The sequence below is a fragment of the Rutilus rutilus genome (genome assembly GCF_951802725.1).
Source record: "Rutilus rutilus genome assembly, chromosome: 15".
In the NCBI taxonomy this organism is placed as follows: Eukaryota; Metazoa; Chordata; class Actinopteri; order Cypriniformes; family Leuciscidae; genus Rutilus; species Rutilus rutilus.
The window spans coordinates 23,806,845-24,095,202 of NC_140220.1; the positions used below are offsets into that span (position 1 = coordinate 23,806,845).

Below are 288,358 nucleotides of genomic sequence, written 5' to 3' on the forward strand. Positions count from 1 at the left end.
GTGATGTTTAATATTTTTGTGTAAACCTTTACTTTTTTTTTTTTTTTTTATCTTTGATGAAATCTCAAAATAGCATTTATTTTTATTTTATTTTATTTTTTATAGCAATTTAAAAGCTCCACTATCACTTCTGATCAATTTAGTGCATCATTGCTGAACAAATTACTGACTCCAAACTTTTGAGTAGTAGTGTATATTATATATAATCTAATCATTTTACTGGAGAAGACAAAGATATACTCCTTAAGAATGTTTTTTTGTATTAATACAGTTATCCAAAATACTCACAAAAAATGCTCCTCACAGAGAACAGACAGACCAAGATGTGCATCACCTGTGACACATGACCTAAGATCACATCTCTCTGCAGGTGTGATCTACTTTTGACATTTACTTCAGAAAACCAGCAAATCATGGCAAATGTTAAAACCGATTTAATAAAAGATTATAAAATAGTGCAGTCAACAAAGTGGTCCAACTTCCCGAATAGAGGGAGAAAGAGGATGACGATAAAGGAGTGAGAGCCTACTTTTAATGATAACACTACATTTTTATTGAACTTTCAGCTTTGCTGTTGACAGCCAATAAGAAAAAAAGCACATGTACATGGTCGGACTACAGTGTAAAAGAGTAGAGTAATTCAACTTAAACAAATGCAAGTCTTTATTTCCCCATTCCCATTTCAAACTTTATATTACAGAGACCCATAATCTGTTGCAATGAGCTGCCAAATGGTGATTGGTCAAAGAGGTTGCATTGCTCCACTGCAGCAAAAGCTTCTTCCTAAACAGAGCTGTGAATATTTCTAGAGTCTCTTATGCCTTGGAATGATCATGGTGCCATGTTTGAGTCCACATACGAATGTTTTGAATCAGTGTGGAGCCAGATGTTGCCTGGTCCCGTTTACAATGATTGAGAGTGAAAAGGGCGTAGTGCACTTGGCAGCCCCTAACTGAGAAGAGGATGGAATTAAAATCAATACTCTGCATGATGAGGTGACTCAGAAGGTTAAAATAGAACTCGCAACTCTCCAATGGCCACTACGTAGCCGCTTTAAGATTATTAGCTGTCATCAACAGATGATCTAAGTATAGGGATGGTGTTACCAACTTTCAGAAAATCAGAAATGTCCAGGCCAACATTTGGGCAGTTGTCCACAGTAGAGATCGGAGGGAGAGTTTGATAGATAGGAATACAAGCGAATCAAGAGAGAATACAGCACATTACATTTCCCAAAGTTAAACGCACCGCTAAATTTTCATTAGTCAGTAGGTGCAAATGTCAGAGTTGATTCTAAAAGTTCAGTTTTAGAGGTCAGTAATTTGAGTCTTGATTGGCTGAACGCTGTTTAAAATAAATAGAAAATGTATCTGGTAGGGTAACGTCCGCCCGCGAGTCAATTTTGGCGGAAGAGTGACCTCTGACCCGATGTAAGACTTATTGACGAACACGGAAGCGCAGAGGATAGAGTAAAACAAAACAAAAAACGGTCGCGAATTAAAAGTCTAAAACGAGAATTTTTAAAGAGAAATGTCTGAGGAGCTTGAGTTTGTTGCCCAGCCCGATTTGTTTGACCATTCACTCCCATTATAAAGCTTGGAAGAGACAGGATTTTAAAAAATATAACTCTGATTGTGTTTGGCTGAAATAAGAAAGTCATATAGCTACACATAGGATGGCGAGAGGGTGTGTAAATTATGGTATAATTTTCATTTTTGAGTGAACTAACCCTTTAAGTTTGAGGTGGGTGTTTTTTTTTTCGTGCCCCCTGTGCACCTGTTCTATACTCTCTTGCTGATGCCAGTTGAAGAGATTTCTGTTTCAGCAAATAAGTTGATGTTAATTTATCTGCCATCATCAATCCCCCAACACATCTCTTTCTGTCTTTATATTCTTTTGCACATGTTAGCTTTTTGGCATTGAAAACTCTCACTCGCCCCTCCCACTCCTTGCGTTTTCTCCTGAAACCAAGAAACCAGGACAGCTCGGCGCTCGACGGGTTAACGCGCACTCGCGCTCGTGATTGGCTGCGGGAGCGGCGCTTTTAGAGAGAGGTAACCAGGCAACTTCAGCTGGAACAGCGGAGAGAAAGAACAGGGTAAAGGGGAAAAGAAGCGCAAAAATCCCATCAGTTTTGGTGTGCGATAGAAAGGATGTAGTCCAGGTCTGTGGCTGTATGTCCCCGGCATGGGAAAGTGGATTACTGCTCTTCTACAGACGGTAGAGACTGGATACGGAGTGATTGCGCGTGGATTTTTATAATAAGAAGTATGGGATCTGAACGCACCAGTTTAAAGGTAAGAGGGTTTGTCTTAAGGATGTGATTCGTGATGACATATGAGAAAAAAGAAAAGAAAAGAAAACGGCGTCGGTGCTGTTGCAATGAAACTTGTCCATGTGGAACAAGAGGACATCTTCCTGCGCTTCGGTGATGGAGTTATGTCGGTTGATTGTATTCACGCATCTAAAGCAATTGGAGAGATATGACTAAACAGTTATCCCACATTTGATTTGCGAGGAAATGAGCCGAACCAACTGCCACCAGTTGACGGTGATCATGCGTCCACGCGCGTATGGAGAGGAGCGGCGTTTGCTGCATTGACATCCATGTTCTGCCCTGCTCGAGAGCGATTGATCAACTGAGATTTACTACAACGCTCCGTATTTAACACCTTTTCCATTCATTGCGAAGCAGGGAGGTCTTGTAGCTATACACTCAAGAAGTGCTATATACGCGCACTCATTTGCAACTGCAGTGAAAGATATGTTCACTATTCCGGACGGGTTAAAACGCACGAGTAGCCTACTAGTTCAAGACACGGTAACGTGAACTTTCCATGTATTTAAACGTGTTACGAGTAAAGAAAAGTGTAGATTTTGTTTGTTTGGTTCAGGCAGAATGATCGGTCCGCAGGGGCTCCGCGGCAGCAGATTCCCGCATTAATCGTACTGCCCGTATGTGTGTGTGTGTGCGCGCGCGCGCTCCTGCGCGTGTGACAGGGAACCACCGTCCGTCCGGGCGGCGAGAATTCGTTACTCGCACTCTAAGAATCTGTCAACTGACTTGGGGCACCGGCGACCGCGTTAAACGCGTCTCTACGTGACGTTTTATGAACGGTTGCGCTGCAGGAATATGTTCCTTCAGTGTTTGAAGCGGTAGAAACGGGAGCGCGTGAGGATAATGTGCTTTGACAGAGAACATCCTTTTCTGACTGCCTGCGGACCGCTGCTTGTGGTGGCACTGAGAGCTGTAGTTTCAAAACGAAAGACGGTCCCTTCGACGTTTACTAAACAACGCTTGAAAAGACACCGAACCTCGTCGTGTTGCCTTCACGTGCGGCTCCACTAAGCGGAGCTCGGTCTGAAAGACAAAAGCGCCAGTGACTGGAATGTCCGGTGAGGAAGACTTTACGATATAGTAAAACCTAAAATAACCTATACTGTGGTGACAAGCCAACGGTCTCCGCAAGGGAAGCAAAAAAAAAAAATCAGTTTAATCTAGGCTACTAAGTAATGTCTTGATGAACATAAACATGTGGAATGGTTTGTGTGAGGGTTAGCTTTGGGATTAAATTATAGAAAACACCATTACCTCGATAAAAACAACACAAGTCAATGAAAAGTCCTCATCATCTTGGAAAACAAATGTGTATGACAGTTTCATCATTTATCAAAGACTTGTGAAAATTGTGTAAAAAAAATAAAATATATATATATATTTAGGTACCCTCACAAGTGTACAAAGCAGAGCATCCATCGAACTGTTGTCGTCCTTAACCCATTTAGCAATTCAAAGGCAGCACCCTTTAATCTGTTTTTCTGATGATAGTTCTGACCCTTATACATGCCTCCATAGTATTGATGGTTGAAAATTCACAGTCACAAAGGTGTATTTTGTTTCTTTTATATTTGTGTCTGAACTCATCCAGGTGTCAGGTGTTCATTGGCAGCGCTTTGTTTTTAGGTCATTGGTTAATATGTCACCCATATTTTTGTGTGGTTCAGCCATCAATTTGTGTTTATTTCCAGCTGAATGCTATTTCATTGTTGTGTTTTCAGGCAGAACTACCATTGTGAATTGTTTATAGTTAAGAATTGTTTATAGTTAAGATTTGATAGATAAATAGATAGATAGATAGATAGATAGATAGATGGATGGATAAACATAGATAGATAGACGAATGGATAGATAGATAGATAGATAGATAGACAGACAGACAGACAGACAGACAGATAGATGGACAGATGATGGATGGAGGGATAAAAAGATAGATAGACAGACAGATAGATAGATAGTCAGAAAGAATGATAGATATATAGTCAGACAGACAGACAGACAGATAGATAGATAGATAGATAGATAGTCAGAAAGAATGATAGATATATAGTCAGACAGACATAGATAGATAGACAGAATGATAGATAGATAGATAGACAGATAGATAGATAGACAGACAGATAGATATACAGACAGATGATGGATGGATGGATAAAAAGATAGATAGATAGATAGATAGATAGATAGATAGATAGATAGATAGATAGATAGATAGATAGTCTGACAGAATGATAGATAGATAGATAGATAGTCTGACAGAATGATAGATAGATAGATAGATAGATAGATAGTCTGACAGAATGATAGATAGATAGATAGATAGATAGATAGATAGATAGATAGATAGATAGATAGATAGATAGTCAGACAGACAGAATGATAGATAGATAGTCAGACAGACAGAATGATAGATAGATAGTCAGACAGATAGATAGTCAGACAGACAGACAGACAGACAGACAGACAGATAGATAGATAGTCTGACAGAATGATAGATAGATAGATAGATAGTCAGACAGAATGATAGATAGATAGATAGATAGATATATAGATAGATAGATAGATAGATAGATAGATAGATAGATAGATCAAATGAGGATACATACAAAAGGGGGAAAAAACATGTTTTTTTTTCTGCCATAATCAGGTCACTATGCCAACCTGTGCCAGATGGCTCACTCTCCCAACCGCTCATATTACATCAATGAACTTCTTATAGGTTGCCATTACCGTGGCAAAGGTGGTCTGTTCAGTGCTCTGGACTTTTCTGTGTGTATGGCAAGTAGGCCTTTCCTTCTCTGCCTGAATGGGCCCAGCAGGAAACAGTGCATCTCCATGGAGACGCAACACAGAGTGTGGGAACCCTCAAAGCCAACATTGTTTTGCTCTCTCCTCTGTGTTCATTTATTCATTCTACAAGCTGGGTTTGTTTTGAGGTAATGTAGAACTCAGAGGTAGTAGGGTTCACATCAAGACTTGGGCAACCGCATGTTTAAGCAAAATTAACAATAATGCATGTTAGTTTGGCCTGAATAAATTTAATGGCATACCAAACCAGCTTGCTGTTCTATGTAAATGTCTGTTTAAATGATTTCCAGGATTGGTTTGGTACTTATTTATGTAAAGATGTGAGGAATAATGGCCAGAATAGACCTTATTCAGAACAGCGCCATGACCGGTATGAAAGCGAGGCTGTGAGGGATAGACTTACATTGTTTTCAGTGGCACCCGTTGTATAAAGCTGTATAAATCTCATAGATCACTTAAAAATTATTTTTTTTTGTCTGCTGGAATTTCTCTGAAAGATAACCATACAACCCACTGAAGAGATGTACGTCAATCCCTCGCAGCCTCGCTTTCATTCCCGTTAAAAATCAAAGATGGCGCCTATGTGAATAAGGTCTATCCTGTAGGACTTTTCCAAAGAAAAAAATGTGGGTCACTTTAGCACTTTAGTTTTCTGAGGTGTTTGTTGTAAAAGGAATCTAAGGATGTTTTGGGTTGATGGCATTGCACAAAATGGAGCAGCTTGTGTCTTCATCAGATCAGTAGGTGTTGGGGATTCCTGAAGTAGAGCCGTTCCGTGGGGGATGTCCCTTCTCGGAAATCTGTCCGGCATAGAGAGGAGGCATCGACTGCCGGTCCTCGTCCTCAGTATTGATCCCTCTGTTCTGTGTGACATTATCTGCTCCTGCTAATTAGAGCTCGGGAATGGGCTCACCCATTGGATGGCATCCGACACTGAGGACATGACACTGAGCCTGAGGGCACAGCTGCCACGGTTTTGGCTCCGACTTTTGCACATCAGAAGCTTTCCACTCAAAATTTAGGAGTAAAAGTGACAATTTAAATGCGAAGATGCCATTGCTTGAATGCATTGCATATATTCATTAGGGCTCTGTGTATCTCTGTAGGAGATGTAGGTATCTCTAGGTGTTGTGTGTGAGACACTAGTGAGCTTCCTAAGGTAACATCCTTATAGGATTGCAAATTCCTTTCTTTTCTCAAGAAGACTTCAATTACACTGTTGTACAGGTTATTTGTGCGTTTCAGTTCCAACAATAATTTCCTTTCTATCGCCATGGAGGCTAATGCTGAAAGTCGAGTCTGTCCAGTCTTATTTTTGGCATAAGTTTTAATTCTCTTTAGGGCTGAGAATATCCGCTCGACAGAAGCAGTGGACACAGGGACAGTCAGCGCCAAACAAGCCAATGTCTGCCCCATGCTCTCACTCAGATTATTCTGCTGAAGGAAATGAAGGAGAGCTGGACTTTTACCTTCAAAGTGAGTCATGGCATACATTACAGTCCTGTTTCTAGCTGGGACAGATCGAACAGTGTTCCGTGACTCTGTGTCAAGCTGAATTTTTTCCGGTATGTCGGAAACTGCTGGGGGTCGAGGAGGGAGAGAAACATTAATTTTTCGTGGTCTTGAAATCTATTCTGCATCTGGCAAAGAATGTCGTCCAGAACAGTGCTGTGGAGTTGGTGGTAGTATGCACAAAGGTCTCCTTGTGCTGGGCCTCTCTGTCCGTTCCTTGACACCCGTGTCCATCACATAACGCAGGACCAGTGCGAGCTGCGCTGCATTACTCACGTCAGACGTCTCGTCCACCATAACGGCGACAAAGGGTGCTTTTTTAATCTCCCTTTTTATCTCTTCTCCCATCACTTCAGCAATGGCATTAATCGGGTCGTTTTGCATTTTGCCTGACGTCCCACAAAACACTCTGTTCGTGGACAGGTGGTAATGTAAGTCTGTGTTGTTTTCAGCGAGAAAAGAAAGAAGCTCCATATAGTTGCCTCTATTTGTGGATCCAGCGCTTTCATCGTGTCCCCGAAACGAAAGTTCTTGTTTCCCCAAACAATATGACACAATCAGTCTTTTCAATATTGCCCTGTTTTTCTTCACCTTTTTGTTGTGGAGCTCCGTATCCCTGTTCATTGAGCTGTAGATCCACTCGGGTTTCCCCAAAAGTTTTCAAAAGCACCGTTGCATGTAAGTGTCCGGCCGTGATTTGGTGTCTCGCTTCTGCTTTGGTTAGACAACTCAAGTTTGCAAACCCAGTGTGGCTCCAAACACCAAGTCGATCGTCTGCAAATAACAGGCATTCCCAATAATGCAATTTGCAGTGTTCCTCGGAGGCTGTGAGCCAAGGGTACCGCTCGTAGTTACTGCATTGAAAGTCGTAAACCCTTTCTCCGGCTGGGACAGGCTTGCTAGCTTTGGGGTTGGCCAACCTTTCCTTACGATGTCCCGCCTTTCTTGAAAAGTACATCGTGAAAATGGCTTTGCAAGTAAATCTGCGACCAAATTAATTTATTCTCCTCTGTCAGCCATTGTAGTTTGCACAGTGGTATTTAATCGCTACATGAATATATTTTTATATTGTACAGATGCCGTTTGCGTTCTGCTCTGACTAGTAGTAATAGTACGCGTTCTGACCATCCAATCAAAGGACGTGAAAAGGCCGACGTTATTCTAAGCCTGCTAGATGGCCCCGGTGTCGCCATCTCGAAATCTGATTGGTTGATTAAATCTGATTGAGTATCTGATTGGTTAAAGCGCACTGTTACATTGCCATTCATTTTCAAGCTACAGGCACCCGCACTATTGATTCTGAAGGCCTCAAGGCAGATTTATTTGATCATGGCAACACATGATGGCTGAAATACACTGAAATAGTGTTTATGCCAGCAGAGAAGGCCTTGCTGGCCCTGACGGCCCACCACTGCAGGTTGTACAAGGTGGAAGCAGTGGTTCTCTTTGTGCCACATGCTGCAATGTCCTGCTGGCATCTGCCCCATAATCTCCTTAAAATGGCCACAATCTGTCTGCACAGCTATTTGGGGCCAAAAACGACACTGAAACATCAGCCCGCACACAAGCAAGCTCAGCATACTTTCACATGTAGTCTCATCTTTGTTCCACAGTCTTTTGCTGATGTATAATTCAAACACTTGTTAACACGGGCCTTCTGTTCTTGTCTATCGAACCTGCCTTCAAGTACATAACTAACAAATACCATAACAGTTGCACATTGATTGCAAAGGACTGCAGTTTCAGGGTCTATAGTGTTGAACATATATCTGCTTTTCATTTACCGCATAACCATTCTCCAGTTCCTCCTCAGACTGTTTAAATCAAATTCCCTCCTTGAGCTATGAATAAAGAACCATGCTCATATGTTTTTTTTTCATTTTTTTTTTTCAGTCCGAATAGAAAAAATTAACTCACCCTCAACGAGCACACAGTCCCATTTCTCACTGCGGTATAGAGGAACGCAACGCTCCACTGACTTAGCCTACCCGTAGAAACAAAAGGGAGTAAAAAGGCAGACAAAAAGTCAATGGTTGATAATTTAGTCCCGCGAGAGCTTTGCTCCAAAGCGAGTTTGATGTGCTGCATTGCAAACAAAGACTGGGAGAAACTCAGAAATGCAGCCCATGCAACAGTCTCAGTACATTAACACTTCAATTAAATCCATTCTTTCTACATTCTCATTTACTTGCGCTCACACTACGCCGACAACTCTCTCGGCGACAGATTCTTTATTTGAGGTGCTACTTGGCACTCATTTACAATGTTTTATGCTTTGCATCACCAGAGACCGGTGGTTTTGCATCTCTTCTGTCCTCTGACATTTAAAGACATTGAAAAGCATGGAGATGAGAAGAAAAGAAAGGAAATGTATGACATTTTAAGCCTGGCTTTTCTTCTTCACTGCCTTTTGTGTACATAGGCTACACTACTGTTGAAAAGTTTGGGATCTGTAAATTAAAAAAAAAAAGTTTTTTAAATGAAGTATCTTATGCTCACCAAAGCTGCATTTGTTTGATCAAAAATACAGTAAAAACAGTCAAATTATGAAATAATTTTACAGTTCAAAATAACTGTTTTCTATTTTAATATATTTTATGCAATTTATTCTTGTGACGGTAAAGCTGAATTTTCAGCATCATTACTACAGTCTTCAGTCACATGATCCTTCAGAAATCATTCTAATATGCTGATTTGGTGCTTGAGAAACTTGTCTTATTATTATCAGTGTTGTGCTGCTTAATATGTTAGAGGAAACTGTGAACTGTTTCTTCTGGGATTCTTTGATGAATAGAAAGTTCTAAAGTACAGTATGTACAAAACTGATTTTCATTTTCAACCTGTTTTTATCCGTTTTTTTCTGTCGACACAGACGAAGACTTGTTGAGCAAATGGCTGTTGTCCACGTTGCTTGAGTAGGACTGAAGTGCCACTTCTGCTTCTATAGGAAAGACTACTGTCTCTCTTCTGTTGTTTTAAGGGATAGTTCAGACAAAAATAGCATTTCTGTCCTCATTTATTCACCCTACATGTGGTTCCAAACCTGTATGTCTTTCTTTCTTCTGTGGAACACAAAAGATAATACTGAAAATGTTGAAAAATGAATCCACACAAAAATCCACATCCAAAATATCTTATTTTGTGTTCCGCAGCATTTGGAACCACATGAGAGTGAGTAAATTATGACAGAATTTTCATTTTTGGTGAACTATCCCTTTAAGGGTTTGCTGGAAAATCAAAAGGAACAAAATGGCTCCCTTAGGTACCTTGACCTAAGGACCCGAATTGCTTTTTTCTGACAACAAATGGCATTAGATTAATTCTGCTCATACTGTCTTTTCATCTGGTCTAATCTATTGTCTCTCTTCCACTCGAGAGGGAGAGAAAGAAAAGATTCGGCGTGACCTGCTCAGTGGGGCCCCGGTCTGCTTGTATATTAGAGTGGGCTTCGGCTCTTTAGTATGCGCAGGCCTCTCTGTGCACCATTATCAAGCTGAAATGAAAAGCCTGTATTTTCCATGGTGGACAGAGTGGTGAGCTGCATAGAACTGGAGCGCTGCAGCTGTTATGCGCTCTAGAGAGAGAGAGAGGGTGCAGTTGAATGTAAGGACGGAGACATACACACACACGGAATCAAAGACGTGAGGTTTGCTCTACTAATGTCAGCGTAGATTTGTCAGTAATATGACGGTGTGCATATGCTGCCAGCTGGTGGTATTCTCTGTCAGATGTTAGCCTGAGGACAAGACAAGCCAGGTCTGTAGTCAAACACTAGGGAATAACGACACTTTAGCTGTCTAATGAGACACACAAAATGGCTAACTCGGGTTTGTCTATATGAACAATTACATTTCTGAAATCCGCCATTTAATTTAATCCACGTCATATTTTATCTGTGGAATAATCAGAGATGTCAATAAATAGCGTGTCAAGGCTAGGCGTGTACGGAATCTGAACACGGAAATCTCTGAACATTTGTATTTTTGTATCAGAACATTAATCGTTCACAGAGTTCTTTACATTCCCATACTCTGAGTGCACTTTTATTAAACAAGCCATGAAATGATTTGACAAGTGCTATTTTCTGTTGATGTATTTCCTGTCTTAACTATTAGTTGGGGTCACTGTGTTCTGCTGAACTAACTTACTCAACTGCTCTGAATTAATATTTCTTCACTGCGTCGCTCATTAGTTCTCCGCAGCTGAATCTTCAGCGCTGCAAGCACAATAAATATATATATATAAAACATTTTTTGTGAGAATGTGATTTTGCTGTCTGTTTTGAATATGATTCAATAAGAAATGCAATCAAAAGACTAGCCTGGCTAACGTCAGACCTCGTCTCATTGAGACATGGTCTGGGAACCACATGTTCATTTTCTCCTATTTGAGGCGTGGTTTACGAATGCCCAGAGCCGTTTATTGGGCGCTACGAATGTCTATCAAATGCGCCTGTACGTAGCTCATAGCCAATCGTTTCAATTATACCAGATGACGTATGTAGAGCGACAGAAATTCGACGAGGAAGAAGACGATGGGTCAGAGATTTATGTGTACACAATGGCATTCAGCGACTAAACTACTTAGAACACTATCTAAGGCTGCATCGAAAGGTAACTTCGCGTCTGCTGCCATGTTGGATCCATAGATATAAACAAACTGCTTCGGTGTGTCGCATAGACGTTGTCATTGTCTTGCTGCTCCCTCCCTGTTCTGTGATTGGTTCCCTTTTTGAGGGGAAAATCTGGTCAATGGTGTCCAGGCTGCCTAGCAGCGTGAATAAAATCGCGCTGCACGAAAGGCAGCATGGGGAAACCCAGGCTATCAAAAGACTGTGTACCGCTAAATAAACCTACAGTGGAACCAGTGGTGTCCGATTCACAAACGACTCTTATGAACCGGCTCTTTTTTGTGAATCAAAAACATACTGTGTGACCAGTGTAGCCCAATTCCTGAAACAAATGACTCTTAGTCAGTTCTTTTAATGAATAAGTAAAAAGGAGATTTGCAGTTGGAATCAGTCATGTATAATTTAAAGCATTAGCAGAGAGAGAATTTAAAAATGGATGTTGTGACTGAAATACTGTATAACCGACTGTTTCAAAAATCAATTGTAATGGAAATCAAATCGATTCTTATCGGTTCTGAATTGGAAGTGTGAGAACCTTAAACAGGCCTTTGTTTACGTTACAGTGATTTTGATAAATAACGGCATTAGAGGGATTCTAGAGAACACTTATTTTGACAAAAATGTACATGCACCTGCAAGCAAGATGATTCATCAATATTTTTGGTCTGTTTTATATTGTCAATATTTCTATTCTAGTGCACATTAAATGGCCTCAAAACTAACATACTTGAGGTGTGTCCGAAGTCATATTCTGTCATTTGATGAGGAATGGACTTTGCAACCATTAAAAAAAAGTATGTTCTATTTAATACGAATGTGTAGAGCATAAATAAAATCTGTATGTATTACATCTGCCATGTTGCATCTGCTTTGCTGCCATTCACAAGTTCTCATAGCCTCATGGAATAGTAAATCGTCTATCAGATACACACTTCGAAATCTTGGCGAAAGTAGCAGATCCTTTCCACCTAGTGTTTTATAAAGACTATGAACTTGTACACAGTCACAATACTATTTCACATATTGTTTTTCGTGTATGTAATAGGGAAGTAAACATTTTAGTAGGGAAGTAAGCAGGGTTGTACATGTTGTGGCAGCATGATTTTCAGAGATGTGTGGCATTCATTTCTTTGATGGACATGGACACATCTGTGGTGTGATAGTTTGTCCAAGGTGTGTCAGCTGGATCACAGCTCATTTGGACCAGAAAAAACACACCGGTGCCAGATCCAGATGTGCCAACCATAAGCATCCAACACCTACTAGTCCAACCTGTCTCCTCCTCTCTCTCCCTCCCACTCTCTCACTCTCTCTCTCTCTGTCAGTCCTTCTCACTCTATTTTTGAACTAGGAATGTAGATGTGTTTATTCATGAGAATCAACATAGTGAATGCATCTGGACAGACAGAAGACCAGCCTTGAACTCTGGAGACGGGGTGTTTCCATAATGATTAGGCTACATGTAAAAGAGCTACAGCGTAGCGTCTCAGGCGGTCTCCTGGCGTTATTGCCCTGGCTGGGAGAGATTTCGCTCTCATGTTGCCAGCAAAGCCTTCTGCCCTTGTACTGCAGGAAACTGATTCTGTTTTTTGAATAGTTGCCTGGGAAATCTACTCTCCGGCTTTGCTCGAAACGAACGTACATCTCTCCAGAGCGATTGCTTTTCTCTTCTCCTCTGCTGCATGCTCTGCTAGAAGTAACTGCACTTCACCGTCTCTCTCTTTCTCTCTTTCTCTCTTGCTTGTATGGGGAATTCCATCTACGAATCCCTCTTCTCTTTCCCTTCTCTTATCTCTGTGTGCAGGGAAGGATTCAGAGTTGTGCGTACATATCTGTGCCGAAAAAAAGATGAAAGTAGTATTTTTTTTCTCCCTTTTTTGTGTTTGATATAAAAGCAAGGGCTCTTTTGCTTGTGATAACACTCAGCCTCTCCGTCTCTGGAGCACAGTCAGGGTCTAATGCACAGACACTCTATTGCACCCGCGCGTGTCTTCGTGGAACGCATGTGTGTGCGCATGTGTTTGAGCAGGGCCATATTAAACTGACATTCTGGCGACGCGGCGTGTCATGTTGAAACCACTGGATAAATGGTTGAGACTCAGCATGCACCAGAGAAATATGGAGAAATATGTGGAGTAAGAGAGAGGGAGGGATGAGATGGATGGATGGAGAGATCGCAGAATGGCATAAGATGGTGAGTCTCATCTGTAATGGTTAGGCAACTGTGCATGGATGCGCAAACAAGTAAATTATTCATATGACAATTGGTGTTTTATGGGGTTCAAAATGGTTTTTGACTCCAAGAGGAAAATTTGCTTATTCAGAGGTCGAGAGATTTGAGATTTGTTCATGTAGAGAGATATTTCATCATAAAATGAAATGATGTCTTGGTCTAATATTGCTTGTTTGAACTATTCACATTGACATCCCTGTGGTTTGATTGTAGATTTAGTATCTTTGGCGGTATCATTTGTGATTTTTCTTTCCTTTGATCTAGATATCTCACTCTTCCCATCGATCTCTTTATTTTGTCCATTGGTGTGTTTAGTTTCTAAAGTGTTTCTTTTGTGACCTGCAAAATCATTTCTTTCTTTTTTTTTCTCTTCAGATCTTTTCTCTAAAATGCTAATCCTCTAGATCATTTGTCTGATTTTAGAGTTTCACACTTCAATGATCTTTCACTAGTGCCGTTTGAGTCCTTCACCCTAGATCCAGGTAGCCGTCCAGCTCTCAACACCACAAGATCTCACACTTTTCCTCCCACAGACCTCCCAAGATTGAAAAACAAAGCACAGACACTCCCTATCCACATTATGTGTGTGTGAAACCATTAAGATATTAAGTCTTCAATTAGCTCGATGTGTTAATGACATTAGACTGTGGCAGATAAGAGCCGGGTTAGATGGCCCTCTCGGAATTGATGGGGTCTGATTAGAAGGTGGTGGTTTAATAATCCAGTGCCTTTAAATGAGATGCCCTCACACGAAGACGACTAAGATTTAACTTGCGCACACACACACACGTGCACACAGAGGCACTTGACAGTGAGATACTTGGATGAACCCCAGCAGATTTAGCTAAGCCCCTCCCCAGTTTAATGACAGCCGCTGAATCGGCACGCTGCTGATAGCAAAGTGGCACAAAGTGGGTTTAATGGAACAGGGCAATTCCAAAGACCATCAGGATTAAATTGGAGTGAAATGATTTGGGGGAATAGAGAGAGAGAGATTGAAGAATAAAACCCCCTCCCCTTTATTGCATGATGAACAGAAATGGCAGCCCAGGGTGGTGTGATCAGTTAAAGACTCTCTGTGTGTGTGTGTGTGTGTGTGTGTGTGTGTGTGTGTGGCTTGATGAGAAATGGAGTGGAATGGCTTGTGGGGGAGGGAGAGATGCAGAATCATGTAAGGTTAACCGTGGAGATAACCCACATTTTTAATGTGTTGATGTCTGTCTGCGCCAGTGTGTTTGAGTGGAAGAGAAGCACATTAGAACGCAACTGTAATTACAGCGAGTGTGGGCAGAGTGATTCGCCCTGGCATGGATGCCCGGTGTGGGTAGGGGTGGGTTATTTGGAGGACAGCTGTGTCCTCCGCGGAGGGAATGTACAGCAGGGGGTCTTTACCCTTCGCATGGACTCTGCCCTTCCTGTCTCTTTCCAGCCTGTTTCGACACCTCAGCAAACCATCACGGCTTGTAGGAATATTTATGTGAAGTCGGCACTGCATTATTTAAAACTGGTCCAGCCTCAAGGCCCAACAGTTATTTTATTCATCACAATGGAACTGTATGTTGGGGTGAATTCTATAATAATAGTCACAAACTGCGGAACTAGACACATACTGTGATATAGATAGGTCTGACTGACTCTTCCAGTGATTGTCTCATCACAATAATTGTTTCTTTCTAGTCTAATTGTGAGTGTTGAAGTCAAGTCACATTTATTTGTATAGTGCTTTATAAAATAAAGATTTAAATACTTCAGTTTCAGCTGTAATGCAGCTCTACAGAAAACATAGTGTCATTTTTCATGATTCAATGTTTGATTCAATTCAGTCCAATGACTGTCAATGTGGCAAAGTTAATCAAAATACATTAAATTTAAGTTGACTAACTTACATTATAGACACCATTTTTGTTAGTTGCTTTTTTTCAGAGAAACTCATAGTAGTGGTATTTTGTTCCTGAATGAATTCGTGTTTTGAATGAATCAGTTTAGTGAATGATTCAGTGACTCACTCATGAAGACAGTCACTTGTTTCATTCCTAAATTAATCAGTCTCACTAATAAAAACTCTCTCAACAAATTGGTTAAGTGAATGATTTATTCATAAAGACAGGTGCATGTTTGGTATGTAAATTAATCTGCATTTTTGAGCAAATTGTTTGAGTGAATTATTCAGTGATTCATTCATATAGGCAGTTACTTTTTTTTATTCCTGAATGAATCAGTGTGTTTGGATGAATCGCTTGAGTAAATGATTCAATAATTAATAATTCAATAAGATTCAATGAATCTCCGTTTTTGGAGATAAAAGGTTTCTTACTGACCAGTGACGCTATGTAATCTGCAGGAGTGACCACTGAAAAATCCTGACAACTATCCCCATTCCACTATCTGGAACATGCAAAAAACAAACAAACAGTAAAAGTTTTATACGTCTATCACCTAATTTATGATTTGCTAACATCTGCATACTTGTGTAGTTCATACAAGTTGCTGAATAATGAATAAGCTTTATACAAATAAAATAATTGCATCTTAGTTTTCATAAGGGGTTTGGATGGACCAGCTCTGCATTGTGAACATTATACTATATCTACACAATGCATCGGTTTTGACATAATACATTCGTTTTTGATATCAAAAGAGCAATAAATATCATGATGTGTCATCTTTAAGGGCTTCCGCCGCACCAATCACAGCACGTTTCTATTTCACAGATATAGTTCATCTGTGTGCTACTGAGACAATCCAAAGAGAGAAAGAGAGAGAGAGAGAAATGAAGTGAAAAAATGCATTGACTGCCACATTAGATTCAGCTGAATTGCTAGTCAAGCCCACTGTGAATGAGGCATTGAATTATTTGACCCTATTGCCCCAGATCCTCATGTAAGCTTTATAATTTGCCCATGATGAAAACAGTTCAGGGTCCATTGCTCCAATATTGCTGAGAGTTTAAGTGCTTACTGGTTAAGTCTGGTGGGCTGTTTACCCACTGCTATTTTCAATGCTGGTTTCTCTTTTTACACTCTGTTTTCATGTTTACTGCATGTCCATACAGTGATTGTACTGACATTGCATATACTATTAGCCAAAAACCGTTGCAAAGACTGCTTTTTTTTATGTTTTCTGAATAAATATTTGATCATGAATTCGAATTTAAATATTTCCATTATCAAATTAGTCAAAAATGTTTTATTTTACCATGTATTTTAAAAGAATTGGTCACTGAAAAAATTATTTTGCTGTTCCAGTCTGCTGTTATTTTCCATTTGTTTCAAGTATAAACGGTAAAAACAAGACACGCACAAAACTGCCTGATACAGACACAAAATTGTCAACTTTTGCAGCGTTGCTTCTGATGTAAATTGAAATATTTCAGTGTTTTTACTGGGAAATAAATCAAATGCGTTTCTTTCCAACCACTCTTGCATTGTACTGAGAGAGAGCAGAACCGGTGGCACGTAGGCCACCAGGAGCAATAATAGAAGCCACAAAGTGATTTGAGCCTGAAGCAGGTGGCTGGTCTGGGGGTCACCGCTGAGTTTCACAGAAATCAATAAACTCTCCAGGCCGAGTGCGGATGGGGAAGGAGGGGGAGGAGGTGATTTTTAAAGGGATCGGGTTTGAGGCCTGCAGGTAGGAATGCTCTTTAAATGAATCTGATTTGCCTGACACCATGGAGATGGTGATATATGCCACACCTGAGAAAGAAAGAGGTCTGCCCTGCCATTATACAATCCCCTTTTCTCTCGCTTTCTCTCTGGCTTTAAGGGAAATGTCATTTAATGTGGCGATATATTAAAATAACAGTGTGTGGAATACTAATAGTGTTGCCCCTGCTGCAGCCGCAGAAAGAATATCACCGTTGTATGTTGGTTTTGAAGTGTGTGCTAATCTGTTACAGAAACATTTCTACACCTGTATTTTTGTAGAAGCTGTACAGTTAAGGGCCTTACACACCGGGACGAATATCGGCGCGCGTTATTCGCCAGCGTTTTTCAACGCGTTTTTTGTGTTCACACCCAAGCGATTTTCGCTGACGATGAGCCGAGTGAACATGCAAATTCATTCCCTGACATTAGATGGCGCGATTGTCAAACGTTCGTGGGAAAAAGTTACAAGCCTATGTACATGAAAGACAAAATGAAACTCACCATCAAGGCCCATTTGCTCTGCAACACCACTCCAAAACAGTTCTCTTTTATCAAGATTTTTGTAGTCGCGTTTGTCATATAGTTCTTTATGTTCCGACACCAACGAGGCCAGCAGCTCTACATTCATCTTGCCTTGCATCTTCCTCGTCTTATTTCTTCCCAGCAGTGTAGACGCTATCTTCTTCGCCTGTATGTGTGCTCGGCAAGACCGTTTTGTGTTTGAGCGCCCCCAAGTTGTGTTTTACTGTAACTTCAGAAGCTCCAGACATGTGAGCAAAAGCGCCAATCTCATTGGTCGGATAGTTTTTGACGCGGCGCGTCAAACCAAAAAAACGAACCCGAGGCGTTTTTTAAAAAATGACGCTTTTACGCGTGGCGTTTTTCGCGTCGGTGTGCACACTCACATTGGCGCCCTTTGTTTAGTCACGAGGCGTTAAACGTCGGCGAATATCGCGCGCGAAATTCGTCCCGGTGTGAACAGGCCTTTAGGTTGTCCTCTCAGCATTATTTAAGGAAAAACGGTTGTTACTCATCATTTTACTTCTTTTTCATTTTTGGCCTCACTGTTGCTGTTATTAATATGGAAAATAAAGAGAGGACATGAACAGGGTTGGGGAAATCAAAAAAGCCACATAAGCGCCACCACTAAGCCACAACTCTGACCTACTGCTTTCTTTTCCCACTCTATCCATCTCATTCAACTAACTATAAGTAAGTTTGCAACTACATGTCATGTTTGGTTCGATTAAAACGAACTCTGGTGCAGTTGCTCTGTTAGTGTGATTAATTTAAATAAATGTGAATGCTGCCATCTGAACACTGGTGCACACCAAACAAGCAAAAAAAAAAACACAAAAAAAACAGGATTTGACCTAAAACGAGACATGATGTCACAAGATGCGATCCTAAAAAGGACAGAATGCTCAAGCATACCTGTTTTTTCTCGTCATAATCGCGATATTGCCCATCACAGTTTAGCACAGGCATCAAAACCGCATTTCCTTGCAGCAGATCATCGTTTGTGTGTGTGACGGAGGGATTCCTGCTGCTGTTTTGACTCCTTTACACATTTTATAAGCTCTTCATGAGTTCTCAGCTGGTCAAAATATCATCATATGGAGGCTACGCATATACAACGAGCGCACTGAGCCCAGCAAACAGCATTGATTTGGATGTTCGGTAAGTTCCGTGGTGAAATGCGTTAAAAACGCCGACCAGGTTGTGAACATATCCCTATGCCTTTAGGTTCGGTATCTTTAGGTTCAATTTTAAAATCCCAATGTGAACGCTAAGCAGACCAGGACTAAATGTTTTGTTTTTTTGTTGGTCCTGACCAAACGAACCAAGCGAACCAAACTACAAGTGTGAACACACCCTAACTCTAATTAGAATATTAGTAGAGTTTTAGGTTAGAATTAGGGTTAGTAGAATAAGTACTTGAATAAGGACATGCACTTGCAAAGTTACTTATAGTCAGTAGAATGTCTGTTGGTGGAACATCAAAATAAAGTGTTAGCAGATATTAAGCAGATAGTCTACTAATGACTGGTAGTTGACAGTGAACGTGATTTCACCAAGTAGAACATGTTCCTGGATCAACATCCTTATTCACCCTGAAACAACATTCCAATCAACCAAATCAGATTTGAGGGATAGGTTTACAGGTTAAAAACAAGAGTTAGGTGCTTCTATATCAGTGTTATTCATCCTTCATTTCACTCTGACTTTAGGGATGACTTATGGGTAGGATTAGGTTTAGGGGAAGGGATAGGGTTTTTGGACAAGAATGTTCCTTGACCAACAGAAGTTGATCCAGTTGCATGTCTTACTTAGCAAAATCACGGCTACTGGTAGTTGACATGTAGTTGCAAAGTTACTTATAGTTAGTAGAATAAGTGGAGTATCGAAATGAAGTGTTACCATATTTGTTGTCTTTTGTGATGTATAGACTCAGTTCAGTATTTCACTATTCTCACTGTGCTTTGTCATTCTTTCTTTCCCCATTTGGGCAGTTTAATTTGTTCACATTGTGACCGTCTGTAGACCTGCACTCTGGACCACCACACATTTTCATCTTATAAATGGCAGTCGCTGTGAGAGAATTCAGTACACATGTAGTACATTCACTTTATGTTCCATATGAAGGTATTGTTTTTCTGGAGGTGTTTTGAAAGCATCTGTTAGGGATGAGAAGAGGCCCAGGAGTTGTGGTTTAGATTGCCTCGAGCTCCCTGGTGCGACTTTGCTAAACTGTCCCGAATAAAACGGCAGTCAAAGCTTTTAAAAGGAATGAGGATTAACGACTCACAGCTCTGCCAGAATCAAGATTCAGATGTGTCTCAGACTGAACTGAAATGAAGCAACAATCTTCATGTACATTTTCATGTAGCCTGTTTACAGTTGTACTGTGTGGGGCTGTCATTTTTTTTTTTTTTTTTTTTTTTTTTTTTTTTTAAAGGTCTAAATACTGAATTTAAAAATAAAGAATTTAACTCATTATTAACTGAAAATCTTGGAGGCATATTTACCAATTTAATCACCGAGTCTGTGAGTTGAACTCAAAGATTTAATCACATTTGCACTAGTAATGTCTGATTTGTGAACACATATTTCAGACCAGTTTTGTGAATTGGATCAAATGATTCATTAAAAAGATTTGACTTAAAATAATAATTCATTCACAAATCAGGCATTGATATTATTGCAAATATTAAGACTTTCAGTGCTTAAAGGCTTGAAATATAGTGGAAAAGTCGGTAACACTTTATTTAACAGTGTCTTTGTTACATGTAGTTATTGTAGTAATAACTATAAATTATGCATAATTGCATGCAACTAACCCTAAACCAAACCTAAATCCTAACCCTAACCCAACAGTAAGTACATGCAGTTAATTATTATTACTCAGTACTTAAATGCATAACATGGACACCTTAAAATAAAAGTGTAACTCAAAAGTCATATGGACCGCCTTATTGTAATTTTGCAGCTTGATAGTCTCAGCCCTCATTAATTTTCTTTATATAAAAAAGAATTGCCTGGGATATTCTCCAAAAATTCACCTTTTGTGTTTCACAAAGGAAAGTTAGTCATATGAGTTTCACTATCAGCAGGCACAATTATATCTTAGTTAACTCCAACCTATGGTTATGGCTACATAGAGTGATATCAGTCTAAAGATAGGGCTCAGAAAGAAATGACTTGTGGAGAGAGAACCGCTGTTCACACTGAGAGAACAGAGCGATGTATGGAAGGTAGAGGAGAAACGGTGGAGAAACTGTGAGGCTCCTGTGGAGAGAGAGATGAAAAGAAGAGCAGAGCTTGCCAATTTCATAAAGAGGGAAAGCTGAAGAGAGAGATTGGATTCATTCTGACTGCTAAATGAGCTCTTGAAGGGCTGGAGTGACAGGACACATCCTCAGAGAATCAGAGAGAGAGGACCTCATCTTCACTTTTCATTTGCTTGCCATCCATTAGTATGATAAATACAGGGGAAAAGAGGAGACCATACCATGTCTTGCCTTTGCAGGGGTCTCGTTTGAATGTTAAAAGGCTATTTGATTCTCTAGTGAAGTGTCTTCCAAGATCGGCTGAGTACTAACAAGCTAGTTTCAAACCCTAGCGTGTGTCTCTTCTGTGCGCTCTTGTGATGGTAGTTCGTCGAGGGGAGGGTCTCTGATTTTGAGACTACATACATACATTGCCAAATGAGTTTGTAGCACTGCATGTTAAAGCTGGGGATAGTCGATTGGAAAGCCTGATTATAGGTGTGTAGTATGGGCTAAGCTAGCAGGCTAATTGGCTTCATGTACAGTATGCTAAGCTGGGTAGCTTGCAACACATAACCTAATATAAAAAAACCCACAATATATTAAAATGGTTAATGTTAAAATTCAATCTATAGTATTGGTTATATACTATTATATGTAACGGACCTTCATATTAGCGTTGGAAAACATAGCAGTTTGATTGACTTCTGAGTTGATGCATGTTTGAAATATTAAGCAGCATTTTCTACATTGATAATTATAAGAAATGTGTCTTGAGCAGCAAATCATCATGTTAGAATAATTTCTGAAGGATCATGTGACACTGAAGACTGGAGTAATGATGCTGAAAATTCAGCTTTGCCATCACATGAATAAATTACATGTTAAGATATATTAAAATAGAAAAATTCTTTTTTAAATTGTAATAATATTTTACAATATTTTCTCAGCCTTGCTGAGCCTTCTTTTTAAAGGTCTTTTAAAAAAAAAACAAAAAAACATTAAAAATAGATAAATCTTGCCGCCCCCAAACTTTTGAATATTTTGGTAGTGTATCTGAAGATTTGTTTACTTAAGAAGCAAACCCTGAGCAAGATATTACTCCTTTTCAATAAAAATATCGTTAATCAGGCCTATTTTTCTTATCCCACTAGTCTATGAAAGTTTGTTCTTGTTTTAAGCATAAACCTCAGTAAATGTACTGAGAAAAACAACCTGAATTCAAAATGTAGTCTCAGATAACCAGTCCAAACTATTTTCTCAAAAAAATTGGTTTCTAAAGTAAATGTGTCTTGTTTTTAAGGATGTTTAGATTTTCTTTTTACATCCAAACAAAACAAAAATACAAATTAATAAAATTATGTTTTGCAGAGCTCAGATAGCTGTCAGTGTAAATGGCCCTATAGATACACACACACACACACATTTCCAATGCACATTTTACAGCATTCTGCATGTGCAGAGACAGACATGCCATCAGACAGGGAGGGGCATTATTTATCGTGTGTGTGTGTGTGTAATAGAGATGACAGGCCAGACGATTGGAGGTGTATTTGCCTGGCTCCAGGTGTTACAGTGCGTTTAATTACTCTCATGGCAGATTAACGAGACAAAGATTGTGCAGATTTCCCGCACTCACACACACACACACACACACACACACAAACTCACACTCATACTGGACTAATTACCTTTCAGCTCTGAGAATCTACTGCAAAGCTAGCGTAACACACACACACACACACACACATACACACTAATATAGCGTGTGTGTTGCGTTGCATTCAAATACGCTCATTCTCTCTCTACCAAGGCAACCCAACTTATCGCCTCATAAGGACAGACAAACAGTCGTAATGAATTAACAGAGGAGTACATTATATTAACCAGCTCCTGCACTAGCTCTCACATTCATCAAAACAATAGAGTGACTTCATTAGCGACTAAAGCAGAACACCCGGTCTGCACTTTCTTCCAGCCTAGACGGTTCTCCACGTTTCCTTTTTTTTTCCCCAAATGTGGGCTCTCACACGCATGCTGATAGAGATACTGTAGAGATAGTCCTCGTCACCAGAGCGCCTGTCTGCGGGCGCTGCTACAGGTAGCAGTGGCGACGACAGCAGCTTGACTTAAAACACAAATGATTTCTGCCATATGGCAGAGCAGGGACTTGGGAATGAGGAGGAAATCTCAGATCCTGTGTGTGTGTGTTTGAAAAGACTGCTGTTAAGTAAAGTGTTTTAGAGAAAGGCCTCATTAAGTCAAGTATTCTGGCACCTTGTGGCTTTCTCACACTGGTCTGAAGCTGGTCTTCTTCTCAACATCCTCTGGGGCCGATGGCTGCTCACCGCTTGGCACAATGGACTGTAGGAACAGAGAGAAATAAACATTTCCAAGACTTCAGACCTGCCCACTGCTCTCCTGAATATTCCTTATTCAGTCTTTTTTTTTCTAGTAAAAATGATAAAATCCTAAAAGCAAGATACAATTATTTGAGAAGCAAAATTACACAAGGTAATGGGACTTCAGAGACAATGTTGTGAATTATTTATGTTATATTCTTTAAAGAAAATAAGACAAAACATGTTAAAATCCTCAAAACAAGATACAATTATTTTGGAGGCAAAATTGCATAAGACAATAGGACTTGGTTTCTGAGATAATACTGTTATTTTTTTCCCTTTATTGTCTTGTATTTTTATGGGAAAACAAGACAAAAAGGTTGCTTGAGAAGTAAAGGCGGCAGCATTAGCCGCTTTCCGACCAAGTAGTTACAGGAACTTAGTTCTAGGAACTGTCCACTTCTAAACAGTTCTAAGAACTACTCTCCCCCAAACTCAGTTTTGCTGTTTGCGTTCGCACTGGCCAAGTGGCCATAGGAACTGGTAGGAGGGGTAAGGGAGTGACGCAAGCACGGTGACTTTTATTTTGACGGCGCGACGGACCTTTATTTTGGCGGCGCTGAGAACGCCAGAGCAAACAATGCTCGCATTCTCTGTGTTTATTAGTTAGCGATCTGTCTAACAGTACTGTTTAATATGTTATTAGATAGAACTGTTATAGAAAGTAGACAGTATATTAAAAAAAGGTTATTAGCCTATGCCGTGTGGTTGATGTCCAGTGTTGCTAGCTGGGCAGATAAACATTTAATCATGTTTGGCTTGGTCCCCTCAAAGTTGCGTTGGATTTTTCTCTTCAGCATAAAGGTTTAGAGACCCATCTATCACTGTTTTCCATGTTTGTATAGTTAGTTTCTGGAGTAAATATAAAGGCTATAATCTGTGTGTTTACATTCTAGCTGTTTTAAAAATGGCGGGTGCTGGTGCTCCGCGTGCGTTCGGTCAATCAGCGTACACTAACGTCACGGGTAGTTCCTATAGTGCTGGTTTAGACCCTACTCTGAAGTAGGACCTAAATTAGTTCCTCCAAATGGAGTTCCTAGAACTAAAATCGTTCCTAGTTCCTGCGGTGCGAACACGCGACATCCGGGTACTTTAGTCAATAGTTCTAGGAACTGTGAAAAGGTTCCTCCGGTCGGAAAGCGGCTATTGTTTCTCTAAAAAAAAGTCTCATAGTTTCCTCAAAAATATTAAGCAGCACAACTGTTTTTAACATTGATAATAATAATAAATGTTTCTTGTTCAGCAAATCATCATATTAGAATGATTTCTGAAGGTTCATGTGACAGTAAAGAGTGGAGTAATGATGCTGAAAATTCATGTTTGATCACAGGAATAAATAACATTTAAAAATATTTAAAAATAGAAGAAAAAAAAAGGAATTTAAAATTGTCATATTTCGTCACAATATTTAAGTTTTTATTGTATTTTTGGTAACACTTTAGAATACTGTATCTTACTTACTGCATAACTAATAAGTAATTATTGAAGAACTAATAGGTAATTATTCATTAACTACTTCTTCACTACTGTGTTAACTAATCAGTATGTAATATATTTTTATGATTGTGTTAAGTAACAGTTAGTTAATCAATAAATAATGAATTCTGTCATAACTCTTGAAGAACTACTACTAATTATCTACTAATTAAGGTTCAAGAAAAATAACTAAGAAGTAACTACTAATGAACAGTCATACAAAACTAACCTCAGATTAGTTTTTATATTTTATATACAGTACTGTGTGTGTCTGTTTTCCTCAGCATAGAATGCCATTGAGTAAATTCATGTTTGAGGTAATGACTGAGGGAAACTGAAAATATAGGGAACTTATTTGTAATTCATAAATAATTATCTAATAATTCTGCAGGAATTACTTAGAACCTGGAACAGTATTCTAAAGTGAGAATATAGGGAACTCATTAGTAATTAATAAATAATTATCAAATAATTATCCAGGAATTAGGCTACTTATAACCTGAAACAGTATTCTAAAGTGAACATAAGGAAATTAATTGGTAATTAACAAATAATTATTAGATAATTCTTCAGGAATTACTTGGAACCTGGAACAGTATTCTAAAGTGAGAATATAGGGAACTCATTAGTAATTAATAAATAATTATCAAATAATTATCCAGGAATTAGGCTACTTATAACCTGAAACAGTATTCTAAAGTGAACATAAGGAAATTAATTGGTAATTAACAAATAATTATTAGATAATTCTTCAGGAATTACTTGGAACCTGGAACAGTATTCTAAAGTGAGAATATAGGGAACTCATTAGTAATTATCAAATAATTATCCAGGAATTAGGCTACTTATAACCTGAAACAGTATTCTAAAGTGAACATATAAGGAAATTGATTGGTAATTAACAAATAATTATTAGATAATTCTTCAGGAATTACTTGGAACCTGGAACAGTATTCTAAAGTGAGAATATAGGAAACTCATTAGTAATTAATACAGAATTACCACATACTTCTGACTCAAATCAAACTTACTGTAAAAAACACATTATTAACGGTATTATCTAAACCTTTGTAAAATAGATAAGTTATCATACATTATGATACATTTTGCTAATTAAATAAAAAGTTTGCTTATTTGCAGATCAATATATAGCCTAGTAAATGTCTGCACTTATCTTTCTTATTAGTGCTGAAGAATGACTAAAACCTAGTACTAGTACATTTACTAAGGTAATTTTGAAAATGAATAGGCCAATAGTTTATCATTTTACTGGAGTAATATTTTATTGGGTTATCTGTACTTTTACTCAAGTACTTGATTTGTGTACTTCATCCACCACTCCACTGCTAAAATAAAACGGTTTATTGTAGTAACCACTGTGTATGACTATTCATTAGTAGTTACTTCTTAGTTATTTTTCTTGCACATTAATTAATAGATAATTAATAATAGTTCTTCAAGAGTTATGACATAATTCATTAGTTATTGATTAACTAACTGAAACTTAACACAATCATACAATTCTATTACATACTAATTAGTTAACACATCTTCCTTAGTAGTTAACAGTAGTGACTTAAGTGTTAATAAATAATTATCTATTAGTTCCTCAATAATTCCTTATTAGTTATGCAGTAAGTAAGATACAGTATTCTAAAGTGTTACCGTATTTTTTATCAAATAAATGCATGCTACTCATACTGGCCTCAAACGTTTTGAACGGTGGGGACACACAGACACACATCTCGCTTTCTCTTTCCCTGGCAGGTTGGACGTGTGGGTTTGTTAGTGTGAGGAATGAATGGGCTTTTTCATGGACAGAACTCACACAAAGCTCTCTGCCCGTCTCAAGAACAGGAAGTGCGAACAAAGAGACAGGAGGGTCTGAACAATCGCTGTCTGTTAAAATGTTTTCTGAACAAATAAACCACAGAAGTGGAGATCTCACTATTACTTTCTAGCTTTTGCACCTAAACCCAGAATTATAAATCTAATTCAGCTGATTTTTATTTAAGATGGTTAGATAGAGGAATCAAGTGAATAATAAGTCTATACGAAATTGTGAGTATTGACCATAGATTAGAATAGCGATAAAGCTTGGAAACGAAACACTTGTTTATGAGACTTGTGTGACCAAACTACATTTCCCATCATTATCTGTGACAGTGTGAATGTTAATTATTTTCTTTTTTAATTACACACTTAATATGCATCCTTTGCCCTTTATTTAGTTGTATTAGCACTAAAATGCTTCCTGTGTAAAATACTTCTATTAGGTCCATTTTATTTTGTGTGAAATCCTTTGAACACACATCGTCACACTATAATTATGATTTTCAACTTCTCAGGAGGACTTGAACGCACCGTTGAGTTCATTAAATCTGCATGTAAAATGCAATTATTGCCGCAAAATATAATGTGTTATATACATTTTTTATTTAGTCCTATACCGATGTACCAGAGCTAGTATGGTAATTGTGATGTACTATACAGTTAGGATTTACAATTACAGAAGTTACAATTACAGAAGTCCATGTTTGTTCGGGATTTGAACCTGTGTCATCTAAATTATTGAAACCTAAGTTATACCACTCGACCACGAATTTACTAGAAAGCCCAGAAATGCGGTTGTTCAGCACTATGTACGCGCACACGAGAGAGAAGCGCTTTTCATTCGTCTCATTCCTCAATAGAATAGTAAAAATAATCAGCCTCATTGCACCTAATTTATTTTCACTGACTGCGAGATATGCCTATAATGGTCTTTTGGTGTATTTTTTGTTTGTTTGTTATCGCGCTGCTCCCCCGAGGAATAGGCTTCTGTTGCCCACCGACGTCTGCAATATGAAATATAGGCTATATTGTTGTCGTCTCTATTTTTAACTTTTGATTCTATTTTTCTGTTCTAAAAGTTTGTTATATTCTGTTTAAAATGTACTTTTACATATTTAATTTTTGCTTTCGTTAAATTTAACCAATTTTGTTGTAGCCTAATAGGCAAAAAAAAACAAAACTTGTATCATTTTTTTTTTCTAAAAGTTTGTTCTATTCTGTTTTATTTAAATTTTTACATATGTAATCAGTCTCATTTCTTGTTGAAATAATGAAAAAAGTTTTTTTCACAAGACCTTGTGCTGTTTTTTTTTTTTTTAACTACAAACAGAGATATATTATAGTTCACTGTTCGTTCAAATAATAGTCTATATGTATGTATTGTTTGTACAGCATTAACCACATTTTCTTTCTTTATTTAATAATAGAATTATTACTTTATAACATGCAGTTTCAACTCCACCAAATCTTAGGCTGTTTCATTATTGTACAGCAAATGTCAATAGCTCTTTTTTATTTTTCATGTTTGTTGTAGGCTTATTTGGAAATTACCATAGTTGTAGTATTTCATCCTTACTGTTAATTGACAAAAGCCCCACTTACGTATCAAAATGCGGAAATTGCTGCTGTTTTGGTTTATTTGTGCCGCGGTGACTTTGCCGCGGCAGCTAGCGCGGTGGTAATAGGCATTCTGGTTGACTACCTACTGTATAAGCAGTGTTCAGAATCCAAACATTTCAAATGTGAGCCTCACTGCCCTCATCCCTTCATCTCTTCCCTAAAGTCTTTGACACACTTGGCAGTTTGTCTGTGTACATCTGATGCTTAACCCAGCATCAACAGAATCTTCAGTGAGATGTCAGTGTCTGTGAACAGTATGTAAGGTGAAGCTTCATATGTGATTTGTTGTAGCCCGTTAGGTGAGGATCTTTGCAGCCAATGGAAGGCTTACAATTTTAGTCTTGATATATAGAAATGGTCAGATCATCTTTCCAGGTCAGAACTCTGATATTACATGTTGTGTGAAAAGCATCAACTGAATGGCAAGTAATTAATTTGATATTTTAAAGCCAAATAGGTCAAAATTCCCCTAACTATGGTGTTCCATGTATGTGTGTGTGTATATATATATATATTAAAAATGCATAATATTCCAATATTCCATTAAAAGATGGGCCCCAGATGCTTCAATGGCTTGGATATTCTCTCTAGAAAATTACTTCACCTATAAGAATAAGAGCTTATGTCTGAATGAAAGCCAAAACGACAGTCAAGCTTTAACCTGAGGGCAACATAAATGTATCTCTACAATCTCTCTCACTAGAAAGAAAACCCTCTGGAGGGAGGAGGAGGAGGAGGCCGAGACTGGAATACATTTAACTCTTTAATTAGTCTTAATGCACATGAAGCACCTTATCAGCACATGCCTCCGAGGGCTTCATCTCACTCTCTCTAAAGTTTTACAATCATATCAGAACAAAACTTAATACGGCTGAAAACTTTGATCTGCTATTGGAGCGTTTCATTAGGCCCTGAGGTCTTTCCTTTTTAGGGTTTACTCTCTAGAAACGCTCACACACACACACACACACACACACACACACACACACACACACACACACATTTGAGGGTAACGGGTGTCATGAGACACCTGATGTGATTTTTGTTTTGTTTTATACAATTCCTGTTTCTTGTAGATCTACTGTAGGGTTATATATTAGGGTAATGATGGAACTAATAATTATATCTTTCATTTTTCCCCCCTGGCCATAATGAGAGGTATTTTACTGCATGATGACTGGAATAGGATATTCACTCAGCCTCTTTCATTAGTTTATTCATTCATAAAAATATGTTTTGCCTATTTGCTTTTTGCTTTCACCGTTTTATCTCTGGGAGTACAGATAGAAATGCAATTGGCTTTATCCCACAACACTACAGTTTACCTGCCAGCGCCTCCGGAGCTTGCTCTGTATCTCCATATGAAGGTTTTCTTGAGTTTATGGGTTATATAATATATTTACAGTGGCCCCAAAAAGTGTTTGTGGGCACTTAAGTCACACATGAAAATGTATAAATGTCATTGTTTTAGTTTTATGGTTTGTTGGGCATTGTATATGCAATTTTTTTAAGTTGTTAAAAAAAATTGTCCCCTCTGAAAAAGTGATACAACAGTGCCATACATGTTATTTGTAAAGAAAAAAAGAAAACAAAGGTAAATATCACATTTTAATTTGGCCGTTTCTGTTCAACCTATGAAATTAGCTATGAAAGCTATTAAATTAGTCTTAGAAAGACTAAGACTTGGCTGTTTTATTCTGGAGCAAAAAAAAATCCACCACCATAATTCCAATCACTGAATGATAGCTATAATGAACGCTGTATGGAAATGCCAAAATGGTCTTAAAAATGTACGCGCTCAATTGAGTCGGATAAACTTTTTATCCGATAAGAAACATGCTCAAAAGCTACGATGGAAACACATTTACCAAATAAATTCCTCTGTGTGCATAAAAAAAAGACGTGACTTTGCGATGGGACAGCATAACTGGACCAATCAGCGGACCGATCTCATTGCACAGCATCTGAAATGCTGTTGAAATTGTTCTGAACTGCCTGAGCAAAGTCTGTCATCAAAGTGGTTCAGAATAATTACCTCCCAAAACTGTCTTACACGACTGTGTTCCCAAACAGCAGGAATCCGCCTCAGAAAGCAAGATAACCTTATTGCGTTTCGTCTGCGTGCTCTGAGGCGCAAGGAATTTATTATATGCGAAATTGTTATACAGTGGCTTCTCCTACTACGGCGACTTCCTTTTTTTCTTGGTGATATTTAGCACCGGTTTATCAGGAAGTGATGATTTTGTTATCTTCGGCTCACTGGATGGAAACGATGCTTTATTCACAAATGTTGAGATATTCCAATTTTGCGCATAAGTTAAATTCTCAGCTTTGGATGGAAAAGAGTGTAAAAGGTGTTTTTAGGGCATTTTTATTTTTAAGTCACCTGGGCTGAAATTGGCCATAGTTAAAGAAACCCTTATTTGATAAGGTTATTATCAGTGATGAAGTATATATATATATATTTATATATATATATTTAGCTGTTTCTCTGCATATTACTTGGCGGTCTCCACTGAGATCCTGCATATAATTGCAATATTTAAACAAGCTTGCCTAGTTCATTGAGCCCTTACCTTATGGGAAATTATAAAACAACTCAATATGTGGTTGAATGTGAAAGCAATCAAGACTCAGAGAGAGGGCAGAAACCCAAAATCACTGTAACAGTGCTAAATTTCACCTGGAGAGGCTGTTCCATCAAACCTTACAGAGGAACCCACTGGGCTTTCAAAATAGCAGTCTCCTAATCAAACACGCTCTCGCTCTCACATCCCTGTTTGGCCCTCTGACAACACTGTGTGCGACCTGTTATGTCTTACCCGATATTAACAGGATCCGTGGGTGTGAGCGCCGCATTCCTCTCTGCAGGAAACCACAGCTTTGGTTTCTCCTCGGGCCTTGTTTGCTGGGTTGCATGAGGGAGGAAATCATGCTGGTCTTTTTGTACCACAGCAGTGAACGACTTATGACCCACGCATTAAATAAGATATTGTTGGGTTTAATTAAACCGGCACGGAGAGAGATATTAGGCGAATGAACATTCCCTGCTGCTGGCTGGCGATCGGCCACGCGTTCATTTGTGGATTGTCACAAGCGCCTGGGTGGCGCGGGAACCCACGGGGAACGTGGGCGCTGTGCACATCGGTGACAAGAAAAACATCTAGATTGAGTCGGAGCTGTGGCACAAAGGTTAGTGCTCTAGTTTACAACGTGGAGATCGAGGTTTGAATACAACTTCGGTCATGTCCAGTGTTATTTTAGAATTATTTAAATACTATTATTGTATTTCTTAATGTTTTGAATCAGCTTTTATTGTTATATTTTTCAGTTTTCATTTTCATTTTAGTTTGTTTTGTGATTTTATCATTTTTATTAGTTTCAATTTAGCTTTAATTTACATGTATTTCAGGTTTAATTTGTCAAATTTTCAATTTACTTATTTTATTTCAGGCCGCGTTTCTAATTTTAATTAAATGTGACCCTGGACCACAAAACCTGTCACAAGGTTTTTTTTTTTGTTTTTTTTTTGAGATGTATACATCAAATAAGCTTGTGTAAATAAGCTTTCCATTGATGTATGGTTTGTTAGGATTGGACAATATTTGGCCGAGATACAACAATCTGAACATCTGGAATCTGAGGGTGCAAAAAAATCGAAACATTGAGAAAATTGCCTTTTTTGGCCATTTATGTTCGCGATGTTGCTGCATCCACTCACAAAAATAAACGTTTTATATATTTACGGTAGGAAATTTACAATATATCTTCATGGAACATGATCTTTATTTAATATCCTAGTGATTTTTGGCTTAAAAGAAAAATCTATAATTTTGACCCATACAATGTACTGCCACAAATAAACCCATGTGACTTGTGACTGGTTTTGTGGTCCAGGGTCACAAATAAGCAAAATAATTAAATAAGTTTTTTTAAGGTTAAGTTTTTCATCTTAAATGTATATTTGTATTTAATTTAACGAAAACTGGTGTTGTAACACAAATTGGGGGCTCGTCCGGGAGTTTTTCAATAGTTTATAACACTGGCCTTGTCCATTATGTCATAGTTTTTTTATTTTTAAATGTTTACAAAATTATTAAATTATGTCAATATGTCGTCATATCATATTTATTTATTATATGATAGATATTTGTTTTAGTCAGTTTTACTTGAAGGTAATATTTTAGTGGATGAGAAAGTCCAAAATTAAACTTATTTAAATGATAATGTATTTTAAATCATTATTTTAAAATAATTTAAATTTGTAATAATAGAATGTAATTTAGTTCAAGTTCACTTTTGCATTCGTGTCATTTTGTAAATCGCTTCAGGTTACCCGTGTTCAGTCCGCTTCAGCTCAAGTGGGTCAATCTTCTTCAAAAACATTGTTATTGCATTGATTTGTGTATTTTTAAAGCGGTTATCCTTGGTTTTTATTTTGAAAGCTAATTCCTCGGGTCTAAAGGTTTGGATCCACTACACCAAATGTTACATCTTTTCAGAGAATCATGGTGTTGGATTCATGTGATGCAAATCTCAAATCTCCGGAGTGCGGTGAACAAACCTGGGCCTGAGGGCGCAGCGTGTGTGTGTGTGTGTGTGTGTGTGTCACCTGCAGTGAAACACCGTCTGTGTGCATTTACTTGCAGCGAAACTACAGCAGCAGTGGCGTGTGTTTGTGCCGACAAAACGAGGCTGCTGTTTATTCCAGTCACATCTCATCCCTGCACCGTGCTGCTGCCAGCATTAGATTCTCCTCTTTTCATGCCTGTGCACTGGCTGCTGTGTGCGCCACCATCATTAGCACACAAAGAAGGATTGATAACCTAGACTGCAGTGCCATGGGCAAGAGAAAGAGAGAGAGTGCTAGCAATGTTCACTCCTTAACACTCTCATTACAGACCACAGAGGAATATTTTACCACATCTAATACAAGTTTGTGTAGACTGTGTTTACACTCATGCTTAAAGGGACAGTACACAAAAAAAATCTTACCTTCATGTTTTTTACCGTCATCTAATGTTCGTTTAAAGTGAATCTTTAAAAACACTAATATTTTAATAACACAGCAATAACAATACATCTTCAACAAATCTTTACGTGGATATCCATTTTTTTCCATACTGTACATTATAATGTTGTGATGCCTAACTGTAGCATTTAAAACAATTCATTTTATATTATTTATTTAGACATAATAGTATGTATAGAATTTGAATATGTCTCCATTGTCTGTTGTTGTCTGTCGTAATGTGAAAACAAGTAATGACAGCATTGTCTTGAATTTTAATATTGGTTCATCCCTAACAAATGTAAATAACATTTATGTAAATAGTAGATGCAAATAAAAGAAATTCTTCAGAATCCATGTGTGTAAGGAAAAGAGCAAATTTTAAATGTTAATATATAGATAATCATACATTCGGACCCTTCAAAATGATACAAGCACAACATGGTTTTGATACATCCCACAATCCTGGCCGTGTGCTCAGCTGTTGCTGGGAATAGTAAAAATGCCACCTGATGGAGCATTTGAAAGAAGTAAAATCCAACTTATGCCTCCATATCTACTGTAAAATAGGCATATGGACAGATTAACTAACAGCTTGCCTTTTCAGGATTTACTAAAGACACGCAGTGAAAAATTAGCTCTGAAAAGGCATGGACAGGGTTATTTTTGTGGCTAACCTCATTGCATATGAATTTGTAAGAGTTTCCCTTTTTATGGGAGGAGAGTATTTAAATGAATCACGCAAGATGACTTTTGATTTGTGTTCGTCAATGTACTGGTATTTGTGACGGACCTTTATTTTGACGGCGCTGAGAACGCCAGAGCAAACAATGCTCGCATTCTCTGTGTTCATTAGTTAGCGATCTGTCTAACAGTACTGTTTAATATGTTATTAGATAGAACTGTTATAGAAAGTACACAGTATATGAAAAAAAGTTATTAGCCTATGCCGTGTGGTTGATGTTCAGTGTTGCTAGCTGAGCAGAAATACGTAATCATGTTTGGCTTGGTCCCCTCAAAGTTGCGTTGGATTTTCTCTTCAGCATAAAGGTTTAGAGGCCCATCTGTTTTCCATGTTTGTATCTAGTTTCTGGAGTAAATATATAGGCTATAATCTGTGTGTTTACATATAGCTGTTTTAAAAATGGCAGGTGCTGGTGTTTTGCGTGCGTTCGGTCATCAGCGTACACTAACGGTTTAGACCCTACTCTGAAGTAGGAGCTAAATTAGTTCCTCCAAATGGAGTTCCTAGAACTAAAGTCGTTCCTAGTCGGCGTGTTCGCACCGCAGGAACATACGGGTACTTTAGCCAATAGTTCTAGGAACTGTGAAGAGGTTCCTCCGGTCGGAAAGCGGCTTATGGAATAACAACAAGGTCTAAATGTGACATCTGGTCAGATATTAAAAAAGACTTTTACGCTCAGGTGATCTTTTAAAACGTTCCTCACAGTGATATTCACTGAGACACAGCAAAGACAATAAAAGTGCCTTCTAAATTGTAATCTTCCTCTGAGCTGACAAGGACCTTCACATGGTGTGACACTCAGTTGGTTTATTTTATAAATTCTTTCTATGGTTTGTTTTCGGCGTGATTCCCCGCAGACAGTGATAATCTGTTTTGGACTGACTGTGAAAAAGAGATGAAGAAAGAGGATCTGACAGGAATCATGTCAGATGCTGTTATTAGGCTTTGCATTCTCTTTTAGTACAAAGCCTAAATGTGTCTTCATGCAGGAACGCATTATTTCTACCTCATGCCAATGTGCATTTTCTTTTTCCTTGATCTATTTAAAATATTTATGCCTGAAAGGAAGGCTTTGTGCATCATGATCATGTGAATGAAACACCCCCATTATTCCTGTAATGGTAAAGCTGCATTTTCAGTATCATTACTTCAGTCTTCAGTGTTACATAATCCTTCAGAAATCATTCTAATTATGCTGATTTGGTGCTCAAGAAACATCATTTTTTTTATTATCAGTGTTGCAAACAGTTGTGTATTTTTCTTTTCTTTTCAGGATTCTTTGACAAATAGAAAGTTAAAAAGAACTGTATTTATCTGAAATAGAAAGCTTTTGTAACATTATAAATGTCTTTACTGTCACTTTTGATCAATTTAAATGCACCCTTGCTGAATAAAAGTAATTCATTTATTCAATTACTTTCCAAAAAAAATATTACTGACACCAAACTTTTGAACGATAGTGTGTAATGTGGTTTAATAATTATGCAAATTATGCCACCAGAATGTTGCAGTTAACCAAACATTTTTCACACACACCTGTAGAGTCAAAGAGAGAAAAAAGAAATGTACAGTCACAAAATACCATAATAAGCGGATAGCAAACACAAGATTTGAAGAGAGAGGCAAGAATGCTATAATGTGGGAGAGGCAGGAAAGAGTGATGAAAGTTGGAAAAAATATGAAATCCATTGCATCTTTTGCTGTTTATCACTCTAATAAATGACAGCATTGCTCGCCAATACAAGAGGGACGAGGACAATCTCAGAGCAGTGCTTTTATGCTGTGAATGCTTCAGATTCTGCTGTCCTGATCAGCTTTGCCATCCTCTGGTCTGATCCCACAATTTCCCATTCTCCGTGTGATTTGAAAGAGAACAATTCCCAAATGCAGTATAATCTATAACAGGTTAATGGAAATAGTGCAAGGTGGTGCAAAACCCTGTCAAACACTTTTGACACTTCACTGACTGCCTCCATATGTCAGGTCTCCGATAACAAAATTGTTTTATATCAAAACACTATAAGTCTTTATTAGTGACTAGCGTCAGAATACATGTGAACACTGTAAAAAAAAAAAAAAAAAAAAAACCTTAAAAGATTGTGGTGAAAAACTGTTAATTGGTTAATTGGTTTCCGGACTATACACGGTGAATAACTGTGATAGATCTAACCATACATTTTACAGTAAAATACCATTAAATGAACAGTTTTTGGACGTGAAAAAGAAGTCATTGTATAATTTACAGTGAAAAACCGTAAATTGACATTCCCACAATTCCCTGCCTGACACCTAACATTTGATGTATTTTTTGTTGAAATAACTGTTTCTTCATAGTTTTTCTTAGTTTTTTTTTTTTTTTTCTAATCAGTTGTGTACATTAGGGTTTTATGTTACGTTTAATGTTAAATTAATGTTTTTTCAATTTCATTTCAGTTACCATGATGGTGGTAATTGTGTTTGTATAAATGATACCTTGTAGCTTATATTATTATTACACTGTAAAAAATTTGTAACACTCCCAAATCAAAAATTTCAATTGACCGATAACATCAAAATTTTTCATTTGGCCCAAGTGAAATTCTGTAAATTCTAAAATTAAATGTACAGATTTTCACTTGGGCCAATTGAAAAATTTAGATGTTATCGGTCAATTGAAATTTTTGATTTGGGAGTGTTACAAATTTTTTACAGTGTATTAACTTTCTCAGCTTGTGGAAAAGCAGCTTGTGATGAGCATAGATTCATCATGTGACTCTATTCATCACTGTGATTGGTGGTTGCTAGTGTATAACAATGGTACAAAACAGATATTAGTACTTCAATATGTCGGTAAATTAACATTATTTCAGATAATGAAATGTATTTTTTTACTGTAAATTTAAGTTAAGGTCTGTAAAACCTAAAATGTTGCTACCGTATTTTTTACGGTAAATTTCTGCCAACCACAGCTGCCGTTTTTTTACCGTAAAATATATATATATATTTTTTTTAACGTTAAACGCGTTATACACATTACTGTAGTTCCATAACTGTCTAATACAGTAAATAATACAAATACAGAAGCTCTTCCCAGTGTACGAGCACTAACATTTTGTATCATACTAAACCATAAACTCTTTCTATTGCATAATCTCGAGATATACCGGTTCACCGGAGATACCTGTACCTCCAGCTGTCTCACATTCTCTGGTTAACATTTCAAGGTTGAAAATCTGATGCTCAGATCAGCTTTTCATTTAGATGCTGTTCCAGTGGTAGCTACTCAGCGTTTAGTTACTAAGCGCTAACAAGAGTAACGTTAAGTGGTCTGAATGGCTCTTGTGCTCCGAGTGTATTCATTTCCTACACACAAACACACATGATCAGATTCACTGCTGTAGGAGTGATTTGGAGGGCGAAGAGAGGATGAGCAGCTCGGTGGGAAATGCTCTTCAGTATAGCTGCACTCGGAGTTAATGGAGCTCACTGTCACACACACACATTCTTAATGGGCTGTCTGTTTACAAGTGGGATAAGGTTCCACCGCAATGCCTGGCAGTCATAATGTTTGGCCTTGGTTTCTCAGAACTCCTGATAATTCTTTAGTAGAGATGGAAAGGTTATTATTATAAGGGTTTTGGAGAGCGTAGGATTGTTGGGAGAGGTTCCTGAAGGTTGCAGGTGTGTATTTCTGCTGTGGACTGTGGGATTATGGGATACATGTCATTACTCCACCCACAGCTGCTGTGTCCTTGAGCAAGATGATTTCTGAATGTGTTGCTCCAGGGGTCCTGCAAATTCAGCCTTCTCTCCTCAATCACTCAGTCTTGCTTGGCAGGTCTGCAAAGGTATGTCCTTAAATTTAAACCATAGCTTCTTTTCTGAAAAACACAGGCAGTTTTTGGATTTCATTTAATGGCTCAAAGTAAGAGTTCGCAGATTGGTTTGTTGAATGTCCATATAGTATTTGTCGTTTATTTTATTTTATTAGTACACACAAGATGGGGCTGTATGTGACCTGCTTGCTGCCATCTTTGCTTAAATTAACTCAATTATTATTTTTCAATTATTTAAAAAATATATATATATATTTTTATAAATTTTTATTTAATTTCTTTATTTAAAATTCAGCGAAGAACACACACGTCTCAGTGATTTAAACCATTAATGTAGAATTTTTTGATTCTTTTTATAATATATCTTTTCATTTATTTGATTATGAATTTTTACATTTTATTTGAAATTATTTGAAATACAATGTGTATTTATTTGAATTTTATACTTACAATTTCACATGGTTATATTTTTTTTACAAATACATATTTAAATGTATTACAATATTATTAAATAATAATAAAATAAAATGAATTTGTTTTATCAAATACATTTTTACATATTTTTTTATGTATATTTGAATTTTTCTGTTACATTTTAAAATTGTTTGAATTTCAGAAATTTGGTTTATGCAACCTCTTATTTTTAACCATGTTTGGTTTGTAAGGACTAGATCAGAAACAGGAATTTGTCTTGCGTGTATAGAAAAACAAGTACTGCATGGATGAATGTTAAGTGATTAATATATTCTGGAGCACCACCTCATTTGGTTAAAATAGATTGGTTTAAATTTAACATTTTAAAACATGCACGTATTTGCGCACAGCTCATCTCAATCTCACTGAGAGATGTTATATTTTTAAGTAATTGTGGCTTGTTCTCTCTCCAGCGTTACGGTTCTTTCATCAGGCAAGCATAATGGAGCTGACCTTTTTTCACAATATTTCTCTAATTCATTTTGTCATACATGATTCATTTTGTCACACAGCCTTCACATGCTGCTCAGTTTTATATATTCAGCCTAGTTTGCTTCAAATGAACAGTCTCCCCATGAGAGTATCGCCTCAAGGTGTAGTAGGGAAACATCGGAAGTGTTTGGGAACCTAAATTCAACTCCCTCTGCTTGATGCTCTGTTTGAAGTGGACTGTCAGAAATGGATGCGTTTTGCATGGAATACTGCATCCAAGAAATGCATGTAGAAAATATGAATTTTTAATCATGTGATAAACTTATGAGTGTTTTTTGTGTAACCTCCCTCTGTCTTGCTTTTTCATATAGTTGTCCTTTTATCCCTCTAATGCAAGTCAAATATCTTTGAGAGGGCGAGCGTGAAATTTGGAAATGAATGTGAAAGTGGCAGTCAGAGCCGGGTGATTGATCCCAGTCAAAAGCAGGGTCTTTAATGATTAGCAGCTTGCTCTGAGGCAAAGGTTAAACGCTCCACAACTAGGAGTGATAAAGTGTTCTTTAAGCTAACCAATTATCTGCTCTTGGCGCCCCATAAAATATTTAACCATCTGTTATCGACTTTAGATTATAGGGCAGTGGCAGCTTCCTTAGAAGGCCACATTTGTCACAGATGTACTTATTATATTTTTTTAATCAGAGACTGTTGTTCTTCTGATGTTGTGCTTTTTTATTTTTTTATTTCCAATTTTATTTGTTTTTCTCCTTTTTTAATGGTTTGCTCTATGACATCAGGACTGCAAACTAATGTGTTGGTGTGTTATCTAAAGAGGCTGAACACTCAAGAAATAAAACATTCAATGAACTTAGTTAAATTGAGGAAAAACGTTCCATGCAATTAAATTAAACCCTTTTCAAAAAATAAAAAACCTTTTTGAATGCATTTGCTCTAGCCTTACAACAGTCGTACAAAGTTAAATGTATTTTGACATTCCTTCTCGATATCATTTGAAATGACTGAGTGAGTTTCAGTAAAACTGTCATTTCGTTATATAGAAGTGCCCCTACCTGCATAACAATGCAACACATTTGCATAATGTCAGCCTATGGTCTTAATTGGCTGCCCATGAACAACGTCTAGTTGTTTTTGCCTTTTGTTTCATATAAATTTGATTTATATAACCCTTTTGCTGATTTTTAAAGTGTTACATAAACAGCACAGGCAACAGGTACAATCTACACAAAACACATAGGTGTGAAATGTAAAAACTTGAAAGGGTTAATTCACCCAAAAATGACAATTATCCCATAATTTACTCACCCTCAAGCCATCCTAGGTGTGTATGACTTACTTCATTCAGCCAAACACAATCAGAGTTATATTAAAACATATCCTGGCTCTTCCAAGCTTTATAATGGGAGTGAATGGTACCTTAGATTGTGAAGCCCAAAAAAGCGCTTTATCCATCATAAAAGTAATCCACATGACATTTGTTTAAAAAAAATCTAATTTTAGACTTCTAATTCGTGACCGGTTTTGTTTTTCTCTATCCACTGCACTTCCGCGTTCGTCAATACGTCTAGCGTCAGGTCAGAGGTCACTCTTCCGCCAGAACTAGACTTGCTTACGGCCATTACTGGAAGCCAGTGATTATAGTTATAAAATATGGATATTATTCTTTCAAATACACATCGCTTCGCTTCAGAAGGCCTTTATTAACCCCCTGGAGCCGTATGGATTACTTTATTGATGGATGGATGTGCTTTTTGGGCTTCAAAATCTAAATTACCGTTCACTCCCATTAAGCTTGGAAGAGCCAGGAAAGAAGAAAGTCCTAGGATGGCTTGAGGGTTGAGTAAATTATGGGATCATTTTCATCATTTTTGGGTTAACTAACCATTTAAATATCCTGAAACAGAAGCCAATAAGTTGTTTTGAAGGTCATATTTGAATTCAGCACATCAAAATACATAATAAATAGCAGATTTTATCTCCGAAGTAGATGACTTCTAAAATGTTTTAGACCAGAGTTATTTATGTAGTTCCAATGCCAATGGGTCAACTCAACTCCCATTTTACTCCCAAGTTTTAAATGATTGCATGCAAAGTCATTTTAACTAATACAATGTAGAAAGCTGTTGCTTTAGCTCATTTTAATTAACTAAATTGAACAGCCAGCATAAAAGTAAAAAAAAAAATACCCCAAAAATCTGTGTTTAGTAGATATTTGTTGGCCTTTGTGGGAGGTCAGATCTTAAGCGTTATATTGTGCTAGATATTGCATTAGATGTCTTCTAAAACTCCACAGGGAGTAAGTGTTTTGGAATAGGATAATTTGTTGGGCTAACTTCCAAACAGCGCTCTGTGCTAATGCCATATCTCAAAGTGACTGTTTGTTGCATTAGACGATTAGCACGTCCTTAACACCTCAAACGATCAGTCAAGCTCCCTAGTGTGGTTTCTTGAGATGTCTTATTTTCCAGAGACTGGCAGACAGGCTGTTGCAGATGTCTCCATTATTTAAAGGATTCGCTGATGCAGAGGAGATGCAGGCTGACAGAGACGGGCAGCTGTTTTGTTAGTGTTTTCACTGCTTCGGTTAGAGCCCAATGTTTAGGAAATGGTGTAGAAACCTGTGGGTGAAGGACATTTCCTGCGAAGCCCCCTGGGACTCAAGTCCTCGAGAACGTACTCTGTGAGAGCATTTGTTTATTGGATTGCAGTATGCGACAACAAGATTAAGTGTTGTGAATGACTGATGATGCTATCCCCCATTAAACATACAACTTTTCAGCTCTGGAGGGTACGGAAGATTGACTCAGAGTTCAGTCGTCCATCACATCGCATTACAAAACATATGTTGGATGTTTCATTTTTCTTTCCTTCTCCCATTGGTTAGCTTTCTCTTGACGCTTACGGTTAGTTTTGACAGACTGCCAACTCTCTGGCCCTTTTGATTTTTATGACCCCGTATAACAAGAACCTCTTTATCTCAAGCTCAAGTGTCTTCAGAAGACGACAACTCCAATAACCCTGCTGAAAATGGACAAAGAGGATGGTCATTTATTTTGTCTTCATGCTGTTGCTGAGGTCTGTGGTGTCCTGGTAAACTTTTGAAGTTGTGGGATTCTCAATGGCTTGGGCTGGGTTTCCCGAAACCTTCTTAACGCTACGTCATTCTTAAGTTACACCTTAAGCTGTACTTTATCGATAATACGTGTTTCCCGAAACGTTCTTAGTTAAGTATACCTTCTGTAAGTCATACGTTCGGAAGGTTGGTCTGGACCGCTCTCAGCTTTACCTTATCACTGTTGCAGGTCTATACGAATAAGTTTTAATACACCCAGACAGTGTTCAATTAGGCTAATTCAAGTGTTTTCATGCAAAGAATAAAATTGTCATTGTTGTTAGATTTTTAATTATATTATCCAATGGTACATCAGCTGCCGAACCATTAAAGGCTTAATAGTGTATTTAAAGGAAATGATTGTGGTGGGGAGTTTGCTCAAACTATGGCAGCGATACAGCGAATAGTTGTTCTAAAAGACGGTGCCGTCCGCGGACCGCTTTTAAAGGCCAGTGAAAGCATAGGCTACTGTCAGTTAAGTCCTATTCGGACGCTAATTGTTTATCATTGGCCCGTACGGTATTTTAAACATTTACAGGGGTAAGTTATTTTATTGCCGTCCGAATCCATAATGTCAGTGTTTTTTCTCACCCAACCCGCTTAAAAATCCTTGGCCAAATTGTTTTTTGACAAACAGGTCGTGTGGGAATATTACAAGAAGAGATTCAAAATTCACTGTTTAAATCATTTAAGATTTAATGTAAGATGTACACTTTTATTACTGAAATGCTGGAAAGTATTTACAAGAACACTATTTCATCGCAGCTCCACCTCAGCGAACAAAAATGGGAAAGAGATTAAAGCATGTACATTTTTTTTAAATGGTTATTGTGGCAGCAGTGATACAATTTTAAAATATGTAGGCTAGGCTATTATAGGCTATTATAGTTTGGATAATTTTTTATAATATCCAATAGTCCTAATAAATGCAGTTTCAACTATTTCTGAAGTACTTCTTCATAAAGAACACCGCTTTCTCACATAATGCAGTGAAGCAGCCCCTGCACGAGAGAATAATTAATTCTCGAGCCGTCGATATCAGCAGATTCAGAACCATCGCCACGGACAGCGCCGGGTAACGTCGCACGTAAGAAGGTATATCTTAAGCAGCTTTCTAAGGTATGGTTTGGGGAACACGCCTAGAAATGGTATACATTCAGTTAAGTTATACCTTAAGAGTCTTCGTAGCGCGCTAAGAGACAACGTTATCGGGAAACCCAGCCCAACTCTGACTAGACGCGTAGTGGAGTAAAGCTGCATAAAAATAAAAATAAAGCAAAATAATAGGTCAGAGCTTTTGTAATTTTCCCACAATCTGGTGACTAAATTATGTTTATAGTTACAGCAGATTTTGAAAAAATGTAACACTGTAGAAAGACAAAAGCATCTTTTGTTTCTAGTTGACATCTGAAATATTTTTATAGAGGTTTTTTTTTTTTTTTTTTTTTTTTTTTTACCAACCCCAAACTTTTGAACGGTATCGCATTCATACGTAATATATATATATATATATATATATATATATATATATATATATATATATATATATATATATATATAAAACGTATGAATGCGATACCGTTGGTTATGCTCACCAAGGCTGGAATTATTTAATCAAAAATACTGTAAAAAACTGTAATATTGTGAAACATTACAAATTTAAAATGTAAATTGTTTTCTATTTTAATATATTTACTTTTTTTTATTTTATTCCTGTGATGGAAAAGCAACCATTACTCCAGTGTCACATGATCCCTTTGAAATCATTCTAATATGCTAAATTGATGCTCAAGAAACTATTCTTATTATCAATGTTGAGAACAGTTGTGCTGCTTAATATTTTTGAGGGATTATTAATGAATAGAGAGTTCAAATGAACACCATTTATTTAAAATATAAATATTTTTTGTAGTATAATAAAGGTCTTTACTGTACGTTTGATCAATTTAATGCATCTTTTCTGAACAAAATTATTAATTTCTTTCAATAAAGTAAAAAATGTACTGACCCCAACCTTTTGAATGGTAACATTCATCATTATAATACATTTTAAATTATAATTAAAATACAGGCTTTTTAAATAAATTTATTTATATATATTTGTTTTTGTTTTTTATTGGGGTTAGTTAAAGAGGCTATATGCAACTTTTTCCCCAAAATAAACGTAACAATAGCCTTTTTATTTGACCATTTATGACTCAAACATCTCCTGATGAGCATACTGACACCTTGTCAGCTCACAGTGGGTGCACCTATAAGCCTGTATCCTATTTTTCCTATTTTCTGTCGGGTTGGATTTTTCGCGCACTGTCTGCGGATGTGACGTCAAGCTAAATGTTAAACGTTTCAGATCACTCTGCCACCACCGCTAGTCAGCAAACAAACTTAGTTTCTCAAACAATATATGTATTTGACTGTTCTTACCTCTGTAAACATAATGTTGACTTCTTTGCAGCAGATGACTTGTGAAGTGTGCATGTACGAGAGCGAGCAGAAAGGAAGAGCAGTTCCGTTTTTTGGCCACAGGTGTCAGTCGCGAGTTTAAATTTCAGAAAATCGCATGTAGCCTCTTTAAAAGGATTTATTTTAATCAAAATCAGATATGTATTTAGTAATACAAGTTACAAAGTATCAAGTTTATGCACCAATGTGTATTAAAAGCAGCATGAAATGTCTATTTAGTCATAAAATTACATAAATATATAAATATATATACGAACACTGATAAGGCAGGTTTAATGATCCACCTACACTTTTTCATAACACGCATTTAAATTATTGTGGTGTGCATGACATGACTTGAGCCAGTCATTACAATGAAATGAAATGTCAAAGTACATTTAGTTACCAACAGTTTATATATCGATAAAATGCATTTTAGGACTCACAGATGTCTATTGATTTCACAATGCTTATTGTGACTGTAAAATGAAACCAAACATGAAAGGAAAATCTATAAAAACTAAAAGTAACAATAAAATGTGTGCTGTGGGAAAATACAAAATTTGTGGCCAAATGACGGATAGAGATGTTTCAAGTAGACATCGATATACTGTGATGATACAGATATATATATATATATATATATATATATATATATGGTATGATAAAGTCAAAGTACCATCAGTAATGTTCAATTTGTAAACGTAGGTTATAATTTCACTGAAACATGCAAAAGCTCAGCTGAGAGATGTAAATGAATTTGAATAGCCTATGAGAACATTAATCTCAATTAGTGTGGGAGCAAGAAACTGAACCGGGACACATGAAATTTCAATAAACATGCTAATTAATGTACTTTAATTGGGAAAAAAACACCAATTTGTGCATATGTATGACTTTATTAGAACATGTCTGAGCATGTAATATGGCGCATGTTGGGATAACAAGCAAGCTGATGATGTAAAAGGACCAGTTAAAAGAACCAATCAATAGAAACAAGTCAGACTTCCAGTTAATATATATATATATATAAAAAAAACACACACACTTAAAAACACAGAGAATGAGCTTAATTTGGCATCAAGTGGTTATATTTTCTTACATGAAGTGTTTGGTTCTGGCACACAAGACCTGTGAGCAAATGAATGTAGCGGAAAAACTGAATAAAAGAGAGTAGATAACGCTAATTAAAGCTGGTTGGCTTCCAAAAATGGCCTGTTCACTGTTTTCCCAATACATGCAGGGGACACGTTTGTGTGAGGAGTGAGAAACTCCTATTTAAATCTAAGGAAGCAGCCAAGGCCATCTCACCAGAGAGAGAGAGACAGAGAGAGAGAAAGAAATCCCTCTCTTTCCCTCTTCCTTCATTCCCGTCTAAAAGATGAAACGTGTGGAATTCCCGTGAGCCGGATTGGGTAACGTTTGATATCTGCCGCGTCTGTGTTTCTGTAAATAAACGAGAAGAGGGATGATAGAGGAGGAGCGAGCGCAACGTTACAGAGATATGTGAAGCTCTATTTCAGGATCGTTTCTCGGCAGATTTGGAATAATGATTTGAGTTTGTTTATTCTCATTTAATGAACACGCCGCGTATGAGCCGATTTCATCTCTCGTTCACACACAGCATCTGTATGTATTCAGCTATTCTGACAGTTCATTGTCAGGTCTTCAATTAATTGTGATGCCTTATTTCTTTTGAAATGGTGTCGTGGGAAGGAAAGAGTCCCAAAATAATTACAGGAGAATAAAAGTAAAGTACAAAACAAGCCCTTTGATGTCCGCTCTAAATCTCCAGCACGGAATATGTAATCCCACCCAGGTCCGGTCTGAGAGGATTGGTGCATTTTCTGGAGGTCACTGGAGACTCATCTAGAGTTTAAACTTTGATCTTTCACTGGCTTTATCAATATTCATAATTCAGCTCTGTGGGATTTTTACAGCACATTTCTTCAGGTTAGGTGAATCTTTCATGCAAACACAGACACACACACACACACACCGCCACGCATGGTGCAGGCTGCAAGCCGGCAGATGATTAAGAGTTGTTTTTTCATAAGCGGTGTTATGACATATGTTGGTTGTTCTGAATAAGCAGAAGCTTTGCTCTAATCCATGTTACTAGCAACAGTCTGAAAACCAGACAACAGCGGCAGACAGGAAGAACATTACACACCTCCACTTATTACCTTCCACCTCCACATTTTTTTCAATCAATCAACCAATCAATCAATCAGACAGACATTTGTTTTTGTTTTCCGTTCGTTGTATTGATTGATTGGTTTGTTGGCTGATCAATTAATTATTCAATAAACCAACCGATTGATTGATTGATTGATTGAATTATTGATTGATTGATTGAACAAATGGTTAGTTGATTAGTTAGTTGGTCGATTGTAGTGTTGGCACAATACTGGAATTTCCAACTGCAATATGATACCTTAAAACATATTGATATTCAATACCATTTTCGATAATAGGGGGAAAACTGCATGTATACAGGCATACAGATAATTTGTTATCTCATATTTTTTTTAATATAATTTTGGTAATTTTGTTCTATAATAGCTTACAAACAGCATAGGAAGTCTTTGAATCGTTGAACTACATTTACAAAAAAAAGTCAAGTAAACAGTCAGTAATAAAATAATAAACAAATAAATAAATTGCAAACGGTAGTACAAATAAATACTAGCCTATAGAATAAAGAGACAAATAAAATAAACATTGCTTTAAGTTTTTTGAGGTGGGGGTCTAACGGTATTCAGGTAAGAAATACTACAGAAATGAAAGTAATCAAATGTAAAATAACACTGGATAGTTTAGTTTTTGTAAAAATTAAATACGGATTAATGCTTAGAATTAAAGTTATGAAACAAGATCAACGATTGGATTTCTCTTTGTCTTTTGTTCTTAGATTAACATGCAGATTAGGCTTTATTAGGCTGCTGTCACTTTAAGATCTTAAGCATGGATCCAATATACTGTTACACAACGTGCGTTTTCTCTCAGCCATTTACATTCCAAAACTGACTGTACTTACCCTGAATACTCGGTAAAATGGGCATTTTGACATAATTTTGTATGTATTTGACTGTTTAACCACAATGAAAAAGAATGTTTGAGTGCCACTTATATAGATCAGTGGTGCGCACTCTTTCGGTGTGATCGCAAAACCTGCGGGAATGACAAAAATGATGCGCAATACAAGTACTATTCAACCGGAGCGAATGAGACGAGTGAGTGAGAGGAGTGGGTGTCACTTCAGAGTGAGAAAGCGCAGCTGGTATCGGTGTATCGAAACTGCAGCAAAGGAGTACTGGAACCGTTTCAGATATTCCAGTATCGATACATATCGAAATATTGATATTTTTGACAACACTAGCTGACTTATCATAATAAATAAATCAATTTCCCAATTACTCAATCCTTCATTTTTTTGTTTGCTCTTTTGGTTGTTTTTTGCTTTGTCCGTTAATTATTTTAATTGTGTGTTTGGTCAGTTAGACAGTCATTATCTGTTGTTTGTTTGTTCGTTCGTTCCTTCGGTCGGTCAGTCAACCGACCAATCAACAGTTTGTTCGTTCATTAACACTATTTACTCAAGCCCACTTAGAACTTAATCTGTATTTAATTTAAAATGACACATTTTTAATGTAATGGACACTGCCATACTAACAGATCACCAATAAAAATTTCAATGAACAAACAACAAACATAGTTTCAACAAACACATTGTATAATGAGAGAGATCTGGTTCTGTTGTCAAATTCAGATTTATTTTTGACTTTTCAAACTGACTCAAATAACTATTTTACATGAACATTCAAAATTGGGTCACGTTGAGCCGTCTTGGTTTTAGATCCATATTTTGAAGAGTTTGCATACAAGAGTTGAAGAGTTTGTTTATTTGAAGAGTTTGTGTATATAATTCTCTCCAAATAACTTGGACTGGATTTAGATCGGCGCTAACACAACCACTTAAACGAGATGCTCCTCAACTTGTCCACTTGAGCTGTCTGTTCATATTTTTCCGTCCACCCGACAGCCGTTTAATTTCCCTTGGTTTTGGGTTCACAGTTCAGTATGATAGTTTGGCACTGGCTCTCTCACATTTTGTTGAGGAGCATCAACACTGATCCACGAGCATTTTAGGTAGCGCTGACATCAAAGTAACTTAAGCAGCCTCTTTCCTGTGGCTGATGAAAAAGGACCAGCAAAACACGCCGACTGGCTTTACTCATCTGGAATATGTTCAGCCAAACACAGATCAATAAGAGCTCCAATGAGGATGGCTCAGGGCACGCCAACCGCTCTGAAACACGTCAATCGGGCCTGGAACAATTAAAGCCAAATAGAAAGCAATAGAGGAAACGAAAGGGCGAGAAAGAGGCAGGGGAAAACAAAATAGCAGAGGAGGAGTAGGGGAAAGGTTAAGTGGTCTTATCAGTTACTACCCATGATGCCACAGTGATGGGCGGCTCGTGATGAGACAGCTGGGATGTGTTTCTGATATCTAAAAGGGCAACCAGAGAGATGATTGGCAGGCTGCAGCATAAGAAAGGAGTGCGCACGTTTAAGTGGATTGTCACTCCGGTTGGGAATAATGAGCCTGGAATGACACTTTAGCGGGATGCCTCGGATCAGACAGCGGGAGAACCCGCACATTCCTCAAAAATGAAACCAAAAGAAATCCTCATGCATTATTCAGAACCAGGATACCTCTCTTTTTTTCTCTCGCTACTTCCTTTTTGACTAAAAAAGAATGAGTGCTTGTGCCATGCTGATAAATGTACTGTGCTAAGTACTACCTCCTCTGTGCATCCCAAACTTCCCAAATGTTTTAGAAGATACGCAGCACTTATTCAATTTGAGTGTTGCAAGGAAATACGGGCAGTCGCCTGCAGTCAGACGCATAATTAACTGAGCTCACTGTAGAGCCCAATGAATAGCTATATCTCCTAATCATATTTTTAATGTTGAGACTGGGTGGGTGGAAGAATATGGAGGATAGGGATGGAAATCCTGAGGAGCTCTGGTTCAAATTCCTATTTCCTCTTGATGATTCTAGTTCATTAATGGTTCCTTTACAGTTCCATTAAAATTTATTTGAATTTGAGGAAGACATATGCAATTCTGTTACCAAATATTGGAATAATTTCAACAGTAAATGCAAAATAAATAAGAACAAACAAGTGGTAATGTTTTATAATGTGCATCTTTCAGTTCACTCAAAACTGTCATGTCATTAGCTTGGGAATCAGACTCCATTGTTGGTATTTTAAAATTGTCTTCCTTCCAAACCCTTTGCACATGTGAGAATTGTAAATGGATCCGGATGTCATTAAAATGTAACCAGTTCACATTTATTTAAATAAAGCATTTTAAACATCGGTTTATTTGACAATACATCTGATATGTGCTGTGTCGTTATGTGTGTGGAAACGTCGATGTTCTTGGCTCGTACTGGTACCTGTGCTGAGGTGTGTTTCAATGGCAGCTGCTCTCATTGGGCTGAAAGATGCCATGTGCACTGACAGTGCCATCTGTGCAACGAGTACCAGATGCCAACCTGTCCCAATCATGTCATGCCAAGGCCTGTACATACCCTCTACAATCACCACAAGTAATGAATCGAGCGCCCCGTCACTCATTAAACACACACGCTCAGGGAATCAAAGGATTGTGTTTCTTCTGTGTATTTCACACAGTGGGACGCTGTGATCCTGTGGATGTGGGTCACTTTAGGGTGGATCAACTGTCATTCAAAGGCCAAAAGGACCTCAGAACAGTCAAACAGAGGCAGATAGATCACACAAAGCAACATACTGACTGACAGTGTTGGGGGTAACGCATTAAGTAACACGTTATGTAATCAGATTACTTTTTTCAAGTAACTAGTAAAGAAATGCATTACTTTTAAATGTACAACAAAAAAACGAGTTACTTTAAAAAAAAAGTAACACAAGTTACTTTGTTTTCCCATTTATTGACTGACATCTCTCCTGTCCCCATGTTGAGAGAAATGCAACAAACAAGCAAGCCTAGACCAGATGAGAAAAAGTAACGTGACACATACTTTCCATAAAAAGTAACTAAGTAACACAATTAGTTACTTTTTTAAAGAGTAACACGATTTGTAACGCATTACTTTTAAAAGTAACTTTCCATAATACTGCTGACTGACTTCAGGCCAGACCAAACCTTCAATTCATCTGACAGACAGTAAAATACCCCACAGTGAGTGATGTTCTTTGGGTATTGAGTCATAGTATTTAGTGAACATGAGCATTTGTCATCTTTTCTGTTGACCTGGATATCCCAAACCTTGCTAATGCTCATGATTTTGTAAAGGCCACTGCAAAAACAGCCCAATGAGTCAAACAGTGGAGTCACCATGCGTGTATAGAGGATATGGGCGCTTTAGGGACGCGTTGTTCAGAGTCTTCTGAGTCATAGTGGCAAATCAGATGTGCAGGAGCTAATCTCCTGTCTGAGAGAAAGACCGACACTGAGCATAAAAGAGGTTGGACTGAAAGAAAAGGGAGAATACATTGACATGAAGGGGAAGGAAAAGTACAGCTGTCTCTTATAGCAGTGGTTCGCAAACTTATTGACTTTTAAAAGAGATCCCATATGGGATGTACTGTACACTACCGTTCAAAAGTTTGAGGTCTGGAAGATTTCTTTTGGAACAATTAATATTTTTATGCAGCAAGGTAACAGTAAAGCCTCTTTTAAAATAACGTTAGAAACAATAATGCTCTTCTTTTGAACTTTACATTCAAAGACTCAAGACTCAAGATCATTTTTCCACAAGAAATATTAAGCAGCATAACTTTTATCAATGCAGATAACAAGATAATAATGTTTATTGAGTAGCACATCAGCATTGAAAGCTGTGACACTGAAGACGGGAGTAATGATGCTGAAAATTCAGCTTTGCCATCACAGGAATAAATTACACTTCAAAATAGCAAAAAAGTTGTTTTAAACTGTAATAATGGTTCACAATATTACTTTTACAGTATTTTTAATCAAATAAATGCAGCCTTGGTGAGCATACGAGATTTCTTTAAAAACATTTTAAAATCATACTGACCCCAAACTTTTGAACTGTAGCGTACAGTAAGTTCATCTCAGGTGCTAATATGTGCTATTATAATATTTGGCCCAGTGTTTGACCATGTGTTAGTTTAGTTTCCTATTCAGACTGTCAGTCATGTTAAGAATGCTGCATATTGTTGCATTTTTGTAGTTCATTACAAACTTAAGTGCATTTCAATGATTGATTTTAAGGGTATTTTGGTGTACTTTTGTACAGTGAGTAACTCATATAAGTCAGCACTTGATGTCCAATATAAAATCTGAAGCGAAACCAGTTTAGCTCTGTGATACACAGTAATATGTGGTTTCACTATTAGCTTTCTGCTCTCTCTCTCTCTCTCTCTCTCTCTCTCTCTCTCTCTCTCTCTCTCTCTCTCTCTCTCTCTCTCTCTCTCTCTCTCTCTCTCTCTCTCTCTCTCTCTCTCTCTCTCTCTCTCTCTCTCGGTAATAGGCTGAACGGTGCTGGTTGGAGTTCAGAGAGAGGCTTTATTAGCTGTGGTCCAAATAAGATGAGACACGAAACGACAGGAACAGACTGAGAGCTACCGTGACCCAGATTTTGGTCAGTTTTGTGTGCAAGACTCTCACTTTCTCTCTTTCATTTCTCTCTCCCACACACACACACAGCGCATATAAACGTCGCTAGACTTTCATCTCAGCCCCTCTAAAAATCTGCGATTAACTCAGCTGTCAGATAAATGTGATTATCTCTTTTTACATTTGCTGAAAACAGCGGCTGCAGTAAGATATCTGAGGTTAGCAGTTTACACAATAAATTTCTATATTATATTATATTTTATTATATAACAAAACAAAACAAAAAAAAACTTTGAGCCTCAACAGCTCATATTCAGGAATGGGCCGGGCCCCCCTGAGGTTAAAATTTATTGGAGATGACTACTAGATTAGAGAACACAATCTGGCAGAATGTAGAGGATTGTGGGTACAAGCATTTGTTCGGTGTGTGGATATGTATTTTTGATTGGCAGGTCTGATTCACTGTGATGTGTCTGCTGCTTTGTCAGGTGTGCTGTTGAGTGACAGCACGTGTATTAGTGTTATCTGCTATATTCAAATATTCAGAATAGAACCCTTGACACATAATTGTTCAGCATTTTATCCAATGCGTTTGACATACTGAAGAACATTTCTTGTAGCTTCTCAAGAATTGCTGTCTTTATCTAAATATCTGAGTGGTAAATGTTATGGGCTGATATGAGGGTTTTTTTCTAGATAGCGGAGAGGGACTGAATATGTAAGAGGAACTTACATATTCAGGGCACGTCCCAAACTTAGGAAGGTGAACTGGGACTCAGTGCAGATGGCAAGGGAAAAAGAGAGCAGAGCCTGACATGTCCTGTCATTTACCCAGACGGTACGCACGCCTGTGAAAGTGAGTGTGGTTATCTGCATTTTACGTCTGAGAATAGCTGTCACGCGCTGTCAGTCGTGGAGAGGCTAGTAATGACACGTATTTATCTACCCATATGTGCGTGAATGTGGGTAACATTGCATTTAAATACTTAGAATTCCATCAAAGGAGGGAGTGGTTGGAGCTGTGGCATACTGGTTAGCGCACATACTGCAGATACCTGTACATTGAGCCATGGCTGAGCTCATGTAGGTGGGACGGGTTCATTCACGGCATGTCCTGAATGTGTTTCCCCATCCCTCCTAGTTCAACACAATCTCAACACAATCTAGTGTTATTGCTATCCTGTGACATTTTTTATGTTTATTTCAGGTGGGTTGTAAAGGTTTTAAGTTTTATAATATAAAAACCTAAAACGGCAATTATTTTGTTGTAAATTTAGAATGTATTGTATTGTAGTTTCATTTTTTTAATTTATTTATTTATTGATTCAAGTAATGAAAACCTAAAACCAATTCATTAAAATGTATTTTTGTCAGTTTTGGAGTCTATCCATCCATCCATCCATCCATCCATCCATCCATCCATCCATCACAATTGTCCATCCATTCATCATCCATCACAGTTATCCATCCATCCATCCATCCATCCATCCAACCATCCATCCATCCATCCATCACAATTGTCCATCCATCCATCCACCCATCCACCCATCCATCCATCCATCCATCCATCCATCACAATTGTCCATCCATTCATCATCCATCACAGTTGTCCATCGCAATTGTCCATCCTTCCATCCTTCCATCCATCCATCCATCCATCCATCACAATTGTCCATCCATTCATCATCCATCACAGTTGTCCATCGCAATTGTCCATCCTTCCATCCTTCCATCCATCCATCCATCCATCACAATTGTCCATCCATTCATCATCCATCACAGTTGTCCATCGCAATTGTCCATCCTTCCATCCTTCCATCCATCACAGTTATCCATCGCAATTGTCCATCGCAATTGTCCATTCATCCATCCTTCCATCCATCCATCCATCACAATTGTCCATCCATCCATCCATCCATCCATCCATCCATCCATCACAATTATCCATCCATCCATCCATCCATCCATCCATCCATCCATCCATCCATCCATCCATCCATCCATCCATCCATCCATCACAATTGTCCATCCATTCATCATCCATCACAGTTGTCCATCACAATTGTCCATCCTTCCATCCTTCCATCCATCACAGTTATCCATCACAATTGTCCATCGCAATTGTCCATCCATCCATCCTTCCATCCATCCATCCATCCATCCATCCATCCATCCATCCATCCATCCATCCATCCATCCATCCATCCATCCATCAATCACAATTGTCCATCGCAATTGTCCATCCATCCATCCATGGTATTCTAGGTGGTTGCTAGTGTGTTTTGGCTAGTTCAAAACAGCCCTTTCCCACGTCTTCACGAGGTCCAATGCCTTAGCAAACATCACTACTGTAATAAAGCCTCAGTGTTTGTCTGTATAGCATGTCCTGACTATTTGACCCCAGCTGGTCTGTAAACGGCAGTGTCAGCAGGGTTCCTATAAGACTGGCCGAGATGTGGTCAGAGAAGTGTGCACTAGCCCCGGCACCCACAGCCGGCCGCAGCGCCTGGCACTGTGTGCCTGTTAGTGGTGGGTGATTTATGGGGATTAAGCAGGCTTGTTGGCAGCGTGCTACTTATGGGCATCCAATTTACTGCCTGTTTCCTCCTCCTCCTCTTGCCCTCCTTACTCTTCCATAGCTCCGTGGGTGCTGTAGTCCCTGGCATGGTGGATGATCCTTTAGACGTAGCGGGATGCACAATTCTTTCAGGAGCTTTTTATAGAGCGTCAATTAGTCTTGGAAAGCGTGAAGGAATATTCCGGATGGATTTGTAGTAGCGGCAGTTGTCCCAGTAGAAGTGGGAGGCACGGAATAGTCCTCTGCCGTGATGATTTCTGTGCTCTACAAGGTGTATCAAGCACCTTATGTACTAGTTTTGTCTGCTGATGTCTGTTGAAGTCCATCCCAGCTATGCAGTTTTGCTACTGATCTACTCAAAGATGGAAGCTGAAGTAATGTCAAGAGGACGTAGTAGTTTTGAATAGTATGACCTTGGTAAAGAAAATCATTCTTTCCATTGTGTTATCTGCTGCTGGCTGAGCATACTGACCTGACATAGTTTCAGCAAAACGTTCCTCATTCCTCTATCTACTTGAACTTCACTCTTTAAGCAGTTTTCACACTTGGTTTGATTGACTTGTCCAAATCTGAGTTTGATTCCACCCTCTTCCCCCTGCAGGACTCCTTCCCCTTGTAGTCCTGAACCAAGATATGGTTGCAACCATCATAGTGTTTAACAGGTTTGCTAGGTAACAATTAGCGATTGTCAAGTCAAAATGTCCACCAACCGACTAGTCAATTAGTTTAAGTCTAGGTTTTCTTTTTCTAACTTAAGAAATTGTTTCTTGCAGCTGTGTTGTTAAGGGCATGACTTGATATAGGCCTACAATTTCTTCAAGATGATGTTACTATGCTAATCGTGTAATACACTGTCAGTAAGGTAAAACAGTGTAAAACACTGTAGTTCTCGTTTTTTTTTAGAAAGGACTTTTTATGGTTTGTGCAATAAACAAAAGTAGACGATTGTTTTGCAGATTCACAAGGTATTAGCTTTGTGGTGTTAAAAATTGTGCATTATTTATTGTGCTCCGTCCAGATATTTTTTACACATAAGAACCCTTAAGAAACCTGTCCGATGTGATGAAAATGATGCAAAATCAGCCTAAATATAAATATACCAGCTAATTATTCTGACAACCTCCTGACTATGCAGTTATGATAATTTTGAGAGATTGGTTTTACTACCAAACATTAACATGAAATAAACACATCACAGTCTGCAAATATTATGCATTAATAATATGCACTTTCAAAAGTATCTGGTCAGTATTTTTGAAAGAAGTCTCATATATATATATATATTACTGTATAATGTAATATAGACCTGTGATGACTTGCATCATTACTCTAGTTTTCAGTGTCACATGATCCCTCAGAAATCGTTCTAATGCAATGTATGCTGCTCTGATTTATTATTATTCTCAATGTTAAAAATATTTGTGCTGCTTAGTATTTTTGTGGAAACAGTGATACATTTATTTTTTTGTCAGGATTGATGAATAGAAATTCAAAAGAACAAGATTTATTTAAAATAAATATCTGTTGTAGCCGTTATTAATGTCTTTACTGGCACTTTTAATTTAGTTTTTGCTGATAAAAATACTAATTTCATTCAGAAAAAAAAAAAAAACTCTTACTGATCAAACTTTTGAATGGTATATTGTCAAGAATTTAAGCCACACAGTAATGAAAAATCCAATATTCTATAGTAAGCAAATGAAACGTCATCATTAGTGATTCACTGTATCAAATCAGGTTGAGTTGGATTCATACCAGTTGGAATCCATACTGGAGTGCACATACTGGACTCCATTAGGTGGTTTGCCGGTGCACATCCAAGTTCACGAGCAGAGTTGATATGAGAGATATGAGGATATGAGCTTAATTCCTTCATCCATGGTGTGAGTTTTTCACGGATTTGGCTTTGTAAGCACATCTTCTCAGAGTCCTGCAGAGCCGTGTTTTATCTCACCAAACATTTCACTCCATCTGCAGTCAGTTCTGAAATAAACCGATAAAGAAAAAACACGAAAGGCAACCACAAATGATTTACTTCTATGTCTGGTGGATTGGTCACCACTTTTCATGCGCGGTAAAAGTTCTCCGGCTCACCCACTTTCCTCGCATGCTCTGAATGTGTGGCGTGTCCCAGAGGAGACCTTAGCCTAGATATTCGAAATATCTCCAGCGCCTCAGGAGAATGATGCACTAAACCTCGCCTTATGTCTCGTGGAGGAAGAGAGGAGGGCAAATAACATAAAAATATTTAGCATGTGCCTCCATTGAGATACTGTCATGTTTCTGATAGGAAATGTGACGTGATTTTTTATAAAAATTTTTGCTTCGTGAGAACCATTCATAGTGTTAAGAAATTACCAGGAAGAGAGGAAAAGAATAGGACGAAAGATGAAGTTGCATGTTGAACCTGCTTAGCCCATATGAGCATCAAGGATCAACGTGTCCTTGCTTTGCCACAATTTTTTATTCTATATTCGTTTTTTTTTTTTTTTACATGTTTAATACACAAAAGGTGAAGCAAACAATGGTATTTTTCCTCCTGAAAGTGACAATATTCACAGATTTCCAATGCAGGACAGTGAGCCAGCTGGTCTGAATAGTATCAAGGATTATGCGATTCCAGATGTGCGGAGGTAAAGAGAGAGGCTAATGAAAATGGAAAGAAAAAAAGGCTAGAATGGGAAAATGTTTAGTGGAGAACTCGCTCTCCCTCTCTCGGAGAGATAATGGCAGTAATTGGACTGACTCACAGCTCCTCTCTGTGTGTTTCTCTCAGATAAAGAGCGCCGTGTGAATCTCTGCTGCTCTGCGACATGCTCTCTCCATTCGGAATTAAATGTTCTGCACACAATGTGCGGCGCGTGGCCAGGCGGTGGCTGGAGCTGGAAATGAAATGGCTGTTTAAATCCCCTCAGCGGCGGCTTATAGTGGCCACTACCCCGGCCTGCGGAGCGGAGTCCGGGACTTTAGAGGCTTTTTGCAGACTAGCCTCTTAAAGCTACTGCGCTCAGAACTGATGTGTTTGGGCTTTAACGTCGCAATACATTTAGGTTTTTTTGTGGGGCAGACTAATTCCACTGATTTACTGGTATTAAAGCTTTACATTTCAGATGTGGGATTGGAAATGAGCTTCTAAATCACATCCAAAATACTCCATATCTACACTGCAAGTAAATCTGATACTACCACATCTTTAAAGGGATAGTTCCCCCAAAACATTTACTCACTGTCATGGCGTTCCAAATATGTATGACTTTTTATATTATATATTTGTATTTTTTTTTATTTTATACATATATTTATATATATATTTTGTTTTTATTACATTTATTAACATTTTTTAAGAGTTTCAACTGTTTTTGTCCATACAATGACAGTCAATGGGGTCCAAAATTTAGGACCTATTTTATTTTATTTTTTTCATATACTATAATAGTATTTTATTCATGTTTTGAATTATTATAAAAAAAATGTTACCTTTTATGTTTATTTATGTTATTTGTATATAAAATATGTATATATAGTTTTTATTTTAGTACTTAAACTTTGTTTAAAAAATGAGAAATAAAATAAATAAAAAGTATTTATACTGTCTATATAGTTTTAGTTAGCCTAATTTTATATTTTTATTTTATACATATATTTATATTATTACATTTTTATTGCATTTGTTAAAAATTTTAAGAATGTTTCAACTGTTTTTGTCCATGCAGTGAAAGTCAATGATATACGATTATATATTTTTTTATTAATGTTTGAATATTTTAATTTTTTATTTCTTACATTTTAACATGTTTTGTGTTTTTTGTTATTTTTATATCTAAAATATGTATACATGGTTTTTATTTTAGTACTTAAAATGAAACTTTGTTTAAAAATAATTGAAATTACATAAAATAAGTGTGTATATATACATTTCAAGTACATTTTTTTATGGTTTTAGTGTTATATATGTTGTTATATATATATATATATATATATATATATATATATATATATATATATATATATATATATATATACATAAATGCATAAAAAAAACTAAAACCATAAAAAAAGGTTTTTGAAATAAAATGAAAGTTATTATATAATGTTACCATTTATTTGATTTCAAAAATATTTTTTATGGTTTAAGTTTAAGTTATCAATAATAACCCTACCCCATATAAAAAAAAGAAAAAAAAAGCGTCATACAGGTTTGTAACGACATGATCGCGGGTAAATAATGAGGGAAATTTCATTTTTGAGTGTACTATCTCTTAAAATGTTTTTTTTTTTTTTTACTTTATATCAAAGAAGGCCATATACTCATGTCCTACACTCAGGTCGCTCTGCTGTATTACGTCTTAGAGGCATCCACTCATCCCAGTCGATACATCTCGAGGTGTATCGATTTCTAAGTGATGCCATGTTGCTCGGTCGGCCTGCCTGAGCAGTTAGTGACGGTCCCTGTGGCCTCTTCTTCATCTGATAGCTGTTGTGGGGCAGAGCGCAGTGAGGTGGAGCTGGGTTTGATCTGCTGATGGCTCTGGCACCTGCAGTGATGCTACAGTGCCTCTGCGGCCAATTAACACATGAAAGGTGCTTCCCACCACCCGAGAGGAAGTGAAGGGGGCGACGGTGGAGGTGCACGGGAAAAAGAGATGGCTTTGTTTGCTCGTGCAATGACAAGGTGAGAGGCGAAAGAGAAGGCAGAGAGAGCTGATGAAACAATTTAGTGCTTCCTCCTGCCTGCGGAGAGAGGAAACACTGCGAGAAAACCAGCCAAAACCTCCTTCAGAAAGAGCGATGTCACACTGTGGAACATTATTAACATCAACAGTATTAACATTTAACATTTTCTGCAAGTTGTCATCTGAAGGGCTTTCAGAAGACATTTGGCCTTCTAAATATTTGCATTCTAGTTTATTTCAGACTTGGATATGTTAGTTTGTGAGAAAAAAAGTGTGGATTTGTAACATCTTTGTTTATCGCTGGTTTTAGTGCTTAAAGATGACGTGTGTGATATTTCCATGTTATTATTTTTTTTAATCCCAGTGTACTATATAGAGTTAGAGTATACTTTATTGTCCGTTTCAGTAAATTTGTCTTGGACTCAAAGCTGCATTAGTACACAACATACACACACAACATGCAACAACTATATATATATATATATATATATATATATATATATATATATATATATATATATATATACAGGGTGTAACAATATGTCTCAATATATCGCAATACAAAAATGCTAAAATATGTATCGTGGATAGTGACTATGTATTGTGTATAGTTCACCCAAAATAAAAATAACTGTGTGAGAAATAAATCCAAGTTTTCAGAGTTTTAGTGTCAGTACTACTATATATAATGTTGAATATAATGTATAATAATGCATTGGGGGAATATTTGTGGGTCCTGATAATGCCAAATGTCTTATGTTATTTTAAATATACTGTATCCTGTATGACAGAGTGCAAGCAAATTCGTCTAAATTCTGTATTTTCAGCTCCAGAATCCAGTGTCACCATTGTCCTGTGCATTGGGTTCCAGCACCAAGTCCAAGCCTATTCATTTACACCCACAATCCAATACCAAATTTAGCATTTTAATTAACATTAATTTTTTTGTTAACCTTTTATCATACCGTATGTATCATAGGTATCGCAATAATATTGTACCATGAGTCAGTATCTAGATACTGTATGTATTGAATCGTGACATAAGGGTATTGTTACACCCCTAATATATATAAGGGTTAAGGACAAATACTGTAAGTGAGCCCAAGATAAAGAAAACAAAATACTTTAAAAACTATATGTAGCCTATATAAAATATATATGCTCATCATAGATTTCAAGTCATTGTATGCATTAATTGCATTTTTATGGTATTTTTGTGTGTTAAATTCGAACGGACTTCCCAATGCTATGGATCCATCAAATTATGCCACAACACTTAGGTCAAATGAATTAAACATGTCTTTTATCTCTTCCCTTGCAGCCCTCGCTGGGAGTGAATGAGATGCCGTGTCGAGGCTAGAGGCAGCGGTGGACTGTTCCCGAGTCAGTGGAAAGCCCCTCTAGATGAGCCAGTCACAGCCACCCAGCTGCACGGTAAAGGAATAAGGATTTAATATGTCAACAGAGGCCGAGCTCCAGCCTGCTGCCAGACCCAGCGTCAGAAAGGATTCCAAGAGGAGAGGTACGAGGCCCTCATACGGGCGCATGTGTAAACAGACAAACACACACTCACGCCCGGGGGTTTGTTCAGTCTGTGGGGGTCGGCTTTAAAATCACAGGCATACTGTGCAGGTTCTACACACACAAACAATCACAAAACCATAGTGCCTCAAATACAGAATGGATTGGAAGGTTAGCTGAAGTCTTTTTTGGAACGTTTTCCATGCGTTTTGGATGGATGGATGGACGGATGGATGGATGGATAGAGCCTCATCTTTACTGTGGTTCACACTGTAACGGGTACTCAGACAGATGTTTGGGGATGGGACCAGTGCCAAGGGGCCTGTCTGTCATTGTATGGCCAGTGTATAGAGGGGACAGGCTGTTGCCTCTCTTGTTAAGAGTCTTGTTGCACTGTCCTCTTGTGATGTACCACCTGTTCCTTAGCGGCCACACAATGGCGTTTTGTGCCAGGCCATGAGCCCATGAGACCGTAGCGGCACAGCTGAGGGGCGAAGTGACACCAGATGTCCCATAGAGCTAGGAAATGGAGAGCAAACAGCGAGATCTGACTTCTACATAGCCTCGTGTGTCTAAGAACAAGTCTACGAACTTCTCATCTCTTTTAAAGATCTAGATATGCACATAGCGTCATATTTGGGGGTGTTAATGTGTCCTTGCGTTCAGAAATAACTCTAAGCAAAACAGAATGCATTTATATTTATTGTTAAATAAATTGTTTATTCAGTTCAAAATAATTGAAAGCATATAATGATGTATATATAAGTTCGTTCGTTCGTTCCTTCGTTCGTTCCTTCGTTCGTTCCTTCGTTCGTTCCTTCATTCATTCATTCATTCATTCATTCATTCAATCAATCAATCAATCAATCAATCATTCATTCATTTATTCATTATCATGTGAATCTCACAATAAATTGAAACATTCACAAAGAATGTTATATTTAGTTAGTTAGTTAGTTAGTTAATGTGAAAATAAATTGAAACATTCATAAAGTATATTATATTTAGTTAGTTAGTTAGTGAATGTGAAAATAAATTGAAACTCACAAAGCATATGAAATTTAGTTAGTGAATGTCACAATAAATTGAAACATTCACAAAGCATATGAAATTTAGTTAGTGAATGTCATAATAAATTGAAACATTCATAAAGTATACTATATTTAGTAAGTGAATGTCACAAATTAAACATTCACAAAGCATAGTATAGTTAGTTAGTTAGTTAGTTGTTAGTTAGTGAATATGAAAATAAATTGAAACTTTTACAAAACATATGGAGACATTTGTGGTTTGTATCGAAGACCTCTGCGCCAAACTTGAAACGCTTCACACTGGATCTCACACTGTTTAGTGGTCAGCGTAAATGCATTTGTTCTGAGCTCGCGCCTTGCTGTCTATTGGGCAGAGCTAATAAATGCTCCACGTGGGACAGTTCAAACGAGCGCTGTTCTGCGTTTGGTGCGTTTAAGGTTTCTCATACGCAACAGAAATGGCAGCGCTTATCAGTTTGGCACTCGCGGTTTACTGCTTCACCTGGCCTAGAATCTATTGCTGTCACCTTGTGTTGACATTGTGAAACTTCATGATTTACATGGCGGGCTGCATATAATATATTTTAATAGTCAAGCTGTGGGCCGCTTGAAATTCATCCCTGGGCCGGGACTTTGGACACCCCTGCTTGAAGTGTTCATCATTTTAGTTATGAGTTTCACAGAGACAGAAATGATACACTTAAGTAAAGGATCCATCTGATTCCTTCCATTCTTTTACTGCTTCAAATAGTCTTGTAGACCATGCTTTATGGTCAGAGTAGAAACAGTGAAAGACTAGATCGTTAATCTTTCTGTTTTTATCCTGTATCAAACAAAAACAGATATAATTACACCTCTGAGGAAGCACATGCACACAAATATGCTTTTCATTTGCATTGCCTTGAATATTTAAGCACTAAATAGTGCTTCTTCTCAACCAGTCAACAGTAACAAACAACATCCACCTGTCTCTTCACCATCTTCATAACAAGCCTGACCTGCATCTCTGTTCCCTATGGAATGGATGTAATTGCTCCTGCTGTCTTTTCCACTAGAAACCATTTGAGCGGGACAATCTATTGAGAATCCGTCTTTTTATGACCTCAAAACACCGGTAATCTGTTGCTAATGACACTGACCTTCCCTCCCCTATGGGAACCGGTTTAATATGACCTACAGCAAGCGGTTAATGACAGCCTTCTCCTCGTTCGAAGAAATGATCTGATCCTCCTATTAGCTGCTCTCTTCATACTGTACGTGCCTTACCCATAATGCAACAGTGGCCATTAGTGGAGAATGTGGCCTATAAATGCCTTGAATCATTGAAAGGGCCATATAAGCACACACCACTATCTATCCATCCATCCATCCATCCATCCATCCATCCATCCATCCATCCATCTATCCATCTATCTATCTATCTTTACAGTATTATTTGAAGTATTTTAACATTGTGAACAGTTGTACAATTTATTTTGTGTGATTATTTATATTTGTGTAAATATTTTTGTTTATTTTTAAGTATTTTAAAGAAATAGTCCACACAAAAGTAAAAAAAATTCTGTCATCATTTACTCACCCTCATGTTGTTCCAAACCTGTATGCATTTTTTTTTTTATGCAAAAAAAAAAAATATATATATATATATATATATATTTTTTTTTTCATATATATATATATATTTAACAATGTTGGTAAACAAACAGTTTTGTCCATTGTATGGATTAAAAATAAATAAATACAATGCAAGTGACAGGGAACCGAAATTGTTTGGTTACCAACATTCTTCAAAATATATTTTATGTTCTGCAAAAAAAAGAAAGAAAAGAAATTCACACAGGTTTGGAACGACATGAGGGTGAGTGAATTATGCCTTTAAATATGATAATCAAGGGAAGAAAAAACACTTCCTATATGTTTATTGTTGACGTTATAGAGAAATTAAAACCCATTCAAAGAAACACTTCAGTGTTTACCACAAATTAATTTTAAACAGACAAATCAGACAAATGCAGACAAGCTTGTTTGACATGCCCTCACTCTCAAACACTAAAAATGTTGAACAAAATTATTCAAGGTGAAAGAAAATCTACCCTAAACAACATGAAATACATTTTTACTTTTAACATGGATATATGACTTGATCCAAAATTCAATTCAGTTCAATGTTGGGTCGCCACTTGATGTTCATTGTAAAAAGTGGTTTATGAAGAAAAATCAGTTGAAAAGCAATGCCTCTGACAATAAAGGATTTGACAATCCACAGTCATCAGGATGATAATGACATTGGTGCAAACACACGCTGAGGTTTTAAACATGCCGCTAAATTAATTGAGAAATAATGAAGCAGGGTTTTACGTGTAGTCGGGTCCCGGAGGTCCGTAGAGGGAGAGCATAATAATAAGGAGAGAGAATACACACACACAAACACACACACACACACACACACACACACACACACACACACACACGTGTGAGAGTAAGTGCTCTTGGGGCAAGGTGTAATGAATATCAATGTCATTAGGGCACATTAGAACACCGCAACTAATAAATAAAGCATTCACTGCAGTGTTGATGAGCTCATCCCAGCTGCATTATCCCCCTTTCACTCCCAGTCCTTATATTTTCTAATTAATAACATAAATAGAAGTGAATTAAGCCCTTTATTTAACCTCAGCTATTGAGGAAGTGACAAGCGGCTAATGTGAAGTGTTATGTGTGTGTGTTTTCGTGTTCCTGAAAATGGTACTGTAAAAATCACAAGATAAAATAGTTCATTCAGAATCATACTGTGAAATGGAAGCAGGCTAGGACATTTTCTTTGGTAACACTTTGTTTCACAGTGTCCTTGTTACATATATTACATGTACTTACTGCATAATTACAAGCAACTTACCCTAAACCAAAACATAACCCTATAGTAATGTTGTTAATTAATATTACTCAATACTGTAATGTATGATTAGACTGTATAAGGGCACCTTAAAATAGAGTGTAACCTTCTATAGCACAATATGGTAGACAACAAAAATATTTCAAAACAAGAAACTTTTAGTAAAAAAAACAATGGTAATTCTTAAGGCATTCTATGCTTATGCATTATTTTGTCTGACAAATCAATATCTTTTTTGGGTGGGGGGTTAAATGAAGCAAAACATACTAAGACTAATGAGTACCTTAAATGCTTGAATTTAATATTTAAATGTAATTTAACATCAAGGTACAGTTGGGCAAGTGAACAGAACATTAAAATATTTTTTGGTGCCAATGTGTGCACATAAAAAACTGTAAACTGCTATAAACTTCTATAAAACAGAAAAGTGGTCATATATTTAGCAAAATCTATGAATCGTCATAAATTATTCACACTATTACAGTTAATCTGTAAATATACAAAAGATGACCGTAACAAAAATAGTAGTCAAAAATGAAGTCACAGTATATCACTCACATTATTATAATAAATTGTAGAACGATTACAGTAAAAAATTAAACCTGAAGTACAGCAGGAACACACTGTATGTCGATTTTGTAATGCAGGTGTATAAAACCTGTTAACCTGTTAAAACCTGTGTGAATATGAACACTGAAAAAAAAAAAAAAAACGGGAGGAAAAAGAGTTTGCTTTCATAACATGATGATTGCTGTTATTGTGTTCACGATCTTGCCGAGATCTTCATTTGAAGGTATTTGAGTGTATGAAAGCAAACTGCAATTTCACATATATGCCTCCATAGTAAGACGCAACTATTGTTATCAGAAGCGGGAGGCGGAATGTTTTCTCTATTGTATTTTTGAAGAAGTTGTCAGATTCACAATACACTTCCTGTCAAACACGAGCTTTAATGGTAGGCATACATGTAAGAGAACACATTTAAAACATATAGTGTATAGAGTGTGTCAGTGAGTGTTGGTATTGTCGGATAGAGATACCGTAATCACCAGAACCAAGGGTTTAATTGATTTGGTTCTGAATTGTGCTCTGTTTTCCTTTTCCTGGACTGGTCTTTTGTTGAAGATGTGGATCATTGTCAGAGTTGACATGCTGGGGTTTATTACGCTCTGAGACTGATCATTAAGCTGTCCAGATCTCTGTCTCTCTTCCATATTAACATCTCTCATTCCATCTTTTTTATCCAGAATTCCTTTTTTGTGTGCCTCAAATCAGTGACTGGCAGCTTTAGATGGAGGTTGATTGCCAGCGGGAGGGCTATGGCAGCTTAACAGCATTTCATCAAACGTATGGAATAAGAATAAAACTGGAAAGGATTTTCAGATGAACGGAAATAGAACTGGAATAAAACCAAAGCAGATCTCTTTTCTGTGCTTCTGGTTAGCCGTCATTGGCTCAGTGCATGAGACTGGTGGGATATTATCTCCAGTGTTGTGCGTTATTCAGAACTGAATGGAAAGTACATTTTAAATTCCCATTCAAAACCTAAATTTGAGTTGAGATAGGAAAGATGGTGAATTTGGATATAAAAAATGGAAAGTGAAATGGAATGATAATCGGTGAAATTAAAGAATTATTATTATTTATTATACAATACAATGCAATACAAACATATGGGTTTAAAACAGTTTAAAGTTGTTTTTAGAAGTATCTTATGCTCACCAAGGCTACATTTAATTGATCAAAATAGTAATATTGTAAATTATTATTATTATAATATATGATATTTTAAAATGTCATTTATGTGATTTTCAGTATCATTACTTCAGTCTTCAGTCTCACATGATCCTTCAGAAATCATCAATATGCTAATTTGCTGCTCAAGATACTTATGTCAAGACCTCTACTGTCACTTTTGATCATGTAATTAAAAAGAAAAATCTTACTGACCACAGTTGTTTAATGGTATAGTGGAAAATATGGCAGTTTGAAATGTTGGCAGTTTAAAATTCCATTTAAATTGTACTTCTTTATATTAAAATTACATATAAAAAAAAAAGGTTTTCATTTAAGATATTAACTGTAAAGTCTTTTAGATTTTTTGGGCCTAAAAACAATTAAAACAATTAAATTTCGGATTTTTGCGTTAGTTGCTGATATTTTAAATGCCACCTACTGGATTTACACACACACACACACACACACACACACACACACACACACACACACACACACACACACACACACACACACACACACACACATATATTCCGGTATATATAATATATATATATATATATATATATATATATATGTGTGTGATATTTTCCAGAATGTTTTCATTTATTGCAGTACTATAGTATTGCTGTGTTGTTCTGGGTATTTGTTAGATGGGTATTTGTTAGCATCACTTTACTGGTTGATTAGGGTTTGCTGGGTCATTGCTTTCTGGCCCACTTCAAAAGATCCCACCAAGTCCTTGTTACTTTCTGTCCTGATCTGATTGATTCCAGTCCCTTTTCCGGTTTTGTCACATATTTATCATCCACCATTTTATCATCTACCAGGCAAAAATGTAAGTCTGATCACTCTGATTACTGATTTGAGACAATTCATGTCTGTACCCACAAAACATTGGATGTTGGATAGACGTGCAGATCATGTCTATATTGGGTCCGTCGGTCCACGACCAATTCTGGACATCTATTCGACGTCCAAACTAGGTCCACTATTTGGACGTCCAACCATGACCGTCATATTGACGTTCAACATTGGACCTTTGAACTGGGTAATTTTTTTGGACGTCATTTGGACGTCTATGACAGGTGCAGGAAATGTACATGATTATTATGTAATATTCTTTTTATTTACAAATATCAACATTGTTATTATCAACATGATTAATACATATGAATACAGATTATTTATAATTATTTAAGATCATTTTCCAAAAACTCCATTTGATCGTCTCAGCATCAGGTGATAACTGGAGACGCGTACAAAGGTGTGATGCTGTAGCTCAAACAGTAGAGCGTTGGCACTTGTAACGCTAAGATCATGGGTTCGATTCCCAGGGTACGTGTGTGTGTGTGTGTGTGTGTGTGTGTGTGTGTGTGTGTGTGTGTGTGTGTGTGTGTGTGTGTGTGTGTGTGTGTGTGCGTGTGTGCCTGTCGTCTCATGAGGAGAAGCCTAAAGAAGCCACTGTTTTGTTTGAGCGCGATTATTGTTTGGAAAAGACTTATCTAATAAAACACACAATCCACAGCAAGCCGACCCCGTCTCCTTCCTTCTTCCCACAAACAAACTTTTGTGGATGGACGTCAACATTAGACGTGCGGAAGACGTCGAAAAAAGACGTCACAAAACAACCCCTTCAATGGGCCGCATTTGGACGTCCAAAAATTACATGAAAATGACGTCACTCCGACGTCACATTGCGCAGTGGGTAGCAACTTGTCCTGCACTGTCCTGAAAGTTTAATACTTAGGGTTGGGATGTGTTCCATTTTAGAAAGTCTACAGTGATGTTTTCCCCTTTAAAAGCTCATTAGTTGTGCCATTTTGCAATCTCCTCTTAACAGCTATAATATTTCAGCTATCATTATGGTTAAAATGATGGAATTTATAAAACAAAAAGGCTGAGTTGAAACTTGAAGTTCTGACAGGTCTCAGGAGGGAGCATATGGTGTGCGGTGATTAAGACGATGAGGAGAGATTTGGGGCCTTTTGTCACAGTGACACAGATGAAGATCTAGACCCAAATAAAGATCTTATATTAGTAATTCATACAGATACTCTGTGATACGCTTTAGAGACAGACATTCCTGAGCCTAAGGGCAAAGAGGAAGACACCAGGCTGATGAAACACTAATGAAATATTATGTCAAGCTGTCTGTGACCCAGGTGAAGTTTGCAGTCCTTCATGAATATAGGACATTTTCAGTTTTAATTTGTGAATTACCATAGCAGTCCTTTTTAGGCTTCATACAGAGTGGCAGGGGCGCAAAAATTGGACATAATTAACTAGGATACCAAAATCATGCTGGGTTTATGCGAATATTTAATTTGAACAAACATTATTTGAAAGGTTGATAGGCATATAAAATGATGATTTGTTTTGACTATTTGGTCAGTAGTTTACACTGCTGGGTATGGACTATGGACGAACAAGGTGATGGGCTTTTTTTACAGTGAATATTAATGTTGTATTAGATGGAAAACAACAACGCAATGCAATAGCCTGCCAGCATTTCCAGAGAGCAAATGGCTCTCAGCCCTCATTATGTGAGTTATTGCAGTTATTCTGCTGCATCTCCTGGCAGTATTTAGTTATGTATAATTGCTGCAGTATATAGCATATACAACTCTACCCAAAGCAAGGAGGTCATTCAACTCAAGATAACATGCATATAACATAGCAGATGGAAAGGAAACATGCAATACTTCACATTCTTTTTAGTAACATTTTCCGAAATGGCTTAACAAATGCAAAAAACATTTGTATGAAACCCAGCTTTAGATTATAATTTTTTTGTTGTATTTTTTTGTATTTTATTTTATTTTATTTTATTTTATTTTATGTTATTTTATTTTATTTTATTTTATTTTATTTTATTTTATTTTATTTTATTTTATTTTATTTTATTTTATTTTATTTTATTATAATAGCTCTGGAATGTACTTTGGAGAGTCTTGTTTACCTCAATTGAAGTAAATGTTATACCTCGGCCACTGTCGAGGTCACTTTTTGCGCTCTTTAATCAAAATGCCATTTAATTTATGTGCCATCAACATTCTGATTACTCTCAGCCCCGAGGAAGCACGGGAAACAATTTCATTTCGTAATGTTTTCTATCTTATTTCATAACCTTGACGTTTGTTTTGATTGCCCAAGATTGTCTGGAACGACCCTTCTTGAATCAATATACGTGGAATGATGCGATTAGAATTTAAAGGCACAGCAGAATTATCTAGAACGCCTAACAATGACAAGAGCGCTACTCTCGTTAAGTGACACTTCCTCATTCTCTCTTCTAACCTTTGTACAACCTCTGTGCAATAAAGTGTAACCATTCGGCACATTTCAATGAGACCTTTGGCCACTGTGGTTGTATAACTGATATGATGACACAGAAACAGGTTCATATTTTCAAGTGAAAATATTTCCCTCAGAGGCAGAGGAATCAGACAGTGTGCAGTTTCTTGTGGGGATCCTCACGCCCCATTCGCTTTCGCCCTCGGGTTTCTCTCTCTCTCTTGTCATCGCTGCTTCACTGCTGTAATTAAGTGACAATTTATGTGCGATTTTTCCGTCTGACGATCAGGGATAATCACGGCATATTACAGCACAGCCCGCTGAGATGGGTAAGCAAACAGTGCGCTACAGAAAAACTGTGTTTGTGTGTCTTTTAATCTGAGCAATTGTTGCATTAGATTGCAGTGTGTTTAGGAATTACAATTATTATTGGGTTTATTTATTTAGGCATGTATAACATTGATCGCACAAAGCAAAAAAGCATTTTAGACTCGTTGTTGACTCATAAGTTGGATTGCTCTTAGGTTTTTAAAAAAATAGTTCAAATAGGTTATTTAATTTGTCTAGGGTACTGGACATCGTGACCATATTTTCTGCTCTATTATGATGTACATAAGGATTTTCAGCAAAGTGCCTTGACTTTTACTTAGTTGTTACTGTGGGTGTCTGAGGCCTCTGTGACCCATGTTTCACTCATCAGAAGGAAAGCCACGAAAGCCCTGTCTCTGAGCCATCGGCATATCACAGTGACACTGTGTCTTAGATGAACTTGATTCTGGGCTGAGAAAAATCTTATTCTTTATGCTTTATGTCTGGCTAATTTATCAGTGCATGACTGAATCTCCAGTTTGAAGAGAACGACTGAATGTCTTGGCGATTTACTATACTTCATGGTTCATCCTCACAGAGAAGCCGCTATGGATGGGTTTTACTGATAAGATCTTTATCGATTGACCAGTGAGCTGCTTTTAGTGTGTGGGGTTTGTAAGATACGGTATGAATGTTGAAGGGGGCGGCGTGGTTGTTTGGAGAGGAGCGAATACTGTATGAAAACACGACTTGTGTTATGTTTGTGTGGATAAGTGTTGTAACATGAATCAGGCTGAAGATAACCTGGTACAGTCTAGAATACCTCCAAAATCTAGGTCACTTACCCTCTCACACACAAACATACGTATATACGCACACACATACACACACACACACGATAAACCCTAGAGCTGTTGTCCATGACCAGAGGCGAGATTCCCTCTGGGTATTTGTTCAAAACACACTATCACACAGAGAAAGAGAGCCAGAAAATGTAATGTTTAGCATGTTTAGGTATCACGTATGCCCCAAACATGAAGACTATTCCAATGAGAAGGTGCCTTCTAAAAAACCCTTTGTTAACATTCTAAGGCAGCATTGCATATTTATATGCAGTATTGTTCTTTCAGGAGAAAGCAGTCTCAGAGTGCACTGCAACAAGCTGTGTGAAAATAGAAAACATCCAAGATGGCAGATTATAAATCAACCCAGGCTCATTGGAAAACAGGCTCATTCTGCACAACACTGGGTTGTTTCTTGCGAGTTTCGCGACCCTTTCAAAATTAAAGGTCCAGTGAGTTGTGCTAAAAGTGCTTTCATTTTAACTCAGAACAGATGAAGGTGAATCGAGCAACATTTCATTACATTGGTTGTTGAACGTACAGTATCACGGCTGTTCGGAAATGAAATGTCCGGTGAGTGTCACTAAAAGGTTAATGCTCTATCGTGTTCGAAAATAACATACCACTTACACTAAACCCTACCCTAAAGCTAACCGATAGTGTTAACAAAAGCCAAACTTGAGGTAAAATCACATTTACTGAAGGCGTTCATGTCATATCAGCTCGATTCTACAAGTCTTTGAGTTTGTACCCGCAAGTACAAGTCCTGTGTTGTACCCGGTGAGCTACCAAACAAGTTTACTGCGAAATGTACAAGTCATGCACTATGTTAAAAGTGTTTTAGGGTTGTGCAGGGAACTGTAAAAAAAAAAAAAAAAAAGTCTTATTCATTGATAATTTGACCTGTATTCATATTTGTGTGAAAAAGAATAAAAGTTTGTTGGTGTTTTTCAAGTCAAGATGTACATCAGTTCTACAAATGCACATACAAAACATATGCGCTCAATTCAGGCGAATCATGTTTTTGTCTGATAAGATGTTCAACAAAAAAAAGTCATGAGACTTTGCCTCAACAGATCATGTGATCAGAAAAATGTCAGACAGCTAGAGGTATGTTTGGATGGACTATAAGGTGCAAATATACTTAAACATAATTTTTAAATACTCTTATTTAGTGCGTGTGGCCAACTCACAGTGCAATGGGAATGTGTTTTCCTGATGGAACTGGGCTGCGGTGGGATGGCATAACTGGACCAGTGGACAAATTTCATTGCACACAGCTTCTCAAATGTTGGTTTAGTCGATCTGAAATGCCTGAGCCAAAGTCTGTCATCAAAATGGTTGGGTTTAATTACCTTCCATAACTGTCTCACATGATTGTGTTCCCAAACACCCGGCGTCTGCCTCAGAACGCAAGATAACATGACAGGGTTTATTGCGTTTCGTCTATGAAGTAATTTATAATGTATGAAAAAAGTGCCAAAGTTGCTTCCCCGATTGCAGCAACTTCAATTTTTATTACAGATATGTCGCGCCAGTTTCTCAGGAAGAGGTAATTTTGTTCTCTTTAGCACATGGGATGGAAACAGTGCTTTATTAGCAAATGCTTTATGCGATATTCCAATATTGCGCGTAAGTTAAATTTGCAACTTTGGATGGAAAAATAGGGTGTGTCTCAATCAGCTCCCTATGTTGTGAATCAGTAGCCTATTTTATGTACATGAATTCAGACACTGGTAAGGACACATTGGGACAATGCTGGCTCTATTTCCAGCGACATGGCAATGTCATATACAACGTCACAACTATCTTTCTGACATTAATTATGTTATTAAAAAGTACATTATGATAAATACTTTGATTGTTACATCCTGTAACTTTTCAGCTGTAAATTGATTATAACTGTTAGCTAAATTATGTCCATTACCTGTCTTGCTGTCCTGAAATATAATTAATGGTTTATTTAAAAAGAAACGTCTTTCGTGTCATTGTGTAGTGAGTTGGCTCACACGATTTATGTTTCACGCTTCAAAACATCCAGTAAGACAACATACTGTAGTGAGCATCGATGCTCCCTGGTTTTCATGGTGTTTTTAGGGAGCGAACATTTCAGTGCACTGGAAGGATATTGTGATTGAGAAAGCCCTTAAAATGACCGACTCCCTGATCAGTGCCAGACTAGTGAACTAGGGTGCTAATTGAGACGCACCTAGGCTACTGCATTAGTAGGCATATCCTTTCTGATTTGTGGTACAGACTGAAGCCTGACCCCAGAAATGCTGTTATTCCAACCCTGTTAAAATTCAACTTATATTGCTTTTATACACTTGTGTGTTCATTTGATTTTCTAAAGCGAGATTGAGGACACACAGTCGAAGAATGAGTGTGTGTGTGTGCAACTTAGGTCAAAAGTGCATATCCAAGCATGTGTATACTGTATATCATCAGAAAGAGCTTGACATACTGCTGCATACCTCTGAATACTGAACATAAAGAATATTTAATAGCAATTTCCATCCATATCCACCCACTGCCTCTCAGAGTAGGTGAATGTGTCATATAAACAGAGAAAAAACCTTTGGCTTTCTTCGTGAATGTATCCTTCAACCTGCAGCTTCAGCAACTTTTTTGAATGTTTATGTAATTTATTTATTCTGACTTGGTAACTTCGTGTTGCCCTGAATATGTTGGCTTGCTGATAAGTACACACTTTCAGTAAAGAGTTCACTTTAGTATCCACACTTTGTCTTTTTTAATCTCAAATGAAACTTGTCAGTATTGGCGATGAATATCTTCAGTGAACAAGCCAGTGTTATTTTAGTAGTATCCATATACAAGTACTGTCCTCATTAACATTTTTTATTTGCTTTTATTTTTATATTTTCATTTGTCATTTTAGTTTAAGTTTTAGTAATTTGATGTTATTTTGACATTTTATTATTTTAGTAGCCTACTTCAACTTTCAGTTTTTATTTCATTTAAGTTTTTTATTTAATTTTATTTAATTTTATTTAATTTTATTTAATTTTATTTAATTTTATTTATTTTATTTAATTTAATTTAATTTTTTTTTTATTTATTTTTTTTTTTTTTTATTATTTATTTATTTATTTATTTATTTATTTATTTTTTTTTTTTTTTTTTTTTTTTTTTTTTTTTTTTTTTTATTTTATTTTATTTTATTTTATTTTATTTTTTTTTATTTGTTTAGTTTAGTAAATACAATAACAACATCATCAAGTTCTGACCTGTTTGTGGTTTTGGAATATTAACATTTATTGTTTTTCTTCAGTTCTGTCATGGAAACATGAACAAACTCGTTTGTGTTGTTGTGGAATCTAAATGACATTAGTGAATCTGTTGATTCAGATGATTATGATTTTAAAAATATTTTTTTTAAATGAAATAAACATATTGTTTGTTTTGTATAGTAGCATTTTTGTACTATGCATTTAGTGCCCCATGTGCTATATACATTATTATAAATAAAGTGAATTTTTTTTTTTTTATTGTTATTATTAGTTGTAATTATACAGTAGGTCAATTACATGACATAAGTCATGTGATCTCAAAATGGTGGCACGTTTGAGGATGAGACCACTACATGTAGATTAAAAGACATTTTTTATCAATCATATTATTCCCATCTTTATCTTATGTTAGTGTTAATAATTACTTTTTTTCCCAGAAGAATAACTGTTTGTTTTTATTTTAATTAGCAAATAAATTACCGAGTGCAACTTTTAAATGTGAGTTTAAGTGATCACTTTAATTTTGAACAGATTTTGACAAATTACCTTTTTTTGCAGTCATTCTCTGACGGATATTGAAAGACATTTAGAAATCAACATTGAAAGACATGTTGAGCTGCCAGTTGCCGTCTCTTATTATGCAGCTTTCAGTTCAGGCGTCAGTCAGTGCCTCTGACTGCTGACATTCTCGAACCTATTCAGCTCTCTGACAGATTAAACAAAACCGCTGCGTTTCATAATGAAATGATTCTCTGCTCTCCACTCTGCATTCTCTCATTAGCCTCGTTCTCTGATATGTTTTAATAAACTTCACTGTCATTTACAAACCAGTCAGGCTTATATGTTCACGTCAGTGTGTTTGTGTGTGTATACGTGCGCCCCTGTGGACATGCTCGATTCAGCTGTGTGTGTGTGTGTGTGTGTGTGTGATGCATTTATTTGGTGGCAGCCTAATCAGATAGCAGTAATTGTGTTTACCCTGCTAAGGGAACATGTGCGCAGTAATTGGTGCCTTGATTAGATCCGCCGTGGCTGTGAGGCTGCTATGCAATCTCCTATTAAAAACGCATTGCATTCAAATCAGGACACGCAGGCTGTGGCGGAACACTATTTGTTGTTCATAAACTCCACCTTTTCATTGACAGTGACGCAACAAGAAGGATGGAGACTGGGAAGGATTGGTCCTAAACGTCACAAGAACTAACAATATGAGTAAAATGACAAAAAAAGTAATTTGAAGGAAGTCTTTGAAGAATGTGAGGATCTTTCCGCCTCACGGTATGGGTTCTGCTCCACTCTATTGGTAAAACTAATTGCCTTGTAATTAAAATGATGCTGAGATGTGGTGAAGAATGCTCATGTTTTTCTCCTGTCTCTGCTTCTGAATCTTTCTCTCTCTCGCTCTCTGGTTTGTCTTTTTCCTTATGGGTTCTGAGGGACAGTTGATGTAGAAGGGTAAAGATATCGGCCCATTGAGAGTGTGTGTGTGCGTGTGATGCAGGCGGCAGCAGTTGGCTGTGAGTGTAATTAAATGTGAAGGTGGAAGAGAGAGGAGTGAATTGCAGATTCATTTATCTTCTGCCAGTCAGACAGATACGGAGAGTGCATGTGAGGATGGCTGGCAGTTAGTCATGCAGCACTGGACTGGAATATGAGTGATGGAGTTTGCTGATTGAACTTCAGAGGGGGGTTAGAGAAGAGGAACTGCATGGGTACAGTGTCATGTAGTAATGTTGAAATAGTTCCTTCTCTCTCTTTCCTGAGTTTCTGCACATGTTGGACACAGTTGGTTATCTTCATAACTACTCCATACAAGTATGGATAACCATGTGTTTGTGCCAAGCCAGCTGAGAAGACCAGCATTAGTTGATGGTTTGGTGATGGTCTACCCCGGTGGCCATTTTTACTTACCTTGCCAACATTACCACACATAATTTTGAGCAATGTAGTCTTATATTTTTTATATAAAAATACTTGAACAAAAATACTGCTGCAGGGATTACTCTTTTTGTATTCAACCTCAAAGTTAGCGTAGCATTAACCCTACTCTCGAGTGGCCCTTCAGACTCACAGCAGAAGGTCTGGACACCATCGCAGTTTTCATTGGCCAAGAACCACCCAAGAGATCATTTGACTGACATGTAAAGCAACCAATCATAGTTCGTTTTGCACAGCGTCATACTTAGGGGCATGAAAATGTAAAGTTGATGTCCCTACGATAACAGATCGGCGTGCAACCAATAAATCATTCTTTCTAGAGATAGATACATGAGTGTTTCAACCAGGTCCGGTACCCGAACTGGATGAGGCAGGGATTTAGTTATTTGTTGTATTCACCTGCTACAGCATGTGTAAAAAATTTCGGTCAACTTTGCATCTATCCTTCGCAATCGATATCGCACGTTTGTCGATGGAGTGGGTTCAGACCATACTAAATGTTCTGACTGCATTTGTGCAGGACAAAGCTCTGAAGACATCAGAAGTTACTGGGACTGATGGCAGCTGTACAAAGTACACAGGCTACACCGTAATTTCAATTTTTATGGACAGTAAAACAAAGGCAGAACACCATACAATCTGGTAGGTAGCATTATTTGATAGAACACCGGCACAGTAACTTGATATTGACAACAAAGGCAGAGTACCGTAACTCAATTTGAGCGTTCCAAAACAAAGCCAAAGAGCGGTAACTGGTGTTACGGTGTTCTGCCTTGGTTTCTCATGGCTTTTGGAAGTTACTGTTAAGACAACCCATTATTTTCTCGAAAAAACAACGGAATTGACTCAAGATACTTATCCACATGATAAAGGAGGTCTTGAATGTGCCAAAAATATCAATAACTCATTTTCGACCAAAAACGCATGGCAGAATTGGCATATGTGCTCTTTACTGGTACATTGTGGAATATCACCATTGTTCCTTCTGTGAATTTCACAGTGAGTCAAGCCCAGCACACTCGCACCTCTGTGTTCCCTGGAGAGATGTGTTTATGAGTGGACCTCAGGACACGCCACACTCCGGTCAGCATGTCAGATCACTGGTGTGATTCAGTGGCTGGCTGCACTGAGAGTGACATTAGAGGACATAAGAAGGCTAAAGTAGAGCGAGCAGGGGATAAATGCCCTGACACACACATATTCACAACCCACAAACTTTGAAAGTTCTGCTCTACTGACTCATAAGTAGTGGCCATTCTTCACCCCATCTGGTGCTATCTGTCCTTCTCAAGACAGGAAAGGTGGGCACTTCTTTCTCCTTTCTTTCCACCCACCTGTTTTCATCCTCTGTTCACCTCCTCTATCACTATTTTGCTCCTTTAAGACTGGAATTGGTTGATGAATGTGATTTTAACGAGTAGGTGAACTCTGGATTAACAGCTTTTTTGGCATTTATGCTTGCAAAGTCTGTTGCAAAGTGTCCTAACCAGGGTGGACACAATGAAGCATAAAGCCATAAATCACATATAAATCTTTCATGTTTTCTCCTAACCAGCCACGACAAATGATGCAAGACATGTTTTTTTCTGTCAATATCATGTTTTTTACTTGCTGCCAACTACTCTGCCAATGTTTTTACTCGCCCCACCACTAAACAATTAGATTTTTTTTTTTTATATTTGTTATGCTTTACCTTTTTTTTATTACAATTTTCAACAGAAAATATTATATTATATTATATTATATTATATTATATTATATTATATTATATTATATTATATTATTGTGATATTGTACAGTTTAGGGTCAGTCATATTTTTTAAATAATACTTTGACTCAACAAGGATTTATTAAAATGATCAAAGGTGATAGTAAAGACTTTTATATTGTTAAAAAAAATCTCTTTTAAATAAATGCTGTTCTTTTGAACTATCTATTCATCAAAGAATTTAGAAAAATGTGTCACGGTTATAATTGATTATACAAAAACAGTGCATAGAGAGCTTCATGGAATGGGTTTCCATGGTAGAGCAGCTGTATCCAAGCCTTACATCACCAAGTGCAATGCAAAGCAGTGTAAAGCACACTGCTACTGGACTCTAAAGCAGTGGAGACGTGTTCTCTGGAGAGACGAATCGCGCTTCTCTGTCTGGCAATCCGATGGACAAGTCTGGGTTTGGCGGTTGCCAGGAGAACGGTAATTGCCTGACTGCATTGTGCCAAGTGTAAAGTTTGGTGGAGGGGGATTATGGTGTGGGGTTGTTTTTCAGGGCTTGGGCTTGGCCCCTTAGTTCCAGTGAAAGGAACTCTTAATGCTTCAGCATACCAAGACATTTTGGACAATTTCATGCTCCCAACTTTGTGGGAACAGTTTGGGGATGGCCCCTTCCTGTTCCAACATGACTGCGCACCAGTGCACAAATCAAAGTCCTGACCTCAACACGATAGAACACCTTTGGGATGAATTAGAGCGGAGACTGCGAGCCAGGCCTTCTCATCCAACATCAGTGCCTGACCTCACAAATGCATTTCTAGAAGAATGGTCAAAAATTCCATAAACACACTCCTAAACCTTGTGGAAAGCCTTCCCAGAAGACTTGAAGCTGTGATAGCTGCAAACTCCATATTAAACCCTACGGATTAAGAATGGGATGTCATTAAAGTTCATGCATGTAAAGGCAGCTGTCCCAAAACTTTTGGACATTTAGTGTATGTCTGACTGGCATGACAATGCTGTCATATCACAGTAACATTACACATTCAGTGAGATCAGAAAATTACTGTACTTGATGCTAGAAACTCTCTTGTATCAAATAAACAATCTAACACTCTTCTCTACAGTCCTGTCAATCATTCCATAACCACTTTCAGCATGGTAGCACTATTCTTTCTAATCGCCATCCCCAGAGACATCTCAACTTGTCTCCCTTTCATGGTTCCAGCCTGAAGCTGTAGCAGTGTCTCCTTGTTAGGCACCTCATATTGATTGCCTACACTTCCCACAAAGCAATTTATTTAGGAGCATCTCTTAGGGCTCTGTCTGTTCAGAGTGTTATCTGAAGGCTGTTATCAGAGGCGGTCTGAGCTTCATTCAGTGTTGTATGGAGATGTCGAATGTTAATTGTGGGGTCAGGAGTTAATTGGCTAGTGTAGGACTGTACATAGTTTTTGTCCATCTGCAGATATATTCAGAATAATGAAGTGAGCGTTCTGCCCAAAGACGTCTACCTGAAAGAAGCTAGCGTTAAGCCTTCCCGTTCATCTCAAAGGATCTAACTGATTTGATCCCTAAAGTTGTCATCATGCCACACAACAACTGGGTAATTACATAGTCAAGAGAATCCAAGATGGCAGTAATCTCTGTGTCCGTTTGTGAATAGGCATGCAGACAGACAGGACAAAGGTCAGGTCATGGCCTGTCTAACATCCCAGAAAAAAACACACACACAAATGCACACAAGGTCAAGATGGGTTATTCATTGGTTTTGACAGATGAAAGTATTTAACTTCAACCACCACTGGTTTGCAAAATCTGTTTACTGTAGTTTCAGAAAATTACCCGTTTCAGAGTTTAAAAGGGTTTATTGGCTGGATTAATTGGAATGAATCCCAAAAATGCTAATTCTGACATAATTTGCACACACTAATGTTGTTTGAGCTGTGAAACGGACAAAATGGAGTGTAAAATGGACACCAAAGAACCTTAACCAACTATATTATTTGTTATACTGTATATCCTTCATAGTTTATTGAATGACATTTTAATTAATTTAATTTATAGGTTGATGTTGGATATTTAATTCTGCATGCTCATTTCCATTATTCTTACATTTATGTTATACGGTATATTAATCCAATTCTTAATCCTTAAAACACTTATTGAACAGCACTGTTAAATGTAATCTTTAGCAAATCTCAAAATTAATATGCATTTTTACACTGTACGTTATAATGTTGTGATGCTTAAATTCCCTTGTAGCATTTTAAACTATTTTATTTATTTAGTTAGTTCTTTAGTCAAGATAGTATAAAATTTTAATAGTAGACATTTTCGATTATCAGTCATAATATGAAAACAATTGTTGCCACAGCCTACTTTGGGCTCGATTTACTAACAGCTTGCACCAGCTCAAACCCTCTTTTGGTGTTAAAAAACTTCTGTCAGGATTTACTTAAGACACGCAGGCGTCGAGACAGTTATTTTTGCTGCTGATCTTATTGCATATGCATTTGTAGGAGTTTCCCTTTCAGACGGAAAATTTATGGGAGGAGAGTATTTAAATGAATCACGCAAGGTGATTTACTAAGGTTTGCGCTAGTCAATTTATTAATTATTTACCGCCCAAAATAGCATGTTTTAAACCAGACGCTGATTTGCCCTGCTCTTGGTAGATTGTGTTGGTCCTTATGAAAATGATCCGGCTGTGTCTGTGTTCTTTAATTTGTGTGTCGTCAATAGATCACGCGCTGAACTTTCCACTCCCATCGGTGCTTTTATGGGATTGTGCTCTCATGCTAATTTGTCCTGTTCAGTAAATCTGTCCTTTACCTATATGGCTATCTCTAATGGGGTGAATGGTGGGACAAATTCTTGGGGCCTGCAGGTCCAGGGGAGCGAAAGAAGTCATATGGGTTTGGAACAACATGGTGCTAAGTAAATTAGTCAATTAAGGAACTATCCTTTTAGCAGATATCTGTTGGTGCTTTAAACTTACAGTAGATTCGTGTGTGTGTGTGCGTGTGTGACTCTTGGCAGAGGTTAATGTGCTAACACACCGGCCATGTGGTTTGAGAGATGAGTTGGCAGCGAGTGGAAGCAGTACGACTGGGAAGACTATGACAATACAGCGAGAGGACAGAAATGAAGCATTCACTTTGACCTGAGCATCTGCTGCTTTCACTGGAAGAGACTGGCAGGTTGACAATTGAGTGCACTATAAAGGCAGTTGTGTAGAAAGGACTTAAAAGTGATCTTCTCACAACCTTAAAACGAGCCATTTGAAGGTGAAAACATGACATATCAACGACTGGCACATCTTAACACATATTTGGAGAATGTGTGCAATGACAAACTGACAGCATTTCACTCAGGAACTTTTCCAAACATTGTCTCGCAAAGTTGGACGCACTTATAGTAGAGTAGTTGTCACTGTAGAATTTAATATGAAAGTATATATATTTTTTTTTTCCTGTGTATTTTAGGCATCTTTACCAAAAAATGTTTGACTAACCTGTATGTTCATACTTCTGAGAAAAAGTAACAAAACTTTCTCTAAACATGAGCTTAATGTGGCATGTGTGCTAACTGCTAAGCTATAGCTCTGACTAGCCTGTGCATTCATATGCGCAACATGAACAAAACAGAGTGATAACTGAAATGAATCCATAAATGTTGATTTAACCAGTTAATTAAAATGAACATTATGATTCAAAAGGCTCGCTAAAATGAATCAGACTTTCCAGCGCTATCTGAAAGTGTATAATGAGGCTTAAAATAAGTGATGTAACATTTTGTCATGCTAGCTACTGGTAATCGTTAGGAAAAAATAGCTTGTTACTGGAAAATCTATACTATTTTCAAAACAGCTTAGCTACTGAAAAATGTAGTTATGTTTGCATGGTTGCTAATGTTGCTAAGTTATTTGCTAAGTAGCATTTTTTTTTTTTTTTTTACTATTCTACTGCCACATTTTTTATGTTAGCAGTGACTAGGAGCTTGTCTTTACGCTATGACCCTTTTTGTCCTTTGGACATGAGTGCGTCCCTCATTAACAACTCGCCCTTAGCCCTCTGTCCTACACAGCCACATCAGAATCGCTAAAGAGTCCTACACGGCATAATGTAAGGTGCTCCACTTGTCATCATTGTTATGCTAACTTTATGCTAAGTGCTGACTGGCCCAGAAAAGGTCATTCACAGTATAATGGGAGTCATTCCCTGTTGTCATGGGAGTTAGCCTCTATAAACCTCTGGAAACCAGTTGTCCTCCTGTAAGTGCTGGGTCACCGTGATTTTGCCAAGTAAGACTTCTCCTGGATCAACATTTATTGATCCTGGAACAACATTCCTGTCCAAAAATGTATCCATAACCAGAGGTGTAGTGGTAAAAAAAGAGGTGGGTAAACTATAAATTCTGGTGGACCACGACGTGGTCACCCGGTAAGGTGGGCCACTCCCTACCGGTGTATATGTGTATCCTGATGACATTGCTATAGGCTATCATTTGATGGCACTACCAAGGGTATCTCTGGTTGTTCCCTCATCATAGGTCACACAATATTCAATTCATACATTAATCTAAGTTCTTGTTAAAGAGACTCAAGAAGGAATAATATGGTTGAAATCTATCAAGTGTGACTAAATGACAAAACAGAGAGAACAAAAATAGAGAGAGAAAAAGAGAAAAAAGAGAGATAGAGAAGGGAGGCTTATATCCAGGGCTTCCAATGCAATGCACTTGTACATAATGATTAGGGATTTGGGATTATTTACATAGTCGATTAATCTGTTGAATATTTTCTTGATTAATCGATTAGTTGTTTGGTATATAATATGTCAGATGTGGATCAGTGTTTCTCTGTAGAGGGAAAAGTGTTTAACCTGGTGCAGGCTTGATTCCCTCTGAATCTCTTGTACAGTTGGGTTTCGACATGCTCCCTAATCCCTACATTAAACCAGCTGCCTGTAATGAATAAAAAATAAAAAATAAAACTTTCCTGTTGCAGCTGCTATTGAAAAGGCCGAAAATATGCCGTCCCGCCCCTCCGTGTTCGGTAATCAGGTTTCATTCTCGCGCTGCTTGTTTAGTAATTTGACGAGCGTGTCTTTTCCGCTCCGTGTGTGCGCCGTTCTCTTTGTTCCGTGTGTGTGTGTGTCGGCGCGCTGCGCTCTCTGCTCAATGTTCCGCTCTGTGTTTGCGCTGCGCGTTCTGCTCTGTCGTTAACGGCCCCAATGCTGGATGCTGCACTGGAAAAGCAAAGTCCGCTCAAATAACGTGAAATTTAGAGGTGGATAAACGCAATTTAGAGGTGGATAAACGCACTTTGGAGGTGGGTAAACGCTATTTTCGAATTTTGGGAGGTGCGTAAACGGCGTTTATGTGCGTTTAGCCTCCACTACATCCCTGTCCATAACCCATCCCTACACCTTAACCTAATGCTACCCATAAGTTATCCATAAAGGAGATGTGATGGGTGAGGGAAATGATAGGAATAACACTGATGTAGAAGCACCTAACCCTGGTTGTACGCCTAAACTTGACATAAACTGTAAATTGTCCCTCAAATCTGATTGGTTGATTGAAATCCTGTTCCTGTTTCAACAAAGACTTTGATCCAGGAACATGTTGTACTTGGTGAAATCATGTTTACCATAAGGACTGATGATAGATATTGTCCCGAAATACCAGTTTAGCCAGGCTGGAAGGCCAGCTAGCTATACGAAGTAAAAGCAGCGAAAGACCATGTTATTTTATTTTAATTTTTTACTTTTTTTTTACTTTGTAGTTTTTATTCCTTCAGCAAGTTAAAGTGAGATTTTGAGTTTAATATGCAAACAGCATAACATTTGAACAAATATGACTCTGGAATGACTTGTCGAGCATTTAAATTATAGCATTTTGCTTCCCTAAGTCTGGAAGTTTTTTTTTTCTGGACCAAAAACGTTTTTGATGACAAATTATACATTTAGTCCTGGTTCACTTGGCATTCACACTGGCATTTTTAACACAGAACCTAAAGATACAAAAATAAATAAATAACGCTTTTTTATGACCTATATTTCAGTCGAACCGCACCAGCATTCATTTGGAAGCAGACCGAGACCCACCTATTCAGGGGTCTTGGTGTGCTCGTTTGGTTCGCACCAGGGTTTGGATGGCAGTGTTCACATTAGTATTAATTTTGTCAGCTATTATTTTATTTAGTCTTAGTTCTGTGTCAAATATACTTTTCTTTTCATTTCATTTTTCATTTTTATTTAGTTAACCTTGTCCTGTTTTTGTTTAGTAAAATTTTAGTTGACTAAATTTCTGAGCATTGTGTTGACTATCACCACTTTATAATCACAACGGTTGTTGTCATTTTTGGTCGTCTTTTTTTCCGACAAAAATAAAGGAGATTTTGGTAAAGTTATTATTTTTTAATTACTTTTTAGTCTTACTTTTTAGGTCAATGCCATTTCATGTTGATATAGTCACAGTTAATAACCTTGGTGTCGTCTTGCCATTGTCTTGTCTTAGTCATGGGAATAAAGCTTGTTGACGAACATTTTTGTCATAGTTTTCATTAATGAAATTAGCACTAGTACACAATTATTCAAATGAATCACACTAACAGAGCAATCGCACCAGAGTTCCTTTTAATCGGACCAAATCTGCCAAGTTTTTTCTGTAACCATTTACAAAGTTGCCTAGTGTTTTAAAGGTTGAGTATTGTATTCCAGTCTTTAATGCATCTGTAAAATTGCTCAGCTTACTTTTGTCAATGCACCTAAATGCTTTTCCAACTCATCAAATCTTGAACAACTATTTTACGCTTTAAACAACTCTGCATCCCGCTTTAACTTTCCACAGCAATGCATTTCAGACCAGCGATCGATTCGGCCCATCAGGTAACATTTAAGTTGCTGTGTTGTCAATAAAAGCTGGGAGCTTTTTTATTTTTGCAGGCTGAATGCACAGTGAACATCTATTTAGGCCCGGGACAAAAGGCCATTGACTTGGAGACAGCCCACGCACTGTGGGAAAAGGTCAGCGAGTAGGTGCTAGTCATACCTGGTAAAACTGAATAACCTGCCATTGATTTTGCCGCACACTGGATGACAAGCAAATCAAAGGCCCCCTAAAGTACATTTCAGTGCTCACAGGTGCAGAGCGGCTGTCAAACACCTGCAGTTGCTGTACAGCAGGGTTGAACCCTGCTAAGAGGGTCACATTTGCGATAGCTTTATCCCTGTTAGTCTTCGTGTTGTCTGGGATGTCATTATGTGGGAGAAGAAACTCTTCCTTAAAGGATTTGTTTGTGCAAACATTCTTTCATCACTTACTTTATTTCTCATGTGGAACACAGAATGCTCTGATTTTTAAGCTTGAATCTCTGTTGCATGGAAAATAATGACTAGTGCAATTCTTTCGGGCAGAAATAAAGTCAGTGTTGATTAATTGATAACAGTGTTTTTATTTTTGGCTGTACTATACTTTTAAAAATGTTCCTTTCCTTTTTCTGTCTTTTGGCAGAGGGGGGATCAGAATAAAGAGTCTCAGAGTGTGTGAGCGAGTGAAAGAGACAGATAGAGAGAGAGATTGATGGCTATGTCTTGTGAATTCTGCACAGACAAACAGGATTGGAGTTTTAAGGACGTGTACAGGGTCAGGAATTGAGCAGACGAGCTGAAGCTACACTGAAACATGGCTGCCGCAGGCTGAGGGAGTTCATGGATGCGAAGAAGCTTCACGCTCATTTCAATATCACTCTATCAAGGGATGTGATGTGAGACGGTGAACTCTCTCAACAAGGTTCATAGCATAGGCTATTGTTTAAATGAGTTTAAAAAATAGGCTACCCTTTCAAAATTGTCCGATTTGCACAATTGGTCATTGAAATTGTATTAGTATACACTTTTTTTATTGCATTAGTAGGCTATATATCACTAGTTACTTTGCCTTGTGAATTGTTTGTTAAAAAGGTTTTATTTATTTATTTTTTGTACTTGTTGAGTCACAGTTGGTACCTGCAGGTGGTGCAGCTTGTGTGTCTGACAAAATGTTTTTCAAACTGACGAACAAGGACAAGATATGCAAATAAAACTGTAGAACAATCCTGAAAGTTTCCCGCAAACCACCCAAGGCTGCATCTTTACGAATCCCCTATTCCCTGTGGAACATAACTCAGAAGACGCACTCCCACAAAAGCATACATTCAGCGGTATGTGTATTCACACAAGCGTACACGTACAACTATACACACACTCTAAAAGTGTCTTCATTCGTCTCCTGCTGATAAAAGAGTCATAAAGGTCTGACTGTTATGTGCTTATATATTTATTTTTTTCTGGTCATACTTCAATTCCCCACCAACATATATTCTCATCTCCCCTTTTTGACTTTTTCCGACGAATCGCAGAACTTTTTACTGGTATCTCTCTCTGGTAAACCTTGACACTTGTAAAGTGTCTCCTCGCAGCTCCTTCACTCATTGAACACTGTAATGAGTCATGTGTATCCTGTCAGGACCGAATTACCTCAGCTCAGCCTCAAGTTAGAGCTGCACTACGCTGATAGTCAGGGGGTCACGATGGCAGGACAGGAGAACACTGCATCAGCACCCGTTTACATTACTGCTGCACTGCCCCCCGGTGACTTGGTTCTCAGACTGTAAGTCAACTTTAAACAGCATTTGTAACTTCCAAAATGATACATAGTATATTCAGAGGGAAATAATCTAGAGCCAGATTCTGTTGTTCTGAAATATAGGATATATAAGGCATCTTACATATCCATGTAAGTCCCCCTGTGGTGAAAATCCAGCTTTTAATGTTGCTTATATGTCTATGTGGTGTTTTCAATATGCTTTAAGACAAACCATGTGCAAACTCACGATTGCTGAGTATTTTCTCCTTAAAACTGCAGTGAACCAAAAACGCGGTTTGAAATCGCTGGTGTTTCTGACGCCACAAACTACCTTGTAAACACGTCAACGTGTGATCGTCAACGAGTGGATCTCTGAGCTGGTGCGAGTGAGTGGAGGCGGGGCTAATTTGCATATTTGTAGAACTGCGTATACTAAATGAGAAAAGGGTGTAGAGTTACATTAAAGCTATTTTAAGCTTTTATTTCCATTCTAAAAAAAAAACGTCAATAAAAATGTCATTTTGGTGATCAAAGTTGAGTTTTAAGGGATAAAATGATTGACTACAGGGAGACTTTAAAGCTTAGCTTAAAGCTTCTGCTAAGAATAATCATTTATTATAGTGTAGAAAACAATTTGCCAACTAAATGTATTGTTTATATATATATGAAGAGTTCAGATGCAAAAGCCTCTAAGTGCCATCTGAAATTTTCTTCTAGAATGATAATTTTTATAAAGCTTGTATATTTAGGTGATTTCACTTAAATGACAATTCATAGGTAATTTGCAATGCCATTTAAGTGAAATTATTGAACTTAAATATACGAGCCTGATAAAAATGATCATTCTAGAAGAAAATTTCAGATGGCACTTAGAGGCTTTTGCATCTGAACTCTTCATATATTTTAGCTTATTTATCTGCAATCCAAGAATATTTTTCTATAAATTAGTCAGCTAACATATGTTTAGCAACAGTTTTACTGTACATTGTCCTGTAGTTTAAGTTCAGCTCTCTGTATCTCTTGCCGGTTCCTTTAGTTTTCTTGCATTAACTCCTGAGATGTTCACTATAAAATTAAATATTACAATTAAAATAGCCATGAAAGTATCCATGGACAATTCTCAAAAACACATTTTTTCAGTCATTATATGCAGAGATTACCAGTCCAAATAAAAATATAGTATATATCAAATATAGAGTTTAGCCTCAGCCTCAGTCGTCATGCCCACGGACCGTTGACTAAATGTCTGATGCATAAGGCACACAAATTTGGCAACACTTCAGATGTTTCGAAATTGTCATCTGATTGGTTGAATTCTCCAGGATTTCCAGGAGATGTGTGTGAAACTATAAATTATCCCTGGCTTATTTTGTCTGATGCATAAAAAAATAAAAACTACCATCCAAGTGGGTCCATTACTACGGTAAAGATTGCTGTCAGTCATGTTCTAGATTTAGTAAATCTACGATCAGAGACATGCAGAGAGATAAGTTTCTCATAGCAGAATCGATCCTCATGTTCTGTTGACAGGCCTGTCTGACAACATGCTATTAAAGAGATTTAGCTTTTGCAAAGACAAAACATGCTATTACCCAAACAACACACTGCAGGTGTTCCTCAACCCACAGCATTCAGCTGTGTTCTGGAGTTTTTTTTTTTTTTTTTTAAAGACTGATTTCGTGAATGTGTTTGTGCAAATCGTTGCCTAGTGATGTAGAACACTGTTCTGCTTTTACCTGCGGTAGCTGAGCACGTTTGCTAGAACAAAAAGGAAAGAAACAGCTGCCACTGACATTTGTAAAGAAGATTGTGAAAGTTTTGCCCTTTCCAATAGTACTCATGAAAGCAGTCAAGCAGGACTAGAATACTTTGACTGTGCAGGGCCAGAATGATGCTAACAATTTAGTTGTATACAGTATATGAATGCTCCAAATGAACGTTAATGTGAACAGAACCCCGTTTAAAGTGAACTGAATCCAGTTTCAATAGTAGCTGAGACTTAGTTACGAATGTTGTGATCAGGCTAGAAGATTTTGCTTGGCTAAATATGTATTGCTGAACAGGAGCATTAGAACTAATCTGCATAATTTGTAATATACCAAGTTTGCCAGGCTCATGTAAATAAATTAGTTTAGAAGCAGTTCAGGCTGTTTAAAATTAAAAGAACACATTTTCTACAAACGACTAGTTTAACAGTGCCCTAATGTTTATACTGTGGAAGCAAGGCTTCATTTATGCTAGCTATAGTAGGCTTTACAAATCAAATGTGAAAGATGAAGATGGAATTGTTACACTCTCTGTTCCTTTCTATGCGTGCGTAAAACATGCACGGCAGCATTTTCCATCTGATAAATTGGCCTTTTTCGCAGATATGGCAGACAATTGAATGAAGGGGCTGGTTGTGTTGAGGCACATCTAATCTTCCAGCTATATGTGCTGCGTCTCCCTCAGGCCTAGTTGGCTGTTATTAAAATGTGCTTTTCCATCAAGACAGGACCCAAACGTACTTACAGTCTCAGTTCGTTCCATTCTCACTCAAATAGCCCTTGCAATGCAGCAGACTATTTCTCCTCACTGCTCATCGGCAGTCATATTTTCGCCAAAGGTGCATTTGAAGCCAGGATAGAGGGGATTAAGTGGGAGGGAATATGCTAGATTTATTGCTTTGCTGTGATGGCATTATTGCCACTCGGCACTCGCTGTTTAGGTGATGTTATTCTTTTGCTGTGATAAAGTAGCTTTTTATTTTTCTGTGGTTCAGTGTTTCATATAGTAAATGATGAGTTCTGGGGGAGAGAGGCGTACCAGTGGGAGGGTGTTTAGTGCTGAGTTATAGGCCCTTTAACTCAACTATGGAGCCATTTTGTTTAGAGAAAGTGATACATGATCTTGGGTGCAGAGTGTCCAGTTTTCATAAAATAACAGACGAGAGCTGCTACCAGTTAAAGCATTCTAAAATGTATTTATTTTTTTGTCAAGAGAGACGAGTGTTTTTTATGTATCAGCCTCAGATGGCATGTCCATGGATTTATATGCATATCTTTGTATGAATATAATGCATGTCTTTTGACTATTGCATGTATTGCATATTGAAAAATGCCAAAATGTATTGTTAATATTTAAAAAAAAATACTCTTGAAGAAGACATATTCTCCAAAATAGCAATATTCAAAATTGTATTACTGGCAGTAAAATTGCACTCTTTATTTATATTAATTTATTTAAAAACAACAACAACAACATTACAAATGCATATGCACATAGTTAAAAACATTTGTATTTTTTTTGTCCAGATCAAATCTAAGTCGTGTGGTGTGACCAGCATGTACAATTTGATGATGTTTCAAAAATTTACAATAGGTTTTAACTTGGGAAATATGTTTAAAAAAACTTTTGTTTATAATTAATAATACAATTATGTAAAATAAAAAATAATTTAATAATTTAATTGTCTAGAATTTACTTAGTGTAATTAAGGTGTAATAACAATATTTATGGAAAATAATTTCCCCTGATCTTTATCTAGGACACTCTTAGATGTCATTGACTCTAATACTAATCTGTTCACAAAGTCCGTTCACAAATCGCTAATGACCAATTTAACTATTCTGACATATTTAACATTAAGCAGGAAAATGCCAAACATTTTCATAAGTTCAATGTCAATTTGCTAATCAAATTTCATCTTAGTTGAAGAAAGTAAGTCAAGAGTTAAAATAGCTATACTCACATTTCAGAGGAGAGTCGGTTATCTGTAGGAGGAACAGCAGGGTCAGGTAGACTGAAAGACTGAGGTATAAGGGACGACGTCTTGTTGAATGACTGCTTCAATTGAAAGTGACAGCAGGAGGGCGGTAAAGGGGATTTGGAGGGAACAGAAGAACAGGACATTGTGGGAGCAAAAGGGTCGTGACTGCCACAGGCGATGCCTCAGGGTTGCCACTGTCATTGACAGTTCACCTGTTGCTTACGTGTCTTAGTCAACTCTATGAACGAAGGAACACTTAGGCCTATGTGTACATTAATGTGTGATTAACTTTAGCTTTAATGATAATTAGTTGCAAACATCTCAACACCACCCACGCTGCTGAGAGCAGCTAATGAAAATATGTGCTGCTCACTTTCCTCTTAATAACAAAATAAACACACAACTAAACTGACAGAGCTAAGAAAAGCAAGAAAGCATCTGATCATAGCGATGTGGATGTTTGCACAAGCTCTGCAATTCATCACTCCATTCATGTCATGTCATGTTTATTTATATAGCCCTTTATAAAATAGATTGCTTTAAAGTAAGCAGCTTTACAGTATTAAACATGAAAAACAGTGTCAGTGTCACTTTCAGTTTTTACTGTAAAGCAACAATTGGTGCCAATGGTTCTACAATCTCCTTTTGCTTACGGTGCTATTTAGAAATGCAGCCCTGAACAGAAGAAATGAACTGGAGAAGATTTCCACAATAAAGAAGGCGGAGCCACACCTACCTATTACGTAATCGCCACGGACCAATGGTAGTTCGAAGGTGTTTAACAGCCGGAGCAAACTCTTCTTTGGCAAACTGTTTCGAACTTCAGAAACAAACTCCAATTGAGCTTCATCTTAGCCTGATTTTGTTTGAAGTGACGTCACACCAGTTCGACCTTTGATTTTGCTATATATGATTTTGAGTATATCCGGACCATTATAGTGATAGACATTCATCCTTCAGGAATTAAAAACCTGCTAAGTCTCTCTCTCTCTCTCTCTCTCTCTCTCTCTCGCTGCTCAGATGAATTTTGGCTGAGACTGAGAAGCCATTTGATGAGGCATATGAACACGAACTTGATTGCAAACATGGAAGTTGCATAAAATACTCTGCTGAACACTGAACTGTGAATGTGTGTGAGGGATGGGGGCTGAAATGATGGATATAAAGCTTAGTTTCCAGCACAGCTTGCAAATTGTTGTTTAATTTCTTCAGGCTCGCAGCAACATTTCATTCAAACCCTCAGCTTCAGGTTTAATGTGCTTTATTGGCATGACAAATGATTTGTATAATTCGTATTGCTAAAAGGTTTGCAGTTTAATTGCATAGAAGGAAAACTTAAATAATGTACGTACTGTAGATAAAGTGAAGTGATTTTTTTTTTTCTTGCCGTTTTCTTAAACTTATAGAACACTTACAATTATTTGTAGGTTGATTCCCCTCACGCACACACAGTTACTAGGGAATAAAAGAAAAAAATCAATAATTTTCTCTTTCTCTTCCATCTTGTACTTCATGTTTCTGAGTATATATGTGTGTTGAGTTAGCTCAGGTCGAGGCCAGATATTTGCTGTTAGTTGTCTGTTAGAAATCTACAATGAAACCGTGCATCGTCCAGGACTGATGATAGTTTTCAGGATGCGATCTGACAGTCTGGGGTTTATGGGACCTCTCTGTCTCTCCTGTCTGTTCTTCTGAATTGATTTGTGTGGATTCTCTCCACAGGGGTCAGGAACACTGCAGAGAAACTTTTGACTATAAAATGATGAATGAATCATAGATCTGCCACATAATCACACGCACGCACGCACGCACGCACACACACACACACACACACATATGTTGGGCCTTTATGTTTTATGGACACATCCTACAGGTTTTTATACTGTACAAACTTTATATTCTATCCCCTTACACTAACCCTACCCATAATAGAAAACCTTCTGCATTTTTACTTTTTCAAACATCATTCTGTATGATTTATAAGCTGTTTTCCTCATGGGGACCAAAAAAAATTCCCCAGAAGGACAAGGATTTTGAATATTGCCATGTCTTTTTCCATAGATTCATGATAATACCATGGTTTTCTTTGAAGTAGCTTTGAGTACCATGTAAATACCATTGTAAATTAATATGTAACCATTTTCTACCAAGGAATTGCAATGATTGCATCATGGTACTGTAACAGTAAATATATATTTAATATAATAAAATAAATATAGGTTACACTTTATTTTAGGTGTCATTGTTACAGTGTAATTATATATTTAAGTACTGAGTAATAATAATTAACTACATGTACTTACTATAGGGTTAGGGTAGGATTGGGGTTTGGTTGAGGGTTAATTGCATGTAATTATGCAAAATGTACTGTTATTACTATGGTAAGTACATGTAACATATGTAACAAAGACACTGTAAAATAAAGTGTTACCTATATATATATATATATATATATATATGGCAATTAAAGGAGAACTCCGGTCAATTTTAACATTGAGCTAATTTTTTTGTAAATTTGGAGTGCTGTCAGTACAGAGAACAATGACAAAAATTGGTGTTGCCTATCCTCTTTTTAAAATTAGCACCCTGTTGACTTAAAGTAGTCGATTGTCGAGTTCACGCGCGTGATCATAGGTAACTAACTAACTGCGTGAACTCGACAATCGACTACTGTGGACTTCGACCGAAAACAGGAAGTAAATACAGGTATGAACGCTGGTTGAATTAACATCACTTTTATTCATATCTCTCACATCTACTGCAGTCAGATTCACCGTGTTCACTCTGAAGGAATCACTCACATTGGCTGTGCACTTGTAATGACACATCAAGGATGTTAAGAGGCTAAAAGCAGGTTTAAAACTTGCCCCATTTAAGTCAACAGGGTGCAAATTTTAAAAAGAGGATAACATGGTGTAGGCAACACCGATTTTTGTCGTTGTTCTCTGTACTGACAGCACTCCAAATTTACAAAAAAATTAGCTCAATGTTAAAATTGACCGGAGTTCTCCTTTATTTATTTTTTTAAAACATTATGTGCCATTTTTTTAACCTCTTAATTTAGTTTTAAAAGACTTTAAAATATGTCTGGTGACTTTTTTTTAGAAATCAGGCCCTCACTTACTGTATATAGTGCAAACAAACACACCCATGCACACTTAACATCTAAACTAGGTCTGAATACAGTGCGCCCCGTGGAGAATTGGCCCATTTTGTCCATTCTACAGAAGGCTGATTAGATGCGCTCACATCCTCACTGATGGATATCTCACACACTTTGATGTTTTCTCACCCATCAATCTAATAAGATCAGCAAAAGCTTTTTTATATCTTCCTGCCTTCTCACTCTTAAGAGGAGAGTGAATGAACATACGGTCATTAAAGGAGATCAATAGGTGAAGCTGCAGTCAGTTTTGTGTTGGGGAAGTCAGGTTCATGGCATGTGTGTTGAGAGAACAGTAAATGAACCATGCGTTACTTAAAGTGTCTGCTTTAGTGCTTTTGTCAGCAGTGACCTACATCAACAAAAAATTTCAGACGCGTGTACATGCACGTGTGTGTATTTGCGCACACAGATTCTTGTGTTGTCTCTCGACTGCATCTCACTTGAGGGGATTTAAGATCTATCAGATTTAAATTCGACCAAGGCTTGAAAAACTGTACGATTCTTTGAAGTCTAACGAACTAGCAACTTCAAACGACAACACGACTATCGCTTCTGGTCTCAGAAGGAACATTAATTAATTTCCATTTTCATCTGGAAGGATAAATAAATAACTAACACAAAAAGAGGTTTACAACACCAAACATATTGAATCCTGTTAGCGCCATAGCATGTAGCCCAATATGATTTGACATAAGTTCTACTTGTTAATTAGAATATAGGGATGGATGGATGGATCCCCAGAATATCAGCAGTGAACTCCGTCTCCAATCGGCACACAGGGACAAAAATAAATAAATAGCCTAAATAAAACACACATCGGCGAAGCAAACCTGACCTTACCTGACTAGGCTACTGTACAATTTTATCATTGTAATAAAAAACTCAATTTGGCACATCATTTCAACATGCTGCGATTTAGCCTACTACTAATTAATGCCTATTGCACTTTGCAAAAAGAAAGAAAGCTCGAATAAAATAACAAGTCATTCACATTATAGGCTAATTACTCTACGCACTGTCATGTCAGGGTGACGACTAGGACGAGCCTGTTCTGAAGACTCCTGTTAATTTTGATCTGGAAATCTGAATTTTATATCTGCATGGGAAGAGAGCGTGTCTTTTTTAGGCAGACAGTGCAATTCAATTTAAACCAGCAGGCCTAAAAATCATTTGATTGGTTCAACCGCCACCCGCAATAAAATATAATTTTTTGTCACGTCATCCGCCCGCATCTCTAATAGATAGTGATTGATTCATTGATACATTCATTGATACATTGATTCGTTGATTGATTGATTGATTGATTCATTCATTGATTCATTCATTCATTCATTCATTCATTCATTCATTCATTCATTTTTAGACTGTGTTAGACTGTGTTGCCCCTCTCAGCATCTGTTGCCATTGGTCGGCACTTGTTTTCGCTGACTGAACTTGTTAAATCGATGTTTGTCGGGTCGTGGAATATCTGAGACAGTTATTTTAGGCTGTCTTTACACTACACTGAGTGATAATCTTTTGTGTGTGTGTGTGTGTGTGTGTGTGTGTGTTTGCATTTTCTTTAGACTAACTGACCCTGCTTATATTACTCAGTACTAATGAGACCATGGAAAGATTGGTATAGTTACAATCTTTTTATACATTTTTTTTAGAGCCAGTACTGTTTGTATAGTTTTATACTGATCTATGTTTGATACAGAGGGAAATAAATAGGGAAGAAAATAGAGAGATAAAAGATAAAAGTCTTGAGAAACAGAAAGCTTGGAGAAAATAAAAGGTAGATGGGGAGAGAGAGAGAGAGAGAGAGAGAGAGAGAGAGATTTAGTTTAAAGTCGACAGCAGCCGCCTTAATTCAATAAAGACGGGAGCTGTGTTGTAAGAAAATGAAAACTCTTGTAGGGAGTCATTAGGCGATATGTGGTTGCTGGCATTGACACAATGCCACAGGGAGATGCCAGCCCAGTAGTAATAAAATGAGTGTGTGTGTGTGAGAGAGAGAGAGAGAGAGAGAGAGAGAGAGAGAAAGTGCATATAAGTGGGCGAGGTAAGCAGCCGTCATGTTCTTTCTATCTTCTTCTAAGATTAAACAATATTTTTCTTTGTGTAATTTCAGATATGTTTTACAGAGCAAGGTTATACAAAAACAGAATGTATTCGCTTTTTTATTGTTTATTAGCTTATTTATTAGTTTTCAAATTATTCTCATAAAACATCCCTCATGAATTAGTAGGTTCTTTAAATAATATTACATTTTGATACTTCGATTTAAAGCATATAACTTTGATTTTGGTTGCAAGGTCTCTCCAATAAAGTTTGCTTTTTATTTTTGTCTATACTACAGTATATATCGGCCTTTCTGTTAATTCACCTATAATTGTGCTTGCGGTTTATTGGCCAGTTTCTGATTTGCTAGTTAATTAGTTTATTCATTTCCTATGGATCATTAGTTTATTCCCAAAGTCTTTTAATTTTACTGTTTAAATGGAAAATGGTGCCGAGAAAATTGTGACACCTTTTAATCAGTGTTTAGCTATAGTCTAAGATTTTAAATTCTAAATATTTAATAATATTTGTAATTATTTTTTCATGAATTTTAAATAATTAAGAAAACTAAATAAACATACATCAGTAAAAAAAAAAAGTATTATTACAAACATATTTTAATAATATGTATTCAATTGAAATCTTAATTATCGTGTTTCATATACTAACATTGAGAATTTGTATTATGTAAATTCAAATTAAATAGGTTTCACGTCTTCATTTAAACTATTTTGTCAGTGTTATCAATGTTATATTATAATTTAGCAGTTAAAGCAGTTGTTACTCTCAATTTTTTAATGTGTGGGGGCTCTGGTTTTTGGGATTACAATTGCAACTGCATAAAGCAGTTCACGTTCCTGTGCCCTCCTTGAATTAGACCTAATGTCAACAGCTCACTGCAGCTTGCTGCCAGAGTTCCCTCATTTTGAAGGGCCATGGGAGTGGGTGAGATCCAGACTTCTCTCCAAGAAACAGCGAGCTGTCCTCATCCTGAATGAGGACTTTGGAGCCCTGCAGGGTAGAGAGCTGGAGCTCATTTCAAGACATCTCTACTTGGACAGTATAGTTTGCTGCCTTCTGACACAGATATATCCACCCACACACTCATACGGTCAGTTCTTTACCGCCAAAGTTCAGTCCCTGAGGTTGGCAGTAATAATAAGCGGCATTGCAGGTGCAGCGTTCTGAACTGGGGGGAAATAAATGAGTGTTTATCCTTCCCATCCTTGCCGCTGAGGGACAGCTGAAAGTTATCATCTTTCCGGAGCTCTCCACAAACTGTCAGAGTTAGAGTCAGAGCGAATGGGTTAAAGCACTAGTTCAGTTAAAAATAAAAATGCTGTCTTCATTTGCTCCCATATGACATTGTTTATTTTGTGGAACACAAGATAGTTTCAACTTTTTTTGTCCATTTAATTAAAGTCAGTGGAGTCTAAAACAACTTTCGTTGAACAAAAAAAAGAACGAGTGTGTTCCTTCCATCATGTGTGCGGTGACCTTCGAAGAGTTGTTCATTTATCAGCTGTCTTGAATGCTCCTCTTCATCAGCTGCCTAATGTATGTGTTATGCATGTGAAGGACATAGACTACTATTCATTATGGCTCATCTCTTACTTCAGCATAATGCCACATTGTGTCAGTGTTATTGATATATGTTGCACTAGAAGCCCAGAGCAATTTCTCTCAGCACTCCTATAGATTAATGATTGTTCAGTTGCTTGGACAGCCCGCAATACACCACAGATTGGCAGTGAAATCCATTGGACGGGTGCGAAGCATTTAATACATATTTGGTACACTATACACACAGTTTAGTAGTATGTAAAAACATACTTTGGAGTTAAACTTCAGTGCTCAAACCTTTCCTTATGATGAGGAATGCAACCATTGACTCTTTTAAAGTTCTACAAATGGGGTTCTCTAAAGCTTTTTAAGTTTATCAGAGAACTCGTTTTGCTCTTTCTAAAGGAGTTTCTCCAGAGGTTTCATCCAGTGTGGCAATCTGAGGAACTCCATATAAGAATTGTTTTATTTTTACTATCATTTTCTGGCCACAAAATTCTTGTTTATTGCTTTCTATTCTGGTATATATGAATACTGAATAATATTTCTGACAAATAAAACATTTGCATCAAATATTGCCTTAAATTGTCTTGTTAAATTTATATTGCTGAGTGCCTCTACATGCGTGTCTTAAGTAAATTACATCATGTTTTGGTCAGAATTGTCATTCAGAATCACAAATGTTTCTAAATTTAGCTACAAGCCTTGTGTAGCTTTGTATTGCATTCACAGCTTTACCACTTAACAAACAGTAGAGCGTTGGCGCTTGCAACGCCAAGGTAATGGGTTCGATTCCCAGGGAAAGCAAGAACTGATAAGAATGTAAATGTGTACCTTGAAATGCAATGTAAGTCGCTTTGGATAAAAGTGTCTGCCAAATGCATAAATGTAAATGTAAACTTGTCCTACACCCCTCTCAATCTGGTTTAAACCAGCGTCATCCAGCATGAGGCTTTGTCTACATGAGCTTGAGGTTTACCTGCACTGGCCCACGTTACACTCGCCCCTCTAAACCTCATTGCTATCACATCACGACACCAATTTATTTAGTTTTACTCTCACTGCTCCAAGCGGGATTGAACTCTGCATCAACCGGCATTGGAGGCAGGTGCGCTAACAAAGATGCTAAATACTGCTGCCTCTAGCATCGGTTTCTAGTGCGCCTCTTGAGGCCACGGAGGTGAGGTTTAGCTGCACAGGTCTTATTAGATGGCCTCCATTACATCTCACCCCCCATAACCTCACTCAATTCAGCATCGACCGGCATTGGAACCTGCTTCCACTAACAAGGACACTGAAGACCTAATGTCAGTCAGTCAGTCAGTCAGTCAGTCAGTGTTGCTTCCCCAAAGCTGGTGCATCCCGTTTGCATAATAGTTTCATTCTTGATGCACCCGTTGAGCTGCAACAATGGAGAACTTGAAGGGCTATGTAGAAACAAGGTCAACATAAGAAACTACTGATACCACAACAATTCAAGAGCTAAAAGAGGCAGAATGAGTGAGTGAGAGAAATGTCAAGTTGGTAAAGGGAGAAAGACATATACAAAAGGGGCGGATATGGGGGTCAGCGGGTTGACTGAACGATGGTGTTGCTGTGAGTAAGGTCTCCCAGTCCTTCTTGATTATTTTTTATTGAACATGTTCTCCTTTCACCCTTCCTTCTTATATATGCTATCAATTAAGCCTAAGCAAGTTTATGTGTGTCCTGGCATGTGTCTATTTGCCTTTGTCTTCTGATCAAACTGCAGGCTCAGACCTAATTGGGTCTGTTTGTCTTTGCTTCACTGAGTGTGAGCCAGTTAATTGGTCTACATCCTTTGAGGCTCATCGATTGGTCAGTCCAGTTATCCAGTTATAGGCTTTGTGATGAAGGTGTGGGAGGAACCACTTGATCTTTCTATGCCGTGATTGGCCGATAGGCGTCCACTTTGATGTGAGAGCTCAAAAAATAAAAAAAGGCTTTCATCCCTCCTATCGCCTCGCACCAGACCTGGACACAGCACTTTTACTTAGAAACCAACCTTTCACCATCATGCCCCGGGTCTGACATACCTGCAATTACGGACACACACATGCAGCAGTCTTGACCTTGAGCAGCAAATATGGCGGCAAATGCAGGGCATCTGGGGGTTAGGGAGGGTTTACAGAGCTCCGGGTTGATTTTAAACCTTGGCTTTGAACAGCCCTCCAGACTCACGCAGACAAACTCCAGCTGGAACTCAGCAACTACACTGAGATTAAAGATCTAACTGCTCGAACAGAACACAGTATTAGACATATGAGGATGTGGGCTGAGTTAAATACAGGCTATTAGAATATCGCTTGGTTATTTTTGTCAGCTGCAAGGTCCAGATTGTGCTGATCGTCGGAAAAGTAATGGCATTTTGAGATGATAGTGGATGGAGGGAGGAGGAGATGTGCTGCAGATATGCAGAATTCATCAAATGACTGTGTGCTTCATCTATCTCCCTCTCTTTTTTTTCTTTCTCCAGGGCAGGACCGCAGTGAAGCAGCTCTGATAAAGCGTTTTAAGGGGGATGGTGTTCGCTACAAGGCCAAACTCATCGGGATAGATGAGGTCACCGCCGCAAGAGGAGACAAACTCTGTCAGGACTCGATGATGAAACTCAAGGTGTGTTTGTGTTGGTTGCTTTCTATACATTTTGTTTATTTATTTATGCTGTTGGTGTTTCTGTATATTGGTCAATGACATGATTTAAAGGGATAGTTCACCCAAAAATGAAAATGCTGTCCTCATTTACTCACCCTCATGTTGTTCCAAACCTGTATGACTTTCTTTCTTCTGCTGAACACAAAAGAAGATATTTTGAAGAAAGTCGGTAACCAAACGACTGATGGACCCCATTGACTTCCATAGTAGGAAACAAAAATACTATGGAAGTCAATGGGGACCAGCAACTGTTTAATTACCAACCTTCTTTAAAATATCTTCTTTTGTGTTCAGCAGAAGAAAGGAAATCATACAGGTTTGGAACAACATGAGGGTGAGTAAATGATGACAGCATTTTCATTTTTGGGTGAACTATCCCTTTAATTTTGTCTACTAATTTATTCAAAAATACATTAAAAATACATTAAAAATTGATTTGAATTCATACATACAATGACTAGAATACAGATCTTCTAATCTCTGTACTGTTATTCTTTAGTTAAAATAGAATATCTGACCAAAACTTAATTTCAGTGCTTATTAATACTTTTGTCTTCCAAATCAAAGTCATGTGGTGTGACCAACATAAAACAGGAAATTATATCATAGAGAGGGCCCTGCAGAGCCTCATAACTGTGTTTCAATAAGTTTCTTAAAATATCAGATAATTTTAGTTGTTTATGACAAGGTAAGGTTAGTTCAGGTTATAAAATGTCATGTGATGCGACTATAAACGTTTTCAAAAATATTGAATAAGATGTCACAAAACATCTCTTTTGTAAATGTCTTTAATTGGAAAAAGTATTCATATAAAAATCTTTCAGGTAGTATTTATAATTACATTTATTTAAAAACTAATAATAAAATACCTTTGGCAGTCCTTGTGTAAATAGCTATATAAAGGTGTAACTTCAATAGCTTAATAAATACATAAACCACATCCATCAGATTGGGTAATAAGCCGTGTGAACAGCAGAGGTCACACTACTGTGTATAAATGTCTCTAGTTTTTGCTACAAGCCTTGTGAAGCATTGTATTGGATGCACAGCGTTACCACTTAGCAAACTGAGCGATCATCACCAACTTGAAATGCGAGCCCGATCTCACGGGAAAACGTACAAATTCTACGAGGTGGCTTATTCGTACGAATTCATACGACCTGACTCGTACGAATTAGTATGATTTTTGCAAAATCGTACATATTTTACGAATTGGCCAATTCGTATGAATTCATACGAATGACCTACCCCTGACCCCGCCCCTAAACCTACCCATCACGTGGGTTTAGACAAATCGTACAAATTCGTACGAGTGAGGTCGTACGAATTAGTACGAATTAGCCAACTTTTTATCATTCGTACGAATTCGTACGAATTGGTCGTGAGATAGCGTTGGAAATGCCCACCCTTCCTCTCAAAAGAAGTGTAACTGGTCCTACTCGCACCCATAGACAGTAAAAGAAATGGACACAGCGACCCCATTGGATTCAACGGAGACAAAGTGAAGCCCATTAGAAACTTTTACTTCCTGGGGGTCCAGCGTACTGCGCAGACTCAAACTGAGCTCGACGACGTAGATGTGACGTGAGCAAACCGTCTGTCTTCTAGTGGCTGTGCCAAGATCAATCTGAATCATTACCTTCCGAAACTCGCAGAGACGGAGAGCGTGAGTAGGAGCTGTCCATGATCTTGGAGCATGAGAAACTTTTTGTAGGTGTTCTGATTAATTACTTTGTCATTTTGCCTCGACGTCCTCCCGATTGCCCGCGAGCTTCTCCTCCTGTCCATACGGTAATTTCCTACTGTGCGACAGAGAGTCGCGTGGCTGTGACGCAATCGTTAGCCTACTTTTACAAAAACTGCTTCTACAGGGCCATAACGTAAGCTACAAGGTAATGGAGCCTTTTATACATTTTCGTGTTTCTTTAGAAATAAATAATGGACAAATGGAGTCTTTAAACGCCTCAGATGTGAAGTTATTCGCTGTCAAAGTGACGCCAAAATGAATGGGAGTCAATGGGATGCTAACTGCAGGTGGGGTTCCGTTAGCCAATGGCGGCGTCCGGGGGTGCTTCAAAATAATACAAATCCCTGCACCCTTGCTCGCACCCCTCTGAATGGGGTTCAAACCAGCGTCATCCAGCATGAGTCTACATGAGCTTGGGGCCACAAGAGTGAGGTTTACCTGCACTGGATCACGTTACACTCGCCCCTCTAAACCTCATTGCTATCACATCACGACACCAATTTATTTAGTTTTACTCTCACTGCTCCAAGCGGGATTGGACTCTGCATCAACCGGCATTGGAGGCGGGTGCGCTAACAAAGATGCTAAATACTTCTGCCTCTAGCGTCAGTTTCTAGAGCGGCTCTAGAGGCCATGAGAGTGAAGTTTAGCTGCACAGGTTTAGCAGCAGAGGTCACACTACTGTGTCTAAATGGGATTCTCTGTTTGTGTATAGATGAACACTTTCCGGAAATCAGTGTATTTTGTAGTTTATTGTACATTCACCATAAATCGCACCCTTTTCACCAGTGTTTAGATTGGTTTCTTTGAGTGTGTGAGAGAGAGGGTAATTTCGCCATCCGATTTGCATGTTGGTCTGATTGGAATGTCCAGACTGTTATCGATCAGAGCTGTTTACCACTCACTCATCCAGACACATAATCTATACTCATATTCCCACAATCCTCCACTCCTTAGCAAACAAACAAGTCCCATGGTGTCATTTTTTTATCTCTTATTCCTCTCTCATACTCTTTATATCTCTCTGGTAAGGAGAGTTTCAACAACAGTTTAACTTGAGTGATTTCATATAATCCCCATCCTCCCTTGATAATCAGCTATAAAAAGTTTCTTAACATCACATCCAGCATCTGTTCAGCTTTTCCTACAGACGATGCTCTGCTCTGGACTCTCCCTGGACTGCAAACAGACCTCTTATATTTCACATCTGCATCTCTTCTTCACTCCAGCAGCACTTATATGCACACACTCCCACTTCTGAGTTTGAAATGTCAGAGCTTGTGCTCTTTCCACCATGCTACTACTGGCATTAGAAAGGCTCATTCATCATCCCGCCAGCACATATGGATAGGCATAATGGTGTGCTAAGATACATCACAAGACTGACGGATGCTTCTCCCTGCGCACTCGGAAGGAAGATCAAGAAACGGGCTCATCTGATTGGCTAGGACAGATTACGGTCCTGGAAGACTCGAGGGCTCCAGAATCTTGGAAGAACGCCCACACCCACCCCAAACACAGACCTTGGACTGGATTGGACATATGATGCAAGCTTGATTTAAAAGCCATTTTTGGCTCTGGCTTAAGATAATTGCAACTTTATATTTTGCAAATTTGACTTGACAAGTTGCTCATAAAAATGTATTTAAAAAGAGTTCCAGGTGTGATATCTTCTAATCAGAGTGACGGATTCTGGCAAAGGCGACGTACAACCATCTGGGGGTGGGACTTTTCTCTCTATGGTGCTCTTAGATTCTCCATTGGTCTTTTGCAGCAGTTTTACTAAAGGATGCCACTTTTCGTTCCTCCCACCCTTCTTGTTGAAAATGAATTGTGTCCATTGTGAGTTGTGTGTGGGTGCACAGTACAGATTAATCATGTCAGTGAATTACCAAATAAAATTCATTGCTGTTTGGTTTATTGAAAAAGTGCAAAATGGTCGGCGCCGATGGCCTCGTGGTCAGCGCGCCGACATGTAGCGCCGTTGCGCTCGGGCGACCCGAGTTCGAGTCCCGGCTCGTGGACCTTTCCCGATCCCATCCCCCGTCTCTCTCCCACCTCGCTTCCTGTCAACTCTATACTGTCCTGTCATAATAAAAGGCAAAAATCACCAAAGAAAAAGTGCAAAATGTACTAATACATTCAAACCTGTGTAAAAAGGATAGTTCTGTCATCATTTGCTCACCCTCGTGTTGTTCCAAACCCATTAGACTTTGTTTAATCTTCAAAACACAAATTAAGATATTTTAAAGAAACCTGGCCTTCGAGAGGCATTCTGTCTTATAGCATTTACCTGTACACTGCCTAACAATAGGTGGTTTGCAGTCACGTGATTGTGATGACGCGCGAAATTCAGATGGAGGGCAGGAAGTGAAGAGCGGAATGGACGAGATGGCGGAAAGTCCGTACTGGACTACTTTTGACGCTATTACAAGAGAAATATACAACAAAAAAATCGAAACATATGTTGGACGTGATCCTTACGTTATGAAGAGGAGCGATTTTTCAACTGAATTGAAAGATTTTGCCTGTAACGTTACGAGTTTGTCTTCAGTTACAGGGGTAACTTACAAACTCAAAGAAAAGAAGAAACAATTACTTTGACTTTACAAAGTTCAGAAACTGGTACGTTACACAAACATAGCCACATAAGTTAATTCACCTTTGACAAAGTGATCACTGCACACACAGGCATTTTCCGACGTAGGTTTGCAAGCCATTTTTTTCCGGCGTTTTTCGGTCAATTTCTTGCCTTTTTCCCCCTTATGAACAACAACTTTTGGTACTCGATAAAAACTCCTCGTGGTTTCATCGATTTGAGCAACCATAAACGACGCAAAACATAGGCATTTTGAGTTTGTTATAGTGGTTCTAAATGTAGCAAATCACTTCCTGCCCTCCATCTGCATTTCGCGCCATGGCAACGCAGTGAGGTGACGTCATATGCAAACAAGCTATTCAGGCATTTATTTATTTTTTATTTATTTTTCGATTTGAGCCACTTGGTTTTAAATCTGTATCCGTATATGATAACGGGCCACACTCATATCTCATTCTCATTTCAATTCAAAGGTTTTGCTGGCATGTGAGGGATACTAGCAAAAGAGATTAATGATATTCTATGTTTTTAAATAGTTCCTGGTGTCTGCATATAGAATGGCATAGTGTGGTAATAACAGTAGAACACAGTGTTGACCAATTATTTGTGCAAACCACTGGACAGTACCAAGTGGATTCATTTATTTGCTGGAAGCGCAGACCAGTTTCGTCCATGGTTTCGATTGGGTAGTGCAGTCCTGTTCACACTTTACACCGATAATGCAGTTTTGACCATAGTTATGGCATCCATCAGTATAGGGGATAAAAACCCAGGTGTCTTCAATCTCTCTAAACCAGCACATATAGAACCTCCAGCCAGAAATTGTTGAAATGTGGAGAAACTGAATCAATTTCTTTGCATAACCGCTAATGCTCCCCAAGGATTGCAGCAAGTAGCGAAAGCTGCCGTTCCCTGCTCTGTTCCTGTTTTATCTTCAATTCGTCTTTTCTCATGTTTCTGTTTTCATCTTCTTGTCTGCAGGGAATCGCAGCCTCTGCGCGGTCTAAAGGAGAACACAAACAGAAAGTTTTTCTCACTGTGTCCTTTGGAGGGATCAAGATCTTCGATGAGAAGTCGGGGGTGAGTCGGGGGAGTGGTTGGGAGTCGGGGACAGTGGGAATTGTGTCCTGTCACTATCCATGATCCTTTGAAGCAAGTGTCTGAGCCATGAATACAAATCCTCAGATGCCTAACCTGGTTTCTGTTTGTTTTATCTACAAAAACGAAATTTTGTGTTTTTCATTACTTTGGAGATGTGTTGTAGCTAATATCTAGTTGACATTTGTTTTATTTTACTCTCGACGAATGACAGGAAAGTGCTATAAAGTAGGCTAGTCGGCATCAGTAAAAACCACAGTACAATGGGAGAGCTAATTGCAACAACAAACACAAGATGAGCCAAAATGTCAGATTCAAAGACAAATGATTCTTCAGAAGTTGTTCTTTTTCATGAGTCAATCAATAGTCTCGAATTTAGCGATTTGAATTGGACTAAAGACCTGTTCACACCAAAAATGATGACTATAAATATATAAACTATAATAATAGCTATGTAAGCATTCACAATTCATGATAACGTTATGTTTATTATATCAGTGTGCTGCAGTTATGCTGGCTGCTGCTTTAAATGCTCGAACTCTTATCTTTTTTTTATCGTTCATGTTCTGAAAGTGATTCCAACAATATTGCTCTTCTGTCATTTTTGTTATAACTGTTGTGTGGACATTTTCATAATAGAATGATTATTAAAGTTTTTATTTATAATTATAGTTATCAGGATTGATGAGAACAACCCTTAAGTCAATGAATCGAAATTCGTTCATAAGTGTTTACGTCATTTCTTGGTTACGTCTCATTTGGAATTTACTGGATCTCTCAATGAGATATTTTAGGTTTGTGAAACTTATGTAAGTCTGCTTACTGACTGATTGTTCAAATAGCAATGTGTAATTAACTCTTTCCTGGCCATTGATGGAAATTTACATCATTTATGAGACAACGCTTCCCAGACACTGATGGAATTTTCCGGTTTTCCGTGTTTTCACTGTTAAATGGTAGGGGGCGCTATTACGCATCTTCTGAAAGAGTGCATAATCTCCTAATCAAAAGACATGTGAAGAAGAAACAGAGACAAGCAATATAATTTGTAAGCATATAAATCAAAACTGCCTAATGTTACAGAATGAAATGTCGACCCAGGACGAGCTATGGGACTGTGAAGCTTTGGGGGTGTTGATGGACTCAATCTACTCCATCTATGTTTCGATCATCGTTCTATATCAATACACAAAAAAGTGATTTTCTCAGTTTTTCGCTCAAAATGTTGCTTTTTTAATGGAACTTTCCCTCATTCAAGTGTTGATAAAAAAAGAATGCATGAAGCTAGAATAAAACAGCTTTTTTTGTTTAAAAGCAGAGGGGCATGTTCAGATATGCATAAAACAAAGTATTCTGGGGGCATGCAACTTTTGTGAAATGATCAAAAATACTGCCGTTGGCTGGCATTTTTTATTTTTTTATTTTTCAAAAATGCTGTGCGGGAAAGAGTTAAATATAGCCTACTATAAATGGTGTTCTGATTAAAAATAAATAAATAAATATATATATATATATATATATATATATATATATATATATATATATTACACAATATTTAAATGGCAAAAATGACAGCATTAATCTAAAAGATTATAATTTTACCCAATATAAACCAGTGTGGAAATAATTGTTACGCAGCATCGGTCTGTAACCATCTGAAATGTGCACAGACCTTAAAATGTCTGTTTGCACTAAAGTATAAGTGCCAATTATTTCACAGACATAACTGAGAAAACAAAGCAGAATGTACAGTTATACTCGTGGACATAGTTGAAAGTCTAGGCTTTTCAAGAGGCCCTCATTTTCTAAGCCTCAAAAGTTTGGGTCGATGGGAAAAGATGGTTTCTGTGTGCTAGTGTGCTGTTGCTCAGGCTCGAGTCTGCTGTACGTCGGGCGGGGGGTAAGGCCATCCTTTGGGAGAGGTAAGCCTGTGTTAATGATGCGTTTTAAAGAGAGGAGCGCTCTCTGGGGAAATCAGAGAAGCCTAATTGAACAGACTTCTTAGAATAGAACGACCGTAGCTTTACAAGACCCATCTGCAGGGCCCGACTCCATCTTGATGGAGAGTAAATGGCAATAACAGCCAGTGAATCACACCTGAGCTAGTTATAAACGGAGGGAATAATGCGTATTTATGAAGTATCAGACCAGATCACGTACACCTAAGTGCTGCACCACAGAAGAAGAGTTTGAAAGGAGTTCACTCCATAGTTAATTTGCCTTTTTCTTTTTTGTTGTGAAATGCCATTAATCCCTTTTGGTTTGAAACCAGTTTGGACATTGTTTTTTTTTAAAAGATGAAGCAAATCCCAAAGAGTGTTTTTGTAATTGGCTTCATTAATCCCACATTGATTTACAATGTTTTTATTTACAGCATTTCACAGAGGTATAAACAGCATACTTTATCATTTTAATTTGTTTTTTGATGATATTGTCATGTAAATGTTCTTTTTACATTTGCTTAACATAACTTATTAACATACTTAACATACTTATGTGATGTCAGTCATTTTTTTTTTTTTTTTTTTTACTTAAACAATTTTTATACCACAAAATGAAAACCTTTTCATCGTTTTCATATCAGTGTTGCTAGAAACATACATAAGACACTCAATCAATGAAATGTCATGCGTAATGCTGCAGTATAAAGTTCAATATCACTGTTGATATTAGTGAGTGAAACTGGTTTCTACATAAAGTGGGTCGCCCCTTCACGGTGGCCACCATTTGAGATCACATGACCAGCTGTGGCTTTGCAATTTAGTTAGTACTTCCAACATTTGTCAAAATGTTGCTAGAAACATTCATTTATCCTACAGAAGACAGATTACACGTCACTGAAAAGTTTTGTGCAATGCTACATCCACACCAGTAGGTGTCAGTATAAATTTCAATTCACTGTTGTAGTTAAGGCCCTTGCACACTGAGTCCGAAATTCGCATCCGAAATTTTCGCACGTTAAAAAATAAATACGACCTCACGTTATGTCAATCACGCTTGCACACTGCCAACAAAACTTCCGTCCGTCGGATTCGGATCAGGCTCGATTTTCTGCGTTTTTCACATCTGTAGCAAGCATTTTAAATGGTGCAATGTGGGATTGAATGAGTGCACTCAATAACGTCCACTAGGGTTTCGGACGCCACTACAAATGGATGTAATAATGCCCTATATGAGGGTATAGGGGGCGATTTCAGATTCAGTCTATGTCTTTGGAATTCTATCAAGTTAGTACACAAACACAAACTGCAGATGAACTTATCTCAAACAAAGTTTGGTTTGTTGCACACCAGTCAACTGCGATAGCATTGCGTGAACTGGTGGGGACAGTAGAGAGGCCAATATTGTCATTTTATTTTAGTAGACAAATAAGATCTGATCTAAAGAAACTTAAGAGCTGGAAAAAAAAAAATTTGGTTCTAAGATCTGTCACCACTTTTTCAGAGTTAAATTATGTTTTAGCAGAAAATCTAGATGCAAATTCACATCGATTGTATTTTATAGAGAACAGGCTGATTAATCTTTGTTCAGGGTTGGGTGTTGCACCGATGAGGGCCGGTGACAAATGAGAGGTTACTATGTGAGCACAGTTGTGCTCTGTTGACATGGCGCCAGGAGGTGACCTACATGACAAGGTTTTAATCTGTCATTAATGCGTCTGATCTATTAGCACCATGACCTATTGTTCTCTTTTGTGAGTGTGTGTGTGTGTCTGAGTGTGTATGTGTTTAAGTATCACACTACAGTTGCATCATTACACAGCATTTATCAAGTTGTTCTGCTGTAAGTTTAGCTCTGACACTAGTGCAGCAATGGTGTTTCATTCTATACCGGCCATGAAACAGAATTTTGGTAGTTTAAAGGGGATAGTTCACCCAAAAATGAAAATCCTGTCATCATTTACTCACCCTCAAGTTGTTCCAAACCTGTATTTTTGTCATTCCAAATCTGTAATTTTTTTCTTCTGCTGAACTCCAAAGAAGATACTTTGAAGAATGTCATTAATCAAACAGTAGATGCACCCATTAACATCCATATTATGGAAACACATATAATGGAAGTCAATGGGGTCCATCAACTGTTTGGTTACATTTCTCAATGTTCCAAAGAAGAAAAAAGTTGAGTAAATGATGACAGCATTTTCCTTTTTGAGTGAACTATTCCTTTAAATCTGTGAGGGTCACACTATCATTCTTTCGTTTTACTTTGGCGACTTTCTAATTTAGACCCTGAGACTGAGCCAATGCAATGAGCCGGATTGATGCTCTGTCCTCTCTATTACAGAGTATAAAAGTGTTTGCAGTGGTATTCTCAGGGTTTAGAGATGTTATTGAGTAATAGAGGTGTGTGTGTGTGTGTGTGTGAGAGAGAGAGAGAGAGAGTTGCATTCCGGGTTGTTGATCACATTGATGGTTTATAAGGTAAGATGACTGGACCATGTCACAGTGGCTGTGCTGGAAGTCATTCGATTTTAGATGTGCTCTCTGCTTCTGCAGACAAAGCTATACTTCATATGTACCACTTTTTATCGCTCTCTTTCTGTAGCTCATTTCATTCCACTTACTGACATAAGCTCCCCCTCATGTCTTCTCTTTTTCTACCATTTTGAATTGTCAGCATTGTTTGAATAAAAGTTTGGATGCCCTAATAAAATACAGTTTTTCCCATCTGAACAATTTAAATGGTATTATGGATTGTCACAATATGATGTGGTGTGAAGGACTTCAACAAGATGCTTAAACAAATAAACAAATATATTTTTATAAGTATACTTACTTTTATTTTCCAAACAATAATAATAATAATGCATTTAATATTGTTTTTATTTAATTTTTTTTAGTAGACTTTTGGACCCCACTGTCTTTTTGTCTTTCCAACTAATCTAAATCTAAATAATTTGATTTGCCCATCTTCTGCGTGTGCTAATAGATATATAGATGTGGTGCACATTAGAAACTGAGGACTGAGACCGTACAACAGAGAATATTATGTTATGAAGAGAGAATAAAATAAGGAAGAGACAAAGGATGAGCAAGCCAGTGTGAGAAAAACGAAGATGGTAGAAGAAAGAGAGACAGAAACCACTGGACACTCCCTTTAGGATTCAGCAGCTTTCCTCACTGTGTAGTTGTTCCAGCTTCATCTGCCTGTCCTCCATCTTTTCCTCCTTGGCATTGGCTCCCCCCTCCAGGCCCTCCTCTGATGAAGAGGAGCTGCTTCCTGATTTCATTATGGTGACTCAGTGGACAACCGTGTGCGGCACTGTGACTCGGCTAATCGTGTTGTTGTCCTGCCGTCTGAAGGCCTGCCAAGACCAGCCACTCGTATTATTAACTCTCCCACAAAGAGGGAGACCAGATCGGAAGCAAAAACCAGGGAGATCCTCCAGCTTGCCCACTGCCACCTCCAGCTCCTCCTCAGTTAGGACCGCAGGCCTCTTTACACCAGCAAAGCCTTTAATACCTGAAAGATATTCCTTAGCATTCTCATTCATCTTAGTGGCAGTTGCTCGGCTCGGTTTCAAAACCAAGAGAGTTGTCTTGCTATCTACTGCCTACATGAGCAGCCACCTTCTGGGGAAGTGTCCTGATTGAAATGAAATCTCATAAGTGAATGATTTGGTATGCTCTACTTAGCAGGCAACACCATACATCACAGCGCTCCTCACGTATTGTGTATGACATTTCAGATTTTATTTGATTGGCTGCATCCAAATATGCGTACTTCCCTAGTATATAGCAGGCGAAAAACAATAGCCTATGTAAATTAGAGTAGTATGCATTCATCCTACACGCATTCATACTATATAGAACATACTTTTTTTAAAGATCACGAAGTAATTAAGCTGTGTCCCAATTCAGAGGCTGCATTTTTCAAAGGAAATGGAAAAGTCCACGCCTTCCATAATGTAGCACACACAAATATAAGGCAGTATAATCCATTTTAATACGATTGTTAACTATGGCTAACTATTTTTAGACATTTTGCAGTTTTCGGTGTTGAATTGTAAGTAGGCTATGTTTTCAACCTTTTCCTAGCTTTATCAAGAATGCTTTTCTGTATGAATTAAACGTGTAAAGCTATCTTAGAAATCGCAGAAAGGACTTGTTTTAGACATCTGGGAATCTATAGTTTGTGAATGTTTCAGAATGACTCCAACCTCTCGTATCAAATGTGTCTAAGATGTCCAATTTGGTTTCCAGATTCAGTCTTCATATACTTTATAGTTTCATAAGTCACAAATAGTATGCAGGGAGAGTAATCTTTGATTCTGTACCACTGATTTGCATAGAAATGAGATCTGACCCACTCAATAGAGTAGTCTAATGCATGCAAAAAGCAGCTGTTGATATAAATGACTATAACTGTTCCACTTACTCTAATATCATTAGACAGAATGAGTGAGCTTGTGTGTGTGTGTGTGTGTGTGTGTGTGTGTGTGTGTGTGTGTGTGTGTGTGTGTGTGTGTGTGTGTGTGTGTGTGTGTGTGTGCGTGCGTGCGTGCGTGCGTGCGTGCGTGCGTGCGTGCGTGCGTGCGTGTGTGTGTGTGGTAAAGACAAGAATGCATATGGAGTGAGGGCAAGTAAAATGAGCAAAGTGTCTATCAAAAATGATAATTTAAAAGTAGGGCTGTGAATTTAATGCATTAATTTGGTGTGGTTAATAAAATAATGTTATATATATATATATATATATATAGTTACAGTAATTTAATACTTAATACTATTATATATATATATATATATATATATATATATATATATATATATACACGTAATTTATTACATTACACATTTAAGGAATATAATCTGACTACTTTTAGATTACTATTGACTCATTTATCATAGAATAATATTGTACCGTATTGATATAAAAATGTAAAGAGAAATAAAATATATTCCATTCTTTGTTATGAACAACACTGAAGTGCATTAAACATTACATTACGTCTGGGTTTCACAGACTGGGGTTTGTGAAGGAACTGCAGGGGGTTTGTGAGTTTAATAAAAGCTAATAATTAAATAAATCAGACAAATTGTAAATTAAAATAATAACAAAAAATGATAAATATGTGTTTGAAAGACAAAAGCCTTCAAAAGACATGGCAATACATTGTTAAATTACTCAATTAAATTAATTAAATGTGTTCATCAGGAGTTGATTAGATATGCAATGTTGAGAAAACAACAATTTTTTTTTTTTTTTTTTTCTGTGGTCAAATGCTTTGTGGCTCTCAATTTACCATGCAATATAATAGTCTTCTGACTAGTGGCTGGTCTGTGTGTCCAATTTTACAAAACTAGAAAACTTTCTGTGTGCATAAGTGACATGCTTTTTTAGAAAGGAAAATTTTAAACACTATAAAGAAGAATTAGGGAGAGTCAGTCATTTATGAATGACTTAGGCTACTGCCTTTGTCTGAATAATATATAACCATGTAATCAATAAAAAGCAACTAGTTTGATTACTAGTATTTGAAAATCTAATATAATCAAATTACAAGTAGGCTACTTCATTTTTGGAATCTGATTGCGTAATCCAGATTACATGTAATCAGTTATTACCCAGCACTGGATATATGTGATTAATTCCATTATTTAATCAGCAGTTCATTTGGCATTAATACTATTTGTAATTCAGTTTAATTGATTAACAGATATCAATTCTTGATATTTTGAAGATATATTTGACTAAGAGGAGTCTCCCAGAGCTCCTGCTGGTACAGTAGAGCAGGTTAGCACTAACAGCATGAGATACAATTCTTCATTCTAATGGCATTTCAAGTCCATTTTGCGCTGTCAAGAGTTATTAGTCTCTGCACCTAGTGTCTCTCTCTCTCTTTTCCTGCCCATATGCTGCGTTTTCCCAGAGGCGTCTATGGGCGGCTCATTTCTGAAGTTCCTTTCCAATCCCGCTCTCAGAGGAGTCATTTTGGCTGCCCACCCGCTAGCTTGTCCACCCTTGATCGAGTGTGTGGGTGTGTTTGTGTGAATGTATGTGTGTTGGCACCAGTGGCATTTTTGATTAAACTCAGTTCTCTCCTTACTAATTACCCTTCTCTCAGGCCCAGTCGCTATATAGTTGTGCAGTTTCTCTTGCTCTTTCTTTCTAATCAAAGACCTGGAACACTCATCATTGCAATGGCAGCTGCTAATTAGTGGATACCTGGCGCCGTGGCAACAGCAGGTTTGGGGGGGTGGGGGGTGTAGGGCGAGTCAAGGCTGGTTGATGGGAATAATGACACCGTGTCTCCATGTCTAGCTCCCACACTGAGGTGATTAAATATGGACACACACTACACCGCAAAGCATGTTTTAATATAATGATCGGACTCTGACATGGTACTTTAATCATACCGTTTTATGTTGTATTTGAGGCAGGTGTGTCTATCTGTAAAAGGGAGGTCAAAAAAGAACCAAAAAATAAAATAACAACAATATAGTTTTATCTTAAGTACTGGTGGTACAAAGTATAAATCAATGTGTACCCAGCTGTTAGCGTACTCAACTTGGAGTATTTTCAGTGTTAGCCTACTACTGTTACCGGCTACTGATTTTTTTTCTGTATCCTGACAACTGTAGTCTGCAAATATGTGCGAGTATGTGTGAGGCTTCATAGAGAAACTACCTGAAGGTTTTTGGGCATGCTGTGACTAGAAAGTCCCATAACGTTGTTTGTTTGGCACAGTGCTAATGCACTGCAAATAACCCAAATCAAGCAAAAAAAAAATATTTTAACTCTTTCCCCGCCAGCGTTTTTATTAAAAAAAGTTGCAAGCCACCGCCAGCATTTTTGATCATTTTCTCAAAAGTTTCATGGCCCCCAGAATATTTTGTTGTTTGAATATCTAAACATGCAATACATCAAAAGAAAGAACAGACCTTTTGTGTTTTATTCTAGCTTCATGCATTCTATTTTATCAGCACTTGAATGTTGGTAAGTTACATTAATAAAGATCTGGATGTGACATACATCCAGATCGAATTCAGAATGATGATCAAAACACAGACTGAGTAGATTGAGTCCATCAACACCCCCAAAGCTTCACAGTCCTATAGCTCATCCTGGGTCGACATTTCATTCTGTAACATTAGGCAGTTTTGATTTATATAGCCTACTGTTTAATGTTGATGATTGTGTTATTTTACATATGCATCTGCTTACATATGATATGGCTTGTTTCTGCTTCTCCTTCGTGTTTTGAGCCGGAGATTCTCATCTTTCAGAAGATGTGCAATAGCGCCCCCTACCATATAACAGTGAAAACACTGAAAGCCGGAAATTTCCGTCAATGGTGTGGAAAGAGTTAAGGTGGTATAAGTGAGCAATGAGCATTCTTTAAATGTTATATGGCACTTTTTTCCTCAAATCTATAAAGCACCATTCTGAGAGTTTAACCAAAGATTTGAATGTGTCTAATGAAGTAAACCGAATCACATGTGATGAGAGAGAACAGAATGAGTGAATATGGGACAAAAAAGCTAGAGAGAGAGAACATGATAACATGGTTGAGAATAAGGCGGGATGCATGAGATGAGAGTATTGAAGGAGAAAGACAGAGAGAGATATGTGGAGGAAGGGTGATAAATCATGCTAAACTCATTAATGAGATAACGGTGGCTGAGGAATATGAAGGTTAAAGGGTTGAGAGCTCTGGATGTGCCATAGACAGAGTTATTTCCTGCCAGGGCCACTGCAGTCAGTCACGTACACAGTACACACGCATGCATATATGCCTATACATGCCTATGTAAGGCACAACGGAAGTGACAAAATGACATTTTGTTGATCAGAATTGTCAAGATTGATGCAGAATCATTCCCGACTGAATTTATGATTTGCTCTGTGTTCCTGATGTTTAGACATCAATCCACCTTTACTGTGACACACCAGAAATGGAGCTCTCTGTGATTTACAGCAAAACACATTACAAATTCATCGGCATGTCATGCTCTCTGATGGTTCAGGTTCATATGGCTGTGAGTTGACTTTAGACACTGTAAATGATGTGCTTGTGGCTGGTTTCATTAGCCTAGAAATCTAGACGCACCCTAGCGGCAGCAAATTTTATTTTGCAGCCAGGGTGGTCTAGCAACTCTACGTTGGCTTTCGAGCTGGAAAAACCTAACCCTAGTCAGGCCAATCACATCGTGTATAGAGTCGGCGGGCGGGCTTAACATAATAACGACAGAGTTGCCACGGTTCCCTGCTACTTGAAAACAAAGAATGGCTGCTGCTGCTGGCGAACAGCGGTCTTTCGAATCGGCTTTGGCCGCGACTCTGGAGGACTTTGAGTTAAGCTTTTCATTGTGAAAAGATCAAAGAACGGCAAGAAAGTCATTCTTAAAAAAGGAAGATGTGTTCGTAGTTTTGCCGACCAGATACGGCAAAAGTTTAATCTATCAGCTAGCTCCGTTGGCGGGAAAACGCTCTGGTTGGTTGTAGCGCTATCCTGTTGCGTGCAGAGGGAATTTGAAAGACAACCGTTTATCCCGCCCCTCGGATTGAGCCCTGCCAATGGTGTGTTCCCAGACCCAACATCTTGATGTAGGTCTGGCTTGCCAGGCTATGGTTTCATCAAACAGATCTGTAGACTTCGATAGTTGACGATGTATTTTACTGACTGCTTTTAATTTACTCACAATTCAGCTTATATTCAGTGATGTAACAGTGTTGGTTGAGCAGATTTGTCCTCTGTTCTGTAGCGTTCTTCATTGTTCTAGATCTTTCTAGATTTCTCCCTTTTAGCATGTTTAATGGTGCGTTCACACCGAACGCGAATAGCGCGTCAGGCGCGAGTGATTTCAATGTTAAGTCAATGCAAAGACGCGTTACGTGCGTAAAGAATTCCTGCGGCGCGAATGAGGCGTAGAGTGCGGCGCGGTAGACGCGAATACGCCTCATTCACACGTCAAGTTTGCGCTAATTGAGCGTCTGGCGCGTTAAGCGCGAATGATTTTGTTAGTGCTTGTTGTGCATTCACGCGTTTGACGCGAATTCGCGCCTGCCGCCCGAGTTGAAAAATCGGAACTTCTGCGTCAATTCGCGCCGCGTTAACAAATCAGGAGCCTGCTTGCTGCTGTCACGTGGTGAAGTGACATTTTATAATGTTATTTTATGTTTGGCCTCAATAAATTATTTTGTAATATGACTAAAATGCACAACAAAGCAAATCTTTCACATAAAAACTCGATTTCAATATATGAGAGATACTCATTTTGTATTGAATGCAATTTATTCCATACCTATTCTAGATTATATGAAACATTATTAATCTAATGTAAACACAATTTAGTGTTAAAAAAAATCATTTTTGGTTTCCATAAAAGAACTTTCAGTGAACAATTGTTAACCCTCCGTGATCTCTCTCATTTTGATTATCGAAGATGAGTTTTAATGGATAAAATTATTGATACCAAAGCTGAATTTTCAACATCAGTCTTCTGTGTCACATGATTCTTTCTAAAAATCATTCTAATATGCTGATTTGCTGCTCAAGAAGCATTTCTTTATATTATCAGTGTTGAAAACAGTTGTGCTGTTTAACATTTTTGTGGACACTGATACTTTTTTTCAGTATACTTTGATCAGAAAGTTCAAAAGAACGACATTTATTTGATTTATTTAAAGGAGAAGTTCACTTTTAAAATGAAAATTCTGTCATCATATACTCACCCTCATGTTGTTTCAAAGCTGTATGAATTTCTTTCTTCTGCTGAATAGAAAGGAAGATATTTAGAATAATATCAGTAACCAGTCAGTTTTTGGGTCCCATTGACTTCCATAGTAGGAAAAAAATATACTATGGAAGTCAATGGGACCCAAAAACTGTCTGGTTACTGATATTATTCTAAATATCTTCCTTTCTATTCAGCAGAAGAAAGAAATTCATACAGCTTTGAAACAACATGAAGGTGAGTGATGACAGAATTTTCATTTTAAAAGTGAACTTCTCCTTTAAGCAATTCTCTGATAGAAATGACAGTTGTGGAGATTACAATTTTGGAAGAAAATTGACAATTTTGTAACTAACATTTTATATTTTCATAATACGCACAATTAAATAATATTTTCACATTTTTTGCATAATTTAGAAATTTTTTGGATCAAAGAGTAAATGTTTAAAAAGAAGAAAATTAACAGTAAAGGCTCGAGAATTGTTGTCCATTATAAAACCATTACATCACAGGCAGTTTACAAGGCAAAGGCTGCTTAGATACTCCTGAATAGAACAATCTAAGCAGAACTTCATTCAGCGATGATCGTGCATTTCTTATATATAGCGTATGCTATCATTTCTGTCTCTGAACAATTAACTTCACAAGTCACCCTATGAATGAGACCTTGGAACATTGGTTGTTCAATCTGTAATTCCTCCTCTCTGACTTATCTGTCTGTTTTCACCTCTAAACAAGTAAAGGAGACAGAACAATGTTTTTCCTCCTCATTCCCTCCTCTCGCTTATGATAAATGGATGATAAGTCGCTTTTCTCTGGTTCAACTTTTTGGACAGGCTTCAAGGCAACAGATGTGAGATTGTGTTTGGAGAATGAAATATTGAACAATTAGAGCGTCACTACATGCCCAATCCAACCGCTGTCACTTTTTATGTGCACTCAGTTTCTTTCTCACCCTTCTCTCTTTCTACTACGATAAATTTTACTAGGCATACATATTTCTTACTAGCCATGGATGGATGGCTGGGTGGATTGATTGATTGATTGATTGATTGATTGATTGATTGATTGATTTTTTGGAGCAGAAAATCAGCATATTGTAATTAATTCTGACAGATCATGTGACACTGAAGACTGGAGTAATGCTGAAAATTCAGCTTTGCCATCACAGGAATAAACACGTTTTAAAATATATTAAAATAGAAAAGCAGTTATTTTAAATTGTAATACTATGCAATACAGATGTACTGTATTTTTAATCAAATAAATGCAACCCTGGTGATTATAAGATACTTCTTTTTCATTTCATTCATAATAGTTTCCTGAGGTCAGGGACAATCCGGTGTCACAGAGCAGTACAAAACCCCCAGAAAAACATTTGAAAGGCTGCATTTTGGTCTGATGTGCGCTTAGATGTGGATCTGAAGTGTCGTGTCAGTTTGAAGTGATGTCATTAAGAGGCTCTTATCATCCTCAAACAGAGTCTGTTCCTCACGGCAGATGATTGTTACAGTTTCAGTGGCTGGCCTCCCTCTGGGCAGGATAGTGTATCGATAGTCCCGCCTGTTAACACCTGCACACACACACACACACACTACCGAACAGTCATGATCTTCTGCACTCAGGGAGAGGATACTATTGAACAGAAAGGGTCTCCATTTGAGGAGCAAGACCAAGTAGATAAAGTCATTCGCTGTATAGCGTGTCGAACAAGACCGGGAGATGAAATTGAAAGAATTGTTCTACTAGGCAGACTCATTTGCAAAACCCAGATAGTCCTTGTATAATCCTCCCTCGCTGGATGGCAAACAATGGACGGCACCAAGCTCTGTAGGGATTCTGGAGCTGCTGTCCCTCATCTGCACTGATTTAGGGGAAAAAACGTCCTGTTTTGGGACACTTTGTCCTCTTTTTTCCCTTGTCTTTCCGTCTCTGAGCTCGGTCGGCATAAGCCAGCGGCAAAGCTTACACATAGCCAGCTCCAAAACGATATGAAATAAGGGCTAAAACGTGCACTTTATCTCTAACTATTGGCCCGTAGCTACACAAGGACCTAATGAAGCCGTGGCTAATGTGTGCGTGCGAGTGTGTACGGAAGTCAAGCGGCTGGTTAATTAGCTGTGAATGTGTGGTTTTGAAGAGCTTAGCGTTGGACTCTAGATCCTCATTATCTCTGTAACACCAGCGTTCCCTTTCCGCTGTCTCCCCTCTCCTCAAACCAGTGTTATACAGCAGCACCCAGAGATAAGCAAACACACACACACACACACACACTCACTCATCACCAGTGTTGGACATGTCCCCAGTCGCTAAAACCTCATTATGAGCTCTGTTTGTGTATTGTCATTAAGTTGTATGTGCGTTCCCTCAGGGCGCGATTAAACAGGGCAGGGCTTTTGTTTTAGGCCTTTGTATTTATAATTCTTTGACGGCTGTGAATAACCTGAACCCTACGCCTTTAAATCATATTGGTCATAGGATGGGTCTGTTCCAAAACAACATAGGTAGCATCCTAACTAAGATGCACCTCATAATTTAGCAATTTAAAACGCTCTATAGAGTGTATGTATACGCAGGACCTGATTACACCAAGTTAAACATGTTCCAGGATCAACATCTTTATTGATCCTGGAACAACATTCCAATCAACCAATCAGATTTGAGGGACAATTTACAGTTTATGTCAATGTTAGTCTTACAACCAAGGTTAGGTTCAGGGGTAGGTGTAGAGGTAGGGATAGGGATAGGGATAGGGTTAGGACAAAATTTTCGGACAGAAATGTTGTTCCAGGATAAACAAAACATGTTGACCCAGAAACGCATCTAACTTAGCAAAATCAGGATGTGCGTATGTAGATACATAGGCAGCAACTTACTTACCAATACAGCTCTTCATGTGAAGGCTTGACAATTTATTACAATAAATGGATTTAGCATGACGCTAAGCTAACAGTGTGATACTCAGATAAACATTAAAATATTTAGCTAAAACAAAAGGGGATCTGGTGTCCTCGTCGTGCCATGGAATCGTGAAGGATGGGTAGTAGTGATGTCTGGTTCGTGAACGAATCGTTCTTTTGAACCGGTTCTTTTTAGTAAACCGGCCGAACCAGTACACTAAATCGGACTGAATCGTTCAAAACAGTTTGCGCCCTGCGTCAGCGCTGATCCACAATTTACTAAAGTTACTCACTGCCTGACAGTCCCGCAGGCAACTGTTAGGCCTGGCGAAGGTATTATGCGTGTATGTCTTTTCAGCGCTCCAGTGAAGTTCACTTAATTTATTGGAATTTAGTTTTAGGATTACTTTAGCTCTATGCGTAATCTGACTCCAATTTCAAATGATAATCAAATTTAGATCGTGTTTCTGATTAGAAAATAATCATAAATATTGATTATGAATTAATTTAGATCTTTGATTATTCTGGGCATCTCATAATTTCAAATATTCGTTCATTACGGACCTAGTGTCACTTTGAGACGTCACGTCGCGAATGTGCGCTCACGATCACAAACTAGCCAGTCCTGAAATAGTCAGAATGTAGAATGCTTTGTCCAGAATGTTGTATCTTGAAAGCCAACATAACAATGAACAGCCTTCACGTGAAGAGCATATACATGTATATGATGCCTTAAAATGCTAATGTCTAGGCAGGTTGCTAGATTTGGAACAGTGCTAGCGTGTCCTTTTCTGACCTAGCTCTTAGAAGCGTGATGCTTAGTGTATCTTCACCATGGTAACAGTGTCATCGTCAATGCAGTGGAGTGACCTCAGAGGTCGTAGGGCCGCTGTGATGATTTGAATGACAGAAAAGTAATGCATGAAAGCCACAAAAGGTAGCAACCTGAACGTGCTGTTCTGATGAATCATCGCCATATGGTGCTGTGCGTATTATTGAGCACGAGTTCTTACGTGTGTGAATGACCTGCAGATTATGGGTCATTATGATGGAAGCGGCCCATGTGCTGCGATAACACAGGACTCACTACGCAAGCTCACGGCAAACATTCCATCCTGTGAGCTAGTGAGAGGGAGGCTGGCGTTGAATAGGCACACAAGTAATTAATCTTTCAAGGATTTTCTATGCTTCCAATTTTAAACTGCCCAGAAGGAATGGAAACGCAGTTATGTGCCGAAGATTTTGCATCTAAAACCCAGAAAAGCACTTGAAAGATTAAAGTCTGCAGTTGGTAGGACTGTTTCATTTTGTATTACAAGCAGCATTCTTGAAAAAAAACAAGCAATTTATTCACTGGGAAGCCAGTTATTATTATTTTTTTGGAATTTCTTTTTGTGTAAAATAACTGTATCCAAAATCAAAAATCAGCTTGCTGTGAATGCCACCATTAGTGAAACCAGTAGTGGAGACACCACAAAAAGATGACATAAAATCCACCACTAAATCAATCAGTGAACCATTTTTTTGAACTGGTTCATTTCAGCGTACAACCCAATTCACAAAAATGAATTGAAAGCTGCTAGACTGACTTTCTATGCTATTTTAAAAACAGCTGAGCTACTACTTTGTGAAAAAGAAGTGTGCTTAATTGTATTGAATGTGTACTTAATCTTAAAAGTATATAGGCCTATTTAATAAAAACTCTATTTGCAGATAAAATAAAAAAAGTTAAAGGCCAGTATTTTAATGAAATAAAAGGCTAATTAAGTGTACATAAAGAGATATTTCTTAACACACTTTTAAAAAGAGAACTTTCTACTTTCTACACTACATTTTAAATCGCTTTAATATGTGCCGTGTTTTAAAGAAGTAATGTTATTTTGATGTGTCGACTACTAAATCTACTAAATCATATATAAAGTACTTAATTTTAGCGTTTTAATTAATATTACATTTAAAGTAAATATATTTCAAAGGTACTAAATTGAGACTTCACTACAAATGTACACTTAGAAATATATTTAAATACATGACATGACAGTAGAAATGACATTAAAGTATATTTAGTTTACCATAAATGCTTGTCTGTACATATACCGTATTTCAAAGTGGAAATAATTAAGAAATTACATATAAAGATTCACTTAAAATAATTGCATCTAATATAAATTTAAACTATAATACAATTTCACATAGGCTACAGTAATTTAGAGATCTGCACAGGATGGATTTTTCAATTCCGCTTCCGCCAAAAACATGTTATCCCGCTCCCACCTGAAACACATTTTGTCCCATTCCCGCCTGAAAAAGGCCGTAGAAAGAGATATGTTGATTTTTCAGCCCAGGTCCGGTTAGATTCTGTCTCATTCCGGTGTCTATAGGCTGTTTTTTTCCCAATTCCCACACACACAACGCTTCAGATCTCCAGTTACAGACGTTTGCGTGCTGTTAGTATTAGATAATTATATTTTGCGGGAACCCACGCACTCTGTTGTGAGTGCAGACCTCTACAGTAATTGAAAACAACATGCATTTAAGAGTCCAAAAACATTACATTCAGTTTGCACTTACTGTAAGCATATTCTTTTAAAATTTATTATTTCTGTTATAAGTACTCTTTCTATAAATATCCTAAAGTGTACTACATTTTCGCAAGGCCTGTCACACCACTGAAAATGTAAATGTGAAATCGTCATGCTCAGTTTTAAGTGTGAAATCATGATGGCATGATGGTTTGATAATGAAAGCCGCCCATTAACCTTATTCAAAACTTTTTTCTTTTTTTTAACAAAGCAACCCTCTTTCTCAAAGTTTGTTTAACACATCACTGACAACACTTCATATTTCAGCAGGGAAAATAGCACCTCGCAGTCAGACGGGTTGTCATAAGATGTCATCCCCTGTTGCAACTCTCGAGTTAACTGCCAGGCCCATGGGGGTGCGTCTCTCCTTCCCCCCCGTGCATGCGGCATGTGGCGTGTGTATTGTGTTAGTGATGTTTTAATGACTCTAGATGAAGTGGGTGGTGAGGGGAAGATTGCCACTTGCAGTAGATTTCAGCAGATGATTGCTCTTCAGCGGCAGGAGGCTGACACTAGTGCCGAGACCCTGGTGTTTCAGCCATCATCCTGGAGGACGACTCGCTCCGAGCTCTTGACCTATTTCTGCCCTCCAATTCCCTCTCTGGGTTAATGTCTCCCTTCATTTCCATGACCGTTCAATGTCTGTAGTTGGATTTTTAAGTTTAAGTGGGTGCTCGGATGTAACATGTTTGCTTTCACAGAAGAGGTTTCGGTGCACACCTGGGTTCAGATGACCATAAAGTTCAGTTTGGGCACAAACAAACTCAAGCTTCAGTCCTTTGAAAGGGTGGTGTAGAGTTTGAACTCAAATGATGAAAAATAAATGTTCAAGTAGGCAGTAACTTTGTCGTTGACACACTGGAGGTTTTGGTGCACATCTGGGTTCAGTTGACCATAAATGAGTGATTGGCATGGTAAAAACTACAAAGGACTACAAAACATGGCGCAAAACAGGAAATAACAGAAGTCCACACAAGACACATGTGACAATGACTTCATTGTTTGAAAGTGTCATTGGTTTATTTTGATCTTCTTCTTTTTTTGGACATAATTCAGGGAGTCAAAATGTCTGAAATTAAAGCTAAACTTCATCTTCTCCTCTAGCTGTATATGCAGCTCTAAAGTACTTTTTTTGTTGGTTTTGTCCACAGGTTCTTCAGCACCACCATGCAGTTCATGAGATTTCCTACATTGCGAAGGATATCACGGACCACAGAGCCTTTGGTTATGTATGTGGGAAAGAGGGAAACCATCGGTTTGTGGCCATCAAAACTGCTCAGTCTGTAAGTGCTCATACCTGAAAATAGTCTCAAATTTTCACATGCGTTATATAACCAAAAGGATATTTCAAAACCATGAGTATATTATGTACTACAATCCGTTTGCTGTTATGACAGGTACCTTTAAAGACTCTGTCCCTGACTGGCTTTCATTCCCTCAGTCTGTTTCTGACTTTGCCCATGTGTTGTTGTTTCTGCGGCTGTTCTTTGTTGTTGCGTTGCACTAGTCTGCAATGATTTCCATACTGGGACGATGAGTATCTGCTGTCCTCTCTCTCTCTCTCTCTCTCTCTCTCTCTCTCTCTCTCTCTCTCTCTCTCTCTCTCTCTCTCTCTCTCTCTCTCTCTCTCTCTCTCTCTCTCTCTCTCTCTCTCTCTCTCTCTCACCCATCCATCGCTCTCTCACTGTGAACTACAAGTGACCCAGCAAACGCATAAAGATAAAGCAATGGCAACATGTTCCTGCGCTATTTTCACTCACTTCTGCCACAGTTATGGCTCTCATTTATACATTTTTCCAACCTCATGTTGTCGTTTCCTGCTGTTTCTCCCCATCTCTCTTTTTCTTTCTTTTTCTGCCTGTTAGTACTGTGGCAGTATCAGTATTGTGGTATAGGGATTGTAGTACATAAAAATACCGTGGTACTTTTGGCTGTTTCTTTAAACTTCGTACAATATGTTCCAGTGATTGATTTTAATTAAAACTAACAGATTTATTTTATTTTATTTTTACTATAATATGAAAAAGAAAACTTAATTTCCACCACAATTCACACACTTTCCTCAGATAAAGTCTTATTGTGTGTGATTTCTATTCAAGCAGTAATTTTGTCAAATGTGCAAAAAGTGTGAAAATATTATGTAATTATGTATTATGTAATTATGCCTTAGCAAGGAGTGAGCTATTATATTCCAAAAATATATAAAAATGCAATTTCCAGCTCAAAATACTATTAAATAGTATGCAATACATAAACTATTAAAAGTGTGAAAATAGTTTTATTTCTACAAGTAAGCTGGGCCAAAAGTGCATATAGTGTAAGAAACACTCATATATCATGCTACTGAATGCTGAAATGATTGTGTATGATTTATCCACAAACCCGCTGCAGCATGTATTCTTCTTTACTTTCTTATTTATTCTCTCTTTTCTCATTTCTTTCCCTGTAAACACTCTCTCTTTCTCACATCTGCTCAGAAAAATCCCCATGGCGAGTTTTGAGGGCATTTTCATCCATGTATTTATTGAGATATAAGTGACATTTAGGCTTCACTGGGAAGGAGATGCATTTTTAATGTAACTACAAAGAGTGAATTTTGATCTAACCCAGCCGTTGCAAACGGAAAGCACTTTGCTCTCTCACCTCTCACCTGGCAGATTTAAAAGCAGCTGAATAAGAGGTTAAGAGGTCCTTTTTTTGTGTTTCTTTTTTGTTTTATTGTTCTGAATTGCTTGAAGAATCGTACAGGAATACAGCAGATATGGATCCTTATTGAGAAGATCATGTCACTTCTTCCTCTCTCTCTCCCTCTTTGCCTCTATAAATCTGTCTCTCTGCCTGTCTTTCTGCATGTATTCCCAGGCTGAGCCTGTGATCCTCGACCTCCGTGACCTTTTCCAGTTGATTTATGAGATTAAACAGAGAGAGGAGATTGAGAAGAAAGCTCAGAAGGACAAGCAATGCGAACAAGCTGTTTATCAGGTAACACACACGCATGAAACCTTCACACTCACATAAACACAAAAACCCAAAGAGAATTTACAATTTCTAATGCTCGGTCAAAATACGGCCGCATATATGTCAGCAGACGAATGAGAGTAGGGTAAAAGAGAAACAACAACAAACTCAAAAGAGAATAATGAAATATGCAATACAAAAAGGGTGAAAATACAGAAACAACACATTTCCGAGAGGGCATATTTATTATTTATCTCAGAGAATAACATAATTATACTCATATGAGGCCGGGTGCACTGTTTTTTTTGTTTTTTTAACTGTTGCTTGTAAGATTGTAAATTAATGAGAAGTGGGTAAACAAGGAGGCAGACTGTACAACAACAACAACTGTCTCACACACACATATATATATATATATATATTATGTATATATATATATATATATATATGTATATTAATAACAGCCATGATTAATCGTTGCACAGCCCTATTATATACAGTATATGGGGTATATATATTAGTGTCCAATTCTCACTATTAACTATGACATTTTCCTAATAAACTCAGAATTTCTGCTTAATAATAGTTAGTAAGGTAGTTGTTAAGTTTAGGTATTGGGTAGGATTAAGGGATGTAAAATATGGTCATGAAGAATAAGGTATTAATACAGTATGTGCTTTATAAGTAGTAATAAACAGCCAATATTCTAGTAATATGCATGCTAATAAGCAACTAGTTAATAGTGAGAAATGGACCATAAACTAAAGTGTTGCCAATTTTTTTTACTATTTCTAAATTAATAATCTCACACAACAAAACAGTGGCAAAATCCTATAGTGCGCACCAATCGTCTGGCAGCTCTTTCCACTCTCTCTCTCTCTCTCTCTCTCTCTCTCTCTCTCTCTCTCTCTCTCTCTCTCTCTCTCTCTCTCTCTCTCTCTCTCTCTCTCTCTCTCTCTCTCTCTCTCTCTCTCTCTCTGTCTGTTGAATCTCAGGTGCATATATGCGGGGTGATTTCCTTCACACTGCTTTTTCAATCGAGACAAAATCCCTCCTTTCGTCCTGTGCAGGCCGCATTTCTGTTCCTATTTTCCCTGGCTGATGTTGAAATTGTGCTTTTGCTCTGTTTTTACATAAATGACCAAAAATTGGCTTCTTTTTCTCGTCATAATCACCTCTCCCGTTTCCTTCTACCAATACTCTCCTTCCTTCAATCACTCCCTCTGTGTGATCACTCCTGCAGACCATTTTGGAGGAAGATGTGGAGGATCCCGTGTATCAGGTAACGCTTTGAAATAAATCGTTAATCATTATGTCTGCCTGAATGTACGCTGTCAATTTAGTGTGCCTCTCAATGTCACTTTAAACAGGGCTCCCTGCTCAGCAATATGCGTTTAATCTCATTTACAGAAATAAATGATTCCACTCCATTTTCTCTGCTCTTTCCTCACTCCTCCTGAATTAATAAGTCTTGTTATTTCATCATTTCTATATAGAAGTAAACTGTGAATCATCGCTGCAAAGTGTTGTTAACCTTTCCTTTTCATGAATTGGGAATATACTGATAAAACTCTGATGCAAGAGCGATTCTGGGAGCCTCCTTTATTTTGTACTGAAAACAGACAGCTTTAACACATCTCATCTGGGCTGCGTGTGTGTGTGTGTTTACATGCATTACATTGCCTTTCCGTATTGTCCGGTGTGCATCATATTGCGAATGATCTAGCCTTCTATGTATTCTATTGTGTATGATTGGAGTGTATCTTTAAAAAGCAAGACTGGACGTCCATTGGCTGTTACTAACAAAGTAGAAGAGAAATGAGAAACATTGCTTCTAGGCCCAGCAGTTAGCTTAAGAATCAGTCATTACTTGCAGTATAGTAAAGACCTGATAAGCACCATCAATTTGCTGTTAAGACGGCTAGAGAAGAAGAGAATTAGCCAATGGCTAACTGTGTAACAGAATGAAATGGCCAATGGCGACAGTAGCCTAGTTTGTAAATGAGAACGACTAAGCCATTAGATCTAATGTCACAGAAAATGGAGACGATTCTGCCATTAGCATTAATGTGGTCTTGAATGGATAGGAATTAGCAATTAGCTAGAATGTCGCTTGCCAAAAATCGCTCTCATCTCTGTGTGGTCCCTGCGTTATGGAGGAATATATCACAGCTATGGGTTTAAACGGGTCTGCCATTCCTAAATAATGCCTAAAACTCAGTGGTTAGCATCTTAAATGCAGACCAACACTGGGAAAGTTTTGTTACCCCTGCTAAGCTAACATTAGCATGCATCGTAAAAGAAATCTTGGGTTTTAGACTTTGATTTATTTCTCCTTAACGTTGTAAAATTCATAACATTGCCCTGTTCGCAGGTACAGAAACAGAGGGGTACGGATACGAAAAAAAAAAAAAAAAAAAATGGGATGATGAAATTTTAAAGGCCGAAATCAGACTGAATATATGCATGAGGCGTGGGTCAGAAAGAACAAATCGTAATGATTCCCTCCGAAATGTTCTTGTATTTGTTATTATGGTTATTTTAAGTTGTCTCGAATATAGAGAGTGAATATTCTTCTCTACATTGAAACTATGATAGTTGTAGTTGTAGTGAAACATGAACCGTCCGCTGTGTCCCTCAAGGCTACAGGGGTTCACTGCGCTGCTCCTGGGGGCCGCTGTTGATTCTGTGTGATCAATCAGTCTTCTTCCTTTTCTCTTTTCTTTTCGCACTCACCTTTTTCCTGTCCCTTTGCCTTTTTATCTTCTTCTGCTGCCGATGTTGTAGTACATTGTATTTGAGGCGGGACACGAGCCCATCCGTGACCAATCAGAGGAGAGCATATATCAGGTACACTACCAAATCTTAATAATGATACCTTTTAACTCATAATTACATAATCAGATTTCAATATTAGTTTGAAAACATGTTCACCACTAGTAACAATTTACTTATATTATTATTATAGCACAAAACAAACAATTAAGAGTAGCATATGTCCATGCAAAATGATATTTGTGGGGGATTTGAACATACTATAGTACTGTATTTTTTTTTTTTTTTTTTTTCTGAGAATTGGAAGTTTGGCAGCTCTGAAAGAGAAATCTTCTGTTTTAAATTGGAGTAATTCAATAAAAATGTTAACAATAAATTCGTATTTTTTTCATAAATTATTATAATATTATGTTTTATAATGTTTCACTGTAAAATATGAGTAATACGGTCAAATACATAATAAAGTCTACTCAAAATTCATTGAAATAAATATTTAACATTTGAAATAAATAAATAACGGCATAGTTTCTCATTTTTTTTACATAGTTAAATGTTTTCTCTGATTACTTCACCTAATAAATATTCACGAGCCAGGCTGATGAGGTTTATAATGTCACCCTGATTTTTCAGATTTTTCCTACACATTTTTTTTTTATTATATCATAAAATATTTATTATAAATATATATATATATTGCACAGAAATTTATTGTAAATTTCACCAATAACTTAAAATAAATGTCAAAAAATGTTTAAGGAGAACAGCTGAAATCGTATTTTCTTGTAAAACATACACCAATAATCTTTGTTTTATTTACTTCGAAGAATCACTTTTACAGTGTGTTGAAATTACTGTCGCCTTCCACAACACAATACAATCTGTCAGTTTGGAAAAAAAAACACATAATACATCGAGCTTAGGTCTATCATTAACAGCTTTCATGGACCAACACAGGTTTTGATGATCAAACAGCCAATAGGGAGCCTCCAAACAAACCGGCATTCTTCTTTAAATAACACTTTAGAAGAATCCCTTGGTTTTGATGGTGCAGTTATACTGACAGCTCCACTGTGTAGCTGCCAGAGTCCCACCTGTGAATTAGAACAGAGTGCTTCGCCAAGCCACACTAATTCAGCGTGACGGCCCTTTCAAAGATTTACACCCAGCAATGTTTTGTGCTTCGAGCGCCATGACCAAGACAACAGCAGGTGTTGTATCCTCAGGTGCTGCTTTGTTTTGTCACCTGTGGCTTGAGTCAAAAAGAGACACTGCCTAGCTAAACAATAAACACATTAGTACCCCAACACTTTGCCAGTCTGTCTCCTCCACAACTTTTTACAGAGCAGACTTAATGTCGTATTCAGTTAAGTAGCTCCAGGAAAGCTTGAAACACCATCACGGACCAAATTATACCCTCTAAATTCAAATATCTGCTCGGCTCTCAAGCGCTAAGCTGACACTTCACAAACTCCTTCACTTGTTGCTGACATCAGGACAGATATCGGAAACTCAGAAGCATGAAAGAGACATCTGCTTGCTGTCACATCAATAAAACCAGGATCAGCTAACACCTGATCTCATCTCATATCAAACAAAAAGCCAGATTGGCCGAGTCAAATTGAATCTGCGTGAACATCACTTTTGGTGTTCGCTAACAGCAATGAAATCGGGAAACCTAAACAAACAGAGCAAGAGATTTGTGTTCTCTAGATGTCCACTGTCAAGACTGAAGCTGTATAAATGGCATCAATCGAACCAATGAATCGTGGTTATATTGCGGAGCGCCATGAAAATATTAAAAATAAAGTGAAAAATTCATGGAAATTTCAATAGTGTGTCTACATTTTCTAGCTATGCTTAGCTTTAAAATATGCCACTGGTTTACAAATTGCTCTTTTTTGTGTGCAATATTCCTAAAAATAATTTCCCCAAACTTAAAGCAAGACACTATGAATAGGGTAAAACATTGAACTAATAAATACCATACTTTATCCAGTTGACTTATCACAGACAATTGTTTTGTATTACAATTTTTCTGAAATGTTATGTTTAAATATGCATGCTTATTAGTTAATTAAATACGCGCAGATTTGCATACATTTCGAGAACAGGAATTGAACTTTGGATAAAGCCAGGGTTGAAATTCTTATTCCATTTTATTGACAAATTAGTGTTAAATGTTTTTACTGAGGGGATTTTGGATATCTCTTTTTATCATAACATAAATCAGAAAATTCTGTCAACAGTCAGAAAAAAGTGATATAAAATGTTACATAATTCAGACAAAAGTTATATGAACAAACCTCTCAAAACCTGAACAAAAATATACAGACGCAAATAGATAAAAGTGTAATAAAATAAACACTTACATGTGTATTTTGGATGTTTTCTTTCCACCAGTCTGAGAAAAAAAATGCAAGCAAAATAGCCCAAAATCTCAAAATTTCAAAAACAATAGTTTTGCCTGTATAGCGTCTTCTCTTAATTAATTGTTATACGGGAACCCTATTTTAAGGGAAACAACTGTAAAGAAACGCTATCTACCATTCCTTAACCTTATAGAACAGCATCTCATAACAAGATATGTTGATTAACCGAAGCTAACACTATGCATCAAAAGTAACCTTGACCTCCAGCGGGCCCCTTGGGTCCCAAGTAGTTTTGGCTCTGGTAAAGTTTGGATAGCATGACTGAGCTGAGGGATTGATGCTAAGCATAGGGAGATTTCCAAAGTCTGCATGGAGAAATTACTCTGCTGTGAGAGGAAAGCAGCAGGTCTCTCCTCTGCCCTTTCTCCAAATGAAAGAGTGAGAATGATTAATTATTGCTGTCGCTGTGTGATCTTTGAATAAAAGAAACAGAAAGATCACTTCAAGTGTACGATCAAATAAAAACACTGCGGCAATCAGTCTCTCAGCAAGAGTGGAATTAAGAACAATGGCAAATTAAAAAGAGAGAGCGAGAGAGAAGACGTGAAAATAACAGACAAAGAAAGGATCTGCCTCTTTCCTAGCCGTCTAATTTGAACATGAAAATGATGGTACAATGTAAAAAAAAAAGTCACTACCTTCATTTTTTAAGTACAATCAACTTGGATTTTTAATTCAACTTTAACTTAAATTGTGCTAAACTGACTTAAAAAATGTATAACTTATTTTGTTTTAAATATATTTTTACTTTTGAGTTAAGGCAATGTAAAAACACATGTTGTCATAACTTATTGATCAATAATAGAAAACAAAATAAAATATTTATCATGCAGACTAAAATTATATTGATATTATTTTGATTTATTTTATCTAAACATTTATTATAAATAAAATATATACATTTTTATAAATAATAAAAATATATATTATTATTTTATTATTATTCAAGCTCAATTTTAATTTCTACTATGCACTATTTTCTGCATCTTGCACTTATATTATTAATTAGAACACTTTATACACAGACAATGGCTCAGTTTGCTCTCCAGGAAGCATCAAATTTGCCTTCTGCATTGACCTTGTAAAATCTCTTGCTGAAATCTGAACTAATGGTAACTTGTCATGTTAACTGTGCATTTGGCTGGGCTCCCTGTCCACACCAGGTCCCTACCAGCCAACAAAAGGAGGGAGTTTATGACGTCCCAAAGCGACATCCAGTGAGTGGACCTGTGTGTGTTTGTTTATGTGACTATCCTGTGCCTCTCTCTGGCAACCCTTTCAATATGTGAACCACCAAGCATCAAGCATGTTTCCGCTCCCTGTCTCGAGTCCCGTGAGGAGTTCGGCAGCACTCATTTCCCGGCTTACAGTAAATCGCATAGACTGTGCACTCTTAATTTACCCCCCGTTGTTTGTGCGTTTTTGGCTGGTTGTGTATATGTGTGGTTTTTGTGTTTGTTTCATTTTCTTTGTGAAAATCTAGCTGTTTGGGCGGCGGGCATTACGTGATTGGTCGGTTTTTGCATGATGTACGCTTGTCTTCACCCCATGATAAGGACAGCTGGTGCGTTCATGAGGGCATTCCAGCCTTGTGAATCAAGTTGACAAGAAAGTTCACCCAAAAAGAAAATTCTCATGAATCATGAATGACTTTATTTCTTCCATGGAATACAGAGATTTGAAAGACGAATATGCTCATTCTTTTTCTTGCAATGACTGTCTTTCAAGCTTTAAAAAGGATATAAAAAGTGACGCGCCATAAATGTGGTCCATATGATTTATGCACAGTATCAGGCAGAAATGTAAGTAATTATTAAATAAAAGCATGAATATAGAACATAACTCATACGGACCATTTTTGCTATATTCATATTTTTATGGAAATGAGCAACTAGTACAGTCTCCAAAGGGTTTCTTCTTTTGTGTTCCAGGGAAGTTTACTGCGAAAAAACAAATCTTCCTTAGTATTTTTGTCTTGTTTTCTAGTACAAATATCTAAATATTCTTAAATCAAGATACATTTAATTTGAGGGGAAAAAAAACAAACCCTAATATATTCTTAAAAAGAAAAAAAAAAGGATCAAAATGAGCTCAAGTGGGTTTAAGCTTAAACAAGAAAAAATATCTGGCTATGGGGTCAGAAATATAAACAATTCAATTCGAAAAAAATATTATTTTTTCTGACCCAATTCACTGTAAAAATTATTGTCATGATTTGTTACCACAACTTTTTATCTTTTGTCAAATCAACATAATATTTTGAGTTTATTTTTATTAAACAATCTCCTTTATTTCATTTTAAGGCAACTTTTTTTTAGTTAAACCAACAATATTTTTTTTCTTTTTCTTGGTTTACGCAAAAACTCGCTCAATTTTGATAATTATTTTAGAAAAAAATATATACTTAACATCATAAGTCATTTTGCTTCTCAAGTAAACGTATCTTTATTTAAGAATGTTTAGATATTTGTACTAGAAAACGAGACAAAAGCATTGAGGAAGAACATAATGTTCTTATGTGTGTTGATACAACATGACAGAACTTTAAATTGGGGTGAACTATTCTTTCAATGCCACATCATGAATGTCCGTGAATCATGCATGATTTACAATAATAAAAAAAAGAAAGTCTGTGTAGCTTAAATGGGTTGACAGATAAAGTCATTTAAATGAGAGATGGCAAACATTCTTCTGCATTTTTTTGAGTTGTGCTCATGCATCTGTGATCGTACTGTGAACGAGATTCAACTGGTCAAGAAGTTATAGCGAATTTTGCTCTCTCTCTTTAAATGGTGGATGATCTCTTGTCAGGCCATTTGGCCTCAACATTAACACTCTGTGATAAAGAAAGATGGCTGATCTTTTCATGTTCTGGCCAGTGTCTCTGCTGTCTGTATCTCTCTTGTGTTATAGCTGCTCTGTTCATTCAGTCTTAGCTCAGCTAAATGCCTAAACCCTCACACAATCACCATCACAACACATACAACCCCTGCAAAAGTCCCTCGTACCCTGGAGTTGGTTGAGTCTGTCCTCAATATTCAATTGTTTGGGTCACTCCAGACCTGGAAAACAATGTTTGAGTTGGATTTTCCTCATCTCAGCCCTCGTGTCACTCTGTGCCACTGTCTGGCATCTCTTCCTCTCGCCTCTTCCATCATGTTTTCAAACACCCACTCACTCTTTTCTCTCTTTTCCTCGCACATATTTTCAGCCTTCTTCCTCTCTCCTGTTTCAATCTAAGTCGCGTGGCCTCTTGATCCTGCCTTCCCCAGCTTTTTCATTTCTGCCGAAGCAAAATCTGCACAGCTTCAACTCATAAAATAACTCTTTCGGCTCTACGGAATTGGCTTTTGAACTGTTAGGCTGTAAATCTGTTTTGTGTTGTGCATCTGCACATACTGTACATTGTGGGTCTGAATTTATTTATTTATATTTATTTGCGCTTCTTTGATTTTTATTTTTATTTTTATTTTTTTAGCATTTTGGGGCAAATTCAATAAGCATTTCAATACAATGAATTGTCATTGTTAAAAACAAAGTATATATATTGTGTAATGTACATTATATTTATACATTATTATAATTATTACAATTTCAGTAAACACTTTTTTTAGGAGACATTTGTGTACATTTTCTAGCTTTTGGGCTGATTCATTAAATGATTATCAAATTATAAAGACAAATAGATTTTGTTTCATTGTTTAGTTTTGTTTTTCTTTGTTTTCTGTTTTGTTTAGTTGTTGTTTTTTCTTTTGCCTTCCTTTGTTTTGGGTTTTTTGCCTTCCTTTGTTTTGGGTTTTTTGCTTTGCTTTGCTTTGCTTTGCTTTATTTATTTATTTATTTATTTATTTATTTATTTATTTATTTGCTTTGCTTTCTTTTGTTTAGTTTTCCTTTGTTTTCCTCCTTTGTTTTGCACTTTTAATACACATTGTTCTACAAGAAGTAAAAAAAAAAAAGCAGTATGCCAGATCATGGTATTCTGCCGCATCCTTCACAACTGAAATGGACAACAGCGTCATGCAAACTGCGTTTAGCACATATATTTGGAGCATGTTTGCACATTATTTACTTTTCATATTTCCCCTAGTGAATCATGCGGTGGAACAAAGCATGCGGTGGAACAAAGCAGGCAGTGTGCGCACATAAACAACAATATCAGTCAGTGCAATTTATTCTTAGTAAATTCCCCCCATTATATTTTTGCCTACTAAATAATTGACTTTGATAAACAGTATTTAATGAATCATTTCTTTGAATAACTCTTTAGTGTTGTTCTTTTTTCTTGTACCTCTCCACATATTATTTAATTTCCAAGCTGTGCTTCTCAGTTGGTTTCATGCCTGTGGCTACATGATCATTACTCTCCGTCCGTAATGAAATGGGCAGCACTAAAAGCACACAGGACACTGCGAAGATAATTATTCTCTCCAAAGGGACGGCTAATTGATAGTCTTTTGAAGTGATGATGATAGAAAAGTAGGCTGATGGATTGTGGCAAAATAAACGTGATACTAATATTCACTCCCAGCCTCATTCTAAATGTTGCCATGGAGACTGTTTAGTGTAAATACTGTAGTTTCGGTTATGGAATGACAATACATCATGTGAGTCATACTTTCGCAGGAGAGGCAGCTTGTTATAATAACAGATAAGAAGGTAGTTATCAGCACTCGTGATATCCATCAGTAATAAGGTGTCAGCAGCATGCAAGGTGCTTTGACTGACACAGTTCATCACTGTGGGGCCCAGATGTCATCTTTCCCATTATCCTCAATGGTGATCCCCAAGGGTGTGTAAAGAGATTGATTTGATGGCATCTTTTGGGCTGGTAATATTACGGCCATTTAATTCAGCTGCTGGTCGCAGTGTAGAACGGCAGTTCCAGCTCAGTGACCTTCAAAACCAAACAACGTGAGGCGAACACCATCACCCTGGAAACATGGCAGGAACAAATCAAAATTTTGTTTTTCCCCCTTATTCGGCCTCATTCGTGAAACACAAGGAGTGAAATGTAGATTGCTGCATTATTCAGAGTTCTGCTTATGTTTTATGAATGAAGCCCTGTTTAATGTTAGACAGCTGAACTGATCGAGTGAAGAAAGCTACACAACCCAAACCTTGATGATGCTTTCTCTCTTTCCCTTTCCCTTTCTATCACACTGCCTCTGCTTTCCTTCATGTTTGTCCATTCACTCATAACTGCATTAGCAAATGTAACATGTCACTAGCAGTGGCTTATTCCTGCTTACTTTTCTCAGACTGATATGACCATACTTCGATTCTTAAAGCTAAGCGCTAACACCGAACACCAAGCGCTAACATAGAGAGACTTTCAGACTTAACCATCTCAGGTGTCAACTGCTTCTGAAACCTGAGCCACTGACCTGGAGTCAGTTCTCACTTGATTTTATTGCATGTTTTACATGTACATGTCCAGATCTTGTGTGTTTATCTTGTTGTCAGTGTTAATTCTGGTCTTACTTGGTTAGCCGGATAACTTCCCGGATTCCATCATAATCCTAAATTATCTTTTGTAGCAGAAATCAATGAGAATTTGACATATCTTGTTTTTATATTAAGGTGGGTTTTTAAAGTGAACACTAAATTATGTCACAGGCTGTTTGTATCTAATGAATCGCACGGCTGGAGTAGGCCCAACGCAAGAAAACAAACTTTAATCCAAAAATTCATCAGGTCATAGAAACTCAGGAGACAAGAAAACAACCACTTTACATCAACAATACCAGACAAACAACTGAACACACGAGAGAGAATGTATACACAACCAAATGAGGAAACTAGTGAGATAATTAATGAACAACAGGTGAACTAAATCAATCTGACACATACTTGGAAATTAGGTCAATTGGCAAGACAGGAATTTTAGAACGAAACATAATCCTGACAAATTAAAATTTAATGACATTTATATGTATCACGCATTGCAATTTAACAAAAAATGAATAAGACATTTGTCACAACATTTATCATTCTTTGTTATCAACGTACTAAAACCATAAAAACTAATATTTCCGGTACTTGAAATAAAATAAACGCTAACTGAATTAAAATAAAACAAAAAAGTTAAACTTATTTTATTTCATAAGTTTATGAAGTTTCATAAGGAACATTTCTCATTTATGTTTAGTTGAAGTTGAAGTACTAAAATAACTAAAACTTAATAATCTCAAACTAAAACAAGACTTAATAAATACTATATATAGACATAATAAATCACTAATAAAAATGACAAAAACACAACAAAAATACTGAAACTAAAAATGCAAATATGAAAATAATGTTAAAATGAAATGTTGAATGTTGTAAATTAACAGTAACAAATAAAGTAATTGTAGTTAACTAACGTTAACAAATGGAAACTAATGTAAAGTTACCAAAATAAATTGTTTTCCAGTCATGTCTCTCTGAGGGCACCAGGTGAAGAAAAAAATATATGCACATGACACCTCTTTATCCGGCTAACCAAGTAAATCATGTTCGAAGAAAGGGTTCTTGGTGTTCTTTTCTATTTCATGGTCTACCCATCCTCTCCTTTCGTATAAGATCCTCTCCTCGCCTGTGTTGCTTTTTCAGCAGCACAAATATGTAAGATGGGAGCAGCTGTTGTTCATGGTCTTTTGCTCTTCCCATGTTATCTCAAGGGACGTCCCATTTGAGCACATTATTTTCCCATTAAAGCCTGCCGGCAGCTGGTTAAAAATCATTTTTTAGTTTGATTGCTCCTTCCACAAATTAAAGTTTGGGACTATGGGGTGGGATGCGAGTTAGCGAAGATAAATACTGTTGGTTTTTGCATTTGTCGGGCTCAAACCTGTTGAGAGATAATCTGGTAAAAAAAAAAAAAGCAAAAGCCACAAATTGATAGTGGGATAGTGAGGTAAACATGTGTAACCTCACCTGTTCAGGTAAAGTACCATCCATCTCATCTAATCACACTTCACCTTCCCAAAACAGACCTCATTTTCTGTGTGTCCCATTTCATCTTTCATCTAACACCATGTTATCATTGCAGAACAAACATAACCAACAGATCGATCTCATGGATCTAGACACTGACCTGTTGCTGGTCACCAAGGTAAGGTGGACAATGACTGGTCGAAGTTTCTCCACACCTGCCCTCGGCCTTCCCATGATCCTCCAAGCTGTTGTTTTGATTGCAAATGCCCTAAAGCTCCTCTAGCTGTAATCTAGTTATAAAGTAATAAGTAGTGCACTATGGTCCTCTGTAGACTTCAGCAGAGTCCCTATACTGGAAAGTAAATGTCACACTTCCCGCTATGAACAGTTTATAGCCCTGCTAAATCCCCAGTCTCTTGCTTTTTAGCTTTTCCACTAGTTTCCTGGAAGTAGTCTACTTACTCATACCTGACCTTTCTTTTTTTATAGTCAAATGACAGAGCTCTTTTAGGTGACCCTAGTGTGACCCTGTTGAATAGGTTGGATTTTGTGCTTCCATGAATAAATCAGTCAGAGACCATGTGCGCAAGATTTTTACAGTGGTCTCAAAGGTCATGCACACAGTCGTGTTATTGTGTGTGCTGTTTTTTTAGTTGTTTTAAAATTATTAGGGGGAAAAGCAATATTGGCTAATCAAAATTCATAATTCAAAGCCCGAACAAATTAATCAATCAGTTGTCCTGCCATTGTACTGCAGTGAAAAGTGAACATAGATGGACCCAGCCATACAGAGAACAAGGACTTCGGCTTTGGCAAGTTTCAAGTACAGTATGATATGATTGTTGGTGGGTTTTCACTGCGAAACAACACAAATAATTCAGTTATCATCACCACAATATTAATAAATAAATAAAGGCTGCAGAAAATTCAGACATTTTAGGCAGCAAAAAACTATCCTCTGAATAGAGGATATATCCCAAAATATTCACTCATTATCTTCCTAGAAATGATCTCTTATTATATAATATTGTAGATTAGATGGCTGGCTGGATGGCTGGATGGATGGATTGCTGGATAGATAGATGGAAATGAAAATAAATTACTGTTTATTACAGTTTATTTCTCCGTGCTGATCGGTAGGTACAAGAAGTCATCATCATTTATATTTGTTTTTTATATCATTTCTATAACAACTCACTATCATTTCCATAAGTCACCATTTGTATTCAAACCACTGGTAGATGCCAATATTCTGTGGCAAAGACTAGACTGTCATGGCACTGAGTGCTGAGGTGAAACACATCTGATTTTATGGTGGTAAATGTTCCTCTTTCATCTGCAGAATATCAACCAGTTAGAGCTTTTCGGAGACATGTCCACTCCTCCTGATATCACGTCCCCCTCGGTGAGTGACTCCAAATGGAATGCAGGAATACTGCACAGTGTATACTGCATACTAATTAGGTAGTATGTAAACAGTATGCCATTTTGATATAGTTGAGCTATGAGCAAGTGTAGTTTTTTTTGGAAAGCTTCTGTTTAGACTGCTGTGATTCTCCTCTTCCACAGACCCCAGCATCTCCGGCTAATACTCTGGACCGCACGCTGGCCCACCAGACTCCATCCGAACTGTTCACCCCCTTCAACCCTGCCTCTGTACCCTCAGGTAGGAGAAAATTCGCCCCTGGTAAAACAATACCAAGAAAATAGATAAAGGAGACATGGAATGGGGCGGATGTAAATTAAGTAATGTGTCTGTCTAGTTCCGGCTAAATAAGATGTCCCGTCCTCCTGCTGTAGAATATGAATTCTCTCATTACTGGCTGCTGTACTGATCTGCATGATAAATGCCTTGCAGAGGACACAGCGTTACCTCTATCTGCTCTAGTGCTACTCTGTGTGTTTATGTGTGTGTGTGTGTGTTTATATCAGTGAGTGTTTGATGCCTTTTTAACACGCACATCTGTTCGGGAGTCATATCATACATTTTTATTATGTTATTTTTTTCCCTGATGTCCACTTAGTCAAGGATTTTTGCACCACTAAGGGGCAATGTTTAGTTTTTCATCACCATTTTCACCCCTCTCTCTTATTCTTTGATTAAATTAAACAAAATATATACAGATTATTAAAGGAGTGGTTCAAATATTTACTCACTCTCATGCCGTTTTAAACTTGAATGACTTTCTTTCTTCTGTGAAACACAAATAAAGATATTGTGAAACATCTCAGTGATTTTCTCCATCCATTGAAAAGTTAATGGGTTCGAATGTTGTTTTGGGCCACATTGACTTTAATTAAATGGACAAAAACAGCTATTTTACAGTTCTGTTTTGCAGAAGAAAGGAAGTCATACAGATTTAAAATGACATGAGGGAAATAAATGTTACATAATTGTCTTTTTTGGGGGGTGAATTACCCTATGCCTGAACTTGCCAAAACCAACATTTTAATAATGTTAATATATCTAATTACAAACATATTTTATAGACTACTACTGACCTTTAAGGTGACTTTTCATCTTAGAAACATTATGGTAAAGAGAAAGCCATATTATTAATCAAAGTCCACACAAGTAGATTTTCCAAAAGCTGAGGTAAATATTAATATATAGAAGATGAACACAGTGTCATCCACACAAGTACAAAACACCATCATGACACTAAAATAATGCTATAAACATTTATTTGAACATAAGATGCAACATAAAACCTTAAAGGGTTAGTTCACCCAAAAATGTAAATTCTGTCATCATTTACTCACCCTCATGTCGTTCCAAACCCGTAAGACTTTCGTTCATCTTCGTTCAAATCTGAGAGTTTTCTTTCCCTCCATAGACTATAACGTTAATACCACTTTCAAGGCCCAGAAAGGTAGTAAAGACATCGTTGAAATAGTACATGTGACTACAGTGGTTCAACCTTATTGATAATAATAATAACGTTGCACTCTATGGAGGGGTCAGAAAACTCTCGGATTTCATCAAAAAGATCTTCATTTGTGTTCCGAAGATGAACAAAGGTTTTATGGGTTTAGAATGACATGAGGGTTAGAACTAACCCTTTTAATGTACAGTACTAATAAATAAAAAATACGGAATAACTCACTGTTTACCAATTAAAAAGTATTTTTTCATAAAACATCACGATTGTTTTGTTTCATAGTGAACTCTAAATTGTGAAGTGCTACCACTTTAAATTCTACAGGAACACTCGCGTCATGATATTCGAACCAGTTATTAAAAACTAATAGCCCTTGTGCAGTGACTTTGCTCTCCCTGGGACATCTGTTCCAGCCAGATTGACTTCCTCTGAAACAGTAAACAGTACAGCATTGATATGTGTGGAATCAAGTAGTGTATCATCTGTCCCATCTGTCTTCAATTCTTTCCCTCAGTCAAACTCCCCTCTGTGTTGTAAAATCATAAACACCAGGCTTGACTCCGACACACCTGTCCTGATGGGATTCTCACAGTTCAGTTATGATAGCATGAGCACATCTTTCACCTTTGAGGAATCATTCTGGCTTTTTTCAAGTAAAATCTTTTCCCCAGAGTACTTCAGGGGGTCTGATCCCGCTGGCAGTGTATTGTAAGTCACTTGCAATGAAACTTGTGGGCTAAATGGCATGTCAAATGGAACATAAATCATCTGAACAAGAACACGCTACTTAATTATGATCTTATTTAGGAAAGCTATGCTGTATTGTGAACATAGTCACTATATGTGTTCTATATTTATAATATAGCATGACTTTAAGATTTTATGAAGCAGTTAGTTACATAATAAAATAAAATCAAATAAAATATAAAATAAATAGAAATAAAATAGAATAGAATTATAAATAACATAATTCATTTTATAAAAAACGCTATTAAATTTATTTAGTGCCATCTTTCCACTGAAAGATATAGTACTCCTCGACATGTCCGCAGGATACTGGAGATGTGCTTCAGGTTTTGCTTCCCATGTACCTGAATAACAGTCCATAATTCCATCCTATTTGCCAATGGTGGATCCATTTCTCAAAAATGATTGCCGAGGGCCATCATGGACCAGTGCAGGGGTGCATTGCTGTGATGAGACAGCCCATTGCTGCCTGACTGAATGATGGACATGCACGATTTACTTAAATTCACATATAGAACTTCTCCAAGCATTCCACTCACTGGTCCTTGAGACAACCACACACCATTACTGCAACTCCATGTGTCAGATGTTCCCATCTCACACAGCTCATTTATTATGTCAGCATCGTGAATTGAGGAGTAACTAAATACATGTAAAAATGCTGTTACATTTATTAATGTGTGTGTCAATAGCTAAGCTGTTTTCAAAATACTAAATCACTTTTTTTTCCTTTTTTTTTTTTTTACTGCATATGAAGAAATACAGATGCTCATAATTGTATTGCTATTTATTGAAATATTGTTTAGTTGAACCATTTAAAAAATGCTGTTTAATGCTGTCACCTTAATTTTGTGGATAAAGTAGATAAATAAATAACAAATATAATATTATGTATATATTTTATATTATTTATCATAAATAAATGTATAAATTAAAAAAATTATAAAATATATACTCGCATCTGACTATTAGTTGCACCGGGTCAAAATTGCATTGTTGAGAGAAAAAAAGGTCACATTTTATTATTACATTCAGAAATAATTCAAATACTGTAAATCAGAACATAAGTACTACAAACATGGTTCCCCTAACTCCACAACAAATCCTTTCAATTTAACATATTCAGAACAGGAATAAAAAAAAAAAAAAAGAATAAAACAATCATAAATGATAGTGGTATTCATTATAATCAACATTTATTATAAATGCCAAGCCTAAACAAATTGACATGCCATATACAAATAAACTTTGTAATTAAGTACTTAAACTTGTAATTAACTTAGCTCATACCTTAGCACAAATCCAAATGTGCGTGCTTTGTGCATGTTTGCATACTTGACTGAATAAGTCACTTTGGAAGGAAAGTCACAGCAGGTTTCAGATGATTAAAATATCATCTGGGGGATATTCTGGGGATATCTAATTTGATTTTATCAATAAATTCCACTAGAAACAAACCTTGTTGTATTATTTTAATTTAATACTGTGAAGCTGCTTTGATACAATCTGTATTGTGAAAAGCGCTATACAAATATACTTGACTTGACTTGACTTGACTTAAAACGATAGATTCTTCTTTTAAATAGCTAATGTCAACACCTAAGTAGAGTCATTTTTAAAGATGAAGGATCACATCTTTCCACAACTTCCTATTTTGTGAGCAACCCAACTACAGTTGATCTCACGCCTCTTTGAAATATTCCAGACACGCTCTCACAGTGCGTGTGGCATGTCATAGAGATAAGATACGATGGGGAGTTTTATTATTTGAATCAGCGTTACTCATTGGAAAGAAAGAGCAAGATGTGTAATGAAATAAGCCTCAATGTGATATGAGTCAGACTGTTGTAATGGCCTCGTTTAAAGGGCGTTGCTATTCATTAAGCCCGGACCTATTGTGAGAAGTAATTACAATAGTTCATCTGAGCCATAAAGACCTTTTTCATTATGAAAATCTAGGTCATCTTTCCCAAGTCATCAAGAGATATATGGCTGCAGCCTGAAAGTCCTTTAGTGAATGCTAAAGGTTACAGCACAACCTCGTCATGAGGTGTGCGTGTTTTACAAATCATTTTGCCGGTAAATTCTCTTTCGATAGTTCGAAGAGCTTTGTGAACAGAAAGTCTCATTGTCTCCGTCCTTTAGGTTATGTGACGATGGGAGCCGTTCCACCCGCGTGGGCGCAGCAACAGTTCGCCGCTCAGGCTCCATTAGCGTTTGGCGTCCAGTCCCCGGTGCCCGTTGCGCAGGTTTTACCGGGCGCTCAGCCTCTGATCTGGGGTCAAGCCAACCTTTTTCCTGCCACCCAGCAACAGTGGGCCGCAATGGCAGGGGCTCACTTTTCGCCTGCCGCTTTCATGCCTGCCCAGACAGTAGGGCCGCTTCCCGCTGCCATGTTTCAGACACTGGCTCCCATGGCAGTGCCCGCGTCCTGCGAGACGCCCGCGGTGGCCATGGGCGGAGCCGTGGCAGGAACCTCGGGCTCCACGGCCTCCAGTCCGCAACACGGGGAGCGCACACTGCAGAGACAGGCTAAGATGAGCAAGGAGATGTTTAAGGACTTCCAGATGGCAAAGCCACCAACCATGCCTGCCAGGAAGAGCGAGCAGCCTAACCTGTCCTGCACCACAGACGCTTTCACCAGCTACTTCAGCAGAGTGGGGATGGCGCAAGACACGGACGACTGCGACGACTTCGACATCTCGCAGATGAACCTCACGCCCGTCACCTCCACCACGCCCTCCACCAACTCACGTGAGTAGGACGCTTCAGACATATGCCATGGTTTTGACTCAAATTTGGGGCTGGTTATGTAAATGCGATTATAGGGGGAAAACTAGTTTAAAACACGTGGTCAAATGAATTAAATATTTGTATTCATGTTGATTTCAGATGGAAATATGTTACGTCTCCCTATGTAAGATGTCTATGGGTAATATGGTATATAACATATAAGTGTTAAAGTTATTAGTTAAAGTATTACTCCCTCATACCCTATTACCCCTAGATATCTTAAATAGGAAGACATAACATAATCGGGGGTTAGTCCGGGATTTTTATACCATTTTCAAGAAAGGTTTCTGTTTAATTCTCTAGAAATGACATGTATGTATGTGTGTGTGTATATATATGTAATGATAATTATGAATGAATAATTCATGATATTTGTAAAAAAAAAAATATATATATAGCCTTAGATAGTGTTCTAAGTAGTTTAGAACGCAAGTTTATTTCGTCTTCTTCCTCGTCGAATTTCTGTCGCTCTACATACGTCATCTGGTATAATTGAAACGATTGGCTATGAGCTACGTACAGGCGCAGACATTCATAGCGCCCAATAAACAGCTCTGGGCATTCGTAAACCACGCCTCAAATACGAGAAAATGAACATGTGGTTCCCAGACCACGTCTCAATGAGACGAGGTCTGACGTTAGCCAGGCTAATATTATTCATAAATATCATAATTTTTTGGAGAGTTGCACCACATAACATTTTACAACCTGATTTAACCTTCAAGTTATGTGATATTTTAAAAGACTTATTTACAACTTTGCCACACAGTCATGAAATCATTTTCTTTTTTATTATTATTAATATTATTTATTTATTTATTTTGCTGGTTGCATCACATGTATTTGGTTTGGCATGCAAATACATAGATATATTTGTGGCATATATATACTATCAAAATATTATATATTATATATATATATATATATATATATATATGAGCAATATCACACTGCATATGCAAATATAGCCTAAATATAAAGTTAAGAAACTTAATTTTCCCCTTAACCCAAATCAGTTTGCTCTGGAACAAGTAATAAATTAGACCAAAGATTGCCGTTTGATATACCCCAAATGAATTATATCTCATGTTTAACCACTTTTTACATACAGTAAGAGCCAGCGGCTAATTCCCAAAGGATTGGCCGAGATTAAGCTGTTTTCTGCGGGTACATGGCTGAAAGCCTGGCAAAAATCCTTTAAAAAGCCTGAAAGCCTTTAAAACTAATTTTAAATCAGGTGCTATATTTATATATTCACATATTTGAGGTCTAAATAACTACATTCTCGCCTAAAAAACTTGTATAACTACATTTCATGACACAACAACAGTAGTGTTTTTTTTAAAATATGATGGATTTGCTCGACCGCCATGACAGCCGCAGTAAGCAGAACGATGCAAATGGTAAAACGGTTCCAGTGCTGATATTGTGGGAATATCGCACGTCTCTCAACCAATCAGATTCGAGAGCCAGAAAGAATTGTTGTATATATTGTATTCATATTTTGATATTATATGTGCACTAGATGCTTTTATCAAAAATGTGTTACACGACATTAAATTACATTTTGTTAGTTCATGCATTACTTAAACCCATGACTTCGGGATTGTTAGCATCTGCTCTACTGTTTGAGCACAGGAATGCCTCCATAGCCACAGGACATCAATTGACCTTTCACTGATGTCTTAATTATTTAATACATTATGGTTTTAATTTGAGGTGGGTTAGCATCTTCCTCTTTTTTCAATAATAAGAATTTATGACAGCCAACATTTAAATGATTATATCTTGGCACTGGTTTAAAAACATAATGATTATCTTTAGAAAGCTGCAATTTTCCTTTTTGCTTCACTGCATAAAATTCAAAATGTGTTTCTGGGTCAAGCGACTTAAAATGATGTCACATATGTACACATATTAGATCTTCCATGTTTTCCTGAATAGATGGTTTAGAATTATGTGAATTTATTTATATTTATTCATAATTTGTTATACTTTATATAAAAATGTATAATATTCATACTTTTTTTTCCTCTTTCACTCTGATTTAAGAGGTTGGTCACGGTTAGGTTAAGCTTAGGGATCGGTATAGGGATATGTTTTTATATCAGGAATGTTGTTTCAGGACCAACAGAATCACATAATGCTGTAGCTCCATAAACCCTAAATACATCAACAAAGAAAACGAATCTCACATAGAAGAACTTGGTATCTCACCATATGCCTTTCTCTCTCGCGCCTCTCTCATCGCAAGCCCTTAACAGTGCTGACACGGCTAGAAAGGCTTTATCCGTTTCCTACTACAGAACTTCAAACTCACACCTCATCCCGTCTTTCATCAACACATCCTTTTTCACTCAGAGGTTGAAAGGTGGGCTTTGATGCTGTTGCCCAGAAGGCATTGTCTTTAGTCAGCGTGAAAATGACAATTAGTACTGCGGTGGGGAACGACGGCAGGGGGAAAGAGAGAGTCAGTCACAGGCCCAGCTGTGCTTCTGGCGAACAGTGTAATTATCACTGATCTCTAGGGAGCCCTGCGCTGTGTGTTGGGCCTGTTTGGATCCTCTCGCTCCTGTAGTGCTAATTATTGCTGCGATGGAACGCCACACCGTCCCACGTTTGCACACAGGCAGGCTGTGCGTGAGAGACATACTCATTTATTAGGTGTCAATAAGGGATTTTGATCCACATAGGACTCTTTCTGACAGGGTTTGGGCTTAAATGCATACGTTTAGTCACACTAATCATGACTAGTTCGTGCAAAACACAAAATACATTCCCCTAGGTACAAATCGTTCCAGTTTCGAGACGAAATATCAACTGAATGGTGTAAATAGTTAGTATTTTTTTTTTAAAGAGGCTAAAGGTACACTAGGGGTGTCCCCGACTATGGATTTTCATAGTCGAATCAGAATCGTCAAGTCTTGCCTATAGTCGACTAATAGTCGAATCGTGTGTAGGGGGTGGTGCTGGGGGCGGGGCTTTAACATTTCAAAGCCGCGATGTACAGAAAATCACACAAAGATATAGAAAAAAAATGTATAAAACATTTTGGATCAATAAAACTAAGAAATAACATAAATAACTCCAGAAAGGCCACACTGCAGACAGGATTTGCATTTCACATGCATATCAAATTAAATCGGCTGTGCGAGCAGGCTCTAAGTACAGCACAACATCGATGCACCGAAAAAATAAACAGTTAATTTACAAAATTAAATTAGAACAGAATATACCTTTCTAATAAATAGAAATACAAAACGAAATAAATCAGAATCAAGTCACAAGATGAATGTGTGCAAATGTGTGCAAAATGCCTAAAGTGCAGGGGAACATATATTCAAAACACAAGCCACAAATAGTTAGATTAGATAATAACCCTGACAGATCAATAAATAAAATTAAAATAAAGAAATGATTAAAATAACGATAGTAGCCAGAATTTTCAACTTCGTCTTTTTAACTGCAGAAACAACAATAAATTCTGCTCATAGACAGCGTATCAACGACCGCGCCGGTCCTCGCGGACTATGATTGACAGCTCGCTCACAAGCGAGGGCGGGTCTGTGTTGAAACGCTGCTGTCAATCAACAATCGTGGGAGGGGCGTCGATTTTGTGACGTCACAAAATCGAACGGCTTGATTTGAGACAGGGGAAAACATATAAGAAGATTTTTTTTTAAATCACTGGATGGATTTTTATCATTTTATGATGGTTGTGTACAGGCACTGCCAACACACATTACAGTACAATCAACTTGTAAAAGTGCATGTACCGTTATATGACCCCTTTAAGTAACAAATATAAACCACATAACTAACTCAAAACCAACAGGAATTCTCTTTTACGCACCCTTAAAGGAGCCGTATGTAAGATTGTGGCCAAAACTGGTACTGCAATCACTTTCAAATTACTGTAGAGCGGTGTATCCCCTCCCCCTCCCCCTCCCCCTGACTCGAGGTTGCCAGATAGGCTGCAGGATCCAGCAGGAATGTAGGCTGCTACGTAGCTGTGGTAACTAGAGCAGAGCTGGCAACCCCGATGCCGAAACACTACAGACTTCGTGATTGGTAGATAGGTGGAGGGTGGCGCTTCAGGCCAAAACACAATATGACAACATCAACATCAGTTGAGGGCTGCAACTTCACATTTTAAATGACAATATCCTGGCCGGACTACTGTTGTCAGTGATATAAGTATTTGAAATGAACATGATTTCTTAATGTCTAGTGACATATCAGGGCCATTTTATGATTAATTGAAATACATTTCTTACATACAGCTCCTTTAAGGCTGGAATACTCTACACGACTTGATTTGCAGTTTGGATGAATCGATGCTAGTTGCCAAAAGACAATGGCAGTCTGCAGATGGAGTTGACGTTTCTCTGAAATCGCGTAGTGTTTGGTAGGCATAGGCTTATTTTTTAGCTTCAGGCTTTTAGCTTCATTCCACTAGTCAGATGAGATCAAACTTATTTGATATTTTGAGCTGATATTAGAACATGCATCTCTTAACAACAAGGTGCCTCTTTGATTTTGTCAAATCCAAAATGCAACCTCAGATGAGATCATAACATTTTGTGATGTGTACTTTGTGTACTTTGCAGCACTTTGAAGATAAATTCTGTGAGTTTGGGGGTTCCCTGTGAGCCGGGCTCATTGCTAGCAACATGCTAGAGCCAAAATAGAACTACAAAATATTTGTAGTACGGTATTTCAAATAAAATTAAAGCTGTGTTCTAAGTCTTCAAAAGCTTTTTGATGGTTTAGTGCAAGATGCAGACTTTCAATGAGAGTAAAAGTCATAGTGTTTTTAGCGCCACCCTGTAGACATTTCAAATGGAAACTGCAACAATCTGTAGCTGCACTAATGCATTTTAGCTTTTGGAAAAGCATATCTGTTTTATTTTTAACGTAAGAGCGGGTTAGGTCATATTTAATTAGAATGAGTAAGACTTCCAGCATTAGCCGCTTCCAGTTATTTTAGCTAACGAAGGCTAATGAATTCACAGGAAGTAGCTTAGTACATACGTGTTAAAAAATAAGTTGGATACATAGTCATTGACGGTCACGTTTTTTTCTCTTGAGACCAAGTAGAAAAAGTCCCATAGTAAACTTAAAATGAGAATTAACGCTTTACATATTTGAGTAAAAACAGGCAAATTTCCTTGGCTGAATGCAACAGCCGTCACTGAGCTGTGAGAGCGAACGGCTCGCTGAAGCAGTTTAAGGTTGCATGAGCCCAAAAAGGAACATTGTTTTCATGTATAATTGATCACAAATGAGCCTCGTCTTTAATGTAAGTGTGAAAATTTCAGCGCCCTCCCTGTCAGACTGCAACAGATATTTAGTTATTCTCCCAACGGGTGAAAAACATGTTTGTGCTTTCTTAGCGTCACCCAACAACACATCAGACGCTTTAAATCAGCTAATGCAATAAACAAATGTGAGATTTACTATGTGTGACCTGTTACTAACCATAACTCTGGCCTTTTCTCTCTACAGCACCCACCCCGGCCCCCCGGCAGAGTTCTCCATCAAAGTCCTCGTCCCACGCCAGTGACCCGCCCACCGATGACTCTTTTGGTGAGGCAGAGGGCAGCCCCAGTCGGAGCGGGGAGGAGGATGCTGTAAGTACTGCTGATTGTAGGAAATGTAGTTTTCCAACAATATCAGATCTGATCCCACTTGTGCTTTTTATTACACAAAATACAATCAGAATCAAAACCTAAAGTTCAAGTTTAGTTTCTCCAATCAGCACTGACTTCATGAATCCTTGCAGACTTACATTATTAATATTGTTAAAATGTAAATACAAATTGCATATCCTTAGGAAAACTAAAGTATTAGAATAGAGCCTGATTCTCCCCTACTGATTTTAATATTTATATTTCATCAGGGGCATTTTTACCTCATAAAGAATATAACACCTCAAAAAAGGTATTATCCAAATGGCCAACACTTTTTAGACTAAAGACGTAAAAGAAAAATTCTGACGTCATTTACTCGCCCTCGTGTTGTTCCAAACTCAAACGACTTTCTTTCTTCCTTCCATGGAAAACAAAAGGAAAAATAGTTGAATAAGGTACTGGTCACTCTCACTAGCTTTACAACCATTTCAAGGTGTGAAAAGGATATAAAAGCATCATAAAATGGTGCTGTATTCAGAGTGTTTGGAAACCATGTTAGCTTTGTGTTATGAGCGAACTAAAATCTTCATTAGAGGTCATAATTTGCAGTTCATGGACATCAGATTTGTTTTACAGTTCGCAAAACTGGTTTAAATGATTCATTCATGGATTGGACTAATCCAGTTATCAAGGTCAAGTCAGTGATTGAGTCACAGTAGTTAACATTATGAATAATACATTTCAGTATGGTTTTCACTTAAATCTGCTTCAGAATACATATTGAAATAACAAACACATCATATAGGCTATTTTATGGTGCTTTTATGTAATGACACGTGAGTGAGTAAATGATGACAAAAATTTAATTTTGGGTGAACTGTGTAGACACATCAGTGGTGCCGTCCACTGTATTTCAGAAACACTCACTCACTCACTCACTCACTCACTCACTCACTCACTCACTCACTCACTCACACACACCCTCTCTCTCTCTCTGGATCTCTATCAGATATGACTCATCAGAAAATGCCATGGAAACCCGACCAGTGCTCTTTCTCCTTTCTTTTATATTTCAGCTGAACAAAAAGTTTAATTAGTCCTTGAGTGTGTCTCTTTCTCTACTGAAATGGCATTGGACTTACGAGTGCAGCCATAGAGGGAATATTCATAAAAATCCAAAATGCTGTAGTCTAAAGCCTTTTATGCGGTAGCACAATACAGGACTCTTTTTAACAGTAGGGTTTTCACTGCTCCGGTAATGGGCACATGTGTGCGGGAACTTATGAATACACCAGTGTGTGGGTGGACTAATAAATGTATTAAATAGATGGATGGATGGATGGGTAGATGGATGGATGGACAGATGGATGGATACTCTCTCTTTTTTGCACATTTACAGCACTGCCTATGCTTCTGTTCTTACCGTTGCAAGAAAAAAATATGTGAACTATTTGATTTACTATGGATTTCTTCTTTCCGGCTGCTTTATAAAAGCTTATTTCCTGTCACTTTTCCTCTTTCTTTTCCCCTAATCTTTTTCTTTCCCCTTCTCCTTCTATGCTCCTCTCTCTTTTTCCAGGCTGGAGACTCCCAGCAGTCTCCGGGTGCGAGTGAGCCTCAAGCAGAGCCTGAGAGCTCAGAGACGGACAGTCCTCAGGTCGGTAGCTAGATAGCGGCAGGTCAGGGTAGGTATCTGTCCTCTTTTATTCCCCCTCTTCTTCTTCGTGTCGGCCTGCTCCAACCATGACGTCACGTCAGCACGCCTTCACCCGTCCTCACCACCATTACATAGACCCACACATCGTGGCCGTGTGTTGTGGTGCTCTTTCTCTTTATACTTTACACTTTTTCTGCTCTCTAACTCTCTTAGGCTGCGTTCACACAGTCAGTGTACTAAAAGGTGTGACTCTTGATTTGTCCTGTTTGTACTATTACAGATCTTGATTCAATCCTCTGTTAGGAATGGGATCTTGATTTATGCCTTTAACCCAAGTGACATGGTACCATAGTTTAAGGCGAGACACAGCAGGCAAAAACATCGATTTTTCATGCAGTGGTCAGTTTTGAGATTTTGGACTAGTTTACTCCTTCAATATGTGTTCTTTCAAGCTGCTATAAAGAAAACGTTGAAAATATACATTAAGATGTTTATTTTATTACATTTTGTTTACTTGCGGCAGTAAGTTTCTCCCGAATTTACCAAGAAGTTAGCATTCCAACGCGACACGCCGAGTTCCGTCTGTTTACTGAAGTCTGTCATGACCGGTATCGTTGTAAAGCTGTGAGTCTCCTGCACAACGCTATGTAACCCAAATATGGGCATTTCCTTTCTATCAGTAACCAATCGTGAATGTCCAAAAGGGGATTTAAAGCTTAGAGCTATTTAAATCTTTAACTGCCGTTTTCTCAAAATAAGTTTTTTGTCATTCAGTACATGACTGAAATTGTGTGTAAACAAAATGAAAAAATAATTTTGCACCTGGCTTTATCAAATGTTCAGATCTATCTACCTAAAATATATGCAAAATCGTGCATATTTAATGAGATAATGCCTAATTTGCATAATTAAACATACAAATTTCTTTTTAAATTAAAATTTTTATATACTTGTGTAAGTAATCAACTGAGGAAGCTTCATGGTGATATCTATTATTTTAAAATTTTACCCTATTCACCTGTAGTGTCTCGCCTTAATGATAGTAAAGAAATATCAAGACTTTTTGTGTTTTGTAGCCTGCATTGTGTCTTGTAGTGTTAATTTTCATTCTGAACAAGGACATTTCAGACATTTTATGATGCTTAGGACCCTTAAATATGATGTTCTATTTGCACAACATTTGTGTGTGTATATATATAATACACCATTCTTTACCATATATATACTATACCATTCAAAAGTCAGTCTTTTTTTTATTTTATTTTTATAAATTAATAATTTTAGACAGCAAGGATGATTTTAATTTATCAAAGTGACTGTAAAGTCTTTTATAGTGTTATAAAAAAATTATAAATAAACTTTTTACGCATTAAATCCAGAAAAAACACCACAGGAATAATGTTTTTTTTTTTTTTAAATATAAACATAGAAACAGTTATTACAAATTTGTAATATTTCAGAATATTACTGTTTTTAATGTATTTTTCATCAAATAAATGCAGCTTTGGGCAAGTATAAAAAAAAAAAACGAAACTTTTGAAAATTAGGGTAATAATTCATGAAACTACTGTATATGCTACATTTTTTATTCCTAAAGTTAAAATCTATGACTCTATGGAAGCTTGTTTCAGAGGTATAAAAAATAATAATAATGTAACTTTTTATCTCATGTGATAAATATTTTTTTTTTTTATTGCATAGTGGAAAAGCTTCCATAATGATTGCCAATAGAATAACATAATTGTGATTTATCTTTGGATTTCTGACTGTAGAAAGCAGAATGAAAGATTACATTTTGCATTAAATTAAAATCGTAACCTTAACAGCCATCCTTTTCTGTCAAATTTTCATCCTATTTGTATACTGTAACTGTACTTAGCACTCCAAACATGACTGACAAGTGTATTCTGCTACTGTGTGAATGTGGCCTTATTCTCTGCCTTCAGTTTCTTTCTCTCTCTTTTTCTCTCTCTCTCCGTTTCTCATCTCGCCGTCCCTGCCTGCTGCTGCAATCACTCTTACGCTGGTATGCATCTCATGGGAACATGGTTTATATGCTTTTATGGTGTAATTTTGTTTAGTTTATGACAGAGTATGAGTGAGTTTGTGCGTGTGTGTCCCTTTAATCCCATAAAGCTTCCTGATGTGTGTGAGTAGCAATGCTTTTGAACGTGTTTTTTAAACAGCGGTGTTGCATGGCATACCCATGAACATCATGAATGATCCACATCTAAGTATTTGTGTTGTGTCATTTCCAGATATACAAAATGAGGTCATGAATGATTTTTATATTGTCACTCATCACAGCAAAAGCACACAACATACTGAACTGATCTGAACCGAAGTAAAACGAGGTCTGACACGCAAACTAGATCCTTTTTTATCTTTGATTTCTGGATCAAAGGATCAAATAATGCTGGTCTTAAACATTTAAACAATGAACAAACAAGCCACATGCCATTCTCTTTCTGTTTATCTGTCTACAGCTTATGTAATACTAAATTAACACCAATCCAGTTGGCTGGTAACTTTAGAATTGCAACATACAGTATTACGCAACTTAAACTGAATTGTATGAATGATAGGCCCAACCTCGATTTGATGGAGATTTGGCCAAATACAAAAATTTGGACTTCCAAAATCCAAATGGCCTGGAAAGTGAGCGATCGCTCGGTGGTACCTGTCTGGAAGAGACAAGAGCTCATCAGGATGAATCATTAATGAAGGGCTCTGGGAGCCAGAGGCTTGTTTCTCTGACTGTAGGAAGACTGATGTAGCAGACTCATCTCTACCTGCCTAATGATCAGAGCCAATCCTGACCTCCCTGGGGCCCTAAGCTAAATTCTGTTAAAGGGGCCCTCCTACCTGACCCATGAGCGATGTAAACCATTTGCCATTGCCACACAGTCACACCTGACACCCCAGTGCTCCCACTACAATCCTCCCTCCTTTAACTAGTACTAATGAAAATTGTAATTCCTGAAATCAGAAATTGACATTGTTACTAGAAAAAGTACATTCTTAATATCAATAATCAATAATTGTATTATTGATATCAAAAATGCATCCTGTGAATGAATAAAAGATAAAATGGCTTGCCATAGCATGCCACTGTGTTTTAAATTATAAAAGCAATACTTGATACTTGATGGTTATTATTTACTGAGGGATGTGCATCCATATTGACCAGTATGTCCAGCCCATCAACATTTTAAATGCAATATAGCCTATAAATCAATAGTCAATGTCAATGCATTGCTTTCCATCTTGCTTTATTGCAGAGTTGTAACTAAACCTTGACTTGGAGACTAAATAATCATTGTCTTGTTTTAAAAGTATGTGCGCCTATAATGAGGAGTGCCATCACGATATTGTACTGGTCCCCACAGATGTTTTGCTGGAAAGTGAGTGTTTCATTTCGCGGTTATCTTTTCCGAGCTCCAGTTTATAAACAAACACCGTTGCCCTTTGTCGTTTATCAAACGTAATAAATAGTTGTATTTCACTCTCACTTTTTTTTTGTCACACAAAGTCACAGAACACAGCCCTGGAAGTGGCCGGCATTAGCAAGCAAGACACAGTTTCGCTTAATTTTCTCATTGATGTTGTAAACTTTGATTGACACGCTTTGACACGAGGGAGAGGCGGGGACTTGAGTAATTTGCGGGGCCCTACTCAACTTGCGTAGTGTGCGTATAGGGCTGATCGGCTCTGCTAATGATGAATAAAGCACTGGTCCCCACTGAAATATTAACACACCTACATACACCCCCTATAAACACACAGACTGTAGAACAGATGTGTCGGTCCATTACTATAATATTAAGGAAAACTGGTTCTTTTAAAAATTCTTACAGAGTTCTTGATAGGTTTTATCAAAGGTTCCTGTCATAGTTCTTAAAGATGCTATATTATGCCCTTTTACAAAGTCTTGATTTTGTTTTTGGGGAATATTAGAATTTTCTATTAGAGGACTATTAGAGGTTTTCATGCTTGAATGTTGAAAAAACATTCAACAGCAATTGAACTGAACATTGCTGCAGCTCCTCTCTTCACAGTCTGTCAGTAACGCTCTGAGGTGCGTTTCCCGTACAACGACGTAACTCGCTGCTCAACTACCATAATACGATGCATCGTTGAAGAAATCAACTAGCTAGTCACGACTGTTTCCCGAAACCATATTGTCGCAAATTGGTCGTTCAACCACGTTGGTTAATGATGTCACGTACGTGGTGGAGTAACTTTCAATTAATCTGTTTGAGATTGAATTAATGCTAGATGTTTTGCTATAAATTGCTGGCATGGCATCTAAGAACTATTTCTCATTTTAGCTTTATTTCAAGATTCAATCATTGGCTCGTTCTTACGTACTAGAGCATGTACGCATATGCGCAGTCTTCAAAAACGGTGCTTTAAATCTCTTGACAAACTAAAAGACGTAAATTACATTTGTAGGTATTCTAAATAAAAGATATAGATCGTACTGAATGTCAGCTTGCTTATTTTGCTCAAGATAAGGATTTAGTAAGTCCACATGTCATGCAAACTAGAAACTATGCTTCTAACCGCAGGTGGAGAGCTGTCGTTCCAACCACACAACTTTGCGATGCTGTTTGCGATTGTTCGTTGGAACGATGGTTTCGGGAAACACGGACTTGTTGAACTATGCTGATAACGATGGAACTTGCGACAATAGTTGGCTAACAATACTTTCGAGAAACGCACCCCTATTTAGTTCCTGTCTCTATGAAGCCCCTCCTTATGAAAAGCTCAATGTGCTCTGATTGGTCAGCTGGAGCAGTGTGCTGTGATTGGTCAAACGTTTCAAGCGTGTTTCGGAAATGTCACGTCAGTCCTTTACCATAACTGCAAGTTTCAACACACTACTAACGCAACTCAACCAGGCCTCGGCCTTTTATTTTGCACATGCCTTGATTGGAAATTATTAAAAGGAGAAACGTGACGTGTTCGTTCCAGGAAGAAAACTCAAGAGTACAATCGAGGCGTTTCAGGGAGTTCAGAAACAGTGCTTACTGATATAGAGTCTTACTCCCTTTGGTGTTGATTTGTCTGTGTATGATCCTGGTATGATATTGTCTCGGATCATAGTTTCAGAGCACATGATGAGCTAGTAATACTCAGTTTAATGTGCTTGAAGCAGTGTGGCGGCTGGGTACTGTGGGGTTGACAGTCATTGGCAATAGGATTATAATAGCGGTTGACTGAGGATGATGTTGCTCTGTACTGTCTGCACAGTGATGATCAGGAACGGTAAGTGTTCTCGCTGACAGTGACCTTCTGTTGGAATATGAGCCAATAGCAGTTTTGCCAGATCTCAAAAAAAAAACAAAAAAAACAAGCAACCTTTAAAATTGGCTTAAAATAAACAGTAGGTTACATTGCATTTTGCTACAATTTTTTTTTATTTTCAATAGTTATACTCTTTTACAAAAGTAAGTCAAATGTCAATGAATAAATTGCTCTCATACACACACATCTATGGAAAGGACGGGAAAAAAGCACAGATTTTAAAGGTGCAATTAACTACAGCGATTATTAATGACATTATGTCAGAGAACAGAGCAGTTGGAACTGTAGGTGGGGGATTTGACAACTGCAATTATTGTCAATCAAACTTTCGTTTTGCTAAGCCGAAATACACAACTGGAAATAAGTTGAATACAATATGTATCTGTAATTAATACTTTCATTTAGCAAGGAGAAACAACATTAAAATGATCAAAAGGGACAGTGTGCGACTAAAACATACTTTTTTCCTCTTGCGATAAGTCATTCCAAACATCATGGCAATGGATTTTGGTAGGTTTACGTACATCGCAGCCACCGCTCTAGCCATTAGTTTTAATCGAAGGAGATGTAGGCGTGTTATCCAAGCATTAATGGCAAGGAAAGACCCTTATACTTGAGAGCGGCATGTGTGAGGTGTTTCTGGGTGTTTCTCCTTCATATCTGCTTCAAGGTTTTGATATATTGTGGCACTTCTTTGTTGTTTGGCAACTAGTATTCCTGTAATTCTTTTGTCTTTAATGAGTTTAGTAAAGAACTCTGTCTCGTCTTCTGTCCAAACATACCACGCCACCTTTAAAGAATGATCGACTTTCACATACGCAAGGTGACCTGTAAATACTGTAAATTTCAATTGCAGTTTTGCGAGATAATCCTTTTTTGAATTGCCTGAAAAACCACCTCATGCGAGCGTAATATACAGTATATATTTTTTGCGATATATGGGACTTTTTGCAAAATTTACGTGTTTCCATTGGGTGTATTTTCAATTCGCAATTTCAATATGTGCAATTTGAAGGGTAATGGAAACACAGCTACTGTTTGTCTGGAGCTGCAGCTGCCGGAGACTAACAACCAACTCTTGCTTGTATAGACTCTTGTGTACTGTTATGTTCATTTTTTGTTCTTCTTTGTCATTTGTGTCACTTTTATTTTTCGTGCATGTTGGGTGCGAAGAAATAAAGTGAGTGTGTTTGTTTGGGTTGATTTCGAAAATCAACAGTGTTTCTCAGAAATTGCTTACTGCACCTTTAAAGCTACACTGTGTGATATTTTCCCCCATCTAGCGGTGAAATTGTATATGACTACCCAGTGAATATTAGTTTCTGTTCCTTTCAATTTCGAGGGCGTTTTAACTCCTACGGTGGCCGTATTATTCCAAGATTAACATGGCTTCCAGTTCGACTTCGTCCAATTGCGCCTTTAAAACTATCACCTGTGATCCGTCGCAGCACAGATTTATGTTACAAGGTAAACAATACTTTTTCACCATTGACGTGAGGAAAAGTAACGCAAGTTAAATAGAGGTCGTTCTGGCGTTATGCACAACCATGCTATGGTTAGACAAGCAACTATAAAACTTAGAATTTACACAAATAGGCTGAATTACCTGTCGAGAAGAAAGCAGGCAACTTCGGCGTCCGTTTTAAAATCTTTGCTCCTTATGAGCTCTTTCCATCTGGGAAAAGTTACTCCAGTATTGACTTTGGTCTTGCTGATTTGCCTGTCGCGTTGATGTTTTAATTCTCTTTCGCTTCCTTGGCGACTCTGCTACATGTCCTCGAAAATAGGCGTGATCCTCCATCAGCAATCTTTCAAATCTGCCGGCAGTCGCGAGTAATCTCCCCCTCGCATTCGTCTCTGAGTCACTGAGTGTAAAGCGCGAAAGGCGAAGCTTGAATTTACAGGTATGTCCCTCTTTGACTAATGTAGTTTCAAGATGGAGGGGCAACATGGCGACCGGCATTCGAACCCCTCACCCGTATGTACTTTCAATGGCAGATTATAAACTTACGAGAATACTTTATTACTTGAAAGAAGTAAATATGCATTAATGAGCACATATATTTTTGAAAGAACTAAGTGTTTTTTGCTAATCAACTAAAAAAATTACACAGTGTAGCTTTAATGTAGATAGAATTTGTACGTGTATAACAGAAAAAAAGCTGCTTAAGACGTTAGCAAAAAGGACTTTGCTTATAAAAAGTGGACACATCAACACAGTCTTTCTTCCATTTATTTCATTTTCTCTACCACTTTCACTCAGCAGGGTTGACTGATCTATTTCCCTTGCTCTACCTCTCACCTACTTAGTCATCCATTTCTTCCTTCCCCTCTTTATGTACTTCCTCCCACACTCCCTTTCACTTGGCTTTCCTCTTTTTCAGCTTTTTAGTGTTCCATTCATTTTATCTTCTGACTCTTTCTCTCGCTCACTAAAACACTTATCCTGTCATCTCTCGCCCTGTGTGTCCGTTTGAGCGCCCACGATGGGCGGAAATGTCTGTAAGTGAGTGATAATTGCTGTTTGAGGTTCTGATTTCAAACTGTAGGGTTCAGGCTGCAGTCTGGACACACACTGACTGGAAGCTCTAATTGTACCTTATCTAAGCCTTCCTTTGCTACTTTTTTTTATAAATAACCTTTTGATGAAGAGAGAATCCACAGGGTTTTTTGTTGTGAAGTGGGTGGTTCTAATGCAGCTAGTCTGCAATTATTAAATATAAAGATTAAAAACATGGATGAGGTTGTTCTGAGAGCAGAGTGCGAGGCTGGTGAATTTTTGTCACACATTTTGTCTCTGTTTCCAGTGTTTTCTGCAGCAGTTTATCTTCTGAGCAGCTGATGTGGTGTAGCTCTTGGTGTCATGGAGTAAGTTTGTGAATGCAGTGATTTTCAGAAAGACCTCTGTTGCCACCTGGTGTTGATTTGGAAGAAACGCTTGTTTTATTTATGTTGCCAGATTTTTCTCCCTCACATGAGACACAGACCAATTTTTTTTTTTCACACTAACTGTAATTTTCAATTGAGATCTGTGGTACTTTCATATATATTATAAGTAATGTTTATTAAATAGAAATTATTTTCACACACTATATATACATACAGTACATACATGTGTATGTGTGTATAGGGACCGTTGAACAATAAAAATGGATTTTTTTTTAATTTTCAAAAAATGGTCACTTGCAAAACATCCGAAATATAATAACATTTTAACAATAAATGTGTTGTTAAGCAAAAATATGTATTTTATATATATAAATATGTGTCAGACCTCATTAATATATATTAATATATAATAGAAGGTGTGTTAATATATATTAGAAGGTGTGTCAGACCTCATTAATATATATTTCTGTAAACAATAAAAATGTACACTTTAAAGCCCTCAAAAAATGGTCACTGACTAAACATCTATGATAATTCAGATAAACTTTAATAATAAATATGTCGCTTAAGAAAAATGCCGTTGAAAGATTCTTTATGTGTCCACAACTTTTACTAGTAGGGGCAAACGTGTTTCCCATCTGAGAGTTTTGTCATTTATATTTCAGTAACCCTGCTCTGTTTATGTTCAGGGGAAGGACCCTCTTTATGCCCAGATCAACAAGGGGAAGAAGTGAAGGATCATGGGAACTCTGCACAGACGTGATCAGCGCTGGGGGGAGCAGGAGACCAAAACACTGGAGATCAACTCTCTGCCCTGTGTGTGTGTGTGTGTGTGTGTGTGTGTGTGTGTGTGTGTGTGTGTGTGTGTGTGTGTGTGTGTGTGTGTGTGTGTGTGTGTGTGCACCCATCCGTGTGTATATGTTTATGAGAGAGAGAGAGTGTGTGTGTGTGAGCGCGGTCACTCCAGCCTGAACGGTCCACTTCTCCAAGCAGCCATCTCTCTAGAGCCGCCCCGTCCCCCTCACGACTTCCTCCGTTACTCCCTCCGCAAGGATCGAGAGGGACAGACTCTCTCCATACCACTTTGTTTCTTTCTCACCGTGTTTTCTGCACATGACAGCAGGGCATTGTGGGTGATTTCAACCTTACAGCACCCCTCATAGCCTTATGAGCCCAGCTCTGCAGCTTAATTCATGCCCTTCGTCCTACTTCCAGTTTCTGCTGGTCTGACTCTTTACAGAGACCGCATTACGGGAAACTCTCGAGAGGTGCCTGTCGGACCCCCGATCACGCATCCGACCCAAGACCACCATAATCCATCACAGAGCGGATCCATCTGTGACTTACGCGATCCATCCTTTTGGGTTTATTTGGTTTTTCCTCTCACACGTATTTGAGATTCTGCTGCTAGAAAGCTATGCAGAGCTAAAAGAAGAAAAAAACAACAACTAACTTTCTCTCTCGGATGGAGAACAGACACGAGGAATGACTTTTGCCAAATCTCAAGATTTTGGAGCAGCTGAATCTGACAGGCAACGGACATTGCAAAAACCTGTGATTGAACTGTTCCTTCTCTATAGCTTTTGTACAATACTAATGAGAAAACAAAACAAAAACATGACGTTGAAATGGAATTTTTATTTTATAAGTCAAGTGGAGCCCTTGAAGTCGACTTTAGATGTGTTTTAGGGGTAAACATGGCTTTAAAATCTGATCGTTGGTTTGCCAAACTCATTTTGTAAATAATAATAATAATTATTATTATTGATCATAATAATGACGACAATGACAAATAATAATGATGATAATAATAATGGTTCCGATTATAACAGTGTTCATTCCATCCTGTGGACTTCCGTGCCATAAAATAGGCTGGCCTTAGTGATGCAAACTCCTCATGAAACCCAAGCAATATTGACACGTGTCCCAAACTCCCGAGCGGTTTACGTTTGCTTTCTCTGTCTTTTGATTTCAGCAGGATGGTGGAGACTGTCTTTTTAAGTGGCCTGAAACCAACCCAGAGAGACTGTTATTATGTTTTTAATGGCTGAAGTGGTGAATAGATGGCGTCATATTTATGTGATTTCTTTTGGTTTGTTGTCATGAAGCTGGTTAATGTGATTGAGGAAGACCAGAGCATCTCTCAACGTGTATGTTAATGCAGCAATCTCAAATACGCATGTACACAAACACATACAAATTCATTCACAGACCAATATGAGTCAAGTCAATATGACATCAAAATGGGCTCTGTTTGCTTTTTTCAATTCACCTTTCTGCACATTTATCAGAGCATGTTATTCCAAAGAGAAAATGTCTTCTTATTTTTCCATCAAATTGTTCAACTTCCTTTTTGACTAACATAACCAAGGCCGAAAAGCAGATTTCCTGACATTAATTCATTGATGGTAAACTACTTAAAAAAAAATCTGATATATGTAATGCCCACTTTTTACATTTCAGTCAATGTGAATTCCAGTCTCCTATTTGTTGAATATCCTGTGTTTTACTCTGAAATGTAGGCCACATTAAGACTAAAATGGTTTGCGAAGGCTGTTTCATGTTGACTTTAGGGCCGTCTGATCACATTAAATCACACCAGAATATCTGTCTGCGATCCAACCTCCAATCAGAGAAAATCACCATGAATGGCATCTGTTTTCATTGCATCTGAAAAGCTCAGAGCATTTCATTACTGTGACGATAACTTCCTCCTATTTTATGGCCAGAGTCCCATTTTAATTTAAAATAAAAGCAGTTTTGGACCTTCAGGATCTAAATTTTGAGCATTAAGAAGACGAAGGTGAAAATCAAGGTGAATGGGAAGTCCTTTCAATTTCGGTACATTTCTATTTTGCCTTTACCTCAGCTAATGGTTTGGTAATGTAAAAGGACACGTTATTTTTTATCTTGATGATAATGACATTCTACAGTGGATTTTTAGAGCTTTTTTTTTTTCTTTTCTCTTGATTTACGTAACCCACCATGTAATACTGTTACCAATAAACACATCCCAAAATGTTTCCCTGCCTCTCTGCCTTAGCAGCAAAAAATCAGTAAGAAAAGGCTGTTTTATTCTACATGAGTGTGGTCCTCTCTCATGGTTCATCACATGACCAGCTGAATACTACTCTCTTGGTGACCCAACCCCCATTATTACTTTAGGTTAAGGGAAAAATGTATCATGAGCGTGAACAGGACATTTCTAGAATATCAAAAGTAACTTTGATTGCGTTGTTGCATCCACACCACTAGGTGTCAGGATAAAGTTCAGTACCACAGTTGTATCTACAAGTGAAACAGCCAGGCTGAGTTGCAAACAAACAATCAAATTACCACTTGTTACTTCAACCTAAACTCACACTGGATTTGGAAGAGAAAAGAGAACATTTTACTATAACTGAAATGTTGTTTCAGGTGTTAAATGATCTAGCCTCACAATCTAAATTAGATGCAGAATGTGAATTGAATCACCGAACTGGATCCTTGCCAGATAAATGAGCACATTTAGGCATTCCATTGAACACCACTCAAATTCACTCTCAGCTTGCTTATGTGGAAAATGATACATTAGGCCTGCTTAGTTTGTTTTCTCTTTCACAGGAACTGGTTTCAGGAGCAGTTTGTTGTTCTTCTGATCACATTTTAATCAACCTTCTTTATGTCATTTATGAGTGCAAATCAACATCATGTAAGAAATGTCACTTACCAATTCGTATGTCACAGGTCAAATGACCTTGACTCATTAGTAGTAAGATTCCTTCTCAGATATGGAGGGTGATTTACCAGGTTAAGAACTAGTTTCCTTTCTTCTTATGTAAATTCCTGCGCTCTGATTGTTTTGACTTCTTGTATAAAAAAGATGTGCTAGATGTCATGTGTCTTTTAGTCAAAAGTGCTTTAATTCTATATTGTATTGGCCAAAATGAATGTTTGATATTCATTATATTATTTTTTACTTGATACAACCTTTTCTATTCCAATATTTATCTCAAATAAGTGTTAATAATTCCACACTGAAAATATACCCCACTATTATGGCCAGTGAGTATACTGAATTAACGTTTTTCCTATCATTTTTATAGTCAAATAGTATAGGCTTTCAAAAATAAAGCCACCTCAAGAAGAATGAACTTAAGTATAAAGTGTGACAACTAGCCCTGGTATCCTTTATTGTCGAATTTCAGATCTGCAGATGTAAAGCTAACCAACATCTCTTTGAGAATTGAATTTAAAGCAAAAGAACTAACTTTGATTAGATTCTTGATCAGGTAGAGACTGTTCTCCAGAGAGTAATCATAATATTGACCAATACTTTTATGCTTCTTCTAGCCTACCTGGTGTGAAGACGTAATGAGAGTTTGTTTGACAATAGAAGCTGTGCCTTCTTGGATTTCTGTGGATCTTGACTGACCGCATTCTTTGAGAATGAAAACAGTCCTTTGCTGGCATTCAGTAAAGTGACTTGTTTGACGAGACATTCCTTTATCTCGTCATTAGCACACGAACATGCTCATCCAACCTCATTCCAGTCTGAGGGCCAATGGGCGAGTTCTCACTCTATGTGCTATTTATCCTCTGACAAACTGCGACGACACAACACCATTTTATTTGTGCATGCTGGATCATTTTGAATCATAAAGGAAAAACTCAGTGGATTATTAATTATGAGGGGTTGAGGAGAGGGAATTATCTCTTTTTGAGGAACTGCTGGAAACCTTTGAGTCACAATGATGGAACAGGTGAGAAACCATGACATTAATTTTATTCTATTATTAGCAACTTTTAAATGTGATCTATGCTTTGTTTTTTGTTGTTGTTGTTGTTGTTGTTGTTTTTTACATAGATTCCTTAAGCACAAATTAATATATAGGCCTACATTAAAATGTAATATTAGACAGTTGTGAAGAAAATCGAATTTTGCTCACAAAAAGTACCAAGATAAAACCATAGTTACCATTCCTCATTTTGGTAGTACAATGCCATTCTTTCATGTAAATATCATAAATATGGCAATCATTCAGTACCATGGTATCGCTGTCTCTTTTGTGAGAGTTTCCATACTTATCAGTTTATTGATTTACTGAAAAGAAATTGACACCAGCCATAGGCTACTTTTGATGGAAATAACCAGAAGTTACTTAATATAGCTCTAGCGTTGATTTTCACCTCAGCTTACTGATTTCTACCAAATGCTATTGTACATTTTGACATTGACTAGTGTGAATGTATGGAATTTGTTGGGTAATGATAGCATGTCATCACATTACCGTCCCACACAAAGTGGATAGTGTTGTGTTGTTCTACAAAGTAGTTTATTTTTAAGCTCTGAGATATTGCTGACAATATAAACCTATCATGTGCATTTAAATCATATGCATGCCTTAGTGAAATGTAAGGCTTACTTTGATATTTTTTAACATTTACTACATTTCCTACATCAGGATGAATCAATAGACTTTAAAAACCTGAAGGCACGGTTCCAAGGTGAAAATGGTCTGAAGATCCAGACTAAACCTGCTGTCCCAGAGAAACCCAAAACCATCCCTCCGCTGCCAAAAGCCAGCAATACTTTGATCTCATCTATCAATGCTGCCGTGCAAAAAGGGACATTTCATGCACCACGAGTAGTCTTCAAAGATGACAAAAATCTCAGTCGCCAGCTCTCTCCACCCTGGGGATTGAAGACTAGAGAGAACCAGCCCATCAATAATGCTGAACAGCTAGATAATAACCAGAAGAAGGAGGTTAATGCTGTTAAGCAGAATCTGAAAGACAAGAATCTTCCACTGGTTCTGCCAGTGGGTCCCAAATATGCAGAAACCCCGGAGTCCGAATCCAGCCCACTTACACCTGTGTCCGTTTCACCATTCAAAGTGTCAATACCCAAAAAGTTTGTATTTACCCCTAAAAAAACTAGTAAAAATGAATGTGAGAAGACAGACCCTGTGAAGGAGGTAAACATTACCAAGAAATCTTTGAAGGAGAGAAAACTTCCACTAGTTCTGCCTGTGGCTCCCAAAAAATCAGAAACCCCAGAGCCTGAATCCAGCCCACTTACACCTGAGGCCATTGCATCAGAGAGAGTGTCCACACCCAATCATTTTGTATTTACAACTCAAAAAACTAGCAAAGATGAGAATGAGAAGCCAGACACTGCTAAGGAGGTCGACATTGCCAAAAAGTCTCTGAAGGACAGGAATCTTCCACTTGTTCTGCCAGTGGCTGCAATAAAAGCTGATACCTCAGAGCCTGAATCCAGCCCCTATACACCTGTTTCCATTTCACCAGTCAAAGTGTCTTCACCCAAGAATTTTGTATTTACAACTCAAAAAACTAGCAAAGATGAAAATGAGAAGACAGATACAGTGGAGAGCCCAACTCCATCTAGTCGTACCCCTCCTCCAAGTCACTCGGCTCCTGCAGGCCCATCTGTACCAGCCAGTCCCCCTATGGAAAGTGTACCTGTTGTCCCTTCTCAGACTTCAGCTGGAACACCACCTGTCCCCAACATTCCTACCCCGAGCATTCCAGCTCCAGGTATTCCGACCTCTTCCAGCCCTGAGCCAAAGATTCCAGAATCAGCCATTCCAACACCAATTATTCCCTCTCAAGCTGTTCCAGAATCAAAGAGTTCTAAGACAGATACCACTATTTCAGCTCCTCCTGACCCTGAACCTCTTAAACCAAATATAAATATGCTCAGTTTATCAGAAGTATTTCCTCCCCCAGAAGGAAGTCCACCTCCAGAGTTCCTTGATATTCCTCCCCCTGTTCTTTATGGAGATTTTCCCGATGGAGACCTTACTGAGCAAGCTATACCCCCTCCAGCGATCTTTACATTTATTGATCCAGTTCCCAGGAGTCCAGTTGTCTCCAGGTTAGCCACCCCTGCCCCATCCACCCCTCCAGTGATATGCCCAGAGCCCTTGGTGATGCCCTTAGAGTATACACCTGGTCCAGACTCAAGACTTATAGTCTCAAGCCCTCCTCCATATGTTCATACTCTAGCTGCACCTGTCGAGGTGGTACTGGAGAACGCTAAAGCTCTTACTCACAATACAGCTATTGACCTAGAGAGGACTGAGGATGACCAGTCCTCATCCAAGCCGCTTTCAGCCTTGACGAGAGCGGAGGAGATGGCCTCAGTTAAACGGACACCAAATGATAGCCGAATATTTAGCATTCTGGAAAGGGCTAAGAGAAAGAGCACAGTTAGCCAGTTGGCTACCACACCTGAAAATACAACCCCAACTGAGACAGCTACACCCGAGATACCTCTGCCTGAAACTTTCACACCTCTGCCTGAGACTGTCACAACTGAGGTGACTCAACCTAAACTAGCTACACCTGAAAAAGCCTCACCACAGTTTGCCACAACTGTAGAGACACTGCCTGAGAAAGCCCCACCTGTACCAGAAGTGTTTGATATACCTGAACTCCCTCCAGTTGATTATGTAGATAATACTCGGGTGCCACCTAAAACCCACCCACCTGAAACTGCCAAGGTTAATGGCCTTGATCACAGTAAGTATCTGTTTCAAGCAGGGTGGACACTGTGTGAGCTTGCCCACAATTTTGTTGTCTAAGATCAATTTCATCCATCATAGAAGGTTATTCTTATTGTAGGGCAGTCTTGTATCAATAAGTGTGGCATTTTCACAGACAGCCAAAAATAAAATCTTTGCCTCGAATTAAATTTTGTTCAGTGCTACTGTTAATCAACACAAATCAGTTTTTGATTAACTTTTCACAAATGTAAATACCTTTTAGCAGTGTTTAAATGCCTTTTTGATTGTGAGGAGTTGGGTGGATTCCATACGCTAGGAAGGGTTGGTATGCAGGATATGTAAGTCTTTTATGGCTTGTGTTGGGTAACATTTTTTTCATAATTAGAATGACAGAGAATATTTTGTCACAAGGACATATCCGCAAGAGTAAGGCATTTTGGTTTTTAGTTAAACTAAATGCTAATTAGGCTTAAATATATTATCGTAAGTAATTGTTGTAATTAGACCATATTGCTCATAGAGACATCCTTTTCAAAGAGAAAATAATTGTTTTCATTACAGCTTAGATTAAAATGATATTTACTGTCAATTATTGGGTATTAAATATGATTGTCACCTAAAATTTTGAAAAGAGAAACACTTTGTTCCATCTCATGTATTTGATCAGGCTTATAATTTCATAAGTATTAGCCTTATGGCAGGGATCTGTGTTAGGCCCTCTGTTATTCTCAGTATATATGATGCCACTTGGAAATATTATAAGGAAACATGGAATTAATTTCCATCGTTATGCTGATGACACTCAAATATATATTTCATCACGGCCAGATGAAAACGCTAAATTATCCAAATTGACAGAGTGTGTTAAAGATATAAAAGACTGGATGACGCGTAATTTTCTTTTATTAAATCCAGACAAAACAGAGGTACTAATCGTCGGTTCAAAAAACCACCCACAAAACCTCTCGCAATACAACTTTAACATCGTAGGATGTCCTGTTACTTTATCCTCTACAGTAAAAGACCTGAGTGTTATACTCGATTGCAACCTGTCTTTCGAAAATCATATTTCATATGTTACAAAAACTGCCCTTTTCCACCTTAGAAACATTGCTAAGCTACGTAATATGCTATCAGTTTCTGATGCAGAAAAGTTAGTTCATGCATTCATGACCTCGAGACTAGATTACTGTAATGCTTTATTAGCTGGTTGTCCTGCATCCTCAATAAACAAGCTACAGTTAGTCCAAAATGCCGCCGCTAGAGTTCTTACTAGATCAAGAAAATATGATCATATAACACCGATTTTATCATCACTGCATTGGTTACCTATAAAGTTCCGTATTAATTACAAGGTATTGCTACTGACTTATAAAGCCCTAAACGGCTTAGCTCCAGTCTATTTAACCGATCTTCTATTGCCCTATAATCCATCGCGCTCTTTAAGATCACTAAATTCAAGGTTTTTGGTCATACCTAGGATATCCAGAACCACCAAAGGAGGGAGAGCATTTTCACATTTAGCGCCAAAACTCTGGAATAGCCTTCCTGATAGTGTTCGTTGCTCAGACTCGCTCTCCCAGTTTAAAACTAGATTAAAGTCGCATCTCTTCAGCCAAGCATTCATATAATATTTTTAATCTTACAGTTCAAATTACAATCCGGCCTCTAGTTAATAAACGCCAGAGGAGAACTGGCCACCCGACTGAGCCTGGGTTCTCCCAAGGTTTTTTTTTTTCTCCATTGGGTCACCTGATGGAGTTTTAGGACTCCATTAGGTCACTTGATGGAGTTTTTCGGTTCCTTGCCACTGTTGCCTTTGGCTTGCTCAGTTGGGGATATTATGGGGATATTTAATTTGATTTTATCAATCAATAAATTCCACTAGAAACAAACCTTGTTGTATTGTTTTAATTTAATACTGTGAAGCTGCTTTGATACAATCTGTTTTGTGAAAAGCGCTATACAAATATACTTGACTTGACTTGACTTGACTTATGGTTCCTCCATTTTCATTCCATAGTCTGTGCTTCCTCGACCTCACCATTTTTATTCGCTTTGCAGACATAACTTTCTCGTTTCGCTCACTCTTCCTCATATTCTTTTTGATGGTTATAAATTTTGGTATTTCTTTTATCTTGTTTGGTTTAGAATTCAGCAAATGCATGCACAAGTTTCTTAATTTTCTTAACAATAAATATGTCCAATAAACATCATTAACAAGATACATTTACTTGGCAAAAATAAGTGTATGAGATAACACTTCTTTTAACGCTTTTCTTTTTTCTTTTTTTTAACAAAATGTGTTGAATTTTTTTTCTTACACCATCTGCTAATTTTCTAGCTTTATGTAATTTTTTTCTTAATTCTGATGTATTTTTAAAACATTTTAATCAAGCTTCTACACTGTAAAAAAAAGTTGCTCCCTTAAATCTTTAAGTACTGTACAATCAACTTTTAAGTAATTTCAACTTAAATTAGATTAAACAGACTTAAAAATGAGTTAAATCTTGTATCAATCATAAAAGTTATAAATTGCTTAACTTAATGTTAAAGTTAATTTTGATGAGTTAAAGCAACGTAAAAACATATGTTGTCAACTTATTGATCATATAATTTTTGATGTATGTTTTTTTTTGTTGTTGTTTTTTTTTAAATGGTGGTGGTCCAGTGGTTGTCCATTCTAATATTTATTCTCGTGTTTCTGCAGAGATGGTGACAGTGGTCAAAAATATGTACCCCCCTCCCCCTCCGCCTAGGAAGGCTCTGCCAGCCATACCCACTGTGGACCCTCCACTTGAGAAACCAACTCAGTCTCCTGCCAGAGACCTCCAGATTCCCACAACACAATTTGAACCTCTTGAAACACAAGGTTAACTTTCTTAAGATATGTTTCTCAGAAGTGTTTGTCCACTAAATGTGTACATTAACATTTGTTTTCTTCATCAGAAGATTCACTACATGACAAGTCATCTGGGGATGTGATTTATGAAGATATTGAGAAACCCTTGGCTCCAGCAGTTTCTACCTTTAGGCCTCCATCAATCCCATCATCAGATTCTAGTTCCACAAGGCCAGTTTCAGTTCACGAGGAAGCATTCCTGAAACAGTTGAGCCTAAAACAACAGGTTCAAGAAAATGCGTTTCTGAACACGTGTGATAGAGACATTGTGGATGTGGATTACAGGTCTGTGAACTCTGGCTCTCCAAATCCAGACACTCAAGCTGCTGTACCTCAGGACTCAATGCAAAGCTCACCTGCCTTGTCTCCATCAGGGTAAGCCATTAACTTCATGATGATTTAGTGTGGCCACAGAGAAAAAAATGGCTTTTGTGTATGTGTTGTCGGTATTGCGTGACTTTATTTTTATTCCGACTTTCCTCCAGGACCCTTGAAAGAGGTCACAATGTTAATGAAGATCAAGCAAACAGTAAAAAAGGCAAAACAATAAAGAATAAGAAACAGAAAGGACCTCCAACGAGTAAGTGAAATAAGTCTTCACTAAAATAGGCTAATGTTGTTGTGAAGTGTGTTATTTTGTCTTGTTTTCTGTAATCTCATCTCTGATGACCTTCTGACCTCCATAGAAATGATAAACACAGTTTATTTTAGATTCTCTTTTTATCTACAAAGTATTCTGCTGACTAAAATATGTTTTGTATTGTTTGCGACTAGATCCATACGACGATTCAGCGGTTGTGGTACGTTTTTTTGGTTTTGATTTGTTTTGTTTTTACCATTATTGTTAAAAATTGTTTTAGAATGACTGTTGAATATCTGAATGTTAATGTCAGGACATTTTGTTTGCAATACTAATAATCCTACTCTTTTGTAGCATTATCATATGACATGTTTTGTATCTTCTAATTGCATGTTCCGTTGATGAAATGATCTGTTCAAACATATTGTTGTCTTCAATTAATCACCTAAGAAGGCTCCACCTAAACGGTTGTTCTCCAGGTTTGTAGCAACATTATATATTTTTGGTTTGTTTTTAAACTCCTGATATCTATTTAAACTGCAACTACATTCCCAAAATAATCTCATTGTAATGATGAAAGACTTCAATCCGCAGGAAGAACTCAGGAAAAGCGGTAGATGAAAAAGAACTAAAGAAGAAAGAGAAACAGCGTGAAAAGGAAAAAGAGAAAGAGAAGGAAAGAGAAAAGAAGGAGCAGAAAGAAAAGGAAAAGAAGGAAAATGAAATGAGAAAAACATTTAAGGTATATTTTTCCATTTTTGGATATAGCAGTATTTCTTACACATGTCAGTATTTGTATCCCAGGCAGCAACATAGTGTCGGCCCACATCTGGTACATGTGGAATCCACACGTACCAGATGTGGGCCGGATCTGGGCTGACACTATGTTGCTGTCTGGGATGTGTTTGCCCTAAAAAATTAACCTGATTATTGCAACTCTCACAATCCATTACTTAGTACAATCCAGATTCCACTCCTCAGGTGCATTTACCATCACTAAAACCCGATAGTTTAATCAAAAGTGAAATGAGCCTTACATTTCAATTTCTCACTAACAGCAAGTCTTGCACGTGACAAGTTCAGCAAGTGATGTGCACATGTTCATGCAACTGTCTGTGTGTATTGATGTTTAATGCAGATCACAGGCCAGGAAGAGGCCATGTATCATGTTAAAGTGATTGAGGACTGTAAGGGCCGTAAAAACGACCTGCCGGTGAAGGTTGGAGACACCGTGAGCATCATCCGTACCAACAATTGCCCTAAAGGGAAATGGCTGGCTAAGGACAGCAACAACAAATGTGAGCGAAACACAACAAATTAATTGAATGCCATTATATGCATATCTTGGCACACACATAGTTAGCAAGACGCTAAATCAGTATTACAGATAAATGGCGTGCAGAATATAAGCATTGTTATGAATTTACCCTGATAAGGACTAAATGCCTGAATAGATCTGTCACTAAGCAAAGACCTGAACGAGTCCTTGAGCTTTGACTAATCTGTTAGACTGTGTATGTAAGAGCTTATCTCATTTTCCAGATGCTTCTGCTGGAATGCAGATTGGCAATGTGCTGTGCGTTGTTTTTTCAGACGGTTATGTCCCGGTGGAGAGTATGGATATGAACATCAATGGAATTATGGAGCTGGGGAAGATGACAACAGCATCTAACAGATCCAACGGCAATGGACACAAAAACACAGAGGACATCAGTACAGACACCAGGTAGCCATCGAAACAAATATAGGCTACTGCAATATACTGTATAGTAGTAATGCTATGCTAGCATTGAGTGCTGATCTTGATCTGCAGTTTACAAATGAGATTTTCTTTATTTTTATCTGTATTTTTTAGGACCTCAGAGCATTATGACATGAACCATGAAACCTGTAAGCACCTTCTTTTAATATTTTTTTTAGTAGTAAATGTTTTATTTTGTATTATGTTTTGTGTGTTTGATCCGGATATTTTATTGATAGCTTTCTACTGCATCATACTAACTAGCCCCGCCCACTGTGAAATTTCATTGGTCCAAAAATTATACATCAAATATTCTCTTCACTTTGATTGTACCATAGTAATGCTCAGAGGTGTAAAGAGTACCTGAAAACTATACCTAAGTAAAAGTAGAGATAGCTTACAGCAAAATTAACTCCATTACTAGTTCAAGTCACCAATTCCAATGCAACTTGAGTCCCAGACAGCAACATAGTGTCGGCCCAGATCCGGCCCACATCTGGTACATGTGGAATCCACACGTAATTAACTAATTATACTCAGATACTTTACACCTCTAATAACACTATGTTTTTTTTTGGACAGTACTTTGATTTTAATACCATTATATTATTGAAGTATTTGGATTACCTTCTTAAAGTAGCACGGTAAACATTAGAGGACTATGGTATTATAATATCATCTGATACAGTACCATCAGAGAACCATGGTACCAACACAATTTTCATAAAGGTAATGTCTTTGGATTGTGCTGTTTTGGGTGGTTATAATACAGAGTACAAATCCCACTCTTGACAGGAATTAAAATTTCTAGTTCATTTAAATAGTATGTTTACAGCTATAAACACTTTATTATTTTATTTTCATTGTATTTCCTCAGTCTCAGAAGAAGACAGTGAGGAGTGGACAGCTGATGATGATGAACCTGTGTTTGACTCTTCCAATGAAACCTCACACATGTAAGTATTACCTTGTGTGTTTGTATGTGCCCTTCTATTTGTTCTCAGTAACAAAACTTGACTGTTAAGCTATTGTATTGTTTACATGAGGTGTATGTTCAATTGATTTCAGAGGGCTGAATCAGTCGCTGGCCACACCAGCTCAAGGTGAGTCACTGATGATGAGACATGACAGAAAAATGTTCACAGGAAACTTAACCAGGAACAGCCAAGACTGAGATCAAAACTCTGGGGAAACTGTCATTATAGCTACAGAATGTCATTTACTTGGTCGTAGTAGACATTTATGGAAGAATATTTCCGCCATCTCAGCAAAAAATAAGCAAAATTTACGAGCCAAAAACTAAATTGGTAAAATGATGAAAAAAGTTGGCATTTTGTCAAAAAGTCTAAATTATGAGCTGAAAGTAAATGATCTCATTAGGTCAAAATTAAGATGAGAAAAGTTGACATTTTGACAAAGTCGAAATTGAGCTAAAAGTAAATTATGACATTAAAAGTTGAAATTATGAGTTAAAAGTGTCAATTATGACATACAAAGTCAAAATTGTGTCATAAAAGTCAAAAATATGGGCTAAAAAGTCTATTATGACATTACAAGTCAAAATTATGAGCTAAAAAGTCTATGACATTAAAAGTCATAATTATTAGATGAAAAGCCATAATCATATGACATAAAAAAAGAAATTCGACTTTTTTTAATTTGTATGTCATAATTAGTGCTTTGTATCTTGTAACCATTTTTTTATTCATTCTTTTGTCTCTGTCGGTCAGGTCCTGTCCAGCCAACCCAAACTGATTCAGTTTACATGAACGTGCAGTAAGTTCTATTCTATTCACTAAAAATGACACACACTGTACTAGCTTTGATCTGAAAGAATCTGTTTTACATTAAAAACACAAGAATGATCATTTGTTTATTGCGCGTTGCAGACCAAAACAGGAAGCCCTTCAAAGACTATCCACATTCTTTATGACACCCTCTCAACTTCTCCCGCAAGACAGCAACCCAATGTAGGCCGTCACTTTACGTACTGTCTATTTTCTTTCGAATTCACTGAAACTGATTGTAAATGATAAGATTACAGGATAGCAAGTGATAATGGTTTCTCTACTTCCTTTTTCGTCATTTGGTCGTTTGTGCATCCAGAATGCCAGAGCCTAAAACAGGTACGTTTCGACTCTCTGAACCTTAATAACATAAACAATCACATCTACCCACACTCACTGATTTTTTTTTTTTTTTCTGCTCTTTCACTTCTGGTTTGATCTGTTAGCACACGAAGAGAGAGAAGGCAGTTCGTAAGTATTCTCACAAATATGTGCAAGTTCTCAAACGTAACACAGACAGTAATTTATGAGATGTCTTTTCCCAGCTGGAATATGCAGTCGGACTGGTTTTACATGGATGTTTGAGATGTTTTTTTTCAGAAAGCATGTCTCATTCCTTCAGCCTGTGCAGCACCTGATGACCTGATAATGCTAACTTGTGTTGTTGTTGTATATTTCCTTTAGAAATCAAGAGGAAGAAAATTTTGATGTTTCAGAACTCCAGATTCTTCCTCCTCCGGACCTGTATGCCGACATCATAGCTGGAGACTCCATGCCCATTTACAGCAAGTACGTACATTGAACACATGTTGACCTTTTGCGACAACATGCCCCAGTGGCAGAACATGTTGTTGCAATATATAGAGTTAGTTGTCACAGTGGATCCATTAACTCTTTCCCCGCCATTGACGAGATTTTACATACTTATAGCCGCTTTCCGACCAAGTAGTTACAGGAACTTAGTTCTAGGAACTGTCCACTTCTAAACAGTTCTAAGAACTACTCTCCCCCAAACTCAGTTTTGCTGTTTGCGTTCGCACTGGCCAAGCGGCCATAGGAACTGGTAGGAGGGGTAAGGGAGTGACGCAAGTACGGTGACTTTTATTTTGACGGCACGACGGACCTTTATTTTGGAGGCGCTGAGAACGCCAGAGCAAACAATGCTCGCATTCTCTGTGTTTATTAGTTAGCGATCTGTCTAACAGTACTGTTTAATATGTTATTAGATAGAACTGTAATTTAACAAAGTATATTAAAACAAGTAATAAAAACTCAGTGAGTGTTTTAGCGCAATTTTCTCACGTCATGGGATCACAACACTCAAAATTAATTTTTTGAAGCATAAAGGAAAGATTTTTGATCAAATCTTTTTTTCTAATATTATTGTAAATTCTAGAAGCTATCGATTGCAATTTGTTTCAACTCGATAGCTATTATGGTTGCCGAGAAATTAGCAAAAAACAGAATTTTTTCTGGAATTTCCAGGAAATCCAAAATCTTTTCCTGGATTTTTTTTTGTGCGTTCCCGAGATTAGACCTTCCTTAACATAATGCCGAAAACCCGAAGTCTCTAGGTGGTCTGGTTGAGGAGTAGATAGAAGTGCAAGATTGGTGCGCACAGACAGAACAGAACAGAAATCATGAGTTGTTAATCGCAATTTTGTCCGGTGGAAAATTGCGCTAAAAAGGTTATTAGCCTATGCCGTGTGGTTGATGTCCAGTGTTGCTAGCTGGGCAGATAAACATAATCATGTTTGGCTTGGTCCCCGCAAAGTTGCGTTGGATTTTCTCTTCAGCATAAAGGTTTAGAGACCCATCTATCACTGTTTTCCATGTTTGTATAACTTAGTTAGTTTCTGGAGTAAATATAAAGGCTACAATCTGTGTGTTTACATTCTGTTTTAAAAATGGCGGGTGCTGGTGCTCCGCGTGCGTTCGGTCATCAGCGTACACTAACGTCACGGATAGTTCCTATAGTGCTGGTTTAGACCCTACTCTGAAGTAGGACCTAAATTAGTTCCTTCAAATGGAGTTCCTAGAACTAAAATCGTTCCTAATTCCTGCGGTGCGAACACGCCGACATCCGGGTACTTTAGCCAATAGTTCTAGGAACTGTGAAAAGGTTCCTCCGGTCGGAAAGCGGCTATTTATGACAAAACGCTTCCCCACCATTGAGGAGTTATTGCGGAAATCTGTTTTCACTGTTATATGGTAGCGCTGTTACAGATCTTCTGAAATAGAACTGCATCCCCACATCCAAAAAGCAAGTGAAGAGGGAGATCTGCGTAAACCAGAAGGAGCGGATAAGCGCATATACAGCATATACAGTACTAAATGAAAACTGCCAAGCGTTACTGAGAAAAATGTCGAACCCATGAACACTGTAAACATTTTTTACATTGCTTTAACTCATCAAAATGAGTTACACTTTTTTATAAGTTATACAAGATTCAACTAATTTCTTTTTAAGTCAGTTTAATGTAACTTAAGTTGAAATGACTTAAACATCCAAGTAGATTGTACTTAAAAATGTAAAGCAAACAGTAACATTTTATATTAATATCATTTAAAATAACTGTTTTCTATTTTAATACATTTTATAATGTCATTTATTCCTGAATTTTCAGCATCATTACTCCAATCTTCAGTGTCACATGATCCTCCAGAAATCAGTCTAATATGCTGATTTGTTGCTCAAGACACATTTCTTATTATTATCAGTGTTAAAAGTTGTGCTGCTTAATATTTTTGTAAAAATACCAACATTTAGGATTATTCGATGAATAGAAAGTTAAAATAACAGCACTTATTTGAAATAGAACCTTTGTATCATTATAATTACTGTAAAAAAATATTTTATTTATGATTTGTTATCACAACTTTTTATCTTTTGTCAAATCAACTTAGATAAATAGGTGGTTCAGTAGAGTAATATTTTGAGTTTCTATTTATTAAATCAATCTCCTCTGTTGTATTCACCCAAATTTTGAGGCAACCCATGTAACTTACTTTTTTAAGTTAAACCAACAATATTTTTTATTGTTTACAATTTTGATCAATTGAATGCATCTTAGCTGAATTTGCTGACCCCAAACTTATAAACAGTATAACTTGTAAATAATTCAATTAATAAATAATTATATAATTAAAAATATATGTAAAACATGCTAAAATTGTTTAGAGCAACCTTTTATTCCTGCTTGACTTTTAACATTCAGTGCAGGCTTTATATCTTCACCCTGGTCATTTCAGACCTCTGGCTTTTTTTTTTAATGCTACATTGATGTTTACTGACATTTTAGAGAATATGTTTGTCTATTCTAGGCCAATCAAACTCGTCTCAAAATAGCCGAATAGCTCCGGCCGCAAGAGGGAAAGATGGACTGCGCTGGATCTTCACTCTGAGTTCATAACCCTCCTGTGGGGCGTGATTTGATGAGTACCACAGTAAATGTCACCCACACAAGCTCAAGAAGAGATGTGCCTGTCAAGTGGGAAGAATAATGTTTGTGATTGTGCATCTGTCTGTAAGTGTCTGCAGGCGAGTTCTTCTATATTCATGTATATTATGTGCATTCTGTGTGAAAAAAAGCCCATGCGTGGTGCGGTGAGAAGCTCTTCAGATTACTTAGACCCTTGCATCTAAGTGTTAGTTCACTATTGTGTGGAAAAGACAGTCTGTGTCTAGAGGTTGTCTAATAAGTTTAAAATCATAATTGAACAAATGTGTTCAAAGCACGAGAGTGTATGCATGTTGAAACAGCTTGGCATTTGGGTTTGGTTTTAACAGTAAACTGCCATGTAAACCTTTAAATGCAGTAAAAAGTCAGCATTATTTTAGCGGTATAATTTACTTACAAGTCAGGATTGCGACTTAAATGTTTATATAGCCATACTCTGTATTTGTATTAGATTAATTAGTATTATATTATTCGTTTTATATTTTACAAGCAGTACTTTGCGTTTAAGTGTTCTCAGTCTTTAGGACATTAGGGGAAATATGCTGACGCTTTTAGTGCAAGTTTGAGTGCTGTTTATTTAGTTATTCTACTGCATGTACTATGTTTTCTGCTGCAGACAATAAATGCCACAGTTGTATAAAATCTTCTGCCTTTGTTGTTTCAAAACTGTTCCCAAAAGGTTCCCCTGATTTTTCCAGTATAGCAGCTCAAGTACGGATTAAATAAATAAATATTTTGTATAACTATAAAAGCTGCAAAAATATCATACTGATCTGTAAAAAATGATCGTGATTTTAACAGTAAAAGACTGTAAAAATGCTACAGTGAAAAACTGTTAATTGGTTAACAGAAAGTTTCCTTACTATATACGGTAAATAACTGTGATAGATCTAACGGTACATTTAATGTAATTTTACTGTAAAATACCGTTACATTTACAGTTTTTGGAAGTAAAAACGAACAAGTGATTGTATAATTTACAGTGATAAAACGTAAGTTGACATTCCCACAATTCCCTGCGTGACACTTCACATCTGATGTATTTTTGTTGAAATAACTATGTTTCGTCATAGTTTTCTTAGTTTTTTATAATCAGTTATGCACATTAGGGTTTTATGTTACATTTAATGTTGTTAAATTAATGTTTATTGTATTTTTAAAATTTCATGTGTGTTACCATGATGGTGTTTAATGTTTGTGTGAATGACACTGTGCACCTTCTACATATTAATATTAACTTTCTTGTGGAAGAACTACTTGTGATTAGCTTTGATTAATCATGTGACTCTCATTACTGCTGTGATTGTTGGTTTGTCAGTGTAATACTATGGTACAAAACAGATATTGATACTTCAACAGAATGTTGAATTCACATGTTTAAAATGTTAAATTTACATGTTACTCCGTAAGTATGTTTACGGTTTGATGTGATTTTTACAGTATTTTTCTGGTAACCACAGCTGCCAGTTTTTTTCCGTAAAAACAACGGGATTTTTTTTACAGTAATGTATTTGAAAGAAGCATTTATTTTATATATATATATAAAAAAAAATGCATAAGAGTAACATTGTGAAATATTACTATAATTTAATATAACTCTATTTTAATATATTTTAAAACTTCATTTATTCCTGTGATGGAAAAGATGAATTTTCTGCATTATTACTCCAGTCTTCAGAGTCACATGATCCTTCAGAAATCATTTTAAAGGTATAGCGGAGGATTTTCTTTTTCCGGGTGGATCATCAAGACTATTGGTCCTCCTAAGTGTCAATCATTCTGGTGATATGACACTTAAGGCCGTCGTACGTGCTCGTGCACACGATGGCGTGCGCTCAAAACACAGGTTGGGCTTCCCACTGATGCCTCAGTCGCGAAGTTTCTACTTGACAGGTAAAGTTTGGCATGCTATTTGGAGAAATCCATTTAAAATCACTGCTAGTAAAAGTTAATGTACTCTCTCGTGCACACATTTAATAGGCGTTCCCTCTCGGGAGCATTGCGCATGTGCATTTTTTCAAAAAGTGGAGAGGGCGGTTCTTTTCTAAAATTCGGGAAAATCCTCCGCTATACCTTTAATATGCTGATTTGCTGCTCAAGAAACATTTCTTTTTAATGTTGAAAACAGCTGTGCTGCTTAATATTTTTTGTGGAAACTATAATACAGGAGAAAGTAGTTTCCAGGCATGTAATCATTTTTTTTTTTAGGTTTTCCATAACCATGGGGACTATATGTTGTCACAGGTTGGCTGTTAAAAATGAAATGATCAATAAGTTATGACAACATATGTTTTTACATTGCTTTACATCAAAATAACTCAAGCAACTTTTTTTATGAGTTATACAAGATTCAACTCATTTAAGTTGAAATGACTTAAAAATCCAAGCTGATTGTACTTAAAAATTTAAGCCAGCAACAATTTTTTAGAGTGTTGTTGATTTGCTCCAAACTGCATATGTTTGACAGCTATAATGCATGATCAAAATAACTACACAAACTAAAAATTGCATATACCTCTTTATTTTCCCTATTTTTTCTTTTCTTTTTTAACAATAAAAATGAAAGTGCAAATCAGAACAGGAACACCATGCAGTGCATAACTTTTAAAATGAAAACCGCACACAGACAGGAAGTGACACACACATGTACAGTACAGACATGTATACACTGACAGGCAGAGGTCGTCTCCCAGCAGGGCTCGGCAACAGGTAGAAAACACATTATTCTCATGTTTCACTGCAGGGAAGCTGTTCACACATACAACACTGCACTGGAGAGAGAGGGAGGGTATAATATCCAGCACAAACGCCTCTACATAGACAAAACACTGAACATGAGCTGAAGCCATGGCCAACACACTAATGCCCCTGTGAAACTAATGGGGGCCGTAAAGTTTCTGACCAGTTTTCACAAAACACAGCCATAAAGCTGATATAAGTGACATAAAACTGGCGTAAGGGACTTGAAATAAGACAAAGATTTACCAAGCATGCGCACATTCCTGCGATTCCCACCCAAGGTTTCCCATTGATAGTAAATAAAAATGGCTAAGTCCAGCAGCAGGGCGGGGGCGATAAACTCCCTAAACTATGTGTTTAAGCTTTTACCTCAGCACTTTTTCTCCAGAAAGGTGCACTGATCCTCAAAGCGACCCGGAGTTAACTTGGGATTTGAGGGGAGAATGTTAAGAATGCGTAAAGGCTTTGAATTCTGGGAGGACTGTGCAATATTTTTCCATGAAAACAACATCATAATCCAGTCTAATCTTCCCCCAGCAATGGTGGTTTGCACCGAACTGTTAAACTTTTTAGAGGCATCATATCTATTGCATTTCATATAAATGATACGAGAACTTTCCATTCTGTTTTACATTCAGTTAAAATGGTACAACTGCAGTATGTATCATAAAAATACAGCATACTGGTACAAAACACATAAACGCTCTGCTCCATGCGCACAATGGTAGACATTTAACCATTACGTACAGTACAAGAAGGGGAGATTCAGGAAGATCACCACATCTATAGAAAACAATTTGCGATAAAGTCAGTTTTTCCAGATTATGAGCAGAAATTAATATGAAAATGACTAGTAGATCTAGCTTTGCAACTAGTTCAACACATATAAAAAAATGATTGGTTCAAATGATTCAGATCTATCCTAGACAGCAACATAGTGTCGGCCCAGATCCGGGCCACATCTAGTACATGCGGATCAATGCCGACACTATGTTGCTGTCTGGGATTGGTTGAACTGAAAACATCTCTTTTTTGGCTGTCTTGTTTGATTGAATGATTTGTCATAATGTAACATCTGCATATAATAATCAATATAACTCACTCCTCTCATTTTCAGTCATCTTTCACTGCTATTTCCCATCTGGCTGTTTTGTAGTTGGTCATTCACACACGTTGGCACAAAGACAACAACAACAGATCCACTACCTGAATCCCCACTGAAATCCACTTTTTTATGTCATTTGTTCACAAGTAACACTTAAGATGTGAGCTTAAATAAAGAATAAATATGTGTAACTAATAAATACATTGGATCTACTTCATACAAACAACCACACACATAACCAAATATGTTAAAGTTCACAATCTATTTAAGGCATCGCAGGGGTGCAAACTTTTAAATGCTCTTGGCTTGGGTCGCTTTATATGTTCTCATCAGATACACACCGCGTATATAATGTTTATATAAGTATAAATTATATTTATAGTATATTACTATTACTTTACAAAAATGCAGAAAACCATAAATAATAATGGGTTGAATGTGTCATTCAGGGAAAGTGCTTTAATAATGTCTTTCTGTCTGTCTGTAATCTCAGGCATTGAGAATATTTTAAGGCCGTCTGATTAAAGGCTCACTCATATCGACAAAATGACTGGCACGTTCTCCACTTCATCGTCTGTATTCTTCTCTATTTGCATTTTAGCCATATCAAGGCACAACATTTAAGCTGGTCTGCCTGCCCTCGTCCAGCATATTTGTCTCTCTATGGCAGCGGCACAGCCCATGATGTAAGCAAGGCCTCTGAGACAGACACAGATAGGTCACGGTCAGCGGTTTCCACTGCAGATGGTGTGTATCATCTGAGATTCACGCTGACATTCCCCAACACTGCTATATAAATGCTCTCTGGAGACTGCAAGCCAAAGCCTGAACGCTCAATATAAGTTCTTCACTCTATAAATTAACTCTTAAATAATGTGAATAGATAGGATTTCTTTGCAAAATAAGGAACAATCTCTAATATAATATAATTCAATAATGATCTTTGCTCTGTATGTTTAAACCTAACTAAACTATGCAACTCAAGTGATCGATATGAGAATATAAATATACTGTATAATACATGTTATCAAAAGAAATGTATATATAAAATCAGAAGTATAGTTTTTGAATTCTTTAAACATATGACGATAAGGAAAAACCTCTGACTAAAGTGGCCCTAAAAATGTTTTGGACAAAATTAATGTTTTATTTGATTTTTAAATAAAAGATCTGTTAGGTTTAAAATAATAAAAGCTATACATATACAGTTACAAGATAAAAAGTTATGGGGGGAAAATGTCAAAAGTATATGGACCATGTCTGGTTGTCAAACATGAATGAAACATAATAATAATTATTATAATAGTGTTGTTATTATTATATAGTAATAATAATTTCCATTATTATATTATTATTCCACCTCTATATTATTATGGTATAAATAATAAATTGCATGCCACGTTGTTTGCTGATGGCCTTGATATGATTGGTTAACTAATACAACGACTCATACCTGCGTCTTTAGTGTCCAAAACCTTTTTGGGGCCACTGTATGTCTGTGGCTGCTACTGTGGGACCGACATAAAAGCAACCCCGAACTCCATAATTCACAACCCCTTAACCCCTTCACCTTTTGACTGGTTTCTAAGAGGTAAAGACCACTAGATGGTGGTGTTTTCTGGGCGCGTTGGTCTCAGCGAGCCAAGGTAGTGATGAGACTGGCACACATTTCAAAGAAGTCCATGGTGTGGCTGCCCTGACGCGGGGCCAGCAGGGGTGTGCTCCCGGTCAGAGACCCTGGCAGAGAGCTGCTGAGCTGGGGCATCTCGACAGCCACGCTCGCAGAGTCGATGCTGAGCCGTGGTCGATGGAGGCCCGCTGTAGAGCCAGAGCGCTGAGGAGTCGACGACCCTGACTTGTGCTCGATCACATCATCTGAAAAGTGAGCAAAAGAATTTTTACATTTTATCAGACAGATATAATGAAGAGTAACAAGCCCGGACAATAATTAGGATTTTTGTACATTAGGGGCTTCACAACTACACTTTAAATGTTTAGAGTTTTTTTTTTTCTTTTAAGAAATTAATACTTTTATTCAGCAAGGATGCATTAAATTGGTCAAAAGTGACATAAATATATTTATAATGTTACCAAAAATATATATTTCAAATAAATTTGAAACGTTTTCAGGGAAATATTGAGCAGTGCAAAACTGATAATAATAAGAAATGTTTCTTGATCATCAAATCATCATATGTAACCCTGGATCACAAAACCAGTCACAAGTCGCACGGGTATATTTGTGGCAATAGCAACAATACATTGTATGGGTCAAAATTATCCATTTTTCTTTTATGTATGTCAAAAATCATTAGGATATTAAGTAAAGATCATGTTCCATGAAGATATTTGGTCAATTTCCTACCGTAAATATATAAAACATTTATTTTTGTGAGTGAATGCGGCACAATCGCGAACAGAAATGGACAACATCACTGGGAAGCTTATTTATTCAGCTTTCAGATAATGTATAAATCTCAATTTAAAAAAAATTGCCCCATGTGACTGGTTTTGTGGTCCAGGGTCACATATTAGAATGATTTCTGAAGGATCATGTGACACTATAGACTGGAGTAATGATGCTGAAAATTCAGCTTTGCCATCACAGGAATAAATTACATAAATATATTCAAATTAAATAATTATTTTATTAAGTTATTTTAAATGGTAATAATATTTCACAATACAACAGTTTTTACTGTATTTGTGATTAAATAAAGGAGCCTTGGTGAAAATAAGACCTTTTTTTTTTTTCAAAAACATTAAAAATATTAATGGCCCCAAACCTTTTTTTTCACACGTACTGTATCTTAAAAAGTTCTTATGGTTTTAGTACACAAAGTCACAAAAAATGTCAATTGAAATTAAAATGAATAGTCAATTATTCAGGTTTGGAAATGTTATATTTTTTCATACAGTTAAAATAGGTACATGAAAATAAATAGCTGCCTTTTAATTCCAGTAAAGAGATCGTCATTTTTGGTGGTACTTGTCATTAAAAAAGACTGATTGATTGATGCTCACCATCGATGCTCTTGAAGTCGAGCAGGTAGCTACGGTTGTCCACCTGGTAGAGCTGCAGACACATCTTCACAAAATTCCCAGTGACAGGATTCTTCCGGCGCACTCTCAGGTGATACGGGTTCACCACCTAAATCCCACGACATCCGACACACTGACACATTTATTCTCACTAATCAAATCAAACATGCATACTTGTGCTTGTATCAAGCCACTCACTTTCCACTCGTACTCCAGCTGTTTCATGGCGCGGTAAACCTCAGCCATGATGTCGTACGGTTTGCTCTGGCTCCGAATGCCCAGGTGCCATTTTGCTTTCTTCACGGCCAGCGGTTTGGGTCGGGTAGTGTTGAGGGCGTCCAGAGGGCACCGTGCCTTAGGGCTGTCGGCCAGGAGCGGGGGCATCCGTTCGGGATGAGGTTTGACCCCTGGTGGCAGAGGCATGCCCTCCTCCATGAAGGAGCCAGTTGGGGGACTGGAGGCCAGGTAGAACTCGCTGGCCTGGTTCATGATTCTCCGGTTGTCGATGATGAGGTGGTACGCCACGGCCAGCTGGTCTTGAGGGTCTCCGCTGTAGAGGCTGCTCAGTACTTCGGCTTCAGTGCATTCAAACTTGTCGCACACCTCCCGCACGGCCTCCTCGTCCACCTCTGAGGAGTCGTATGAGGGGTCCTCGGGGAAGAGGTAGCAAGGAAGGTCCTGTTTAAACCACTCATCCTCTCTGCCATACAGGAGAGAAGAAAATAAATGTACTGTATGTTGTATTTAAATATTTGTTAAAATCATACGATGGTTAAACTGACAGAGTGCATAAGTTCATGGGGCCCTATCATACACCTGGCTCAAAGCAGAACCAGGCGCGACGCAAGTGTTTTTTGCTAGTTTCAGCCCGACGCAGTTATCATTTTCACGTCCTGCGCCACGTTGTTTAAATAGCAAATGCATTTGCGCCCATCTGTTCGCCCATGGGTGTGCTGGTCTGAAAATGAGGTGTGTTCATTGTTGGCAAGTTGCTATTTTGAGGCAACTGAAATAGACTGTGCCATTGACCAACTGAAACCTGGTCTAAAATCAATGGCGCAATATTTTTTGGTTATTTAAAGAGCGCATTAGTAATGTATGCCTATAGGCGGGTCCACAACACACACACACTCTGCTTATTACACACACAGGGACGTGCAGCAGCACAAAAACAAACCAAATTTAAAAAAAAAAACCTTTTTCAGTCTTTCAGTCTTCCCACTATCAAATTCCGTCATGTAAATGGCGAATCTGCCATTGCGCGAGCGCAACTGGCTTTTAAAGGGAATGGGAGATGAGACTCTGGTTGGTTTATTTCACGTTACGCTCAAAACATACCCATGACTCATTAAGAGAATAGAGACAACCCTTTTAAACCATGCGCCGACCATTGCCGACCATTTTTCCCGTTGTTAAACTAGCAAAATGGATTCGGACACGCACTAAGTGCACTTGCGCCGTGCGCTTTAGACCATGCGCTTAGATCGTTAAAATAAGTCCCATGAAGTGTGATGACTAATAGCAACCTGATGTCTTTGATAGTAGCTCTCTTCAGTGGGTCCACCTGCAACATGAGCATTAGTAGACTGGCCACTGAGCGGTTGAGGTATTCTGGCATGTAGAAGACCCCTCCACGGATCTTTTTGAAGAGGGTGGGCACGTGCTCGTCATCGAAGGGCAGAGTCCCACAGAGCAGTGCATAGAGAATGACGCCACAGCTCCAGATGTCCACCTCTGGACCAGCATACAGCCTGAAACACAACATACGTGTCATTGTGTGAATGTGTGGGCTACTACATTGTGTCTACATTGTGTGTTAGAAATCAGGAATGGTGAGAGAACATTGCGCTTGTGCGTTTTTTCATCTTCAAACCAAACTTAGGTCTTCAGCTGGCAAAGTTTAAATCCCATCTAGCTAGTGCACTTCACATGTTTACACGTTAGGTCAGTAGGCGGAGAGTAGGTGGTCTCTTGTGGCTGTTTGAACACATTCGACCACATGAGCATCTACACTACGAAAGCAATCCAGTCGAATGCGTTTGGAAGTGGTCGAAAGTGGACAAGCTCAAAACGTTTTAGACCTGTTTACACCTGTATTTAGCATGTGATCCGATCGACTTAAGCGCATCTTAATACCAGGTGTAAACAGGGCCTCAGAATGAATGAGAAATTTTCCAGAAACAAGCAGGCCAGACTTTTGACTATCGATACATATAATACAGTGTAGCGCATATTGTCCAAGAACTGTACATTCTTTACATAAGACTTTAATAAAACTGACTACATGACCTCTCACCTTCCTGAAATGACCTCTGGTGCAGCGTAGTTTGGTGATCCACAGCTTGTTCTCAGGAACTCTCCGTCTGACATCATGTTTGACAGACCTGACAAGCAGAACCGCACAAATACACTAAACAGACAATTTGATTGGTCAAGTATATATATACAAGTAAAACAAAACGTATTTCAGGGCAGATCTAAATACAGTGGGATCCAAACGTATGACACTATATTTGACAATCTGGGAATTTTAATACAAATAAATAATGAAATAATATGAAGTTGTAAAAATCTATTAAATTAGAAAAATTTTACAAGTGGTCTCAGGCTTTTGGACCCCACTGTATATGTGGTGTAGCTCAGTGCATCTGCAGGGTGCAGCAGATAGTTCAGGTATATTCATTTCAATCATCATTGTAATGCATGTGTTATGCCCACTGCACAATACAATGTCATTATATTAATAAATATAAAAATAACATTCTACCAATATATATGTAGATTGGGGTATTTATGTATATATTTGTTATATACACAGCTTGCTGTATCATTTTTAAAATCTGTGAAATAGATTTATAGAAAATAGAAGTAATTTATACTTGTGTGTATGTGTATGTGTGTGTGTAAATAATACAAAGTAAAAGGTAATTTAAAATATAGATATGTTAAATTAGAAAATTAGGAAATAAAGCATTTTTACTAGTGCTCTCAAACATTTGGACCCCACTGTATATGTGGTGTAGCTCAACAAATCGAGCTGCAGGGCAGATTTATGTGTATTTCTCTTTGCCTCTTTCCTGTCTTCGCTCTTCTGTGGATAATCAAACAGCATGCCTCATATAAACCACACGAGTGGACATGCAACAAAACTGCAGCTGGTTGCTTGGCAACTATCCCTCACTGTCTGCACAACATTAGCTTTCTGTGTGTGTGTGTGTGTGTGTGTGTGTGTGTGTGTGTGTGTACCAAAGTCAGCGATCTTGGCATTCATGTTGCCATCCAGCAGAACATTTTCTGGCTTGAGGTCTCTGTGCACCACCATGTGCCTGTGGCAGTAATCTACAGCTGAGATGATCTGCTGAAAAAGACGTCTCGCCTCTGTGTCCTCCACCTGCACATGAGAGACATAAAGAGAGATTACTACAACATTATGTATAATAAAAACTAGTATTTGTTCTCTGTGGGTTAAAGCTGTCTGCATTGTATTTGATACAAAGTTCTACATTCAAGTCTAAATCAGTACTACTATCCAGATCAAATACTCGTCTTCTTGCTAGGAAAATTTTTTATTTGGATAAAGTAATGTCAAGAATAACTTTTGTATTGTTAATATTATTTCAAAATGAATATTTACTGAATTTAAGCAACTTCCTCACTTAATATTTCATTTCTAGAAAAACAGTATTGAAAATGTACTGAATATGATACAGCAGGTGTTTAGATATATTAATTTAATAATCATTTAATGCATGTATTATGCCCCCAATACAATTAATTTAAATTATTTGAATAATTCAATTAATTAAAAATTGAATTATTTTACTAAAATATATTTAAAATGGGAACTTATATTTGTTAAATACATTGGATGGATGGACAGATAGAAAGACAGACAGACAGACGGAGAGAGATAGATAGATAGATAGATAGATAGATAGATAGATAGATAGATAGATAGATAGATAGATAGATAGATAGATAGATAGATAGTCTATGTTATCTATATAAAGGTAGGCTATATGTAATTTGTCAATGTAAATTATGTATTATAATTCATTGAATTTCTTAAATGCTAAAATTTAGATAAATCATATAAATTGGGCATATTAATGTAAACTCTGCCACCTTTTAGAAATTTTTTTTACTGAATTATTCTTATATCCAACAACATATTCAAAAAGTAATTCAAAAACTTGTTCAAGTGTTGATGAATTAAGGCACTAAAAATAAAAAGGATCAAATTTCACCATAGTCAGCTGTGTGTTCAAACTAAACATGTCCTGCAACATGAACCGTCAGGCAGTGCCATTGTAGGCAACCCAGAAAACACAAAGACTGAACGCTGTATATATGCATGAACTCCCTGACCCTTCCCACGAACACCTCACTGGATCAGGTGCTGTTTGGATAAGCTAGATCCCCATAACCCCAACAGGTCTGGAAGTCTCAAAGGTTAATCCATGCTCAAATCCAGACCAGAGCCACAAAAGCAAGTTAAGAGTCCTGAGGCTCATAAAGCAGTTCCCAGCTATTAGGTGACTAACACAAAACATAATTGTGTTGTCCATAATTGTATGTAATTGTTTTGTTGTGTAGAACTCTATTAATTGTGATGTTCAGTAATTTTACAGAGAACCATTGAGAAAGCCAATAGTCTTTCCCATGATTCTAAGAGCCTGTTAGCCTGTAGGTGACTTTAGTAGCAGGAGCTCTTCAGATGATTCTTACCCTTCCATGCTTACAAATATAGTCAAAGAGTTCCCCTCCAGACACATATTCCATCACCATGAAGAAGTCTGTGGGAGTGCTGATCACCTGATACCTGCAACACACCAGAGAAAAGAACCACAGACACTCAACAAGAGGCTTTAATGTTGGTGCTTTCAACATACAGCAATACAGAGCTCAACAATAAGGATGGCCAATGGCCCGGGGGACACTGTCTTTATCATGTACGTATGCCTTTATACCCTGCAAAGAAAAACATTTGGATTTCTCTGATATGTGAAACAATATTATTATTGCAACTTCAGCTGACTGCAAGCATCAACTATAATAAGATGAAAACTCCTTGCCATTGGTTTCCAGCAAATCCAAAAATCTGAATAAAACCCATAAAACCCTGCCCAACATAACTTACCAAATATTATGTTTCTCACACATTTTGGAAGTCAAATGCATTAAAAATGTCATTGCACAGAAAAACTATAGTAAAAAAAGAAAAAAGAAAAGAAAAATTCAATAAAAACTCTACTCTATAAAACCTATTTAACAAGCTTTTTTTTTCAACTCAATTGTATTGGACGCCAATAAGAGCAACAGCATGTTCTGCTACAGTTCTTGGAAACAGAAATGTTGATCGTAATTTCTGCAGGGAAACCTACTGGCAGTCTGCGGTGTTGTTGTCCCTGTTTATATTCAACATAAGATCCCTTAGTGGGAGACACAGACAGCCTTTCAACCAGCAGTAGAGAAGGACAAGGCCTTTATTCCTCAGAGGGGCTTAATATAGAATACTGAAAAAGTCTGGGACACCTGATGTGATTTTCAAACAAACATAATGTAACTTTACAAAATCCAATCATTGAAAAAAGAATGATAAAAGGAGAGAACAAAGCACGCTCTCAAAACAGAGCAAATACCCAGAGAAGCACACACAAAAACACAGCAGGGGCTTAACATGGTACATGTGTCGAGAATACAATAACACAGCTATTGCATTATGATGAGAGAAGGGGAATAAGTGAGAGATAGGGATATGAGAGGATAAAAAGATTATGCTGTCTTTGTCTCCTTAACTTCTGATCAGAACAACCCTGAAATGTGCCATTGAACTGTGAGTGACAGAACAAGAAATGTTTTCCTCCCAATTAAAATGTGTAATGTATTTGGTTGTCTTGTTCCTGTTTCCCTCTGTTCCTTTAAGTCTGTGTACACCTGTGCCTTATTATCCACTTAGCCCTTGTGTTTCTCCAGTCTAATGCACTGAACTGTCTTGTTGGTGAGTTTTGTTTCTTGTTCATTGTGCTCCTGTCCTTGGTTTTCAGTATAATTAAAATTGTGTTTAACTGTCTGCTTAATATCTGCTAACTCTTTATTGTAATGATCACCCAAAAGACATTCTACTGACTATAAAAGTAACTTTGCAGGTACCTGTCAACTTATTCTACTTCCCTGAACCCTAGCACCTAACCTTAACCCAACATTCTACTATCTGGCTACTAATATACTCTATGACTGGTAGTTAGCATGTAGTTGCAAAGTTGCTTATAGTTGGTAATGTCTAAAGTGGACCATCGAAATAAAGTGTAACCGTGTAATCTATTAAATGCAATCTAGAAATCCTCAAATACCAAAGTGTCTGTACAATGTGTTCTTTTAACTTGTAGAGTTTGTTAAAAAAATTAAATAAATGCCTACACTATAAATCTGATCTGAGATCAGTTTAAAAACCATATAGAAACTGGTTCACTGAGATAAAGATCCCTAGTGGCGAACCATTACAATTGACAAGGTCTGACGTGACAAAACCTTGTTTACTGAAATCAAGCCACTTTGGCAGGTTGATACATGCTACTACTGGTTTAAAGTTTCAAAGCTAGTCTACCAGGACATTTTCAGAGCACTTCATGCTTCCTTCATTTTCCAGCAGGATTTGCACCTGCCCACACTGCCAAAAGAACCAAAACCTGGTTCAATGACCATGGTATTACTGTGTAATTACTGTGTGATTTCATGTAATATTCACATTTTCTGGGATTTTGATTTCGTGGGTTTCATAAGCTGTAAGCCATAATCATCAAAATTATAACAAATAAAGGCTTGAAATATCTCACTTTGCATGTAATGAGTCTATATAATATATTAGTTTTACCTGTTAAGTTGAATTCTTGAAATAAATCAACTTTTTGATGATATTCTAATTTTATGACCAGCACTTGTATATATAATATATATATTTATGTGTGTGTTTTTTTAATTTTTTTTATATACAATCAAAATAACACCAGAAACCTGAGGATTTCAGGACAATCTATTTATGCAGCTTAGTTTTAATAAATGTTTGTCTTGAATTGGGGAGCTTTAGGCTTTTCTGGAGAACATAATTGCTTTACCAGCGTCTAGAACACACCAGACTGGACCAGCATGGAAATGTAAGCAGGACGAAGCTGGTCTTTTCAATTGGACTCATTAAAATCAATTATCTGTAACCACAGAAAAAAAAAACATCTGTTGCGTCACCTTTGATCAAATAATTTGTATTTAAAGTATTTGCCCACAAAAATATTCCACATCCTTGTCATTAGTGATGTCAAATCTCACAAAAACTGACACACATTGAGCACATAAAGTCAGCATGTGTAATGATCCTGGTAATACTCCTAAAGTTTTAAGCGCACCATATTAAAGTCTCCTGAAATTCCAGTTCAAAGACATAAAGCTTCTTAAAATCTTTAAGAAGCTTAAGCCGTCAGTTAACCCAGTGTAAAAATGGTCAAGGTAGATAATCACCAGTGCACTGCACAGGCATACCTCAGTGGATTTTGTTGATGTTGATTGCGTTTTTCATGTTTTTTTATTTATTTTTTATGTGTGATTCACTCACAGCTTGATGATGTGTGGATGTCTGAAGAGCTTAAGGTTCTGAATCTCTCGTTTGATTTTCCCCACAACATCGAGACTGCGGATCTTCTGTCTGTTGAGGATTTTCACAGCAACTTTGTGTCCTGTTAGCTGGTGCTCTCCAACTGTTGGCCAAACACACACACACATCAATGAAGACTCAGCTGAAATACCATCGCCAGCAGTTAGGTTATTGTAAACACCACTGATGAAAAGATAAGTTTTATTCCAACGAAAGCAAGCATCAGCACTGCGGGCCGGCGACCTCCAACACAAACCTTCTAAGAAAACAAAGAAAGAGATGAGACTTTCATTTCAGGTCTGAGGCCTCAATATAAACAAACAAAACCTGATCTACTCTGAGTTTAGACTTTCATATACTAGCCTTAAGACAATTGCTTATCTAGAATTAGATACTGCTCACTTTTGAGCAAAATTTACGAAAACAAATACCCTCATTTTGTTTGGTTTGATATATTATCAGTCTTGCATATTATTGTAACAAGTAAGATTACATATTTCTCGCCCCCAAGCTGAAGAAACACACACACACACACACACACACACACACACACACACACACACACACACACACACACACACACACACACACACACACACACACACACACACACACACACACACACACACACACACACACACACACACACACACACACACACAAGTATACTTACATAAACAATTACAAAAAAGACATGTATAATGTTACAAATCTATCAGTATTTAAGTATATAAGTATATATTTCAGTTATTTTTGCATATTCTGAACCTTAAAATAATTAGAATGGTGTAACCTAATCTATTCAGGTTTATTCAGTAGTATTTTTTACTTTATAATTTTAGGAACTATATTCACTGCCTGAGCTACATGAAGAAATAAGGAATTAAAGGTCAGTTAATAGAGCTGCAAAAGCAAAGCCTCTATAACAGTTGGAGGGTCACTTGCAAACAAAATGTGCTTCCGCTGTGGATATTTAAGTCCAGTGACACCCTGAGCATGCATTATGGAGGGAGTTTAAAGGGCTTTATTCATATCAGCACCCTCAAGCAGCTTCTGTTGTACAGTCTTTACAGACAAGGAATAAACCATTTCAGTGTTTTCAGTATTATGGTGGATTATTTGTTAGCTTGCATGCGTTTCCCTGAAATGTTGCATGAGTGTGCTTAAACTGCAGTCATGGGATCTCATGTGGAGCCTGATAAGGCTGTTAGATTTCCTGTCTTGATAAAGATCTTAAGACTCTCCTCAAGGTCATTTGCTCTACTGGTCATTGTTTTTTTTTTTTTGTGAATGCTATACTTTGGTTTTGCCTCAAGCCTCAAATCTCAAAAAGCGAGCTGCCTACCTAGACAGCAAAAACCCTTGGTAGATGTTGTAAATTCATCATCTGACTGCAAGGAGCATCTTTCTCCATAGAGTGCATTAGCGGCCGCCCACCCCCTTTTTCAGCAGCGCTAGTTCTGGACGTATTATTTTCCATTCATTTTCCCTTATAGGGATTTTTAAAAAGTGTTCGTTAAAGCGTTATAGGCTAAATCATGAGGTGAAATACAACACAACAAACTTTGATTTGAAGCACAAACAAAAGTATTTAAAATATCTCACAAAAATACAAAGGTACAAGACAGTGTACTTGCTACTTAACGGCTTTAGTAGGGATAGACCTACAATCCCATCATGCATTGCATACAGCATAAACTAAAAACAATGGAGTAACATAAAACTACTCATTTACAAATGTTGATTTTATATATCGTCACCTTCCTAAAATAATTGCCTAAGTCATTTTTTGACAAAAATGATTTTTTTGCATAAGTCATCTCCTCATGATGCTGGCCACCTCTGGTAAAATCCCCACATCCTCAGTTGAACAGATCATGCAGTTCTACCCCTGCAGTGTAATGGCCTATGTCAAGAGTGTGACCTAGGCCGTTTTATTTGGCCTAAGTCAAAAGATTTTACAAGCAATTTAAAAATTTTAAAAGGCAATTTTACAAGCTTTGAAAGATAGGAGCTACATCAAGAAGAACCTCTGAAGTTATTTTTCATTTTTTGTGTGTTTTCTGAGAAACCTGAAAAAAGACTTAGGCAATTATTTTAGGAAGGTGACGATATACAAACATTTAGGCCTAAGTATTTTGAGATCGTAGAGAGATCGACTCAATTACCTCATTCACAGTGCTTCATGGGAGTGTTTTTTTTGACTGGTGGAATTTTTCTGTACAGCATCAAGGGTTATTATTGGGTAATGCAGTTTTTTTTTTACCAGGGAATTCCGCTGTTAAACACAATAATAAAATAATAATAATGTGGACCATCTAACAACCTCGTAGCTCACAGTAGGTCTGTCTTTATAGGTTTATAAGTTACCGTTCAAAATCAATTTCAGTTTTTATTTCCAGAACCTGACTGTTGCTCTCTATTGATGGCCATTCTAAAACATCCATGTATTCAGATGAAACAGGCTGACATCACAGCTCAGGATAGTGGCTAGTAAAGATTCTCTTGCTCCGAAGGATTTTTTATCCTTTTTTATAAAAGATAAAATAAAATAAAAATTATTTTTAACTAGCCCTATTCCTTTAGTAGAGCTGCAGGATTCTGGATAAATTAAGAATCACGATTTTTGTAGAGCGGGACTTGATTTTGTCCATTCTGAATGGATTAGACCAACGGATTGTTGTGGTTTGCTATTGCTGTGATGTCATGTGAGTGACAGGTTGCCCCGCCCTCGTGCAAGTGAACATCATCATAGAAAAGATGTCACTAGAGGGAGGGGGAAGTTATTTTGATTAGAGATTATGAGGGCACAGGAATTTTAAAAAAAGATGTGCATGAATATATATATATATATATATATATATATATATATATATATATATATATATATATATTTTATTATTCCTGTGCCCTCATAATCTTTAATCAAAATAACTTCCCCCTCCCTCTAGCGACATCTCTTTTATGATGATGTTCACTTGTCCTTCACCTTATTTATATATATATATATATATATATATATATATATATTTTTTTTTATACACATTTATAATAATAGCCTACTGCAATATTCCATAAAAAAATAAGATTTTCAAAAAGCTGTCATGTGCACAGTCTGATTTTCTTTCTTTTTTTCTTTTTGTTGCTTCAAATCAAAGTTTGTAATGTTGTGATTCACCCTGTAGCTGGATGGTTTGGTTTCCCTTTAGGAAAATGAATGGGAACAAATAGTTCCCCTGGAAAAGTGGGCGGTACTGTTGAACCCTATGGTAAAGGCGGACTGAATCGAATCGTGTATCTTTTTTTTTTTTTATGAAATGATAATGCACTGGCAATCAGTAAGTAAGTTTATAACGGATTTATGAACACAGACATACACTAATAATTGAGAGCATTTCTTTTAATGCATCATAGACCGTATATAATAAGATTTTACTTTAATAAATGTGGAGCAAAGCTCAAACACAGGGCTATACACCCGTGCGAAAGGTCATTCCCAAAATGAGCGGCATTCCCACTCGCGCTTAGAATAGAAAATGACTGCAAGGTCAAAGCACTACTGCAGGTAAAATATACCAACTACGACATTTGCTCCAGTGCTACTTTTACAGTAATCATCAGAATACACTTTTGAGACAAACGTTTTAAAGATTCAATAATTTGGGAGCTGGAAATGTATGCAAATGACATGTTTAAGAGCGCAGCTCAATGCCTGGTCGCGATTCAGGGAGGATGACAGAGCATTAAAAAAAATGTAAAATGCCAAATATTAAGAAGGCGTAAGTATGTGAACCCTAAACATTTCCGAAATGCCAGATAGTTCCCCAAATGTTGTGATACTAAACATTTGCGCAAACATGATTGCAAGTGCACCGTCTTCTGTGGTGCTGAAAGAATGTCCATCTCCACGCCATATTCACTAACAGAATACGCACTCTCTGCGCCTGGAGGACGTTAGCGGAGGTTCTGACTACGCATTTCATGCTACGTAAATTGCGCACATCATCCGCCGGCAAGTTCAGCACTAACAACGCCGAAAACATACGTTCGTACTCGCATTCCATGCAGCGTCCGAACACGCATAGTAAATGAATATACTTAACTCTTCACTTTTCCAAATGTTCCGACTCCCAGCGTGTCTCCGAGGATGTAGTGTCCTATCTTTACCCTGCCTTCGTGTTTCTGTTTTTCAGCCATTTTACTATGTGAGGTCCTCGGGCTGCCTTACAGTAGGCGGGATTGAACACATGAGGCAGACTGAGCTTTACTGAACCCCTCTCAGAGCTGATCTGAATTCAGCTTCAGGAGAACCTGTAAACTCTACACAGACAGGCAGCTCTCGGATCAGCTGATAAGGCTTGAACTGGCGGTGAAGGGGGCGGTCGAGGTGTTTAGGTAAACAAGTATTCCCCTCACTGACTACTGAGCACGATACACCTCACAACTTCTACGTTATTTATTTATTTATTTTTAAGATATATCAACTACTATGACATTAATTATTATATAAGAATGTATGTACCATTTCGTTTGATTTTATTTTTATTTTACCTATTGAAATTTTACTCACTATAGAACCACCAAATACAATTCTTCATATAGTAAAAACAGTAATACATTTTTGGTAAAAAGGAATGAAAATAAATACGCATATTTTAAGGAAATGTGACACTGTCCTGCCAGAATTCAAGGCTTCTTCTATCTATCTATCTATCTATCTATCTATCTATCTATCTATCTATCTATCTATCTATCTATCTATCTATCTATAATGAACCCTTGAATTCTGTCAGAACGTATATATATAAATTACCTTTTTAAACAGCAACGTTTCACAGCTGTGTATTTAGGCTATTTATATCAATAGATGATTATTGAAAACATAAAATTAACTTTTAAAATAATAAACATAATAACAATAATAATACTTTTAATAGCGTTTTAATAGTTAATAGTAAGTAGGCTAATTGCACTAAATTTAGTAAATAGGTCTCTTTATTTAATGTATTATTTATTTACGTATTAGTAAATGTGCACATCATGCAGTCAAAATCACCAGATACTGCAGAATTAAAGGTGATTTTCTCCGTGATTTTCATGATCGCTCTCGTGTAAAGTCCACCAATAGGCCGTACACAACTGCAAAAGGTTATTACTGTTATATTAATATTATTTGGCTCGAGATCATCGAGTGAAGTCATTTTTGTCGCTAGTCTAGTAAACGTCAAGTGTGTTACATGCGTTTCACCGCTAGATGGCAATACTTCATCACTGCTGAGTTGGAGTTGCCAAGACCTGAGTTGTTTTATATTGTAGAATTTTTTAATTTTTTATTGGATCAGACAGATATTAGAAAATAAATATATTACAACAATATAAGAATATAGGCTATAACATACATTACAAAGTTTGACATTCTGTGGCATTATTATTATTTCTTTTCTTTTTTTTCTTTTCTTTTTTTTTTCAGGTTTCCTGCAGGTTAGTCAAATGCTCCTTGTGCACCACACTTTTCTAGCGTCTCAGATCCTCCATTGAATTGGGGGTCAGATCTCTGACAGAGCTCATTGTCGACCAGCCATACCTCTTTGTTCTGGTGCTAGTCAGATGTTAATCTAACCTTTGTGGGTGGGATCATTGTCCTACAAAAAGATGAACTTCTTCCAAGCTTCCGTTTTTTAACGACTAGTTCTTTTGCAGAACTTCCCTGCTTTTTAGATTTACTAGAGTTCTTATAGTGTTTTGGATTACAGAAAAACACCAAGATAAATGGGGGATAAAAAAAAAACATCAGTTTAACACACACAAAATATGAAGCTGAAACAATCTGAAAATTGGTCACAAAATAAATGTATCCATTTATTTATTATTAGGCCTATATCCATTAAAATAATGAATGAGTCAAAAAAAAAATTACCTTGCATAATGGGTGTTACTCACATATAAGATTTATGAATAAAACATGGAATATCAAGGGATGATTTACTGAAGAAGAAGAAGAAGAAGAAGAAGAAAAACATTCTAACTGGTCAATGTAACCCTCTTCCTATTTCTTCTGATGTGAATGAGATAACTGCTCTGGTGGTTACGATGTGTTTCCAGCAATGGCCGCTAGGGGCGGTGCAGCTCGCTGTGTGTGTTTGTTTGTCTGTGTGAGTGAGTGGGTTAGTGAATGAGTGTGTGCTGAAGGGCCGTGGGCTTCATTCAGCGTGGCTCGGGACAGGAGAAGGGGGCTGAGCGCTTACTGGAGGAAAGGAGGTGGAGACCAAAGGAGGATTCATAAACAGGAGTTGATCTCCTAGTTTTAAAACGCCGCTCTCAGTTCAAACCCTCAAGTAGAGTAGAACTAGACCACACTCAGAACTCACTAACCGACCCAACACGACTGCTCTCTCACTGGACAAAGTTGAATGGACTTGATTGCACGGACAGCTCATTGTTTTCATTGACTTTTCAGGACGTCTTCCCACTTTAGCCGGGACACTTAACTCCCTCAAACTTTATACGACTCGTCCTTGCTGACAAGACCACTGAAACGAACCGCTGCGGTGAATCTCTGGGATTTTTAAAGGAGAAAGACGACTGGAGGAACTCTCTCAAATGCAAAACTATATGTATGAGAAAGCGATGGCACCCGAAACAAGAAACGGAGGAACATCCACGTTAAACAACAACGGCGTAGACAACAGCAAGAGGAAACTTTTGATAGCACTAGACATCTTCTGCCTAGTCCTGGGTGAGTGTCCCAACACACAAAAACTTTGTATTATGCATATATTATGTCTAAAATCAATGAACCATCATTCGTTGATATATATATATATATATATATATGTATGTATTATCTGTCTGTTTATTAGTCATCTCAAACTTGATCACAAAATGTACAAAAATACAGCATTCTGCAGTAATTAAGATCACAGTATTAAGCTAAAGGTTAAATAAAAATGTTAGAAAAAATAAATAAATAAAATAAAAAGTTTGTACAGTTATATAAATGCATAAAAAGTACATTGTTTTGTATAGCCATAATGCACCAGGTGGAATGAATGTTGACAATTGAAGTTAAACTGGTTTAACTGTTAATCTATAGGAGATTATGTGAGCTGAATAAAATGAACTACTGTTTATTGAGATAATGCAAATTGTTTTTCATAATTTGCAGTGGTATCTTAGTAAACAGAAGAATAACCGTTGCAGGCTCTTATCACAGCACGTAGGATGGGCAAAGTTGGCACTGTTGTTGATGTAAAACCACTTGTTTTTTCTCCATGGGTTGTGTAAGAAACCTTATTTGGATTGCTTTAATGAGACCTTTCTCACTCATCAGATGAAGGAGGGAGTTATTGTGGCCCTTTTTGCGCCCTATTGACATCTTTTGAAGTGGCATATGAACATGCTTATTATGGTTAACCGATCACTTACATGTTACAGAATCATCTGTAGTCAAAACAAGTTCTGTAAACATGACTTTACGTTCACAGCTTTTTATAGTTGTGATGCAGTCGATTTTTAGGCAGACCATCACAGCCATGTGCAGTTGATTTGGATCTGACGAGTTTATTATGACAGAGTTTATTTAGATTTGAAGTTTGGTACAGTCAACTGACCGTGACATACATACACACACAGTGATATCTGTAAATTGCTCTCAGGCGCATGTCTTTTCTTTCCAATTTTCTTTAACCCTATAAAGCTTAACTGTGTCATACTTGATACACAGATTTCCAAGGGCTCTAAATGATCAACATATTCAAAACTTTGCTCGAAAACGTTGTACTCAATCTACCACATGACGTCTGTCGTTTGATTGACAGTACATACTTTTTTTGTACAAAGACAATTTCAGGTCCTATTACATGTCTTTTTGCTATGAAATCTTTACTGATTTGTATATAATTTATATATAACACTTACTTTTTTTTGTGAAAAATCATGCTAAAATGTGATACATCAAGCTTTTGAGGAACTTTTATTTGTATATCTATTACATTGTGTTGCATTGCATTATATGTTTAGAGCCACACAATTTCATCTTACTTTTTAGCACTGAAAATATCAGAAATTGCACCAAACTGCATATTTTTTTTGCTCAGTTCAACCCTCTGAATAAGTGTTTTTTCCTCCTTAAGCTCTATTCTCATATTCTCCCATATCATACTATATGGGCCATACAAGCTTGATGTATCAAAATATGATATTCAACCAAAACACTTTTTTTTACTACTTTGTAAGCCAGGCTTTATAGGGTTAAAAGGAAAGCATGTGAGTTTTCGATGTGCTGTCATTCACAGCTTTCACCAGCTCAGCGTGACATTGGGAGCTTGATGAAAGTGTTGCCTATAGTGGTTAAAGATGTGCACTTGGTAACCTAAAGGTTGTAGGTTCAGACCCACAACAGTCGAACACAATTGTGCCTTCGAGCGATACATTTAACCCTCGATAACTCCAGAGGGATTGTACCTGGAATACCTCTACAGTAAGTCAGTATATTCGCTATAGGTGCCCTATTTGTCTCGTTTGGTTCAGACGCCTGGAAACCATCACAGGGTCGGGTTCTCATCTTTCCCCAAAGCCTGTCAGTTTCGAACCCTCCTCCTTCAGAATGGAAGGATTAACAAACTTCAGCCCTCATTTTTACACATTCTTCTAGAAGAGACCCTCCAACCCCCCGCCAGCTGGCATATGCCTCATTTAACTCCAGCAACGGCATCATATCAACTTTCTCTCCCGCTTTTAGGGGCAGAACGAGTCCCGCTGCTTTTGTTCCCAGGAATGCGAAGTAGAATGGCTTAAACATGTCGCTTTAGAGCAGGTGGAGGCAGGAGAGGAGGAATATCACTGATCCAACGGCGGTCCTAAATTAGAAGTTTACAGCGAGTTTGGTGACTAATAACTTCCTTTCGTCGCCGTATCGTAAATGAAAACGAACCCTCAGCTCTTCCTGTGCATGTTTTACGGCCTCTTTTAAATGCAACCTAAACGACACATGTTCTGTTATATAGACGCATAAACGCATGTAACGAATTCACTAAATTCGCTGTGCTTCAAAAGGAAGACATAAACAAACATGCTCTTTGTCATGTTTAAGATAGTGGGCTTGGCCTGTTTTTGGTGATCGTGGGAGGGGGGGGGTTTATGTGAAAGAGAGGAGACTCATTTGAAAAGGATGGCTGAAGAATGTCTCCCAGTGAATGGGCTTTGTTAGCGCTGAAGCTGCGGTTCATCCAATGATCAGGCACTTCAAGATCCATCTGTTGTGGAGATCTGTAGATTAGTGTGTTATCTCTGTCTTTCCCTCTCCCTGGATTTCTCTCTCGCACACTCACGGTCTCCCGCATCAGATACGGAGCTGATATCCTCCTCGGCTCTCGCTTGTCTGTTTTATTGCATTCGAATCCACTTCAACCGTTGGTGTTTACACATGCAGTGCATCCACACTCGGACCGATGCTTTTGTTCCTGCTCATTAGTAGTTTATCACTGTGGGCATTGTATCTGCAGTGTGTCTGATGCATTATGAATGTTAATGAAGCTTAAAAAGCAGCCAGACGAATTGTGTGTTTAGCGTTACCTCCTGTTGAGATGAAGCAGAGAGGCTGCAGCTCCGCTCATTAGCATACAGTAGTTATAGTAACGGGAAGGAGGCGTGTCTCTGACGGTCACCCCCACCCAAGGGTGTCTGGGGTGGTGGGTCGCACACATTCCTGCCCATGCCACTGATAGCTGAAATAGTTTACATACAGACACGAACACCCACCCAGACTGTTTCTCTCATCCGCACTGGCTTTACTGTTCGAGATGTCAGGGGTTTGCTTGTATAAAAATGGCTGTTACCGTAACTTGAATCTTATGAAGAACATATTCAGGTTTTAATTGCCCCCAAATCGAAAGAAAAAAACTAATTTTATATGTGTTAATATGTGTATATATATATATGAGTAAAAATTAAATGTCAAAATTAATTTTGATATATTATATATTATATGAAATAATGTGAATTTTTTGTATTATTACAATTTATACATTATACATTATATAACAATATATTAAATCATATATATTAAATTGGAAAAAAATAAATACAAATTAATATTTTTTTGTTGTATTCTTATTTATATTTGAATATATATCTAATAATAATAATCATGTAATATACTATTAAATATTTATTTATTAGTATTATAACATTTTAATGTATTCCATTATATATTAAATAGTATATAAAAATGTATATTTTTTATTTGATACTTTTATTAATATTTTTATCATTTGTAATATTTAATATTTATTTATTTATTTATTTATTTATTTATTTTATTTTAAAATGTATTTTTAGTGCTGGGCAACGATTATTCACGATTAATCGCATCCAAAATAAAAGTTTGTGTTTATCTAATATATGTGTGTGTACTGTGTATCATTATTTTGTATATATAAATATATGCATATGCATGTACACATAATTTATATTATATATAAATCTAAATATTTTATATATAAATAACACATTTTTTCTTAAATATATACATGCATATGTGTGCGTATGTATGTATATGTGTATATATATATATATATATATATATATATATATATATATATATATATATATATATATATATATATATATATATATATATATACACACAAAATAATTATACACAGTACATACACATATATTATGTAAACATTATGTAAACACAAACTTTTATTTTGTATGCAATTAATCGTTGCCCGGCACTATTTATTTTGCATTACCGTAATGGTAAGAGGAATGGAAATGAACATAATTGTCTTGCAAAATAGTGCCTAAAAAATGTATTGATCTGACTTTCTTTTTTTTTTAATTTGGGGTGACTTGGACATGCTCTTTTTGACAGGCTTAGTGAGATTCATCCTAATATGCAACACATAACATTGATGCTTTCTGCTTGGTTAGCGATTAGTAGAAATGCTTGTTCGTGTGCTCATTGTTCATACCCCACAGATGCGAAGCATACTTGACTTACCAGTGACATTTAATCCGGTTTGCCGGTCTGAAAGGTTTGACCAAGCTGCTTCCTGGTACCTCTCTGGGGAGGCATCAATTCTAAAAGAGTTTTCTTGTTTACTTGTTGGACTGGAAGTGAAAACTCAACTTAAAAACTAGATATCACCACCGTCAACAATCACCTTGAATTAAAACAATGTGTGAACGACCTGACCTGAAGATCAAAGTGAAGGAAAAGGTTTCGGTCTCATGATTTCTGGTCAATTTTAGCTGCTGTTTTAACTTCTCCTTTATCCGTGGCATTCCAGGAGGGCGATGGTGGAGTTATGGAGTGCCAGAGAACCCTTTGGGAGTCTCTCTCATTTAGGTCTGACTGCATTAACCTCCACCTCTTAAGCTGAGAAGGTCTGGTCCACCTCTATAAATATTTTCCAGAATTTCTCAAATTCTTCATCGCAGACCGAGGGCGGCTTCCACTCTGTGAAGTGACATCTGGTATAATTTTCGGTCGGTGTATGCAGGGGCAAACTCAGGAAAGGGAGGGAAGAGGAAAAGGTAGTCTCGCTAGGCCGCTCTCCTGTTTTCCCTCCCTCGCTCCGACTCTTTGCCCTAGGTGTGGCCAGCTGTGCTGTGAAATGTAATCCCCCCCGGTTTTTTTCTACATCGTTTCCCTGAGCCCCAAAGCCTCCCTCTTTCTCTCATTCGCAGGGTGTAATTGCAGGAGACCGTCTAAAGCTGCCACATGGCGTTCAGGAAAGACTTTGACCTGCCGTAGCTGTCAGTCAGATGGACTGATGGAGTCCTCCTGCAGTAGTGCTCCATTAACTTCTTCTGTTGCAATGTTTCCCCATCCCGTTTATAATAGTTTACATGTGTTTTGCACTTCTTTTCAGCAACTCTATTTAGTCCTCTTGGAACGGTCGCTCATTTTTACACTTTTCCTCCAATACTTCAGTTACATTGGTCTGTGGACATATATAAAAATATAATTTTTAACTTATCTCAATACAAGACCTTGACCAAAAATTGATGCACCTCTTGATGGAAATAAATGTTTATGTTATTTCCATCAAGAGACGCATCAATGTTTGGTGAAGATCTTTGGTCCAGCTCTCTGTAACGTCTCCTCCAGCACATCCCAAGGACTTTCAATGAATTTAAGGTCTGGACTCAGAGGTGCCAATTCATGTGTGAAAAGGATTCTTCATGCTCCCTCCCAACCATTCTTTCACAATTTGAGCCTGATTAATCTTGACACTGTCATCCTGTAATATGGCCGTGATGTGCCTTCCTACATGTTTGTTTAAGAAATGAAAAGCTACACACTCAAAGATAACAGTAGTTATAAAGTGTTCCCAAGAAAATCTAGCTTGGTGGTTCCTGGTTTGCCAGAGATTCGGAAATTACGCAACTCAAGTTGTTTTTCACCACGGCTTAACATACTGGAGCATCTATGCTGACTGACCTCTGAGCATCTATGCTGACTGACCTCTAGGCATCTTGTCCAATGACAACCTGAAGCATAAAGCTGTAAGATTAGAGCTGGATAGAAAGTCGACATTTAGTGAGACTTATTTCAGACAACCTTCCTGCAGATCGGTCCTCTGTGGCTTTTTCCAGCCACTTTACATCAAGAAAATGACAAAAGAAATGGCCGTTTCTGCATGTTACGTAATGAGGTGACATATTAGACGATAAAATAACACCTCTGCCATAACTAAAAATCAAGCTGGGTCCGTTGATACTTAAAACAGGATTTCAGAAGTCTGAATGAGAAGCTGCTACGGATCTTTGGAAAGTGATGTTAGGAGACTCTTGGCTCCTGAGGGAGCTGTATTTTGTAATAGTCAGCATTAAGGATGGAGGGTTACAGTGTGATGCAGGAATGGTTTCCATATGAGTGCTCTTGGAGTACAGTAGAGTCATCTGGGCCTCAGATGGAGTCACAGACTGCCTCGCCTTGCCTCGGCTTCACCGCTAGTAATGACGCTGTCAAAACATAGTGCCCACGCTCTGTATTTGTGTATGTCTAAGTGCACATGTGCAGTACAGTGTCTTTGACTATTTGTTCAAGAACCTGCGAGGGTGTTTGTGTATGTCTAAGTGTGTGTGTGTGAGTAAGAGAGGCTGGTTTTTGAGGTCACTGCCATGTGATTTAATTACAGGCTTGTAGAGTTTATGCGACGAAGTGGGTTGCCGTAGGTAGCAATTAGACAGGCAGACATGAGCATGAGTGACCATCAGCTGGCTGTTTAGACTGTGTGTGTGTAGACTGTCGGGTATAACTTTATTACATCCAGAGGGTCTCTTGGAGTGTGTACTCATGATAACACACTCTTCAGTTTCGTTACGGTCACTAAATTCCTCCGAGTGTAGACGCTGTTCTCTGTGATCAGCAGCCGCATATCTCTATCAGTTTACGCTCTCTGTTTGTGCTCAGAACAATAGAGTAAGATCTTCAGGGGTGTGGAATCAAGTATGAGGAACCCCTGCTGGTTTGTAAGCCTCTCTATGAGTAAACACACAAACGATTTGTTTATTTATTCTCAGTGTAATTCTAGTCTATTTCCTTTCACTAGTCTATATTGTATCCTGTTAGCTATTGTTTTAGCAAACGAGGCATTGTGTGTGTAGGAGTCCGTGGGACGCATCAGCTGTAGCTGTCACAGCGGAAACAATCATTCTCAGTTCGCTTAGCTTGATTATAATTCTAGGGTGTTTGCAGGATTTTTTGTGGAGTGTGTGTATGCTTTCTGGAATGGGATTTCTTTAAATCCAGTGTGGGCATCTCATCTAGCACCGAAGGGCCAAGGGTGACTTCAGCCACCCTCACACGACAAGCACTCTTTCACTTTTTCTGGGTCATATGGATTAAGTCCAGGGTGCTTGGCATTCCTGAGTGTAAGCCTAGCTGGCCCCTAAAGGGCAGTCACCCTTCGCGCATTCATATGTTAATGAGACCTGTATCACCAAAGCTAATTCTAATGTGATGGATAATACTCGATATAGCTCTAATGTGGTTTTTGGTTTTAGTTTGGTGCCCCTATAGAGAAGGAATTTTCTTAAGCATTGCAACTTGATTTCTTAAAGATGAAGAGTGTAATATCTTGAAAAACTAGGGGGAGAAGGGTGACGATGTAAATCAAATTAGCATATTAATTAAAAATAAAATGCTGTTTAAGCAGATGACTCGTTTCAGTGCATTTATATAGAGCAATGTTGTTAAAAATAAGTTTTCATGAAATGAAATAAAATATTAAATGAAAAACTAAAAAACTTAGAAATGTTGCCTTGGCAGCTAACTGAAATTAAAAGTTTATGTTTTTAGTGCTAACATTACTAAAACCCCGATAAATATACATTAAAGCAAAACAGAAATGTTTGATGAAAACAAACTAATAAAAAATGACAAGAGCATGAAATAAAAAAAAAAAAAAAAAATTAATACATATTATATTATATATAAATAAATAAATATAAATAATATATATATATATATATATATAATTGCAATTGGGTTAAATTCTGTTAAAATTAGTCCATTTGGTGATGTTGGATCTGTGGCAATGTAGTTCGGGCATTCAACTGTGGAACTCATATGGGAAATATTAGCTTGAGTCTAGCTTGCAACATTTCCCAATCCCATTCCCCTCTTCTCCCCATAATTTCCTTTCTCTGCAAGTAAAACCCTTGATACATGAATGCACACATATGTATCACTGTGTCAGTGTGTCTGTACGTTTATAGAGCTGTTTTGTCTTTCTTTCACTCTGGGATGTTTCCTGGTGGGTGGAGTAGGAGCAGAACAATGCTGTGATCATTTACACCTTCACTGTTATTGCTACTGTCTCATTGCAGAAGCACACACCCACAATAAGATGTGTAGCTTACACGAACGTGTCAATATATATTCACTCATAAACTACACAATAATAAACACATTTAGACTGTTTCAATGATCTTACGCTCTTACACACCACACCAAAAGCCTAAATGCAGCTCTCACACTAGAGTGGTAGAGTGTAGATTGCTATTTTCAGATACTTTGGTTGTAGTGTTAAGTCCATGGTGGGTCTTTCTCTTGAGCTCCAGGGCAGGGTGGGAGATGGGAGCAGTTCCTGGGCTCTACCCCAATGAAGATGCTCACGGCTGGCTGTGGTGGCTTAGGTTAACCAGGATCATGACACACCACTGACTCTAGGGTCTGTGAAGTCGGCGGAGGGGATGAAAGGATTGATGTAGAGAAAAGGAATACTTCTGCGGTCCTAAGAAGCCTCTTCTCCTGAGCTACAGGGGTTTATTATGTTTTATTGGCCTCGGTAAAGAAATGCCAAAAAAAGAGGCAGACAGATAGTTGATGTTTATTTGTTTAATTGCGCTCTACTGTGAGAAGAAAAAAAAGCTGGGTTTGACCTTTGACCTAAGGAAACTGGCCAGCAGTTGTGCACCTAAAGGCAAAGTAAACAGACCTACCAAAGAACGTGACACTTGGCAGAGTTGACATTTTTTTAGGGCTCTTTGCTGCTTGATTTAGTGGTATCTCTAGACATTTATTTTGACATGCTAGGCCTTTTTATTACATGATATAAATAAACACAGAAACACTTATTTTCTTAGAAGAAACCACTGTAAATTCAATGTATGTGTCCTCATGTCTTTTAGTGAAATATATTGTTTGTCGGTCTCCTCAAGGGGCTGTTTGTGCGTGGGGAAGAGATTAAAAAGGTTAAATTACAGAGTAGCTTTGACACGTTTTCATTACGCCACTGTGATTTTACTCTTGATGGGTGATATGTTTATATATTTATAATTTTAATAAACGTCTCTTTCAGGAATGTTTGTTAAACACACAGACAGTTTGTCTTGAAGCTCTGTTAATAATTTTTTCTCTAGTAAACACGTTTGACGTGTTTAGAACTTGGAGGGCTTTTGTATCATTGCAGTTCATCCTAAAAAGTATGCAAGATAAGAATTACTGCAGGGGGTTCTTCAGACTATTATATTGTTCTTTAAACCTAGAAAACATGGTTATTTTAAGAACTGATCACTGAACGGTTCTGAGGGGAACCAAAAAGGCCTTTTCTATGGCATTGCTAAAAAAAAAAAAAAACTCTGGAAGCTTTATTTTTAAGAGTGTAATGTAGTCCACTTGAAAGAGTGGATGAAAACAAGTTAGCAAATTTGAACACTGAGAGGGCCAGAAAGGTTGTGGACGCCATCTGCTGAGACACTGAGCCTCACAGTAGGTTTTCTCGAGCCGTTTAGTGTGCATTGGTACCTCAAAATAGTGAATTATGTAAGGGTATAGGTGCGATTTCAGACACAGTTCTAGTGTTTTGCATACAGTGCTATCAGGCCCCCAAAAGGCTGCCCACTCGGATGCCCACGTGAAAAGGCATGACCCTGGCGTCGATTTCCGTGAGTAAAAATTGCTGTGCGTAAGCACATGTTTTGAACTGGGGCCCTGCCCCAGAGCCTATCTAATGTATTGAGAGAGTGAGAAAGGTAGGATTGCCAATGAGCACAGCTTTGCTGACCTCAGCAGCTTGCATAGACAAAGCTAACTGAGCAGCTCTGGTGTGTGAGATAGCAGAGAACACAGTGACAGCAGTGGTCCCTTGCACATACAGTAATTAAAAACACAGTGAAGTCTCTGACATAAACAAAATAAACATTCACATGTCGGTTTTTCTTCCAAATTTGTCCTAACCAGGGATGATGTAGTAAAGAATGGTCCTGTAATAAGTGACAAACAATTAGTCAATTTCTTGTTTTTTATGTTGCACAGAGTGCCTCTGGCCAAGGTGAAATGTCATTGGTCCAAAATTGCGCTTCATATAGCTGAATGATTAATCATATTCAGATTAGCTGCAATTTTGTTACTTTGCGGCAACTTTTTGGAGACAACATAATACACACTGCACAAAAAGTGGGCAGTGCATAGTGTGGGTGAACTAATAGACCCAGATATTATTAGTATTGATGATTTAACTGGGTAGGTCAGATGGAAATGGGGTTAGTAGGTCTGGGTTGACCTACATTGATCTGTATCGGACTGTGTTATTCTGTTTATCAGAAATAGTCTCTTTCTGACATGAATATCTGTAAGTTATGGGTCATCATGGGTATAGGTTTAGTGTGCGGGTCACTGCTTCTGTACCACAGTGGGGGCAAAAGAGAGGCAACGTGCAGGGTGCTACTGAGACCAGACCACACATTCCAGAGGTCAGGGCTCATGGGTCAAAGGTGACAGAGAACGTTAATCTCCCTGTGTGTACTTTTGTGTGTGTTTTAGTGTGTAGTCTGGGTGGGTTTTGTGGTATATGTGTCTGGGAGCCAGAATGGATCTGTTTGTGTGTTTCGGAAATGTCAATCAAGTTTGAAATGCATTTCTGACTTCTGAAGAATCCCACACAGGGCGTTCTCATTCCAGTGAGCAAGTGCAGAACATTTTATAAATGGCATGTCCTCACCAAGGGGTCAAGGTCTGTCCGGTTAGCATGGCTTCGGGATGTAGGCCCTACTAAATACAAACCTATGCTAAGCTTATGCTAAGGCCCTGGCCCAAATGGCACACTTGATCAGTCTTGTGGACTTGCATTTCTTGGAATGCCATTAAGTCCACAAAGCTGTAGGGTGTCCCATTTGTTGCTTTGTGCCTCAATGCACACTTTTGCTAATGTAGACTCAGAGGAGCACCGTAAAGGGTTAGGGTGCCATTTAGATCAGTGCTTAACTCTGGGAAAGTCACTAGTGAAATGTTTGGGCACGTGTACATTCTTGTGGTGTAATAAGGCACCACATCCGATTTGTCATGACGCAATTTCCTGCTGCTCTAGAGTAATTATTAATACGGTTCAGGTGTTTGGTTCATAAGTAATTGCCTCCAGAACTGAGCATCTGTGAGCAAAATTGGCAAATTTCAAATCAACGACTTCCAAAGGGTCCTAAGCCAGCTGAACAACTGCTGATAAAGCTTTCTCCAGGTATTATAGACCTTTGTCCACACACACTCTGATCTAAAAATACAATGTGCTTCATGCTGTAGCATTGCATTAGATTTCAATGGCCACCCTCACTTCCTCTTGCCCCGTCTCCCTCCCTCATTTACCTTTCTCCCAGTAATTAATAAAGCCCTCCTCTTACATTTCCCTTGTTCCCAGCAGGGGTGGATTTCTCTTTTGTATTCGGCTTCAGTCTTTCAGCCAGTGAGAGTCTCATGAGAGATGGCAGTGAGCCACTCATTCTCAACAGATTCCCACAGGGGTTACCGTGCCCGTTCTCTCTCACTCTGCATCCTCCACAGGCTCTCGCATTGTGTGAAGGCCCTGGCCACAAGCCCTTTGCAGATCACCAATGATAAAGCCATCAATGGAGCTGAGAACTAAACAACAAACCCTCACGTCACCCGTAGTGGCCTCAGAGGATATGCTTGTATCTAAAATGATTCTTTTCTTGCATACTGTCATGTGTGCATTGTTTCCTCAAGGTGTAGTCCTGATTGTTGCCATTGTAGTTTGAAACCGTTGGAAAGGTCTTTCCTCATATCAGGTTTGTTATGAATCAAGTTCACCCCAGACTCATTGTGTCTAATTGGGACTCAGGTTACATGTTCAAGGGTGTATTATTGACCAACATGTTCTCCAGCCAAGAGTTACAAAACAACCTGAAGTGTTGAGAACAAAGTTCTGACCAAGGAAGTCTATAATACCTGGAGAAAGATATGTTAGGATTCCCATTCATCTCAAAGGCAGTTGAGTTGGCTAATGATGTTAGCTATGCTAGCCAACCAAACCTTGACATCTTAGTTCTGGCACACGTTTCACAAGATGCTAAATGTTGACTGTAAATTAAAACTCCAGAAGGTGCCATTCATGGATCAACTTCCTGCACAATCTATCTAAAACCATTTCCTTCTTTTATTTAATGTATAATAATGTAATTACAGCCTGGTGTTGTCTGACTCAAGGGGTCAATGAGCAATTTGGCAGATAAGCTCATACAAACTTTCCTAATGAGCATGTAAAAACACCCTTGCTTATTTTACATCATATGACTAGGCCTTTCCCTTTGCATCCGCTAAGCGTGTCTTTGATTCGTGACATTTGTTTTGTGGTATCTTTGCACACTAGCTACAGGAAGACTTGATACATATGACAGGGTCTCACATTATAAAGAGACTTGGCTAGAATGTATTGTGGTAATTGTGGTCTCTATTTCAGAGTATCTCTATGTATTCTTTCCACCACATTTCAAAAGTTGTACTTCTTGTAAGCTTACCTCAGGCCTCCATCACACATGCACAGTCACGCTACATCTGTGTTCTTACCTCCTGTTTTACTGCTGATCTAAGTTGGTTCTGATTTGTGTATCTAATGCACTTAAATGTGTATATGTTTTTTATTGTGTTTGTGCTTTTGAAAGTTTATTCAAAAGAGAGTTTTGACACCTCAGAGTTAGGACCTCTGAGTGCACTCCTTGTTGGAGGCCAGAGGGCCCCTGTCAGGAGAAGGCCTTTCCTGAATATGCATTTCTTCACAAAGCTTTATTCCTTTTCACCAATGAATCTTTGTCCCAACAATGACAGATCGGCCTTTAATAGTCATTCACTGCTTCTGCTTCACAATGCAGTTCACTTTCACCCCATCATGCAGTCATTACCACTACTTACTTTCGAGCAAGAAGCTTTGAAGGAAAGGTCAAACATTTCAGATATTTCTTACTGCAGGTTTGCTTAAGTCCAAATGGTTTAAGGTTCCGCATCAGATAGGTAGAAGTCTTAAAGATTTGTGCCATCAGCAAATTGTTTGTTTGAACATTCCGATCAGCCAGACAACAACAATGGGTCAACCAGTGGCATTAGATTGGGGTGTGACTTGCTTTTTGACATAACCAATGGCATATGGGGGATCATTTTTGAAATTCTGTAAGTGACAGAAATTACTCTCTTCATCTTTGATAAGTTGTTTAACAAGTAAGTTTGGATTTACATTGTGTGGTTCTGTCAGACTGCATTACTTCCAGTGACTTTTTTCTAGTGGACGTGACCCAGTTGAAAAAAAAAGAAAAAAGTAATCAAATCTGTAAGCATTATGCCACAATCTCTCACACATTTTCACAAGTGGTTAAATATCGGTCTATGTAATCTTGCAGCAGACACACAAACACGTTTTTCCTCCAGGCTTTATAGCTGTGTAACCAGCCACCAATAGTCAATTGTCTCCAATAAGAATCATCCCATTTCTTACATAAACATTGATTTCTAGAAATTATTTCCATTCTGGCCTATCAGCAGCTGTGGTTCAGTGAACAGCTGGTTCAGTGGTTGCCAGTAGCGACTGACTGGTGTCTAGCCGTTCCCCTTCTGAGAGCAGAAAGGCTGCGTGCCCACATCTGATAACGCAAATAGAAAAATTTCCCCCACAATGCACCACTCTACCACCCACTCATAATTGTTTTGTGAGTGTGTTTGGTGTATGCGTGGCGCTCGAGGTCCCAATAGATTTTGGACCCATTGTTTTTCATTACGCTCATATTGAGCATTAAGTCAGAGACTAAATGGAGAGTTCATACGCACTAAACCAAGTGGCAAAGAGCCACATGACAAACTCTCTGACCAGGGGGGGTGGCGGTCTGTGCTCCCTAATTATATCTTTGTTTAATATATGAAAGTAATGTTAAAATTGTCAAATATTAAAGCAAAATTTTCAATACTGATGTAACTGATGTAAATAACGCTGAATAACCGTTCATTTACAATTTTGACATTTATTAGACAAAATAGACATTTGTGAGAAAAACCCATTGAGATGAGAACAGTAAGTTTATAACATAGTCTGAATAACATTGCAAATTGTATAATTTGCACATTGCCTTTCACAATTTAAATTTGGTGGAAATCCGACACTGAGTAAATTCGTCTTAAGGACATTGGTCTGTTTGGCATAAGTCAAGCTTTTAATATTTTTCACATGGTTTCCCTGACATGAGGATTTGATAAGAGCTGTTTAATTTAGACAGCTACCTCTTTGTCTCTGTAGGTCACCACTCACCACGCTTTAACTGTGGCTATGGGTCCATTGTGAATCAGACTGAATTTATTTCAATTTAATTAACTACGCACAGACCACAGTCCTCCCTTCCCTCTTTCTTTCAGTCTCTCATAGTTACTGTTGTACCAGGAAGTTTAAGTAGAGAGAGTTACAGTAGATAAAAAAAACAAAAAAACATATTACTTCTTGTCTCAGCCTCAGTTTGTCAGGTTTATGGCATTAAACCTTTGAAAGATCTTCATCAGCTTTGTTTGAAGCACTTCAGAACAAGTTAGCAAGATGTTCAGAATTCTTATATTAGGTCTCTTAAAATGGTCTGTAATTTGTGCCTTTTGATCAGAAACTTTGATCACAAAGTCTGTATGCATTTTCCAGAGAGGAGATGATGAGATCTGGACCACATTCAAACCTGTGTCTCTTACATAAGCACCACGGCTCAACAATTAACAGCTTGACTACCTTCAAGTTTTTTGAGTGTGTTGAGTAAAGCTGCTCTTCAGATTGTGTCTTCAAGAGTGAGAAAGAGTAAGAGAAGAATGAGGAGAGTCTCAGCACACTAGGCCTCTCTCGTGGTGATGACATGGGCGGTAGAACAACGGCGTGCTGGCATGATGCGGGCTCTCTGCCAACATCATTGGGCACAGACAGAAGGCTATTCACTAACACATGGAATTAATGTGGAGGTCTTCACAAACACACACATTTCAGAACTATTTAGCTAGTGCAAAACATATTTAATCCCCCCTACAACAAAAGTTTTCTTTTCTTTTTTACTGATTTATAAATCATAGTTTTTGTCTACTTTTCCAGTGAGGAAAAATCTTTAAATATAAATAGATATTAACAAGTAACAAAATCTCATACAACATTAAGAGAACACATGTAACAAATTTGTTAACCATCTGCATACTTATGCAGATACACACACCTTGGCAGAAATAGAATGTCTGTATGTTAACATGCGTGCGCATATGATGAAATATGATCGCCAGCACTTGGCTTTTTCCAGACATTCTAAGTGTATTTGGCCTTGTGGTCAGAGCAGATCTGAAAACATCACAAGCAGTGCCAAAGAGGAATGTGCGTCCATGTCTGCATGTGTTTCTGCATATGTACCCTAGGTCCATGGATTTCCTCCACCCAGTCTCAAACCCCGGGATCGAATTGGCTAAGCAAGTTTGTTTGACCGTCCCCAACTCAAGCACCTGTGAGAAAACCCTACGAACTCCCAAAGCCCTTTATTTTTGCAGGTGTTAAAAGTGTCTACAGCCTTTAATTCCAGTATTGCTTATTCGTCTGAAAGCAGAAAAAGGACAGAGGTGTTTGACCACATGTAAATGAAGTAGCTTATGTTGTACACAACCTTATGTCTAAAAACCACAACATGATGTTCCTTTGAACATGTTTGAATATTATTTCACTCTGCACTTAAGACTTTGTCCAAGTATTTGGAGGTTGAGGAATAAGTAGATTTTCTATCAAAGAAAGGCAAAGAGGCCCTGAGGGTAGATCGAGGAACGTTGTTTTTCAAAACGTGCTTGTTCCCAGTGGTATGATCTTACATATATACATTCATACAATAAACCAAACCTTTAATATGTGTGTGTGAGTATGTGTGTGTTAGAACGAATCAGTCACCACGGATGCAGTCTCCTCTCTCACCAACCACAAAAAACCCATACGCCCCCTTCTCTCTTTTGCTCCAAACACCATTCCAGACATTTGGGTGGTCGGCGTAAGCTAAGCTTTGTTTTTCTTGCTATTCACACATTTTACAATCCTTCAAGGGGAACTTTTCAAAGCTCCCACCACAACTTTGAGTCTGATGTTTAGTTTGCTTTGATTTGAAAATATGTATTTATTTTCCCCGCTTTTGGCTAGATGATGACAGCTGACGTGTGTTTTGCAGGACGTGTGACATTTTAATGAGTCGGCCATTTTGGGCTGAGTTCCCAGCCTGGCATCTATCCCTTTCCTTAAAGAAAAAAAATACACTGGTTTAGATGCATACCAAACTGATGTGCATGTAGTTTGTTGTCCATACCAAGGGAAACCCTCCTCAGCATGAGTCTTCAGTCTTTTGCTTTCAACCACAAAAAGTGTCTCCATTATAGTTCTCTCAAGAAGCAAGAAGACATGAACCAAAATGTTATGAAAATGTTTTAGCAAAACCACAAGTGAACCTGAAAAATCCATATAATCTGTCTCCAAAATGTTCACATACAATCTCTCTTCCAAACCCTAGTGAGCCACTTCCTAGAATGGTCTCACTCCCAATGTAAGTTCTTCCAAATAGCCAACAACATTATGTACTGTACCTCCAACTTGTTTTGGCTAAATCCTTAAGCCCAAACTATACTTTTTTTTCATATTCATATTCAAGTCTCAAAGTATTGTTGTTAGCTTAGCAACATGCTAACATTATTAGAATTATTAGAATTTTTTTGTGTGATGTTGGCTATGTAGATCGTTCCAATAAAAAAAATCAAGTTGAAGTGTTTGTGCTGCCTTAAAAATGTATGTTTAGGCAACTTAAATATCCAAGTTGTAACAAGTACACCTTCACATTTCTTGTTGACTAAACGTAAAATTTAAGGCAGCACGAACACTTGCTTTTTTTTTTTTTAAGTTTAAACAACTTTATTATTATTTTTTTACAGTGCAGATTTCATGATTGATAGGATGTAAATGCAAATGCAGGAAGCAAGACGACTCACTAGGTTTGGAAAAAGACTTTAACAAATCACACTGATCCCGAATTTCCAAAGTTCTCACTGAAAAGCACCTATCACCCTTGTTCTTGTTAAAACCCAACATTACCCTTTACAATTTGAATCCCTCAATAAAACTAGCCTATAAAACCAAAGAAACATGGAATGCTAGATTTTGATTGGTTTGGTGTTCATTGTAAGGTCTTATCTGTAATGAATTAGTTCTCTGAAGCTCTACATACAGTATTGTTTGCGTTAGAGCTTTGCTTAATGGCGTTAGGCTGCATTGTCTTTAGCTGTTAAGCTACTTTGCACTGACAATAGCACTGAACCCGAGCAAAAGGGAAGGGAATCTTCTCTTGCTATTGTGCTGCTTCGCAAATTACTTAATTAGCAAACACGCAAATTGTCACTTCAAGACAATGTGTATTAGATACACAGTACATTGTGTGTGCTCTGTGAGGTTTTGTGTACACGGCTCTTGTAGTAGCAGCACTTTAAGCTAATGCTTTGTTTAGAAGATTAGATAAAGGCTAGAAGAACTTCCTAGTTTGCCTGTTGGTGTCGATTTTAGTTTGCAATTCATTTCATCAGTTCTTCAGTCGTCCTGTTCCTTTTACATCTAATGCTATTTTGCTTAGTTTTAAGGCTTTTTGCACTTAGTTTTAAGGCTTTTTGCACTTAGTTTTCCTGCTTTTTACACTGCAATCAGTATATATATTTTTTTTTACAATAAAAACATCTAAAAAAGAATCCTTTAAACAAGATCAGTTTACTTGAGATGCAATATTTAGTTTCATAGAATATATCTTGAATTAAGTTTATTTTTCCAACTCCACTGGCAATTTATTTTTATTTTTTTTAAGCATTAATAAATCAGAAGTATGCTTCAAAACAAGAAAAGAAAATTGCCAGTGGGCAAAAAAAAAAACCGAATACTGATTTTGCAGTGTATTTTTCACTATATATTATGCTTCATGAGCACAAGTCATGTGAAACATCCCTGCCCTCTCAGGTAAGTGTGTATCATGACACGCCCTATGGGGTCTGTGTGTGTTTTTTGCGTAGTCATGCTGCCTTCGATGGTGTTGCATAAATCGACAGTGCAGCCGTACCAGCGAGGGTTCTACTGCGCGGACGACAGTATCCGCTACGCCTATAAAAGCAGCACTGTGCCTTCTTCTGTGCTGACAGCTGTGGGCCTCCTCCTGCCCATTGCCAGCGTAAGTGCCCCACAGAGGGGCCTCAGACAGGGGACATGGGGCCAGGCGAGTGGGGCGACTGCATGGGAAATCAAGTCTTTTGAGAGAGTCATTATATTTTATAGCTGTTATGTAGCAGAAACTGCTAGTGCATTGTACCAATCATAGGCAGACATCAACTATATTTAGTCGTGCACTCTCTCAGAAACCGATCTACCATGTCAGACCCCCCTCCCCTGCCTGGTTTTTCCCATAATCCTCGGTTGCCGTGTGCTGTGCTATGCTGTGCTGTGCCGCTACCTGCGTGTGTCTTTCTGTGACTGACCTGAAATCTCTCTCTCTTTCTCTCTCTCCCCTCTTCTCTCTCTCTCTATGTGTGTGTGTGTGTGTGTGTGTGTGTGTGTTTCGCTGTAGCTGGCCTGCCTTTCCTGATAATTGAAACTAGCACAATCAAGCCGTATCATCGCGGGTTTTACTGCAGTGACCAGTCCATCCAGTACCCGTATAAAAACGGGGACACCATAAGCGATGCCGTGCTCTGTGCCGCTGGCATTCTAATTGCCATCCTCTCTGTAAGTTATTCTCTTATATATATTCATATAAATAAACCCTCATCCCTCATCCCCTATTAGATCAGTAGAATAACTGTAGAAATAAATAACTTTATAGCAAAGAATCCTACCCATAATCCTCTTTAAATCCATTAACCAGTCCACCCCATCCCATCTTTTCATTTAAAATATTTGAATAACTCAACATTAAGGGATTTATCATGGTCAGGGCTATCTCTATCTCTATCTCTCTTTCTGTCTCAGTCTCGTTCTCTTTTTTTCTGTTCCGTCTTCTTTTGTCTGCATGTTTTGTGATGTATTGCTCTTTTTGTGTTTTTGACTTTTTTTTTCTCAAAAAAGTTATTCTCAAAAACAGCAATGCAAAGTTACTGTTAAAAACTAAAGCTAAATAAAATGAAAAACTTGTTAAAAAGACTCACAAAAATGTAGAGTGTAGATCCATCTGGATAAGAGAATAAACTGCCCTACTGCTACTGAGGTGTTGAATTAGTAGACATTCACAGACTTTGTGACAGCTGGCGAGGGGTTAACCTCTCACAAATTAACCTAATCACCTGCAGGACACATGTAGGACGAAGAACAAGAAAGAATGCAATGTCAAATTAGTGAAACTTCAAAACACTGTCTCAAAACAAAAATTCAACATCCCAGACAAGCCCCTTGTGGAGTAAAGTACTAAAGATGAGTGAAGTGGTCTTAAAGTACGAGCCCCTGAACACTGGCATGTAACCAAACCATGACTCCATGGAGATCCTATATTGAGTCATGCGTGCCTTACTGTCTGGAGTAGACATGTTCCCATGCTCAGCAATTCACATGATTAAAACAAGGGCTGTGTGTGCACATATATATATATATATATGTGTGTGCACCCCTCACACAGATGTAGTTAATTAGCAGTGTCTCCAGTCCTAGTTTGGTTAGGCCTCAGGGAAGGCAGCCCCACTCTTCACTACCAACACAACAGCGTTCCACTTAAGTTTAAAGAGGGGAAAAAAAGAGAGAGATAGTAAATATCTCATTAAGGCATGGTTTGTGTACTTCATAGCCCACGCCTCTCGTCTCTAATTTATGTCCTATTGGTTTCAAATGGTGCAGACCTCTGTTTTAAAATCCCATGCTCTAACTGCTCATATGAAAGCCATAACCTTTAGAAACATAATATGTTCCATATCATTAAAATATCACCAGCAATAGGCAGGCCATGCTCAGTCATAACTCATGTTACTCGTTCCCTCATTTCTTTCACTCAATTCTTCTTTCTTTTCTTGATTTAGTGTGCTTTCCTAACTGCAAACTAATTTTGCATGTACATCTAACCTCACCCTGCATGTCCATGACCTGACCACTGAAATCTTGTGATATTATACAGTGACATGTTAATGTTTGTGGTGACTTCACAAATATACCTAATTGTTTGATGTTGCTGCCATTTTAGCTCTGTTCCAAAACCTAGTGAACTGCCTTGCTTTCTAGTGTCTAAGTAGGTTTCCTAACCATCATGGAACCTGATAAGTGAACGATTTGGAACACTATACATAGGCAACGACTCCAAGCATCACACAAATTGGATCAACTCAGTTAATTTCAATAAAGTTTATTGTTAGCATGTTGCTAAGCTAAAAGTGTTGATGCTCTAATAAGCATAAAAATACATAAACACACGTGTAAACATGTGTCTTTTTTATATTGCACTGAAAAATGTGATTGATAGTTTTGAGTATTGATAAAATATATTTATAATCAACATCTCTGCTCATCTACCATCTTGGATTGCACAAAGACAAAAAAAAAAATGTCTCCGTTATTGGATTGGCTTTTTCACAAAAGATATACGTATATGATGCTCTCTTGAAATTTCATTAGGTTTTGGAACAGAACCTGTATGTAGTATTAATCTCAGCTGTCAGTAATCTTTTGTTTTTGAAAATGAACCGTTCTCTAGATCGTGATTGGCGAATGCTACAGGATCCATTACCTGAACCAAGGCTCCAAATCTTTCGTGGGAAACCCATATGTCTCCGCCCTTTACAGACAAGTGGGTGTGTTCATCTTCGGCTGCGCCGTCAGCCAATCATTCACAGACATCGCCAAGGTCTCGGTTGGGCGGATGAGGCCGCACTTCCTAGATATTTGTCAGCCTGACTACTCTACCATCAACTGCTCTCTGGGATATATTACTCAGTACACATGCCATGGAGATTCCAGCAAAGTACAAGAGGCCAGGTGAGATATTTAGCACTCACATGCACATGGATTCCCTTGCTTTGGTTGAAAAATTCAGCTAAAGGAAGAAATGTCATATATTGTAGATAAGAGCTGCACAATGTATCACTTGTACATAACGCAATGTGCATATCTGAATGATTTTAATAGGCTACTTCATATTGCAGATAGCAGAGAATAGACAGGGCACGCAACTGTTACTTACATGTGACTTGCTTGATGTTAAAAAGAGTTATTACTGTCTGTTCAGTTCAATTCAGTTCTCTGTCTTGGCTAATTGCACTTGAACGGTAAAATACATACATAGTTGTGTCAAAATTCCCGTCTTGGCGAGTATTCATGTAAACACAGTCGGTTATATCTCAAGTGAACGTAAACATTTGGTGAGCATTAGAGAATTTTGTTTATGTATTTATTTGCTAAATCTACTCAATGGCGGAAACTTCCCAAGTAAATAAATGTGATGTATTTATTTTAAAATTAAAATGAACATTTTGATTAAATGCTCATTCATTTCTTTACAGGAAATCCTTCTTTTCTGGACATGCTTCATTTTCAATGTACACCATGCTGTACCTGGCTGTAAGTACATGCACTGCCATAGTTTTTTTGATTTACTAAAGAGCCGTTCATTCATGACTGTTATGTCTAGTATGAGAAGGGGACCCTCTATCGCCCCTCACCCTCCTCTGAGGGTGACTGTGAGGGTCACTGTTATTTTTCTTGTTCATCCCCCGGATGGACACACTCCACCTGTTTTTATTTGTGCAGCTGTATAGACTTCCTTTCTCTCTGAAGTTTTCCTTCATTGCTCTCTCATTCCTTATGCTTTATTTTTGTTCTCTTTTTGAATGGGTCACACTCTTCTACTTCTTTTAATACTAATTATGCAGAATCCCCAATATAGCTTTACATACACACAAAGCCAGATTTCGCTCAGCCTCCCCGGAGTCTCTCACTGTATGTAAAGCCTCTTTCAAAGGCTTCAAACTTTCTCCCTTTCACACGCAATGCCCTACACTCCTCCCTATTATCTCCTCCTTTCTTCCTGCATCTAAATCATCAGCATCTCCATGGGCCCCTCCACCTTTCACTCTTTCAGATGGAAGGAGGTGGAGCCACTCTGCTAATGGTGGTGGCCAGATGTTCACTCTCAGTGTTTTGAGAGATTATTTGAGAATAGGCAAAGATGGAATTAGAGAATATGTGTGTGTGAGGCCACAAGCCTGTTGAAACTCATGCAGGGTTCGTTCTAATGCTCTCAAAACAGCCATTAAATTAATGTGTGATTTTGACAGCTGGGCCTGACGCCCGAAACACTGACCTGAACACTTCCTATACAAGAGGAAACCGTACGTTAAGAACCAGACCCCAGGCAGGTACTGTTGAGTGTTTTGTGACTAAAGCAATCAGTTTTTACATATAAACCTGCTGTATTTTAAACTATCACGATTAGCCGCAAGGTAGGAGAGATGTCAGTCAGTGTTACACATCATTAGTCATGGCGAAAAGCAAGCATCCTAAAAAGCTGAATTTCCAGCTTCAAAACCGATTTCAACATGTCTCACTGCATACAGCATGTAGTCACTTGGCAATTTTAGGTCTGAATTATCATCTTGATTTTAAACCCTGGATTTGTCTCTGAGGGGCAAATTGTTCCGATGTTATAAAAAACCTTGGCTAGATTTCTCACAGCCAAAGCCAAAGTTTAGTCAGCCTCCATTATAAAATGTGAATGGACTATTATGGTAAGATACAGGGTGACTCTTTAAGATTGTTGAACCATCTGCTCTTGGCCTTGAGTTAAAAACAAGAGAATAATGATCTGAGATATCAAAGAACAAAGCATGATAAGCAGAATTACAGAGCTGAAATAAACTGAAGAACAAGAGAAACAAGTAAAGGAAAGTTTTCTCTGAGTAGGCATATCGAGCAATACCGTCTTATTGACCGGAGCGTTCCCTTTCCTGGCCTCGCTCCCTGTAATTATCTCAGTCTAGCTGTCATGCTTCATGGGTCAGACGTTGAAATCATAATGAGAGCTCACACCAGTCTTGTGATCCCCTTTTATTTGCACACACGTAACCCAGGTCAAAGCTAGACCGTCTTTGTTCTCACCAAATTGGCGAATGAGTCACAGTACCTCAAGACAGAACCCACACCTGTTCCGTCAATGACTCCTTCTCACTTTTTCCGATGTTTCGATGAACATACCACCATACACACCATAATCGTTACATAGTAACCAAAATAAATTATTATGCAATATATCTGTAATATATTTCCCCCCGTAGTTTTAAGGTTTGCATTTTTAAGGCAAGTTGAAAACTTCTACCAAGCTGTAAAACGTTCACCAGTGCAGCAGATATATGTCAGTTTATTATTAAAGCAATATACAAATTAAAACCATGATTGATTTTCTCATTATCATTGTTAGATCAAAGTAATACAATTTTCTATTAAACTAACTGTAGTATTTTTTTATTTATTTTTTATGAAGCAGCAGCCAAAACTTAAGAAACCACAACTGCCATTGTCAAAATTAAGTATGAAAAAAAAAAAAAACTACATGAAACTTTTTTTTTTTTTATCTAACTTAAGTTATATAACATTCAAAGATTATTATTATTTTTTTAAGTAATTAATACTTTTGTTTAGGAAGAATGCAGTAAATTGATCAAAAGTGACAGTAATTTATAATAATGTTGCAAAAGATTTCTATTTCAAATAAATGCTGTTCTTTTAAACTTAATATTCATCAAAGAACCCTAAAAAATAGCACAAAAAAATATTAAGCAGCTTAACTGTTTTCAACGCCAACTACTGGGGGATCAGGGTAGCGCAGGACACATTACACAGACTTTTCCTGTATCTTCTTGCAGAGAATAATAATAATAATTCGTTACATTTATATAGCGCTTTTCTGGGTACTCAAAGCGCTTTACATGGAAGGGGGAGTGGTAGGATCCACCTGGAGAAGCCAGTGAGTGAGATTAAGGTCCTAAACTTTAAACTGAACGAGTGGAGCTCACATGGTTATGCAGTTGAATGGTGTTTTCAGGGGTCTTAGTGCACCACAATATCCATGCAGCTCAAGATCAGAGTGGCTGGTCAACCTCATGTGCTCATTGAGTTGGATCAGCATATCAGTTTGTTCTGGAGAGCAAGTGTATGTGTTTATTTTTTTTGTGGGCAGCAAACTGGTTATTTCCTAGCCTCTCAGTATGACCTTCACACTCATACTCCATGAGTTCTGGTTTGGCTGTAGTGTCACTGCACTTCTCAGAACACATGGTGACACAAGAAGCTTAAGTTTGCCATGGAGACCAATAGAAGAGGTGGTGAATGATAAAAGATCACAGGAAGAGTTGAAACGGGCACAAACCCATTTTGACAAGCAAATACTCTACCTGTTGTTTTTCAAAGGCTTATTTCTCTGTACGTCGTGGTCATTACCATGTGGTGAAGCACTGTTGGCTTCGCTGTAATATTTTTGGACCTGAGATCAGGATAGAGAAGGTTTTAGTGGTGAAGTTTGACTGTTTTCTACCAGAACTGTGCAAATACACTTCAGAATGACCTCGAAAACCATGCACAGCAGCATGAAAAAGAGCTGCCTTTCCTATCAAAATATTGCAAAATAAGTGTAGTTTTATTCACACTCACCTTTTTTGTTAAGTTAACATGATTTATTATACCACATCTTGCTCTTGCTTTTTCTGTTTCCCATCCCAAGTTGGACTGAACATGCAATTTCATGGCTGCTTGTATGACCTGAAGAAGTCAATAGGTGGGCTTAAAGGAACAACCTGTATGGCTTTTCCATGCAATTACAATGAACTGAAATTCAAGTCTTTTGAAAATGATCGCTTTATATAATGAACAACATGAATGTAAATAAAATTACAGAATTTTTGAGAACTAATCCTTTAATAGCCCACCAGGATCTTTTCTATTGTCCCATTTGATGCCTCTGTATCAGATCTGATGATAAGATTGCCTCAGGGAAGGGACTGAATGGAGACTGTCAGCAGGACAGAGCATCTTATCTGCAAAAGGCTGTGTTACTACTCATGTGGGCACAGTGCGTGTGTATGTGTTTGTGTTTTGGATGTCGCTGAGGAATCTAAGACCACACCGTCTGCCTCTCCTGCTGCCACCACCTCACAAAGCACTGAGATGAGATAGCCATATACACAGCATCGTCTCTGATCGCAACGTCTGTGGCACGTTTGGCTTATCTGAGCTCTGATAGCAAGACGCTAAGAGGCAGATTTGATGGGCTGTATCTGAGCCCTGATGGTCCTCAGGCTTTGCTGCTCTTATCAGCTCTCTGATGCCTACGTGTGGAGAGGGACCCCACTCTTGCCCTGAGGAAAAGAGCCACTTTAAGAGTTTGGAGAAGTCACAGAGCTCATCTCTACATCTCCATACTCAGACATGCTGGCTTACAGCTTTAGAGATCAGCGTCAGCTGGACTCCCTGTGTGTCGAACGTCACCCCTCCATGACCTCTTACAGCCCAACATATACCAGGACTCTCTCTTTGCTCTTTTAGTGTAGAAAATATTTATATTAGGGATATCGCAATGTTTTTGTGTGTGTGTGTACACAAATATATAACCGTGAATTCTTTTCTGAAACTGAATTATTTTACACCCCTCATTTGTGTGTAAATGAGCATATGGCGGATGTCATCCAGAGGCCCTAGTTGCCTTGTTTGTGTTGTGGCCACTTTTTAAAGTGAAACGGCAATAACATTCCGTGCCTTGTGCTGCATTGTGCAACATTTGCTGTTGGAGCGAAGGAGAGCATGAGAATGTCATTGCTGGCTCTAAGGCACAAAATGCCTTAATTTGGAGAACCAAACTGCTATTTTATCTATGTATAGCTTTTATTTGTTAGGTTCATTTAGATGAAAACCTCTTGAAGATGATCGAAAACCCTGGAAGCCTTCAGAAATAAATCGAACAGTAAACATACAATTATGTTCTCAATTTGTCATCCGTGATGTGTAATGAAACGTCTTAAATCTCAAGGCAAAGAACATTTGATAAAAAGGGAAGGAAAAAAACACAGGGATTACTCATGAAGATGGATGTTCTTCATTTTAACAATCCTTATTTATTGATTCACTTTTGTCATTTTGTTTGCAGTCATGTGAGTGAATCTCTGACAGACATAGGCAGACAGACCTCTGTCTCCGTAAGCCACAGATATGCGGTTGAAGAACATTCCATTGCATTTATATGGCCTGATCAAAGACTTTATTGACACGTTTGTTTGTAAGTTCTCTGCAGGATCTTTTTTAGGGATAGGAATGCCAAGTGAATGAAAGTCTGTGGTTGAAATAGCTACAGCTCCTTGGTTAGAAATTCCCTCATTGCTGCCAACATTGAGGCCAAGCTGGACCAAAATGAACATGAGTATGAATTTATTTATTTGTGTTTGGCCTAAGATGAACTTTAGCCATATAATCAAGCAAGTATCTCCATTTCATCTGTTACATCTAGCTCTTCTATTCAACCACCTATAAACCCAACAGCTCATAAACAGTAGCGTGAGAGAAAGAAATGATTGCTGAATCAGGCAAAATGTCTGAAAGTTTTGTTTCAGCATATTTCTGAAGACTTCCTGCTTTGGGCCACAATGTAAATTGAAATAAGACAGCAGGCCATATGTGGATTCCAGTCGATTTGACTCGAGGCACAAACGCACAGCCACACATAAACACACAGATGGTTATCGCTCTACCATCCTTCCGTTCTGAGGGATGTTTTTATGAGATAAGATTAATTTAAAATGATTGAAGAGGCCTCTATTTATCCAGTCTTACTGCCTATGAGGTGGGTTGAACATATTTGGTGCTTGTAATCTTTGGCTTTGTTAAATGCACCAGACATCCAAACGACGTCACCTTTGGTGTCTATGAATAACTCCAACCATTAATCAAAAGTTAATTTGCGAAGATTCGATGAGCTGCTTGTTTAGGCACACCCGCATCGTCTGAGAACTTCATTCAGTAAGGAAACTCCAACTCCCTAACATCCTCAGGGAGGGATTCCTTCCTTTGTAGGAACACAATGCCTTGGGAGTGAGGAGAGAGCTGTCAGGAAGCAGACATGACCTTGTACACACCTTCGCTTGGAAGCTCAAAGCCCAAGATGGCTATTGTTTGTTTTGTCTAACAGATCGTAATGGGCCTGTGTGTTTATCTGTTAATGTCTGTGAGTAAGGGTGTTTTCAGAGATTTCTGTTGTCTGCTGTGGTTTCGAACATAATGGAAGTTTTCCTTCTCGTGTGGTGATTGATGATTAAAGGAGGGTGATGAGTACAGGGTCCTTGACTGACCCAGTTTGAAGGGTTTCAGGACTGATGGGCCGCCGGAGCGTCTTCAACAGTTTGTCCTCCTGACCCCCATCCTCCCCTTGTCTTTATAACCCTCAGCTAATTTGTTTTCTTACCCTAATAAGCCTTCCTGTTCCCAGAAAGCAAGCTCTATAAGGGGTCCTTGGATTTAGGTGACTAGAGAAAGAGAGACCACATCCCTAGTTTGTGGGGGTTTTTTTAGTTTTTTTTCAGTGTCAGTTTTTTCAGTTACATTTTTCTTTTTCTTTTTCTCATTCTCTGCTCAACCCCTCAATTACTCTATTTCTCTTCACCTGCCTTTGGTTTTCTCTCATTTCTCTACCTTTTTTATATGTCTCAGCTGTTGTAATATAAACACAAGTTCTACAAATGTTACCATTGTTTAAATTGCTTTCCATCTCTTTTTCTTTAGTTCTACCTGCAGTCTCGGTTCACGTGGCGAGGAGCCCGTCTCCTAAGGCCCCTCCTCCAGTTCACCTTGCTAATGATGGCCTTCTACACCGGCTTATCACGTGTCTCTGATCACAAGCACCACCCCACTGATGTCTTGGCTGGCTTTGTCCAGGGAGCCCTGGTGGCCTACTGCATAGTGAGTACATATTTGTATTTCATTCATTAGATATGCTTCAGGTTTCCAAATAAGGTTTAGTATCTTTTTAGGAGACCAGAGTCTGTTGTGGAGTTAATCTTGAATTTGTCTTTTTTGGTCGTAAAGTATACCAATCTGGAAATTTCCTACTTTATGACATTTGATAACCACTGGCCTTGATCTTCTTGTCTTCACAACATCTGGATTTTTCAATCAAATTGGTGAACAAGCAATTTTACACAGTGTTAACACCAGAAGAACTAATTAAACTTTCCTTTCGTAAATGTGCTGGCAATTATCAGCCCGACAAGTTTGACATTATAGCATTTTTTCCTGTTTTTATCTGTCACTTTGAAACATATTTTTACTGTAAATATAGTTTGTGAGAGTCCATTATTATGTTCGAACTCAACTAGAGGAAGATTTATCTGATTAAGAACCATTAAGAACAGACCTTATCTGGTGTCATCTGGTAGGGAAGACAGAAGACCATCCAGAGTTTGAGGTCAGAAGAGGATCTGGAATATCTAGAACTAGACCACAACATTCTCCAGACCCCACCCTCTCTCTTTTTCACCCCTATCCACAAAATTACTCATCCATCACAGTGAAGCATAAACTTTTTCTTACTAATGCAGAGCATATTGCCTCAATTGCACCATTACCAGCTCTCAAATGAAAGGAGAGCGGAGAGTGGGGGGTGGGGGGTGGTGGAGTTTGTGGAAAAAGGAATTTTACACTTCATAATTGTGGCACATGTCACACTCGTCAGTGCCAACTTTCCCTCCAGTAAGCAAAGCTTCACTTTGCTGGATTTACTGGATTGTGTTTGGGAAAATTGAGTCTGCTGAACTGACTGTTCTCTATAAGAGAAATTGCAAGTTAATTAGTTATTTTGAGAAACAGGATGTTTTCTGTATCGTAAAGGGGGGTGGCGAAAATATTTGAGGCCCACAAGTTTGGGTGGGGGTAGGGGGTTGTTGGGTGGGCAAGAGACCAAGACCTCTTCCCCCAGATATCACCCCATCTTAATTATTTCAACAACTGAGGGAAAAAATATCTAAATTGTTAGTGTTGGAATTTAAATATTGAGTTGTGTTTCTCATACATCAAAATACAATTCCCAGAATGTCCTAGGAGTTTCTTTCTTCAGTTTAATTGGTTGTGACAGAGCACAATTTTTATGGTACACAGATGTTGGCCAAACATCTTTCTACTGGTACATGAACCTCCAAAACATTTAATCGTAAGTCCTTGAATTTGCTGAACCTGTGTGGTTCACTTTTCAGTTGGCTCTAGTCTTTATTTATTGGCATTTCGATTTTTCCAAGAGTAGTTTTAGGTATTTGCCAAGCCTTTAATAACCTCATTAAGAAGAATTTTTTTAGTAAAACAGTCTTGTTTTGCTTGAATTAACTATCAGCTTCTGATGGACATCTTTGAGCTCATCAGGTTCAAGGTGTAGGATACAGTCTTTGAAACCTGGAGACATTTCTTCCCAGTGTGGAAAAACAAAAAAATAGCAGATAAGTTAAAATAGAAGAGAGCAGAAATTAGATCCTTTTCACTACAGATCAAGGCGCCTATATACTTGTTTTAATGAGCCTACATTTGGAATCTGTTCTGCTCCCCATCTGTGAACACTTTAGAGGCCCAATTAGATTATCTCTAATAACCAAAGCTCAGATGGAGCCTATCGAGGTAAAGTAAGGTACATGTCTTTAGAAGAAAAATGGACACATGGTAACATGCCAAAGTTATGTCCCCATACATCACGGATTGATTTTTCACCGTAGGATGCAGTGTACCTTATCCAAACTTCTCAGCTAGTAGTCTCCGGAAGTTCATGGTTGGGAGGTGAAACATTTCTTTTAAGCTTGACTATAGGTGCTGATTACTGCTTAAGGGGGTTGTGTTTAAAGACGTTTAAATGTTGTAAGTGCTCTGGGTTGGTATCCAACTGGCTGGCTTCAAAGAAAAGGTGGAAACTTACAGCTCTTGCTGAGTTATGGCCGTATTGCAAAAGCTGATTACAGACTTACCGCATGTTGCATACTAAAGAGGATCAGGTCGCAAGGTGCTGTTAGACTGTGATGCCCACAGATAACTGATCTCAAAACAGCAATTAATGTCAGTCTGCCTTCAAGCAGCACAATGCTAACTAGGCCATCAGTTTAATTTAATCTTCTAAAATTCCAATTTGTTATACTCAGGCCTGGTTTGTATCAGAGATTTTGGCAAGACTCACTGTTACGATCGCTGAAGTCAGGCTGCTTGACGTATGTCTAGCTGTGATACTTAACTAAAAGAACCCTTGAGATTCAGACTTCAAAAACCACTTTTTCCTTCTTTGTCTTTTGGACTGTTGACTGCGGCCACATCCTCCAGGTCTTCCTGTTGGAGAGTGGCGTGAGCTGTTTGTTCATGTCGTCAAACATGGCCCACTTTCTAAGCTGCTGACATGGATGGAGAGAGTGTGAGAGGTTGGCTGCTTGTAAGGCTCGGTTGCAGAGGTGTTTCCTGCAGGACTAGACAAGGGTGGAAACAGCTGGAGGCCAGCGCTCAAACAGCCTTTTCCTCTTTCCACTCTCTCTCCATATCCACAGCACCCTTTGAGTTCACTCACCACAACAGATCCTGGTCAACGGTATCCCGCCATTCCTCAAGAGCACAGAGGGTCATGTTCAATATTCTGGACTCCAATTCATCCTACAATAATAGTCCATAGCTAAGTTCTTCTGGTCTGGCTTGGGTGGCAAGATGGTTGTCCTGATATCCTATCACTCTCTCCCATATGTCAGGCCTGAGCTTCACTCTTCTTTATTTTTTTCTCCATTGGCCGCCACAACACTCTTGTAGCCATGGTAACGGAGACCATCTCAAACCGAAAATAGTGTGGTTGTGTGTAAGAAGAATGGAAATTTTAACAGTGTTATTAAACCTTACTAATGTTACACAGGAGAGCGAGCAGCCAAAACACAACTTGGTCTCCACAATTATTATGCAGATGTGGCTCAGTGCCTGAAGCTACAATTTAAGACACATGCATAACATAAGCAACACACGCTCACACATAATCATGTGCTGTGTTTGGCGCTTTTAGGATCAGGCACACCCAAACCAATGGAGGACCACACATAAGTGTACACACCCATGACATCTATGAACCTGTTCACAGTTAAGTTGAATCCCATAAAGCCATCAGTGAAAAGCGACAGAAGTTCAGTGAGGTTCATTTGAGACTAGATTGGATTGGTGGTTGGTGAGCCCTCACAGCTCTGGGATCCAAAACAAGTGTTGATGTTTTGACTCTCTGGCAAATGTTGGATGGTGACAAATTGTTTGGTGTCATTTCCTGTCTGATTAAGCGAATGTCTGTGAGAGTGCCGGGGTGGAGCAGTTAGCTTGCCATGTAGATGATGTCAAACCACTTTAATAAAATATAATACAGAGACGGAGACTAAAATAGTACATTAGGCAATTTGACGCCCTAGTGTTTTCACATATGTTACACTTTTTAAAGAGAAAGTGTCACAGAAAACACGATTTTGATACACCTGGGCGGCAAGCACAGCAGATTCCACCATAGCCGTTGCCTGTTGCATAGCGTGTGCGTGGGGGAGGCATCAAGATGGGGTCGTGTTTGTTTTGTTTCTTTCATCTATCAACAGTGTTTACCAGAAACTGATTACATCACCTCAAAGGTGAATTTTAATTCTTCCTTTAGATGCAGTTAGTGGTACCGCAATAAGGTCAACGCACATCCACAGGCTTAGACAAACAAGAAAAACAGCTTCCTGGTGCTGACTGAGCATTTGAGCACAATGGAGTGAGTTTGCTGTGGAAGAACACTTTCAGACAGAGGGCTGTAACACAGGAAGCACTCACCCCGTGACAGGTTAATTTGCTGCCTGTGATTATTGTGAGCGATGACTTGTTGTCATGTTGGACAGTCCCGCTGAATGCCAGATTGCAGCTGATGGCAAATGTGATAATCTAATACAATCTAAAAGCAAATTATATTAGTCTTACTCGCATACAGTGGCTGCAAAAAGTATTTGACACTTATAATGTTCATTGTTGGCATATTGGCATAAAAAATGCAGCTATGGTTTCCAGAAATTCAATGTAAAAGTATACAGTGACATTTTTCAGGTATTAAAGGATTGCATATTCATACCTGAATATTTTACAACTTGAACATTTTACTTAAAAATGTACTGATAACCAACATAATAATAAAACAGATAATAAAATAGGTGTTCATCGTATGTGTCCTGCCCGTAAATCGTGGCCAATACTCATTATAGACGTTCAGAGTCATGCACACAAAGACTAATGAACAACAACAAAAAACATAAATGAGTAGAAAAAAGTATTTATATAGAATATGTGATGCCACGCTGGGAATGCCCTTTTATTGTTCATAGTTTTTTCTTACAAAACCATACATTTGTGAAATGGCATATAATGTGAAATTTTTCCTGTAAAAATTTTACATTTGTGCATTCATTTTGCTTTATATATACGAATATGTACTTGCCATTTAAAAGCCCTTATCAGACATCCTTCCTCTTATATTGAAATCCTTCATAATTGCAAACAAGCAGAGGTTCTAGATCCAGTTTCCTGATGTCATTCCAGTGCAATGTAAAGGTCACTCTGGAAATGTCATGATCTTTCTGGCATGCTTTCACTCATATGGGCAGAAGACCCTCACAGGAGGCCCTATAGGATGAACTCATCCGCTGTAACCTTTGGATAAAGCGCTCTTTGTGTGCGAGCATGGAGTCTTTCACTGAGAGGATATCTAAGAAACAGCTGCTGGAAAGATGATTCCAGAACTCTGATGGCCTCTCTGTTCAAGGCTTTCTGTTCACTTTCTATCTCTTTCCACGCACACACTTACAAACCTGTTGATAGTCGCAGTTTGCTTACTCAGGCCTGTCACTCACATAACCAAATAGGAAATCCCTTCTTTTTTTTTGCTTTGTGTGCAAGTCTATGTGTGCTTTTTCTTACCCCGTGGCATCGTCCAAGGGCAGTGCATCGCTGCGGCTGACAGCAACACCTGAAGCGTGTCAGGACAATTTAGCTGACCTCTTTTCCTGTCACACACTGGCCCCATACTCTTCACACACTCATAAAGAGCGTGTGTTTACGCATTGGCAGGCTTTCTGGAATCGGTGATTCCACGTTGCTGTGGTCCAGCTCAGCTGTTCTGCATGCTTCAGTAACATTCATGGTGTGTAGACGGCTAAATATCCCGTAGGCCTCTCCTATGCCTGCATTACTGTGAAAGCATCCCGTCTTTGGCATGAAAGGCTTGTATATTTTCAGCTCTTTGTAAATCCATTGGATGCAAGCCTAGTCTAATGCCAAGGGCACACTTCCTTTCTTCCCCTCCCCGGTTTCCTGTTTTGCCAGTGATGTCATTAGAACGCAAAGAGAGGGTTGTCGGGCATCGCTCTTTGACAACAAAGTTCTTCCCACGCCAAGTGAGACCATTAATACTGACCTCACTCCCCACTCCCTCACAGTCGAAGACTGAAACAAAAGAACTTTCCTCTTTATCTTTACTACTGACTCAAGGCGTTGGCCGCTCTTATCAGTGTGTGACTCGTATCCGTATGTCACGGGCGATGAAATGCCAGCCTTTATATCATCTGACATTTCAAAAGCCATATTGTCATTTGTGGCCAGTGGAACATGCAATAATGCTTCCAAAATATGTGTCTGAATAGGGGTAACTGAGATGTTTAATAATATGCTGGTTATTTAGCTCCTCTACTCCTTCTATTGCAAAGTCATCCCTTCCATCCCAAAAAAAACAAACACTGTTTTCATGACCTGCTCCCTACATAACACGAAGTCCAAGTAACTAATATAGATCAAATGTAACAAAATTAAGGGGTTATAGCGATCACTAAAGGGGGAACCAAAGGGGGAAAAAAAACATATATTAGGATTATGCAGATCCCCAATATATCCACTCGGCGAAGACAACATGTTTTTGAAGCGTTCATCATTATAGCCAATCACAGACACAGGTGTTGAGCGCATGAACTCAATGGCCAATCAGAGGTCTTTAAGAATGCCAGAGGGAAATGCTGGTTTTATCATATTTTTTATATTTTTGACAACACTATCACTGACAACCATTTTTTGGTGTATTACAATCACATTCTGTGGATAATGTGATTTGATTTGCATCCTTAGTTTTCTGGGAAGACTTTGGTTCTCAAATAAATGATCTAATTATCTTTTTCTTTCTCTTCTTCTAGGCCTTTTATGTATCGGACCTCTTCAAACCCAAAGCCAAGGCTGCCACTCCACCTCCCTCGCCAATCAAGAAAGAGCTCCTCCCCTCCTCTGACATCATAGAGAGGAACAACCATCACAACATGGTGTAGGAGGGAGGGAACGGGAGGATCCGTCTGTAATCTCCCCATCCCTCACCCCCTCCCCCCACCCCTGAAGAAACCAGAACAGCCACCTGTGACAGAGGAGCTACGGCCTAGCTGACACCTCCTCTCTCTCATCTGACAGTAGAATGTAGGGACAGGACAGAGACAATCCTATTGACTCTTATTATGACTTTATAAAGACCTCACTATCCTAGAGCCCAATCCGGAAGGCAAAACCGACACAAAGCTAACAAAGAAAAGTGATTTCTCCCTCGAAATATTGCGTAATTTGTTACGGAGAATGAATTCAGCTCGGGCAAACCGGCCCATTGACGAAAGTAATACACAGAAATATACGAATGTGTAAACGAGCGACAACGAAAGGAAGGAGAGAGTGAATGTGAGGCTGGTCATGTGACCAGCGCTTCTCTCTTTCCGACCGTCTCTTTCTATTGTCTCTGTGGCCTTTCAGTAACCGCATAGGACAACAAATTCCTTATTAATAGGAATGATTCGTTTTACCTGCGATGTAATTAGCACAGATATATTAACAATATAAAGAAGAATAACTTATAGCACTATATCCAAGTTCATTGTTAAATGTCACCACTCGCTATCTGAGAAGTGTAGCTTTGAGAAGCTTGATGAAGGTCTGTACACGAGATCAACACCCATCAAAGCTGATCTTGTTACCCGAACAGTGGCCTAACTGCATTTTAACGGGTTTTAAATGGGGGGTGGGTGGGTACGGGACTTTTTTTTTTTTATATAGCTAAAGACTGATTTCAAATAGATTTTTATTTTAGTAAATGATTTCACGATGCCCGAACTCTGGGGGCGTGGCTGAGCCGTGCCGCCTCGCTGTCTTCTGATTGGTCAGAGCTAACGCAGGGGGCGGAGTTAGATGTTGGGGAGGATGGCGTAGAGTTGTGTCTCGCCACCACGGTTGCTGGGATTGATTCCCACTGACTGCACTGGCACATTTTATTTTTATTTTTTTGGAACTGGGAACGAGCCTCTTCCGCTGGCTGGTTTGATCTCTTTCCCTTCCGACTGCATAATCACTCAACTCTAGTTGTGTGTTTTTACCCATAATGCCACCTGTGCCCTCTGCCTGTCCTGGCAAGAGTCAAACTACCCCAAACCCTGACAGGGTTAAGGGGATGTGGGGTCCTTCAGCAGGACTCTCTGTCTCACGTTTGCGTGTGTTTATATGTGTCGCGTGTGTTTCTGCAACCGGTCCTGGTGCAGTTGGCCGTTACCATGTGAAGAAACTTAAGAAAACTGTGGACTTTTTTTTTTATATGCCTTTTCTTAGCCTTTGTGATCCTATCGTGATGATGTCTACTGTCCCCACTAACAGCTGTACAATAATGCCTGACTATTACAGAGAACACATCCATACAACACAACTCAAGCTCTAAATGTGTTGCACATCCCTCCCATTGTATAGTCCGTCCTATCATTTCAACAAACCGTTTTATTTCTCAGAAGTATATAAATAATGTATAGATCACTAAAATTAACTATGTAAGATATTATTTCTGAACGTGTTTAGATATATCCACTATGAATCTAAAAAGCAATGTGTCATGACCTGTGTTATTTACAAAGTGCTGCTTTTATGAGCATTGATTGACAGATTTTTGTATTTAGGTAACTAAAATATTGTAGATTTGTGATAGTACGTTTTTAATAAGCGTTGAATAAAACACATTCAATTGTATCAAATTCACTATTAGTATTTTTGTATTGTCTCATTTTGTACAAAAGAAATAATAGCAAAATGTTTTTTTTGTTTTTTTCTGCTAAATGTACTTAGCTCTAATACATGTGCTTTTAAATAAAAGCTCATTATAAACAACAAAAAAAGTGTTTGGTTTCTTATTGAGTGAAATTGAAATTGTCCTGTTTTCGATGAGTAAAACCCATTCATTTCAAACAGAACACTGTTTCTTAATTGATTCTATTTTAATATATATATATTCAGCAGCATTACTCCAGTCTTCAGTGTCACATGATCTTTCAGAAATCACTCTAATATGCTGATTTGCTGGCCAAGACACATTTCATAGTTGTGCTACTTACTATTTTTGTAGAAACCATGATACTTTTTTCAGGATATGAAGTAAAAAAAAAACAGCATTTACTTTTTTTGAGCAATGTAAAGTCATTTGATCAATTTAATGCATCCTTGCTGAATAAAAGTATAAATTTCTTTAAAAAAAAAACTTACTTCCCCCACTGTGTCTTAATGAATGTTTGTTATTATTCTTGGGAATACTGTGTTATCATCAATGTGAAATTGTCCCAGTATTAAATGAGTAAATCACATTAGTTTCAGAAAGAACATGTTTATGGCGTATTGCGTGTGTTGCTTAACTGCCCGTCATAAAAAAAGTTTGAAAAAGAAGCTAAATGAATTGTCTTGGAATGAAATAATAAGATTTTAGTACCGTCAGCATGTTTCAATCAGGGCTGGGCGTTCTTGTTTTCCTAGGACTAAGAAGACTGACTTCACATTTTGGCTGTGTTGAGGAGCCATGATCATAATTTCTAATGTTAGGCTCCCTGATGGTGGCACGCTGTCATATTCTCCACTGTTATGAAGTCTTGAAACATCACCGTATAGCTGAAACATCTCTACAAATTACTCTAAAATGCAACTAACCAATCAAATTGAACGGTTTAATAAGGGAAAATGAATGCCGCCAAAGGCTGGTGCGTTGAATTGTGGGTACGTTACATCAGTGGGTTGGGTTCGGGCCAGGCTTTTGAGGTCTTTGCTGATGGATCGAGGCGATGGCACTGAGAGCTGTTCTGGTTCTGTGGTCATGTTTGGCTGAGGGAAGGGGAGCCGGGGAGGCCTGTAGGCAGGACTGATGCCAGTACCGAAAGAACACTAGGGACGTTCTGGTACTCAGCACAGACTGTTTTTCTAAGTTGCAAAGGCTGGGCTATTTTACTGGTTTTGCACTGACATCTACACTAAACTAGTCCTGCCTCTTAAATGGGCCATCAGGTTGGAACTTTTCACCTTAATTAACCTGATTAGAAGACAGATTATAATACAACAACGGTGTTTTGGGTCTTTGATCAATGTTTATAGATGAATAAATTGTGTCTCTTCAGAATTTTTTTTATAAATCGCTCAATTCATATGGAATAGTTTTATAATCTCTTTATGAACTTTTTGAAGTGTCAGAGTGGTAGTTGTGTAGCTGTCAATGGAGGAACAGAAATCTCTCAGATTTCATAAAAAATTTCTTCAAGTTCCCCTGTAGTCAATCATTTTATCCCTTTAAATTCACCTTTGATCACCAAAATGACATATTTAAAGTCCCCCTGTGGTGAAAATCAAGTTTTTAAAATTGTTTATATGTCTATATATATGGTGTTTTTAACATGATTTAAGACAAACCAGGTACAAATTCATAAGGCAACACCATTGCTGAGTAATTTCTCCTTAAAACTGCAGTGAACCAAAGACAGTCTCAAAAACACGGTTTGAAATCGCTGGTGTTTCTGACGCCACAAACTACCTTGTAACCAATCAGGTCAACGAGTGATCGTCAACGAGTTGATCTCTGAGCTGATGTGAGTGGACAGAGTGGAGGCGGGGCTCATTTACATATTTATAGAATCACGCATACAAAACGAGGCAGGGTGTTTTTTCCTTTAAATAATTTTTTGTCATGCCTTAAAATAGCTTGAATGTAACTCTACACCCTTGCCTACTTTAGTATACGCGGATCCATGAATATACGAATTAGCCCCGCCTCCACTCACACCAGCTCAGAGATTCACTTGTTGTCAGAAACACCAGCGATTTCAAACCGCGTTTTTGAGACTGTCGACAGTAAACACAGAACGTTCCCCTAACGTTCCCATATGGTTCCCATTTGGTTATTTTTTATTTATTTATTTTTTATAACCTTCCAGGAACGTTCCGAGAACCTTTCGGCAACGTTCCCGGAACGTTCCCCTAACCTATAGGGAACGTTCTAATAACGTAAAGAAAACTTTCCTAGCTAACTAATGCTGGGTACACACCAAAAGATTTTTTACATCTTATAAGATTTTCAAAATGTGACAGACCACAAACATGAGGACAAAAAATCCTAGATTTAAGCGTTTTGCTCCTATAGTGTGTGGTATGCCATGATGTGACAAAGACAGCACACCACACACAAACAGATTTTCAACCAGAGTCTCGACTATGAACACAGGAAATCTCGCAAAATATCGTGAGACTTCAGAATAAGCATGACGGACGATATGCAGGAAGAAATTGCGATAGTGTTTGGAATGATTTTCACAGAAAAATCACGTGAAAAAACCATTGTACCTACCATTATAACCTTTTATACAGAAATATATTCATTCTTTATTGTCTTTATTTATTCTTTATTGGATTTATTGTCTCTTTAGAAAAAGTTATTTAATCCCTCTAGTCTATAGAACCTCACTGAACCCTTAACACTCAGCTTTTTTTTTTTTTTATCTTTTTTTTTATTGATTTTAAGAATTATACAATTACAGTCAGGGGGGTACAAAGAGTAAAGCTGATAAACAAACATAAAAAGACATATACATAAACAGTGACAAACTTAAAAGTTAAACAAAAATTTGCAATTGTTTACAGATTGAAACGCACTTTGCAGCTTTCTTATTTTTCAAACCCAATATTGTGTTTAGGTATTGTAAAATTTCTGCTCTTAAAATGAAAAACAAAGGCTTGTTTCCTCGAAATTTACACTTATGAATACTAAATCTTAACATTAAGCTTCCTGCAAGTGTGTGTGTGTGTGTGTGTGTGAGAATGACCGTGTCTTCCATCATCTCGCTTTCTGATTGGATATTGTTTCGTTTCACGTGATAATCTCCAGAGCGTGCGCGCGTTTGTCCTCGGAGTTCCCCCCACACATCAGGATTTCTGATCGTAAATATTAAACATGTTTAATATTTACGATTCGCGATCGGAGCGGCTCCGACGTTCTTCCGAGCAGGTTCGGACACTCTTAACACACCTCACACCAAGGGAAAATCTGATAAAATAATCTGTTAAACCATCAAGATAATCGGGACATAGCTAGGATTGTCGGAAGGGGAGAAATCGGCCCAAAATCAACCCGATTATCTTTTGGTGTGTACCCAGCATAACAGGGAACGTTAGAATGTTTGTTCTGAGAACGTTCTGGGAACCTGAAAATAACGTTCTGGGAACCAAAAATTGTTAACTAGATCTTTGGTTCACTGCAGTTTTAAGGAGAAAATACTCAGCAATGGTGTTGACTTATGAATTTGCACATGGTTTGTCTTAAATCATTTTAAAAACGCATTGACATATAAACAACATTAAAAGCTTGATTTTCACCACAAGGGGACTTTAATATGTGTTCAGAAGATGAACGAAAGACTTGCAGGTTTATAACGACGTGAGGGTGAGTAAATTATGAGAGAATTAAAAATATTCGGTGAACTTACCCTTTAATATAATTGCATTTTTCCAATTTTATAACTGCAACCACAGTTGCCCCCGCAATGCCTAGTCTACTGTACTGCACCAAGTGAATGGGTTTCCCCTGGGGATTTTCAAACTGTACACTTGACAGTGTATGATCACCTTTGACCATGAAATCAGTCTGTTGTCGTCTACATGCAAAAAAAAACACCCTCCACATTCAGGCTTAGAAAACCACAAATGCAGATGTAATAAAACCAGCCTCAATGCTGACCAGATAAACTTCCGAATTACATCCGCTGTCACTGCTTGAGTTGAATGACTATATTGGTTTGTGCAGTGTGACCTCCAGCATACAGTACGGTCTCATTATACATTACACCTGATACAAGAAGAGCACTGTAACCACCAACAGAGGAGCTGTCCAGACAGAGCTGCTGTGGTAGGGGATGGGAATCAGACCGGATCGAGGGCAGGCCCATCAGGAAGGACGTCCAGGGTCTCTGAGGGTCTTTTCACTCTACGGGCCGCCGTGAGGAGGGGCGACAGGGCTGGGCTCCACTCTCCACTTCCTTTAGGGAAATGGAGCACATTCCTGAATCCAACCTAGAAATGCACAGGAATAATCACAAAGAGGAAAGAGAGAGAAAGGGAGGTGGGGGTCATCTGCACAACCAATTAAAGTTGAATGCAAAGGTCAAAGATGATGGTATACAGTAACTACATATTCATATTCAGACAAGAGGGGCATTTTAACTGAAACCTGGAGCTGTTTTTAGAGATTTTTCCCCCCTATAAAAATCAGGTTGGGGCAAGTTGTCACCAGTGTTATTCTTGTGTTATTTATATCCTTTTATAGTATTTATTTTGAATTAGCTTTTTTAATTCTTAAATTTTAATAAATAATTGATTTATTAGTGTCATTTTATATTTAATTGTAATTTTAGGGTCAGGGTTAGAGTTACCTTAAGTTAACAATAATAACACTGTTTTTTAAATGTCATAAATATATTTTTCAAAAGACTTTTTTCAATGGGTGTTAAATTAACTGCATCTTTTTTTCTTTCTTTTTTCTGGACAATAATGATGAAAATGTATTAAAAATGTTTTTTTTTTTGCCATGACTTTAAAGTATGTCACTGTAAAGAAAAGTATATGATCAATAAATTATGACAACATATGTTTTTACATTGTTTATTTATTTATTTATTTATTTTTAAATCAGTTTAATGTAATTTAAGTTGAAATGACTTAAACATCCAAGTTGATTGTACTTAAAAATGTAAGGCAGCAACTTTTTTTAACAGTGAAATGCACAAACTAACTTTCAACATAAACCTATAACCTGAAAAACATTCACTGGAGAAAAAAGTGTAACAACAATCTTTCTCAAAGATGAAAGGGTTATTTATGGTGAGAGAAATGAGTTATTGGTGTTTGACACACAGCACAATTTTCATGGTAAATCCATTATGAATGGTGGCAGCATTTCCAGACACTAATCCACACACACACACACACACACACACAAGCATTTACGGTTATTTCTCCCCCTCTTCTTATGAAGGCACATGTGTAGGCTGGTTTCACAGGAATTAATCAAACTCTGATTTCTAAGGGATTATCCTCCAGCTCAATTAAATTTTCTCAGATTTACAGTATTAAAACAATATCCCAGAATTTCCGGTTGGCTTTAAACATAATAAGAAAGCAATCCAAAGAACATCCTCATAATTGTCAAAGACAGGATTGGCCCACTTTAGGCTGCTCTCATTTTTGTCATAGGCTACAGAGCTATGTTGAGAATCTTACTAGGAAATTTGGTATCCTTATCAGATTTACTATTAAAATAAAACATCTGCAGATGATGAGGATCATGTTGCTCATTTGCTGTACATGACGAGAGTTATTTTGTAATTAAAGTTCAAATGTTTTGTTTTAATTAAACTTGGATTAAACAGTTTATCATTACACCTGAAAATGCTCATAAAGTTTTTATTTTCTGACTGTTTGAACTATTATGCAAGGACAAACCAGGGAAATATGAAATATCTTCAAAAAGATGTTCTATAAACATACATTGGATGTATGTTCAGGTTTAAGCGGAAACTCATGTGGTTGCGTTTTGCACTTTCGTTGCAGAGGTCTTTCACACAGAATGCATTTTCACGAGTTCACACTTACATATAATTTGAAGGGGTAAAGTTTAATGCGTATTTGGCGTGCTGTCCGGAGGGAGGGCTCCGAGCTCAGAGTTCGGCCCGAACCCAGAGTACTCCCCCCGTATGTAAGTGTTTAGGACTAGAAGCGTGGAGAAGGGGTGGTGGAGGGATGCTGCAAAAACTGTCAATGAAATGAGGTGAGACTGCTGAGTATATATACACCTCTTACCATTGATTGCTGAGTGCTCTCCACCTGTGTTAATTATCTGAACGTGCTCCTCCCGAACCTTGTTAATAAAACATCATTTTGTATTCCACTGTTCTGCTTTTCCATGTTTTCCAGGATAAACTGCTTGTTTGCGTGTCTGTACAGACTTCAGAAGGATCTCAGCATCAGAAACAAGTGGATGGTTTATTTTAATGGCATCCCGGATTGCGTCGGAGGATTGTATTTTTTTCTGAGCATTTTGTTTCGTAAACGAGGCGCAGTGTAGCCTAATGAAGAGTTCGCAAAGAAACTTTCGTGGAAAGATGAAGCAGGGAACTGTATTGGATCTGACAGCAGTTGCATCACAAACCATAAGTAGGCTACATGATTTCATAATGTTTTGTCTGGATAATGTTATCAAAACATAGGCCTATCACACTCAACGCAAATAGGGAATGGCGTTGATTTTCCAATGCAATGACATTAGCCAAACATAAGTCAAGGCTTAGAGGAGCCGCCCCTTTAAAACAGATCATTTCAGACAGAGGGTCCAAATGTAGGTCGACAAAGAATCGTTTTGCATATATCCTTGACATGACCTCTTTATAAGAAGTTAAAGTTTTAAAAAACGCATTTATGGACCTTGCTTTTTTTTTTTTGCACTGCACCTAGTCTTTTTAAAATGCAAAAAACTTAATATGTGAACTTCCCCATTAGGTGCGGTCACCGATCACGAACTCTCGTCATTTCAATAGCAATCCGCGAAATCGGATGTTGGTCATGTGTTGAAGCTTGTTTCCACCACGGAATAAAAAATACAAAAGATAACTGCGACTTTTTACCTCACAATTCGGACTTTTCCCCCCAATTGTTTATATTTTGCAATTCTGACTTTTTCTATCGCAGTTGCGAGTTTATATCCCACAATTATTTTTCAGTGGTGTAAACAAGCCACAATCCTGTGAATTTGCTGCGCTGAACAACAGAAAGCGGCTTGGTTTGAAACAGACCTCTGTGTGAGTTGTCATACATCTCTATACTGACAATGGAAAATAGACCTTTTTTGAACGCAAAATGTACTCCAAATTTCGTTAACATGACAGCACCTTTCGGCTGCATTTTGAACGTTCATGAAATTTGTGTCAAATGAAGAGACGTGTTTCAGAAAGATGTGTAGGCCTATTGGTGATAGTTGGGGCGCCTACCGAAAAACTTTGCATGTGTATCTATTGTTATAGACTTATAGGCCTAATTAAATATAATGTTTGAATCCTGTTGAATCCAATTGTTTTGAATCCAGTTTCCCTCTCTCTCACCCTTCTCTCGCAGGGTCTGACAAGGTCATCAATGAGTGTGTTCAATTTAGCTTTGTGTTTCACTTCTCAAGTGCATCATGCAACAGCATGGTTCTCAATTGCTATCATCCTGTTATCATCCATTCTGTAAGTAAACCTTGTTTTGATTTGTGGAGCCGATTTCCCAAACTTTTCTTGAGCTTCCCATATAACATCTGCAACAAAGGGTGATTATTGTGCAATAGCAGATACTGGAGGTCTTAATATGGGATTCTGGGTAAAACCACACAGAAACCGGGGAGAGCTGGCACAATTTTAGCATTCGTTTGTTTGTTTTTTGCTCATTTATTTAGCGCAAAGCTTTGAAATTCGACAATAGCTGTCAATGCAGGTCAGTTAAAAGTAAGTGAGGCAGATGTTTGCAATAAACAAAGATTAAATTAATTTAGCACTTATGTGTATAATTGTAAAGGTGGTATGTAATGAATTTAACATAAAATGAAGGTCTCTGTCTGTATGTGTACATCAATGTGAAACACATCCCCAAAAAACAGACATATCCTCAGATTATAAAGGATATGCTTTAATAGTGACAGGCAGGACAAGAAGGAAAAATCATAAAATACATATTCAAACCCAAAAGCTACACTTAAAATAATCAGATTTTTTACCAAATGTGATAAGCAACAAGAAAACATGTAACCGTAAAAAGAAGAAGAATTGTTCAGAATAATGTATGATTTGATAAATCGTTTTTTAGAATTCTCTATATCACCCAGGCTGCATTTATTTGATCAAAAATACAGTAAAATCATACAATATTTCTATATTATTTGAATTTAAAATAACTGTTTTCTTTATATAATTTAAAATGTAATTTATTCCTGTGATGCAAAGCTTTCAGCATCATTACTCCAGTCTTCAGTGTCACATGATCCTTCAGAAATCATTCTGATATGATGATTTGATGCTCAAGAAACATTTCTGATTATAATCAATGTTGAAAACAGTTGTTCTGCTTAATATTTTGTTGACATTTCTTTTTTTTCCCCATGCTGGGTTATGAATAGAAAGTTCAATAGAACAGCATTTATTTGAAATAGAGATATTTCAGTTATGCATTCAGCAATGCATACTGTTGATTGGGACACTTTAATTGCTACAGTGATCAGAAAAACACATCAAATATCAGTTTTTTTAAACATTGTCATTGCTGAATCAACACGATAGAATAAGCAGAGTATAACTCTGGTTTACGGTACGACTTCAGTTCGGTGACAGACATCGATCGACTGGCTTTTAGTGGTCTCGCTGTTTACTCCACACCATTAGAGATGACAAGATTGACTATAACTCTCTGGATATTACTGCCAATGGCATAACAATGACGTTAGTTCTCCTCCAATAAATGTAAACTGAGTTCAATTAGTTGCAGTTGTTGTGTGTTCATGTCTCCCATGGTTCTGCGCCGGAGGCTCACGCTCCACATGAGGAGTGCAGTCTGAGGCTTTTGAAGCGAGTTTTCCTGTTCTGTCTGATCTGGTTTATCTGATCATGCTGAAAGACAGTCACACATACCTAAGCTCCAACTCTAATCAAACACACCTGAACCGGCTAATCAAGGGCTGCGTCTGAAATCTTATGGGCCGTTTACACGACATTGTTTTCAACTAAAAACGGAGAACTTGTTATGCATATAAGAGCTATATAAGAGCGTTTTGAGGGCCTGAAACTTTCTGAAACGGGTTTCAAAGTGCAAATTTTTGAAAACAATATCATTATCGTCCCTGTGTAAACTACAAAAACGCGAATTTGTGAAAACATCATGCGCATGTGTATTGCATGTTCAGTCTATATGCGCGTAGTGTTTCTTAACAATGTGAGTTTACCAACTACTGGCCTGGCAGCATAATACAGCGCTTTTAACCGTTTTCGCGGACCCGTGTGAACGGGGGATCGTTGACAACGTTGTTGTCTGTACGCAAAAAGGAAAAACATTTGCGTTTTTAGTACATCGTTGATGTGTAAACGTGCCCTTAGGCAGCTGACTCGTTGCTTTTGTGCACAAAGGTACCTCCGGAAACTGATTTTGGACAGACTTCTGAGGCAACATGACGGTTTAATGATCTTCAACTAAATAGATTGAGCTTTGGTTATAACTAAATGAATACTACAATTCTAATTTTTTGCCAGAAATGGCACTAAAAGTGGAAAAAGTTGGTAAAAAATGTACATTTACTACTACCTCCTACTTTCAGGTGCCAGTTTTATTTATTTATTTAACCTTCTCAGTCCAGTCATTCAGAGGCTTGTAGGCTTGAGTCCTCCTCAGCATTAAACACTAGAATGAAACGTTCTAGTAAGTGCGCATGGCTACGTCACCCATGCCACCACCCCACTGTCACAGCACTAAAATACTATTAATACTTAAATTTTTTAGAAGTTTATTATATTAACTGGCTTTCTGTTAATGCAGTGCAGTGAATGGCAGCCGTCTATGGTCTCCCAGTAACTTACATTAATGGCAGTTTAGTGTTAAGTGATTAATTTACACCAAAACAAAAGATAACATGTATCGTAGGAAGGCAGTGAGTGCATAGGGTGCCATTTGGGACAGTGCCAAAAGCTGCCTTTCAAGGATCCTTTAAACTGAGATGTCCTTCAGTGGCGCTTGATGACGTGGCAGCCAAGATATGCAGCCTTATTAGGATGCAGTCTTCCGATTGAGAAGCACCTATATGCTTCCTTCAAAAACCGATCAGATGAAGGCATTGGATGACAAGAGCATTGGATTTGATGTAATATGTTGCCTTCCTATCTCCGTATCCTGCATCATTGTTTCAGATATCGAACGCAGCCAAGTGTTTAGGGTTACTTGAAAATTATAGGCAAGTGTGTGAAGCACAACTTCATTTTCATAATTGTGACTTTATATCTCAAAATTGCAACTGTGTTTTTCATAATTGCTGTTTTTTCACATAATTGTGAATTTTCATAATTGCAAATGTATATCTCATAATTGCAACTTTATTTTTCATAATTTCATTATTATATCTCACAATTGCATCTGTTTTTAGAATATTTTTCAACATTATTTTTCATAATTGAGACTTTTTCACTGATTTTGATAACTTTATATCTCAAAGTTACAAAAGTAGTTAAACTTTATTTTCCAGAACTGTGACTATATATCTCTCATTTGCAACTTATATCATTGTGTTGCGGTTTTATGCTGCACAATGTAACTTTATTTGTGGTTCTAATCATACAATGTGACAGTTTTAAAGTTTATCTCACAATAAAGTATTTTACAATAAAAAAATTGTTTGGGTGAACTATCCCTTTAAATCTTCTAAGCTCTGCAAGAGCAAGCTGTTAGCACAATAACGTTTTCCTTTAGGCCTAACTCTAGTCCTAAACTAAAGTCTGGTTGGATGATGGAGTTGTTTTTAACAAGTATGTTAGTCCAGGAGCAACCATCTACATGGCAAAATCAAGGTAAGCATCAGGATTTCATATTATGAAACATTCTAAGCACAAAAAACAGCAACAATTATAGATGTTTGCTAATGCTAACAATCAGACAACACACTGTACATGAAGGCCTCCTTAGCAAATGTAAGATGTTTGATACTCCTTGCCAACTTGAAATAAGCTAATGTCTCATTACTGGACAGTTTATTATAGATGTAAACTACTTTGAGTCTTGAATGCCATTAGTAAAAATAAGTCAAAACTAAGTCAAGCACATATGGTTTGTTTTTGCCAGGAGGTTTTTCAATTTTGCCGGTGCTCAGCTGTTTTTCAATATTCCTTCAGCTTGCTTTGTTTGTTACAAATGTCAGTCAGGAGATTTTGCTTGTGAGGAGTGAAATGGCCTTTATCCAGCTGGTCAGAGTCCTCATTCATGCTGCATTAGTGGTAAATGTGTGGAGGTCCAAATCTATCTCTATACTGTTTGTGTCTGTTACTCTCAGGGACAGAACATGTCCCACTTTCCAGTAATGAGATGAAGCATGTTTGGAATCTGTGAGTAATGATGGCGTAAGGATGAGTCTTAGCTTGATATGCACAACTTAACGCACTTAGATACACACTGGTGGACTCCTGTGTCCTGTCTCATGTAGTCAGAATTGGACAGAAATGATCTGGAACACGTCAACGGCAGACGATTAGGGAGGTTTTCTCTCCCCTCTCTCTGTGTCTCTTGCTTTTTCCCCAAAACAACATATTTTAATGTCTACAGAGACAAATGGTCTGCCTATATCTAGCCATCACTAGTAACATTAAATCAAGGTGAAGTCATACATATTTGTTTTTTGTGCGTGCTTGTGTGCCAGATATCTACATTATAAATTCTTATGTTCTTCTACTGTGAGGTTAAAAAATCTGTGTTCTGCATTTTTCTAATTCAATACACTGCAGATTAAAGTTTTGCATTTGTACCATGTTTAGGACCAATTCAGCAAATTACATGTAATTTAAATGTACTTAAAAATATTCATTTAATATCAATTAAATAATACCATTATTTCAATTATTTGTTTAGTATTATTAATCTCAGATTTTCATTGAGGGCATACTCCACAGTGTGTGCATGTTAGAAGAGAGATGATTACACTTGTGATTGCATTGGTGAGTAACTGTTAATGGAAACCTCCATGCTAATGCAGAGATCATCCACATTTATCAAGCAGTTAGTAAGTGATATGAACACATGTTGATGTTATTACAGGTCGGAAGGCATCAGGGGAGCTGGACTCCTCCACACTGCCACTCACATTCATTCTCTTCCCTCCTTCCTCATCTGCTGTTATTCTCTTCTACTATTAAAATGTTCTTGATTTTAAGAACTGATCGTTGAAAGATTGCTCAGGAAACCAGAAATGGTTCTTCTATTGCATTACTGCAAAACCCACATTTTGGAACCTTTATTTTTAAGAGCCTACACATTGGAGCTTTTTTTATGATATTCTTATTTAACATAACATTTTGATCATAAATTATATTATGAGCACATAGATCAGCTTCATTTAACTAAAATATAGTTTCAATTAAGAAAACGTCCCTATTCACAATGTTAAACGGATGGTTCGGAGTAAAATCAACCTGGGTCCTTTGCACCATGACACCCCCCCCCCCAGAAGCCTTTTTTCCCTTGGTCGAACATTATTGAAGTTAGAGCTTATTTAGAGAAATCAGCCAAATGTCTTAGTGCAGGCGCTAATGGATCCAAGGATGTATCTCGTAAATTACCCCACTAATAATGCCCAATTGTACAGTAGTACAAATAGGTTCTGTACTCATAAAACGAGGCATTGGAAAGTTTGTAAGTACATCCGGAGTTTATTTAAATAACACTTGCCTGATGGCTTATGCTACCACTAGCCCGGACGTCGAGGTCACTTCTGTTATTTGGGAAAAGCAAGTGAAAGTCCTGGCAGAAAGCGATGCATAAGGATGTAGTGTAACGACGAGTTATTATTTTTTCTGAAGTGTTGACAACTTAGTGTTAACTAATAATTGTTGCAAACTGGTACTACCAACAAAATATTAGTGCATTCCTGGAAATGGGCGTCGTTACACTACATCCTTATGCATCGCTTTCTGCCAGGACTTTTACATGCTTTTTCCAAATGTGAAATGTGACCTCGACGTCGGGGTTAGCGGTAGCATGAGCCATCAGGCAAGTGTTATTTAAGTAAACTCCTTATGTACTTACAAACTTTCCAAAGCCTCGTTTTATGAGTACAGGACCTATTTGTACTACTGCAGAAGTTTGGTACCATTCTGGGCATTATTAGTGGGGTAATTTACGAGATGCATCCTTGGATCCATTAGCGCCTGCACTAAGCCATTCGCTGATATCTCTAAATAAGCTCTAACTTTAATAATGTTCGACCAAGGGAAAAAAGGCTTCTGAGGGGGTGTTTGGCCCGAGGTCATGGTGCAAAGGACCCTAGGTTGATTTTACTCTGAACCATCCCATAACACTGTTAAAACTTGCATTCCCATGAATTAGTGTGCTGTTGTATAAGTACAGATAACCGCTTCCAGACATTACATGTAAAACCAGCACTGCTGCTGGTAATGTATTGTGCGTCATGCATACAATAACTCTAGCCTTTCCGCATATTCTGCATATACCAAATATTTATGTTTCTCTATGGATGTTGCCACACAGATTGATGATTGTTGAACCTCTGTGCACTTTTTATCTGTAGTTTCTCACGTAGATGGAGCTAAAACCAGTGATTTACTATTAAACAAGCTCACTTTCCCACATTGGCTCTCACTGTATTTGACCCCCTTCCTTCATCAAATCAACAGGGAAATACTTTAAGATATCAGGATTTTAGCATGTTAGGATTGTTCTGTTGCTCAGTGGTTGTGGCTAGTTAGGGGGAAAATGATTTTGAGAGCTTTTAGCACTCATCTAAGTATGACACTGTCAGAACCAGTGCATGTTTTGTTTCATGTGTATCTCAGTTGCCTAAAACAACATCCAACTGATGTAATGGTTTAGTGAGAAGCCATCAATCTGAAGTTTTACTGATGCTTATTCTCTATTTCTCTCTCTCTCTCTCAAGCTGGCCAAATTTGATCTCATTGTTTTGGCTGGATTTAGACATGAACAAATCAAACACATGCCATTTTGAATGAAAAGAGCTGTAGAAACAGTTAAATATTATGTCAAATCTTTTTCAGCAAGGAAGATTTGCTGGGTACAATAGTTTCGATTCTGGTGTTAATTTTGTTTTAGTAAGATGTTGGATGAAAATTATCAGTTACAGCAGATCCATTTCCAGGAATTGTGGTCCCACTTGACCAAAACCATCCCACCGTTCCTGATTATTATTTTAAAGCTTGTGCGTGTGTGTGTGTTCATTTGTAGTGCAGATCCATTACAGAGTGCTGCAAATGCTGTTTTCAATGGCCACCAAGTCATGAAAATTGCTGAGTCATCTGGCGTTGTTCAACACTGAAGTAAGTCAACCAGTTTCCAGATGTGCACTGAATGAATCCCAGTTCCATCCTACAGTGTGAGATTGGTACTTATGCATCCCAAATAATAGAGAGCAGTAGCAAATATAAGATGACAAAATGATACTTTCTCAGCTGATTTTTGCAATAATGAATACTTTTATACACGGCCATCTGGAATACTTGATACTAATTGGTAATTTGCCAAAATTATATTGCAAAAAAATAAAAATAAAAATTGCAATAACAATTGCAATAGCAATAACAACACTGGTTCCGATTTGCTACGCACATTTTAAAAAAACATTCTTAATTCAATTCTGATTGCCACACAACCCTGGTGGTGCTATTGTACATTATTTTGATTTCTTTGTGATATTTGATCCAAAAGGAACCTCATTCAACTGAACTAAAGGTTGTTCCCCACTTTGGTGGTAAATAATACTGTTAAATACCATTAAAACTTATCAATTATGTTCAGTAGCTTCTCAAACATTAGTAGTTAGTTAGTTAGTAGAAGTTAGATCCGTAAGTTAGATCCCTATGTCAGTTTTCTTTTCAAACATGTTGTATACTTGTCCTGTGGTGAATATTTGACTTGATATTGTGGTAGTGTCATTAGGTCTCTGTGTGCGTTTGCATACTGAGTGAGTCATGGTGGACTCTTACTTTTCACACTGAATTTCACGGCTGTTTTTCGGGGTGGCCCAGAACAAAACACATTTTCTGCTTGCAAATTTTCCCAGCAGTCTCCCTGCTTCAGAGGCAAAAAGTCAGCCTGCTTTGCCAAGCCCCATTCTCTTGTCTTCCCACACAAAATCTCCCACACAGTGATTTGGGCCTTGCATCTCTTTTTATCACTCAAATAAGCACAATTACCATTAAAAGAGGAAATGATATGACATGTTGGTTGATTCCTTTTTTGAGATCTAGTTTGGGTAACACGGATAGAGGATGTTCTCATGAACTCTGAAACTCTTTGTGGCTGCTCAGACTCTTGGGTTGAGCTCAAAAATCACTTTATTAGATTTCATGATGGCAGATTATTATAATGTATGATAATGATCGCAAAAGCTCAAGACCACACAAGTGGCCAGCATATCTACTTGAAGGTTTCGATGCATTGTAACCTCTGATCTTGAAAGTACGAGCAGAATCATCTCCAGTAAACAAGGATCTTGGAACTTGAGTTGTGAACTTGACCTTAACTGCATTTGTCAATGTTAGCAGCTGCACTCATCAACAGATGGAGGGAAGTCATCCAAGGTTGACTAAATGTACAGTTCTTCAATCTGACCTCTACTAGATTAGCACCAAACCAGCATCAACCAGCCTTGGTCAGCATTGAAATCCATTGCAGAAAGACGGCTCCCTAAGAACCTGATCTATTTCTTTTTGTGAGACTATTATGGACTGGGATGTTTCCCAAATCTTGCGTCAAACACACTGGGAGCTGTGGAGAAGTGATGCTTATCTAGAACAGCTTTATGATGTTGTCTGCAGGGTCTCTTTTATGTCAGTGATTGGGAAGTCTGGTCTCATATGGACGTCATGTTTCTCCAGCTCGCGTCTTCAAACATCTGCTTCTCATCTCATTGTCATCTTACTCACGCAAATACAAGTCCTTTACCTAATCTCACTGCTCTCATTTCCAGCTGAACGTTTGTTCATCTCATTCCTCGTGATTCATAAGAAAGACATGCCCCATTAGCAGAGTATAAATCGTAGTTTTTGACAGAAATGTCCTTTATTTTTTGTTTCTTTATGTAAATGTAATAAAACGGCATATTTTAGTTGATCAAAGTAACATTTTTGCTGTGTAACAATTTATAAAATACATTTTAAAAATAAAATTTAATGCAGATTTAAGTTAATATTACGTTTATTTTGAGGATAGAGCTCAAATTTCTCATATAAATATGTTTGAAAGCACTAATTGACCTGTTAGCAACATGGCTCTTTGGTCCTTTGCACCATGACCTCGAGCCAAACCTGAGGGTCCCTGAGGGTTTATTAACATTAATAATGTTAATAAACATTATTAAAGTTAGAGCTTTATATTTAGAGATATCAGCCGTATGGCTTAGTGCAGGCGCTAATGGATCTTAGGCTGTATCTCGTAAACTACCCCACTAATAATGCCTGGAATGGTACCAAAATTCTACAGTAGTACAAATAGGTTCTGTACTCATAAAACGAGGCTTTGTTGTAAGTACATCAGGAGTTTATTTAAATAACACTTGTCTGATGGCTAATGCTACCGCTAACCCGCACGTCGAGGTCACTTCAGTGATTAGGAAAAAGCACGTAAAAGTCCTTGCAAAAAGTTGGTACTGAAATTTTTCAATTGTGATGCTTTGAGCACTGTTGAGCGGAATCATAAGCACTTCTGATTGGCCACTGTGTTCACGCGTCCGTCGTATATGTCTGTGATTGGTTACAATGATCAACTCACGGGAGCGTTTGAAAGCACAAGCAAGCGTGTATCAGCGGACCTGCTTTCAAACGATCCCGTCTGTATAAGTGCTCGGTGAAGAGCGTCATTGATGTATATTTACAACTTGTTTTTGAAGGGCTGATCATTGTAGCCAATCACAGACATATCTGATGACGCGTGAATACAATGGGCGATCAGAGTTGTTTACGATTCCACTCAACAGTGTTCAAAGCATCACTTTTTTTAAAATTTCAGTACTGACTTGGTTCCGCAAAAATGATGCAGAGGCACCATGAAATTATCATATGTAGTCTGTATGACAGCTTTCATATGTAGTCTGTATGACAGCTTTGTGTGTTGTTTTTCACTATGGTCTTCCACTCCAGTTTTCGGTGTCACTGAGTTGAACCGAGAATCAGAACGGTTTGATTTATGAACTAATCATTCAGACCTGATTTTGTGAAGTGATTCATTAAAATGACCTGACAGATGCTCTTGAATGGCTTCAGAAGATGTATGTAACAAGTCAAATGCATTTATGATACTTTTATGGTCTGTTTACAACTGTGCTTCCTTTTTGCTTGTGAAAACCTCCATTGTCCAGCACATTTTTCAGAATTTGCCCCTTTGTGTTCCATGCTGGCAAATAAAGTCATACAGGTTTGGAATCACATGAGGGTGAGAAAATCAAATAAAATTGCAATGTCCCTTTGTCAGTAAGCATTTTCATTTGTAATTTCATTGATACGATTAAGTCTGCACATTACTCCAGTTTCTCCCTCTAGCTTTCTTTCTCTTTTCTCTCTCATTTACTCTCTGACTCAATCCGATACTCACTGCACTTCTGCCAGACTCTCCACATGGCAGGCTTCGGAGTTTAGACGCGGTTGTGTGATGCCAAAAAGTCAGGGGTCAGGGCGTAGGTCGAAAGTCCCCAGGTTACAGGGGGATATGGTGGATGAAAGACAGACAGTGCTTTACTGTCGTCTCCACGGCTGTCATATATCTATGTGCGAAAAGAATGCTCTCTCGCTCTTCATCTCTCCCTCTGTTTTTCAGCAGAGGAGCAAGTGGTGTCCATATGTTCATCGGTAGCTCTGTGTTTGGAAATTGAAAGAAATGTGCTGACTTAATAGTGTATTTATTTAGGTTCTGAATCATCTCAGAACGCCACTATTCCCATTGAGATCCTACTTTACCAATGATATAATCTGTTTCTGATGTTCTCAACAGTCTGATGTCACTTCCAGCTTTAATACTATGGAGTGTTGTGCAATGATGCATGACTTCACTGCCTGAGGGAACATGCAGTACGTGTGCTTTGCCCTGCAGACATCTGCAGTTACACATTCTTGTGGACATATGGCTCTAGGACACACGCTACTTCCAGATGTGAAAACTTCACTTTTAACTGTGTTGTTTAGGGAAAACTGCGACCATTTTTTTCTTTTGTACAAGCTCTCTAGTAATTTCCGGACCATTTTGGTTCTTAAAATGAATGCAGTCCCTCCCATCAAACCTATTGAGCAATAAAGCTTTAAGCATTCAAACTTTGAAAGCTGTTTTCTGCATGTCCATGTCTCGACTGGGTTCCACTCCATGTAAACAGTAAATAGAGCCTAGGTCCTGCCAAAACTGAGGTGTATTGCTGAAGAATATGTGTAGATTAAGGTTCCTTTCCATGATGTTCAGTCCATGGGGCCCTTTCATGGTTCAGCCCCTGTAAATACTAGTTATCCAAGGTCTGTTTGAATAGAATGCTCTGATACCATACCCTGGTTTTTAGGTGGCGTCTCATCCCTGGACAAGGCCCCACAGTCACATCATATGCATGGCACTCATTCAACCCTACTATTTAATACTAAGGTATTAACATTCAGGACTGGCCTAAGAAGAGTGATTTCGTGTGAAGGCTGAAGAGATGGGTCACAGAGACACTAAGCATGAGGGTGGTGTGCATCACAGGAGTTTGAAGGGTGGATTGAAAAGGTTAAGGCTAGGGTTGAATGTTAGAAGTTCTGTATTGTAAAGGTGTCATGGCAGAGAAGAAAGATCATTTTGCTAGAAAGATCTGAGCCTTCTTCCCGATCTCAGAGGTGCTAAGAAAGGTTTGGCTTGGTTAGTTCTTGGATGAGGGGTGGCATGGTGGCTCAGTGGGTAGCACTGGCGGCTCACAGCAAGAATGTTCGGTTCATTATTCGCAGTTGAAGTTTCCCACACAATCCAAAGACATGCAGTTTTTCTTTAGTTAAAAACCCAAACTCGACCCGAAACATTAACCCGAACTCAACCCAAACCCGAATCTATTCATGAAACATTAACCCAAACCCGACCCAAAACCCATGAGTTTTTCAGGAGCTGTCAGGCTCGGGTTGGGTAGCAGACCTCTAGTGTGTCATCCCTGTGGAGGACTGACCATCCATCCAGAGTGTTTCCCTGCCTACGGCCCAAGACTCTGGGATAGACTCCAGCTTTCCTTGTGATTCTATTCAGACAAGCGGTTTGGAAAATGGATGGATGGATGGATCTGAGCCTGGCCTACCCTTACAAAAAGGTTCATGGTCCAATGATGGTATTAGATGATAAACTCATGAAACATTGATACACAGTGGCCCTAAAATGCATTTGCTCAATTTTGGGCACTTAAGTCAAATTTGTTTTTACTTTCTAATGCAAGTAAAGGAGAGTGGGTGTCATGTTCATTAATGCCAGAGAAAAGTACTTGACATTGTATTGTAGGTCACGTCAATTCCAACATGGCAGTTTTTCATCATGTGCAGCACATTTTCTTCCAGTGTGTGAATTCAGACATAGCTTTTGCCTTAATTTTGAACGATATCTATTGTTTTATAACTTGAAACTAACTTTTTGTTAGGGTAAGTATAGGATACAACGGGGCTAAAGGCGCACCAGGGTAAAAGGCGCATTTGACTTTATTCTATTTTAAACTACTAGATGGCACAAAAATTCTGGTCAGCACTTTTCTTAACAACCACTTTGGATGATGCACGTGGAAATTTGGCTGATCCTTGACGCGATCGCGGACAGCAGCGCAAAGTTGATTTTGTGCTAATTTGATCTAATATTTAATGTGTGTGTGTATATATATATATATATATATATTGCAATCATACACTATGGGAGTATGAAAAGCACATTTTTCTTAGGGTGTGCCTTTAGCCCCTACTTGTGCTAACTTTCTTTCAAATAAATGACACTTGCTTATTTATTTTTTTATTACAATTTGTGTTGTGCATTTTAAGTGTGACTTACATCTCGGTGAACCATGTAGTGTCAAAATATAACAAAAACATACGTGACATGACTGTTGAAGGTTCTTGATTGTTGATGTTTCTATATAGCAGTGTGTGATTATGTTCAGTTCCTGCTGGTAATCGATATAAGCAAGTTCCTAATGTGAGTGTGACAGTATGGGCATTAGTTGCGCTTTCTTGAGTGCGTCTTTAGACATGTTTCCAAAACCTTGTCATTTGAATTTAGTCCAGGTGTTCATCTACACTCTTGCACTGAGTGATGTTTTTCCACATTAAGTCTGTCTCACTGGACATCTCTACCTCCCACTGGGGATAAAGTGGGGTAATTTTTTCCTTCAGTCTGCCTAAAAGACCCATCACTACCTCAAGCAGAGCTAAAGATAGCCAACTTTAGTCCTGGAATCAGCAGTGTATATGTGTGTGTGCATTAGGGTATATAATTTGTGTCTTCCTGTCTGTGTAGGTAAGGTGAGAGACATTCAGGCTTTGATTTCCATCTGTGCTTGCTGGTCAGAAACTCAAATGTCTGGGAGTGAGATGTTCTTATTTTTCTCCCTGATAACTTTACCCCAGGACAATACATTAACTTTATCTACAGCCAAAATGAAAGGCACATTGAGCTACATGAATGTGCACGTACAGTGTGTCATTTCAAATGACTGTCAGCATAAAGATTGAGTGAACAGTTTATTTTCAGTTTTAGGTTTTGAATATTTTTTTTATTATAAAAAATTAATAATTTTAAACAATTGCTTACTCTCTCTGAACAAATCCGACCAGTTTTCAAATCTCTTAATAGCCCAAAACCAACCAATTAAAAAAAAAAAAAATTAAATCTTTTTTTTTTTTTTAAGTTCACCCAAAAATAAAAATTCATTATATACAACCTTCATGTTGTTCCAAACCGTACGTCTTCCGTTCATCTTCAAAACACAAATGAAGATCTTTTCGATGAAATCGGAGAGATTTCTGTCCCTCCACAGTCTATGCAACTACCACTTTGATGCTTCAAAAAGTTCATAAAGAGATGGTAAAATTAATCTTTAAATGTTTTTTTTTTTTAAAGATTCAATCGCTTTATAAGTTTATATGATGAAAATATTTAATTTAAGCTTTTATTCAAATATAAACATTGATCAGTGAACATAAACGGATGTTCAACCGAACCTGCTTGACGAAAACAAAAACCTCTTGCAGAAGCTCAAACATGCTGCGTAACACAAGAATGAACCTCATTGGTTCTTGCAGAAGCGTAAACCTGCTGCGTAAGTTGTGTTATGGATATACAGTTTACCAGTTGATTAAGCACCCCCTGAAAAGGCATAAGGTCTGTATATATTTGTGTACTGTTAGTTTTAACGAGTGTTTGTGTATTTGGCTGTTGTAACACTTTGTCTGGTATTCAAACCCAGACTAATTGCCACAAGATTTATATTAGGAAGGGAACCACCGGCCTGTGCTAGTCTAAATACTTAGTAAGACAAGAAATAGATGCAAAAGTGAGTATAATTTGCAAAAGAATGAGGTAAAGTATTAGCCTGGGTTTCCACATGCTGCCTTGCGCACAGCGCGATTTTATTCACGCTGCTAGGCAGCCTGGATTCCATGGACCAGATTTTCACCTCAGCGAGGGGACCAATCACAGAACGAGGAGGGAGCAAGCGTGCCGCACAAGCCCTCAAAAGTGAAGCCAAAACGTCTCGATCGCCCCCCGGTGACTGGTCCTAGTATAGGTTATAAGTCCCGCCTCCCCTTGTTATTCAGCGGGACGTGAGACCAACTAAATAATTAAATTACACTTCAAATATCTTTTTTCCAAAGGTGGTTTATTTCATTTGCTGTCATTTTTATCACGCTGATGTAAGTTCAAGTGTCCGTTTCAAAAATAAGTTGGCTTTTAGTTAGTTACGTGATGCGGTGGTGTAACGTCATGATTGACAGCTGTGATTGACAGGTTCTCTGAGCGAAGTAGTCACTGAAGCACCAACGGACATTTTTTCGGGATCTTCGGAGGACTGAGGAGATTGTATTTACTATATTTTAACAAGCCTCTTGTCTAACTGCAATCAATTTGTAAAAAAGTGTGCAGAATCCACTCTCCCTCAGTGCATTCTGCGAGAGTGAGGGCGGAGCGTTGATTTCGCGGCTTTACTTCCTGCTCACTACTGCGCAGGTCTGGTCCCGAGATCGCTACTGCGCAGACTCAAGTTCCAATATGTCAGCGCCATATCGGGACTCTGGCGGCTTCAGTTCTCATCAATGGAAGAGAGCGAAGGGGCGTCGTCCATATTTTTTTACAGTCTATGGGAGGGAGCAGCGAGATGATGACGACGTCTATGAGACACACCGAAGCAGTTTGTTTATATCTATACTGTACATACCTTCTACCCTCATGTTTGTCTTGCACAAACGGCAATAGTCGTTGAACGGCATCGTGTACACATAAATCTCTGACCCATCGTCTTCTTCCTCGTCGAATTTCTGTCGCTCTACATACGTCATCTGGTATAATTGCAGGGCTGCCAACAAATATTGCATCACAATAAGTGTAATTGTGATTGTCAAAACATTTGGTAACTAAATAGAATTGTATGAAGTTTAGTGACATGTTACAATGTTTACATTGTACAATGACTGGTAGGATACAGTTTTTATTATTGCTTGACAAAAATTTCAAGATTTCAATTCCATTCTTGTGATTTGATTCCGATTTTGATTCAATATTGACTCATTTGGATACATGTTTATTTTAAATTTTATTTAAAAAAAAATCTCACCTAATGCTGTAAACATAGAGGGCCTAATCTGCTGGTATTATTAAAGGTTAAAAATAACAAATTAAATATAATGCAGTTTTTGTTATAATAACAATTATTTAATGGCATAAGTAAAAATATAATAAATGTGTAATATAGTGCTCAGCAAAATCTCCTCTCAAGCTATTTTTTTCTATTCAGTTAACATGCTATGGTCATTAAATGGCTTTCCTGAGGTAAATGTAACGTTATGTGACATAATTGTTCTCCTGCTGTTATATATTGACCTCTTTCAGTGGTTGAAAAACACTAATTGGTCGATATTATGTATACTTTCGGTAAGTTGTACTGCATCTTTAAATAAAAAAGTAACAGATGATCGGTTCACGTGCACTTGAACTGAGGCGCTCAGCGATCTGTGACGTCACATTTACAAGCGCCAAACGTATTTTTATCTGAATTTCGTAATAAAATTGACGGAATCTAAGAGCTGAGAATTAGTTTCATATTAAAAGTACCTCTTTGCTCCGCAATTTTTCTGTGCGTGAGAAAACGGATGTGTGGCGTGAGAGCGTGTGAAAAGTGTCAATTGCGTGAGAGTTGGCAGCCCTGTAATTGAAACGATTGGCTATGAGCTACGTACAGGCGCATTTGATAGACATTCGTAGCACCCAATAAACGGCTCTGGGCATTCGTAAACCACGCCTCAAATACGAGAAAATGAACATGTGGTTCCCAGACCACGTCTCAATGAGACTAGGTCTGACGTTAGCCAGGCTAGTAAAGTATACATACAACCAGCAATACATGATGGGAAATCACACACACAAAAATCAGAGTCGAAGCATTTCAAAATAGAAGGAAAAAGTCACACATCAACAACACTATTTACAGAAGCAGTGCAAAAGTTCTTATCTGGACAGACAAAAATGACAGTCCTTTCTGCTGTACTCAAGTGCACGGAAGTCTTGTAACGATGTGGCCTGAATCAGGCCGATACAATCCGTCATAAATCATGCGTGTAACCAGACTTTTCTCCTTGTACATCGACCCAGAGGATAACAAGGAGGGTAGAAGTAAGGTGTCCTGGGGTTAAACATTCTTTTTGATTGCTACAAACAAGCAAACAAAATACAACATCATACCATATGTGAATCAACACAGGCCACTAACCATGAATAAAACATAAAAAAGACACCAACATCTTACATTGACTGAGCAGAAAATCCCATAGATTCCCAGTCTCGACTCCATGCTGTTCGCCCCAAACAAATCTAACTCCTTCTTCTTCTTTGGTTGCTTAACGGCGGATGCGGACTACCTTAGCGCACTACCGCCACCCTCCAGATAAATTGTGCCTGATCATCACTATGGCTTACATCTTTGGAAATAATGTAGCCTGCAAGCTACCAAAAAAAAAAAAAAAAAAAATCCTATATTCTATCAATGAGTCCGGTGTGTTTTAAAAATTCAAACATATATTTTATTACTCTATGATCAGAAGCCTTAGACAAAATATCTCTAAAGATAAAACTTTCCCCACTGTCCTCTATTTTCCTTTTAATTAAAACCCTTTCTCTATTCAATTTCCTACACATCATAAAGACATGTTCCACTGTTTCTGGTACATTACAAATCTCGCAGTTTCCTGAATTATGTTTTCCTATTAGCTGTAATGTTTTGTTTAGTCCAGTGTGCCCTATTCTCATTCTTGTAAAAATTGCCTCTTCTCTTCGACACCTTATTACCAGACGACCCTGACCAACCTCAGGATTTACAATGTAAAAACCCCTCCCTTTATCTCCCCTATCCCATTTATCTTGCCACAACTTTTTAACATGTTTTTTAATCATTGACTTAGCCTCTGATTTTGATATTTTACACTGAATAGACACATTCGTTGCTTTCAAAGCCTGTTTAGCAAACTTGTCTGCCAACTCATTACCAGCCATACCAACATGAGCCGGAACCCAAACAAACTTTACATGCGTCCCCCCATTTTGAATACTATGAAGCAAAGTCAATATCTCACACACAATATCATACCTTTCACTTGAGTTACCCGATTTGAAAATTTCTAAGGCTGACAACGAATCTGAACATACAACTACTCTTAGTGGTTTAATTTGCTCTACCCACTGCAACGCCATTACAATTGCTATCAGCTCTGCTGTGTACACTGATAGATGATCCGAAACTCTTGCAGAAAACTTAATATCAAACTCTGGTATCACATATGCGATTGCCACTTTCCCTGTATCTGGTTGCTTTGACCCATCAGTAAAGATTTGCACGTACCCATAATAGTTATCCACATATCTCATAGCCATTTGTCCACTATCCCCCTTATAATTTTTAATCTTTTCATGCAAGGTTATATCAGCGTCTGGTACCAGTAGCAGCCACGGTGGATGTGGTGGATAGACTACAGATGGACAAAAACAAATAACACTTCCTTGGGGTACACCATTTTCCACAAATACGCAATCAGAGAAGCTACTGTTTATCCTCACCTGAATTTGTCTATTGCTTAAAAAGTCCTTAATCCAGTAATACATTTTCCCCTCTATTCCAAGCCTTCGGATTTTAATTAACACACCATCCTTCCAAAGCATATCATACGCTTTTTCCACATCAAAAAATATAGCAGCAACTACTTCTTTACACACTTGGGCCTTCCTTATATCACTCTCCATTTTAATAACTGGGTCCATAGTTGACCTTGCTTTCCTGAAGCCGCTTTGGAATGGCGTTATCAAATTCCGAGACTCAACATAAAAAGTCATTCTCTCCACAATCATTCTCTCCATTACCTTACCCAGGTGGGATGACAAAGCAATTGGCCTATAGCTTGAAGCCACAGTAGGATCTTTCCCCGGCTTTCTAATTGGAATAATAACAGCCATCTTCCAGCTCTTTGGAATTTTCCCTTGTTCCCACACCTTATTAAATAACTCCAACACAGTATTAAGAGCCTCATTACTAAGATGTTTCAACATTGCATAACTTATTCTATCTCTTCCCGTAGCTGTTACCTTCGCAATCTAACTCCTTCTATCATTACCTAACTGATATCCTAGAGCAATAAGCACACTACCTCCCCCTAGTGTCAGGTAGTAGTTTTACATACCAAAGGGAAACTAATGTGACAGGTCAAGACTGTTACACTGTATGTTGATAATGAAAGGGTGAGAGATAGTTTATGGATAAGACTTTAATGCGCACTTCATGTACTTTTAATTTCAGCTCTTACGGTGATTTTCTGGTGTATCAAATGTACATCAACAACTTCATAAAACTCATTCGTAAAGTTTTGGCCATCATTTGGACGGGGTCCGCTACAACAGGCTTGTACTGATAGTGGATGAAAGCAAGATGACCGCATAAGTTATAACTGTAATTAAACTAAACTATACCTGTTCTATCTCCATGCTGCATATATTCTCTGACTTTGTAAGCATCATTGTCCGACTCCAAATCGAACTGAACACTGCTGACAGTTTTTGACATTTTCAGTGTGTGAGATTGTCCTGTTTTGTTGCCATAGAGCTCTTGAAGCTCTGCCGTCTTCTAGAAAGGGGGCTGGGAGCAGCAGCTCATTTTAATTTAAAGGGACACTCCCAAAAACGGTGCATTTTTGCTCACCCCCAAAAAGTGGCAATTTTAACATGCTATTAAAAAATTGTATGTGGGGTATTTTTAAAGGGCATAATAGGTCCCCTTTAAACATGCTGTGTAACAAAAGAATGAACCTCATTGGTTCTTGCAGAAGCTCAAATGTGCTGCGTAACACATGAATGAACCTTATTGGTTCTTGCAGAAGCCCAAACGTGCTGCGTAACACGAGAATAAACCTCATTGGTTCTTGCAGAAGCTCAAATGTGCTGAGTAACACGAGAATGAACCTCATTGGTTCTTGCAGAAGCTCAAATGTGGTGCGTAACACGAGAATGAACCTCATTGGTTCTTGCAGAAGCCCAAACGTGCTGCGTAACACGAGAATAAACCTCATTGGTTCTTGCAGAAGCTCAAATTTGCTGCGTAACACGAGAATGAACCTCATTGGTTCTTGCAGAAGCTCAAATGTGCTGCGTAACACGAGAATGAACCTCATTGGTTCTTGCACACGTTAAACGAACATGCTTGAACTTCTGTTTACCCACAACTGATGTGTGCGTTGATGAATGTTTATATGTGAATAAAAGCCTAAATTCAGTCTGTTCATCATATAAAGCAAAGTATCTCTTTAGAATTTTTTTACTAAACCGCTCAATTTATATGGATTAGTTTTACGATCTCTTAATGAACTTCTTGAAGTTTCAAAGTGGTAGTTGTGTTACTGCCAATGGAGGGACAGAAATCTCTCAGATTTCATCCAAAAGATCTGAAGATGAACGAAAGTCTTACGGGTTTGGAATGACATGAAGGTGAGTAATTAATTGACAGTATTTAAATTTTTGGGTGAACTACCTCTTTAATAGAACAGCGAAATGAAGTTCAAGACTCAGGCCAAGGAAGGAGGAGACTGGAACTGGCAAATATTGAACGTAAAGTTTTAATCACAAAATAATCAAACAACATAATGAAAGTAAGCATAAACAAAACAATAATATAAAGAATGTCTCAGGTCTGGTCCTCTCGTCTTTCACTGTCATCACTCCTTTTATCCTTCCGGAGCTCCTTGAGTCTCATTAACATTCGCTCCACCGGCCTCGCTTGTTCAATTGCCTTTAAACATTCAAACGTGTGACATTGTTTTATAGTCATATCGCTCAGCCCTATATGCTCTATAGTAAAACACTATAAGCCATTATAGACATAACAGTATGAATGCCTGTAAAGCTGCTTTGAACAGTGTGTATTGTGAAGCGCTATACAAGCACTATACAAATAAATTTGACTTGACAAAAGTCAATTTCTTAAAGATGATATAAAGAAATTTGTATTTAGTTTCGATAAGGGACTTTAAAAACATCACTGTCCGTAAGGCCTAAACATCATTCAAACTTAACATCTTATTTATTTGAATGACATTGTGTGTGTGTGTGTGTGTGTGTGTGTGTGTGTGTGTGTGTGTGTGTGTGTGTGTGTGTGTGTGTGTGTGTGTGTGTGTGTGTGTGTGTGTGTGTATTTTTAAACTTAAAAAGAAGGCTTTGTCAAGCTAACAATTTTGCCTTGTCAAACTTTCCATATATGTATTTTAAATAACCAATGCTAAATCAGAAATGTGTGGTTCTGGATGGTTGTGTAAGAATTTCTACATGGGTATATCTTTATGTAATTTCAGTAACATCTACACAGTTCCTGTTTGCCGCCTTCACCGTAATTGCGGTTCAACTACTCTGAATATCTGTTTAGCTGGAAAGACAAACCACTGTTTACAGTCAGAATACTTTAGCCTCCATAAACAATGATGTTGAAATCTTCAGTTGGACTTTAGTTGGTTTTAGTAATTCATGTGTGGCCAGCATTCATGTGAAAATAAATTCTGTTGTTGTGTAAGCGTGTGTGTGTGTGTGTGTGTGTGTGTGTGTGTGTGTGTGTGTGTGTGTGTGTGTGTGTGTGTGTGTGTGTGTAGGGCTTCCATATTGTGAGGTTGAATGTTCTCAAGGCCAAGTGGTTTTAAAGCACAAACAGTTTCTTCTAAATGAGTCCATTTACTCCAGCTCTTACTGAGACACTGTGACCTCCAACTACATAGATCTCCACCACATTACTTCTATTGGCTCTCAGGCTCTTAAACCACATCCACTCTGGAGCCAGAAGAATGTTAATTGCCTAGTCTGTCTTTTTTTTTAAAGAGTTACTCTAACCTACAGTATAGTAGGTGTATTAGCCCCCCTCTGGTGTAAGTGGAACAGTTATAAGCCAATTATAAATTTGAGCAAATTCTAGATCAAATCTAAAACAGTGGTTCTCAACTCGGGGCCAGGGCTCCCTATAGGGTGCCTCAGCAAACTTCTAGGGGCCACATATTGACTTGTTTTTATAAGTTTTGAAATGTATACATTTTCATCCTTCCGTCCATCTGTCCATAGTGCTAATTATCTGTAGGGTCACGGGTATAAATTCATATTTATATATTGAAATAATCAAACTCTGACTCAAAGTTCAAGAATCAAGATTTAAACTGCAACCATATTGGATTAATTGCCATAATTGTAGGGCACTTACAGTATTTACAAAACATATATTGTACTTTTAAATATTAAAATAGAATGCTAATTGGATAAATAACTACAGAATTGTTAATTGGATAAAGAGAAACATGAAAGACAGGAAGATAAAATAAATATATAAATTTGTATAAACTTACTATAGTTTTTAACTGAGTCACTAGTTAAGGCAAAGAGAACAATGACTTAAGATGAGGACTTGTCTGTCTTGACTTGGGACATTTGCTCAAGATTTGAATGCAAAGACTCAAGACTTACCTGTGACTTGCAAAACAATGACTTGGTCTTACCTCTGCCAGTGTCTGCAAGTATGAAAACAAGCAGCTTTGTCATAATTAATGGTTAGATGGTCATTCGATTATTAGCTGATAGCGATCGGAGCACCCCTAGTTTTAATGCCACAAAGAGATGGCCTGATGTGTTTACACAAGAATCACACTCACAGACAACATGGAATCACATGCTCAAGGTTTTTTTTTTTTTTTTCACATGTATGGCCAGCAGTTATCCCAGCTGTAGACCCCAGTTGTAAATGTGCTTTACCTTTTGGCTGACTTTATCCTGAATCTTTGTTACTTGCAATTTTGTGAACAAGTATTACAAGTATTTACAGTCTGTTAATCGTTTGGTCACTGTAACTAGAGCAAGGCCAGGAGTGTGCTAGTATTCTGTTACCTTGTCAATGATCCCTTTTTTTTTTTTTTAAGCATGTGAATGTCCACTTGAGTTTAGAGTGGATTCATAGAGGCTACTTAAGTTCCCCCATCTCACCGGTCAATAATATCCCTGCACAAAATCATAAGAGCTCTTCAGAGGTCAACTGGGATCAGTCTCATTCAGAAGCTATAATGGAAAATAGCTATGAAGAGGGAGTGGAGATACTAAAAGGAATAGGGGGAAAATGGAGTTAGTGATGGAGAGATATTAAAAATGTCAGCGGGTGAGAGTGGAGAGGAAGAAGGAGAGCTGAGAGAGGTAGTGTGAGAGGTCTCAGGTTCGACCTCTTGTCTATTTTAATTTGCTTCTCTTCTTTGTGTCTAGCAGGACCTAGTCATTGGATAAACCAGAGCAGAAACTAAAGCCGATGCTCTCTGAATGTTTGTCCATCATCTCTGGTAGCGTTCATATGTAAATTCCGCAAGTTATTTCGCCCATTAGATCGAAAGATCTGAAGAAACGCATACGGTACTTTTAACCGCCCATAGACTGTCCCCTCGAAGAAATCACGACCTAAGTGGTTGAAAGTGGAAATAAGAGACGAATTAAAACATCAGGTGTAAACATGAATGTGTCTCCCTTGTCTACTTGTGATCCAATCAACCAAAACACATCTTAATGCCAGGTGTAAACATGGCCTCAGAATACGTTTATACACATGCTGCAAGTTTGCTTCATGTCATGTGGGTTATTTCCAAATAAATACTCTGTAATAAAAATTATGGCTGTTATTCTGTGCTAATTTATGATTAGTATATTATATATCATGCACCCAAACTTAATTGCCAAATGGATTGAGATCCATGATAAGCTTATATTTATTAATATGGGAATACAATTATCATTATATTAAAGGAGTCATAATGTTGTTTTAACTTTGGTACCCAATGCTCTATTATAGTCTTTCAGGCACTTCTAAAAAAGAAAAGTGGAAAAAAAATCAACACAGAGCCCCTCAGACCCTTTTTTCTAAAGGCATTATTGTCTCACGAGATCTGATGCGATGTTTTGGCTGTCGTGGACGGTCATTATAATAATGCAAATGAGGGGCGCGTTGATTGGTTGCAGGAAGGAGGGGGGTTGACACCGCAGGTAACTTTCAGCATCATTACAAACTGACATGGCGCAAGTTGTCAATGAACCCGACCCGGCCGCGACATATGGGATTCAACCGTACATGTTTGAGCCGGACTCTGAACCAGAGCTGGAAAGGGAAGATGTAGAGTTGTTGGATGCACGTCTACATCAAGATGTCTCTGAATGGTAAAGACAATCATTTTGACTGAGACATACATTAACATCAGTTCGAGCAAAAACGTGTGTTGCTATTTTCTCCCACATAAATTTACCTTTTATTTAATGTAGATTACATTAACGGAGATGTAGTTTTTTTTTTTTTTATCAGCTTACAGTGGTTTTGAGATTTTTACTATCATGTGGTGTTTTTGCCTTGTTTCACGTTGTGGTTATTTAGACATTCAATATGTTTCTTCTTTAGACATGCAACGTGATGTTATACTTGCATTTAAACAGTTTTAGCCACTGAGCATGGACTCCTGTACCGTCACTACTGTAGCTGCTAGTGTAAGACAAAGTGGAAAGATGTGGCTAGCATTCGTAGAGTCCATTCCCCGTGTTTACCTCGAAGGTAACGTTACATACAATAGCCGCATTAGCAGTTAGCTGCTATTTGTTAACCACAGTAGAGCAATAAAAACACAGTCTTACCTTTTTAATTTCTGGCAAGTCCCTGATGGTTGGGATGGCACCTTTTCCCAAACGGAGCTTCGAGGCCAAGTTCGCCTGATATTGCCCCAAATTTGTAAATGATTCCGGTGTAAAATGTTTAGCACACACACCTAACGATACGCCACTTGAAAGAGTTGTTGGGACAGCGTCATTAAAAATGAATTTCCTCCACTGTTCCCTGATAGTTTCGTCCGTTTTTGGTAGATAAAACACATTTGCATGTTGTTTGTGGCAGTCACCCACAGAGCATCTCAAGTGTAGGCTACACTCGGTTTCTCCATCTTTCTCGAGTCGACTAAACTGAATCTGAGGGGGAGAGGGGGAGAGGGGCGGGCTTCCCGCGGCATAGGTTTGCGGTGTCCATATTTGGTATATCCTCCCCCGTCTTGACGTCAAGAGGGGAAAGAAATCAAAATCTCGTTTTTTCGTGCGTGTGCACGTGGCCTATTTTACAAACCCTGAGGTAAACAAACGCTTCACTTTTAAATATCGGCTTCCCGGCCAGTGTACAATCATTATGCAATCATAACATACATTGATTCTCGTGGAAAAGTGAAATTTCTACATTATGACTCCTTTAACTGCTGTAGGCAACCACAGTCATTTTCTCCTACAATAATGCAAAGTCTTATATACTGTATATATATATATACATACACATATATAGATCTCATGTGTATATGTGTGTGTGTGTATATAATATTCTGAGTTTCCATGTTTGTTTAGCACTGTGTACTCATGCTATAATTGGGCAGTTGAACAATTTAGCTGATTCAGGGTTTTAAAGGCACCATATTACAGTTTAACAAGTGTGAGCGACTTTCTCTAGATCCGTAAAATGTTTCCTGCTGAGGTACATTCAAATTAAATGTAGAATGTAGCTCTGTAGCTCTGTAGAAATGTAGCTCTAAAGCCAAATTGTGAGAAAAGTTAAATGAGTTTTCACCAGTTAACACTGTGGTGAGTTGAGCTGGAGGTAGTATAGAAACCACTGCGTCTATAGAGATGGCGAATAATTTTTACACAGCGGTGGCACTTATACAAGCTTGCATTTAAATAAGTGCAATAAATTTGTCTTATTTCCCAGCAGTTTGCATATATTTGCTCAATTCCGGTACATTTACAGATCACCGTTCAGTGTACTGCACCTTTGTGATGGTGCTCACACTAAAGGTGTGACCTCAACACTGCACTGATATTTTCGTAGATAGAAACTTTGTCCCACACATCAATATTCCCCTCATGTTTTTCACACTCTTACATGCTGAAAGTAATTTTGGTTTGCTTCGCTCCTGACTGGTGGCCCCTCGATTTTCCAGGTGTTCGTGCGCTTTCACTTGTCACGTTAGCTGTGTGTGGACCGCGGCTTTGTAGTTGAGGTCACGTCTGAGAATGTAGCGTGTGAGAACGGTGAGCATTCATGCTGACTGTGGTTTAGCAGTGGATTCCATTAGTCATGTGAAGACCACACTTGCTTTTATACATTTTATACAGTTAGTATAAATGTCAACTTTAGCCTGTGTGTCACTACATTAGTGTGATTACTGGCTTGAAAGCATGAAGCCTTACATCTGCACATTGCAGGTATACAGATGTAAATGTTCCACTTGTGCTGCTGGTTTTTCATTAAGTTCTTATTTTCATTTGAAAGTATGAATGTTAATATACCTGTGTTTGTTTAGGTGTGATGGAGGAAACATGAATCTCAAAATTTTGTGATCTAGACAGCACTTTGGGCATCATCGGTACATTTTGATTGGCCCGTGCCCAAAAATGCTGTCAAGGTATATTAATATGTAGGACTCTGTTCTAAAATCGAATTAGCCAGAAATTAGGTAGTATTTTTTTAAGGCATCACGATCATATTTAATGATAGGAATGAGTTTAATTTATATGTACCTTAAGTGGAACTTTCAAACTTTGCATCAGGACTAAGATAAAACACTGTTGTGAAAAATAAATGTGCTTAATTGGATTGAATGTACTTAAAGACAAGTAAAACAAATTGTACTTGGAGATGATATTAATAAAATATAAGGCCTCTTAAGTGTACCTAAAGATTGCACTTTCATGACTGTTTCTTAACACACTTAAGTACATTTTTAAAAAGTGTACTTTGTAATATCAAATTAAAAGTTTTACCTTATAGTACATTTTAAATAATTATATTTTAATAATCCTTTGTCATGATTTGAGGTGCAGTTATTTTGATGTGTTGTTTAATTAAATGGAGCACATGTAAAGTAGTTGATTATTATTTTAACTGCAGTGTTTTTTATCATTATATTTAATATACTTTAAATGTACTAAAATGCAGTTTCTTCATTACAAAATATGTAATTGCGAAAAAAAAAGAAAAAAAAATACATGATGTCATACATTTTCTATAGAAATTACATTTAAAGTGTATTTAGTTAACCTTAAATGCTTGTCAGACTTTTTTTCAAAGATAATAGACGTAATTATGAAATTCCATGTACATAAATGGGCCATAAAAGCTTTCTAAAGTTCAGCTAATTGCATTTAATACAAATTTCAACTATACACTTTCATTTATTTGCTATAAACATGCAATTAAGAAACCTTTTGGAATGTGTCCTAAAATGCTGCAGTCATTCAATCTGATCTAAAATTTACTATTTTACCCAATATTTGTGTTTTGTATTTTTATACTTAAGCATTAAACTTATAGTTTAATAAAGTTATATTAATAGTTATACTGTTAGCTTAGCAACATGCTAATGTCATACTCAATTACAATACAGACTGCTATTTTTATGTTGAGTTTCTGTCTAAGAGATGCTTAAGAGATCAGTTCAGATGCTGCCTATGTAGGCAGGAGACGACTTGGAACAGAGCCTATTGTAGGTGTTGTTTCAGTCATTAAAAGGAAGAAGTGTACTGGCTTGAAACCCACATGGAAGACCACGACCACTTTCGATGTTACTCAGTCACGTCTCTCACTTACATTCTCTCTTTCATCCTCCTTTCAGTTCCATTCTTGTTGTTATGCACATTGTCTTACATTCGTTGTCCCCTGCTGCATGTTTTTCTTACTCTCCTCTCACACTCCCTCTGACTGACCCTGTTGGATGGTCAGTAATTATAGTCTTCAGTTAAGGAAGTGGTAAAACGCTGCTTATGCTGTTACCGCAGTCGTAACTCACTGCTATCTACGAACTTAACGGGGGTCAAATTCAGCTTAATGTTGACAGCTAAAGGACATTAAAGAGAGTCAACCGAATACTTCCCTGCTATATAGTATGCGAAAAATAGTAAGCCACAAGAGTAGTATGTCCAAATACATAGTATTCAACAATCAGTAGGGGAAAAGTACCCAGATGACTTACTACTTCTGGTGAGATTTATGAAGTGTGCATTCAATGGACATGCTAGTTGGTCACATGACAGAAACAACATAGAGATTGTAATAAGAACGAATATAGAACATAGTTTTTTAATGGTCACAAAGTAAATTAAAATTCAAATGTAGCACCTGCTCGGAGAGTGTGATTTTGTACGCACTGAACCTCTCACTGATGTTTGGGGTCAGTAAAAGTCTTATGCTCACCAAAGCTGCATTTATTTGATCAGAAATATAGTAGAAACTGGAATATTGGGAATTATTATTATGATTTAAAATGAATGTTTTCTTATATTTAGATTGTAATTTTTTTCCTGTGATCAAAGCTGAATTTTCGGCATCATACTCTAGTCTCCAGTGTCATATGATCCTTCAGAAATCATTATATTATGCTGATTTGATACTCAAGAAACATTTATTATTATCATTATCATCGTTGAAAACAGATGCTGCTTACTATTTTTGTGGAAACCATGATATTTTTTTTAGGATTTTTTGATGAATCGAAACAAAATAACAGCATTTATTTTATAGAAATAGTTTGTTACATTTTAAATGTCTTTACTGTCATTTCAATGCATCCTTGCTGAATAAAAGTATTAGGCTACTTTTCTTTAAAAAACTCACATTTGAAAGGCAGAAGCTTTTTCATTAGTGGCTTCAGACTTTTGGGTCCCATGTAAAGCAAAACAAAAACAAAACGCATAAAAAGTAACACTTAGGATGTACAGACACAGAGTTCCAGGAAAAAAAAGGAGGAGTTTAAATTGACTGGAAAGTGAGCCAAGTCTCTATGTGCCAGGGTTGCGGTGTCTCTGTGTGTTTGTGTTCACACCACTGAACCCTGTAATTTTGCAGAGGGAGACAGACTGCTGTGAGACAAGCTTACATTCAGAAACTGCACTCTCTGTGATGCTGCACCTCACATTTTGCCTGGACTTTCTCTCACTGCCAGAACACACACACACACACACACACACACACACACACACACACACACACACACACACACACACACACACACACACACACACACACACACACACACACACACACACAGTTTATTTCCTAATGACAGAGTCAGGGTGCTCTCCTCCACATGCTGACAGCATAAATCTTACATAAATAATTCTGTTATTGAAAAGGTGATGCTTTCAGTATACAGTGGGATCCACATTGAAAGTTTTTTTGTTCCTGAAAATTAAGAATATTATTTTTGCTAGTTTACATTTCACTCAAATTGCTATGCTGTAATGCATAAATTGTAGTGAAAAAATGTCAGACATTTTCTAGTGGTCTTGTTTTAATGGAGTACTCATAGGGCCCTATGATACACCCGGCGCAATGCAGCGCCAGGCAAGACGCAAGTGTTTTTTGCTAGTTTCAGTCTGACGCAGTTATTATTTTCACGTCCTGCACCACGTTGTTTAAATAGCAAATGCATTTGCGCCCATCTGTTCGCCCGTGGGCGTGCTGGTCTGAAAACGAGGTTTGTCAAGGCGCATTGTTGGCACGTTGCTATTTTGAGGCAACTGAAGTAGACTGTGCCATTAACCAACTGAAACCTGGTCTAAAGTCAATGTCGCAGTATTTTTTTTGTTATTTAAAGAGCGCATTAATAATATGCGCCTATAGGCGGGTGCACAACGCGCGTACACTCTGCTTATTACACACACAGGGATGCGCAGCAGCACACAAACAAATGCCAAATATTAAAAATAAAAGGATTACAATGTAAAAGATTATTATTGTGTATATAAAGATATGGTGCAATCCGGCTTGTCCCGTAGATGGCCTGCTCGCGGTTTTTAACCTTGCGCACCAGCAGATCCGTTTTCTCTCTGGAGACGCATTCAGTCTTCCGCTTACAAATTCCGCCATGGCGCAAGCGCAACTGCCTTTTTTTATGGCATAAAGCCATAAACTTGCAGTGTAATTTTTTTTTTTTTTTTTTTTACTATCCATTTGTCAAAAAATACATGGTAATTGTCACGATTTGGTTTTGTTTCATGTTCCTGTTTCATGTCTGTCATGTACATGTCTGTCTGTCCCTGTTCTAGTCATGTGATCCAGCCATGTGTTCTGTGTTGTCATGTTGTCATTGTTTCATTGTTCATAGGTGTCCCTTGTCTTGTCATTAGTCCTTGTGTATTTAAACACTCGTGTTTGCCTTGTTCCTCGTCAAGTCCTAGTCAAGTCCGCACTAACCGCCGGACCTTGGGGGACCGAGCCTTCGCTATCACCCTCTGGAACTCACTCCCTACATCCATTAGAAACTCCGACTCACTACCAAACTTCAAATCAGTACTCAAAACCCACCTGTTCAAACTAGCTTTTCCTTAAAACCCCTTTTGTTTTGTTTTGTTTTATTCCCCATGTAAAGTGTCTTTGAGTGTCCAAAAAAGCGCTATACAAGTGTGATGTTGTATTATTATTATTATTATTATTATTATTATTAAGTATCGTTTCCTGTTACCACTGTTGGTAAGGCGTCACGTCCACATCTTGAGTTCATGCCATATGCCTTTGTTTTATGTTTGCACTTCAGTTCTCTACAAACTTGCCTTCAGTGGACCATCTTTATAGAATACTTGACCTTAACAATGAACCCAGCAGTTCGCCTCTTGCGCCTCTGTCAAGTCAGTCCCGCCATAGAGGATTATGTAGAAGATTTTTGTTGAGCGGCTCGTCATTTACTGTGGGCTTTGCGGACGAGGATCCCCGCAATCCCACAGTATCCTCCAAGCCTGAGACTCTTCACGTCATGCCTGCCAAACCTGAGTCTGTTCACGCCATGCCTGCCGAGCCAGAGACTGTTCACGCCATGTCAGCCATGCCTGTGTCTTCGGACAAGAGGACTGCCGCGCCTGAGTCAGCTCCGGAAGATACAGCACTCATCATAGTTGCCACGGCTATTTTGAGTGTGTGGGCAGCACACACATCAGCTCCAGCCCGTGAGCCCTCTGCCAAGATAGCCGCCGCTGTTCCAGGGTCTCGTCCCAAGATGGCCATCGCCGTTCCAGGGTCTCGTCCCAAGATGGCCATCGCCGTTCCAGGGTCTCGTCCCAAGATGGCCCGCCGCCGTTCTAGCGTCTCGTCCCAAGATGGCCGCCGTTCCAAGGCCCTGCCTCCCAGGCCCCCTGTACTGCCGGCCCCGCCCTGGCTTCCTGCACTGCCAGGTCCGCCCACGACCCAGGTCCGCCCATGCTCCACGGCCCAGGTCCGCCATGCCACGGTTCTAGCCCTGTTCCACTGCACGGGCCTGCATTCATAACCTAACAGACATTAACAAGACAGACATGCACATTATATTTTACTGATAGAATGATCTGTTACAATATTATTCTAAGTGGAAAGCAACATACCCTTGTCAAATAATTTCTTACAAAGCAAATACATAATTAATCTAGTAACTTGATCTACATGATCCAAACATGATCTACGATACATAAAAAGTAACTAAACTATAGAACTATCCTTAGAAAACAAGATTTTTAGGATGGCTCTCAGCATCATATGCTTTAAAGTCATACCTGTGAATAAGTATGATGTATTACAACTGTGTTTACAATTGTACATGTAAGAGTAACTTATATATTTTATTGTGCAGCTTTTATAATGTTTTGAAATAGCAGAACATTACCAAAATGACCTTCAATAGCTTTTAAATTCCTTGCTACTGAATCTCTTGATATTTGAACTAGTTCACTATACAAGCGTTGGACTGTATAGAGTACATTAGCAATGCTAGCAACTTGATTTAAACTCCAGAAACTCTCCAGGTAGTTATTTGCTGTCTTGAGCCTGTCATAAATCCTTGAGCAGGAGTAGCTAGATGCTGATTCCATCTGCTCTGTTGTGGCAGAGCTGAGTGTTCATGGGTAATGTGAGATTTTTGATACCTTTCACTCGTCATCTACAGGAGTCACAGAATATTAAAGTTCTTTATTTCATTTGTGTCTCTGTCCCAACGTCTTTCTGCATTTTGAGTGTTTGTGTAACCCCGAGTTCTCCCATCTCGGATTTCGCTTTAAGTCGGCCATCCCATGAATTTCAACTTAAATAAATGTGTGCTTTCTTTCCAGTGTGGGCGAGAGATATGCAGTGAGGCTGCACCTCAAGCAGTGCTGAGTTAGCAGTTTGAGGTTATTAAAATCAAGAATGGAGTAAATGTTTGAAACCTGTAAACCTGATTATTTGAATCTGTGCAGTTGTACGCAGTGATACGGAAGCATCTTTGAAACTGTAAAGCCCCAATCACATTGACAGTGATTCGATGACTGAAGAGAGCCAAACTTGTTGTGCTGTTGGTTTTTAGACGTTCCTACGCTGCAACTGCGTCCAGCTATATCAGATGACTTCAGTGGTGTAGTGGTAAAAAAAGAGGTGAGTAAACTATAAATTCTGGTGAACCACAACTTGGTCACCCGATAAGGTGGACCACTGCCTACTGGTGTATGTGTATCCTGATGACATCGCTATAGGCTATCATTTGATGGTACTACTAACCAGTGATAGATGGTACTATCACTGGTTGTTCCCTCATCATAGGTCACACAATCACTATTCAATTCATACATTAATCTAAGTTCTTGTTAAAGAGACTCAAAAAGGAATAATATGGTTGAAATCTATAAAGTTTACTAAATGAGAGAGAACAAAAATATTTAAGAGAGATCGAGAGGGAGGCTTATATCCACAGCTTCCAATGCAATGCACTTGTGCATAATGATTAGGGATTTGGGATTATTTTCATAGTCGATTAATCTGTTGAATATTTCCTCGATTAATTGATTAGTTGTTTGGTCTATCAGAAAAATGTGGATCAGTGTTTCTCTGTAGAGGGAAAAGTCTTTAACCTGGTGCAGGCTTGATTCCCTCTGAATCTCTTGACTCGTACAGTTGGGTTTTGACATGCTCCCTACATTAAACCAGCTGCTTGTAATGAATAAAAAAAATCGCTTTTTTGCATCGTTTTAATGATTTCCTGTTGCGGCTGCGATCAAGTTTCATTCTCGCGCAGCTTGTTTAGTAACTTCATGAGCGTGTGTTTTCTGTTACGTGTGTGCGCCGTTCTCTTTGTTCCGTGTGTGTGTGTGTGTGTGTGTGTGTGTGTGTCGGCGCGCTGCGCTCTCTTCTCCGTGTTTGCGCTGCGCGCTCTGCTCTGTCGTTAACGGCCCAAATGCTGGAATCATGTACCGATCGGCGATCACGCACTGGAAAAGCAAAGTCCGCTCAAATAACGTGAAATTTAGAGGTGGATAAACGCACTTTGGAGGTGGGCAAACGCTATTTCCGAATTTTGGGAGGTGCGTAAACGGCGTTTACGTGCGTTTAGCCTCCACTACACCCCTGGATGACTTGAGTTGTCAAAAAGTACTGACTTCGGTACCAAGTTGGTACTAAAATTTTAAAATGTGATGATACTAGCATTTCCCTCTAGCATTTTGAGCGCTGTTGAACGGATTCTTAAACATCTCTGATTGGCCATTGACTTGCTCAACATATATGTCTGTGATTGGCTACAATGATCAACAATGTCATCTTTGACGCTCATTGTAGCCAATCACAGACGTATATGTTGAGCGCGTCAACACAATGGCCAATCAGAGACATATATGTTGAGCGTATGAACACAATGACCAATCAGAGGTGTTTAAGAATCCGTTCAATAGCACTCAAAATGCTGGAGAGAAATGCTGATATCATCACATTTAATTAACGTGGTAAACCGACTTGGTACCAAAGTCGGTACCTTTGACAACTATATCAGATGATAGTCACCCCATCAGGTAGCTGCTTATTTGCATAAAGTTGAACTCTTTACTCTTAAAAATAAAGGTTAAAAAAGGGGGTTTTCACAGTGATGCCATAGAAGAACCATTTTAGATACCTCATAGAACATTTCAGTGAACAGTCCTTTAAAAATATTTTTTTTTCTTAGTGAGAAGAACATTTTAATAATCTAAACAAACCACAACAAATAACCTTTTGTGCAATGGAAAGATTTCATGGATGTTAAAGGTTCTTCATGGAACCATTGATTCCAATAAAGAACCTTTATTTTTAAGAGAGTTCTCAAATGTTTCAAATCTCTAATGGTTTCTCTTGCACATATCGCCAAAAATTGCCCCAAAAATCTCATTCTATCCAAACCTGTATAAATGTATTCTGTGGAACACAAAATATAGTTGAGAAGTGTTTTTCCATTCAATAAAACTCAATGAGGTCCAATGTTGTTTAGACCCCAAAATTCTTCAAAAATATGTTCTGACGAAGAAAGAAAATCATGTAGGTTTGAAGTGACATGAGAGTGAGTAAATGATGAATTTTCAATTTTGGGTGAAAATTTGGCTATGCTGCATCCCAATTGACACATCTGTCTTATATTCAATAGTATTAAATAGTACTTAAATAGTATTAATAATAATAATAATAATAATAATAATTCATTACATTTATATAGCGCTTTTCTCAGCACTCAAAGCGCTTTACATAGAAGGGGGGGATCTCCTCAACCACCACCAATGTGCAGCATCCACCTGGATGATGCGACGGCAGCCATATTGCGCCAGAACGCCCACCACACACCAGCTTACTGGTGGAGAGGAGACAGTGATGAAGCCAATCAGTATATGGGGATGATTAGGAGGCCATGATGGACAGAGGCCAAGGGGCAAATTTGGCCAGGATGCCGGGGTTACACCCCTACTCTTTCGAAAGACATCCTGGGATTTTTAATGACCACAGAGAGTCAGGACCTCGATTTTACGTCTCATCCGAAGGACGGATGAGACGTATTAAATAGAGGTGTGGATATAAAGACATGAATGATTGACAGGCCAGTTTACGGTGACAGGATTCTCATAACTAAGCGACAGCATGATGGTAGTAGTAGTAGTAGTAGTAGTAGTATGTCCCAAAACTTGCCTTCTCTTCTGCTACACACTCAAAAGTATCTGCTTTTTTCACGAAAAGAGTACACACTGTTTGGACATTGTATAAATAGGTGATCTGGGATGAAGCACCACATTCAAATGACCCATTTGAAATAGTAGTTGGCTGCACTTCTAAATGTTATTTTGTGTATCTTTCCAAACAAGATGGTACTCTGTGGGGGATTGAAATGAATAAATATGTGAATAATTTGTTGAACAAGGAGATGCGCTAAAATAAATCTGACTTCATTTTAGATATTACAGTATTAAAAAAAATAGGAATGTAGCGTTGTGTTATATTGCTACTCACTGAAACAAGCTTGTTTTAAAACTATTCACTATTTTGTTGCTCACGTTACTGGACTCCTTTATCAAGTCAATAATAGCTTAACTGGAAAGTCTTCTGTCAATGTCAATAACCTGTGATTTGTACTATGCATATGTTTTTATTTATTTTTTTCAAACAGTGTGTTATGACTGACAGACATTTCTTTCTTCCAAGATCACTGAAGATGTCACTGGCCCCTAATCCTCCCCTTATGTGTTTGACCTTTCACCTCAATGCAACAAGTCAAAGGTTAGAGGTGAAACACAATCTGCTCTCGCTTCAAGAATGCCTCTAGGAGTGTCACATAAATGTGCAGTGAAGTGCATGTGACCATCAGATTTTTTTTTAAACAAATCAATTTCAATTAGACCACCTAATGAACCTAGAATACATTGTGCTTCATTTTCAGATTTTTCACCTTTAAAAGGACAAATTGTACATACTGTAGGCTATAAATCAAGATTTTGCTTATGATATTTGAGAATTTTTGGCATTTCATAAAAAATAAAGTTTGCTGGTCTACTGAGTACTTTCAAATACAAACACATTCCCATATGCCACTAATGTTTTCTTTGATAGTTCTCTGTTATTATTTTTCTCCAAGTCCCCATGGTGGCCTCGTTCATGCTTTTTGTTGTGGTTTAGGAAAGGCTGAGTTTAAAAAATGTGTGAGTCAAATGAGGAGGGGACTTTTTTAACACCACACACCAAAATGTTATGCAACAGTCCCTATCCCACACTCCCATGTGTCCACATGGACCTTTGAGAAAGCAAGCGAGTGAATAAAAGGACAAGATGATCAATATTAGAAGCAGATGTTGTGGATGAGAGTCCTGCTGTGGCCGTGGTGGAGGTCACTGGAGGTTTCGGCTGTGGCTCTTAATGCGCAGGACACTCAGAGAAATATACGGTCAAGTGGTCAGGCGTTTTAAAATCTGATTTTCTTTTATGAGGTATGCTGGTGAATCACTCTGCTGTGCATTCTGTGTATTTCTGTCAAACTGATCCGAGAGGGAAAAGTGTGATTTAATATTCATGAATTATGTTGGGAAATTTTTCTTTAGCCTACAGATGGTGTTTTTGACATTTCTTGATTTACCTAGATAAACTTTGAGCCAAACTTGTTAAAAATCCCCAAATTATTAATCACATTATTAATGTGCTGCTTAAAAAAAAACTGTTAATATATCTTAATTTTCAGATTCACTTGCCAACAGTCTATACATATTTGTCAAGTAAAACATACTCTTTTGATGTTATAAATTATTTTATTAGTAATTTTAAGAGAATAGTTCACACAAAATGTTTTATTCTCCCATCATGAGATGTGCATGGAATACCGTTTCTACCTCAGAGTGCATATAAAGCTAATAATTGGAAGTTAAAAGTTTAAAAAAGAAAAATAGCAAATGTGAGCTACACTGCCATTTAAAAAGTTAAAGATTAAAAAAAAAAACGTTTTGAAAGATGTTAAAGCAGCATTTTGTTTGATCAAAATACAGTAAAAACAGTAACATTATGAAATATTATTACAATTTAAAATAAGTGTTTTCTATTATGATATATTTTAAAATGTAATTGATTCCTGTGATGTCAAAGCTGAATTTTCAGCATCATTACTCCAGTCTTCAGTGTCACATGATCCTTCAGAAATCATTCTGATATGATGATTTGCTGCTCAAGAAACATTTCTGATTATTATCAATGTTGAAAACAGTTGTGCTGCTTAATAGATTTAAAGTCCCCGTGAACCGGAAGTTGCAAACGACTTTTCTCCAGTGTTGTGACGTATTTCCCAGTGAAAAGGAATATTGAACAGAGGGCAGGGTTTTACTCTAGCGCTCCTCCTCTCCATCTCTCGCTCATAACAGACTAACGATTTGAGGGGAATGGTTAAGCGTTTCCCAAACCAAGCCGTCAAACCTACGTCATCAGAGAAGGAACGCCATTCCAGACCGGAAGTAACTATTCAGACTTTGATTAAAGATTACGACGGCAAACAATTTTTTTTCTGTGTATTAACTTGCACAGATTAATTTTTCATCACAAGACTAGTAATATGCGCTAACAAAATAAATAGGGTCAATTTTGATTTCAGTTGGACTTTAATGTGTCCTTGCTGAATAATTTCTTTAAAAAAAAAAAGTACTGACTCAACTTTTGATCATTAATGTAAAAATTCCCAATTAATTTAGGCAGGGATGGATATATAATATATACACACAGTCAAAAGTCTTTGGCATGTTTTGGGGTTTAAAGCCAGCTATTTTTTTTTTTTTTTTTCTGTAGTGTGCCAGTAGGAAATATCAGTTTACATTTCCAAACATTTATTCTGCCATTAATTGTAATAATGATAATAATGATGGTGAGATCAGATCTCCATGTGGAGCAGAACCGGCTGTTGTCAGACTCATTGTGTCGCTCTGGATTATTAAAATGAATGGCAATTGTGTTTTTGTGTGTGTGTGTGAAAATACTAACGTGCCTTAGACTTTTGTACAGTACTGTGTGTGTGTATATATAACAACATTGAAGCACATTAAAGCAAAGCACTAGGTCAAAATGAAGTGATTTAGGAGACGCACTGCGTGGCATGAAAGTAATCCCAGAAGCATGTAATTGTGAGCAAACAGTGTTTCTCAGCGTACAGCTACAGCAGGGTATTTTTCCCCTGACAGGCAGGTCAGAGCGTAGGTTAAAGGAAACAATAAGAGATGATAGAAACCAACGGAGTGTTTTTCTAGAGGCGTGGATGCACAGTTAAATAGGTGAAATACGGTGGCCTCAGCAGGTGGGGGGGATCGAGGTTATATCTAATAGACTGAGAGATCGAGGGAGACAGACGGGAGGGAACGTTTTTTCCCCCGCTTTCGCCTGTCTGGGTTTTTCTTTGAGCTCAGCAGGACTGGAAGAGTCCGTCTGCTAATTCGCATTTCACACATACCAACAGGAGGCCTCCGACAGACAGAGAGAGGAGAGAGGGATTGCGGGAAGGAGTGAGGAAAGGCAGAGCTGTACTGACGGGAAAGTGTGAACGGAAAGACAAGGGAGATTAATGGATAATTTGTAATGGTGTCAGAGTGAAAGTGGTGGTTGTGCTGTAGATGTCAGATGCCGAAAATGTTGATCAGTAGAAAAGTCGGTCAGTAGGTTTGGCTGAAGTTGGCATGACTGAGCGGCGGGCTTGCAGATTCCAGGGTAATGCCAATTAAGGTGCCAGGCTTTGGCAAGAAAGAAAATGAGAAAAAGAGGGCCGTACACAGGAGATGCCCTCGCAGTTTAACAGATCTGGAACATTTTTGCAAAGAAGAGTGGGAAAATACTCCCAAGTCAAGATGTGCCAAGCTGATTCCTATTCAAACAGACTGAGTGCTGTTATAAAACCAAAGGTACTGCTTCAACTAAGTATTAGCTCAGGGGGTTGCGCACTTAGTTATATATGTATTAAATATAGGTATTAAAAAACTTTTTAAAAGTTTTCAAAATTATATGAAACCAACATTAATGCAAAAAGTACAGTTATTTTTCTATTTTTATTTGGACACATTTATTTATAATTGACCCAAGCCCTACATACACTGGAGCCCAGGCATGCACATTCATGTATAAAGACCAGGCTTGTATCATCACTGCGTGATCATGTCTATAGATAGCAGGATTTCAGGGTGAAGGCTGTTTGGATTATGGAAACCTGAGTCAGAACATTTTCATGTGTATTCACTTCACCTATCTGTCCATCTCTCTCTTCTTTTGGTTTGGTGTTGCATCCAGACGCTCGGGCCAAGTAATAGCTGTTTCGCTGGAAGGCTGTGGCCGTGAGGGATTGTTTGTGTGTGTGTGTGCTGTCCAGAGGCTGTAAATACCAGCAGAGCAAGAGTGGTTTATTTACTCTGGCTGAGACCTGAGCAGCTCAAACCCAGAGACACAGAAAGAGGCTCTGATAATCCCATTTCTCTGGAACATTTGTCTATGTTACTGAGGTTTTTGGTTTCTAGATCCAGCCCTAGAGGAACAAAGATAGAGATGAGGAATCTGGACCTCTGCGTCCTGAGGAGACGCATGACTGACAGCAAAATCACAGCTGTGAATAGAGCTGATGGGGACAGTGTTTTACAAAGACCACCTGATGTCATTGCACTTGTGTATATAATTCATCAAAGTGCTTCCCCCTTTATGAACTTGGAGTTTTTTTGTTTAAGTGCATTTAAAATTAATATCCATGTAATGTTATTCATTTTTATATACACTCACCTAAAGGATTATTAGGAACACCATACTAATACTGTGTTTGACCCCCTTTCGCCTTCAGAACTGCCTTAATTCTACGTGGCATTGATTCAACAAGGTGCTGAAAGCATTCTTTAGAAATGTTGGCCCATATTGATAGGATAGCATCTTGCAGTTGATGGAGATTTGTGGGATGCACATCCAGGGCACGAAGCTCCTGTTCCACCACATCCCAAAGATGCTCTATTGGGTTGAGATCTGGTGACTGTGGGGGCCATTTTAGTACAGTGAACTCATTGTCATGTTCAAGAAACCAATTTGAAATGATTCGAGCTTTGTGACATGGTGCATTATCCTGCTGGAAGTAGCCATCAGAGGATGGGTACATGGTGGTCATAAAGGGATGGACATGGTCAGAAACAATGCTCAGGTAGGCCGTGGCATTTAAACGATGCCCAATTGGCACTAAGGGGCCTAAAGTGTGCCAAGAAAACATCCCCCACACCATTACACCACCACCACCACCAGCCTGCACAGTGGTAACAAGGCATGATGGATCCATGTTCTCATTCTGTTTACGCCAAATTCTGACTCTACCATCTGAATGTCTCAATAGAAATCGAGACTCATCAGACCAGGCAACATTTTTCCAGTCTTCAACTGTCCAATTGGTGAGCTCGTGCAAATTGTAGCCTCTTTTTCATATTTGTAGTGGAGATGAGTGGTACCCGGTGGGGTCTTCTGCTGTTGTAGCCCATCCGCCTCAAGGTTGTGCGTGTTGTGGCTTCACAAATGCTTTGCTGCATACCTCGGTTGTAACGAGTGGTTATTTCAGTCAAAGTTGCTCTTCCATCAGCTTGAATCAGTCGGCCCATTCTCCTCTGACCTCTAGCATCAACAAGGCATTTTCGCCCACAGAACTGCCGCATACTGGATGTTTTTCCCTTTTCACGCCATTCTTTGTAAACCCTAGAAATGGTTGTGCGTGAAAATCCCAGTAACTGAGCAGATTGTGAAATACTCAGACCGGCCCGTCTGGCACCAACAACCATGCCACGCTCAAAATTGCTTAAATCACCTTTCTTTCCCATTCTGACATTCAGTTTGGAGTTCAGGAGATTGTCTTGACCAGGACCACACCCCTAAATGCATTGAAGCAACTGCCATGTGATTGGTTGATTAGATAATTGCATTAATGAGAAATTGAACAATTGAATATATATATATTGGCCCAGTGAGAGCAGATGTCATCATGTATAGGTATGAATAGGTATGTATAGGTATGAAGCTTCACAAGCAGTCTTTTCAATCACACAGTATCATTATTTCTGTCTTATAATGATTCAAATGATCACAGAAGCACTGGGATAAAAGTTTTTAGTTTAGGCACTGATGTCTATGGTAGTGATCAAAATAGAGTAAATTACCTTTTGAAAGTAACTTGACGCTGTCAAGTTGTCAATATTATATTACACCATTTAGGTGGTGATAAGTGACTGTTATAGCATGTATTTGTCATTGAATCATTCAAGAGATTCGTTCAAAATAAGTATTCTATTTTTAAATAAGCAATTAAAATGAATTAAATATTTGTTAAATAAAGTGCAGCAATTAACATTTTGTCAGAACGTCTAGTAAATTACATGTTGTCTATTTAGAATCATGGGATAATTGTAATCTCTATTTTAACAATTTTAACTTTTTTTTTTCAGTTTATCCAGAATTGTGCAGCTCTAATATAAATGTTTATGCAAATGAGACTGGGTTGTGTGATGGACTGCAGACTGCAAAACAACTTTACACATAAGATTAAGTCCATAAAGTTTGGGGAAAGCTGTTTTATTACTGAATTATAACACATTTGCACTGAATTATAAAAAAAGATATATATAAATTGTATATAAAAAAAAAGAAAAAAAGAAATATATATATATAATTTATTTATTTATTTAATAAAATAATTAATAAAACATTTAATGTTTTAGTTGATTTGATAGAAACAATAATATTGGCACAGTTAAAAAGCCCTATTTTTAAATGTACAGTAAAGTTGCCAAGACCTTGTACATTCTAACTGCAAAACAGATCAGTGCCCAGACATCTGTGGACAGACCTGCATGAGTGATAGATGTGAACCTGCCAGCTGATTTATGTAAGAGATGAGGGGGGGAGGGGTAGTTAGGGCAGGGGTTCATCCACATTAAACGCAGGTTTGAACCCTGCCAGAGTCTCTGTCGTCCCCTGGATCTTTGAAGTCTTGAGGGTAAGTGGTCTTTAGGGACCCTGTTTGTAGAGGCAATAGTGTGCCTGGATCTCGCAAAGGCCCATTGAGGGCGTGGGCATTAGAAAACATTAACAAACCATGTTTTGGCCATGAAAACATTTGGATTTCTTTTGTGACATCATATTTGGCTTTGTGTGAGTCTTTTATTTTTACCAGTAGACTTGTCATGGGTGTTTGTACAAATTTCATCTTATTTTTTAACAACTCTGTCAGAGAGTTTATGAATGTGCTGTGTTCCAGAGTTGGGCTTCAAGTTATCAGAAATTCATCAATCATCTTTATTTGAAGGATTGGTTGGCCCCGATCGCCCAACCCAACTGTGCATCATGAGATTGTTTCCATTCTCTCTCACTTCTTCATCCATGGCAAATGTCTATGGAAAATTCCAGCCTAATTACTGTGATTTATGTAAAAATGTCAACCTTCGGTCCATCTGGGAAAATATCAGGATCTGTTTGTGGAATCTGGAGTGGATTTTTCTGAGAGGAAATGTGGCGGAGAAATAGGTGGAGAACGGGGAATCACTTACACAAAAATATCATTTGTCATCTTCAGAGACAAAAGAGTACAATGCGAGGGGTCTCCAGATGGCCCTTCTATGTCAGCTTTGTGTCAGTAGTAAACTGATAAGTTCATGTTTCTATTTGTATGTGAGGAGAGAAAGAAAGAGATCAAATGACTGAATACTGCTCCACTTATGTACATGGATAAAATAACTATTTTATATTTGAACATTTTTCTAAATGTTTTTTGCTCCTGTGATGGCAAAGCTGAATTTCCAGCAGCTATTACTATAGTCGTTTTGACTTTATGCCCCAGAAAAGATATTAAAATGAAATGTGTCATGCATGTTATCTATAAATTATCCCAGAATGTTGTATTTCCAGACAGCAATTGCTAAACGCATCAGACACAGGCTATTACATGCACTAAGCTCAAGTGTGTGGGAGGATGAGCCCTCAGTCAAGTCAAAACTGAAAGCGCCGGAAAAGATTTACCCAGAATATCCCACAGCAATATAAGGCAGTTTAATCTCGGTTTCAATCCTGCTGGTGGTGTTCCATTTTGATATTGTTAAATCGACTGAGACATGTTTGGGTGCTGACACATATTTTAATGGCTCTAAAAAGTAAGTCCATTACTGTGAGTCTGACCTGTTTTTGGAGGGTTTGGAGGTGTTATAGATAAAACAGTAGATGACACTGGTGGTGTTTTACTCTATAATGTGCTGTGTATTTGTCATATTTTTATGGTGATATTGATCATGACTTTTATTTTAAAGGTCTGGTCTGTCTAGACTAGGTCTATAATACTTGGAGAGAGTGATCTGTCTCAATGGCAGTTGCTCATCTGCCCCTGGAAACATAATTAGCATTCTGCCATTTTTCGTTCTCATGGGTGTTCATTGCTGGACACTATTGTTTTTTTGTTTTGTTTTTAGCAAATGTTGGTTTTAGGTTTGTTTATAGTAAATTCTAGTTTTAAATCAGATCTTTGTAATGTGGAGTAGTCTAGTTAGGTCAGTCGATGAGTTATGGTTAATGTACAGTAGTTGATATATCTTGTGATTTGTTCTTTTTGGGGGTCTGAGAGACACTGGGGCCCTTTAAATAACTCAGAAACATACTTAAAGTTGGCATAAAATGGAAGTTGCAATTATGACATATATCCGAGTGAAACAGCTTCTCGAACAAGAAAAATGTAGGGCCGGACATGTTGTCTGTTCTCATGCAAGTAAACACATCATCTGAGAAGAAAAAAGATGTTGCTGCAAGTGGGAGGGGAAGTTATTTTGGTAACACTTTACTTCAAAGCCTTATAAAAGTATTTGAATGCATTAATTATGCCTTGAAAATCTTATAATGCATTGTATGGTCTCATGAATATGTGTAACCACAGTTATAAAGCATTATAATACACCTTTAGAAAGTATAATCCATAAAAACTCGACAAACAACCAGTTTCAGATGTAACAAGGAATCTGTGAATATTATAATGCATTTTAACTTTGGTTACAATTAATGAAGTTTATGTAACAAAGTTCGGGAGGAGCATGTTCAGGTAATCATCCAATCAGCACAAGAGGAAGCCAGTATAAATAAAGCCTTCCCTTACCTCCTGTCTCATGACAAATTTCTCAGCATCCCGCCACCACCCCATCACCTCACATTCAGATGGGTCTGCTCATAGATACCCATGATCTATACATTCATAGGGGGGAGTACTCTGGGGTCGGGCCGAATTCCGAGCTCGGAGCCCTCCCCCTGGACAGCAAGCCAAATACGCATTATAATATTACATCAGATTTCATTAACATGTGAACTTATAAAAAAGATTATTGATAAAGGCTTTAAGTAAAGTGTTACCATTATTTTTATTTGAAGATTACGAAAAAAAAAATTATGTGCACAGATAAATCATAATAAATACCGCAATATTCCATAAAAATTGTGATTTCATGGTGACTTTTTCATCAAATAGGGCTACTTTGTTTCTTTCCCCAGATGTTATGAGGATCCCTCATTAAAAAAAATAATAATAAAAAAAAAAATTACATTTACTTCCTTTAAAAAAATTTATTAAAAAAATAAAATTCAGTTATTTTGACTGGAAAATATTGACTTGAAGTGTTTCCCAGTATTTTGTCCTGTTTTTTTTTTTCTTTTTTCTTTGGTATTTCGACAAGATGTCCAGCCTGTGCAAATGAAAAGCAGCCCCACAATATTACCACAAACAGACATCACCACCAGGTAAGGGGCTTTTGAGGTGTGTCTTATTAAGTCTACATTTTCACAGCTGTCCTTGCAGGGAAGTTGAATAATAATTCCTGGAAAATCTGGAAGTTATTTTAATGATTCACAGATAGAGGTCAACTGTAAAGGAACAGTCAGTGTTCTCATTAGTGAAGTTGTTTTTTCAGTGGTGTAAAAGCTTCCTCAACACAGAGTGTTGTGAGTTTTGTTAAGTATGTTTTTTTTTATATGAAATGCTTTAATGAGCATAAGTGCTTAGTGTCACACCTCAACGGCACTACACTTCCCAGCATTCCTAATGATTCCCACCTGCACTCAATCAGCCATCACCTGATCACCTGCACCTGCATGTCATCATTACTGTATATTTAAGTTCCTCCTTGTATTCACTTCTTGGTCCGGTATTGTTTGTGTTTAGCATGTTGCCTCTTTTGTTAGTACTTGTTTAATAAACATTGGATTCATCTTCATCTTCATCTTCATCTTCTGTGGACATCAGCGTTACAGAATACCGGACCCTCAAAAATGGACTTGGCTGGCCATGACCTCACTGACCACCTCATCAGAGTCCTGAACGAGAGAGGTCTCCGCATCACCATCACCCCAGTGATGGCTCCAGCCTATGACCAGCGTCCTAAGATGGCCACCCTTCCAGAGCCTCGTCCCGTCATGGCCAGAGGGAGCCAGAGGTCTATTCCAGAGTCTCGTCCCACCAAGTCCACCCTTCCAGAGTCTTGTCGCGCCGAGACCACCCTTCCAGAGTCTTGTCCCGTCGAGACCACCCTTCCAGAGTCTTGTCCCGTCGAGACCACCCTTTTAGAGCTTCTTCACGTCATGCCTGTCAAGCCTTCGGCAAAGATGGCCTGCGCCTCACCGCCTGAGCCCTCAGCCACGATGGCCGCCGCCACGTCAGAGCCTGTTCTTGTCCCAAGACCTGTTCCTGTCCCTAGACCTGTTCCTGCCCCAAGAACTGTTCATGTTCCTAAACCTGTTCTTGCCCCAAGTACTGTTCCTGTTCCCAGACCTGAGTCTATCCCCGAGCCTGTATCTGTTCCTGAGCCTGTATCTTTTCCTGAGCCTGTATCTGTTCCTGAGCCTTTATCTGTTCCCGAGCCCGAGCCTGAGTCTGTTCCCGAGCCTGTATCTGTTCCCGAGCCTGTATCTTTTCCTGAGCCTGTATCTGTTCCTGAGCCTGTATCTGTTCCCGAGCCCGAGCCCGAGCCCGAGCCTGAGCCTGAGCCTGAGCCTGTTCCCGTTCCCGTTCCCGAGCCCGAGCCTGTTCCTGTTCCCGAGACTGAGCCTTGGCCCATCAGTCCACCAGCTCCTCCGGGCTCCCTCGTCCCCCCAGCTACGCCTTGGACATTCGTCGGCCTGCCCTCACCGTGGGACTACACTCCTCTGGCTTCGCCTCGTCCCTTCGTCCCTCTGGCTTCGTTGGGCTCCTCACTTCCCTCTGGTTTCGCCTCGTCCCTTCGTCCCTCTGGCTCCGATGGGCTCCTCACTTCCCTCTGGCTTCGCCTCGTCCCTTCGTCCCTCTGGCTCCGTTGGGCTCCTCACTTCCCTCCAGCTTTACCTTACTCCTCTGTCACTGGACGCATGCATCTGCATGTCATCACTTTGTATTTAAGTTCCTCCTTGTGTTCCCTTCTTGGTTGCCTTCTTGTTTGTGTTTAGCACACTGTCTCGCATGTTGGCTCTTTTGTTAGTACTTGTTTAATAAACCTTGGATTTATCTTCATCTTCGTCTTCTGTGGATATCAGCATTACACTTAGACATAAATATAAGTGAACTACACTTCACTGATCTGAATGAAATGTGTAGTGAATAAGTGGCAAAATATCTTTATTTCCCAGCAGTGTTTCTATATGTGTGGTGAGTATAGTGCCCACAACAGCTGTTGTTGAGTCATCCACATGTTAGGATTATGTTAAGAGAAGAAGTGAGTAGGCCTACCTGTGTTGTGCAATGATTCATTTACTCACTCATTCTAAACATCAAATGTTTTGGCTAACCTGACTTGGCTTTCCTCTTAAACTCATCTCGGAGGAGTTTCACATTTTGTTGAGAAAAACATTTGTAGTCATGAATAAAAGGAAGCAGCAACCTTGATCTAATTTTGTGCCCATGTGAGGTATCACCACGTCTGTGCATTTCCCAATTGCATTCACTAAAAACGGACTCAAGTGGACACTTTTGTCCTTGTCTGTTTCCTCTTTGCTAACTTCCTGTCTCAGCAGTTTAGGCACCAGAGATATATTTATATAACAATGATTTAAACTTATGATCAAAAATAAATTGGACGGTGATTTATTTATTTAATTTTTTTGTCCAATATTCTTTTGTTTCACAGAAGAGCAGTATTGGGGGGAAGTTACTTTTAAAAGTAATGCTTTACTCCCCAGAAAAGTAAGTAAGTTAGTTAGTTAAAAAAGTTAAGGTTAGTTAA

General features: G+C 38.0%; 4 protein-coding genes across 9 annotated transcripts; 3 read left to right on the forward strand and 1 right to left on the reverse strand.

Moving 5' to 3' along the window:
- Nucleotides 1–2,029: 2,029 nt before the first annotated feature.
- Nucleotides 2,030–160,592, forward strand: dab1a (DAB adaptor protein 1a). 5 transcript variants are annotated; one of them, XM_084432492.1, is made up of 16 exons: nt 2,030–2,297; nt 60,529–60,729; nt 99,389–99,528; nt 104,895–104,993; nt 123,323–123,454; nt 125,034–125,153; nt 126,373–126,411; nt 127,917–127,979; nt 131,497–131,550; nt 137,370–137,432; nt 138,597–138,659; nt 138,824–138,920; nt 143,029–143,637; nt 149,185–149,309; nt 150,889–150,966; nt 159,855–160,592. In XM_084432492.1, the coding sequence occupies exons 2-16, from the start codon at nt 60,663–60,665 to the stop codon at nt 159,897–159,899; spliced, it is 1,794 nt and encodes a 597-aa protein (XP_084288618.1). In that variant the 5' UTR covers nt 2,030–2,297; nt 60,529–60,662; the 3' UTR covers nt 159,900–160,592. The 5 variants fall into 5 exon arrangements, with proteins under 5 accessions (XP_084288618.1, XP_084288619.1, XP_084288620.1 ...); XM_084432493.1 differs by lacking the exon at nt 137,370–137,432 and having other exon boundaries at nt 159,855–160,006; XM_084432494.1 differs by lacking the exon at nt 137,370–137,432 and having other exon boundaries at nt 150,889–150,994; nt 159,855–159,990.
- Nucleotides 160,593–163,686: 3,094 nt separating this feature from the next.
- Nucleotides 163,687–177,785, forward strand: LOC311305488 (uncharacterized protein). The gene is made up of 19 exons (XM_084433250.1): nt 163,687–163,907; nt 164,610–166,692; nt 169,387–169,548; nt 169,626–169,953; nt 170,064–170,158; nt 170,353–170,378; nt 170,609–170,637; nt 170,753–170,900; nt 171,297–171,456; nt 171,752–171,884; nt 172,014–172,048; nt 172,777–172,855; nt 172,968–173,002; nt 173,630–173,675; nt 173,789–173,869; nt 174,006–174,025; nt 174,133–174,157; nt 174,371–174,475; nt 177,011–177,785. The coding sequence occupies exons 1-19, from the start codon at nt 163,896–163,898 to the stop codon at nt 177,033–177,035; spliced, it is 3,627 nt and encodes a 1,208-aa protein (XP_084289376.1). The 5' UTR covers nt 163,687–163,895; the 3' UTR covers nt 177,036–177,785.
- A 1,868-nt stretch (nt 177,786–179,653) lies between these two features.
- On the reverse strand, nt 179,654–195,987 carry prkaa2 (protein kinase, AMP-activated, alpha 2 catalytic subunit). The gene is made up of 9 exons (XM_084431485.1): nt 195,782–195,987; nt 191,640–191,781; nt 188,762–188,855; nt 187,280–187,424; nt 186,330–186,417; nt 185,560–185,784; nt 184,232–184,733; nt 184,016–184,142; nt 179,654–182,866 (listed from the first exon to the last, which is right to left on the reverse strand). The coding sequence occupies exons 1-9, from the start codon at nt 195,873–195,875 to the stop codon at nt 182,625–182,627; spliced, it is 1,659 nt and encodes a 552-aa protein (XP_084287611.1). The 5' UTR covers nt 195,876–195,987; the 3' UTR covers nt 179,654–182,624.
- A 2,002-nt stretch (nt 195,988–197,989) lies between these two features.
- Nucleotides 197,990–234,529, forward strand: plpp3 (phospholipid phosphatase 3). Of its 2 annotated transcripts, none has more exons than XM_084431486.1 (6): nt 197,990–198,414; nt 217,047–217,204; nt 219,150–219,430; nt 219,955–220,012; nt 226,211–226,387; nt 232,672–234,529. In XM_084431486.1, exons 1-6 carry the CDS (start codon nt 198,279–198,281, stop codon nt 232,798–232,800), a joined length of 939 nt encoding a protein of 312 aa, XP_084287612.1. In that variant the 5' UTR covers nt 197,990–198,278; the 3' UTR covers nt 232,801–234,529. The 2 variants fall into 2 exon arrangements, with proteins under 2 accessions (XP_084287612.1, XP_084287613.1); XM_084431487.1 differs by lacking the exon at nt 217,047–217,204 and adding an exon at nt 216,499–216,653 and having other exon boundaries at nt 198,012–198,414.
- The last annotated feature ends 53,829 nt before the right edge of the window (nt 234,530–288,358 follow it).

What these genes read in the sequence shown, in the direction of transcription:
- dab1a (XM_084432492.1), top strand. Translation starts at nt 60,663, where the DNA reads ATGTCAACAGAGGCCGAGCTCCAGCCTGCTGCCAGACCCAGCGTCAGA. An exon ending in GCGAACAAGCTGTTTATCAG is followed by an intron (nt 125,154 to 126,372) that starts GTAACACACACG and finishes TCACTCCTGCAG; the next exon opens with ACCATTTTGGAGGAAGATGT. An exon ending in CCCTGCCTCTGTACCCTCAG is followed by an intron (nt 138,921 to 143,028) that starts GTAGGAGAAAAT and finishes TCCGTCCTTTAG; the next exon opens with GTTATGTGACGATGGGAGCC.
- LOC311305488 (XM_084433250.1), top strand. An exon ending in AAATGAGAAAAACATTTAAG is followed by an intron (nt 170,901 to 171,296) that starts GTATATTTTTCC and finishes TGTTTAATGCAG; the next exon opens with ATCACAGGCCAGGAAGAGGC. An exon ending in GACATCAGTACAGACACCAG is followed by an intron (nt 171,885 to 172,013) that starts GTAGCCATCGAA and finishes TGTATTTTTTAG; the next exon opens with GACCTCAGAGCATTATGACA.
- prkaa2 (XM_084431485.1), bottom strand. Translation starts at nt 195,875, where the DNA reads ATGGCTGAAAAACAGAAACACGAAGGCAGGGTAAAGATAGGACACTAC. An exon ending in AACATTTGGAAAAGTGAAGA is followed by an intron (nt 191,782 to 195,781) that starts GTTAAGTATATT and finishes TTTGGCCAACAG; the next exon opens with TTGGAGAGCACCAGCTAACA. An exon ending in AGCTGGAGTACGAGTGGAAA is followed by an intron (nt 184,143 to 184,231) that starts GTGAGTGGCTTG and finishes CGTGGGATTTAG; the next exon opens with GTGGTGAACCCGTATCACCT.
- plpp3 (XM_084431486.1), top strand. Translation starts at nt 198,279, where the DNA reads ATGCAAAACTATATGTATGAGAAAGCGATGGCACCCGAAACAAGAAAC. An exon ending in CATCTTCTGCCTAGTCCTGG is followed by an intron (nt 198,415 to 217,046) that starts GTGAGTGTCCCA and finishes GTTTCGCTGTAG; the next exon opens with CTGGCCTGCCTTTCCTGATA. An exon ending in CCCTGGTGGCCTACTGCATA is followed by an intron (nt 226,388 to 232,671) that starts GTGAGTACATAT and finishes CTCTTCTTCTAG; the next exon opens with GCCTTTTATGTATCGGACCT.